Source organism: Rhinopithecus roxellana, chromosome 3 (assembly GCF_007565055.1).
Source record: "Rhinopithecus roxellana isolate Shanxi Qingling chromosome 3, ASM756505v1, whole genome shotgun sequence".
In the NCBI taxonomy this organism is placed as follows: Eukaryota; Metazoa; Chordata; class Mammalia; order Primates; family Cercopithecidae; genus Rhinopithecus; species Rhinopithecus roxellana.
In genome coordinates, this window is record NC_044551.1 from 31,456,477 (window position 1) to 31,744,834 (window position 288,358).

Here is a 288,358-nt window from a genome sequence, read left to right on the forward strand (position 1 = left end):
TAAAAATACCAGTGATGTTTTTGAAAATAGAAAAATCTATTCTAATATTCGTGTGGAATTTCAAGGGACTCTCAATGACCAAAACAATCTTGAAAAAGAACAAAATTGGGAGACTCACTTCCTGATATTAAAACTTTTTATAAAGCTACAGTATTAAAAACAGTGTGGTTCTGGCATAAAGACAGACATATAGACCAGTGGAATAGAATACAGACCCTAGAAAAATATCTTTGCACTTACAGTCAAATGATTTTCAACAAGGGTGCCAAGACCATTCAATAGGGAAATGACCGTCTTTTCAACAAATGGTGCTCAGAAATTGGATATCCACGTGCAAAGAATTCAGTTGGACCCTTATCTAATACCATATATTAACATTAACACAAAATTGATTGAAGACTTAAATATAAGAACTAAAATAATAAAATTCTTAGAAAAAAAACTGGGAAAAGTTTCATGAGATTAGATTTGGCAATGATTTTTTGGATGTGGCACCAAAGACACAGGCAACAACAACAAAAAAGACCAGTTGGACTTCACAAAAAGTAGCTTTCTGTGCCTCAAAGGACACTATTAAGAGAGTGAAAAGTCAACCTATGGAATGAGAGAAAATATTTGCAAATTATATGTCTAACAAGGGAGTGATATCCAGAATACACAGAGAACCACTGAAACTCAACAATCCAGTTCAAAAGTGGACAAAGATCTTAAATAGATATTTCCCTAAAGAAAATATACAAATGACCAATAAGCACATAAAGACAAGTTCAACTAATAATAGGGAACTGCGAATTAAAACCACAGTAAGATATCATCTCACATCCACTAGGATGACTGTTACCAAAAAAAGAGAAAATGAATGTTGGTGAAGATGTGGAGAATTGTAACCCTTGTGCACCATTGGTGCAATACAAAATCGTACCACTGCTATGGAAAACAGCATGGCAGTTCCTCAGAAAACTTAGCAGATTTATCATATGATCCAGCAATTCCACTTCTGGGTACACACACAGAAGGATTGAAAGCAGGGATTCGGACAGATATTTGTATACCACACTCACGGCAGCATTATATATAATGGCCAAAAGGTGGAAGCAACCCAAGAGTTCACTGATGGATGAACGGATAACAAAATGTGGTATATTCATATATACAATCGAATATTACTGAGCCGCAAAAAGGAAGGAAATTTTGACATACGCTACAACATGGATAAACCTTGAGGACATTAAGTCTAATAAGTGAGTCACAAAAGGACAAGTACTATGATTCCACTTGTACGAGATACCTAGAGTAGTCAATTTCACAGAGGCAAAGAATGGTGGTTGCCAGGGGCTAGGGAGAGGGGAGTAAGTTATTTAATCAGTAGAGTTTCAGTTTTACAAGATGAAGAGTTCTGGAGATGGATGTCGATGAGGGCTGCATAATAACATGAATTTAGTATCACTGAACCTTACAGTTAAAAATTTGAGATGGTAGATTTTATGCATATTTTACCACAATCAGAACAATGGAAAAAATCCATCATGACCACAGACCTCAGGGAACTTAGGGAGTTATAGGAGGGATAAAATATGCACACATTGTATTAGAATGTGAAGGAGAATATGGTGAATCTAATAATCACTAGCATTTATTGTGCTTTCTCCATGCCACCCATCAGAAAACGAGCTTTAAACACTTTAAACCTCACAAAAACTTGTAGAATATAAGTACTATTATTTACTCCCATTTTACAGATGAAGATACTGAGGCACAAGTCTCACAACTGATAAAAAATGAAGCTAGGACCCAAAGTCTAGTGAGTTTGGATCCAGGTCCAAGCTCTTCACCACTAAAGTATGTAACAACATGTACAGTAACTCTATTGTATGGGATCCTAACAGGGCCACATCAAATATTTTGGAAGACCAAAGGAAAGAGAAAGATATTCCAGCGGGATAAGATGGACAGGGTGAGGCCTGTCTCAGGGTGGTCTTGATGGAAGAGGTTTCATTTGAAAATAAACTTTAAAAAATGAGAATTTGAACTCATGGACATGGAAGAAGAAGCATGAGAGCACCAAGAGAAGTAATCTACCAACAACACATGGTGGTCCTGATCAACACGCAGTCTAGATTAGGTTAAACACATTTCTGCCCCAAGCCCCACACTTCACTAGGCCCTAAAGGTCACAATAAGTTTATCAAAGAACAGTGAGCATCACTGTCACTCAGCATCTAATGCTCAGTGCTGGCTTAGTGCAATCTGTAATCCTAAACATCTACTCTGTGACACACCATTCAGGCCCCCATGAAATCTTTTTAGTATCTCGTGTACATCCCTGAGACAAAATGCTACCGCATCCAAGCACAGCAAACGTTTGTGGATTGTGCCACCACCAATACCAAGGATGAGCACTCCCTGGAACTGTGGAGAAGTATGAGCTGTGGAGGCACTTGGGTAAGAGAAAAGACAAAGACAATCATATAAAGGAGAACTGAAAAAAAAAAAAAAAATCAACTTTCAACTTGAGGAATTTATTTAAAAGACTGTTAGGGCAAGCCCGTGGAAATGGCATTAACTTTTAGCTGAAAATCCGGGGGTGTTTTTTCTACCACATACAGCATGTAGTTTAAATTTGTTACTAGGAGACATAGTTATAACTATGCCTAGAATTTTGTCCAGTTTTAGAAAAAGATTAAAATATTTCATGGATCTGCTAAAAGAGAATATTTGATGAAACATCAGATTTCACACTGAAACCACTTTCACATACTCAAAGGACTGTTGACAAAATGCCATTAAAGTAGATTTAGTTTGGAAAAAGTAAAAGATGCATTAAATAATAAAACAGGATCCTCAAAGAGTAAAATTGTGGGAAAAAATTTTTAAAAAAGAAATAAAAGGAATGAAACTGTCATCTTGGGAGAAAATAAAAATAATTTTGAATAAGCACCATCTATAGTTATTTAGTATGAACTATTTTTTACTATTACCACAAAAAAAAGGAATCTACGCTTGTCTAATTTACTTTAACAACTGAAGTATTACAGGTTTTAGAAACTGCTTTTCCCAAATAAAAATGCATGTGAAATATACAACAAAAATGGCATTCCAATGAAATATAAAGAAACCGAAACAATAAAACAAAAATGTTTTACATGACTATGAAAGAGAAGATTCACATGCAAGTACTCCCAAACTAACTTGTTTATACACCATTTTTTGACCATTACAGGTCAGGGTATAATCTTGATTGAAGGAGGTCAGAACAAATTGAGGAAAATACTGCTTTTAAGGAGGTTACCTTATAATATCTGAGAATTGAAAAATTTGAAATAACAGTTCAAGAAATACTGTATGATCTAGATATTGCTTTAAGAGACAGGGAAAATTGTAATATAAGGAATATTTATACAATAAGGTGAAGATAATTTGTAATTTTCTGTGATAATGTTTTCAGTAAGTCTCAGTAATTATCAATAGGTTCTTGGAAACTACAAGTTTAAGTGAAACTAAACAAACGCCGTTTTTTTGTCCTCATCAACATTATAACAAAATGCTGTAGAACCAATGACGACATTCGAGGACCTGTATATTTTACCTAAAGCTGCAGTTTCCAAGAACTTCTCCACAATGTTAATTGAGGGCTTTCTGTACATGTGGCCTTATTACAGGTGAATGTAGTAGGTAAAATGAATACTTAAATGTGACTATTTAGCCTACCACAAGCCTTTTAGATTCAGAAATGAACCTAAATGTTGCTTGACAATTCCAGATGCAACTCCTTATCAGAGCAGTTTCTCCAAATCAAAGTTGATTTGGAAAATAAATGCATAGAATCATGTAAATTACAAGTGTCTTTATTCAAACGTCACTGACACAAATAGAACACGCAGAAATATGCAATAATTAAATTCAGTGATCTTCGATATTTTTGCCAGCTTCTAGTCATAAAAACCATGACTTTAAATATACCTTATTTTGTGTTATAATGGTCTATTTTGTCAAGTTAGGAAGATAGAGCATCTTTTAAACGCTTTATTGGTGCGATATGGAACTTTTATTTGGAGACATATGGTATGTGGTACTTCTGCCCCAGACCCTAGAAACTTTGGGAGGGGGCTGGCTCTCAACCTGCATTCAGCACCCCTCAAAAGAATAAAGCCCACAGTGGGAAAGTGATAAAGACATATCTGTTTCCCCTCTATGCAAGGAGAAGAGTAAGCAGCCCCCAAAGCCAGTTCACTTCCCATATGGTTTGATTTACTCTAATTTTCTCCACCTGGGCTCCTTTCTGGGCTGAGTCCGGCGGGATGACAGATACATCACTGTCTGGCTAGCCCACAGCTTCCAGCAGAACAGGGATAGGGGAGGGCTTCCCTGGGAAAATACGCTGTGAGATGCTATCCAAGTGAAAAATATGCAGCCCCCAAACTCCACCTTCATTAGCCAGAATAAAACCCAGGGATTTCTGCCTTCTAGAGTTTCAGACTGACAGGAAAAGAGGAAATCAAAGAGTCCCTGGTTGGAACTTTTCTAATAGGCTTTCTGGCAAGAAGCCAAACCCAGAAATGAGCTGGAGAAAGTAAACTGGGTTGAACTGTAATGGGGATGGGGCTGACCGTAGGCAGGGCAGCCTGGGTGCAGCCTATTAGCTACCACATATTCTCATATCATATCACTCCGCCCATCCCTGAGGAGCAAATATCATCCCCATTTCATGCACAAGGACTCAGACTTAGAACACAATAGAGGTCAAGCAACCACACTGCCCGCTCCCCTCCCCCCACCATCTCTCCCCTTCCCCCTCCCCACCTCCCCCTCTTCACAGACCAAGGCCTTCTATTATCCTTATAATGCCTTTTCCTCCTGGAAGCCTGGGTTCCAGTTGATCTGTGAAATATTCTCTAAGCACCTGTCTTTGACCTTCTTACCTCTTATCAAAATTATAATTCAATGTTAATTGTGTGATCATGTAATGAACACAGTCTAGGAGTATAGGGACTGCTTGTCTTGCTCACCATCATAGTGCCCGTGCCGTTCACAGCGGGTGACATATAAATACTCCATTTATGTCATCTAAATGAATCCATAGATCCCTATCTCCTTCCCCTAAAAAACAAAAAAGAACCTTCCTTAAAACACCAACTGGCATAAGAGAGGAAAGGGCTAATTGGCACTGACTGTAAGTATTATGAGTGCACTATATTGGGCTGCAGAAAACAGGACTATGAAGGTAGGGTTGAGGCAGGAGGGACATGGACAAACACAGAAAGGGACAGAGTCGGGGCTGAGCACGAGGTTTCATGGTGTTAATTTTCTGTTTTGGAACCCTTCTCAACCAAGAATGCAGGCAGAAGAGAGTAACTGGTTAAGATCTGGGTTGTTGAAAACCCAGCTCTGCCAGGAACTAGCAAGTTCTTAATCTTTGAGCATCTTTTTTCCTTATCTGCAAAATAATAGTGACAGTGATAATACCCACTTCTTGGGCTGTTACAAGGAATGAATGATAGTATGTACGAATTGCCTTGGCGCGGTGCCCGGCACACCATCTGTGATCAATAACTGGTGCTGATAGACAGAAAAGGGTTCGGTCAGCTGAAGGCACTTGTTCTTACCCTCTGCAGCCAGGTGTCACTGCCACGTTTCCTCCTTTCCAACTCGGGTTTCCATTCAGGATTCCCCAGGGAAGGTGGAAGTATATCTTGGAAGATCTTGATCTCCCCTAATCCCCATTCAGTCCAAAGCTATTTCCAACAGATTCAGGAATCAAAAAGCCTAAATGAGGAAGAAACAACCAGCTGGAGGGGACTATGGCAGAGCCCAGGAGGCCCAGAGGTGGACTGGGAAGAAGATCAAGTTCCCCATCTCAGCCCCTCCTTGGCAAACTCTTTTAGCTCTTAGGAACCCAGAGTTCACTCTCAGGACCTGAAGCCTGAGGCCAGGAGTCTCTGGACAGGTCTTCTATGTGTGCATGTCCCTCCCCAGAAGAGGGAAGACGAGCCTGTGGGAGGCCTTTACTGCCTGGGGTTGACTGGTTACTAAAACTGGACTCACCTGTGACATGAGGGAATCTCCCAAACCTCAGCCCAGACCTGGATGCTTCTCTGTCCTTTCTCCTCCCTTGCAGAGGAGGATGTATAGGCAAATATATATACACACACACACAGCACTGGGAGTCACGAAACTCACAGCTCATTCCAGCTTTTCTTTTTCTCCATCTTTATAATGGGCATAGTACCCCAGATGATCTCTAAGGACTCTTCCTGCCCTGGCAGTTTGAGATCTTCTGCAGTGGAACCATGGATGGGAACCACAGCTGCCTTGGGGGAGATGGCAAGGGAAGGGGAACCCAAAACCCTAAAAGGAAAGCTCTAACCTTAGGGGATCCATGAGCACTCGCAAACTACAGGCACATATATATGTGTTTTGCCTTCTTCAGAAAACAGTGAGTTGTAGACAGCCTCAGATTCTCAAACTTCTGTTCTAAACTGGCAACATTTAAAGAGTCTATTTGGGAACTTTGGGGAACCCAGTACTCTCCTACTGTCTCGGTGAAAATGAGAGAGGATGCAGCCCTGTTTCCTAATGCCGATGTAACAAATTACCACCAACTTAACAGCAACACAAACGTATTATGGACACCAAAAGACATAAGTCTCTTAGTCACCTGATGAGAATCAATGTGTCGGCAAAGCTGGTTCTTTCTGGAGCACCAGGGAACAATTCGCATCTCACTGTTTCTTGCTTCTAGAGGCTGTTGGCTGTTGACCGCGTCACTTCCACCCCCGCTTCCATCCTCACATGACCTTCCCTGCTAACTCCGACCCACCTGCCTTCCACTTATGAGGACCCTTGTGATTACATTGGGTCCACCTGGAAAACCCAGGGTACTCTCCCTGTCTCGGGATTTTTAACTTAATCACATCTAAAAAATCTCTTTTATAATGTAAGGTAACAAATTTACAGGTTTCAGGGATCAAGACATGGGTGGGGAATGTGAATATTCAGCCTACCAGAAGCCTTTTGAATAGTCATATCCTTTAACCCAGCAATTCCACTTGCAGAGTTTATCCTACAGGCTCACCTATATAAAGAAGTAATGTCCACACAACAGAATTTATAATATTTAAACCTGGAAACAAGCTGTTCTACTGATAATCAGTAGAAACGTAACAAAATAAGCTAGGAATATTCATACATTAGCGTATTCCAAAAAGATGCAGTATTCTAAACATAAGTTTATTCATATGTATAATATGAAAAAGTTTCTAAGTCAGTTGCTAGGAGAAAAGCAACCTGAAATAAAAACTGTATAATGTGACTCTGTGTTGTGGTATGTATATGTAATTTCTGGATGAATACCACAGAATCTGTTAATAGTGGTGACTACCTCTTGTGTGTAGGATAGCCAGGGTACTTTTATCCTCCATTTTACACCCTTCTGAACTGCACTTTATGTATTTTTTTAACCAATTATAACATACAATTTTAAAATTTTATGATTTGGCTGGGTGCCGTGGCTCATGCCTGTAATCCCAGCACTTTGGGAGGCTGAGGTGGGCATATTACTTGAGGCCAGGAGTTTGAGACCAGCCTGGCCAACATGACAAAACACGTCTCTATGAAAAATGCAAAAATTATCCGGGCGTGGTGGCACGTGCCTATAAACCCAGCTCGTAGGGAGGTTGAAGCAGAAGAATCACTTGAACCTGGGAGGCAGAGGTTGCGGTGAGCCAAGATTGTGCCACTGAGCCACAGAGGGAAACTGTGTCTCAATAAATAAATAAATAAATAAATAAATAAATAAATAAATAAATAAATAAGTCTTGCTGAATTTCTTTTGGTCATTCTGAGAGCTGGAAATGTTCCATATCTTATATGAATGGTAGTTACAAGGGTATATGCATACATGAAAACCCACTATCTTCACACTTAACATTTGTGCACTATTCTCCGTGAAGTTCTGCCTTAATAAAAAATGTACATTCAAAAATATAGGATTTTTCCCCCCTTTGGCCAAAAGTCAAGGGTTATTGACCTGTATCCTTCTGAAATTCAGTGCAAAAGTGGTGTGTGCCTCTTTCTGGGCAAGTGTTGACCCCTTTTGTCGGATTCTTAAAGGAATTTGGAGCTCCTAAAAAATTAAAAATTACCAATGAAGGCCGTCCCTAAAATAAAGACCACTTACTCCTGGTTCTGTTGGGGTTTGACTGAAAGTCAGACTGCTCTGTCAGAACAGGATTGCCAGAAATGCAGGCCTTGAGATAGGTAGGCACCAACGTATTTAATGGGCTGGCTACAGAACAAACAGCTACATTTTTCTTTGGGGAGCAATATGCAGATAATTATCACCACTTAAGCTTAGTGCATCTGTTTAAAAAGGCGTGGCTTTTTATTGGCCCAGCGCCTTTGTGTGCTGCCAATCCCGAGGTGGGCGGCTGTGTCCACACCCTTGTGGGCGGAGCTCTTCCCAGCCCTGCAGGCCTTTGCGCATCAGGACATCTGGCCTCGCACTGGCTGGGCGGCGGTCCTTGGTAGTAGAGGGGCAGCTTAACCCTCTGCCTCACCTGACAAGCCTGAAGAAAGCTTAATCCATGCTCTGGATTCCTCTGGGGTCCCTTATCCAGGCCCGGCCCGCAAACCAGAATTTCCAGTGTGACTGTGTTGGCAGAGAGTTAATGAGCAACCGAGGAGGATGTGGCTGTCGCTGCTGTAGACTTGCCCAAGAGGGCAGGACAAAAGAACGCCAGGTCCTTAGTCTCTCTGCTTGGAACGAGGCAGGTGGGTAGGGCGCATCTCAGGAAGTGGAGGCAACATGAGATTGGAGGCCTCAAGGGAAGGGAATCCGGAAACTGACACCCTAACCCCATATATCGAGTTTATATGGACGGATACCAGCTCCTGTGCTACATAAATGTTTTACATAAAAGAATGGGCTCTGAAGCCAGGCTCAGCCAATTTGTAGCTGTGTGGTCCCTGGCAAATTGCATATCTTCTCTCTGTGTTAGGATCCTCCTCCATAATATTCATAACAGTAGTACTACCCCCCAATATTCAGTTTAACTTCTAAGCCGGCCCCTGCCTAGCCCTCTGATTCTTTTTAAAGATTGAAATATAATCCACTTACCATGAAACGTATCCTTTTAAAGTGTACAATTCAGTGGTTTTTGGTATCTTCACAAAGTTGTGCAACAATTTCCACTAATTCCAGAACATTTTTTATTTCATTTTATTTTGAGACAGAGTATCCCACTGTCACCCAGGCTGGAGTGCAGTGGTGTGATCTCAGCTCACTACCACCTCTGCCTCCCGGGTTCAAGCGATTCCCCTGCCTCAGCCTCCCAAGTAGCTGGGATTACAGGCACCCGCCACCATGCCTGGCTTATTTTTTGTGTTTTTAGTACAGACGGGGTTTCACTATGTTGGCCAGGCTGGTCTTGAACTTCTGACCTCGTGATCCACCCGCCTCGGCCTCCCAAAGTGCTGGGATTACAGGCTTGAGCCACCGCATCCAGCCCAGAAGAGTTTTATCATTCCAAAACCAAGGGTGCCCCCTAGCAGTCACTCTCCATTCTCCACTCCCCTCAGCCCTGGGGTCATTCATTTACTTTTTGCCTTTGTTGATTTTCCTTTTCTGGAGATTTCATAGAAATGAAATCATATATGTGACCTTCTGTGTCTGGTGTCTTCCACTTAGCATAGTGCTTTCAAGGCTCATACATGTTATCTCCCATGTGCGTCTCGGTACTTCATTGCTTTCCGTGGCTGCCATGGTATGGATATGCCACATTTTGTTTATTCCTTCATCGGTTAATAGATTTTTGGGATGTTCCCATTTTTTGGCTCTTATGAATAATGCTGCTATGAACCAACAATCAGGTACAAGTTTTTGTGTGGACATAGGTTTTCATTCGTTTAAGTGTATAGTCGGGTTGGATAATTTTATCTTATACTATTCTCCCCTTCTGCATCATAAGGACCTTCTTTCTGTCCCTCAAGCAAACCAAGCTTACTCCCACCTCAAGGCCTTTGGCCTAGCTGTCCCTTCTGTCTGGAAGGCTATTCCCCCAGATTGCTGCATACAGTTCACTCCTTATCAGTCAGATCTCAGTTTAAATATCGGGGCCTCAGTGAGTCCTTCCCAGACCATTTTATTCATTCTCTGACCCTTACCCTATTTTATTTTCTCTATATACATTATTACACTCTGATATGTTTTTTTATTTCTTTACTTGTGTCATATCTACCGCTTCTATTAATAGAACTGAGCTCCACCACAGCAGGTATCTTGTCTATTATGGCATTAGCTATACCTGGCTGCTAGAACAGCGCATGGCATGTAGTAAGCATGTATTAAACATTAGCTGTTATTCATACCTCACAGGACACTTAGAAAGTAGGTACCATTATTATGCACGTGTTACAAATGAAGAAACTGAGACTCAAAGGAATTAAGTGACTTGGCCAAAATTATGCAAGTGGGAAGTGTCACAGCCTGGGTTTGGTGCCAGGACTGTCTGGCTCAAAAGCTGGTACTCCTTGTACGATGCTGTACTGCTTATTTCAGCTCTTTCTTCCAGACCGATCTAGCCTCACAAATTGTCAATTCCAACAAGGATTCCTCTGGGCTTAGGAGACAGGGAGAAGAAACAGAAATGTGGATACTGTCTGATCTGGTAGCACCAAGAGGCCTGGCCCTGGAGCTGGTGGGGGAGGGAGGATAGGAGCTCTCACCTCCTGAGAGCTTTGACTGGAAAACAGGCCTCCCCAGAGCTGCAAGCCAAGGCCTGGTCTCCCTCCAGCAAGGCCCTGTGAGCCCCGGCAGGCAGCAGGTGCTCTCAAACAGCAGGCCTCCGGTACCATGTATATTCAGGTGGACTTCCTTTTATGCAAAACTCCAACAGGCATACTGCTAACTAACTTCATGCATGGTGCTGTTCTAAATACTTTTCGTGTATTAACTCACTGGTTCCCCAAATTAGCATCATGAGGTATGTATCATATTACCTCATGTAACTGATGAGGAGACTGAGGCCCAGGATGGTTAAGCAAACTGCTCAAGGTCACAAGGCTAAAGAATGGTGGAGGCAAGATATGAACTCAGGTTATCTGACTTGAGGTTCCTTCTTTTACTTGCCACTCTACCCTGCATCTCGGCAATGGATTTGAGAATAAGTCTTCATTTACAAAAGTATTTACCACTGGATGGCTATGTGACCTAAGCTCTAAACCCAAAGCTTTCTGGCCCTTAATTGCCTTATGTGCATAAATGGACAAGAATCAGCTTCTCTTCCATGTGTGTTCTTTAGAAAAAGATGCTAATATGTATTATGGCAGGGGGCAGGGTTAAGCTAAATTAGGTGGAACTCTTTGCAGCAGGATTTATCAGTGCCTTTAATATGCTAATGTACAATGGGCCTCTTCAAGAGAAGGGTTGAGGACATAGCCTTTCTCAAACTTTATTGAACACAGAACAATGTGGAATAGTATTCCATGGAACATAGATTGGTAAACAGTCATTTTAAAAGCTTATTTGGGCTAGGCACAGTGGTTAATGCCTGTAATCTCAGCACTTTGGGAGGCTGAGACAGGAAGATCACTTGTGCCCGGGAGTTCAACACTAGCCTGGGCAACATAGCAAGACCCTGTCTCTTCAAAAAATTAATTTAAAAAAAAAATTAGCCAGGTGTAGGGGCACTCGCCTATAGTCCCAGCTACTTGGGAGGCTGAGGCAGAAGGATCACTTGAACCCAGGAGTTAGAGGCTGTAGTGAGCTATGACTGCCCCACTGTACTCCAGCCTGGGCAATATAGCAAGACCCAGCCTAAATATTAAAATAAAAATAGCTTGTTTGCAGGAAAAAAGTCATTTTTCCTGAGATCAGACAGAATTCTCTTTCTTTGGCCTATTTTCACCTGCTAGGAAAAGACGAACTTATAAACAGTCATCCACTCCTTCAAGTCTGCAGGGGACTTTTGGTTAGCATGGAGATAAGGAAAGGGAACTCATTTGCTGAGCACCTACTATATACCAGCTCTGTGAGTATGGCTTAGATTGTTTTTCATGATTCTCAAAACAGCCCTTTGAAGCAGGCTTTATTTGAAGAAGGTGGGATAATGTTGCAGCTGAAAATGTAGGCTTTGGAGTCTGATAAACATGAGTTTGAATCTTAGCTATGTTACTTGATAGCTATAGCTGTGTGAACCTGGGCAAGCCGCTTAACTGTTGTACGCTTCAGTTTTCTCCTTGGCAAAGTGGATAATACAATGTCTACCTAATTTGGTTATCATGAAGCTTTGCAGATATAATGCACGAGAGGCACTTACTTAGCATCTGCACATAGTAAGTATACAGTAAGAAGTCACTTCATTATTAGCATTATCCTCATCATTATTCGTGTTTTACAGATCATACAGCAGAGACCCAGAAAGGGTAAGTAACTTGCCTAACGCCACACAGCTATTGTGTGTGGCTGAACTGAGATCCATACAGAACCCCAAACCTGCTCTTTCTCTCCAGGATCCCTAAAGGAGGCTAAGCCCATTTTATTTGAACTTGCAAATAAAACCTCTCTTCCTCTCCACACTTCACATCACATGCCACTCGGGAATGACTGGGAATTTCCCCTTAGAACGCAGACCCTACCACCCATGCATAAGCGTTCAGACCCACTTGGTAACAGCATGCCCATGACCCAAGGCCCTGACAAATAGGCCTGGAGAGCTGAGAAGGTCCTGAGCCTATGAGCATCCCTTTATGAGCCCCTCTATACAGGGAGCATCCATGGCCAGTGCTCATGTTGTATGTAGAGGAAGCCACATGGCCCCGGCTGTCAACCTGGGATCTTCCAAGTCCTAGCGTACGTGGGGGATGCCTCCGTGGCTGTCACAGGGAAGGGGCAGCAGGGAGACAACATGGAGCCTGGGGGGGGCAAGGTTCTAGGTTCTGGGCCAGAGTCAATGAAAGCAGTTGCTCTTGAAAGAAGTTTGTATGTTGTCCTTCCATGTAACTTTCTATTTGAAAAAGAGGCTTGCTGTCTACCCCCATACCACCACCACCAAAAAAAAAAAAAAAAAAAAGTTTTAAACACCACTGATCTAGTTCTTCACTTCCACTGTGTGTATTGGGAAGACAGGCCCAGGTGGGAAGGAACTGCTACAGGTCCCAGTGTGTTAGTGACAGAATAGAGAGTGGACCTGACATCTCCTGTCTCTTTTTATACCAGCCTGCCAAACAGCAGAGTCGGAGATGGTTGTTTTTGTTTTGTTACGGTTTGTTTGTTTGTTTGTTTGTTTGTTTGTTTGTTTTTGAGACGGAGTCTCGCTCTGTCACCCAGTCTGGAGTACAGTGGCGCGATCTCCACTCACTGCAAGCTCTGCCTCCCAGGTTCATGCCATTCTCCTGCCTCAGCCTCCCAAGTAGCTGGGACGACAGGTGCCTGCCCCCAGGCCCAGCTAATCTTTTCTATTTTTAGTAGAGACGGAGTTTCACCATGTTAGCCAGGATGGTCTTGATCTCCTGACCTCGTGATCCGCCCGCCTCGGCCTCACAAAGTGCTGGGATTATAGGCGTGAGCTGCCGCGCCCGGCCGATTTGTTTGTTTGTTTGTTTGTTTGTTTTTAACTGAAAGGGAAAACAGAACCTAAGTTTGTTGTTCATGTTCAAGTTGACTTTAGAATCAGTCTTCCCTCTGGCCACACTCAAAGCTCACTGTGTTCCAACCCTCCCTGTTCCCGTATACCAAATGCTGTGAGTCCACACAGGCCCAGGGGATGAGGGTAACTACAGTCCTCCTCAATCCTCCACCAGGTTTCTGCCCTCACTGTTGCCAGGGGGAAGCAAACGGTAGGGAACAAGGAAGACAGAGTGGCAGGTGCTTTGAGAACCTGCTTGAATCCCAGCTTAACTACTTTTTCTCCACGGGAACTTGAGCAAGTCACTTCACCTCACAAAGTCTCACTGTATCAGCTGTAAACTTTGGGTAACTTTACGAAGTTCCCATGAAGGTATCCTAACATGGGGTTGCTGTAAGGCTCAGAGGCAATACACATAAAGAACCTGCAACATGGAAGTTGGGCAACAAGTAATAGTTCATATCAATATTACTGTTTTAACTATAGCTGGTTTTTGACAAGATCTGAAGTTCTTATACGTACTTTAAGTGCATTAGGCTCTCTGCATACCCACATCAAGGCCAAGCAATGCTGCACTTCCACATACATGCATTGGCCTGAGTCCTGCCCTCTGCAGTACTTTGACAGTCTTCCACCTGTAGGCAGATGTTCTGATGGGAGAATTCCACAGATGCCGTTGGATCAGCCTGAGAAGAAACTGGCTCTAGAATTAGTCTGCTGGGTTTCATTATGGCTCCACTATTTAATAGAAGACAAGTTTCTCAACCTCCCTGAGCCTCAGTTTTCTCATCTGTAAAATGGGAATAATAGCAGTCCCTAATTCCCAGGCTTGTTTTGAGGATTAAATGGGATAATACCCGTGAAAACCTCAGTGCCTTGACTCATCTTTAAAAAGTAGCTAAAAACTATTAACTCATGACTTGTCCTAAAGTCTGTCCTTTCTTAGAAAGAAAGAAAGCAAAGAAACAGGCCAAGTGCAGTGGCTCACGCCTGTAATCCTAGCACTTTGGGAGGCCAAGGCAGGTGGATCACTTGAGGTCAGGAATTTGAGACCAGCCTGGCCAACATGGTGTAACCCTGTCTCTACTAAAAGTAGAAAAATTAGCAGGGCATGGTGGCACATGCCTGTAATCCCAGCTACTCTGGAGGCAGAGGTGAGAGAATTGCTGGAGCATGGGGATTGGAGGTTACAGTGAGCTGAGATCATGCCACTGCACTCCAGCCTGGGTGATAGAGTGAGACCCTGTCTCAGAGAGAGAGAGAGAGAGAGAGAGAGAGAGAGAGAGAGAAGGAAGGAAGGAAGGAAGGAAGGAAGGAAGGAAGGAAGGAAGGAAGGAAGGAAGGAAGGAAGGAAGGAAGGAGCAAAGAGAGAGATAAAAGTGCTGGGTTTGGATTCCAGTGACTTTGAGTCGAGTACTGATTCTGCCACAAAGTAGCTGAGTGACGTTGGACATGACCTTCCCCCTTTCTGTATCTCAGTTTCCCCACAATTTCAAACCAGCAGGTTTGGGTTAGGTGAGCTACTTCAACTCTGACTCTGGAGAAGGGCTGATGAGAAGGTTATATAGCTGCCCGCTGTTGAGTCTGGATGGCCCTGGTCTTCCCATACAGAGGAGGATCAGGAAGGGGACTAATCCTCAAACCAGTGGCCTCGTCAAACCAGTGCCTTAGTTAAGGGAACTGCTGTGGGAATGCACATTCCCAGCTTGAAATTCTCTGTCACTGTGTGTGACCTTATGAAAGTCACTTCACCTCTCTGAGCCTCAGTTCCTTCGTCTGTAAGATGGGATTTAAAGTGGTGCCAGAGTAAAGAATTGTAAGAGCACATGAGGTAATGTCTGCTAAGTGCTTAGCACACAGAACTCAGTAGAATGTTGTGTTAGTAATCATTATTGATGCCAGTGGACCCCATCGTTGGGCATGGTGCTCTTCTTAGAAGCAGAGCAAGTACATGTGTCCATTCCAAGCCTTATTTCTGATGTCAGCAAAGCTGTTTATGAGGACAGCAGCCATCCCAGGGACACACCTGAAAAGGGGTGGGCCAGCCTCTACATGCTGACCATCCAGATTCCATGACTCCCCATCAGCCTGAAGGAGATGATAACCATCTGTCTTTCCCCACCCTGCCCAGAAGACCTGCTCGGCAGGGCTGGGAAGGACTTCAGACTATATCTTGCACAGTCCTCTTACCCAGGTAGGATGTAAGGAGAAGAGGTGGCCTATCCAGGTCTCACTAGACCTAGGACTGCACGGCAGTATGTGTAGTATTGAAAGGAGTATTTGGGTTTGATGCTTAGTTTCTCAACTTGCAGGCTGAGAGTCCTCACAGGACTTCAGTTTCCTCATCTGGACAAAAGGCTTAATAACAGAGTCTCTTACCAGGGTTGCTGCAAAGATTAAATGAAGGTTAAACATAATGTGGGCCACAGACGTAATGTCTGTCCTCTCTATTCCTGCTGTAGTGCCCTTTGACTGTAGCACACTAGAAAGACGCAACACACTGATTTTTGGATTTTCTTTCCGTGTGAAGCTGTATGGAGACGCAGACTTGGTCTGGGGTGCTATTGTGCTGAACTCCTATAACCTCGATAGGGAAGGTACCAGGTTCACGAGGCTGAAGAAGAGACCCAGAGCCAGCAAATGAGAGTTGGGGTTTGATTGGCGGCTTACATACGGGGAAGCAAGTCCAGTGGTGGCGAGCTGGACAGGAAAACCCGCCCACTGACGACAGGCTAGGACGGATAAGGACACAATATCATCCTTACCTACAGAAAAGGTCCACTGGTGACAGGCTGGACACGATATGCTCCTTACCTATAGTCCAGTCCAGCCGCAGTGGGCTGGACAAGATAACCCAGGGGTGAAGGGCTGGCAGGAAAACCACAACCACTTGCAAACCGCATGCAGTTTATATTCCATCTTCACTTAACACCCTCCCCTTAATGACCTCCACCTGGCAACCTTCATCCACCTCAAAAGTCAGGGCTTCAATCTTCTGTACAGCCCATATTCCATGGGACAGATCGGGGGCTCAGATGTTCCTCACAGACAAGGAACAAGTCTCCAGGTTGGCCACTCCCGGATTCCAGAGCTTGGAACACACATTCAGGTGTGTCTGTCATACAAGGTCATTGTAAGCATATGCTTAAGTTATTGCTACCAGGTGCATTTACCCTACAGGTGCCAGTCTGAAAAACTGATTGGGGCCCTGACTGCCTCTCTGTTGCTCTGTGACCCTCCGCTGGTCACTTTCCCTCTCTGGCACTCAGTTTCTTCTTCTTTTTTTTTTTTTTTTTTTGAGACAGAGTCTTGCACTCTTACCTGGGCTGGGGTGCAAAGGTGCGATCTTGGCTCTCTGTAACCTCCGCTTCCCGAGTTTATGCGATTCTCTTGCCTCAGCCTCCCAAGTAACTGGGATTACAGGCACACACCACCACACCTGGCTAATTTTTTGTATTTTCAGTAGAGACAGGGTTTCACTATGTTGGCCAGACTGGTCTCGAACTCCTGACCTCGTGATCTGCCCACCTCAGCCTCCCAAAGTGTCGGAATTAAAGGCATGAGCCAATACGTCTGTCCAGTTTCTTCTATTAACAGCACTGCCCAATAGAAACTTAACATGAGCCACATGTGTAATTTTAAATAGTTTAGTAGCCACTTTATAAAGAGTGAAAAGAATAGGAAAAATAATTTAATAATGTTTTTACTTAGCCCAATAATCCAAAATATTATCATTTCAACATGTAATCAATATTTAAAAATCATTAATGAGATTTTCCTTTTTTCTTCTTACTAAGTTTTTGAAATCTGAGTGGTTCTCAATCCAGCGTGATTTTGGCAATTGTCTAGGGGTGTTTGGGGCTGTCAAAACTGGGGTGGGCGTCGGGGTGCAGGGGTGTATGCATTGCTGGCATCTGGAGGGTAAAGGCCAGGGGTGCTGCTAAACATTCTACGAGCACAGGACAGCCCCCGCCACAAAGAACAATCTGGTCCAAAATGCTAAGCGAGCCTGTTTTCTACTTACAGCACATCACGATTCAGATTAGTGGCTAACCGAGTTCTCAAAAGCCACATGCAGCTGGTAGCTACCACATTGGACGGCACAGCTCTATAACCTAAAATGTCTGGACATGTACTTGGAAAAGCAAGTTTTTAAAAACTTCGGTTTTGGTGAATTTGTTTTCCTACTCATACCGCAATAACTGACCAAAAGAGCTGTGGCTGGGTCACCAGTCGCTGGCTGGCTAAGGGCAGAACCCATCTGTCCCTAGCTGGTTAGACCCTTCTTAAGCCACTCGCCCTCCCCAGCGAGACTGAGCCTGGAACAGACAGTGAACCCTGTTGTTCTTTTCTGGGGAGACAATGCTGCAGGCCCTGCTACCTGCCTGACAGGGCCATTGTGGCTCGAGGAGAAAAGGGCTTTGTCAGGACAGCAGCCGAGGAGCCTGCAATTCAATGGGGCCCTTTATGTCTGTATTGGCAAGATGCTCTGATGCCAGCCCTGTTGAGGCCCAGCCCCCTTCTAGAACAGATGGGGAGCCTGAGGCCCAGTGAGGGTGTGGAAGTCCCTGCAGTGGATCCTAGCCTCCTTCACCTCGTGCCACCGCCCTGAAACATGAGATTCCCCGGACTCTGAAAAGGCCCGTCTCGAAACACAGGATAAGCTCAATATTGCGCTTAACCCCTGACGAGGAGGCCCCTGCCCTGACCCTAAAATTTAGAGGTTCCACAAATCACAAACACACACAAAAATAAATGTATTAAAGAACATATATGTGCGTCTGTCTTTCAGGATCTAGGCTCAGTTCTGGCAACTACAATCCGAAACATCCTCTCTTGTGATTTAAAAAGTCAGGCCACCAAGAGACGCCACTATGTAAAGTGTTCTCAACATACACACATGTACGCGCACACACGCACAATATAACTAAGCGAGGTGATCAATGTATTAATTAGCTTAATTGCCATATCATTTCATGACATACACCTATATCAAATCATTACATTGTACACCTTAAATACATATATTTTTCATTTGTCAGTCATACTTCAATAAAGCAAGGAAGAAAAAAGATAGGATAGGACCAGAGGGAAATACTCCACATGTCTCACCTTATGTCCTTGGAACAAAAGCAATCAAGTGTGAATGCAGTGAGGGTTTGAGGGCTGTACCACGCCGGGTTCAGTGCTGACTGTTGTATAGCACAAGGAGGAGCTGAACAGCAGAAATGCTTTGGGAAGAGAAAGAGAAGTTGAATTCTATTGTCACATTCTCCCTTGCAGGTAGCATGGATGCATATATTTTTTCATCATGAAGTATCACTTCTGAATAGGGCCAATCATCCAGTGTCTTGCTGCTCTGTGTTCAAATTCATACAGTCTTGGACGTGTTCACCTCTACTTGAACGGTGGTACCACACACCTCCAAAGTTACAGGCGGGCCTGGGCGCACTCACCTGCAGACTTAGATATATTCGTTGGCAATGGCTATGACTTCTGTCAACTAAAGAAAAGAAAATCAAGCTTTTAAGGAATTAAATTTTAAGTTAGTTTTATTCAGAAGTCTTACTGAGGGCCTGTAATCCCAGCACTTTGGGAGGCCGAGGTGGGTGGATCATCTGAGGTCAGGAGTTCAAGATCAGCCTCGCTAACATGGTGAAACCCTGTCTCTACTAAACATACAAAAATTAGCTTGGTGTGATGGTGGGTGCCTGTCATCCCAGGTACTCCGGAAGCTGAGGTGGGAGAATCTCTTGAACATGGGAGGCGGATGATGCAGTGAGCGGAGATCAAGCCACTGCACGCCAGCCAGGGCGACACAGCGAGACTCTGTCTCAAAAAAAAAAAAAAAAATAAGTCTTACTGAGGACTAGAGACTGAAGACAAAAGTCTGGGAGGAGTCTTTCAGAGAGGTCTTGCCCCACAGTTCTGAAACAGTGTTTTAGCTCATGGCTGATATACAGGTAGTGGAAGTGCAGTGTGTGCTCAAACATTACATCAAAGTTGCTCAGAAGTTACAGTAAAGCCGAATCACATGAAAGTCTGGGTGCAAGAGTATATCTGGTTATAGATGACAGAGGCATAGTCACTAACCTTGTCAAACATTATCCTATGTGTAGGAATAGGCAAGGTCTAGGGTCATTTATCTTTGAAGAAATACAGTGTCTCAGGCAAGAGATGTGGGGGCCTTGTGCTCTATCCCGTTTTGTTTTCAAAGCATTTTTCCAGAGAGGTGCACATCGTTACAGAATCAAGGCCTTGTGAAATTATGTGGCAAGTAAAATGAGCAAACGTGGCCTGTTACATTGGCTGTGTCTCACATTTCCCTTTCTCTTTTAACCTCTCCTCTCCCCAACCCTATCCCAACCCCTTGGAGAAGGGGCTGTTGCATTTGACAAAGAAATTGATCCTTATGCAGAGTAAGCAACTTGTTTAAAGTCATGCAACAAGTTAGGGGAAGCCCCATGCTGGAAGAACCCATCCTTGGAGGCCCAGCTAGAAGTCCGCAAGTAGACAGTGGAGGGTAGTAGCTAGGAGGACAGGGTTGGGGGTCAGAGCAGCTCTGTTTATACCTGGCACCCTCATTCACTAACTGTGCAACCTTGGGAGCAAGTGTCTTGGAATATTTAAAGTATAGTATTTTCTATTCCTGTTCAAGATGTTAACATTAAGGGAAGTGGTGACAAGTATATGCAAACTCTCTATACTATTTTCGTAACTCTTCTATAAGTCTAAAATTACCTCATGATAAAATGTTTAAAAATAACAGTTTCCTGTAGTCCCAGCTACTCGGGAGGCTGAGGCAGGAGAATGGCGTAAACCCGGGAGGCGGAGCTTGCAGTGAGCTGAGATCCAGCCGCTGCACTCCAGCCTGGGCAACAGAGCAAGACTCCGTCTCAAAAAAAAAAAAAAGATAATAATAGTTTCCTCTCATCTGTAGCATGGAAAGAGTAAGGATATCTGTCTCCTAGGAGGCTTCGATGAGACAGTGCCTGGAAAGGGGTTAGCACAGTGTCTGGCCCATGCTGACGACTCTATACATGACAGTTCTTAAAAGCTGCCTCCTCCAGGAAGCCGGTGACCACCACTGACAGAACCAATCACTGCTTTCTTAGTAGCCCCACACCCTCACTGCCCAGGAGCAGTTTCTTTCAGTGTAAAATGCCAGGCAGCTTAAGTGGCCACTGACAGCATGAGTTTGATCCTGGCTTTTCCACTTCCTAGCTGAGATCCCCGGCAAGTTACCTGAGCACTTTGTGCCTCAGTTTCCTTTTGGTAAATAATAAAAGTCTGTACATTATAAGGCAGTCATGAAGATTAAATGAACTGGAATTTTTCAGCACTTAGAATTCTGGCCTATAGCAAACTCTACATAAGTGTTTTTATGGTCCAGGTCAGTGTTTTTCTAACTTGCTTTTTACTCTTACCCATAGTAACAAATACGCTTTCCATCACAATGTGTGTATGTGTGTGTATGTAAATAATTTTAAAGTGGTAATTTCAAAACCATTGGTCTCTAAGAGATGATCACACTTTGTTTCCCCCATTAAAACATAAGGTACTTGGGGGACAGGGAATAGTCTGACTCATTTTGGTCTCCAATCACTTCATTTCCTTCTTTCATTTAATTTACCAAGCTCCTATTATCTATTCATTAGACATAAATATATATTAGGCATTTATTAGGCACTCACTATGTACCTGTTACCTACCAGCACAGATCAGACCTAGGTTGAATCAATGAATGGGTAAGGCAAGGAAAGGAGGTCGAGGGCAGAAGGAAGGGAGGAATGGTAGGAGGCTGGAATGGGAGGAAGGGAGGAAAGGTGGAGGGGAGGAGGGAGGGGGGAGGGTGGGAGGGCCAGAAGGAAGGAAAAGAAGGAACCCAGGTTCCCAATTGGCAGCAGTACCCACTTCCAACCCCTACGTTGCCACTTCCACCTCGGCAGGAAAGTTGCCCCTTCTCCAGCCATCCAGGGCCCCTGTACTCTTTCACTGGGGATGGAGCTGGGCACCGGTTCAGGCATCGGAGGGGTGGTGCAGGGAACCCGCCCCTTCACCTCTTGCCCCTGGCACGGGGCGGTGACTCCAGAGCTGGGAGCCTGGCAGCGTCCTCACCCCGGGAAGGCAGGCGCCCCCCTGCGGGCGGCCCGAGCCCTGGTCCCCCTTCCCCCGGGAGTTGCTCAAGACCCCGGGTGACTCCTCCCCGGGGACCCTCCCCTTCTGGGAGGCGTCACTCTCCTCACCCCTGGGTCCGGACCCCCGGCGGCTTCTCGCGCGCGACCCAAGCGGGAGACAAGTCGCGGCCACCTGCTCCGGAGCTGGGGAGCCCGGGCGCCGGGCGCCGTCCGCCCGCGCGTCGGTTCATGTGCCCTGGGCCCCATGGAGCTGCGGGTCAGCAACGCCAGCTGCGAGAACGGTGCGTACGGCGGGGCTGGGGACCAGGCAGGCTCCGCGCTTCGCGCCCTCCCCTCGTTGCCACCCCTCTCCCTCGCATCCTCTCCTCCCAAGGGGGCCAAAGCTGGGGAGGGGGAGGGCCAGCACAAGGTGGCTCCCACCCAGCTTTGAAGATCAGGGTTCTGGCTGAGACTTCACTTTCATCTTCGCAGCTGGGGTGGCTGAGAGGAGGCAGGGAAGGAAAGGATGTCCCTGGGTTGAGATGGGGGGGTTAGTTGGGGCAGGCATTTTGTCGACAGCAGACACTCTGAGAGGTGGGGGTGGGGGATTCTGTGCTTTTAATGTATAGTTGCTTCAGGTTTTAGTACCTGCGCAGTTGGGCTTTCTCTTTGGGTCAATGGGAGGACTCCGCAGGATGATCTTGTCTTTGGAAAAGAAAGAGAAAGAACTACAGGAAGGGGTAAAGAAAGCCCGTTGGCTTCCTATTGCGTTCTGATCATAAAGCAGGTAGTGGACTAGGCCCTTTACCTGCATTATCTCACTGAATCCTCTAGAAGGTAGGTAGGTATTATTATTTTACTATCTTGCTATCCCCATTCTAAAGATCCAGAAACTGAGGCTCTGAACAGCTAATAATTTGCTCAAGGTAATACAGTAAGGAAATGGAATATAGATCCAGGGCTAGTGGACAGTAAAACCTCGACTCCTTCCTTGGTGTGGCTCCACTTTCCTACCTTGTCTTGCAACTGCAGACTGTGAGATATCCCTGTTTCTCTAACCTCTTCCCTTCTACAGTGAAGCTTTCAAAGCCAGCCCATTAGGTGTCTGACTTTGGTTTCCTGAATAAGGCAGGCCATTTTCAGCCTCACCTTTTCTCTGGGCCAGAATGTGTTCCCCAGTCCTAGCATATTCCGGAAGGGATGACAGGAATCATCTGGCCTATGCTCAGAATTGGATTACTTTGGCCATCAGCCCTCTGTCTTCTACTTTTCACTGCAGTGGGAGAATTTGACTCAATGGAGGGTGCTGAGCCCTTGGGTGCTGCAGGCTTTACTGTGATAGCCAAGTCCATCCACAGAGGGTTCTTTGGCCCCACCTGCTAGAGGTGTACCTTCAGGGAGCAGGGGAAGGGCGTGGGGATGAGTTTGGTCTTCCTCTCAGGAGTCACCTCCCCTAACCCATGTCATCCCAGGCTCTGGCTCATTTCCTGGGCCCAGGGAACTCCCCAGATGCAGCTCTTAGGCAAGGAAGCCTGAGCTGGAGAAACAGGAATGAGCAGCACAGAACAAGTCTGATTAGGGACTGAGATGCCTCTTGTCTCATCTTCCCTTGATTGTGACACGGGTTTTGGAAAGAGAGATCTCACACTGCAAAAGACACATGAATGTGCCCTAGTGGGTGCCGGATCCAGATCTTTCACCAGATGTTGGGGTGACCTCAGCAAGCCCTTCCCCTTCTCAGTTTCCCCAGCTGAAAATAAGAATTTAGGCTGCTTTCTAAGGGCTCTTCAAGCTCTGTTATTCATGGGTCTGTGTCATGGAAGAAAGGTCAACATTGCCCTTAGTCTGTTCCACCAAGATGCCACTCTGCACTGCAGATGTGCCAGAGCCAGAGCTGCTTGACCATGGACCTGGGGTCCCTTCCAGGCACTGGCTGGGAGTTCTAGGTTGGTGGGAGGGATAGTTGGTTAAGGCTTACATCGTTGGCATAGGGACCTGGGCCTTGGTGACACACAGCTTGAAAAAGGCTACCTCCAGAGGTCACAAACTCAGATGCCTACAAAGGCCAAGCACATGCCAGAAATTACTGAAAGGAGCCAGATAAGACTCTTGGGGAACTGCAGAAAGTATGTCCTGTTTTAGGGGCAACACTGCCCAGCCGCAGCCAGTGGTTGCCTTAGAAGAGGGCGCAATATGGTGAGCAGGCCTGATTTTTCACCGTAGCCTCACACCTGAATTTTCATGGAAAATCTCCCAATTTTTAAATGTCAATGCCTCTTAGGGCCAGGCACGGTGGCTCATGTCTGTGATCCCAGTGCTTTGGGAGGCTAAGGCAGGAGGATAGCTTGAGGCTAGGAGGTCAAGACCACCCTGGGCAACACAGCGAGACCCCCCATCTCTACCCAAAAAACAAAAACAAAAACAAACAAAAAGCCTCTTAGGAGGCCAGATGCTACCTGCTTTATTGAGGTGTGTGGTGGTTAAAAGCATGGGCTTTGGCATCAGATAAGCTTAGAATCTGACACTGGCTTCACTACTTAATACCCATGTTTTGGCTTTGGGCAGGTTACTAAACTTATCAGAGCTTTGGTTTCTTCAACTAAAAGCCTAGAAATGATTGTCGTGCCTGTTTTCAAGTGGTCACTAGTGACCCTCCTGGAAAAGCCCAGAGCAGAGGACCATGTGAGTGGTAGCACTGGAGAATTACTGGCTATTCTTTGCAGTTTCATTGAACTTGTATACTTCTTCTGACTGAGGGTCTGCCCCTTTGCCCATGTTTGTATCTGGCACGTGGTGGTACAAATTTGTTCTGGTCATGCAAAGAAAGCCCCTAGCTAGAGTGAGCACTCACTGAACATTATTATTTTTGGATGGAGGCACAGTATATGCGTATAGCGCTGCAGTAGCAGAAGCACAGGATTTGAAACAGTGGCCAATTCCAATATTTTAAAAGTGTGCAAATGTCCCCAGTGTGACTCTCTTACCATGGTCTTCCCATCCAGGTTCCCTGCTCCACCTCTACTGCTCCTCCCAAGAAGTCCTGTGCCAGATTGTCAGTGACCTCAGCCCTGAGGTGCCTAGCAATGCCACCTTTCACAGCTGGCAGGAAAGGATCAGGCAGAACTATGGCTTCTACATCGGCCTGGGCCTGGCCTTCCTGTCCAGCTTCCTCATCGGCAGCAGCGTCATCCTCAAGAAGAAAGGCCTCCTGCGACTCGTGGCCACGGGAGCCACTAGAGCTGGTAGGTTCCTGGGCCAGGAGAGGATGGGGCACAGGGCAGCTGAACCCTCACAGGGGCCAGGGCTGCAGTCTAAGAGGATGGCCTCAGCGAGATACAAAAGGCTCATTGTCAACCCTGTCTGGAATCCCACCTGCCAACAGGGTTAGGGTTTAGGGTTAAAAAGGAAGGTCTCCAACAGGAGGTCTCAGTTTAGAGAGCCAGCAGGAGGACTTCCTTTAGAATCCAATTTCCTGAGACCTTCATGGTGTGTTTATTAGAGGAGGGAAGGGACAAGTCTCAGGACCAAGAATCAGATACTGCGGGTCTGGTCTTGGTCTTACTTCCTACCAGCGTCATCACAGGCAAGTCACAGCTTCTCTGCAAAATGGAAATAGCTACCTCTGCTGACAGCAATGTCAGACGCTGGTGTGCCCTCACTTGCCATCCGATTGAGCTCCCTACTGGGCTGCCAGAAAATAGTGAGGTCTCTGACCCCAAGGGATTTGCTTGTTTGGGAAATAAGATGTTTTTCTGTGAAACAGTGCTTAAGAAAAGGAATCCTGTACAGAAGGACTCATTCATTTAATCACCATTTATCGCATGCCTGCTGTATGCCAGGGACAATGCTAGACATGGGGATTCAGTGTCTTCATGGAACCTTCAGTCAAGTGGAAGAGACAGATGAGTCAGTAGGCAGTTGTTTTATCATGTGTTAAGTACCATCATGGGGAAAACACAGCCTGCTATGGGGGAATATTTTGGAGGGGTGTGTAAAGCCCAGACTCAGGAGATTAGGGAAGGTTTTTCTAGAAGAGATGATCTCTAAACTGAGACCTAGATGATGAGGAGACAGCAAGGTAAAAGGGGAAAGAGGGAGACAGTGTTCCAGGCAGAAGGGATAACATGTGCAAAGGCTGAGAGGTGAGAGAGCTTGAGTGATATTAGAAATCGAAAGTCATTCAGGATGGCAGGAGCAGGAGGGGTGCATGGTGAGCGAAGGGCCAGCTCATGAAGGGTCTTGTAAACGGAAGCACAGAGCCTAAGTGCAATTGTTAGGTGACTGAAAGGTTTTAGGCAGGGGAGTGACACAGACTAATTTGCAATTTGAAAAGATCCCCGGTTGCTGGGTGAAGAACGGATGAGGGGACAAGCCTGGAGCCTGGGAGACCAAGTAGGTGAGCGAAAGGACAGAACTTGGGCCCGGAAGATGGAAATGGGAATGGAGACAAGTGGCGGATTCCAGAGCTAGTTTTTGAAGGCAGAGCTTACCAGCTTTGATACAGGTTGGCTTCAAGCAAGGGGGGGCGGAGGAAGGAGTCAAGGATGACTCATGCTTTTGACTTGAGTAACTGGGTGCTATTTCTTGAGATGAAGAGCGTCGAAGGAGGAACAGGTTTATGGGAAGATGATGCATTCAGGTTTGGACATGTTCAATTTAATGTTTCTATGGGATATTGCACTTTGGAAGCAGACTATTAGGGTTCTAATTCTGGCTCCTCAATTCCTGGTGATTCAATTCTGGGCTAGAAAAGTATCCATTTCTATGCCTCAGTTTCCTCATCTATAAAATGGAGATAAGAATAGTACCAGCCTGAAGGGTTATAAGAAAATGCAACATAGTTAGAGTCATACCTAGCACAGAGTAGCACTAGGATTGGCATTACTGTTGTCTCAGTCAGAGGTCCCCACAGTTAGAGGTACTAGTGCAAACACTAGCACTAGTACTGGTATTACTGTTATCTCAGTGGGAGGTTCCCACAGTTAGACGTATAGGTCTAGAGCCCATGTGGGCTGCAAAATGAATAGCTGTAAGGTGCAGGGATGAAGCCGGGAACAATGGTCTTTGCTATTCCACCCTTCACTTCTAGACAAGTGTTCGAAAGGCCAGAGAACTCCCAGAGTGCCAGGGAAATTTCTGCTTGTGCTCAGAGAAGGTATTATCGACCATTCAGAATGACAGCTTCCCTGGAATAGGTTTTTTTCTCCAATCTGCTATTTCAGTATCTTCGGTGATTTCAACCCTTAGAGTAGAATGCTCTCAGAGTTCTTAACATTTACAGGAAATTCTGACCTTTTTAGGAACCCGATGAAAACAAGAAACCTTTTCCTTAGAAAAGTGGGCATTCCCAAAAAGCAACATAAGATTTTTGGATTTGTACGAAACTACCTTAAACCCATCTATCATCATCCATCATTATCGTCATCGTTGTTGCTAATGTTATTGAGTATTGACTATGTGCCAGGTCCTGAACAAAGCAGACACAGTTCCTGGCTTTGCAGAGCTTCCATTTTACTGGGTGAAATGTCATAAAATAAGAAGATCAACTAAAATTATAAACAACAATGCCATGAAAGAGAAGAGCTGTGCAGTAAGAGAACCCCAGCTGGGTGCAGTCACTCACACCTGTAATCCCAGCACTTTGGGAGGCTGAGGTGTCAGGATCATTTGAGTCCAAGAGTTTGAGAACAGTCTGGGCAACATAGCATGACCCCATCTGTACAGAAAACTTTTTTAAATTAGCCAGGCATGGTGGCATATGACTGTAGTCCCAGCTACTCAGGAGGCTGAGGTGGGAGGATCCCTTGAGCCCAGGAGTTTGAGGCTTCATTTAGTTATGATCGTGCCACTGCACACTCCAGCCTGGGCGACCAAGCGAGACCCTGTAGTGGGGGAGGGAGGGAAGGAAAAAGGTAAGGAAGAAAGGAGGGAGGAGGGAGGGAGGGAAGGAAGAGAGAGAGAAAGGAAAGAAGAAAGGAAGGAAGGAAAGGATGGAGGGAGACAGGGAGACAGGGAACTCCAGCAGGAAATAATAGAAATCAGGGAGTCAGGGATGGCATCGTAGGGGAAGCAACAGTCACACAGCAACCTGTAGAGTGAGTGTAAGTTTAGGCAAATATTAGTAGGAAGAGTATTCTGGATACAGGGAAAGCGTGTGCAAAGGCCTCGAGGCAGAAAAGAGCTCATCGTTTTTGGAGAACTAAGAGAGAGGAGAAGAGTGGCAGGAGATGTGCTTGGACAGGTGAGTAGAGCCAAGACTATGCATGGTCTTGTTTAGGATTCTGGTCTTTATCTTGAGAGCACTCAGAAGCCATTGGTTAGCCATAAGTTGAGGAGGGACATAATCTGATTTGCATTCTTTTTTTTTTTTTTTTTTTTTTGAGGCATAGTCTCACTCTGTCACCCACGCTAGAGTGCAGTGGCGCCATCTCGGCTCACTGCAATCTACGCCTCCCAAGTTCACGCCATTCTTCTGCCTCAGCCTCCCAAGTAGCTGGGACTACAGGCGCCTGCCACCACACCTGGCTAATTTTTTGTATTTTTAGTAGAGATGGGGTTTCACTGTGTTAGCCAGGATGGTCTTGATCTCCTGACCTTGTGATCTGCCTGCCTTGGCCTCCCAAAGTGCTGGGATTACAGGTGTGAGCCACCATGCTCGACCCTGATTTGCATTCTTAAAAGACCACTGGTTAACATGAAAAGAAAAATAGGTTATTAAAGGGTCAAGAGTGGAACTAGAGTAACTATGAAGGAGGCTGTTGCCTCAACCTGGAGCAGGGATGACAGTGCCTTGGTGTAGCGGGTAGCAGTGGAGTGGACACATGCGAGATGCTTTTTGGAGACAGAGTTACCAGTTGCAGAAGGAGAGAGAGGAGTCAAAGAGAAGTTCCCTGGTTTCTGGCTTAAGCAACCGGATAAATGAGAGTGCCACTTACTGTGTTTCATTTGGCAGGTGGGTGGGGAACATTTAAAACCAAGAGCTCCACTTAGGATAGAGATTGAGATTCCTGTGAGAAATCCAAGAGGAGATGTGAAGTAAGCAGTTGGATATATACCTGGACTCAGAAGGAAGGTCCAGGCTACAGATACAGAGGCAACAGATATACATGGTATTTAAAACTTTAGGAACAAATGAACCCACCCAGGAGAAGGCCCAGAACCAAGCCTCAAGGAGCAGCCCTTAGAGGCCGGGAAGTGAGCAGAGAGTTAGGAAAGGTGCCTGAGAAAGTGTGGCCAAGTTCCATCCTAACTTTGTGTCCATTCCCTCCACAGTGGACGGAGGCTTCGGCTACCTGAAAGATACAATGTGGTGGGCTGGATTTCTCACCAGTAAGTGGGTTGTTTGCTACTAGTCACAGTGGCCTATTGATAGCAGGGCCAGAGATAAAGGGAGGGGTGGGTGGGGCATTTTTGTCTCTAGTATGGCAAGTGTCCATCTGAGGCCCAGATTCACAGGGGAAAACCTTGACAACCTTTGCAGGGAGAATATCTTACCCTCAAAGCCAGTCTTCATCCATGAAGCGTCTACTCCCCGAGAGGTTTGCACACAGCTGGCAACAAGGAAGGTGTATTTTCTCAACTTCCCTTTAAACATAGCTCTATAGCTCTGTTGGTAGTGGACTCTTGACTTTTACATGGTAGAAGCTGGAACTCCTAGGCCAACTTCCCCCAGTCCACAGGCAGTTAATGTGTTGGCCCACTTAGAACATAGCTGGTCCGTTACTTAAAGTTTGCCCAAATTTGCATACTCCCACATTTCCCCCACTTTCCACCCATCCTCTCCTGCTATCAAACCCTGACTCTTTTAGGTGGAAAATTAACCAGGTTTCTATTTGTAATCCCCCTACATCAAGTTTTGATCCCCATCTCAGCCAGAGCTATCCCAGTGACGATCTCCTTTTAAAGGGGAGACCCAGGTCATCCTCTATCAGCAGAGAGATGGAAAAGACACTTTTCCGATAACCACAGCTATCACATATTGAGGGCTTACCATGTGCTAAACTTTCTAAGTGTTATCCTGTATATTAACTCAGGAGTCTACAAATTGGAAAACTCGGATGGAGAGAAAAGACTTGCCCCCTTGGGAATGTCAGATTTTTCTTTTCTTTTCTTTTTTTTTCTTTTTGAGATGGAGTTTCACCTTTGTTGCCCAGGCTGGAGTGCAATGGCACAATCTCAGCTCACCACAACCTCCACCTCCAGGTTCAAGTGATTCTCCTACCTCAGCCTCTCAAGTAGCTGGGATTACAGGCATGCGCCACCATGCCTGGCTAATTTTTTTTTTTTTTTTTTTTTTTTTTTTTAGTAGAGATGGGGGTTTCTCCATGTTGGTCAGGCTGGTCTCGAACTCCCAACCTCAGGTCATCCGCCTGCCTCGGCCTCCAAAAGTGCTGGGATTACAGGCGTGAGCCACCACGCCCAGCCGGGAATGTCAGATTTTTCTAATCACCTGCTTGTAGTTCTAGACTCCTCACAATTCTCCTGGAAAAGAGGGGTCCACGAACCAATTGGTACCTGGAGAATCAATAATTGTAACTGTTTCTGCCTTTGATAATTAACACTTCCTAGAATTTAAATTAAAGATCTAGTGCAAAATACTGGCAGTCCCTGAGACAAATTTGTGCCTGGACTAGAAGCCACGAGGCCTAAAGAACAAGAGGGCTTCTACCCCATAAGCATGTCACGTGACCTTGGGCTCAGGGCCTTAGCTTCACCATCTTCAAAATGGAAGGATCCGATCTGGATAGATTGGGACTGACGTTTGATCAGACTCTCCAGGGAGAGAGCGTACGGATCAGGATTTTAAGGAATGCTGGTCTGGGATTCTCCAGCTGGTTGCACACGGAATGATTCGTCTGGAACAGAGATGGTGCTTCTGCGCCATGCTGGCCTCTTTTCTGTCTTCATTTCCTAGTGGCTGCTGGAGAAGTTGCCAACTTTGGAGCCTATGCATTTGCACCTGCAACAGTCGTCACGCCTCTGGGAGCACTGAGTGTCCTCATAAGGTTATTGTCCCCTCTCTAGCCCTCTCTTATTCTGTTTCGTTTTCAGTTTGTTGAGGCTTGGAATTGCCAAGTGGGATCGACTGCCAGTTGGCAATCAGGGACCTGGGTTGGTCTCAGCCTCCAGAAAGAGGCAGTGTGCTGTTCAGAGCTATAGACCCTGGGAATGTTTGCTGCCACTTGCCCCAGCATCCCCTTGACTGACTGGGTAATAGAGAGGCAGGCCAAGCCCAAACCAGTTGGAAGGGCTTCCACCATCAACAGGCTGAACGGTGCATGCCAGTATTTTGGTGCTGCAATTAGATGCAGCATACAAGTTAAGAGCATGTGCTCCGGATTAATGCTGCCTTAGTTCTAATCCTCGCTCTGCCACTTAGTAGTTTTGTTACCGTAGGCAAGTCATGTAAGCCACTTAGTCACTCAAAGCCTCATTTTTCCCATCTGCAAAATGAGGATGCCAATAATACCTACTGGAGGCATTGTTCTGAGGATTGAATGAGATAATGCACAGAAAATGCATAGTACAGAGCTGGTACCAAACAATAACCACGGCTGTCACATAGTGAGAGCTTAGTATGTGCTGAACAGTCTGAATGTATCCTGCGTATTAACTCATTTAATCCTCACAGCATCCCTAGCTGAGCCCAACAGAGGTTAAGCAACTTGGCCAAAGTCACCAGGTTCTAAGAGGTCAGGCAGGATTCTAACCCAGGCAGTCTTAATTCGAAAGTCAGTGGGCTTCATTGCTATGCCACGTTGCCTCTCAAGTAAACACTCAACAAATGTTTGATAGTTTTAAAAATAATTGACACTAAATGTCTGTGCTTCCCACTGCCCCCTGAGCTACAAACACAGAGCCAGCTCCTCTGTGGGGGTCCTGGAGCCCCATCTGAAGGAGACCAACCTTGGCCTAACCTTGGAACGCTGGTAAATCCTAGCACACCACACCCAGTACCCATCATTTGTTTTACTGTCTTGATGAAAATTTTGCAACATTTGCACACTCAAAAACCAAATAGAACTCATGCTGTACAACTGGCCTGACTCATGCTGTATAACTGGCCCAACACAGCTGATGTAGCTGTGATACCATAATTGCATATCCGATTAGTTTGCAAATTCCTACTCCAGGGAAGCTGGGAGAGCCATGAAATCCTTGTGTGTGACCCCTGCCTGCATGAATAATCTCTTGAATGGGACATTGTGGCCAAAATGTATTTGGTAGTTTCAGAGGAAAGACGGAAGACCGACAAGAGAGCTTAGATATCAATCTCCTCTCTCCTGACAACTTGAAGCAGGATTTTTGAGGCTAATTGTGTCCTGAGACAGCCAATAGGTTTTTACCCTAAACTAATGCCACCTTTGTGAAGAGACAGAAGCATGCCCCTGAGATCATATGAGGCTTGCCCGTGATTTTTTCCCCTTCCTTTCTCGCCTCTGCTGGCTTGGCTCGAGGATGTGAGGGGAATGGAAATCATGGCACCACGGCGCGACAAGGAACTGGAGATAATTTGCCCAGAAATTGAAGACTCAGGGAAGTCACAAGGATCCTCTTCAATGAGGCATAGAAGAAAACCCACGAGCTTTATAATTAGAAAGGACTCGAGCTGAATTCCTGGTTCCACTACTTGCTAGTCATTTGAACTTGCCAAGTCATTTTAACTTCTTTGAGATTCAGTCTTCTCATCTATCAACTGGAGATAGTATATTTCACTTTGCAAAGAATTGTGAGATGCTAGTGAGGTAGACAGGAAGTTCCTAGCACCATACATAGTAGGTAATAAATGCCTAAGATACGGTACCTGTGATTGTCACTGAGGTTGTTTATATTGGCTTATATAAATGAAAGAAATAATAGATTTGTTATGGACGACCCGAGGAGCAGAGCTGGAGCAAAAAATAGAAATTACCAGGAGGCATAGTTTTGGTAAATGATTAGAGCAAATCTACAACAGCCTCATTTGGCTTGTGAAGGGGTGGGCTGTCTGCCACCAGAGGTGTCTATAAGCCAAAGCTGAAAGCCATCTGTTGGCAGTGCTAAGAGAGGATGTGTCCATTGGGCAGGCAGTGTGACAAGAGCATTTTGAAGTGTTCTTCCAACTCTTCTGTTTGGGAATACCTTCAATCTCTAAAATGGTAGAAATTCACCTGCATTTCTATTCCTCCAGCACATATTCTAACACTCCCAGAAATGAGTTTCTATATAAACCATTTTTTTGCCCCCCACCCCCCCAGGAGAACTGAGGGTGGTGGGAAGCACAGACATTTTGTATCAATTATTTTTAAAACTACCAGACATTTGATGAGTGTTTACTTGAGTGGCAACGTGGCATAGCAGTTAAGCCCCCTGACTCTGGAATTAGACTGCTTGGGTTAGAATTCCGGCCTGGCCTCTTAGAACCTGGTGACCCTGGCCAAGTTGCTTAACCTTTCTTGGACTCAGCTAGGGATGTTGTGAGGATTAAATGAGTTAATACATGAGATACATTCAGAATGTTCAGCACATACTGAGCCCTCCATATGTGACAGCTGTGTTTATTCTTTGGTACCAGCTCTATACTGTGCATTTTCTGTGTGTTATCTCATTTAGTTCCTGAGAACAATGCCCCCCCCCATGGATATTATTAGCATCCCCATTTTGCAGACGGGGACAATGAGGCTTAGGGTGGTCACATGACTTGCCCATGGTAACATAAGTTTTTTTGGAAGAAAAACTTCCACGTGAGAGAGTAGTGAGTTCTGATCTGTAGTTCTCTGGGAGTGCTTGCTCAGGCCCAATTTTTCTTTGGGACTCTGGGACACGCATATCGGCTCTAATCCCCTTCTCCCATTTCCATGTGCAGTGCCATCCTCTCCTCATATTTCCTGGGAGAGAGTCTGAACCTGCTGGGGAAGCTGGGCTGCGTGATCTGTGTGGCCGGCAGCACAGTGATGGTGATACATGCCCCTGAGGAAGAGAAGGTCACCACCATCATGGAGATGGCTTCCAAGATGAAAGACACAGGTAGACTCCAAGCCCCCAAAGAGCAGGAAAATACTGGAGGTTGAATGCCCCCCACTGCCCCATAAAAGGTCAGATTGGGCCGAGCGCGGTGGCTCACACCTGTAATCCCAGCACTTTGGGAGGCCGAGGTGGGCGGATCACGAGGTCCGGAGATTGAGACCATCCTGGCTAACACAGTGAAACCGTGTCTCTACTAAAAATACAAAAAATTAGCCAGGCATGGTGGCAGGTGCCTGTAGTCCCAGCTACTTAGGGGCTGAGGCAGGAGAATGGCATGAACCCGGGAGGCGGAGCTTGCAGTGAACCGAGATGGCGCCACTGTACACCAGCCTGGGCGACAGAGGGAGACTCAGTCTCAAACAAACAAACAAAATTCAGATTGGGTTCTGACCATCTCAGGTGCTGCCACCTAGAGGAGAAGGCAAGCTAAAGAAGAAATGTTAATGGGCTGGTACTTGTTAGCGAGGGAGGCTAGCTTAAAGGCTTCCAGGCCTGGTATGTATGGGTACCGTTAATAAGTGTTTATTATGTGCCAGGCACTGTTATGAATGCTTTATATACATTATCTCACTGAATCCCACAAAACAGCTTTATGAGGATGATCCTATTGTTGGTCCTCTTTTACAAATGGGGAAACTGAGTTCTTGGGGGTTTAACAACCTAACCAAGTTATTAGAAAGTCATGAAGCTGGGACTGGAACCCGTGTTTGTCTGAATCTAGAGCCCATGATCTTAATGCTACCTCCCACTGCCATGAGTCTGGGCCCTAGACACAGCCTGCACCCTCCACAGCTGGGTGATCCTTCTCCCTCTCCTCCTGAAGGGTTCATCGTGTTTGCTGTGCTTCTGCTGGTGTCATGCCTCATCCTCATCTTTGTCATCGCCCCACGTTACGGGCAAAGGAATATCCTCATCTACATCATCATCTGCTCTGTGATCGGGGCCTTCTCCGTGGCTGCTGTCAAGGGGCTGGGCATCACCATCAAGAACTTCTTCCAGGGGCTGCCAGTTGTCAGGCACCCACTCCCCTATATCCTGTCCCTCATCCTGGCACTGTCCCTCAGCACTCAGGTCAACTTCCTCAACAGGGCACTGGACATTTTCAACACCTCCTTAGTGTTCCCCATCTACTACGTGTTCTTCACCACGATGGTCGTTACCTCGTCCATCATCCTCTTCAAGGAGTGGTACAGCATGTCTGCTGTGGACATTGCAGGCACCCTCTCGGGCTTTGTCACCATCATCCTGGGCGTGTTCATGCTGCATGCTTTCAAAGATCTGGACATCAGCTGCTCCAGCTTGCCCCACATGCACAAAAACCCACCCCCTTCTCCCGCTCCAGAACCCACTGTCATTAGACTGGAAGACAAGAACGTCCTTGTGGACAATATAGAACTCGCCAGCACCTCATCGCCAGAAGAGAAACCCAAAGTATTTATAATCCATTCTTGAAGCTTGGAATATGTGAGTGAGAGGATGAGCCCAGTGGTACAGCCTGACCTCCCAATTTCAAAACCACCTGGTTATTTTCCAGTGCAACTGTTACCAATGGGCTCTCTTTTCTTGAGAAGTTCATTTATACCTCATCACTGTTTCCAGGAGAAACATCTCTACCCAAATAGCAATGGTGGCAGAACTTCCTGGAAACAGACTCAGTGACCAAATACCCAAGTTTACATCAGTGCCTGCAGGTCCCCTGGACCTCCCTTCTCCTTCATTCTTTCGGTGCCGTCTCTATGCCATTGGGAAGAAGGTGGAATCTGACCCATTGAATGTAGCACAGTCCAAGGAGTTCACTGAGATATTGGTCATTGGGAGTTCCTTTACACCAATTCTCCTCCTGAGACGGAATCTCCGTTGTTGTTGTTGTTGTTGTTGTTGTTGTTTAGCCCAAGGATGACATAGAGCTGGCTCCCAGAGGCCCAAAGGGCTATTGGCCATGCCTCCCTATCTAGAGCTGACAGGGACACGACCAATGTAAAATATCCTGTTGCTCCTGTCACTTCCTCTTTGGAGGCAGAAGCAAGACCTCAGCTGACCTTCTTACTGTGAAAGCCACTTGATGTCTCAGGGAAAAATGTCAACCAGCTCATTCCCCGAGCACTCCAGCCTGGCAGTCAGCACCTCGGTATCCACCCAGTCCATCCCACCATCACCCCTTCCCCCTCTACTTACATCCTAAGGAGTCAGTCACTGAGACATAAAGGCAGTAATCGCAGAACTGGAAACAAAACAATAATAGAACCACAGCCAAACTCTGGTGGCCAAACCCAGTGTTTTCATTTTGTCTTACTCTGAAAAAAGAACAGCAAATTCACTGCTTCAAAGTGGCCTGGCTGCCAAGCTAGAATTTGGCAGAATGCACTTTTCTATTCCTCAAGGAGTCAACCAACTTATGATCTGGGGAGGTGGGAAGAGGATGAGGAGCAAAGTTGGGATGTGGCAGAAGACAGTCCCAGGCTGTCTGGATACTAGGGGCTAACTTTTTTGTTGACTCTGGTGCTCATCCAGGAACTTAGAAGAAAAGAACTCAGGGGTAATTTCTGGGCTGCAGCCTTAAAGGCTTGGACAGTGGGATCAGCTGTGAATCTCAATGGCCAAGTGGAGGTGCAGACTTGGCATGGGATGCATTCTAGCTGCTGACCAGATTGCCACCGAGTCCCCCACTCCACTGATGAGCTGTCACACTGGGAAGTAGCATGCCCTGACTGTTCCAACACCACCTGCTATGGGGAGTACCTTTGGTCCCTTCACATTTGGCCAGAGGCATACAAAAAACCAGAGCAGCTGGAGAGAGAGATAATTACTATTCCTTCCCTTCCCATCTCTTTTCTAGCTGCAAGAGTGCGGGGGTTGGAGAAGAACCATTAGAAAGGGAAATTAGTGGGCTGGTATATCTGGAAAGAGGGAAGACTTTGATCCTCAGCCCCAAGGTTGATGCAGGGCCTCCCCGATGTGACTCTACCTGCACTCTATGTTTCTATCCTGTGCCCTAAGTGGGCCAAGCCCAGGTAAATTCCTGCTGGCCTTGGAGCTCCAAGGTTTGGCTGACCAGCAGACTGGCTCCTGACTCTTCAGCCTCAAATCCCCAGTTTTTGATGAATGTGGATTTCCGTCTGTAATTAAAAGCAATGCAACAACTTGGATCTTGAGAATGGCAGTAAACTGAGGGCCCTTAGAGTGTGGTCTGCAGGATCAAGAATAAAGATTTCAGATTATATTTATTTGATACTTGTGTCTTGACCTTCCTTGAGCATTGAGTGATTAAACTGGTTTTTCCAGTGCTGGAAGGACAGTCTCCAATCTCTGAATGAATGTGACTGCCAATAAAGCCCCTACCGTGTCTTTGATAGTTAACACCCTTGGTAGAGTGGGAAAGATAGTTTTCGAAATGGAGTCAGTTGAAGACAACTCATCCCTAGTTAACACCTGAGCCCTTACCAGGCATAGTAGGTGCTTCCTGTGAATTCTCTCTTTAACTCCTCACAAATCCTCAAGTTGGATATGTTTTTATTCCCATTTATAGATGAGGAAAGGAACTCAAAGAGGTTAAATAATTGCCCAAGGTCACACAGCCAGGAAGAGCAAAGTCAATATCTGGTTCAACCACCAGGCATCATGCATCTCTCCAAGACTAACCTTGCTCCCAATTGTATAATTTGTTTTGTTTTTTTGTGTTTTGAGACAGGGTCTGGCTGTGTCCCCCAGGCTGGAGTGCAGTGGTGTGATCGTAGCTCACTGCAGCTTCAAACTCCCAGGCTCAGATTTGGTAAAGACGAGGCCTTGCTGTGTTACCCAGGCTGGTCTCAAAATTTCCTAAAGTGATCTTCCCACCTTGGCCTCCCAAAATGATGAGATTTTAGGCCTGAGCCACTGTGCCTGGTGCATAATCTGCCACTACTTTATTCATTTATTTTCTTGTGATCTGTGCTCTTTCCCCATCTGGATACAAGCTTCATGAGAGTTGGCATTGATTTACTGCTTATCCTCAGTCCCTAGTACATCATAGGCACTAAAAAAACAACAAGATTGAAGGAACAATATCACAGTCCTTCCTTGCCCAGACTCTCCTGGGACCAGCACTCAATGCAAGGGAGATCCCAATAGAACGCTGCATGTTAAGCAAAGCAACTGTAAACTGATATAGTCAGCAATGTCTCAGCACATAGCCTGTGACAGGTGCTGTTGGGGGCTTTCACATACAGAACTTCATTGATGATCATGACACTTTTGAGGTAGGTATATTACTCCCATTTGTATAGTGAAAAGAGACTCAGAAATCTGGAACTTATCCAGGCCCACTTATCTACTGAGTAGAAAACAGAGTCAGGACTTCAACCAGCGTCTGTCCAACCAGGCTTTCTCCATTATGCTAGTGACCAACATGTGAGCATCACCCCAGAGACTGGCTGACAGCAGGGAAAGAGTGGCCTCTTAACCAGGAAGGGATGTGTAAGTGGGAAGCAATTTCATGAGCAGGCATGTTAGTAGTGAAAGCATTTGTGTTTAGATTTCTTTAGGGTCCATAGGCAACCTCATAACCATGAGAGGTTAGAAAAGTATAATCAGGCTTGTCGTGGTGGCTCACGCCTGTAATCCCAACACTTCAGGAGGCTGTGGCGGATGGATCCCATGAGGTCATCTCTACTAAAAATGTGAAAATTAGACAGGTATGGTGGTGGGCACCTGTCATCCCAGCTACACGGGAGGCTGAGGCACGAGAATTGCTTGAGCCTGGGAGGTGGAGGCTGCAGTGAGCTGAGATCTTGCCACTGCACCCCAGCCTGGGTGACAGAGAAAGACTCCATCTTTAAAAAAAAAAAACAAAAAAAGTATAATCAGAGAGCAAGAAGCCCCTCCCAGTGTTTTTGTGAAGATTAAATGAGATAATCCTTATTTGTAAATTGCATGCAGTCGCTCACATATGTTAAATACAGCTGCTCCTTGGTATCTGCAGGGGATTGGTTCCAGGACCCCCGTGAGTAACAAAATCTAAGGACGGCCAAATCCCTTATATAAAATGGTATAGTATTTGCATATAACCTACATATATCCTCCCATAGACTTTAAATCATCTCCAGATTTTTGGAATACCTAATACAATGTAAACGCTGTGTAACTCGTTGTTATACCGTATTTTAAAATTGTATTCCTTTTTATAGTTGTATTTTTTTTTTTCAAACATTTCAATCTGCTGTTGGTTGAATCCATGGATTTGAAACCCACAGTTAGGGAGGGCTGACTGTATTCAGTAACTGTTACCTTCCATCATGGTTATTAATCCTCCATCTCTCCGATAGAACCTCAAAATTGAGGTAGGGATCAATGAGAGAATAAGAGTGGGATCCTTTTATGGACTGGGAAGCACTAATGAATATGAGATGTGGTATCATGCAGGGTTCTGGAATTAGAAAGCACACCCAACTCTATCCCTGGCTGTGCCTACCTACCCAGCCCAAGAGACCTTAGGCAAGTGTCTCCCCTCTTTAAAGTATGATCCCTTGCCTTAATAAGATGAGGAGGTGAGCAGAGGCTCTCAGCTGTCTTCTATATTCAGAAGTGTAGGATGAGAAGAAACATCGAAGACTCTCAGGATTTAATAAGCAGCCTGCATCCAGGTGCAAAGACAAACAGCCCCCTCTACTGGTCATAGGAAAACATAAGCTTTGCTGTGGCTCAGGGTCCACCATGATGGCTTTATAGGCTGAACTCATGGTCCTTGCGGGAACTCTTTCTGGAGTCCACATCATGAATCTTATCTGATCTGAGCAGTAGGACATTACAACAAACACGCAATAAAAGAGTTGCCAAACCAGATAACATTGCAAATGACAAACGATTCATTTTAATTAAATACAAACAAGGAAAAAAGGCACCATGGCCCATTCAAGTATTTTGCATAGATGTACAAATATTGTAAACAATTAATAGGTGGACAAGAGAGAAGAAGATCTGTTTTCCGTGAACAATCTCCCAAATAAAAAGAAAATTCACATTGCCCTGGATCCCAGACACATACAAACGCACAGTGGACGGTGTGAGAGGACGTGTGGGGGGTGACTTTGGAAGTGTGGGCTTGGATTCTACAGAACCTCTCCTTCGCAGGCTTCCCTCGGGAAGGGGACCTTTCCAGTTGGTGTTCCCATGGCTTTCTTTGGTGTCCAGCAGAGCTGTTATACACGTGGTTAACACAATTACTGACTTTGGAACTGGTCCCCAATTTTCAAATTGCAAGTCTTCCATACCTTCTGTCAAATAAGAATAAATTAGGAAGTAGGCAGGGAGAGACTTTATTGGAAAGGCATATTGCAGGAGGTAGTGAGGGGCTATTGCTTCACGGGGAAGGGAGTATGGCAGTACAAAAAACACTCCAACCAGAAAATCAGCAAGTCTCAGACCTTAAGATCTGCAAGTGTCTCAGAGCTAGGGCAGAAAAGGGCTTTACTTTTATAGGGAGAAGCCAGCAAGGCAGAAAGGGACCTACGGCTAGCAGGCAGTTACAAGATGGAGCCAGGTACCCAGGCTAAAGCTTCTACAGAGACAGGGAGATAGGGCACCAAATCCCTTGAGGTTTGTTTTAGAGATGGCTCCAAGGCTTGTTAAAAAAAAAAAAAAAAAAAAAAAAAAAAAAAAAATTATTGGGTTGTAAAACTGGCAGGAGGTTAATTTCATTTTTAAAAAGATTTACCTACATCTCCATCTGCACAAACAGCTTGCTAACTCACTAACCCAAACTTGAGTTAAGTTTCCCTCCTCCCCACCAACCCTGGACTTTGGCCCACCCTCAGCCGGAGCCAGCAAATAGCCCCTCCCCTGGGAAAAAAAAAAAAAAAAAGGCTGGGCACAAAGTCATTCCCTGAACGTGGCTCTTTCTAGCCATGTTAATTCTTCCAATAAAAGAAAAGGCCTTTTCTGCCTGGGCTTTGAGACACTTGCAGATCTTGCCATCAGTGGGTCTGAGCCTTGTCACGATTCCCATAAGGCCCCTTCCTCTCCCCTTTGCAATATTCCCTTTCCCCTTCTGCAATCATGCTTTGGAATAAGGTCTCTCCGTCCCTAAGCCCAGATTTATTTGTATTTGACACCTCAAAACAGCGTACTGGGCACTGGAGAGAAAAGGGGATGCACAATGGCCAGTCTTCCTCCTGGGCAGCCTCCCTCAACAGAGCCAGGAGTGAAGAAGCATCAGTAGACCTGGTTGCCGAAAGTCTATCAAATTCCAAAACATTCCACCATCTTCCAGTTCACAGTACAACTTTATGGGATGGAGGTGATATGAAAATAATAAAACAAAACAAAACGAAAAGCAAGAAAACAACAACCCAGGCCTCTTTCTGGTGTGGTTCCAGGGAGGGTGGACTGCAGGTTCAGCCAGCTCACGCAGTCATTATGACTGTGGCGCTGTCACTTCAGAGCCATCTACCTCCTGATGTGAGGGAGAAAGGCTGGAGAAGCCACAGGAACCTCTGCGAGGCATGGGGTTGGGTTTTGAGGGTGCTGCTTGTTTGTTTTACAGGGGGGTTAAGGGGGATGTTTTCACCTTTACTTTCCAGGAACCAAAGCCTTGAGGCAGAGGGTGGCACATTTTTTTTTTTTTTTTTTTTTTTTTTTTTGAGGCGGAGTCTTGCTCTGTCACCCAGGCTGGAGTGCAGTGGCCGGATCTCAGCTCACTGCAAGCTCCGCCTCCTGGGTTCCCGCCATTCTCCTGCCTCAGCCTCCCAAGTAGCTGGGACTACAGGCGCCTGCCACCTCGCCCGGCTAGTTTTCTGTATTTTTAGTAGAGACGGGGTTTCACTGTGTTCACCAGGATGGTCTCGATCTCCTGACCTTGTGATCCGCCCGTCTCGGCCTCCCAAAGTGCTGGGATTACAGGCTTGAGCCACCGCGCCCGGCCTGGCAGATTGTCTCCTGACTTAATCAGGCCACAGGAAAGGTGGGGAATGGATCTCCGGAGCAAGGATGGCCCATGGCAGGGAGATGGGGAACCTGTATCACAGCCACCCTGAGGGAAGAGAAACTCATTTTCCTGAGATCTCTCTAAACCCAACCCAGGCTTTTCCCCCAGGGGTACAGCCCGTATTTTCCACTTATTTCCAAACCCAAGAACATCCAAGAAGCACCTATTGTATGCAGAGAACTATAAGGAGGCCCTGGAGTGGTGAACCAGAAGCTCAGCCTCAGCCTTGCAGTGAGGTTTTCAAGAGCAAACAATTGCTCATGGCAGGACAGGAGGAGGCCCCAGAAAAGCCTCAGAGGAGTGAGAGTCAAGCCAGCTCCTGTCCAGAGAGCTACCCAGCACCTTTGTGGGGTGGGAGTCAATCTCCCAGAAAACATCTCCAGGTGCTTTGCAAAAACCGTCCTATCTAGCAAAGCACCACATGGCCCTCCCTCCCTGCTGCAGGGAAGACAGGAGCCACCGCAGAGGCCCTCACCTGCTCAGAGCTCTCTTTCTGTGAGGGTCAGGTAAGGGCAGTGACCAGAGAGAGAACAAAAGGCAGTGAATGACAAAAAGCTGAGTTGAGGAACAGGCTCCCAGCTCTGACTGTTCCAGCCCAGCTGTTGCTGGCTGCCTCCTCCAGTGATCTCAGGCAGCTCCCAGAAATGGGTCTGTTCTCTGCTCAGAAGGCAACGGTCCAGCCCGAAGTCAATGACCAGCCACTAGGGCAGGCTGGCTCCCTCATGTGTACTTTGTAAATAGCTGGGCTTCCTAAGTGGGACCTCACCTAGATTTAGCTCAGAGAGTTAAGGAAGAAGACCCCCACCCTGCTGAGGTCACAAAACACAATGAAAAATAAACATATGACCACAATGGCCATGCCCCAAGTCTACTCTGGTCACACTCCTGAGAGCCAATGCGGGAAATCCAGTGGCCGACTGTGACAGAGGACTCTGACTTGCAGGTCACAAGCACCTGTTCACCAGAAGGTCAGGACTACTGAGGGTTTGCCCACCAAAGCACCACACTTAGAAGGGGAATGAGAGGGGAAGGAAGAGAGAAAAACATGGGGCACCAGGAAAGCGCAGCAGAGAAAACAAAAAGCAACTAAAAATTATCCAGAGTCAGGAGTCGCAACCTTTGGCATCACGACTCAGAGGAAGCCCAAGCCCGGGCTCCTCCTGCTGTCTACACTGCCTATGAATAGTACCTGTCTGAGTCAGAGTGACCCGTGTGAATATGGGGATGCAGGGGTTTGGGGAGAGGTGGGAGGGGACTTGGCTTGTCACATGCAGCCATACAGCCAGAAGCCGTTCCCTCAACCAAGCCCTGGACAGAGCCACAGCAGTGGCTGGCTTGACCCTTCCTTAATCCCTAAAAGCTAAAAGGGGTGGGTAAGTACCAGCCTCTGTCCAGCCCGGGACCTCTGAGGAGAGCAGAAGCAATGGGAAGTTCTTTTGCGTGCCCTACACCCCAGGAGTGAATGGATGAGCTGGCCTGAGGGGCTTGCCAGCCTTGATCATCTCCATCAGCACCTCGGGGCTAGGAGTCTGGAGGAGAAGCTGCCATTCATCCTCCTCTACTCTCCCTTCCCTACCTGGGGCTGTATATTGCACAAAACAACACCTAGAAGCCATTGGATCGTAGTCCCTCTGGGCTTCCAAGGAAGCCGAGGAGGCACTGAGTCAACAAGGAGATTTTTGGAGATGTGGAGATTCCTGGAGGAGGGTGGGAGGAGATCAGAGGCGGCGGCCAGACATGCTTCTTCAGGGTTCCATGGCCATGTGTCCTCTGCAGTGTCCAGAGAGCTCAAGGAAAGGGAGAAGCCCCTTGGACAGGTCTAGATTTTCGAGCTAATCATCCCTCCAGCCCTCTGTGATCTGTATTCTGGAAACTGGGAAGAAAAAGAAGGGAGGGAGAGAGACATCAGCTTGATGCTAATCAATGGGATCAAGGGGGAGTCATCCTCCTGATTTTACAAGAAGGGGTGGACCACCCACTGAGAACAAAGGCTTCTTGTGAAGTCCATCCATGTGTCCGCTCACCCAGACCATCAGTCCTGCAGGGAGGGGTGTAGTGGGTGCCGCTGTCTCAAACTGACCAGTCACCCCTTCCTCTTCCCTTCCCTGCTAAGGCAGCAGCACAGTCCATAGCTTTCCTGGTGCCTCATGGGAATACAGGGTGGTCAGCCAGCTTCTTCACCTCATCCCTTTCTGACCCAACTCCCAAGACTGGCAAACTGAGACTGTTAGCCACAGAGAAGAGGTATGAGGAGGGGCCAAGTGTGCACAGCCTCCCGCAGGCCAGGTGGCTTCTACTAATGCACTGCCTTGCTCTTCACAGCAACCTGATGGGGCTGGTACTACTGCCCATCATTGCCTCTGTACAAATGAGGAAACAGACTCCAGAGGGACTTGCTCAGGGTCCCTCTGCAGGTCAGGTGCGGGAGCAGGACTGAAGCCACTGCAGCTTGGGATTCTAAGCATCAACTTTCACAAGAAGCCAAAACTCCACAGTCAAGCAGGCACCAAGAAACATGAATGTTTTGTACTTGGCTTTTGTTCTGGAAGTTCAGTCCAGACCACAGGAAGCATGAATTACTTCGTTTTCTCAACTCTACACCTGCCCCCCTGGAGCCCTCTGGTACCAGCTTTCACCTTGCGGGCTTCCCATGGACTCACCTTTGGGGCAGGTGCTGCCAAAGGCCGGGAGTGCTGAGGGCCAGCACCAGGAGTCCGCAGTGGGGATGCACCCCCTGGCCTGGGGAGGCTCCTGCGGCCTGGCACTGGGTTCGCCGGGAGTGCCTTCTGGGGTGGCCGAGGCCTGGAGAAGTCCTGGAGAGAAAGCAATAAGCCTCACTTGAAGGCCAGAGGCCTGTTTGAAAGAAAATATGCCTGCTATCTTATGGGTCAAAATCAGATAGGAAAAAGTTATACACTGTATGGTCCCATTTAGAAAGAAACTGTATGTATAATGTGTTTATATTCTCAAGAGGAAGTCAGGAGAGCAAGCTGGCAGTATCTATTGAGAGGACAAATAACCAGTGATGATGAGCTTTTTTTCATCTGTTTGTTGGCTGCATAAATGTCTTCTTTTGAGAAGTGTCTGTTCATATCCTTCACCCACTTTTTGATAGGGTTGTTTGTTTCTTGTAAATCTGTTTGTTTCTTGTAAATCTGTTTAAGTTCTTTGTATATTGGGGATATTAGCCCTTTGTCAGATGAATAGATGGCAAAAATTTTCTCCCATTCTCTAGGTTGTCTGTTCACTCTGATAGTTTCTTTTGCTGTGCAGAAGCTCTTTAGTTCAATCAGATCCCATTTGTCTATTTTGGCTTTTGTTGCCATTGCTTTTGGTGTTTTAGTCATGTAGTCTTTGCCCATGCCTATGTCCTCAATGGTATTGCCTAGGTTTTCTTCTAGGGTTTTTATGGTTTTAGGTATTATATTTAAGTCTTTAATCCATCTTGTATTAATTTTTGTATAAGATGTAAGGAAGGGATCCAGTTTCAGCTTTCTGCATATGGCTAGCCAGTTTTCCCAGCATCATTATTAAATAGGGGGGATCTAGAACTAGAAATACCATTTGACTCAGCAATCCCATTACTGGGTATATACCCAAAGGATTATAAATCATTCTACTATAAAGACACATGCACACGTATGTTTATTGTGGCATTATTCACAATAGCAAAGACTTGGAACCAACCCAAATGCCCATCAGTGATAAACTGGATAAAGAAAATGTAGCACGTATACACCATGGAATACTATGCAGCCATAAAAAAGGATGAGTTCTGTCCTTTACAGGGACATGGATGATGCTGGAAACCATCATTCTCAGCAAAATGACACAAGAACAGAAAACCAAACACCGCATGTTCTCACTCATAAGTGGGAGTTGAACATGAAATGAGAACACATGGACACAGGGAGGAGAACATTACACACCGCGGCCTGTTGGATGGTGGGGGGCTAGGGGAGTGATCGCATTAGGAGAAATACCTAATGTAGATGACGGATTGATGGGTGCAGTAAACCACCATGGCATGTGTATACCTATGTAACAAATCTGTTCCTTGCAGCACTATTTGTAACAGCAAAGAAACTATAAATAAGCAAAATTTCATCAGCAGAAAAACAACTAAAATTATAAAGTGACAGATGATATAGCACTTAAAAAGAATGAAGTAGGTTGATAGGGGCTGGCGTGGGGAGATGTTCAAGAGTTGTTAGGTGGAACAAACAAGCTGGAGAGGATAGTTGACATAAAATAAGTCACCATGCTCACCACCTACTAGAAATGTCTATAAACAGAAAAAAAAGGAAGGATACAGACCAAATTGAAAAGAGATTACGCTGGGATGGGGTGCAAGAGGGGAGGGGTGTGGTCCAGGTGAACATTCCTTTTTTTTTTTTTTGAGATGCAATCTTGCTCTGTCCCCCAGGCTGGAGTGCAATGGCACAATCTTGGCTTACTGCAACCTCTGCCTCCCGAATTCAAACGATTCTCTCGCCTCAGCCTCCTGAGTAGTTGGGATTACAGGGGCCCACTACCATGCCCGGCTAATTTTTGTGTTTTTAGTAGAGACGGAGTTTCGCCATGTTGGTCAGGCTGGTCTCGAACTCTGACCTCTGGTCTCGATCTGCCTGCCTCGGCCTCCCAAAGTGCTGGGATTACAGGCATGAGCCACCATGCCCAGCCCTTGAACATTCCATTTTTTTTTAACGAGAGCATGTATGTGTATTGCCTGTTTAGATTAAAACAAAATTTAAACAAAGCAGCAGCTACATTTTGTTCATGTTGGTTGTCTATGTGTGTGGCACATTTCATGGATTCTGTCCTTGCTGTGTTACTATTACCTTCATGTTCTCACCATCTCCACAAGGCTTTGCCCTGACTACCTTATTTAAAATTACAACAGCCCCACCCTGACATTCCCTGACCTTTGTATCCTAACATATCTCTTCTTTTCTTTTCATATCACTTCCCGCCTTCCAACATATATAATCTATTTACTTATCAAGTTGAGTTTTACTTTCTGTCTCTCCATCCCCCTCTAGAGTTGAAGCAGGGTGGGGTCTCCATCTGTGTGGTTCACTGATACATCTTCGGCTTTCAGAACAGTTCCTAGCATACGGTAGGTGCTCAACATGTATTAATTGATCCATTATTTTTTTAGGGGGAAAGAATGATGGTGCCACCCGCAGGCCCCCAAGTTATTGGAGTTTAAGGGGAAGCCAACGGCATAGATGGGCATTCCAGTGCCTGCTCTCCTTGACTTCCTTCCCTTCTCGAGAGGGTCACTACCACATATGAAAGCGGACAAAAGGCAAGCATGTAGAGAGGGCAGGAATAACACAAAGAGCCGAGATTTTCTCCAAGAAGCTTCGCGGCGTCAGAAAGTAAAGCAAATTCTTAGGGCCAAAAAGCCATGTTCTTCAGCTCCACCTAGAAGGACAATGCAACCCGCCCCCTTCACCACCACTTTCCCCAGCCCAGAAGAGCTGCCAAGTTGCAGTGGTTGCTGGAAGCCAGGATAGAGACCTTCTGGGGCAGGTGACAGCTGGATGCAGATGTCAGGTTGCAACTGGTAAAGGCTGTGCTCCCAAGGAGCTGTGCCAATGAGCCACTGAGGGGCTGGTGTTTGGGCAGGAGCCTCATCAGCATATCAGCGCTGGGCCTCCCAGCGCAGCAACTGGCCACAGGCCACATCTGTGATGATCGGACTCAGCCCTACCAGGGCCCTCGCCCAGCACTGTTTTCCTTTTTCTAAAGCAGTAACATCCCTCAGCTACTCTGGCCCATGCTCCCTTCCACCACAAGGGACAGCATCTCACTCGATCAGATTGCACAAGCCTGACACGGGGCGTCATCCCCTGCCAAGCCCTATTTGCAATGGATCCTCAAGTCCTGTCTATTTTCTCTTCTGCACAATTTCTTATCAGCTTCACTCCATCAGCCCTGCCTACTCCCTGCTCCAAGCTTTTACCATCTTTCTTCAGGACAACCTTTCAATCTTCTAACTATGACACCCATTTGCTTCTAGAGTGACTTTCATTTTTTAAAACTATTTTAAAAATTCAAATATAATATACACAGAAAAAGGTGAACAAATCATAATTACACAACTAGATGAATTATCACAACGTGAATACACCAAGTAATCCTCATGCAGGTCAAACAGTAGATTAACAGCTTCAGAAGCATCTATGGGCCCCTTGCAGGAAATACACCTCCCTCCTGCCTAAAGATATCCCAAACAGCGATCAATCCTTGTCAATAGAGAATTGCATCATGTCACCACTGTCCTCTTTCTATGGAATACAGACCAAAATCCTGACCAAGGCTATGTGGCCTGGGCATATTTGGGCTCCTCCTGGCTTTCCAGCCTCATCTCATAGCTCCTTGGGCCCTAAGAACACAAAACTTTAAGTTCCTTCAACCTGCAGGGCCCTCTTCCATGACAGAGCCTCCCTACTAGTGGGTCCTGGGACCAGGAAAGCTCCTTCATCACTTGCCCTCACAGCCTGGTTAAGTCCTGTTCCTCCTTCATGTCTCAGCTCAAATGTCACCTCCTCAGGGAAACCTTCCTGGATTTCCCAGACTAGGTCAAATCCCCTTGTTACTCTTCTGAGCACCCTGAGCCTCTCCTTCCCAGCAAGTATCGCTGTTGCAGTGACACGTATCCTGAAGTTGCTGCCCCAGCAGAATGCGAGCTCCTGGAGGCAAAGCTGCCATCTGCCTTCCTCGTCATCCCCTGGCCCAGGGTGCAGGTGCATAAGCCAGTTTAGAATAGCAGAACTGAAGAAGTGATGAGGTCTCATCCATCACTTCTCCAGGGATTCCATGTCCCCCAGCTAGGAGGTGGGGAATCTTTGATGGCAGACTGGAGACTGTGAGCGGCCCCAGGGCAGGAGGCTGTCTCGCTCAGCTGGGTGAGACCTGGGTTCAAGTCCTAGCTCCTCCACTCACAAATGTGCAATGTCGGGCAAGTCCCTTCAACCCTGTGAGGCCTGGCAACCTCCAAGAGAAATGAGGGCTGTGGCAACTCCCTTCTTGGAATGGCTGTGAGAAGGCAGGTGGCAGCCCAATGTCATCACAGCAGCCTCCACTAGGAGCAGCTGCCTCCCACTGTTCGCTTGTAGAGAGACCCCCAACTGGGCCCTGGGGGCCCAGGAAAAGCTGTGCTTGGGAGCTGTGTTTTGGGGCACCTGCCACTGGCTGGGCAGCTTCCTGCACCCGGGACTCCTGCTAGCAGCCCCAGAAACACAGGCGCAGGGTACACGCAGCCTCCACCACTTAACACACAGCTGGGTCCCCACTGTCCCTGACCCCTCCTGACCCAGGGCTCAGCACCTCGGGGTGACAGGGGTGAGGCTGGCCCCGTGTTCTCTGAACACGCCTCTAGTGTGGGTTTTTCGGAACAACAGTCTGAGTGGATTGCTAGTCCGACCCACTCCCTACTCCCTCCGCCGGCACCCCTGCTCTCCCGTAACGCTAAGTCTCTACACGCCTGCTTTCTCCCTTTCTTTCATCTCTCTGTTAGGGACTGAACTGTGCATTCATCACTTAAAAAAAAAATCATATGTTGAACCCCTAACCCTGAGTACCTCAGAATGTGGCCGTATTTAGAGACAAGGTCTTTAAAAAGGTGATTAGGGTAGAATGAGGCCACCTCATCCAATCTGGTATTCTCAGAAGAAGAGGAGAGTTGGCCACACAGACACCAGGGAGGCAGGAGTGCATAGGAAAGGCCACGTGACAACTCAGCAAGAGGGCGGCTACCTGCAAGCCACTAAGAGAGGCTTCAGAAGCCAACCCTGCCAGTACCTTGACCCTGGACTCCTAGCCTCCAGAACTGTGAGAAAAGAGGTGTCTGTTTTGAAGTCACCCAGTGTGCAGTACTCTGTTAGAGCACCCCCAGCACATGAGTACACTCTCCACCTCTCTCTCTCCACTCCTCCCCTCTCTTGCTTTTTTCCTTTCCTCCTTCCCTCTCTCCCCTTGTCAATCTTTCCTCTCTCTTTCTGCACGGATTTCTCCATTCTACCGCGGCCCCACACAAAAGGAAGGGGAGAGCAGCGGTTTCACAGCAGAGAAACAGAATGGATGCCCTCAGCTCTCCCAAACTGTACCACTGCCATACATCCTAAGGACCCTCCAAAGCCTGCAGCCAACCCCAGAGTCCTTAGGGTCAGAGACAGCTTGGGTTCCATGGAGCCCTCTGGACCACACCCAAGGAAAGCAGTCTCAGTTGAGAGGTCACCCCCAAAACACACAGGCCAGTTCCAGAAGGCAACCCGCCCGGCCGCCACCCAGGAAACACCTGTGTCTGCACTGGGGGATCTCCTGCAGAAGGTGTGGTTGGAGCCATCAGAGCACACACATGCAGTGGGAACAGGCTGCTGGTGGGCTCTGCTTCCATGAGCACCAGGCCTGGGGGCAGAGTCTGGACCCCACTCTCACCTCCCAGAGGCACCTGCCCCTTGGGATGGGCAAGGCATCAGGGTACATCCCTCAGTAAGACTTTCCAATCAGTAGAAGATACCAACAGGTACAATTTGGTGGGAAGTGTACTCTGGTGAGAAAAGTACAGTCCCATCAGCCTCAGACTTGAGGAATCAGAGTAGGCTTTCCGGGAGAAGCGGCATCTAGGAGCAGATCTAAGGACGAGCAGAAGTTGGCCCCGCCAAGGCAGGAGTGTGTCAGGCAGAACAAGCAGCATTGGCAAAGACCTAGCAGGCAGACGAGCATGGGGAACTGACAGAAGTTCATTTGGGGTGGAAGGTGGGTAGTGGCTTGTCATAAAATAGGCCAACCCGGGAGAAAATGTCACGTGGTTTAGGAGCTGCCTGGAGAGTCTGTTTCCCCATGTTAATTGCTCTAACCCGCTGTGTGCCCCTGTATTGACCGAATTGCAGAAAAGGCAGTCAGCTCATGACCCCACAAGTTTCACCTGCCCCACCTTTGCCATTACCCAGTGAAAGTGGCCTTAAAAGCAATGTTCCCAGCCCAAGGCTGCTGACAATCCACTTACCTGGGAAAGGATGCAATTTGGTGCGGGGGGAATTGGTCGGCTTGGAGGAGGCCTCCTGGATGACTCCATCCTCTCTATTTGAGACCCGGGCCCTGGGGAGTTCCTGGCAGCCCTGCTCAGGTGTGCTGGCAGTGGTGCAGGTGGGGACCCACCACGCAGATAATCTGGAGGGGGCCGGGGAGGAGGCTGGGAGGGCTTCCGCAGGATTTCAGGAGTGTTGATTACCTGTATGCACAAGTTAAGGAACACCTGAGACAAGAAATCACTCGGGCTGCCCTTGTGTGTCTCTTTGAGATAAACCAGAGCCCAAAGGGAGAACAGACACACCAATCTATCAACCGCCCGAGGATCCCAGAGGTCAGATGCAACCTTTAAAGTCATTAGGGGAAGTCAGAACCAAATAACATGTCTCTCCAGCCAATAAAAGGGCTTTTATTACCAATCCATGGGCCCACAGAGGCTCTTAGAAAAATACAGCATGACTGTGAGGGATAAAGTAGCCAAGTTCAGTGGTGCAAAGCTCTTACCTTTCGCTTGCCCTGGGGCGTCTGCAGCTTGAAAGTTGGGTTGGCATGACCAGTCCCGCTGTTCTGAGACACCCTGAAGGGACAACTAGAAACAAGAAATGGGGGAGGAGAAGAAAGGGGCAGATGTTCAGCAGGGGACAGTGGCTGAGTTCCCTTTGACACAAGCAGGGCCAGCAAGCAGCTAAATCTTCCCCAAGTCTGCTCTGGAGGGAGTGGGATTGGTCTTCTCAAACCACATCTTCCTAAGTAGGGAAACGTGTGGCCAATGGAGAACTCTCAAGGAAACAGAGTTGGCCTTATACAAAGCAGAGCTCTCTCAACACCTTCTCTTCACCCTTTCAAGATCCTTCCCCTCTGAGGAGACACAAGGGTGTCACGAGCCATCAACCAATCCCAATCAGGCATAGACCCAGAAAGACCTGGGACTTAAAATCCCCTCCAGAACAAGCATTATTTAATAGGTGATTCAGAGACTGTACATCTTCCATATCCAAAATAATAAATCACTTTTTAAATGGACACCAAAAGCAAGCAGGAGTAGCTATTCTTACATCAGATGAAACAAACTTTAAAGCAACAGTGGTTAAAAAGACAAAGAGGGGCCGGGCATGGTGGCTCATGCCTGTAATCCCAGCACTTCGGGAGGCCAAAGCGGGCAGATCACCTGAGGTCAGGAGTTTGAGACCAGCCTGGCCAACATGGCGAAACCCCATCTCTACTAAAAATACAAAAAATTAGCTGGGTATGGTGGCACACACCTGTAGTCCCAGCTACTCAAGAGGCTGAGGCAGGAGAATCGCTTGAACCCAGGAGATAGAGGTTGCAGTGAGCCAAGATTGCGCCACTGCCTTCCAGCCTGGGCAACAAGAGCGAAACTTCATCTCAAAAATAAATAAATAAATAAAATAACATGGGGAACAAATCAAGTAGATAAAGGATGGCAAATAGATTTTATATTTCAGCTTGATTTGGTTGGGGATATTCTGCTGAGAAGAACTCAGGAGTGATGACCAGAATCAGTAGAGTACTTACAATAAGATCAACTAGTAATGCCTGTCACAGTCACAACAGGGGAGAGGGCAGCATGTTCCTTGCATTTGTCTTCCCTGAATTAGACCCACTGTCACCAACACTTCTGCTAAGTACCATTTATGGAGACCTTTGTGACCCATAAATTGACCCTGAGTCCTCCACGGAACCCTGTCATACCAGAACTGTTGCCTCAGCTTGGAAGGGAGAGCTGAGGGCTTGAGTTGGCCTAGTTTGTTGTTCTGTCTGCAGCAGTAGTACATCAGCATGAGGACCGCCAGCACGAAGATGGCCACCAACACTCCAGCTACCACAGGACCCACACCTTCCAGAAACAGAACCCAAGTGGGAGATTTAGAAGCTGTCTGGGCTACAGCAGATTTCAAAATAGGTATTCCTGCTTTTTCTTCAGGCATTTGATTTGCATTTAATCTGTATTACTTACTTTAACTTACAAATTATAATTAAAAACACACATTATGGGCTGGGCACAGTGGCTCACACCTGTAATCCCAGCACTTTGGGAGGCCATGGTGAGCGGATCACAAGGTCAAGAGGTCAAGACCATCCTGGCCAACATGGCGAAACCCTCATCTCTACTAAAAATACAAAAATTAGCTGGGTGTGGTGGCACATGCTTGTAGTCCCAGCTACTCAGGAGGCTGAGGCAAGAGAATCACTTGAACCTGGGAGGTGGAGGTTGCAGTGAGCAGAGATTGTGCCACTGCACTCCAGCTGGCAACAGAGTGAGACTCCGTCTCAAAAAAAAAACCACACACATTATGTACCATGGGGAAACCACTAATGTTAGCTCAAAGAGCCAAGTCAACTTGTTTTGCACAGACTCTACAGTACAAAGCTTCTATAGCCACTTCTACTTAATTGAAGAGAGTCCCTTTTCAGGCAAGCAGTTCAAGCTCTGTTACAATTTGCCACTAGTTTTTAGCCTGAATCATGATTTTCCTGAACACAAAGGAACTAACACAAAATACAAAAAGACTTGGCCAGGCGTGCTGGCTCATGCTTTGAGAGCTTTGAGAGGTTGAGGTGGGCGGATCACTTGAGGTCAAGTGTTTGAGACCAGCCTGGCCAACATTGTGAAATCCTGTCTCTACTAAAAATACAAAAATTACCCAGATGTGGTGGCAGGCACCTGTAATCCCAGCTACTCAGGTGGCTGAAGCAGAAGAATCGCTTGAACCCGGGAGGCGGAGGTTGCAGTGAGTTGTGATCACACCACTGCACTACAGCCAGGGTGACAGAGCAAGACTCCCTTTCAAAATAAAAAACTTTTTTTTTTTCTTTTTTTTGAGACGGAGTCTCCCTCTGTCGCCCAGGCTGGAGTGCAGTGGTGCCATCTTGGCTCACTGCAAGCTCCGCCTCCCGGGTTCACGCCCTTCTCTTGCCTCAGCCTCCCAAGTAGCTGGGACTACAGGCGCCCGCCACCACGCCTGACTAATTTTTTGTATTTTTAGTAGAGACGGGGTTTCACCGTGTTAGCCAGGATGGTCTCAATCTCCTGACCTTGTGATCCGCCCGCCTCAGCCTCCCAAAGTGCTGGGATTACAGGCGTGAGCCACTGCGCCTGACCCCCCAAAAAAAAAAAAAAAAAAAATGAACAAAGAAGCAAAAAGACTCGGACAGATTTAAGACTAGAACTCTCACCCATAATCCATAACTTAACATTTGGTTTCATCAAAACTACCCCAATATTCTCTCAAGTGGTTAATGTAAATATACAGAATATATTTGTACTAACAAAATACTACTTTTATCAGTTTTACATATTGGGGTTTGTTCCTTGAAAGATTTTGGTGCTTTTTTTTTTTTAAGTTCTTTGTTAATATTTTTTTTAAAAATCTTTAGAAACCACAGTGCTAGAATCCTTGAGAGATCCACTAAAATACTACAAAACTTTTCTGAGAGTCTGGTTCCCCATTTTAACTTGTGTCCATTAGAGGAAATCTAAACCACCATAATGTATGCCAGGTTCATGATGATTTTTAAGTGCCCAAAAAGAAATAGTCACCATGTTCCCTAAAAAGAATGGGAACATTCAATGACCTACAGTCTCTCTTACTCTCACTCTACTAAGCAGGCTCCCCCTCCTCGGTAGAAAGGATGGGAGAAGAGAGACTGAACCGTGACCCCACACCACACTATGGGCAGTCGCTCCTCTCTCGGTCTCTCTTTATCCTGATTTCCTCTCTGCAAAATCAGGACAATGAAGCTGACTCAATGTGGATGCTCTGCAACATGCCACCTGCCCCGACACCCGCTCTTCTCACAAAAGTGGGCAGTGGCCCCAGCAGGGCTGGCACTCACTCTCAGGGGGCATGGGCCCACTGTCAATGCTGCCCCCGTGCCCCGGTGTGTTGCAGAAGGGCGGGGCCCAGCCCGGCAGGCAGTGGCAATTCTGGTTGTTGTTACAGACCTGGAGTGAAGAAAAGGGAGAGGCATCAGCACCCCAGAGAGCATCACCACCCACAGGGCCTGCCCTCATGACGCCCCCATGACACAAAGAAGCCAGAACCCAGCACGCACCCCGTGGCCATTGCACTTCTTCCCACAGCCTTCAGTTTCAAAGAAGGAGGTGTTCCTGCACTGCCCCTCGAAGCATATCTGCACAGGGAGAAAACAGAATGATCAGTGCAGTGGGAGGGATGCTGGTTGGGAGTTAAGAGGCAAGATTTTGCACTTGGAACATATGAGGACCCATGGCCCGGCCTGGTGGCTCATGCCCATAATCCCAGCACTTTGGGAGGCCAAGGTGGGTGGATCACCTGTGGTCAGGAGTTTGAGACCAGACGGGCCAACATGGTGAAACTCTGTCTCTACTAAAAATACAAAAATCAGCTGGGCCTGGTGGCCTGTGCCTGTAATCCCAGCTACTCGGGAGGCTGAGGCAGGAGAACTGCTTGAGTCCGGGAAACAGAGGTGGCAGTGAGCCGAGATTGTACCACTGCACTCCAGCCTGGGCCACAGAGCAAGACTCCATCTCAAAAAAAAAAAAAAAAAAAATTATGAGGACCCAAAAAGGCAGCCCACTTCAGGTAACTATCAAAGTGAAAAATGGAAAACAGCCCCCAAACGCTAAGGACAGGACAATAGTCAGCTAAATTCTGCTATTACTTTTGTGATTAGGGAGAAAACAAATACATTGTTAAAGTATCATATTTAACAATATAATATTATAGGACTATTACGTTGATTATGTTAATTACTTGTCACTAATATGTACCAATTTTAACATTATATTTAAAAATAATGATGGTGACAGTATTCTGTGTCAGGTGCTATGCTAAATGCTTCATGTTTTTCATAGTTTCATTATCAGAATCGACTCCATGGGATAGTTGCTATCATTTTGCTCAGGCTTCCCTAACTCCTAGTCCATTTTTAATTCCCATGATAATTAGCGATGAGAATGAAAGTGGCACTAGCTAGGTGACCTAAGTGCTTTACCGGGATGATTTTCTTTAATCCTCCTGACAATTCTCTGGGGTGAGCGCCTGCTATCACTATACACCCTTCATGAAGGGAGCCACCGAGGCTCAGAGGTTGGGGAGGTGGCATCTGAGCCCAGGCATCCTTCCCTCAAAGCTCACTTCTCAATCACTCTGCTCTGCAGTCGGCTCCTAGGTGAGCTGGGGGAAGGGACTCACATGGTTGTAGCCACACTTGGTTCCGGTCATCACCAGCCCTGGGTCCAGCATGTCACCCTCCTCCTCAGGACCTCGGTAGACGTGGGTGCCCCGGCACTGGATATGCCTCCCATTCATGATGATAGTGGTGTCGATGGGCACCGCGTTGGACTCCAGGGGCCGGGCCTCGGAGCTCTGACACTGGATCTTCCCACACTTCGCATCTCTGGGCACAAGAGACAGAGAGGGAAGGAGGCGGAATCAGAGGCAGAGGAAAAGCTGGGGCATCAGAGAGCTTCAGTCTTTCCTGACCAAGACAGTGGGCTTGCGTGGGGTGGGGCAAAGGTTTAGGGCAGTCATGTGCTTTGGAGAATCACCAGGAGAGACTCCATGTGGACTGACACCAAGGGAAGAGAACAGGCTCCTTGACCCTGAGCAAATCTAGACCAGAGAACTGGCCTCGAAAAGTCCTTAACTCTAAGAACAGCCACCTGAGCTGAGCAATCTTTCCCTTTTTGCTCCTTATACCGCCATCCACCCAGGAGCTCCAGCCAGAAATCTGGGGTCATCTCCAACTCCCCATTCTCCCTCAGTCCTGGGTTCAAGCCATTTTCAAACTCTATCCATCTTCCCTCCTATATATCTACCTTAATTCACACTGCCCCACTCCCCTTACCTGGTCTGCATTAGACTGATTTACCTCCCTCCAGTCTGCCTCACAGGAGTCTAATTTCCACACTGCTCTCAAGCTAAAGTCCAAACTCCCCTAGCCATGCATTTGAGGCTTTTCATGATCTGGTCCATGCTAAACTATCCAGACTAATTTCTCAGCAGACCTTCTCCTTTGCATCTCAACATTATACTTTAACTGTATCAAACTGTTCTCAGTTCTTTCAACCGCCAGTTTTTCTCTATTCATCTCTCTTCCTGGATCACTCTCCTATGTACCAGTACAACTCTCCACCCTGTTCACCTAGGTAACTGCTCCAGATCTCAGTGTAGGTATAACTTCCTTTGGGAAACCACTCTGACACACTAAGATGGGTTGGATGGCTCTCTCCACACTCCCGTTATCATACTGTGTTATTAATTACAAGTTCCATGCACTCAGCACTGTATCTTGCACATGGTAAATCTTTAATAGATAGTAGATAGACGGTAAACCTTCAATAGATAGTAGATGGATAGATGGACGGACAGACGGACGGATGGATGGATGGATGGATGGATCAGTGGGTGAATGGCTGGTAGATGGATGGATAGATGGATGAATGGATGAATGGATGGACAGATGAGTGGATGGTTGGTTGGAATGAATGATGAATAAATGAATGAATTAGTGAATTAATGAATGAGGAGTTATTCAAATTAGGGCATGATTAGAATTTTGCAGAAATGACCCAAAAGGGCTGATTACCTGCCCTACTGTAAGATGGTCCCCAAAGGAAGCCTGATCAGCTTTCTAGGAAGCACTGCCACCCACACCCTCCTTGACTTCCCTAGAGATGAATAGTGCACTGTCAAACAGGGGGCCCAGAATAGATGACTGACTTCAACTGATTGACGTAAAGGTGCAGCTCTGGGGCCAGTCACGCTGCTAAGCTGGGCAGCAGTGAGGACAGAGTAGAAACTACTTATTCATCCTCATTTCATGGGGCCTGCCCTTTGGTCATCACCTTGTGTTGCACTTCCTGTGTTCACCATTCATGTCCTTTCCACAGTTTCCAAAGGTGTCTCCTGCCACATTCACCTTCTCGAAGCACAGGTCAGGGGCAGGTCGGGCTCCTGGGTGGGCAAGCAACATCTATCAGTATACTCGTCTGTCAGAAGTCTCCAAGAGCAAAGGTATCTTTGGTAAAGTAGTGAAGTTAAGAATATTTTCTAGGAGGAAACACTCAGCCTCTTCTTCCTGTTCCCCCCCAGGTTATTCCATCCCCATATTCTCATCAAGATCTACTCAGAGAATAATGTTTTATATAAATTCTTTTTTTTTTCCAGATGGATTCTCTGTCACCCAAGTTGGAAAATGCAGTGGCACAATCACAGCTCATTGCATCCTCCGCCTCTTGGGTTCAAGCAATTCTCTGCCTCAGCCTCCCGAGTAGCTGGGATTACAAGCACCTGCCACCACGACTGGCTATTTTTGTATTTATTTCTTTTGTTTTTTTTTTTTGTAGAAATGGGGTTTCACCATCTTGGTAGGCTGGTCTTGAACTCCTGACCTCATGATCCCCCCCGCCTCGGCCTCCTAAAGTGCTGGGATTATAGGCGTGAGCCACCACACGTGGCCTGTTTGATATAAATTCTTCCTACCTTACTGAGGATTTATATTTGTGTGTGGGGAGGGTTGCATGCTAAGCCTGCTATCTAATGAAGAAGCCATGTTCCATTTCAAGATTTTAAAAAATAGGTCAAACATGCATAATATTGTAAAGATATACATATGTCTTGGAAAATTTTTCTTGTAGTCATCCAGTTCCTACTTCTCTACATCCTGGAGGAATAGCACTTATTAACAGTATATTTTCTAAAGATACTTACATCTCTAATTTCTATATCTCCTAGGTATAATTCTATGTGTATCTTCTAGAGATAATCTATCTAATAAAGAATGGAAGCATGCATATATATATATATATATTTTTTTTTTTTTCTTTTTTTTTTTTTTTGAGACACAGTCTCACTCTGTCGCCCAGGCTGGAGTGCAGTGGCATGATCTTAGCTCACTGCAACCTCTGCCTCCCCGGTTCAAGGGATTCTCCTATCTTAGCCTCTCGAGTAGCTGGGATTACAGGCATCCACCACCACACCTGGCTAATTTTTGTATTTTTAGCAGTTACAGCGTTTCACCACATTGGCCAGGCTGGTCTTGAACTCCTGACCTCAGGTGATCCACCTGCCTCGGCCTCCCAAAGTACTAGGATTATAGGCAAGAGCCACTGTCCCCGGCCTTTTTTTTTTTTTTTTGAGATGGTACGTCACTCTGTCACTTGGGCTGGAGTCCTAGAGTGGAGTGGCTCACTGCAGCCTCAAACTCCTGGGCTCAAGCCATCCTCCCACCTCAGCCTCCTGAGTAGCTGGGATTACAGGTGCCAGCCACCAAATCTGGCTTGAAAGCAGATTTTATTCACTGTTCTACACCTTGCAATTTTCACTTTATTTTTTGTGGAAGATGATTTTATTCAGTAAATATGGGCCTGTCTCCTTATTTAGCCATAAAGCATTGCGTTATATGAATGTACCATAATTAATTTAATTGGTCCCTACTGAAGGACATATAGGTTGTTGTTGCTATGGCTAACAATGATGCAGTAAAAATCATAGTAAATATATCCTCACATACATGTGCAAGTGTTAGCTGCATTTCTAAGTATATCTCCAAATTGCTTTCCATAGTGGTTGTATCTACCTGTTTCTTCACACCCTCCACAACGCTCCATCATTATTATTATTGTTATATCATTATTATCTTAACTTTCAGTCTTTGCAATCTGATATATGAAAAATCTCATCTCATCATAATTATACTTTGCTTTCCCTTAATATGACTGAGGTTAAACGTCTTTTCATAGCTTTAAAGGCCATTTGCATTTGCTTCTCTGTCTCCATCCTCTCCTCATTTTTCTTTTGGATTACTCTTATTCGTTTGTTCACTCTGAGAAATAAAAGCATCAAGGTACCAGGAAGGAACACTGTCCTCTGGTTCTCCCTGAACATCTACCCTGAGTCAAGGGGATGAAAGAGGTAGTATCTAGAGGTGCCATTGAAGCCAAGATTCCAAACTACCCTGAGGGCCAGGGGAGCTGGCTGGGAAGTGGGGGGCTGGGGAGAGCCGTGCTCCCCAGGAGAGCCTTACCGGGTCCCCATAGCTGCTGACACTGCTCCTGGTAGGTGAGGCACATGCCGTTGTAGCAGTAGGCCTGGCCACCCTCACAGGGGGTACCATCCATCTGGTAGAAGTTGGTGGGGCAGTGGGGAGACTTGCCCGTACAGAACTCTGGGAGGTCACACTGCCGGGCCTGCTCACGGCACAGGGTCCCAGGAGCCAGCAGCTGAGCCAAGGAATGAGAGGAAAACACAGTCAATCTCCTCTCCGCCCTCAACTCTATTGCCCAAGGGCTCATAAGGATCACTCTCAAAGAACAGAATTTTCCATTACCATGATTTTACAGCACTTTTTACATGACCTCATTAGCCCAAACCATCTTCAGCCTTCTCATGTGAATACTGACAGAATTTAAAGGTGTTTTCAGAAACGCTAACTCACTTTCTCTTCATAGAAGCCTTAAGAAGGAAGCAAGAAACAATACCTATACAATAATTTACAGTTTCCTACATGCTTTAGTAATAGCAGCTACTTTTCGGCAGTTCCCACTTCAGTATCCAGTATAAATATGACTTCATTTAGTTTTCATGACAGTCCTGTGTAATATAATTATTTCTTCTGCAGAAGATAAAATCTGTAGGCTTAAAGAGGTTACATGATGCATCCAAAGACTCATAGTAAGTGGCAGAGGAGCCAGGCCCACTAACACACACACACACACACACACACACACACACACACACACACACACACCCCTAGCATTCACATAGCATCTGTGAGTTTACAAAGCACCTCAGCAATAATACATCCCCACTGTGGAACCAGGCACTGGGCTGACTGTGTGACATACATGTATCTCGTGGGATCCTCACAGTTTCCATGGGATAGATACTGCTATTTGCCCCACTTTGCAGATGAAAAGTTGATCAACAGCACACCTGGGGCAACGGGCGAAGAGTCTTACAGCCTCCCTGGGTAGTCGGTGTTACTAATACTCTTCCCATTTTACAAATAAAGAACCTAGGCTCAGAGAGTTAATAGGTTGCCCCAAGTCACACAGCCAGGGTTTGAAGTCAGTCTCGGACACCAGGAAATCCTTTCTGAGGCTCAAACTGAAATTCTTGTGTGGAATGAAGGGGTCCACTCCATGCTTATGCTTAGGTCTTGGGCCAAAACTGGAAGAACTTGACCCAGCACAGCCTCCCTGGGGGATGCACAGCCAAACCAGATGCCATGCAAATTCCGAGAGCCAGGCAAGGAAACCTGTGACTGAGAACAGACCCCCTCCCCTGCTCCTGGGCCACTCCCCACACCCACAGGGTCCTCCCAGGAGAGAAGGCAGACAGGCTTCTCCACTGGCCACTCTCAGGCCGAGACTGGGCCAGCCGAGTAGCTTGCTGAGAGTGGATGCCCAGTTGCAAGTGTGGGCAGGGTGGTGTATGCAGGAGGAGGCTACAGGACACACCTCTGCCACCCAGAGGCAGGTGGAGGCAAAGAGGACCCGCCCCAGAGCCAGCCTGCCTGGGCACAAATCCCCGCTTCTTAACCAGCAGCGGGGCCTTGGGCACCTACTGTCTAACCTGTGTGTGCTCACTCACCCACAACTCAGGATAATAACCCACTCATGGGTGATTAAACATGAGTTAGAACGAAGTATGTGAATGGTATCTGGCCCCTAACAAGTATTGAGCAAGTGCTGGACAGAAGCCTAGGCCCACAGTTCCTGCCTAAAATGTTGGGGCCAGATGGGGTTCAGCCTTTTCAGATTTAGAAAGCAGATATTGTAATGCGTAGGTCCATATGTACATGTGTGTACATATATAATTATACATGTGTGTGTGTGTATATATATATATACATGGATAAGGATAATTACATATGTCTGCACATGTAACTACATATTACATAACCCCCCAGCAAGGCCGGGGATAACACCTTCTGATCAAACATATTAATATTTCTGTAATGCAATATAAATATTTACTTTAGGAGTGATTTTTTTAAAAAAGACTACAATTCGTCTCATGTCAATTCAGGTCAAGTTTTGCCACCAAATGTGTTTACATTTTTTTCCCAGCTTTTAGAACTCTCTTAATTTCAGAATTGTGCAAGAGAGATTGTGGTTCTACAGTAACACTAGCAGTAATAGATGATTTATCTCCCACATCAGTATTAGGAATGTGGGCACCAGAGTCAGGGAAAGCTGGATTCAGTCTCTTCCTGACTGCCTGATTCCAGATAAACCTCTTATCCCCTATAAGCCCTAGTTTCCACATCTTAAAATGAGGATAATCACATATATTTTATGGGGTTTTTGTGAGGAGAGAATGAGATAACGTACATAAAATTCTCAGCACAGTGCCTGGCATCTACTGAGAGGTTCATCAATGTCAATACAAATTATGATAATTATTGTTGTTTATGAGCTCAGTAAAATCAAGCCCACTCTCTCCAGATACTTCTTTGAAAAAGAAAAATAACTACCATTTCCAAAGAGGTGCCACCCTCCTCTGGGATGATCTGAATTCATGAGGCCCAGTATAGGAATAGTAAATTTTATTCAAGGCACCTTTCCTGCTCCATGTTTCTGAAACTCTGTTGCCATCACTCCTCCAGGATGGAGGCAAATCCCCAGCCATCCACCCCAGCAGAGCAGTCCTGTTGTCTCACTGTCAGGCCAGGGCCCAAGGCATGGAGGAAAGGGCCACTTACCTTACACTGGTGGCAGCAGGAGCCATGAGCACACTCCGCCCCTGGCCTCAGGGTGCAATTAGAGGCATTGCAGCAGGGGTTGTTACATTCCTGGGGAGGCAGTGGGGTGGATGTGAGTTGGGGAGGGCATTCACCACCCCCAACATTTTCCCCACCCTTGCCCACACACCCCTGGAACCCCAGCTCTCTAGCAACTCTCTCTCTCTTTTTTTTTTTTTTTGCGACGGAGTCTCACTCTGTCACCCAGGCTGCAGTGCAGTGATGCAATATATCTCGGCTCACTGCAACCTCTGCTTCCTGGGTTCAAGCGATTCTCCTGCCTCAGTCTCCGAAGTAACTGGGACCACAGGCGCATGCCACCATGCCTGGCTAATTTTTGTATTTTCAGTAGAGATTGGGTTTCGTCATGTTGGCCAGGCTGGTTTCAAACTCCTGACCTCAAGTGATCTGCCTGCCTCGGCCTCCCAAAGTGCTGGGATTATAGGCATGAGCCACTGCACCTGGCCTAGAAACTTTTGCCCTCAAAAATCATGTGACAGTTTTGTCACTAAGCTAATGTGTACTTATCACAAGAACCATATATATGCACAATCATTAGTAACATGACTAGGACACAGCTACATCTTTTTTTGAGACGGTCTACAACCTTCTCCTCCTGGGTTCAAGCAATTCTCGTGCCACAGCCTCCCAAGTAGCTGGGACCACAGGCACACGCCACCATGCCCGGCTAGGACACAGCTACATTTTGAGTATGAATATTTTCCCAGGCATTTTCTACACACATACATATATATTTATACTTACCTTACAAAATCATAGTATCCACAGTGCTTTTTACTTAATATAACATGCATATTTCTCCCTGTAACCATGTATTCTTCTAAAATTGACTTTTTAGCATAGTACATGGAAATTTTATGATTTGTTTTTCTAATCCCCAGTAGAATATCCAGACACCCTGTCTTTCATGGGTGCCCTCCTGCCCCCAACCCTCCTAGGCTTTCTTATCTAATGAAAAGGGGCTGCTGGTGCAAGAGGCTGCTGGAACAACCTCTCCGAACAGTTTATGTCAACTCCTGGGCCTATTTCCTTAGACTTTTTTCTCCATCTGCTTCTCTTCCTAAGCTCTTCCTGGCCTGGACCTTTCTTGAACAGAAAGGCCCAAGCGTTCCTTGCTCTCCTCTCTTGCTTCCTGCCCCCCAGCCTGAGATTTTTAAAAGATGATGAGGCGCTCCAGTGACCCTGAGTGTCCTCATCACACTCTTACAGTATTCACAGGCCAATCCACCAGCCATTGATGAAGAGTGTGTGGGGCTCCACACATCTCTCCACCACCGCCTTAGGAGGCAGCCTTGTCCCCACTCCACAGACGGGGACGCTGCGGCTCAGGCAAGTCCAGTAGCTGGCCGAGGGACACACCTGCCGAATTCAAGTCAGGACTGCCTGAGGCCTGCCTCATGTTTATCAACCTTATACCCCTAACTGTCCAGGGCTCTAGCATATTGGAGAGCCACATCCCATCCCCTGACCACAGACACCTGTCCACCTGTTTCCCCTAAGAAAACGAACAGAACACTTTCCTCCCATTAATCTCCCACCATGTTGGGCTCCAGGAAGACCTGTATTCCTGCCTTCCTAATGTACCATATTTCTTCCCACGAAGGCACATGCTCCCCTTCCACCTGAAATGTGCCTTCCCTCCTGCGTGCCTCACTAACTCCTAATGCAGCCTTCAGATATGGGCTCCACGGTCACCTCCCACACAAGCAAGGAGGTTCCCCCTCACATTATATATGTTCAGAGCACTGTGTCATTTGTCTTCCTAGCACTTGCCATGGACTGTACGTATATTCTTTCGCAATTATTTCAATATGTGTTTCTCCCACTAGTCTATCAGCTCCCCAAGCACAGAACTATGTCATTTTTGCCATTCATCCTAACCCCAGGACTAGACACAGTAGCCCACACTCATTGTGTCTGTAGAATGAGCAGCTGCTCAGAACCTAAGCCAACTGGCCACGCCCACTCTCAGGCCATTCCTCAACCCCAATGGGCCCTCCATGTTCCTACCACTCCCTTCTTTCTGATGAGTCTGGGTTGATCTCTCTGGGCTCATGGTGGTGGGGGTGGCATCCTTGACTAGTTCTTGTTTTATTCTGAAAGTGACATGCTGACACTAAAAAAAGAAAATCACATCATAGAGGTCTCAGGCAGAGTGCAGTGGCTCACGCCTGTAATCCCAGCACGTTGGGAGGCCGAGGCGGGTGGATCATCTGAGGTCAGGAGTTTGAGACCAGTCTGGCCAATGTAGCAAAACCCTGTCTCTACTAAAAGCACACACAAAAAAATTAACCAGGTGTGGTGGTGCACACCTGTATTCCCAACTACGCAGAAGGCTGAGGCAGGAGAATCGCTTGAACTCTGGAGGTGGAGGTTGCAGTGAGCAGAGATCATGTCACTGCACTCCAGCCTGGGCAACAGAGTGAGAGAGAGAAGGCCATAAAATCAATTTTTTTTTCCCATTTATAAAGAACGTCAGTCTCACCCCCATAATTTACTGTTACTTGTTATCTAACCCAAATTGTTATGCATGTATAAACATACATATTTTCAGCCTTCAAAAAACAGAGACGAAACAATCCAGTTCTGCTTTCTGCAGAACCACACGCATTTGTTAAAAATGACCAGGCTCTGCCGTGTGCCCTGCACACTCACTGTGAAGATCAGAAGGAAGGAGAGAGTTTACACATAAACAGTTCTGCCCCTTCTTCCTTCTAGCAGCCCTTTCGAGACTCGACAGCACTTCCTACATCCCCTTTCCATCATTCCTCCTCCAGCCTAAACAGCACAAGCTTGTTATTTTAAGCATCCTCATAAGGCCCCTGTTCAAGCCCAAATATCCAGCTGTGTGGCCTCCAGAATAAATTCCGTGCAGCTGGAGGGCCAAGCAGGCATGTGCAGCTCCACTGAAGAAGAGAGTCAACATGCCACGCGATTGTGGTTTCTGGTTAGACCAGACATTTACAAGAAGAACTGATCTTGGATGCTAGCAAGGCTGGCCACAAACTGGGAGAGGTAGCAGAAACACTCCATCTGGAAGGCTTCTTCTCCGTATCCGATTTGTCATGGGGTATTGGATAGTTATGTGTAGGAAATGCCTGTGACTAAGAAATTTTCAACTGTGTTCTTTTTTGACCTTGAGCTTTGAAACCAATGCAAATTCTTCCCCTCCCTCTAGCACCATTGTGACCCCTCACCTCTTCTTCTCCACAGTCACACTCTTCCCCATCTTCCAGGTACCCATTCCCACACCTCCGGCCTCCATACAGCGTCCTGGTATCTGGCATGTTGGAGAGACACATTCCACCACCTGACTGCAGATATCTGTCCAGCTCCCTCCTGTTGCATCCATTGAACACTTTGGGAAAGGGGTGCCTGGCAGAGGACAAGGTGGGAATTAGTGGGGAGTCTAAGCCTCCAGCAGTCAGGCAGGTATCACTCCTGCCATCACTCCTGCTACCCGTGGGGCTGACTCCACCTGGGATCAGACCCCCATTGTCTCACACACATACATTCTTGCCCCTTAGAACATTTACCGATATATTAATTTAGAATTCTTTCATCCATAGTGATGAGATATTAACCATCCCATAGCATTTTATTTTTCTCACTCTGCATGGAGGAAGCATTTGAGAATCAGGAGTAGCAATTTCTGCCCATTGAATGAGGGGATTGCAGTAAGTAAAAGGTTTGATGAGTGTGTTACAATAGGTCTCCTAAGCCTTAGTGCTGAAGAAAACACCAGTCAACCTAAACTTTTGCTGAAGCTGATATCAGGTGAATATTCTCTTGCAACAGAGGACCAGGCCAAAAACAGGCCAAGATCGTAAGTTTTATTTTTTTCTGGGCCAGTGATCTCATCGCTGTTCCAAGGATGCCAAGAGCACTCCAAACTCAACCAGCCAACTCATAAACGCATGCTCTTTATCACAGGAGCATGGAAGGTCCTGGGTCCCACTATTGGTGAGAAGGACAAAAAGTACAACCATCTGGGTCTACAAAAGGAGAGTTATCCTGCTCCCACTTCTCTAAACCAATTAAAGGTTAAACCCTCCAAGAAATTAGAGATTTTCCTTCAATGGGAAGGTATGCTACAAGGAATTTGTTACTAATAATTGTTAAACTACCCAAATTTGTGAATAATTTAAAAATGAAGTGGAGTAGTAATCAATATAACTCTCAATCATTTGTCTTCAGGTATGTTTTTCAGATTGAGAGAGAAAGGGGTGGGCTTAACCATGAGCTTATAGGGATCCAGGCACGACTCTGAAGTTGTATCCTGCCTCATTCTTTTGTTGTTGTTGTTTTGAGACAAAGTCTTGCTCTATTGCCCAGGCTGGAGGCTGGAGTGCAGTGGCACAATTTTGGCTCACTGCAACCTTCACCTCCTGAGTTCAAGTGATTCTCCTGCCTCAGCCTCCCTAGTAGCTGGGACCACAGGCGTGTGCCACCACGCCCAGCTAATTTTTGTATTTTTAGTAGAAACAGGGTTTCACCATGTTGGCGAGGCTGGTCTCAAACTCCTGACCTCAGGTGAACTGCCCACCTCAGCCTCACAAAGTGCTGGAATTACAGGCGTGAGCTACTGCACCCAGTCAACATCATCCTTTCTATGTCACAGCTGAGAAGTAATTTTTAAAAATTAACACCAGAGGTCCAAGAAAGCTGCATTGTTTCTTGAAGACATTGAAACACCATTCTCCAAGAAAGAATCATAAGCAGGCCCTAATGGTTTGGGGTGAAAGAACACAAGATCCCATTGTGATGCCTTCCAAGGAGCCTAGAAGAACCCAAAGATTTGTGCTGCCTGAGTCCACATGCTAGAAGACAAGTCCTTTGAAGAAACTCCCTAATTTTTTTCAAAGGCTCTGGTTTTAAAAATCCCTCAAGACCACAGGGAGATGCAGCTGCCTCGCCCTGTTCCTCATGGGTAATGCAGCCGGCAAATTCCCTGAGAAGTCACTGTAGGGTGTGTGGATGGCCCTCTTCTTCAACTTGTTCTGTTACATCTGAGCTTTCAGTGAAGGCTGGAATTGAAACAGCACTGATTCAACTCTCTTGGGATAGAAGAATTAAGGGTTGTGGCTATGATCAAAATGTGTCCTCAGCAAAACTTCATGAAATTAAAAAGACACATATGGCCAAGCCAATTTATAACTCCACCCCTTAAAACAGAAATTAAGTAAATTTAGGGTTACACCAGCACCAAACCTTCTGCTGGAAAGTTAAGTTCTTGCCACACATTTGCCTTGGTCTTTTCTCAATTTCTTTGTTGTAAAAACCACATTTTTTTGGCCCCATCAGAAGTTTAAGGGAGTCTCAGTGGGACCAGCTGGGAGGAACCCGTGTGTCACACTGTCCAGGTGTGCCCACCCTCCTCCCCATCCTCCCTCTTCCTGTTCGACTCACCCGGTGGCAGCTGCCATGATGCACCCACCGTCAGCCGCACTGGCCGAGCAGCAATCCGCAGAATCATGAGTCATGCCAAAGTTGTGGCCCATCTCATGGGCCATGGTGGCAGCCACGCCAATGGCATTCTCGGAGTGGTCCTGCTCAGAAGACAGAGTTGAGGTCAAGGTCCAGGGGACAGATCCGCCTCTGCCCCCTATCCCTGCCTTATCCTTAGCCAAGTCTTGCAGGTCTCCACCAATTCCACTGTCACTGAGCATACAGACTCTCTATATGTGCCTCTGACAGCAAGGCTGAATCTGCTGTCACTAGGCGGAAATCAAATGTTTAAAAGTCCGTGTTTCTGAGTTCTCCAAGGTTGCAGACCACAACTGACCTACTGATGAACTTCCAGACCAATAAATGCTTTCTGAATAAATAAGAGGAAGATTTTTCCCCATTCTTCTTCTGAACATATATCCCTCTCCAGACATAAGGGAATCAACATAGAAAACACCACCTTGATTCAAACATAGGGTGTACTTGGCTTAGTGTTTCCTGAGAGAGCCACACAAGACAGATACACTCCAGGCACAGCACTTGGTGTACTGTCTGGTATGTAATTATCAGACGCAAAAGCTAAAGAAATCAAGAGGAAAAAAACCCAGCAGGAAAGAAGCAGCAGAAAGATTTACTAAACATGGATGTGTGTTTCCTGCATTATTTCATTTAATTCCCATTCTTATCCTATGACTATCAACTGTAAAACTATGTTTCTTTACAGCTGAGGACACTCATTAACTCCCCCAAAATCACACAGCTGTTCTTTGAACCCAACAGGCTCAGACCCTAGAGCCTGTGGTTTTGGCCATTATGCTACTTTGTCAATAAATACATAATGGATAGAGGGACAGACAAATAGATGGAGAGAAGTCTTCCTCAATACGCACTTCACAGGTTAGAAATACAGAGTCAAAACAAATAGTCTCATGAAGTCAGAGTGAATTTCAAAAGAAGGCAGTAATTTCCTAACCATGACTTTGAGACAGGTTCTTGTTTCTTAATGACATATATAGCAGCACACGACCTGGAATAAAAACATTTTTAACCTCTACTTTTTTACTATTTTCCAGTCCCTGGTTTGGAACATATGAGATCTAGTGATGAATGCACGTAATCTCTTCAGGGTTCCTGAGCTTGGAGATACAGAATGAACTATAATAAATGAAAATTCACCCTTGGGTACCTCCATCTCTTAGAACTTAATGACTTCGTTTTAAACAATTGCCCTTCCTGATATCAAAGCTTTTTCTGCTACAATAATAAATATCAACTTTTTTTTTCAAAAGATGACCTCTGGTCTTGTAAGGCAGTTCAGAGCCTTCTGCAGCACACACACATGGGCTGAGACTCACCATGTTGACTCCTCCAGACTGGTACACAGAGCACATGGCCATGAGGGGGGCCAGGCCGATGGTGGTGCCGTGGAAGGACATGCCCCTGCAGGAGGCAAGGAGAGAGGGTGACCTGGGAGGGGACTGAGAGGGCTGTTCCAATGTGCCCGGGAGTAGGTGGCTATCCCAGGGTTCCTTAGTCCCGTTGACTTTTCCAGGTCATTCCCAAGGGTAGAAGCTGTTGTAACCAGGCCAACTGGACAACTTCCAGCTCACCACACCTCTCACTTCCTCTCACCTACTCCCTCATGACTCCAGAGAAACACAAAGAGAGAGAGAAAGGTCGTTTATCCCCCACAATATACCCATAACCGATTCTTTGGAAGGAAATGGGCAGGGTTTGCAAATCTGCATCGCATTCCTGCTGCACAGGAAAAGGTCAGAGGGAGAGGATGATGGAAGGGTGGCACAGATTCTGATGCTGAAGTGAATCATGCCCACTTCCACCGTTTGCCGGGATCTAATGCCTTATCCCTGGCTCTGTGGTGTGAGTCCCACGGGGTAGGGGTGGGGGCATCGGGGCAGCAGCTGTGGGGCTGATGATGCTTCATTCCCACATACTCAGGGGCCAAGGAAACAGCTGTGTCCCATCAGAAGCCTCACAAAGTGCAGCTGGATGCAACAATGAGCTGTTTCTGCCTTTGTTTTGCAATGGGATCCTAATCTGCCAGCAGCAAGCTGCATTTTCCCCAGTTGAATATATCCTTCTTTCAGTTACATACATCCAGGGTAGGGGAGAAGAAAAAAAAAAACTACCAGTGCTTCTGTGCATGCCACAAACATGTAATATATTTAAAGAATCTATGTGGAAATTCATTATGTGGTACTTATCTTCATGTTTGTCTTCTTATCTAGACCATGATATCTTTGACAGCAAGACTATCTTAACTATTTTGGGATCAGTAGAACCTCGCACAGAATGTCACACATAGTGGGTATATAACACATGTTATATATCTTCAGAGAAACAATCTGCAAAGAAATATGCAAAATCTATGCAAATTGATATGAAGTTCTACTAGTTATTTTCTAAATGTTCCAAAGTTCAGGCCAAAAGTTCTAATAACCAAAGACTCTTCCTAGGCAAATGTATTGTCATGAAGTAACTGTTCACAGCCCAGGTTTTGGCACAGTTATTTTTCCCAGTTTCTTTAAAAGGATAAGCCAAGGTTTAAATGATTATTGACTCAGCTATATTTAGGGAACAGAAGAAAAACGGTTTTAAGGCCAGGCATGTGTGACTCACGCCTATAATCCCAGCGCTTTGGGAGGCCGAGGCGGGCGGATCACTTGAGGCCAGGAGTTCAAGACCAGCTTGGCCAACATGGTGAAATCCTGTCTCTATTAAAAATAAAAAAATTGGCCGGGCTTGGTGGTGCATGCCTCCAATCCCAGCTACTTGGGAGGCTGAGGCACTAGAATTGCTTGAGCCTGGGAGGCAGAGGTTGCAATGAGCCGAGATGGTGCTACTGCACTCTAGCCTGGGCAACAGAGGGAAACTCTCTCTCAAAAAAGAAGAAGAGGAAGACAAATGGTTTTATTATCTATATGCCTTTTGTTGTAACTGCCTCAAAATACCTTCAGAAGTCAACACTAATAAATACCAAATAATCACCCTGGGGAACAGTCACATGTGACCCCCATCACTGTCTCTCTGGGGCTGATGAAAATCTAGCACAATCCCTCCTCAGTGTCTCCCTCCAGCCAAACCCTCAGTTCCTGCACTGTCTAGCACTTCAACTCTCTCAGGCACTCAGCCCTGTGTCCCTTGGGTACCAAGTGAAGGACAACACAAGGAACCTCCTCTCCTGTGCCTGTGTTGGGAGATCAGCTCATGTATTAGAACAAAGTGCCAGGAAGATTGAGACGAGCCTCTTAGAAAGTCTAAGACCTGACCAACAGTCAGTCCCTTCCCAAATATATATACAATTATTTCAGATGCTCAATGGAATATGGTAAGTCTAATTTTCCCATTAGACTGTAAACACGTCTTAGGACTAATGTGACTCAGGCTTTTAAACATTTTCTGGGGTATGCTGGGTACAGAGGGCATGTTTAGGAAATGCCTGATTCTCTGGAGCAGGGAGTCAGAATGGCCTTGTACAACCAACACTCCCCATGGGGCAAACTCTGAGCATGCGCACGGTGGGCAGAGGCTTTGCAGCCAAGGACAACACAACATATGGAAAAAGGCTATTTACGTGATTAATTGGGCGTTGTCATGGTACTTCTGGGCAAGCAGCTTGCGCCTCCAACTGAGAAAGGACCAGAGGGTAGAGTATGGATTCTCTGAAACTTCACACATGTTCCCGTGAGTCCACACTTCCAAGCCCACGAGAGCAATCCGGATGTTCAAGGATCGGTAAAACTGAAAGGACACAGAAAAACACGGTATGTGTCAAACCACCTGGTATTTAAAAGCCCCTTCCTTTCATTCTGTGGGAGCTTGAGATTAGAAAGAAAAAAACTAAAACTAAAAAATAAAAATAAATTTTAAAAAAAAAAGCCCCTTCTCAACCTAAGAACTCAGAGCACAGATACCAGATTTCTCTTCTGCCCATGGCTCCAATGGAAGGAGGCAACTGGTGTTATTGACATTTTTTAGAAAGGGAAAATGAGGTCCTGAGAGAGAGCAGGACATTCTGGTGGCAGAACTGCGGTAACTTTGCTTAGAGATGACTGAGATAAGAGATAAAATTGCTTTCAGATATGAATATGTCTATCATGTGGAAAAAGGGTTAGCGTTGTTCTGCATGATTTTCAAGTAGGGCTTAGGTCAATAGGTAAAAGAGACAGGAACATACATTTCATTTTAAAATAGGAAGAAGGCTTTCAAACAAAGCTGGGCATGAGATAGCTCAGAGTTGAGCTTTGCTGTCTTCTGTAATCAGTGCCCTTGGCCAGGTTGTCTGGTACCATTTTTTCTCCCAATTCCTTACATGGGCCTTATCTTTCTTATGGGTATCTAAAAAGTTCTCTTGTATATGGATTTTTAAAAACCGTTTCATTGAGGTATAATTTGCATACCATAATACCCACCTATTTTAGGTATACGGCTCAATACTTTTTTGGTAAATTTACCAAGTTTTAAAGCCATCACCAGCCAAGCGTGGTGGCTTATACCTGTAATCCCAGCAATTTGGGAGGCTGAGGCGGGCAGATCACCTGAGGTCAGGAGTTTGAGACCAGCCTGACCAACATGGAGAAACCCCGTCTCTACTAAAAATACAAAATTAGCTAGTGCATGCCTGTAATCCCAGCTACTCAGGAGGCTGAAGCAAGAGAATCACTTGAACCTGGGAGGTGGAGGTTGTGGTAAGCCGAGATTGTGCCATTGCACTCCAGCCTGGGCAACAAGAGTGAAACTCCATCTCAAAAAAATAAAAATAAAATAAAGCCATCACCATCATCCAGTTTTAGAATATTTTTATCACATCAGTAAAATCCCTCATGTCTGTTTACAGTCATTTCCCATTCTCACCCTCAGTCCCAGGCAACCATGCATCTACTTTGTTTTTATTCTGCCTTTTCTGGACATTTGTTTTACAATATGCGGTTTTGTGTATCTGGCTTCTCTCACTTACCATAATGTTTTTGAGATGTATCATGTGGTAGACTGTATCATTTGTGATTTCTCTTTATTGCTGAATAATATTCTTTTGTATGGATATACCAAATTATATTAATACATGGATATTTTATTATAAAATGTCTCCCACTCATTTTGGAAGTAAATGAGTATAAACAACATAAAAGTGCATAGATACGCTTATTCTTCAAATTTTCTTCCCCATCCCTGGATAGTCTCAGGTTTTGTCAAGGATGGAATAAGCAAGTTGCAAGCAATAGACTACAGAGGTTGTTGGTAATCTTCAGGGTTTTGTGCAAACCAGAGATCTTGAAATTCTACACGCAAGATCTGACTCAACTTCCTCGAGGCTAGAGCTGCATCTAACCTTTATGGTCTGGCATCTTTCATCTCATACAAATATAAGCAGGAGGAGGGTTTTCTTTAAAACTAAACCACTGGAAGGTGTGAGTGCAACAGGTTTTTTGATGGGTCCACCCTACAAATACTGAGCCCGTGACTTAATAAAAAGCCCCATGTATGGAGAGTTCGTATGAGCAGAAGATACCATCTTAATCCAAAATTGGTAGGTACTGCCCCAGCTAAAAAGAATAACCATAGCACCAACATTTTACCATCTCTTTTTATGTACTAGGCACTGAGGCTTAGAGAAGTTAAGGAACTTGCCCAAAGTCTCGCAAGAAGATAGTGGAGCCAGGATGAAGGCCTAAATTACAACCTCAGAGCCTATGTGTGACCCTTTACTGCCTCCGTGCTGCAGTATCGACACATCCAGATAAGCCACTTGCTCCAAAAAACGCTGGTCAAGATGGGCTCAAGATTCAGTGAAATATCAGTTTATTTCAACGGAAATTTTGATTTTTCTGTTTTGTGCCAGTTCAATCGTTAACAGAAAATAAAAGGTTCAGATTCCAATTTGAATTTGCTTTCCTAGGGAGCTTCTGAAGGAAGTAAACTTGGCTTTTTTTTCACAGTTACAGAAAAACATTTTGGATTGGGTTCATGATTCAGCAGAGGAGTGCAATTCATTCCAGTTTTAGTTCAACAATAGTTCAGTTCAAGTAGCTGGGTCAGCAAGCTCCAGAGAAGTGGGCGTGGCTTCCCTCACCAGCCAGGAGCAACTAACACCAGCCGCGAGGAGAGAGCCAAGACAGGATGCATGGGCCACCCGGGCTTAGGGCTTTCAGTAAGGACTGGGGCTTGCTGGTGCCTCTCTTCTCCCTTCACTTGTCACCAGCACCCTTGGTTCCATCACCTACCCCACAGAGGGGATACCCAGCCAAGTCCCCACCTGCCAGGTCTCCAAACAATGGATGTCACATGGGTGAAAGCAGAGTCGGCCTCCCATATTCTCCCCAGGGAAACAAGCTTCCCATGTTTTCCCAGATGTTGAGTGTTTGGGTTGTAGGATTATTTAAATGTTATTCTTGAGTGAGTCAGGAGCTAGAGAGAGGACTGGACTGTGTCCCTAGAGTCTGTCCTTCCAGGAAATACCAATGTTTGACTTTCACCTGTCACTGACCACTGACCTGTGTTTCCAGAGCCATCTAGGGCAGAAAAAAAAACCATGGGCATGGAAACTGCCATCACGTGACTTCAGAACGCTAATATATTTGCCTATTAGTCCCTAAAAAATATTTTAAGTAATCTCCTATATTCTCTAGTGTTTAGGAAAAAATGATTTTCCTTTTAGGCCTGGAATTCATGAATCCCTAGCAGGACCAAGGTTAAGCTTCATCAATGTTATGAGTGTTCTAAAATTGTGCAATAAACGTTACCAGATTCTCAAAGAGACCTGTGATCCCAAACACATTAAAACCTACTTTTAAAAACTATATACTTCTAGCCTACCAAGAGGCTACTGTCATTCTAGGTTACCTATTCTGCATTTTGTACTCTAACAAATATCCTCTTTCTTATACACAATGTATTTCCAAGTCCCAGACCAGCCTATTCTAGTAAAATTCAAAAATGTAGGTATTTCCCAAGAGTATCTTGTAAAAGGTCCTGACCTAGGAAAGTTAACCATTTGCACATCCTTCATAAGAGGCAAGACATAATTTCAGGATAGTTTTACACATGGAGACTTTACAGATTAGCCCCAAGCAAGTCACTTCTCAGACAACCCACTTCTCAAGCAACCCACTTCTCAAACAGCCCACTTCTCAACTTTTAAGGCTGTGTGTCTTTCCCACCCTGACCTACCTCAATTCCCTCCTAAGTCAGAGAATCCCTGGGCTTTGTATCTGGAGGAACCTTAAAGAACCTTAAAGGATTCTTAAACTGGGCTCTTCCATGCCCAAGCTGCTTGGGATCCACTGCAGGGGTAAGAGGAAGGGGTCAGAAGGACAGTGTTCTGGGTCCTCACCCCTGCTCCCGCTTATAGCAGTCTGTTTTCATTTAACTTTTATACTAGACATTGGCATAAGATTTCATTTTTTAAAATTCCACCAGAAAAATAAAAATAACAAAAAAAAAAAAAAAAGAAAACAAATGTGACTCAAAGAAAATGAGTTACTTGCCTAAGGGTACGTAGTTCAGGGCTCTGTCATGACCGCCCTGGGCCTCTATGGCACTGCTCATTCCCTTTCAGAAGATGGCTGGGGCAGCCAATCCAGCAGAAGGCTGCTCCAGTGCCCTTGGAAGTGCTGGCACCTGGCACCTTTCCCACAAAGTACACACCTGGTCTCACCTTATCAACATAGTTGGCGATCTCTATGAGCTTGTGTTTGGTGGCGTCCTGGTCTCGTCGATTCTTCTGAAACTAAATGGGAGAAGCAGAGCCATGTGAGATCCCAGAACCTCTCGCAGGATGCTTCCTGCGCCCCATTACTTGTCTTTGAATTTGCTCTTATTTTCTTCTGTCTTCTATGAGCTGTCATTTTTATGCAATTGTCTTCCCCACAACAGTAAGAGCTTATGGAGGGCAGTACCTGTCACATCTATCTTTGTATCCATAGCTACTAGCTCAGTGCAGCACATACAGTAGGCATGCAATAATTATGCATGGAGTTGAACTGCCTTCCTATAACACTTGAAGCACATCTTATTCTCCTGCCCTTCAAACTACAAAGCCTCTGGCAAACTCCCACTGGGGCCTAGGAGGACTGATCCAATCCTCACCTCAGTCATCACCGCAACATGAAGCCACCATCACCCAGATCTCACGAGGCTTCCCTACATGTGGTCAATCAACAATGATCGAATTGTTGCTGAATGCCTGCTATGGGCAAGGCATTGCACTTAGCACTATGTAGGACCCAGAGAAGTGTGAGTTCTTCGTCCTAGACTAGAAGAGCTTCAGCTAAAACAGAAAGGGCCAGAAATAACTGTGGCAGATCCTGAGTGACAGATCCTGTACTTAAGGAGTATACAACTGAAATGGTCTGAGAAAACCTGCCTGGAAAATGCACACAGAAAAACCACAGTAGGAGGCCATGTGAATGGCATGAATGCTAATGAGGAGGACCATAAGACACTGGCAAATAGGCTTCATCTTGCACACCACTCAGATCCACTGGCCGTGCCTTCTACAGTGAGGAGAATTCTGAGACTGCATCGATTCAATCAGACATTTCTTTTTTTTTTTTTTTCTTTTTTTTGAGACTGAGTCTTGCTCTGTCACCCAGGCTGGTGTGCAGTGGTGCGATCTTGGCTCACAAGCTCCGCCTCCCGGGTTCAAGCGATTCTCCTGCCTTAGCCTCCTGAGTAGCTGGGATTATAGGTGCTCACCACCAAACCCGGCTAATTTTTGTGTTTTTAGAAGTGATGGGGTTTCACCATGTTGGTCAGGCTGGTCTCAAACTCCTGACCTCAAGTGATCCATCTGCCTCGGCCTCCCAAAGTGCTAGGATTACAGGCATGAGCCACCATGCCCGGCTGCAATCAGACATTTCTAACCAAGCATAGGAAAGAAAGCTGTGTTCCATTAGATATTTAAAGCTGTGTTCCATTAAATATCTGCCATGGGTACCAGAAAGAGGACATTTCAGTGTGAATACCTTCTATTTACCATTCCTGCCTCAAAAAAATAGATCTCTCTGAGCTGTGATGAAGGAAAGCTTCACGATGTAAAGAGAAAACCTGCTACAACTGCAAATTAAATTTGAAAATGATGGGCATGTCCTGTACACTGCCATTGTTACATAGAATCTGGGTCCTCTCTAATTTATCTTGGGTACCCACTGTACATGTTACTTCAATTCTGAACCTTCACGTCCTTCCTCCACTCTATCCTGCAAGAGTATCTAAGCAAGAAACAACAAGAACAGCCAAGTAAAACACCCTGGGATATTTGTTCGACCAGAGGAGTGTCCCAGCCCTGACACAGGGAAGAAATCCACCGTTTCCCTTTCAGCACAGCTTGTGGACATTCTCAGGCTTCCTTAAAACTGCCACTCACCAGAAGAGAATCTGTCACCACCGCTTTCTAGAGTTAGATTCAGTGAGACACTGTAACTTAGACCTTTCCAAGGTGTTAATCCACGAGTTTCTCATTATAGAGGTCTCCTGTTTCTAAATTGGTCTCTCAGCACAGACAGCATTGCAGCATTTCCATTCATTTAGTAATATTTATTAGAACATCAGGGTCAAATTTCGTTGTCTTTCAAAAAAATATTAACCTTCTTCTCTTCAAAGAACTGCCCAATGAGACCACCATAATTTAAGGAGTGAATTCTGTTGTCCAGAGTAGTCTGAAGAAGGAGTCGGCAAACCTTTTCTGCAAAGGTCAGATTAGACTTTGTGGCCATATGGTCTCTGCTACAACTCTTCAACTGTGCAGCGGTGGCTCGGAAGCAGGCCTGGATAATACAGAAACCAACGGGCCTGGCTGTGTTCCAGTAAAACTTTGTTTTCAAACACACAGTACAGGCTGGATGTGACCATGGGGTATAGTTTGCAGACCCCTGATCTAAAGAAAGGACTGTCTCAAGCTTACATTTTCTAGGGTGACACAGCAAGTACCACATGCAGCACCATCCTTTCCCAGCCACTCTGCACTGTGCCAGCATCATGGAAGTCCTTTACAGGCCTGTGTTTACAGCTATCCCGTGTACCCCTACAACAGTCTACCTTACTCTTTATTCCGCCCTGGATTCCGTTCCACCTGGGGAATGAATAAACTAGAAGCTCTCACCTAGGACCAGGGAGCGTGGAGCTGCCTGCTCATTTTTACTGCTGACAACTCTCTCTCTAGGCAGCAGCAGTGTCTTGCTCTCCCTATCTGTGTCTCCACTTCCTCCTGTGCATTCAGAGCCGCAAGGTGAAGGCTGTCCTGTCTCGGCAGGAGGTTATAAATCATGGTAAAGCAGCCCTCCCCTTTCCTGCCTTCCCATCCTCTCAGATTAATTAATTAATTGTCAAGAATATATTTCTGTCTGCAGAGGATGGAGAGAGGTGGAGAGGGGATGATTCGTGAGCCTGTGAACCCAGCCTGGCCTGTTACACCCCCACCCCAGTCCCTCAAATGAATCATTCAAAGCCTTCAGCGGAGGGGTGCCCAGGACTCTGAGAAATGAGCACATTCCCTTATCCACCATGGCTGCATGAATCACAGCCCTGCTGGGAACCCAGGGCTGTTGCTGAGATGCTCACCTTTGTAAGAGAAAGATGGCTCTAGGTGACACCAGAGTCCTGGAGGCACCTTGAGCAGACACTTTTTCTCTGGGGGTGTGCTGTGACCCTGGAGGTCAGGAGACAGAAGATGCCTAATCCCTGCCTCCCACCATGCTGCCCACTTCTCCAGCTGCTGGAGATTCACACCCAGTGGGTTTTAAAACCTGCACAGAATTCCTCTGAGAACAGTGCAAGGCCGAAGGGGAGAAACACCCCACCTTTGAACTAGAGCAGTTGGGCTCTATATGCTTAAGTATTGGGATCCCCAGGAACTGCCATCTAACCAAAGGATTCTGTAGCTGAAAGAAATGACTCAAGACCATTGTATTAGATGATCACAGATGCAGAGCTTAAATGGAAAAATGTCCCAGAGTCAGAGGGGCTTGGTTTTCTTCCACCAGTCCTCCCACTACAGGCAGTCGTGCAGCGCAGGCCAGAGTCAATTATCTCCTCCCATGACTTTGGAGCCTCAGCTGGCTTTTAAACCAGCTTTGAATTTTGCTCCCCACACTATTGCCCCATCCTATACACACACTAGTCTTTGGAGAGGAAACAGAAAACATAGAGACACACACACACACACAGCTGTTGGAAAAACCAATATCAACATCAATTAAAAAGCTAAACGCTTTTCAAAGCAGAGCACAATGTTCCCTCGGTCTGGAATGCCCTTCATCTCCACTCCTCTGCCCAGTTAACTCCTCCTTGTCTTTTAAGACAGCTTCAAGAGCCACCTCCTTCTGCCTCTAACTAACATCCAGTGACTAACACTCAAAGACCTTATGGCCTGCAGCCTAGTGCTCTCCCCACACTACCAGGCCCTGCCGCCAGGACACGTGCTTTGGAAATGTGACTAGATATAGGCGCCTTAGACTGAGCTCTTTGGGGAGACGGTAGCTAAACCATGTGGATGGGATACAGACAGACTGGAGTAGCGATGGGCTCTATCCTCAGGAGAGACCAAGGCCAGTGTCTGCCCTGCTCAAACACAGCGAGCGCTCAGCTCATAATGACATCCAATGCACACAAGATGCGCTTAGTACTTATATGATGGAGTCGCTAAACATAGTGAGAATTGGAGGTAACATCTGGCTAATTTAGGCGAATATGGGCTCTGGGGCCTAAACTCACTCTTTAAGTGTCTGCTTCAGTGTCAGAGAAGCTTTCCCTAATTCCCAAAACCATGTTGAATCCCCCATTATCTGCACTCTCATCCCTCCTAATGGTCCATCTTAGTGTTTATCACACTTTGGACCTACAGGTTTGTGTGCTGTACTGCAAACTCTGTGATGCCAGGGGAGGGTACGTCTTCTTGAGAGCTATATATCCAGGTGCTTGGCACATAATAGAAAATCAAGAGATCATTGATGAAAAAATGAAATCTATGATAAGCCAGGTGAGGGTTCATCAAATCTTAGAACCTGTCTGATTTGAGGAACATGGTGTTAAAGCGCTGAACTGCTGTGCCTTTAGGTCAGTGGTTCTCAAACTTGCCTGTACAACCCAATCGCCCAGAGGTCTTGTTAAAACATGGATTCCTGGACCCCACCCTGATGGTCTGGGATTCAGGAGGTCGGGGTAGGGCCCAAGAATTTGCATTTTATATAAGATCACAGGTGCTGCTGACGCTGGCACTCTGGGAACCACATTTTGGGGACCATGGCTTTAGGTCATCATTCGGCATCATTTGACATGATTATAAAAATGGACCCACACACATGGGCAAGAACACAGTTTTCAGTTAGATGACTAGGAATGTACTTATTATCTTTGTAAACAAAAAAAAAGTTTTAGAATTTCCATGGACAATTCATGGGTTCCTAAGAATAAACACCAGAACCTAAAGGTCTTCAGACCCAGTTCAAGAAATGTTAATCAGATAACTGTCTTGATTTTCTATGTGATTGATGTATCAAGCCAGGAGAGGCTTAGCTGTGTGTGTGTGGGGGGGGGGGGGGGGGCAAAGGGTGGGGGGAGTGAGGGGAGTTCCCCCCAGCCATGTTTAAAATGGCAAAAAGAGCCTTTGGTCAGATTTATTTTTTCTTTGAGATGGAGTTTTGCTCTTGTTGCTCAGGCTGGAGTGCAGTGGCATGATCTCAGCTCACTGCAACCTCTGCCTCCCAGGTTCAGGCAATTCTCCTGTCTCAGCCTCCCATGTAGCTGGGATTACAGGCATGCACCACAATTCCCAGCTAATTTTGTATTTTTAGTAAAGACGGGGTTTCACCATGTCAGCCAGGCTGGTCTCAAACCCCTGACCTCAGGTGATCCACCCGCCTTGGCCTCCCAAAGTGTTGGGATTACAGGCGTGAGCTGCCGCGCCCAGCCCTTGGTCAGACTTAAGGTCAAAATCATACATGAACTGGAGAAAGATGAATAGGCAACATTTCCCCAGAGCAGTCTGGAGCCTGGAATGGAAGCTACCAAGAGAGCAGTTTTTCTGTAAAACCCACTGCCTCCCCCTTACCTCTGCATAATCAGCCACGAGGTAAAGCTCCACATACTTCATGGAGTTTAAATCTTCCCTTTTCATCTAAGAAAGAGAAACAGATCAGCGCTGTAGAAATAGTGGACTTGGCCTCATTTTTAAAAAACTGCTAAGAAACAGAGCTGCTGGAGAAGCAGCAGCTACCTCCACAATGATTTTGTCATTGGGCAGTAGAGATGTTCTTGGCTGTGGTGGCCGTCACTCACGTAACACCTTCCACTGCCATTTGGTTATTGCTGGAGGCTGCTCTGGGACACTGGATTCAGTCCTTTATTCTCAGAAAATACTGAGATGAGCTGGTGAGCACAGGCAGGACAGAAGCCAGCATATGAGAGGGAGTGTGCTAACCGCCACGTTCCCACAGAACCTCGAAACCTCAAAACCTCAAAACACCTGCTGTTTTCAGTATGAATCAATATGAGGACTGTGTGCATATGGTGTAGTGTCTATTCCAACAGGGAAGGCATACTTTTCTTTCCCACTTTTTTATTTTTCTTTTTTTGAGGCGGGGTCTCGCTCTGTCACCCAGGTTGGAGTGCAGTGGTGCCATCTCGACTCACTGCTATCTCCGCCTCCCGGGTTCCAGTGATTCCCGTGCCTCAGCCTCCCAAGTAGTTGGGACTACAGGTACCCAGCCACCACGCCCAGCTAATTTTTGTACTTTTAGTAGAGATGGGGTTTCGCCATGTTACCCAGGCTGGACTCAAACTCCTGGCCTCAAGCAATCTGCCTGCTTGAGCCTCCCAAAGTGCTAGGATTATAGGCATGAGCCATGGCGCCCAGCCTTCTTTCCACTTTTTAAGTTTTCTGAAGTCAGCATCTGAGTGTTTTAAAGGTAGTGGTGTTTTCCCCAAAAGCAGTTATTCTATTATGAGGGTATTTCACACTCAACAATGACTTAGAATAAAAGAAAAACTCTATTTCCTTCTTATTAGGCATCACCCTTCAATTTAGAAATACTCCTGGATTCAAAGTAAGCAACCTCAGAGGGGACAGGCCTGTCCCCAGGTTGATTTCTGCACTGAAAGCCTCAAAACTCACCCTGCGAGGTCGCTTCTTGGTCTGTTGTGTAAACTGAAGAGCCCAGTCCCTGGTGCTGGGCTTGGAGTGCCCGAACCCACAGTTTCCCGGGGGCGGCTTGAGATGTTCAGATCTGTAAATAAGGTGTTGGCCCTCGCTGTCAGGGAGGGGCTCGATGACGTAGCTGAGGTTGCTGCTCACTGTAATCAGTCCTCTGTTGAGAGGAGAAATAGAAACTCTGGTCAAAGATTATGGTTCTGAAAAAGTCCCTTGTGTAGGTCTTAGTTTCTCCATATGCAAGATGACATAGTGGGTTTTGATCATTGGTTCTTAACCTCATTATGGGTCCATGTACCCCTTTGTGAGACTCTGATGCAAGCTCACACTTCCTCTCTAGAGAAATGTACATATACATAAAACACGGTGCATGAGCTCAGGGCACCTGGACCTCCCCCACCCACCCCACCCCACCCAACCACCACCACCAAGCTCATCGTGAGACTCCAGGTTAAGAATCTCTGGACTGCCAGCACTTTGGGAGGCCGAGACGGGCGGATCACGAGGTCAGGAGATCGAGACCATCCTGGCTAACACGGTGAAACCCCGCCTCAACGAAAAAAATACAAAAAACTAGCCGGGCTTAGGTGGCGGGCGCCTGTAGTCCCAGCTACTCAGGAGGCTGAGGCAGGAGAATGGCATGAACCCGGGAGGCGGAGCTTGCAGTGAGCGGAGATCCAGCCACTACACTCCAGCCTGGGTGACAGAGCAAGACTCCGTTTCAAAAAAAAAAAAAAAAGAATCTCTGGACTGGGAAATCTCAAAAAGTTCTGAAAAGGCTGTACCTGTGACACTTAAAACTCATGAAGGATGGTAGGTCCAGGATTCCAAAAAGCCTCCCAAACCAAAACATGGCATAGGACAAATCATGGGTCAAAACTTTAGAGACTCAGAAAAAGCAGTACAGTGGCCAGAGAAAGAACAGTGGCCTGCAAGTGAGGTGACCCAGGTTCTGGATTTAGCTCCAACATTCAATTGTCACATGCTCTTCAACAAGCATCTTAAATCTCTCCAAGTGTCAGTTTCCTCATCCCTAAAACGGCAATTATAACTTATCAAGACTCTTGGATGACTAAGTGGAAAGACAAGGGTCTTCGTGCTTGGAAACCAAAGCTAAATGCATCAGTGACGACATGCCTACCTGTCCCAACGGCCCCACGTCAGCACGGCAGTTATTTGGTGAAGTGACATCCACCACCAAGCACAAGTGACTACTTTTTTTCCTCCCTTGATTATAGATACTAGCATTGAACTCAGAATAAACTCATGGAGCTCTTACTGTGTCCTAGACATAATCTAGACATAATCCTTTTCCTCGAGAAACTCACAGTCATCTGGAGGACAGTCACAAACATTTACTGAGCTCCTGCTGCAGGCCAGGTATCATGCTAGTTGCTGAGGATGGACTAGTGAACAAGACACACCAAGTGCCTACCCTTGAGAAGCGTTGAGTCTAAACATTGGAATAAGTCACTCTAATGTATAACAGAGAGAGCAAAAAGTTTCATCACCCCTTGAACTGGAGGCAGCTGCTCCAAGTGTTACATCACCAAGGCTTCTGAGGGCTTTTCTACCCTCAGCAAGAAAGAAGACCATGACTTATGATCTATTGCTATTGCTAATGATCAGTGAAGGCCCAGGCAGCAGGCATTTGTCATCCTTGATACAATGAGATAAACATGATTGTAAAGGTATGTAATCAAAGCTCGGGGGAGGAGGAAGCCCAGGAGTAAGCCCTACAGACTCTAGCAGCATTTTGTACGCTCTAAAACCTTAGCAGGCTCTCATCCATCCAGAGAGCTCAGAACCTACAGCATCTCCAACCCAGTGTTTGCCACTGTAAATTGGCAGGACCTCTCTCTTAGCTTATCTCAGCTTTGACCTCCACCACAACCGCCACTTGGGATTCCCGCCCAGATTTTGCCCTTTGGGAAGAGCCTGTGACACTCTCAGGAAAATCAGCGCCAGGCTGTGATGGGCAGCAGCCTTTCCCGGATCCCATCCCTGACTGACCTCATTCCAGATCCAGGAAGCCTGATGACTTCCTGGCTGCCTCACCCAGGCTGACGCAGCAATACCCGACCATCCCCTCTGACAGACATGTAAGGTACTCCCTGAACATCTGGGGGTGGGAGCGGAGCAAGGAGCAAGGGTCACATCCACTCCCTAATCCAGTCAGGAAAGGGCAGAGGAGAGAGCTGCTACACGCATCCTGTTCCCAAGTTATCTTTTCATCCCAGCCAACCAAGGCCTCTCCCATCACCTCAGTTTCCCCTAATGGCTACACACTTTGGGAATACAGAGGACTTGACCACCAACTGATGGTTCTGTGTGCACCAGGTTGTGGCTGCCAAGATTACACCCAGTGAGTGGAAAGTTCCATAGAGGAATCGGGGAAAGTTCCAGTGGAGGGTCACAAAGTGCAATTGATCTGGCATCACTTGAACAAGCCTGTGAGCTAAACAGGACAGAGACCAAGCCAAAGTGTGGTGCACAATAAATAAGAATCCTCACAGTGGCTGCAGATTATAGAGCCTTTGCTATGGGCTTGGCACTGTGCCAAGTGAGCATTTTTGTTATTCCCACCACCTTCCTAGGATCCTTAGAAATATTGTCCCCAATGTACAAATGGGAAAACAAAGGCTCAGCAAGGTTAATTAACCCAAAGTCACATAAATAGTAAGAGTAAGAGTTGGGATTTGTTTTTTGTTCATGTTTCATCAACTGTTATTTTAAGTTCCAGGGTACATGTGCAGGATGGGCAGGTTTGTTACACAGGTAAACATGTGCCATGTGATTTGCTGCACAGATCAGCCCATCACCTAGGTATTAAAGGAGTCGGGATTTGAATGGAAGCATTCTAGTTTCAAGTCCCACAACTTTACCCTGACCTTCCACTGCCTCAGTCACGATAGTCCTGTAGAGGCTGGGCGCGGTGGCTCACGCCTGTAATCCCAGCACTTTGGGAGGCCAAGGCTGGTAGAGTCCCTGAGCTCAGGAGTTGGAGACCAGCCTGGGCAATATGGTAAAACCCTGTCTCTACTAAAAATACAAAAATTAGCCAGGCGTGCTGGTGGGCGCCTATAACCCCAGCTACTCGGGAGGCTGAGGCAGAAGAATTGCTTGACCTTGGGAGGCAGAGGTTGCAGTGAGCTAAGATCTCACCACTGCACTACAGCCTGGGCAACAGAGCAAGACTCTGTCTCCAAAAGGAAAAAAAAAAAAAAAAAAACCAGCCCTGTAGAGTGAATCAGAAAGATACCACCAGCCTACAGATGGCTCCAGTGATAGTGCCAGCAGCTCTCCTCTGAGGGGTGACTGGCCTCACCTCAGTTTCCTAGGAAAAAGACAAAGGAGGTGTGCAGCCTACTTTTCACCTTCAGATACCATTGATTGAGCTAACTGGATGCCAGGCACTGTGTTTACAAATGTTATTTCATTCCCACATCATCATTATAAGGAGGCACCCTCATGAGTCCCACTTTATAGATGAAGAAACTGTGGCTCAGAGACATTAAATAACAAGCTCTCATGGCTAAGGGCAGTGTGGGCTCCAGACATGGGGACCAGGTAATCTGGAGTCAAAGATTTAAGGTCCACAGACTTTGGACCCCATACCCTTAGCCTCTATGCTTTCTGCCTCCATCAGTGAGTTCCAAGCCTAAGTGTCAGAGATCTCTAGGAGCAGAGGTCTCAGGGATATCTACTAGAATATTCTACAGTGTATTGAAAACATGGGTATCCAGGTCTGCTGTGGATATGGCTCATCTGTCCCCAGCAAGTCTCATGGTAGAATGTGGCCCCAGTGTTGGAGGTGGGCCTGGTAGGAGGTGTTAGGGTCATGGGGTAGATCCCTCATGAATGGCTTGGTGCATCCTGGTGGTAATGAGAGAGTTTTTACTCAGCAAATTCCCATGAGAGTTTCCTCTAGAGCTGGTTATTAAAAAGAGCCTGGCACCTCCTCCCTCTCTCTCTCACTTCCTGTCTCACCACTTGATCTCCGCACACACAGGCTCCCCTTCTCCTTCTGCCACGAGTGGAAGCAGCCTGAGGCCCTCACCAGAAGCAGATGCTGGCGCCATGCTTCTTGTACGGCTCGCAGAACTGTGAGCCAAAATAAAACTCTTTTCTTTATAAAGTACCCAGCCTTATGTATTCCTTTATAGCAACACAAATGGACTAATACAGGGCCCAACCTAAAAAACCCAGATCTGCAGGCCTGAGTGTCTGCACTGTTATCAAGGCCCATGAGTAATTCCCTGCCCAGCCACACTCAGGAACTTTGGCCTGCAGACCGCACTCTGCAGCAGGCACCTGCTTTTCACCAGGACCCTAGTAATTCTGATTCAGGGAGTGGGCAGATTACAGTTTGAGAGAAACACAGGCTCAGAAGGACCCTGAAGGTCCTTCCAGCAATAGGATTCTGTGGCCACTTCCCTCCCTTCCTCCAACTGCTGTTCCTGGTAATGTGCCCATGTCACGGTTGCAATCCTCTCAGATGGCCTGGGGATGGAGGAGAGGCTGGCACAAGCTCCAGCACTGTCAGCGGACTGCAGCTTTGTTGCTGGGGGAACGTCTGAGAATGTGGTTCCAGGGGCCCTCCCCGCCCCCACCGCTAATTCCTTTAGCTGCCCCCTTCCAAACACCACCAGTTGTTTATCCTTCTAGGAGCCTTGCTTGATCTAATTTGCTGAATGTTAGCGCTGGCAAAGGCAGAACTCAGCCAGAAGGCATGAGCCGGGACCCAGGAGGTTGGGTGGCCAGCCTCACATGCCATTCTCCATTCTGTTCTCCATCCTACTGTTCATTGTTAAGAGATGGATACAAATGAAATTGTACAGAAAAACCTGGGCAGGCCAGGCCAGGCAGGCAACAGGCAATTCATGTCTAACCCCTGCATAACTGAAGGATTCACCAAATGCATTCTTCAAGGAAGTAGGCCAAGAACTGCTTCCTGGGGACTTGTCCATTCAGAGCTAAACCAAAGGGGGCACGTTCTACATCCCTCTACCCAGAGGTGCCCTAAAAGGTAACTACCCTGCTACCCTTCTTTCCTCTCCCCTTCTCTGCAAATGATATCCATGCAAAAGGAGTTATGGGGAACTCCAAAGTTTGCAAAAAAGAGAAGAGAAGGCTTGTAGGTCATGTGCTTTCTCAGGGACAGGGTGCCCCCATGTAGCACCTGGATTAAAACTCTGGCTGTGCTGTCTCCTAGCTGTGTGGTAAGTGATGTAATAACAGAGTTGCTGTGATAATGGACTGAATAGGCAATGTTTACTAATAACCAAAGCAGCATTTTAAAAGAATAGCTAACAGTCATTGATTGTGTATTATACGTCAAGCAAAGTGCAAAGTGTTTTATTCGATAGCCATTCCACACATCTGTACTGAGAACCCACTGTGTGACAGGAACTGTTCTCAGCACGGGAAACAGCATGATCAAAGCAAAGTCCCTGCTGTCAAGGAGCCTGCACTCCTCACCTATTGTAAATCCACCAATGATGTCAATATTGTTATTCCCATTTTACGGATGAGAAAACTGAGACTAGATAGCTTAAGTAGCTTGGCAGGGTTTAAACCAGGAACTGTCTGGCTCCAGAATCTAAATTCATCACAACTTAATAATACTGTTCTCTGAGGGCTTAGTCTGTGCAATGCCTGACATGGACATGGCATTTATGATCCATTCTGCAGAAGGAAGGCAAGGAATTCAAAGGTGGAAAGGACTTGCCACTTCTTGTCCAGGGCTGGCTGTGTGTATATGAGCCACCTCCTTCTGCTCCAGGCTCCCACCTCCCTGAGACTCTGCCCAACCTCTCTGCATCCCAGGACTTCCAACACAGAAGGAAGCTTTTAATGGTCTGGTCTACTCTCGTTTTACAGAAGAGAGGAAAGCCCACCCAAAAAAAGAACTTGCCGAAGCTCACCTAATGAGTTAATGTGACAGCCAGGGCAAATCCCAGCTCTCCTAACATCCAGGTTCATGATGCTGGGGTATGCCCCTGACCTCACTCCCACTGATCACCCACCCCACTCCCAGGACTTAGCCACCTTTCAGATAGAGTAGGGTCTGTGGAGGGACCAGCCTGGCCACAGCAAAGACAAGGAAAAAATTTAATGGGGAGAGGGAAACACAGAGATCCATACAGCCAGGAAGTATGGAGCTAGATCTTAAACGTGGAGCCCTTGACTTTAAATTTTGAGCTTATTCCAGGCCATCATGCGCACTTTCCTACAACATTCTCCTGCATTCATTTTCAAGCTCATATCTCCCTTTCTCCCTCTCTCACACAATCTGAGTCCAGGGACCATGGTTAGAGTATAATTACAGTGAGAGTGAGCCCTATGTTTTTGAAGGCAGGGCTGCTGTAATATAAGGGTGATCCATCAAATAGACCACAATGGATGATTTACTGTATGCCTCTGAAAGACTTTCTATATAATGAAAATCTGTCAGACATTAGTACAGATGATAATATGCAACCATTAAAAGAATGAGATAGATCTATGTATACCTAAAACAAAATGCTAAGTTGGAAAAAAAATACAAAACTGTATGCATAAGGTAACCTCATTTGGATTAAATATGTTCATATATTACATATACATATATATATATACACACACACAAACACACACACATACAATTATGCATTTCAATTAAGGATACCTCCAACAGTGATTAAGGATACCTCCAACAGTAATAACAGATGGAGAATGGGATTGGTTGGAAGGGTAGGACAAGATAAACAACTTTCATTTTTTAAAGCTTACACATTCCTGCATGATTTGAACATTTAATACTAAACCTGTATTAGTTATATAATGATAATTGTTAACAAATTTTTTTAAAAAAAGTAAACAACTTACCAACTAGATACACCTCTGCTATTGACAGTGAACTACAGACACACACACAGAGTTTCCCAGAACACACAGGCTCAGTCAGAGATACCTTAACCCAGTGTAGATATTTAGAGAATCTTAATCTGAGACAGGCTTGGGAGAATGACACTTGACATCCCCAGTGAGATGGGATGCCACATCTTTTCACTGGTGTTTTGTTTTGTTTTGTTTTGTTTTGTTTTGAGATGGGGTCTTGCTCTGTCACCCAAACTGGAGTGCAGTGGTACGATCTCAGCTCACTGCAATCTCCGCCTCCCGGGTTCAAACGGTTCTCCTGACTCAGCCTCCCAAGTACCTGGGTCAACAGGCATGCACCACCACACCCGGCTATTTTTTATATTTTTAGTGGAAATGCGGTTTTGCCATGTTGGCCAGGCTGGTCTCAAACTCCTGACCTCAAGTGATCCGCCCGCCTCAGCCTCCCAAAGTGTTGGAATTACAGGCGTGAGCCACCGCACCCAGCCTATTGGTGTCATTTATAAGTACCTATAGCTTCCAATCAATTCTCAAAGGGTCCAGGGGCCCAAATAAGATTACAGACATTATACTTCTGTATTAGTCCGTTTTCACACTGCTATAAAGAACTACTTGAGACTGGGTAATTTATAAAGGAAAGAGGTTGAGTTGACTCACAGTTCTGCATGACTGGGGAGGCCTCAGGAAACTTACAGTCATGGCGGATGGCCAAAGGAAAGCGAGCACCTTCTTCACAAGATGGCAGGAGAGAGGGAGCACAAGGGAAACTGACACTTTTTTTTTTTTTTTTGAGACAGTCTCGCTCTGTCGCCCAGGCTGGAGTGCAGTGGTGCAATCTCAGCGCCCTGCAAGCTCCGCCTCCCGGGTTCACGCCATTGTCCTGCCTCAGCCTCCCAAATAGCTGGGACTACAGGTGCCTGCCACCACGCCCAGCTAACTTTTTGTATTTTTAGTAGAGATGGGGCTTCACCGTGTTAGCCAGGATGATATTGATCTCCTGATCTCATGATCCGCCCGCCTCGGCCTCCCAAAGTGCTGGGATTACAGGCATGAGCCACCACACCCAGCCGGAAACTGACACTTTTAAACCATCAGATCTTGTAAGAACTCCCTCACTAGCACCAGAACAGCACGGGGAAACTGTTCCCATGATTCAATCACCTCCCACCAGGTCCCTCCCTCAACACATGGGGATTACAATTCGAGATCAGATTTGGGTGGGGACACAGAGCCAAACCATATCAATTACATATCTATGTTCTTTTTTCGCAAGGAATATTCCTAAAAGGACATATAAGAAACTAGTAACAAAGGCTGTCTCTGGGAAGGGGGGAAATGTGGAAATCTGGGGTAAAAAGAGACGTATCTTTCATTGTACATGCCTTTGTACTTTTTGAATTTATTTTTACTAAGATCATATATGACTTCTTCAATTAAAGTAACCTAAAGAACTGCTTTGGAGAGAAGAGGGGGCCTAGCAACCATCTAGAAGCTCAGCTGAATTCCTCTTGGTATCATCAGCTTGAAGATCTCACTTGATAGAAATCCTACCTATTTTCTCCAATCACAGGATCTTGTTTCCAGGACAGAAGAACAATCACTATGGAGATTTTTCACTGCAGCAGTGCTTTATGAGTTTTGGGGAGCGCCTTGAGTTTTGATGACATGGGTTTGAATACTGCTGCTGTTGCAGCTGCTCCTTCTCCAGGGTCCAAATGGAACCATCTGGCATGAGTCTCCAGCTCTTAAATCAGTCCACCCACAGCCTTGGTTTCTTAAGGCATGTGTAGTGAGAAGACTGGGAAAGTAAGGCAGGTGGACCTCACCAGATGGAAGCATGCAAAACAGAAACACATGGACAGCTCACCCGGTATCCCCCTCCCTGTCAGCACTGCTGCTGGAATGATTTACAAGACACCAAGCCAAGTTCCCACTGCTCCAGACTGAGGGGATGGAGGAAGAGGCAGACAGAAGCAGGTCACACCTGCATGTTCTTTTTCCTCCTTCTTGGGACAAACTTTGTTTACTTGCAGACTGCAGGTGGCGGTGGCTGGGCTTGTAAATACCACTGTGAGGCCAGTTAGCTTGGCTCAACCAGGTCACTTAAACAGAGGGGATTTGGGGCCACTGTGTTATTGCTTCCCATCCAAAGCCCATTTCCTGCCTAATTTCCTCCAGCCAACTCACCATGCAGCATTCAAACAGTCATGGCCCAATTTATAAACAGACACTTGGGACCTGCAGTGTGAGAAACCTTCCATTTGTATAGGAGCCTGCATAAGTCTTAGCATGGATGAGCAGAAACCCTTACATTTAAAAGTACTATAATTACAGTAATAATCTCTATCATGCCTAATATTGATGCTCACTTTATTGACAAGGAAACTGAGGGCTCCAAAATTACAATGCTGGTTTTCCCTCCACCTGTGTAAGGCACTGGCATCAGGAAGACACTCAATTTCAATTTGTGAATGAAAAAGGCAATCACTGAATGAATCAATCAATCAGGCAATAGAGGAAGAACACACAATGGAGCCACCTCCTATCAGCTCACAAGAGCCAATCCAAGGCATATCTTCCCAATTCTGCCTGCAATAACATCACATTGGTAGCTTGAAATTGATCATGGTGGGATTATCTTTGCCAGCATATTGGCAGATGCTACAAATCAGGGCTTTTTCCTTTTTGTCATAGAGCCAGTTTACACTGGGCTGAAGTGTCTCTCACTGAGCCTGTGTATTCTGGGAAACTGTAGCTCACTGTCTATCACTGCACAGAGGCACCACATAGTACAGGCAATCAAAACCCAGGCAATTGGTATATACAATGAGATATCAGGTTTTTTAGATCATCATCCTTCTTCAAAAAAAAGGGGAGGAGAAGGAAATTGAAAGTGGTCTACATAAATAAGACTTATTACGTCAACATACATGTGTAGATTCTATTGCATGCAAGGCATTAGGGCAGGTTGGTGGAGAGAAACAGATATGTGAGATATACTGCATATTCTCAAGGAACACACATTCTTAGGTAGAGACTATAATGTGCACACAAATCACGTGGGAATCTTGGTAAAATGCAGATTAAAATCCAGTAGGTCTGTGTGGAACCTGAGAAGCTGCATTTTGAACAAACTCCCAGGTAAAGTTGACGCTACCCATCCATGGACCACACCTAGAGAAGCAAAGGCCCAGGAGGTCACTGCATGCTGACAGTGTGCTGCTGCAAGTTCCTAGGTAGGATGGCTATTCACAAGCTGAATCCTCACAACCACAGGCATATATTCTTTTTATCCACATTTTACAAATGAGACCATTGAGACCCAAGGTCACCCAGCTGGTAAACTGCTACCAGCTCAAAGCCAGGTAGTCTCACTCAGAGAAGGAAGGGTCACTCCCAAAAGCACATTCTGGTGGGAACTTTTCAATTGATTTTCTGTCTTGAAAGTTATCCTTGCCTCTCCTTTCTCTTCCTACTCTCTGTTCATTAACCGTCCATTTCCTATTTCACCACCTCCAAGTATTCCCAAAGAAGAACTGAGGAGGTGTGGAACCAAATGCTCAAACTCATCCATTGCGAGCATATTAGCCATGTGTCTTCTTTTTTGTCTTCTGTTTCTTTGACATCTGGGTCTTGCTGACCATAGAGGGACTGCCCCTTCCAGGGTTAGCCAACTCCTAGAGATGGTCAATAATTTCCCAGCTACCTTGCCTTTCAAATGCAAGCCAATTAATCCAGAGTCCATACCCTAGCCATCTGTTTTATGGGGCTTTCAACCTCTGGGCCCCTATCCCCCTTCCCTAATCACCCCAGAACCAGGTATAGGACAACTAAGGACAGAGACCCCATAAACCCCAGAGCCTGCTGAAATGATGCAAACTAGCCAATCCTAAACCTGCTTACTCTGCCTCACCCATTCCTTCCTGCAGAAACCACAAGAAGGGCTTCTGTTGACATTTCTCCAGGCTCCCTCGGCCTGCTGACCAACCTCAGTGCCTCCCCAGGCCACCCCCATGGCACAGCTGGGCCCCTCCTTTTTCTGTGAGTATCACCATCTTTTCAATGGCAGTCATCTCCTGATTTTTTGGCCTCACCATACCTAAATAATAACAAAACCTACATTTTAAAACATCAAGTTTCATCAGGAAAGTTAAATCCCAATGGATTTGTGGATTACCTAGGCTTTCCCTTGCCCATCCTCCCAGGCTCGGCCCCTCTCTGGGCTGGCTTGCACACATTCTCAATGGACTCCTTCCCAAGGTCCTTGCCTTAGCCTTGTCTGTCTTGAAACTTCCATTTCTGGGGAGAGTGCCAGGTGCCACCTGTAGCCTTAGGGTCTCTTACCTAATTCCCCGGCAGGTGCTGAGCGTGACGCTGGACAGCTCTGTCTCCCTCACTGTGCCGTGGTAAAAGCAGTGATCCTAACAAGGAGAAAGGAGGTGGTCAGGCTAAAGAACACTGATAAGCATGGCAATGTTAATGTCTCAGAATGGTGATGGGTGACTCATGGCTTATTATATACCTACCCAACTTTATAGCACCTTACAACCTGCAAAGAGCTTTCCAAGACACAATTTCATTTGATTTCCATAATAATCCTTGGAGATGGGGCAGGGCAGATGTCATTATCTCCATGAAGCTGATGAAAGGCTGAGGCTCAAAGGAGCAAAGAGATTTGCCCAAGGTCTCCCTGCTGTTTGGGAAATCCAGTATTTTCCTAGTTCAGAGCTCTTTCCATGGCATGCTGTTGGCCACAGAAAACATTGATTCCTGAAAGAGCCTGCCTCCCCACCGTTATCTTTGCAACCCCCTGCAATGAGTTGAATAGAACCCCCTAAAATTCATGTCCCTCTCAGAATGTGATTTTATTTGGAAATAGGGTCTTGCAGATATAATTAAATTAAGGTGATGTCATGCTGGGCCAGGCGTGGTGGCTCACACCTGTAATCCCAGCACTTTGGGAGGCTGAGGCAGATGGATCACTTGAGGTCAGGAGTTCCAGACCACCCTGGCCAACATGGTGAAATCCCGTCTCTACTAAAAATACAAAAATCAGCCAGGCGTGGTGGTGCACACCTATAATCCCAGCTACTCGGGAGACTGAGGCAGGAGAATTGCTTAAGCCCAGGAGGTAGAGGCTGCGGTGAGCTGAGATTGCACCACTGCACTTCAGCCTGAGTGACAGAGTGAGATTCTGTCTCAAGGAAAAGGAAAAAAAAAAGGTGGTGTCATGCTGAATTAGAGCAGGTCCTAAATCCAATGGTTTGTGTCCATCTAAGAAGAGGAAAGGACACAGGGAGACACACACAGAGAAAGAGAAGGCCATGAAGATGGAGGCAGAGACTAGAGTGATGAAGCTGCAAGCCAAGGAACACCAAGGATGGCCAGAAGCCACCAGAAGCTGGAAGAGCCTGGAAGGACTCTCCAGAGGCTAGGAGAGAGTATGGCCCTGACAATACCCTGAGTTTGGACTTCTAGCCTCCAGGACTGTGAGAAAGTAAAATTCTATTGTTTTAAACCTTTAAGTTTATAGTGTTTTGTTACCATAGGCCTAGGAAATGAACACTGCCTACTCTTCCACAGCTCAAGATGCTCTTCTACACGAATCCCTCCACACCTGAATCATACTTGATTTGGCACCTGTGCCCATGAGGTCTGCTGCTGCTCTCCAGCCACTGTGTCTCACAGCTGTCAGAATTCCTCCATCACTACAAACAGCTGTGAGCACTGCTCTGTGCCAGGCCTGGGGCCAGCCCCTGGAGACACCATAGCCAGCAAATAGAGTCACAGCTTCAGCCTTCATGGGGCTTATGGTCTTGTGAGAGGCAGTCATTAATGAGAAATCCAAACAGATATAATTACAAACCAAAAGAAGGGGCTTGAAACAAACATTTCAGGTGCTGGCTGAGTGTTTTATAAGTCAGGTAACCATAGAATTTAGGAAGCAAATATGCACTGTTGAGCATGCTAACGCGCTAAACCAGACAGAAGGGGATGAAATCAGGACTGTGTCCAACAAATGGAGGGGTAACAACAAGAGACACATTCCTAGAGGCTTCCTCCCAAATAAGTCAAGAGAGATGCACTGGTCAGAACAGAGAGAAGGTAAAACCCGCAGGGTAGAGCCAAGTTTTGGAAAGATCTCAAAAGGGATGGATGCAAACCACACGGTTGCAGACACGGAAGCTTTCTCTTTTCCCCCACCTCTAGGACCATGCTGCTTGCAGTTGCTTCTTTGTCCCCACCGGACAGGGATGTGACCCAGTAATCAGCTATCCCATGTATCCGTATTCTCTGGCTCCACCTCCCTCCCAGCTCTAAGCATGAGTATAGACGAATAATTAAATTCAAGCATTTTGGCATAGCCAGGCATATTTAAATCCAGGCATAAGCAGTTCCACAACCTCTCTCTGACCTTCAGTGTCTTTAGCCTCTATCCCCCAGAGTGGTGGTGAGAATATTGTACATAAAGGAGCTAGTAAGAGTACCTGGCCCAGAGTGGCAGGCAATAAACATAGGCAACCATATAATCATGAAATTCTCCTTTATCAAATAATATGGCCTCAAGGGACCTGGAAGCCCACCGAGAGGCTGAATCCAAAGCCCTAGCTGTGCCAGTGCTCCATCCTATCCAGCCAGTCACGCAGCCAGATCAAAGGATACAGGCCAAGCTGACACTCAACATGGCCTCGTTCTCCAGAACACAGGTGCCCTTTCATCTGCATATGATCCATCAGCCAGCAATGTGGCTTCTCTGTCCATTCAAGCTCATACAGTCAGGAGGAGGGACAGAGCCAACCCCGGTCTTTGCATCAAACTCTTCTGGACTTTAAACAAGTCAGAAGTCACCCTTGAGGAACACAAAGGAAAGTCACTGTGCTGTGATTATGAAAGAAAGTGTGGCAGGCAAAACCCTCCTCCTGGCCAGGATTCCAACTGCTTTCAAATGCCAGCCTGTCATGTGGCTTCTCAACCTATCCCTGGGATCTGGGATTTGGAAGCCCCTCATGAAGCACTCAAGTCCTGAACCTGGTCCTTAGAACTCAACAGGGAAGCCATGAACCCTGTAGCACAGGATTATTCATGGGGAGAAGAGGGGCCGGGCCTGTGTGGGGTAAATGGGGCTCAGAGAAGTTGGAATGACCGAGAATCAAGGAGTTCAGAAACATATGTTGGTATAGTTTCAAAACGCTGGTTAATAGAAAGAACTGAGGCTAGGCGCAGTGGCTCACGCCTGTAATCCCAGCACTTTGGGAGGTCGAGGTGGGCAGATAACGAGGTCAAGAAATCTAGACCATACTGGCCAATATGGTGAAACTCTGTCTTTATTACAAATACACAAAATTAGCTGGGCATGGTGGTGTGCGCCTGTCGTCCCAGCTACTCAGGAGGCTGAGGCAGGAGAATTGCTTGAACCCAGGAGGCGGAGGTTGCAGTGAGCGGAGATAGCACCACTGCACTCCAGCCTGGTGACAGAGCGAGACTCTGTCTCCAAAAACATAAAAAAGAAAAAAGAAAGAACTGAAACCCAGGGATGGCTGTGAAGAATCCCTGCACCTCTTCCTATCTTTGAATGGATGCTAAGAGTGTTCACAACTCCAGTTCTCTCAAAAATAGAGCACCTGACTTCTGTAACATGCTTTATAATTTACAGAGCTTTCACATACACTATCTCATGTGAGGACGACACCTACAACTTACTATTATTAACAGTAAGAGGTCAGGTGAGGTGGCTCACACCTGTAACCCCAGCACTTTGGGAGGCCGAGGCAGGCAAATCACTTGAGGCCAGCAGTTTGAGACCAGCTTGGCCAACACGGTGAAATCCCATTTCTACTAAAAATACAAAAATTATCTGGGTGTGGTGGTGGTCGCCTGTAATCCCAGCTACTTGGGAGGCTGAGGCATGAGAATCGCTTGAATCTGGGAGGTGGAGGTTGCATTGAGTTGAGATCATGCCACTGCACTCCCGTGTGGGCAACAGAGTGAGACTCTGTCTCAAAAAATAAAATAAAATAAAATAAATAAGAGCTAACATCTAACCAGGCATGGCAGCTTGTGCCTGTAATCCCAGTGCTTTGGGAGGCCAAGGCGAGAGGATCACTTGAAACCAGAAGTTCAAGGCTGCGGTGAGCTGTGATCATGTCACTACACTCCAGCCTTGGGGACAGAGCGAGGCCCTATGTCTAAAATAAAAGAGCTAATATCTACCCAGCTCTTACTGCTTGAACAACTTAGGCAGATTTTTCCCTTTGATTCTGACCATAATCTTATGAGGTAGATATTATTATTGCCATATTTTAAAGGGGGGAAATCGAAAGAGAGGTTTTAAGTCATTCACAAGGTGACACAGCAAAGTGGAAACTGGAACCCCACCAACCTGGCCCCAAGCTCCATCCTCTGCCTCTCTCAGCAGTAGCAAAGGAGGAACTTGGCTAGTCAGAGCTCTTTTATCCCCAGCTTCTCTAGCAACAAAGGAGTCAAGTTCTAGCCTAAGCCTTGCCACTTACTGGTTATCTGAACTTGAGCAAGTTACTTTTCCTCTTCTCTCAATTTCCTCATCTGTAAAATGTGGGGTTGGAAGAGATGTTTACGAATTCCCATAAAAATCAGTGATTCATCTTACCCTTCCACAGCCCTGCGAGTCAGATATCAGCATATCCAATTTACAAAGGAGAAAACTCAACACTAGTGTGGTCAAGGGGGCTGTTTAAGGTCATATAACTAGTTAAAGCCAAGAAAACAACCTTGGCTTCAGATCGCAAACCATGTCATTCTTTCTGTTGGAACACATTCACAGACCCATTCCCCCAACCGCCTGACCTAGATGCAGGCCGTCGCCAAAAGGCCTGGCTGATGAGTCTTGATAAGGTTGCCAGAACTCCAGCTACCCCAGGCCAAGTTTGGTAGTAGAGTGCAGTCTCCAACATTCGGGTCAAGGGCAGCTGAGTGGTTTATTCCATTCCCATTTTTCATTGAGATCTCGGCTCCAAAATGAGAAGTCTGACTGAGAACCCCATGGGCCTGGGTGGGAGCTTTGCAAGAGTCTAGTAGCAGGGGATATAAGCAAACAATGAGTTGTCCGTCCCAAGGTTCAGCTAGGATGTGCTTCAGCCAACAAGACCTTCTGGAAGGAGGGGATTTTGGGAGAGGGGGAGTTCTCTTCCAGTCCTCTATTTCTGAAAGGCCCTTACAACATCTCTGCCTAATGCACAAGCTGAGAGCACAAAGAACAAGTCAAGAATCACTCATGAAGTCATTGCATTCCTCAGCTTCTCAGCCTGATGGGGCCACCCCAAGGGAGCTTTCATAGCAGGAAGCGTGAGCTCATGGCAAATTTGTGGACTGAGACACATTCTTGAGCTGTGGGTATAGAAGTGGCACGATCCAAACTCAGAGGAGGGTATTTGAAGGAGGTTGTCATAGCTAGGCTTTCTAGGCATGCCTGTTCCCCCATCCCACCCCTGCCCCTGGAGGCAGAGAACAGAGGTCTCAAGAACAGAGGAAAAGTTTTGACCAAGGGGCATGGAAGAATATGAAGTCACAGCTAGACAGCCTCCCTGGGGATGAGAAGACACAGCCCAACTTTGCTGCAGGCACTGGTCACACTACCAACTGCTTCCCTATCCAGGAAAGTCTTGGTGAAGAAGGCAGCACTGGTCTTCGCATTCAGCCATATAATACAGCCCCTGAACTACCCAGTTACTATGCTCCAGGTCTCTTGGATCTATCAAAAACTGTGGCCGGGCACGGTGGCTCATGCCTGTAATCTCAGTGCTTTGGGAGGCTGGAGCAGGTGGATCACCTGAGGTCAGAAGTTCGAGACCAGCCTGGCCAACATGGTGAAACCCCATCTCTACTAAAAATACAAAATTAGCCAGGCATGGTGGCTCATGCCTATAATCCCAGCACTTTGGGAGGTCAAGGTGGGCGGATCACCTGAGGTCAGGAGTTCGAGAATAGCTTAGCCAACATGGTGAAACCCTGTCTCTACTAAAAATACAAAACTTAGCCAAGTGTGGCGGTGCATGCCTGTAATCCCAGCTACTCGGGAGGCTGAGACAGGAAAATTGCTTGAACCCGAGAGGCGGAGGTTGCAGTGAGCCAAGATCACACCACTGCACTCCAGCCTGGATTACAGAGTGAGACTCTGTCACACACACACACAAAAATTACCTGTCCTGTGTCCTTTTCCCCATACAGGGGTAATCTGGTGAACTAATCCGAGCTGTTAATGACTGATAGCGGCCAGTGTTATCTTGCTGGACACTTGCACTCCAGCAGAGATATTTTAAAGAACGGGCCTGGTAGAGTACTCAGGTTCCATGGCAAGCTGCTGGAGGAGTCCTGAGGCGGAGGAACCTCTCCTGCTGTTCTCCACACCGTACCTCCCAGTCAGTGCCTCAGTAGTCCATTACGTCCTGCCCCAAAGGCAAAGGCCACTGCTGCTCCTGCCAGCGTGCATCTTCCCTTCTTTACCCCCATCTCACCAGCCCAGACTTTGAGAATGGTCACTTGAATCCAGGGTTTCTCAACTTGGGCACTACGGATATTTGGAGCTGGATAATTCTGTTGTAGGGGAGTGATGGGTCTGTCCTGTGCATTATAGAATGCAGATGCCAGTAGATCCTCCCTGCCAGTCACGGCAATCAAAACTGCCTCCAAACATTACCAGGTGTCCCCTGGGGTCGGGGGAACACCACTGGTTCTCCTGGTTGAGAATCAATGTCCTGAGCCTACAGATTCCAATAGGCATCCCTGTAAGAAGAACCAGACACCATGAAATGTGTATCATTCACTACCTTAAATGTCTACCAGCGGAGTGCGGCAAAGCAAACTGACAGGTAACCATCTGAAAGACCATTTTCTAAATGAAAGATCTTTGACACTGTGTAAACATCCCTACTCAAAAACAACTTTGAGGGAAAAAAGTGTCCAATATGAATACAGAAGCAAAATAAGAAAATCTTCGTAACTTAAAAATCCCATTAAAATAGTAGACTACAAAATGTATATGCACGGTTATTACAACTCGGTAAATGTTATACATCCATTTAAAAAGGACTGATCAAACATCTAATTGGATGAGACAACAGGATTATGAGTAAGTCATTCCTTTTACTAAAACTTTCGTTAATATGTGGGTAATTAACATAAAGTAAAGAACATGTATGTTTCATAATAATTTGCACCAACTGTAATCAGATGCAATTACCCTAAAATAGTCTATGTTTCTTTAGCCATTTTAGTTAGCAAAGAAGGAGGAGCACCTATGAAACATCAAATACATGTTTTGCTTCTCTTGTTTGCTCCCTTGGTCTTCACTTGGGGGAAACACTTCCTTCAGGGGAGGAACCAACTCCATCAGGCGTCTCCTGAGGTCCTAGGAGTGGTGCTGGGAGAGGACAGCTGCTGTATAGACATTTGTTGACCTGAACTCACCTCCGATTTCAGTGTGGTGGTTTGAGGGTTACCACTTGAAGTATAATGGGTTTCTGTGTAGGAAGGAGCAAAAAGTTGCCTGCAAAAAATAAAAAGAGACATTTATATCATAAGTGGATGAACTCCATTCTCCTAGCAACAACAACTAGTGATTTTAACTGAACCAGGCAGGACTATCCCAAGCATCTCCATGCAAAAGAAACTGGGCAGCCACTAAGGGCTAAGGAACAAAAGGGAAAACCAGAAGTTTGCTATTAATTTTATATTTAATGTAAATTAAATACAATTTATCATCACTATGGGAACATCATTCCAACTAGATCGAATTGACAGAACTAAAGCAATGATCTTAGTATTTGTCTGGGTCCTGGGAAAACAGACATGCAAACACATGCAAAATTTCCCAGGGCCTATGAACCCTATTGTTACCTTGGTTGATTTTTCCGGCACTGGATCTACCAATTTTTAGTATCAGCAGAGCAATTTTTCTTTAAGGGAATACCTCTTCTCTGATGCATATTTTGGTGAGACTGTCAATCAAGGAGTCCTACTTGGCCCTGGCCAAGCGGTGATCTGGCCAGTGGAGTGATGCTGCCAGGTCTGAACAGATGGAAGCAAAGCATCTGTTCTTCTGTGCTTGCCACAAGGGTTCCTTAAGCTTCCATTGCCTGCCCTTTCTGACGCTTAGTGGTTCAGATTCCCTGAGACCTGGTAATTCTATGTTACCCTTCCAATAAATTCCTTTTTTTCTTTTCTAAACTTGGACATTGGTTTCTCTCACCACAGACCCCTTGAAGGGTTAAGTGAGGTTAAGAATCTCCTCACCAAAGGTCAGGCAACTCCAAGAAATATTCTTAGAATTTCTCTAAAAATTAAAAGAAAAATACAAGAGTCAAATGGATGTTTTCAACTATTAATAGTTCAGCCTCATTAAAGGGAGAATTTATTTATAGAAAGTCAAGGTCGGCCAGGTGCGGTGGCTCACACCTATAATCCCAGCACTTTGGGAGGCGAAGGCGGGTGGATCACCTGAGGTCAGGAGTTCAAGATCAGCCTGGCTAACATGGTGAAACCCCTTCTCTACTAAAAATACAAAAATTAGCTGGGCATGGTGGCGGGTGCCTCTAATCCCAGCTACTTGGGAGGCTGAGGTGGGAGAATCGCTTGAGCCTGAGAGGCAGAGGTTGCAGTGAGCCGAGATCATGCCATTGCACTCCAATCTAGGCGACAAGAGTGACACTCCAGCTCAAAAAAGAGAAAAGAAAAAAAAAAAAAAAAAAAGGAAAAAGAAAAAAAAAAAAAAAAGTCCAGGTCCAGGGGCAAGAAAGGTTTCTAAAGGAAGGCACCATTAGAAATTGGAATCTGACAAAAAGAGAATGATGTGGCTCTATATGTACTAATATGGGAAGATGCCTAAAATGGAGTTAGACAGCAACAGTAAAGTTCTGAAGAGTATGTATTTTAAAAGTCCATTTCATTGAAAATCAAACACTACACACTCTAAAGCAGGCATCAGAAACAATTAGAGGCCAGGTGTGGTGGCTCAGACCTGTAATCCCAGCACGTTGAGAGGCTGAGGCAGGCGGATTGCCTGAGGTCAGGAGTTCAAGACCAGACTGGTCAATGTGGTGAAACCCTGTCTCTACTAAAAATACAAAAATTAGCCGGGTGTGGTGGCAGGTGCCTAGTTACTCGGGAGGCTGAGGCAGGAGCACTGCTTGAACCTGCGGTGTGGAGGTTGCAGTGAGCTGAGATCATGTCATTGCACTCCAGCCTAGGTGACAAGAGCGAGACTGTTTCCAAAAAAAAAAAAAAAAGGAGAAACAAATGACCTTTGTTGATAATGATTATCTCAGGAGTTGCAGAAGATGTTCACAATATAAGTTGCATATTTCTGAAGCGGGTTGACTTTTAAATTAACTGTCAGAGACGTGTTTTGAAAACTGAAATTTTAATTTAAAACTGCTCTTAAAAAGAAGAAAATGTAGGCTGTGGCCAGCACAGAAAGCCAAAGGAATCTGCAGGGATAAACCAGGTCTTGAAGGAGGTAACATTTCCCAGCAAGAGAGGGTCATTGTGGAGGGTCTCTAGAATCCTTCTAGAGTCACTTCCAGCTCTAAGTTCTGGGATCACTCAGATTTCCCTCCATCCCCAGTGTGTGGTCAGAAGGCAAATGCCACAAGAATTGTCTCCTGTACTATGTCAAGGCCTTCAACTTCTCGCCTTGGACAAGAAGAAAAGAAACCCAACAGGAAAATGTAAAAATAAAGCAAAGCACAAACCCCAGCTTTGTGAAGAGAAATTCTCATTCACACGGAAACTTTGGGTCAGTGGCTAACTTGACAGTCTGTCTGCCAGTCCTTTCTCTTTCTCCTTAGCATCTAACTAGCCCAAGATTCAAGGGAGGAGTCACCCATTTGCCTGAGGGAGAAAAACTGTAAGCCTCATGAGGGCAGAGGCCAAGCAGTTTTGCTCACTGGTTTATGTCAGTGCTCAACATTTGTTCAATGAAAAACCACTTAACTAGTTACTGAATGAATGGATGGATGAGTTCAGTGTACTGGGAGCTTCAGTGTCTGGACACTGGAAAAACTGAAGTTTTGATTCCAGCTCTCACAAATTTACTGTCTCTATGGCCATGAACAAGTAAACATACGTCTCTGAACCTTTGTTTCCTCTTAGACAAAAAAGAGGATGAAATACTCATTTGACAGGGCTGTGATGAGGATCAAACAACATAATAAATGTAGCAGGCTTAATGCCATGCCTGGCACAAAGTGGAGCTCAGTAAAAGTTAGTGATAATCATTATTGCTTTCAACAGGGATTATGACAGAAGAACCTAGAAAGTTTCTCTAACTTTCCCCAGCCATGAACTCCCCAGTACGTCACTTAAGAGAGGTGGTAAAACGCAGTGTGCTCATTCCTGCAACCCATTTCCTGGGTCTGGTTTCACAGGCTGCGCTATGTACAGCTGGTCAGGAGTTCAGAGTTTAATGGTTCATTCCAGGTGTTAGTGGGGAAGTGTGAATTTTCCCACAGAAAATCCACTCCTGGTAAAAACATTCTCAGCCTCTTCCGAGGCTCAGCAAGGGGGGAAAACAATCATTCATCCAGTGACGTTACCCCATCATCACAGGAGTCTCCGACCCTCAGCACTGAAAGGAACCCTAGAAATCATACAGTTAAACTCCAATTACACTGTGAGCTCCCCAAAAACAGGGACCTTGGTGTCTTTGAAGCCTTCTCCCCCGCCCCCAGCACCTAGCAAGCAGGCAGTACATATGCATTCTGTGAACGAGTGGATGAGTGAATAAACTCGCAAATGAATAAATGAACTTTTTATCTTGTGTAGGAATCTGCTAGATGGCCATTCACCACTGGACACCTCCTGGGAGAGGCTGCTCCTGAGACTGCCCACTCCTTATCTGACCACATATAGTAGTTAATTTTTTTACTCCAGATTAAAAACTCCCCCTCTGTCACTGGCACCCACAGGCCTTCGTTCTGGCCTCTGAATCTGCATAAAACCACCTGCCGTCATCTTCCACCTAACCACCCTTTCTGAAGCAGCAGTATCATCTAGAAACTAGTTAAAAATGCAAATTGTAGGGCTTCACCCAGACTCATGAATCAGATAGAAACTCTAGGGTTAGGGCCCAGCCATTTGTTTGAACCACTCTGCAACTCCCCCAAGCTAGGTCCATATACGCCCATGTGTTCAGGTGCTGCTCGCAGAACCAAAGGACACTGCTATCCCACAGAGAGGAGGGCACATGGCCACTGAGCAGCCCGGCCCAGCCCAGCTGCCCCATTCTCTGACCACATCTTGTTCTCATCTCCTCCCTAACAAGCGGCTGGCTCAGCAGACCGGCAGGAAGCCGTCTCTCACCACTGGATTGCATTAGGATTTTCAGGAAACGACTTGTGAGTGATGTGCATCCAGGAAGAGAAAGGAGTGTGCAAGATTTCCCATTCCGCCCACTCCTTTTTTCTAGCTTTAATAGAAAAGCAATTTCTGTTCTACCCTGCTGCCTCCCGCTCTATCTGCCCCGTGCTCAGGAGCCCATGGACAGGCAGAAATCAGTAGGACACTGCCACGTCTCAGCACCATTAGAATAGTAGCCAGCACTACAATTGAGCAAAATCTGTGTCACTTAGATTCGAAAGTCCCCGAGCAAAACCTGCATCTTCAGACTTCCACCTAGGAAAATAAGCTACCCCCAAATACTGGTCATAAAACATTAGGTCACTCTCTAGGGAAGAAGAACTGAAACCTGTACAAGCAGCCAGCCCCAAAAGTACACTGCAGCCTGAAAACAGCTTGGACCCATCTTTCCTAAGGCTTGGAAGCTTCAAACTCAGGACAATTCCTTTAAGTTCTATTTATCATCAGACAAATTTCAAATGCCTCTCTATGCTAAACCACCCTCTAGAGAGGAAGGAGCAGTGACGCTAAAATGAATTTGCAAAACATCTTCTGGAGCTCAAACCTTCTTCCTCCTGCTTCAGATAAGCAGACCAGTGAAGATAAAGTGATAACAATTTCCAAATTACCTTGAAAAACACTCTCTGCAGACGAGCTCAGCATAGGCGAGCATCACTCTGCTCATCTCAGTAGCGAGTTTTGCTGACACCTCCTTTCTCTGGGTCTTTCTCTATCTAATTCTTCCAAGAGTCTCCAGATGATGCCTTGGGAGGTCCTGCTTTTCTGGTCTCTCTTATTTCACCTGGAGGGTCTTCATCCTGCCTCTGTTAGTAATAATGTCCTCACCATGTGACTTAGTCCAGCAACTGCACAACACGGAAAGACTGTTCAAAAATACACAATCCCCTCCCTTCTCTAGGGAAGGATTAAGAAATCTGTATTTTTAATCGTTTTTTTTTTTTTTTTCAGGTGATTTATGTTTTCAGGTTGTGGGAATTATTCTACTCCATTTGAGCAATTTTAACATTTTTAATTCTATTTTTCATGTCTAGCGTCCTAATCACCTTCCAAAAATCTAAAGATCATACTAGCCCAGCATAGAGGGAAAGTCAGAATGCTTTGGTTTAAGCATTAAGCAGCCGCATTACAAAACTGCCCTTCCAAAGCCTGGAAATAAAGCAAAAGATGACTATGGTTTCTCTCAATGTCACACAAGTGTACAGCCAGGGCCAGGCGTGATGGCTCATGCCTATAATCCCAGAACTTTGGGAGGTCGAGGCAGGTGGATCACTTGAGGCCAGGAGTTCAAGACCAGCCTGGCTAACAGGGCGGAAGCCCTCTCTACAAAAAAAAAGTAGCCGGGTATGGTGGTGCGTGCCTGTAATCCCAGCTACTCAGGAGGCTGAGGCAGGAAAATCGCTTGAACCCAGGAGGCAGAAGTTGCAGGGAGCTGACATTGCACCACTGCACTCCAGCCTGAGTGACAGAGCCAGATTCCATCTCAAAAAGTAAATTAAAAAACACGGAGCACAGCCAAGCCTTAGACTCTCAGAGGCCTGCCTATGGTTCTCTGGTCTTTATGGGAAGAATGTGGCTTTGAAAGATGTACTATTTACAATTAATTACGGCAGCCCTTGCTCCACTCTGTAAAATCAGATGTTAACTTGTAAAAACTTAATAAGATACAACAGAAATGCAAATATTTTCATCTAGTAGAAAAGATAACCCCAAAGGTCATGGTTTTACAGCCCCTAGGATATTAACTAGTTTTGTATCTAATTTAGCAATCTTATCTCAGCATTCCTTTTTTCACTATTAAATACACACACACACCCACACAAATACATCTTAGTTTCCCTTATCCAATTTTAAACCAGTTTTATCATCTTGCTGGTTCCCCCATTAATTAGATAAATAAAACTTCGAGAAGTGCTCACTATGTATTTGCATAAAAATTGTTTTCACGTGAGCCACATAAACTCCCTCCATTTTCTAGACTGCAAAATGAACAGATTAATAATCACCGTCAGTATCACAGCGATGCTGAGGACCAAATGAGAAAATACTTTCAAATCCTAGCTCTTATAAGTAGTGTGAGTTCAGACTGGTCAGTAACTTCTCCATGCCTATGGTTTCTCATCATAAAAATGAGGAGAATGATAAAATCTACTTCGTAGTGCTCCTGTAAGATGTGAGAATAGTGCCTGGCATATAGGAAGATCACAAGACTATTTGTTAGATAAAATGAACAAATGTGAAAGAATTATTTGTAAAGTAGAAAGTATTTGCGCTTTACAAATATTGCTATCATTTTCTCCAGCACTAGCTATATATACAGGTGCCAAAATCTTGATCACTGTTAAATCTAGGTAATGGCTGTCTGAGGTTTATAATACTAGTCTCTCTCTTTTTGGGTTTATAAATTTTGACAATATTTTTTAACTAGCTAGGTGATATGGTGCAAGTCACAAACTACTCAGCCTCAGTTTCCCTTTCTATCAAACAGAAATGGCAATGCCCAGGACAGACAGGTCCTGGAAAGTGTCTCTGAAAAGCAGAGTGCTATTCTAATGTCATGGCCTGCACTAGTCTAGATTTGGGACAAAATAAATTCAGTGAGTAATGTTTTGTTTTCTAAGATGCTGAAAGACAAGCAGGGAAGAGACAGCTAGAGCTGCTTCAGAACCAAGATTTCTGCATCAGTACTCATTCCACCTCTGACTCCAAAGGAATGGAAACAAACCAACGTGCCAAAGGCATGGCCCCAAAGCCAAATAAGGGACTGATGAGTCCAGGGGGCTGCAAGCAGACACATTCCTTTATGAGGGAACACAAAGGCCAAGGAAGGGGGAACTTTGGAGGTTGCTCCGAGAGTAAAAAATTGGGACCTCCTCCTATTCCAGGGACTCCCTTGAATAAGCACCATCGTTGCCAGAGGAGCAGCTTTGGAAGCAACACTCTGAAGGCAAAATGGCGCCATCCAGAAGCCTGGCAAAAGGCCAACACTACTCAGTATGTTTTCTTTAACTTCCTATTAAGGAAGTTTCCAAACAATGCATTAAGTCAACACTCCCTTTCACCAACCACTTCCCATGACATCTTCTCCCAGTCCCCACAAGACCTGGCACCCTTCCGACTAGTTTCTGGTCCTGTGTTTTGCTATTACATTATATATCAAGGGATGTTTGGATGAGCACCACTGACTCCTTTGGCCAGCAGGGTCTTTACTTAACCCTCTTCAGGCCTCCCTCTTGGCTGCCTCTATGAAGATGGGTAACTCTCAGCACAAATAGAGGTGACTTCTTGAGATCAGACAACTTAACTGACAGGGACCTGAGGGGCCCTCAAAATGGCTCACCCAAGAAGACTTCACAAATTTGTTTCCAGTGTCCCGAACAGTCCATTATCTGTATTTGTTGAAATCAGATAAGAACAGTTCTGGGAAATGAGGTGCTACCTTTAGTATTTCTGAGAAAACTTAAAAGCGAAAACGGTGAGTAGGAGCAACTTCTCTAGCAACCAGTTTTTGGTAAAAAACCACAGTGTTTATCAGATTAGCCGATACCACAAAAACCTGAAGGGAAAGACGGATGTAAGAGGGTAGGACGAAAGAGCTACATCATAAAGAAAAATGGTGTGGATAAGACACAGGGGAAATGAAGAGAATGACCCTCTGAGATCATTGGAGTTGTGAGAATATGCTTAGAGAAAAGGGAATAAGCGAACCACTCCCTGAAACTAGCAAACAAACATAAAACAGGTAGGTGAGGACCACAAACCAGCCTGCTACATGTAGGTGCTTAGCGCTTTTTAGGCTCTGATTAAATATCCCAGTAACTTTCATAAACTTGCCCAATGTTTCTTAGCATACTAAGGCACAAACCACACCCAAAGCCTAAGTCAAGGATGTCAGAACTTGGAAAGCCCTCCTAGATCATAGTGGATACCTATTGTCGGAGCTCGCCCAGCATCTGTGCCACCTTCTTGAGATACCAGTGGCCCGATTTGTATTTAAAGAAATACTCCCTTCTCATTGCATTGCTGACGAGAGCACCTGGAGTTGATCAAGGTCCCTGCCCTTGCCTGGCCAAATGAATGCTTCATGATATGCCTGGACAGTCAGAGCTCATCTCGGAACTTCAAGATGATAGTACATGAAGGGACCATCTATTCATTCTGGGACCTCAACCTTTCCAAACCTTAGTTTTTCAGCTTTTCCCTCATTCTATGCATTCCCCCATATCCTTTCCAAAAAGATTGTTTAGGAGAAGCGAGAGTTAGTGTGTAAGTTACAGAGTCTACCGCAATGAAACATTATTTATATGCCACCCTCTCTGCCTAACCCTTACCTCCACTTTTACAGATGGAAGAATCTGAGAAAGAGCAAAAGCAACTTGCCCAGCATCACACAGTTATATTTTGTTTCTAAACCCATCAGCTCAATGAACTAGAGTAAGCTAAATGTCAGTGGTAGACAAGCCAAGAGTTGGGCCATCCAGACACACCCAGAAGGCAGAGAGAAAGGCTATTCATGCAATCTCATGAATAACTGCATATTAAGCAGTATAATATGGTACAAACTGCAGGCCACCTGGCATCAGGAGGCCAGAGTTTCTCACAGCTTGATTTCATCACTATTTGCTGGGGTCCTTGGTCAAGATGCAGCACCTTTTCTGAGCATCAGACCCTGCAGACCGTGCATCTGCAAGTCCACTTGCTCATTCCACAAACATGTATGGAGGTCCATGATGTGCAGGCACTACGCTACAGGATGGGGCTTCAGCAGCCAATGAGGCAGGCCTAGGTTTCCTTTCCCTCTCCTGGCTTGGCACCTGTAGTTCCCAAGTGCTTGGCAAATGCTGACACCATGCAGAGGGCAGGTGTAACTGTCTGGTCCCCAGAAGGCACTGTTTCACAGCTCATCTTCCTTCCTGGAACAGCTGCAAACCAGTGTGGTAACCGATTTCTAGTTTCTCCTAACAAGCTGTCTACACAGTTATGGAGAAGGGATGTGTATGTGCACGCATGCGTGTATGTGCGTGTGTGTGTGTGTGTGTTGTGAGCAGAGAGTAAGACCAGTCTGGGGATCAGGAACTAAGGATACTCACTCAACATGGCTGCCCTCCTTCTCCAAACCCATATTCCTATCACCATATCCCAGAGAGGCCAGTTTGACCTTTGCATTCTTACCCAAGCCCCAAATCTAGCATCAGTGAGTCAAGAGATAAAGAACTTCTAGAATACAAAGAGCCTGACATTCCTCCCCACACTTAGATCACCCTTTTCCCCAGCACTCCAGTCTCCCTCCAAAGGAGTCCCTTTCCATGACTTGCCCTTCCCTTCCCCAGAAGGGAGCCCTTGGAAAAAGAAACCATGCTTGATATAATGTAGCCATTATAGCTCCTTGGCCCTTCTGGCCCTCTCCCCAGGGAGACTGATGCAAGAGGAGAAAATGTGGAGACTGCCAGTTTTCTGTAAGGAGGAAAGGGGGGAAGTGAGACACATGGGAGCCATGGAAGAGGCTGGAAAAGAGCCACAAGTACAGAAGTCATAAAGACCCCATTTCTCCTTCAACTGGCTGAGGAAAGTCCGGCCCAGCTCCACCTACTCAATGATATCATTGTTTTCAACAAAAGCCAGTTTCAGAACCCCTAGAGAGGTCCCCAGTGAAGCCTCAGCTGCTGTAATGGGCAGAGGTCTCACCAGTTCCTAAGAGACCAAGTGCTTAGAATTTTAGATAAGGAGGAAAAAACAGAGAAAACCAGGGGAGGCACACATTCTGCTTCTGCTGGGCCTGTCAGCGTTATGGAAAGAGTACAGGTACTGCTTTTCACATAGGTTTTATTATTGCATCCCCACGATGATCCTGCCAAGTTGGTGACTAGGAATTATTACCTAGTCTAATTAGTCTATTGAGTCTAATTACCTATCCAATGAGAAAACTAAAGGTCCAAGGAAAGAGGTGGCTTGTCCAGGGTCCCACCACAAGCTAAGGAAAAATCCAGGGACAGACACCACCCTTGCTATGGTTTGAATGTGTCCCCCCAACAGCCTGTGTTGGAAACTTAATCCCCAATGCAACAATGTTGGGAGGTAGGCCTGATGAGGAGTGATTAGTCCATGAGGGCTCCACCCTAATGAATGGAATAATGCTGTTATAAAAGGGCTTGAGGTTGCAAGTGTGCTCTCTTGCCCTTCTGCCTTTCACCATGGGGTAACATAGCAAGAAGGCCCTCACCAGATGCTGGTACCTTGATATCGGACTTCCCAGCCAGCAGAAATGTGAGAAACAGATTTCTTTTCTTTATAAGTGACCCAGTCTCTAGGATTATGTTTTGCCAATGCAAAATGAATTAAGACAACTATTCTGCTACTTATTCAAGCTAGAAACTTTGGACTGTCCCTTGAAACCACCCTCTCCCTCAGCCCACATGCAACCCATTTCCCAGTTTCCATGATTCCACCCTATAAATATCTCTGGAATCTATCCTCTTCTCTTTATATCAGCTACCTCTTCCCTAAATTAGTCCTTCTCAAATGCATTTTGGATGCTGTCACTACGTGACTTTTAAAATATTCTTCATCCGCTTCCCATTGCCCTTGAGATAAAAGTCCAAACTCTTTAAGGTGCCTGCAAGGCCCTTTAAGGACTCACCTCTGCCTGCCTCACCAATTTCTTCTCATCATTTCCTTCCTCCTTCTCTCTGTTCTAACTATAGAGAACTTCTTTTCATTTTCAATGTCATTCTTGCCTTTGGGCCTTTGATCCTGTGATTTGTGCTGCTTGGCACATACTCGCTGTTGCATGAGCCAACTCTGCCACACTCTCCACCACCACCACACTCCCCCTTTTCTTTACTTCCTCCTATCAGACTTCCCGTGCCCCCAGTCCAGAGGAAGTTCCCCTTCCCCATGTTCCTACAGTACCCTCTACTTCCTCCCTCCTAGCAAGCCCCACATTGTTATGTAACTGTTTAATTATCTGTCCCCTCTTCTAAGTTCTAAGCCCCATGATGGCAGAGACTATTTTGATCACCACTGATTTTCCCAGGAATACCCAGGACCTATCCCAGTGCCTGCCACATAGTTGGCACTCACAATATTTGTTTAATGAAGGAAGAGAAGAAAGGAACGACATAAATTAGGAATTCTCAAGGAGTAGTCCAGAGCTCAAGCCCAGTACACTGGCAAGAGACTTGCCAGAAAAGTCAGGGATTCTCTGACTCAATACCTGCCCCAGTTGAGTTTGCGTAAGACCTAACAACTTGCCCCAGAGTACCCAAAAGACTACTCACTTAGTTTATTCAAGGGGTCAGCCAAAGGTCTGTGTATATCACTGAGTTCTAAATAAAGAAAAAGCAAACATTAATTGCTCAAAATCAAAAATATCTCCTGGGTGAAGTGTAAATGTAGTTTCATTTTCAGGACAGAATCTGTCCAGGGGCCACACTGTCAGCCTCCTCTCATTTTTCTCCAGGATAGTCATGCTCCATTGCCCAAGCACAAAGGGTAAACAGTAGGAAACACCCTCCAATTTCCAGAGAGCCTAGATGAAGAAATTAATCACATCCTCGGAGCTGGGGGAAAAGAGAGGGCTGAAAGGGCCTCTCCCAAATCCAAATGTTTATCCATAAATCCACCTGCATCCCGCCCACCAGCCTTGCATCTCAAGAGGCTTCCCCATCTACAGAAATTGTGAAGAAGCCATCACTGCCTTGTGCTCAGCCCCTTCCAATCCATGGGCTCCATCCACCAAGTACACCTCTATCCCCTTGGCTAGGCCCAAATTGTTCTTCAGTGGGGAGGGGTGGGAGGAAAGCTGCTTCTCTTCCAAGGTGTAGAAATACAGACTAGCTTTAGAGTGCACTTCAAGTATGTTTCCTAGAAGTAGCTCACCTACTTCCCTGACCACATGGGTCTACCTGAGGCAAGAGAACACAACTCAAAGCCAAAAATGGGAGAATTAAAATACTGAGCTCTATGCCACTCAAATTCTCTGGTAGCCCACCAGTGAAGGAAAAGCAACCCATTCTCCAACCTCAATATATTACTCTTCTGAATTCAAATGATTTGGCTAGTTAGGGATATTAAATTCCTAAAAGATTAGTAGCACTATAGTTTTAGGTTCCCTTTGATCCAGACTAAATGTTTACACATTGTTTTCTCAGTCTGAATTCCTTTCTCATTCTCCATTCATCTCATCTCCCTCTCTCATCAAAAGCCTCCCTTCATTCTGCAAGACAATATTCCAAGTAACCCCCATTAGGGAAGGTTCCCCTCCTCCCCAGTCACAAATTCCCACTCCTCTTGCCTTCGCAGTACTTTACTTTCAATTCTACCATGTAAATTTGTAATCTGTCTTGGATTATGCTGTTTGCATGTTGTTTTCTCTCCCACAGAGTCTAAACTGCCAGAAGGTAAGAATATCCTGTTTTCATGCCTAATCTCTACAGCACCTAGCACAGGACTTTACATAGAGGTGCTTAATCAGTATCCCCTGAAATCAAACTTATAGAATGTTTGATTTAAAAGGCATATGAGGCATTTAAAACATAAAGTTTAAAAGGCAGATCTATCAACTAATGAATGGATTAACAAAATGTGGTATATCTATACAACGTAATACTATATAGCAATAAGAAGAAATACTGATACATACTGCAACATGAATAAACCTCATAAACATTACCCAAAGTGAAAATAGCCAGTCAAAAAGACCACATATTGTATAATCCCATTTATATGAAACATCCAGAATAAGTAAATCTAGAGACATCAGATTGCCAGCTTCACAGGACTGACGTGGGGTTGGGGAGAATGAAGAATGACTGTACTTGTTTTCTAGGACTACCTTAACAAAGCGTCACAAACCAAGTGGCTTAAAAATTGGAAGTTTATGTCACACAGTTCTTGAGGCTAAAAGTCCAAGATCAAGGTGTCATGCTCTCTATGCAGGTGCAAGGAAAGGGCTTATCCCAGGCCTCTCTCCAGGCTTCTGAGTTCCTTCGCCTATGGTGGCATAACTCTAATCTTCACATGGCATTCTCCCAGAGTGTGTGTCTGTTTCCAAACCTCCCCCTTCTAAAAGGATACCAGTCATGTTGGATTAGAGATCTGCCATACTCCAGTATGATCTCATCTTAACTAAATACATCCACAACTCAATTTCCAAATAAGGTCACTTTGAGGTACTGGGGATAACGACTTCAACATATGAGTTTGGGGGCACACCATTCAACTCATAACACTGCTAATGCTTTCCTTTTGGAGTGGTGAAAATGTTCTAAAATTAGATTATGTCAATGGCTGCACGACTTTGTAAATATACTAAAACAGATAAAATTGTATACTTTAAATGAGTAAACTATATGGTATGTGAGTTATATCTCAGTAAAGCTGTTTGGAAAAAAAAGACAAGAGAGTCTGGGTTTAAAGAGTCTGCCCAAGCTCAATAATCAATTCAATGGTGTGTTTGAAAACAGGATCTCTCAACAAGGGTAGTGAGATATAAACTTGTAGAGGAGCCAAGGGCAACTTGCCTCTATATATTCATGTTACATGTAAATTCTCTTTGACTCAGTTGGGTATACAGTGATTCATAACATCATTCTCTCTACTCTGCGTGTTTGATAATTTTTCATTATAAGAAACTGTAAGAGTTGGCCGGGCGCGGTGGCTCAAGCCTGTAATCCCAGCACTTTGGGAGGCCGAGATGGGCGGATCACGAGGTCAGGAGATCGAGACCATCCTGGCTAACACGGTGAAACCCCGTCTCTACTAAAAATACAAAAACTAGCCGGGCGAGGTGGCGGGCGCCTGTAGTCCCAGCTACTCGGGAGGCTGAGGCAGGAGAATGGCGTAAACCCGGGAGGTGGAGCTTGCAGTGAGCTGAGGTCTGGCCACTGCACTCCAGACCGGGCGACAGAGCGAGACTCCGCCTCAAAAAAAAAAAAAAAAAAAAAAAAAGAAACTGTAAGAGTTAATCATGCATACACATAGAATATAATATCACACAGCCATGAAAATGATATGATAGTCTCTTCAATAAATGGTGGGAAAACTGGATATCCATATGCAGAAAAATAAAACTAAACCCCTATCTCTCACTGTATACAAAAATCAAATCAAAACAGATTAAAAACTTAAATCTAAGACCTCAGGCTGGGCACAGTAGTTCATGCCTGTAATTCCAGCACTTTGGGAGGCCAAGGCGGGTGGATCACCTGAGGTCAGGAGTTTCAGACTAGCCTGGTCAACATGGCAAAATCCTGTCTCTACTAAAAATACAAAAATTAGCTGGAGTAGTGGTGCATGCCTGTAATCCCAGCTATTCGGGAGGCTGAAACAGGAGAATCAATTGAACCAAGAAGGCGGAGTTTGCAATGAGCTGAGATCGCGCCATTGCACTTCAGCCCTAAGCAACAAAGCACGATTCTGTCCCCTCCCCGCAAAAAAAACTAAGACCTCAAACCATTAAACCACTACAAGAAAACATGGGGGAAATCTCCAGGACGTTCGTCCAGGCAAAATTTCTTGAGCAATACCCCACAAGCACAGGCAACCAAAGAAGAAATGGACAAATGGGATCACAACAAGTTAAAAAGTTTCTGAACAGCAAAGGATACAATCAACAAAGTGAAAAGACAACCCAAAGAATGGGAGAAAATATCTGCAAACTACCCATCTGACAAGGGCTTAATAACGAGACTACATAAGGAACTCACAAAACTCTATAAGGAAAAAAAAAACCTAATAATCCAATCAAAAGATGGACAAAAGCTTTGAATAGACATTTCTCAAAAGAAGGCATAAAAATGGCAAACAAGCCTATGAAAAGGTGCTTAACATCACTGATCATCAGAGAAATGCAAATCAAAACTACAACGAGCTGGGTGCCGTGACTCATGCCTGTAATCCCAGCACTTTGGGATGGATCATTTGAGGCCAGGAGTTTGAGACCAGCCTGGTCAATATGGCAAAACCCCATCTCTACTAAAAATACAAAATACAAAAAAATTAACCAGGTGTGGTGGCATGCACCTATAGTCTCGGCTACTCAGGAGACTGAGGCATGAGAATCACTTGAACCCGGAAGGCGGAGGTTGCAGTGAGCCAAGATCGTACCACTGCACTCCAGCCTCGGGGACAGATCAAGACTCTGTCTCAAAAAACAAAACAAAACAAAACAAAAAAACTACAATGAGATATCATCTCACCCAGTTGAAAGACAGGCAATAATAAATGCTGGTGAGGTGAGGATGTGGAGAAAAGGGAACCCTTGTGCACATTGTCAGTGGGAATATAAATTAGTACAACCACTATGTCACGCTACCATATGATCCAGCAATCCCACTGCTGGGTATAGACCCAAAAGAAAGGAAATCAGTGTGCCAGGCGCGGTGGCTCACTCCTGTAATCCTAGCACTTTGGGAGGCTGAGGCGGGTGGATTGCCTGAGCTCATGAGTTCGAGACCAGCCTGGGCAACAGGAGTTCGAGGCCAGCCTGAGCAACAAGGTGAAACCCCGTCTCTACTAAAAATACAAAAAGTTAGCCGGGCATGGTGGTGCATGCCTGTAATCCCAGCTACTTGGGAGGCTGAGACAGGAGAATCGCTTGAACCTGGGAGGCAGAGGTTGCAGTGAGCTGAGATTGTGCCATTGCACTCCAGCCTGGGTGACAGAGTGGGACTCCATCTCAAAAAACAAAGAAAAAAAGAAAGGAAATCAGTATACTGAAGACATATCTACACTCCTAGGTTTGTTGCAGCAGAGTTTACAACAGCCAAGATTTGGAAGCAACCTAAGTCTCGATCTGGGATGACTGGATCTGGGATGACTGGATCTGGGATGACTGGATCTGGGATGAGTGGATCTGGGATGACTGGATCTGGGATGACTGGATCTGGGATGAGTGGATCTGGGATGACTGGATCTGGGATGACTGGATCTGGGATGAGTGGATGAAGAAAATGTGGTACATATACACAATGGAGTACCATTCTGCCATGAAAAAGAATGAGCTCCAGTCATCTGCAACAACATGGATGGAACTGGAGATCATTACGTTCAGTGAAATAAGCCAGGCACAGACATTGTAGGATCTAAAAATCAAAATAATTGAACTCATGGACAGAGAGAGTGATGGTTACCAGAGGCTGGGAAGTGTAGTGGGGAGATGCAGATAGTTAATGGGTACAAAAAAAAAAAATAGAAAGAATGAATAAGACCTATTATTTGATAGCATAACAAAGTGACTATCATCAATAACAATTTAACTGTACATTTTTAAATAAAGAGTATAATTGGACTGTTTGCAATGCCTGAAGGAATGGGTACCCTTTTCTTCATGATGTGCTTATTTCACATTGCATGTCTATATCAAAACATCTCATGTACCCCATAAATATATACACTTACTATGTATGAACTCACAAAAATTAAAAAGTAAAAAAGGAAAAAGTAAAATTACTGAGACTTGTTTTATGGGCTACAAAGTAAGTAAAAATAAAACTTCTAATTAATTTTTTAAATATGATAAAGGTACATGGAGACATATTTATAATATACTCATAATGCAAAATGGTACATTCAACCTTTGGGGAGGTATCTGCTGTTGTATAAATGCAAAATGGTACATTCAGTCTTTAGGGAGGTATCTGTGGAGTGAGAGGTACAACTTGTCAAAATTTAAAAACGTTTTAATTATGTACCTCATAGGATCCTGTAACTCTACATCTAGGTATAGTCCTACAGAAATACTTGCAAATGTGCTTACAGGTTATGTACAATCCTATTACTAGGATTATTTGTAATAACAAGAAATCAGAAACCTAACTGTTAGTTAATAAGGAAATTAATAAATTTTGATTCATCCATTCAGTGGAATCCTATGTCACCATTAAAAAGAATGAAACAGGTCTACAAATATGCTCATGTGGAAAGACACTGAAGACAAAAAATAAAAAAGCAAAGTATAAAATAGTATAGCAAGTATACCATGCATTGAAAAACTCTATAACTTGTTTAATTTTTCTCTGAAGTTTTATTATGAAAAATGTCAAACATTCCAAAAAGTTCCATGTAAAATCTTTTAAATGTTTTCATAATGCCCATGCTATATTTCCAAGTGAAAAAAAAAAAAAGGTTACAAAACCAAGAAATACAGTATGACCTCATTTGTATATAAATATACATAGGGATTTTTAAATCTACATAAAATATTAAGTTCATGGTAAATGCTCATTCCCTCAATGCCAGTTGTTGTTATCTGAAGGTAAGCAGCCTGATGATAAAGGGATCCCCAAACTCAAGCACTCCTGACTTCCTCCAAGTCCACAGCTTCCCTTAGTTCGGATAAGGATCCATCTAAGGCCAACAGGGCAGTTGACAGCTTCCTCCCATTCATTTTACCCCGTGCTCCTGCTGAAGAGCAGCCAGGAGAAATAAGCTTGAGACAAAAGAAAACCGTGGACATCCTTCCTGGCTGCACTGGCTGTGGCTCCCTGGAAGGAGAGCCGGAACCAGTGGACAAATCCCAACCCCATATTGGACAGTTCAGGGCCTCATCTGATTCTGCAGGCACAGAAAAGAGGTACAGTTTGGCCCACTGGAGAACACTGCAAAGCAGTGTTTTCGAGACACAATTAGGTCAAACTGGGCATCACTGGAGAGCAGAAGTAATTTCCTCCCAGGGGCAATGGATTTTAAGGTCAACCCTTCTTAATTACATTTGGAAACCAGCTCAGGGGAATTCCCTCTGACTTCATTCTTAAATGTTTTTCTGACCCTGCAAAACACAAATAACAGTGTCTATTTATTGTGCTTTCATAGTGCACCAGGCACCCTGTAAATCCTTTAAGAGCATTACGTTATTGAATTCCACACACATCCTATGAGGTTATTATCCCCATCACGTAGATGAGAAAACTGAGACTCCCAAAGGTTGAGCGACTTGACAAAGCTTATACCTCCAGGTAGTGCAAGGAGCCAAGCTCGGGATCCACACCTGCCTGGATTACACTATCACATTACACTGACATGAAAATTCTAACCAGGGCCTGGGAAGGGTAGGAGGAAAGGGAAGGGGGAGAGTAGAATAGTGGAGAAGAAATGCCAGTGCTAACCAAAGAAGAGCCCGAAGCATATTGAGCTAGGACTATGCGTCTGAGAGGCAATATACTGCCCCTGTTGAAAGCCTGGACTTGGGAGTCAAACAGATCTAGCTTCACATCCTGGCCCTGCCCTTCCCACCCACATGACTTTGAGCAAGTCACACTGCTCCACACCTCAGGGTCCCCATCTGCCAAATAGGGCTAATATAGGAATCTACTCTTCATTGGTTGGTTGTAACAAGAGAATGAGATGACCCAGGTAAATACCAGAGTACAATGCCTGTTATACAGACATCTCCTACATTTTACCTATCACCATTTATTAATACATGACAATCATTCCTAGTTATCCTCAGCCAGAAGTTCCCTAAGGGCAGACACAGCATCAGAGAACATGACCCGGAACTTAGGTAATGTAGATAAGCAATAACCACACAGATTATTGCTCAATATGCTTTTTTCTCTTGTCATTTTCATGCTTGAAGAAAGCTGCAAGGGCCACACGTCATGACTTGCATCCCCAAAACACTTGAAAACATTTCTTCTGGACTTTGCATTAATACAAATTAGCATGTATTGAAAACCTGCTTGCTATGTGCCAGACGTTGTACTAAGCACATTGTAATACATTATCTCCTAACCTCACAAACCCTGTGTGTGTGTTTCCTGGGGCCAGTGTGTAATAAATTGTCACAAATTTGGTGGCGTCAAACAACAGAAAATTGTTTTCACACAGCTCGAGAGTTCAGAAGAATGAAATCGGTATTATTGGGCCAAAATCAAGGGGTCAGCAGGGCTGCGCACCCTCTGGGAGAATCTGTTCCTTGCCTCTTTCAGCTTCTCCTTGTCTCGTGGCTGCACCACTCTAATCTCTGCCTCTGTGGCCACATCACTGTCTCCTGTTCTGTCTGTAGTCAAATCTCCTTCTGCCTCCCTCTTACAAATATATTTGCCATTGTATTTAGGGCCCATCCAGGTAATCCAAGATAATCTTCCCATCTCAAGATCTTTAACTTTGTTGTCGTTGTTGTTGTTGTTGTTTTTGAGACGGAGTCTCGGAGTCTCGCTCTGTTGCTCAGGCTGCAGTGCAGTGGTGTGACCTCAGCTCACTGCAGCCTCTGCCTCCCGGGCTCAAGCGATTCTTCTTTACTGCAACCTGTTTTATCAGCAAGGTTTTTATAACCATTTTTTTCTTTCTTCTTCTTCTTCTTTTTTTTTTTTTTTTTTTTTTTTTTGAGATGGAGTCTCGCTCTATTGCCCAGGCTGGAGTGCAGTGGCACAATCTCGGCTCACTGCAACCTCCACCTCCTGGGTTCAAGCAATTTTTCTGCCTCAACCTCCCGAGTAGCTGGGATTACAGGGGCACACCACCACGCCCAGCTAATTTTTGTATTTTTAGTAGAGACCGGGTTTCACCATATTGGTCAGGTTGGTCTCGAACTCCTGACCTCAGATGATCCACCTGCCCTGGCCTCCCAAAGTGCTGGGATTACAGGCGTGAGCCACCATGCCCGGCCTCAAGATCTTTAACTTAATCACATCTGCAAAGATTCTGCCACATGTTTCAGGGATTAGAATGTGGTTATCATTGGAGGGGAGAGGGTGCATTTTTCAGCCTTCCACACCCTGCAATGAAGGTATCAATGTCTCTATTTTCTATGCAAGTGCTATAATGTAGTAAGAGGCAGGCAGGCCTGAGTTTGACTCCTGGCTATGCCCAATACTGGGTAAATTACTTAAACTCCTTGTGCTTGAGTTTCATTATAAAATGCAGACAATATCTCATTCAAAGGGTTGCCATGAGGATTCAATAAGACACTGTGTGAAGTGCGTTTTCCAAGGTATCCATTCTCAGCAAACGCTCACAAAGCAGTGAGTATTATTATTATTTGAGACAGCATCTAGCTGTGTCAACCAGGCTAGAGTGTGGTGGTATGATCTCAGCTCACTGCAACCTCCACCTCCTGGGCTCAAAAGATCCTCCCACCCCAGCTTCCTGAGTAGCTGGGACTACAGGCATGTGCCACCATGCCTGGCTAATTTTTGTGGGGGTTTTTGTTTGTTTGGTTGGTTGGTTTTGGTAGAGACAGGGTTTTGCCACATTGCCCAGGCTGGTCTCGAACTCCTGAGCTCGAGTGATCCACCCGCTTCAGCCTCCCAAAGTGCTAGGATTACAGGCATGAGCCACTACACCTGGTAGTAATACTACAAGTAGTATTACTATGAATGCAGATGAAAAAGTAAAACTTAGAAGGCAAGTGACGTACCAAAGACCACCCAACCAGGAAGTCTCAGTATCTGGAATTGAATTGGGGTCTCTGGGACCAAAGTCCAAATCTGTTCTATTCTATGGATTAGGACGTTTAAGGCTTGTGTGCACATGGCTTTCAGAATCAACACATCTAGGCTATTTCAATTTTGGATGCACTCTGATATTTCAGGCAAGTGTATCATGAAGCTGCATCCCTTCAGATCACCAGGCTTATTACTGAGTCTGAGCTTAAGCAATGGACCCTAAGAAAATGATATCATGTTTCCAACAATTTAGAAATAATGGTATCTTAGTCCATTTGAGCTGCTATAACAAAACAGCATAACCTGAGTAGCAAATAAGCAACAAATTTACTTCTCACAGTTCTAGAGTCTGGGAAGTCCAAGATCAAGGGATCAGCAGATTTGGCGTCTGGTGAGGGCCCTCTCTCCGGTTCATAGATGGTAGCTGCTAGCTGTGTCTTCACCTGGTGGAAAAGGTGAGCTAATTCTCTGGGGTCTCTTCTATCAGGGCACTAATCCTATTCATGAGAGCAGAGCCCTCATAAACGAATCATCTCCAAAAGGCCCCACCTCAATACCATCACCTTGGGGACTAGGATTTCAATATAAGAACTTGAAGGGAGACAGAAACATTCAGTACATTGCAAATGGAGACCCTGTTTATGCAGGGGTGGGGTTGAGAGTTTGGCTTATACAAAAAATCACATCAGACTGGCTGGCAATCCATTTGTTCTGCAACTCCAGGCATTTGGGACAACATGGGAATTGCAAATGAAATCATTCTCAGTCTACAAAGCTACAATTAGAAACTACATCTCAAACAGGACTACCAGGTCTCTCTGGGACGACATGCCTAGCACAGCACTTGGAATTTAAATCCACTCATGCATTCACTGCCTTCAGCATCAACACAGCAGGGTTAAACCAGTTCTTGATACTTCCAAAGAACATTTGAAGAAAATTTCAGATACCACAGGCAGCTCTCATCAAATTCTGGGGTCCACACCCATTCATCCAACTGTTTCCTCAGCACCTGTCTCCCTGGGTTATACAACCTTAGCCACGGGGAATGGGGAGTACAGCTGCAAGTAGAGTTTGGAAAAACATTTTGAATACTTTAGATCTGCCAAATACTTGGTTAAAAAAATGATATCCTTTAATTTCTTGAGCCATGTGTATTTTAAGTGCAATGTAATCCATATGTCTATGACTCATTTAAATGCAACTCAGTGAAGCATGGTTTACTAAGAGCATTGGGATACCATCTAAGCCTTTCTAAGCTGCTCTTTGATCCAGGAAATTGAATTCTGCCAATAACAAATGAAGCTCCTGACAAGAGAGGGTCAAAGAGAGCTGTCCTTTATCCTAGGTAAGATGTTAAAGTCTACTCTTGACCCGGGAGGAAGCTGGGAGGGTGGAGGTGGGGAGAGCTCCACTGCCTAAGTGGTATTCAGGGTTCTGCTTTGGGTCTGCTACTATTTCTACCAGGCCTCCTTGAAAAACAAGTGCAGGAATAGGAGATGGTAACTAATCTGCCGTGTGTGTTGCTGAAAAATTCCCTTCCGGCCTGCTAATTCTGACCTTCTTCAATTCTACCAATGTTACGCAATCCAAATTGTATAATGGACTCGAGGAAAAACGAGAATGTTAGGGAGCTAGATTACTCCATTAGCACTGAATGACTGTTAATTTTCCGGACTGTAGTTTGATTTCCAGAACAACAAAAGCCTTCTCCTTCCCTGTGATATCACTGAAGGACTGATAAGAAGTTAGGGATAGGAAGAAAGATTAAAGTGGGAGGTAATGATGGGTATTAAAATCAGTAAACCTCTAAAGGCCAAATTCTGCCTTGACAATTGCTGTTCCCCAGGTGGTTTGGAGGTCGACATACTTACAAAAGAAAACAAACACCCATTCTTATTAACTAAACTTGAGCAAATAGGATCTCTTTAGCTAACTGAGCTGGAGCACAAATGGATGGGGTGAGACCAAAGGACGTCTCTCCCTTTCTCAAGCCATTGTCATGTGGACTTGAGGAAGGACAGTATACTGAAGAGATGAGAGTCCTAGAATGTGTTTAAGATACTAGAAGACAGACGCATATGGCCAAAGAGCCTCTGGGCAAAGTGCCTACTAGTTGAGCTGTTCATTTGCTTTTAAAGGTGATCTTGTAATAGAGTGATCCTGCTCACTAGTAATGTGGCCCAGTGAGCATCCAGGAATCTGGCTGAGCAATTCAGTGTGCCCTCCTTTTGGGAAAAAGCCAAGAAAGGACAGGAGACAGTGCCAGGGTTCACATAACCCTGTTCATCTCCCTGGATGCCTGTAGCTAACTAAGGAGGATTCCATTTGATTTCAGCAAACAAGTTTTTGTCAAATATGGGTTCCTGGGTTGGTGAGGTAGTCTCAGGACAAGAGGAGAAGAACATGGAGAAAAAATATGGATTAATGCTCAAATCTGTTGTGCAAACAGCAGTCTATAAGTTCTGCTCTGTAGTTTCCCTTCTTGTATTTTCTGTTGCCTGAACTGCCAGGTTCTGACCTAGAAGTTCATCCCCAACTTCAAGGTCCCGTGATTTGGGGCACCTTTTTCCTTTATCCCACTGCCCACTATTTCCCAGGATGTCTCCAAGGTAGAGCAAATTTCCTGAGGCAGAGACTTCTTTGACATTTTTCTACTCACACAGCATGCTTTAAAGAGGTAGTGCAGGAAGAGCCTTCCGAGCCTATCCGGGGCCAAAATCTGCATTTTACAGATTAGAAAGCTGAGGCTCAGGGGAGCTGGCTGGCTTGTTGACCAATTCCACATCATCTGTCTCTGAGGTCAATGCTATGTCCACTGTACCACACTGCCTCAATCACAAGTTTCTCCAAACAACAGCTATGCACCAATCTTTGCAAATTATGTGATTACGTGTGTATATAAATATTAAACAATGTAATATATATTTATTAGAGCAGACGACTGTCTTCATGACATCCAATTGAGTTCAAAAAAGGAAATGCTGGAGCAATATGTCTGGCATAATCTCATTTCTGCTCCTCCCTCCTCAACAAAAATAGCAGCTTCTGTGTGACTGTGTCTGTACGTGATTGTGTCTGTGAGGATTCATGTGCATGTTCTTGTACGCATAGAAAACGTCCAGGGTTTGCGCACCAAACAGCAGTGGATTTTCCTTGTGGGGGGAAGACTTTCATTATTTTGTTTATTTGGAATTGCTACATGTTTTACAATAAGCATGATTTGCTTTGGCAATTTAAAAACAATGAGCAAGAAATAATCACAGCAACCTTGAGCTTGGAATACAAACAAGGCACTCTGCTAGGTCCTTCACCTGTACCATCTCATTTCATCCTCCCTGTGGCTCTGTGACATGGGACTATAATTAAACCCCAGATGCACAGACTGAGACTTAAAGAGGCTACAAGGTAGTAAGTGGCAGAGCCAGGATCTGAACACAGGAATAACCGACACAAAAGGAATGCTCAGATTATCCCTAAAGGGTCACAGTTTCTCACCTGCACTCAATAGAAAAAAAGAATGTGTGCCTCTCACGGATGTCATCCGTTTATCCTGAGTTGCTTCAAAGCAGAAAAAGGCTGCCGGCTGCCGTGCTATTGTAGGACACCTCAGTGTGTCTGCCGCCTGAGCTGAAGCTCCCTTTGCTGTGTTCCCCCTCCTCTCCTGGCCCATGCCCCATGCCTTTCCATCCTCACCATTCTGGGCAATCTCTCCATGTGTGAATTCCATTAAAGGCTTGCTCACTGCTATTTTGGGCCATGCATTAACACGTGGGTTTTGATTTGATGGGAGAAGGCCAGACACGGCAGGATGATGATGAAAAAGAAATTTAAAATGTCCTCTCCTTCCCCCTAGAGTCCCAGAAGCCGTGGCTCACTGCTCCCGGTAGACCTGAGAATCCAGTGTATGGGGAAATGTACAGATGGAGAGTGGAAACCCTCATCGTCTATTAGGGCCTTTGAACGTGGCTGTTCCCTCTCCTTGGAATTGTCATCTCTCAGCTGCCCACATGGCTCACTCCATCACCTCCTTCAGGTCTTGGCTCAAGTATCAGTTCACCTGCAAGGCCTTCCCTGACTGCCATTCAGAAACAGCAGCTCCCGTTCCACCTCCACACTCCTCTGGCCCCACTCCCTATGTTTCTCTGTCTCCTACACAGCACCCATCACCTGACAGACGGTGCACTCACTTGTCTGCTTACCGCTTCCCACTAGAATAGAAGCTCCATAAAGGCTGAACTGTTTTATTCACAGCTTTATCCCCAGTACCTGCACTGGTGCCTGAAATATCACAGAGGCACAGTAGATTTTAAAAAATGAATACGTTGATCAAGGAGGTTGAGAACCAGAGGCTGAGAAATGGCTTGGCCCAGGGCCTAGTTTCCCCCAAATATCATGAGATTATAGAAACTTCAACACAGTGATTTGAAAAATTAGAAAATCATCTCCCCCACTCCAAAGCTGTTTTGAATCCGGACTCGCACGCACCATGAATGAGAAGGCTTTGGGAAATAAACACACTAGGAAGTCGTGTGCAGTTGGAGTTCCGCTCACTAACACATGTTCAAAACAAAAAGCCCAATTTGGATGAAAATAGCAGGAAGCCGTCCCCCAGGAACACCTGGTGAGGTCATATTGCTTGGCTCTGCTGCTTCCATTTTTACCAACTCTGCTGCCTTCTGCCAACTCAAGGAGGCCAGGAACCACATCCAGTCCCATGCGGCTCAATGGGAAACGAGAGGTGCTCTCGGAAAAGCAGATGCTAGAACCACAGCCATGGGTTCTCCTCTGGAGCCTCAGTGTGGGACAATAAAAATCCCAGCAGTGGCTGGCCACTCACCATGCGCTCTGCAAGCACTTCCTGCACTTCACCTCATTTATCCTCACAACCATCCCACGAGGCTGGCCTTATTACCCTCATTTTACAGACAAGGACACTGAAGTTCCAAAAGATTCAGCCACTTGCCCTGGGTCACATTCTGTAACTCCAGACTCACACCAAGAATACACATGATCCTAGTTTCAGCTCTTTCATTTACCTGCTGGGTGGCCTCAGACAAATGCCTATCCCTCTCTGAATCAAAGTTTCTGTATCCATAATTTCAGAGTTTTCTAAGATCATTCCATTCAGTGTTTTCTAAGGCATCTTCCTGCTTCAACTTCCTATGGTCTCTAGCAAATGTTTCAAAATAGGAGGGAAGGATAGAGACTTGGGTCCCGGGACTCCTGCTTGGCCAGAGACCAACTCCTAAAGATTTTCCCACAACATCAACACTATCACTTGGGCTGACCAGAGGAAGCTGAAGAGCCACAGGCTCTACTGGGGGCAGAACAGGAGAGATTAGACACAGGCAACAACAGGGAACACTTAGACTAGAGCTAATGGGCTGGGGCCATGAGAAACAAAGGCAGGCCCCTGAGAGACACAGTCAAGAACAAATCCTCTAAGGGCCTTTTCTTGTAGGACCAAAGGAAGAGACAACGCAAGGAAAAATCCAGGGCTAATAGTTGCTGCACTGTCTGGGGATGCAGCTGGCCAGGTCTATTCCAGGAACAACAGAGAGAAGAAACACAGCCTGAACTGGCTTTACTCTCAAGAGGAGAGAAACAAAAATGACTGTGATCCCCATCTTTCTGGCTTCCCGAGGCCACCATGTCCTGGAGGCAGAGGAAGGATGCAGATGAAGCACCACCACTGCACAAGCTGCGAGTTGTATTTTAACCATACTCGGGACACCACTCACCCTCCTTTGCAAGTGCCCAAAAAGCCCAAATTTGGAATAAATTATATTCTCCCTTTCCACCCAAGCCTAAAAGTCATTCCCATCCTTTTGTATACAGGAAGGTCCTTCTTCATCCTTTTCTTGGCAGTGATGCATTTGATTACTCATTGGCTTCCAGGGGGTTCTGGAGGCTGCCAAGAGGAGACAGGCAGCTCTCCAAGCCATGCAGCCTTATCTGCGACGTCTGTGTGGCAAAACGAAAAGTGGGATGGTCGGTGGGGAAATACCAAAGGTTTTCAGAGCCCCTCGGCCAAGTAAGGAGAGCTCTTCACAGCTAAGTAGATGGGGAATGGCCAAAGAATGGGCCACAGACATAGTCATGCCTCATGCCCATTCACCTCCTCCCTTAAATGAATCCAGATATGACTGCATCTGATGGCCAATCAATGCACAAGTGCCTCTGAGTCAGGCTACCACCCAAGATGAATGGGGTTAGGAAGATGGAAGAGCCGGGCCCGATGAAGCCAGGAGACTGTTGACGATGCCCTATTGGCAAAATCTTAGATGCAGCTGACACAGAACACATGGAACCATCCGAGTCTGAGGCGCCAAGCCCCAGCACACCCCTGCTTTGCTTGCTCCCCTCTGCTGTTTTCCTCTAATTTCCTTCATGTCCTGCCACGCACTGGGCTGGCACTAGTAAGGCAGCTGCCAAAGACCTCCAGTCCATCCACTCCCTTAATCTCACACATACACAGACCTTTGTGTGCCTGCAGTGAACTCCAGGGACCCCTGAAATACTGCCTAAGGAAATTGTAGCAACACATTTAGCAGTCCAGCAATCTCACATCAAGTCAAGAGACTGTGGAAAGCCTCATGACTTTGCAAGATGCTGCCTGAAAGGAACCAAGGACTGAGAGCTTGGGGTCACTCCATTAACTGCTTCCTTCCAGAACAGCGACACCTGCGTCCGGCATTGACACAGACGTTGTTTCATTTTAGACAAAGGAGGAGTCCACTTACTCATTCTTCTCCAGGTCCAGGATCAGTTCTCGCCCCTCAGCCATTACCCTGAGCTCAGCTTTGAGTGGATGCTAAAAGCAACAACAAAACAATGTCAGTTCCTAAAACCTGGCACCCAGGCTCCCAGAGTCAGGCACAGCATCTAGCACAGTGCTCAGACATTGATCCACAGGAAGTGAATGAGCAAAGGTCAACTGCATTTCCAGCCTACATGTAAAACAACCTCAATCCCAGAATGACCCAAATCCTTCCCCCATCTGCTTTCTCCTGAAAGGCATAGGGAAGAAACTCCAGGCTGCAATGTGGTGTAAGTGTATGTATGTGGTGCAGTGAAGGGAAACACTGGAAAACACAATCTCCAGCAGTAAATGTCCTGCAGAGTCAGATCTGGATTCAAGCGCCAGCTCTGACACCGGCAGCTGTGTGAAGTCAGACATGTTGCTTAGCCTCCCCACATCTCAGTTTCTTCATGTAGGATACAGAGATAGTAATAGTCAATTTGATAGGGATCTTGTAAGGACTGAGTGAGATAATCAGCATAAATAATGTATCACAGTGCCCAGCACTTTGGGAGGCCAAGAGGAGTGGATCACTTGAGGTCAAGAGTTCGACACCAGCCTGATCAACACGGTGAAACCCCATCTCTACTAAAAATACAAAAATTAGCTGGGCATGGTGGTGCACACCTATAGTATTCAGGAGGCTGAGGCACGAGAATCGCTTGAACCTGGGAGGCGGAGGTTGCAGTGAGCCAAGATCATGCCACTGCACTCCAGCCTGGGCGACAGAGCAAGACTCTATCTCAAAAATAAATAAATAAATAAAATAAAAGTAATGAATAATGAAATGTAACCTCACTGTCCTAAATATAAACTGTTAGAGAATGGTTAAACAAATGATGATCCATTCATATGACAGAACACTGAATGGTCATTAAAGCAGCAACTTTAAGTAGTTGTTAAATTATTGACAAAATGTACACTAAAATCATTAGTCATAAAACCTCAAAATAAAACACTGAATGCTTTATTTAAATACACTTTGCAAAGGGAAAAATGTAAAGAGAAATAAGCCTAAAGGTTACCATACTTACTCTAGGCAACAGGATCATGAGTTAATTTTGCTTTCTTCTGCATATCTTTCCACATTTTTATAGTTGCTTTCATAGTTGAAAATAACTTTTATTAATCTCTTTTTACCTTATTATTGTGGAAAATTTCAAAGAAATTTAAAAACCAAGTCATAATAAACCTCCATGCTTCAACAATTCAACTTAAGGCTACTGAACTGTTTTTGAAGAAATAAATTATTTATTTAAAAAAGCTATTTACATATTTAAAACAGAACAGATTCTTTGGAGTGTTTTAAACATAAGCTCTCTATTTTGAGACTAAGGAACTGACAACTTTTTTTTGAGACAGGGTCTTGCTTTGTTGTGCAGGCTGGAGTGCAGTTGCACAATCACGGCTCACTGCAGCCTCAACCTCCCAGGCTCAAGCATACTGAGTAGCTGGGACCACAGGTGCATGCCACCACACTGGGCTAATATTTTTAAATTTTTTGTAGATACTGTGGTATTATCATGTTTCCAAGGGAGATCTTGAACTCCTGGGCTCAGGTGATCCTCCCAACTCAGGCTTCCAAAGTGTTGGTATTACAAGCATGAGCCACCTCACCCAGCAGATAAATTCTTGAAGTCCCTTTCAATCCACAAAAGTCATTGCTAGAGTAGAGCTTCTAGCCCTTATAAGGTTGACCTGAAAGCTTAGTTCTTGCATGTCTGAGGAAGTAGGTCACCTGTTCTGCCACCTCTGGTTAGAGGCCTACCTCTTCTAAGCACATTCCCCTTCCTCGCTGCAAACCCCACTCTGCATTAGGATTTGGGCATTTCTGAGACTCTGCGGTCACCAAGGGCTATGATAAGATCTGAACGTTCCAATCAAGGACTCTTGGGCAACACCGATCATTGCCTAATTAATCGTATTACTTCATCTCAAGAAGGAACATTTCAAACCAACCGGAGTAGGAAGCTGGGGAGATGTTTGACCAATAACTTTCACTAAGAGATTCACTTCTCTGTTTGTCATGCCCTGATTCAGCTCTGCCAACACCTATTCTGGTTGCGGATCCTTTGCCACTTTATGGAGTTTTTGAGCCAGCGCTCCACCCAATCACACTGAGCATCAGGGACCCAGCCCCAAGAGGGCATTTAAGAAAGACCACACAGACCGGGCACGGTGGCTCACGCCTGTAATCCCAACACTTTTGGGGGCCGAGGCGGACGGGTCACCAGAGGTGGGGAGTTCGAGACCAGCCTGACCAACATGGAGAAACCCTGTCTCTACTAAAAATACAAAATTAGCCCGGCATGGTGGCACATGCCTATAATCCCAGCTACTTGGGAGGCTGAGGCATGAGAATCGCTTGAACCCAAGAGGCGGAGGTTGCGGAGAGCCGAGATCATGCCATTGCACTCCAGCCTGGGCAACAAGAGGAAAATCCATCTAAATGAAACAAAACAAAAAAGAAAGAAAGAAAGACCACATAGCAATAGAGCTACAGTGATTCCCTCATCCAAGAGGTAGGTAACCATGTATGTCACTGCCCCCACAGAAAATGAATACTGCCCCAAATCAAAGCACTATCACCCCTCCCACAAAGAGACACAAGCTGCAGCAGGAGTAGTAATCTTTTTTTTTTTTTTTTTTTTTTTTTAATTAAGACAGAGTCTTGCTCTGTCACCCAGGCTAGAGTGCAGTGGCCCAATCTTGGCTCACTGCAAACTCCACCTCCCAGGTACAAGCCATTCTCGTGCTCAGCCTTCCAAGTAGCTGGGATTACAGGTGCGCACCACCATGCCTGGCTAATTTTTGTAATTTTAGTAGATGGGCTTTCTCTGTGTTGGCCAGGCTGGTCTCGAACTCCTGACCTCAGGTGATCTACCCATCTCGGCCTCCCAAAATGCTGGGATTACAGGGCATGAGCCACCTCACCCCACCAGGAGTAGTAATCTTTATTTTTATGTGGGTGATCCAAAAATAATTCTCTCTATTCTGGAAGGTGCTCAGGCACCGATAGTTAAAAAAGGATGCTCCCTTTTTCTATGGGGCATTTCAAGCAAAACAATGAAACTGCATTTTAAGGATCTATGAAGCTTTTCTGTCCAGCTCTACTGATCAGCTTTTCTGATGAAACTCCACTCTGTATTAAGAAGAGACACCATCAGCTCTCCTCTCCCAGGAAGTACAGGGAGCTGACCCACCATTTATCCCTCTCCTAGGGATGGGTTAAAAATTCTTTCTCCTTCAGTATAGATTAAATAGATCTTCAGCTCCATGGGGTATTGGAAATCTGTCCTATATTTGCATTCCCCTTAAGATCTAGTATAATATTTAGTATACAGTATAAGTATTCAGTTAATGTTTAATGAATGTGAGCTTTAAGTCAGTGGTGAGAAAAAGTGAAGAAAAAAATGTTCAGTGAGTGAATTAATTACATAAATGAGAATGAGAGGCCCAAGTGAAATCCAGCCTCTAGTCTCTCTCTCTTTGACATTCATTCATTTGTTCATTCAACAAATATTTATGGTGCCAGGCACTATGCTGACTATACCTATAGAATATAATGACCCATATGCTGGGCAGACAATGGTTGGGAACAAAGACAGGATCTGGTCCTCTGCTTTGTTCTCAGGTCCTTCCTGAGGATGCCCAGCATCCACATCTGGAGAGAACAAAGAAGCCTCTATAAAAAGTAGCAGGTCCATTCCTCAGGCAGTATGAATAGGTTGCAATACCCAAGATCTTAATTGTTAAAAGTAATTTGCTCTAGGACGACCATCCATTAATTTGTCAAGACTTTTCCTGAAGCTATTTTCAGCATCTCCTACTTTTTGATGAAATGAATTCCATGTGTTTACTGCCTTCAGGACAAAATGTTATTTGTTTTTATTTGTCCTGATTTTTTTTTTTTTTTTTTTTTTTTTTTTTTTTTTTTTTTTTTTTGAGACAGGGTCTCGCATTGTCACTCAGACTGGAGGACAGTGATGCAACCATATCTTACTATAACCTCAAACTCCTGGGCTCAGGCGATCGTCCCACCTCAGCCTCCAGAGTAGCTGGGACTACAACCCACACCGCTAGGACTAGCTAATTTTCTTTCTTTCTTTTTTTTTTTTTTTTTTTTGTAGAGATAGGATCTCAGTATCTTACCCCAGGCTGGTCTTAAATTTCTGGCCTCAAATGATCCTCCTGCCTCAGCCTCCCAAAGTGCTGGGATTACAGGCTTGAGCCACCGCACTTGGCCTGTCCTAAAATTTACACTGTTAGGTTCCCTTGGTAAATCCAAGTTGGAGCCTTTTTGGACATGTCTGTATTATCCTGGCCAGAGCTTCAAGGATCCTGGACGTTGCTCCTTCCCATTTATCTTTCCAGATTCAACAGCCACAATGTCTGAAGTCTTTCCTGACGCATCTCTTTCCTGCTGTAATCTTGCTCCTATATGTTGCCCAATAAATCACAAATCGTTTTAACCCAAAGAGATCTTAGAAAACAACCCCTCTCCCCAGCTTTCTTTTCTCCTTATTCTCTCTAAGTCCCCAGCTTTCTTTTCTCCTTATTCTCTCTAAGCACTGCTTTATAAATGAGGAAAGTCCACCACTTCAGCAAGTGGTAGGTCACGTAGCTGTTTACTGGCACACAACAACCACATCTTCCTTTCCTGCCCTTTCATGTCTCACTTGGGCTGCAATAACCAAAATCACAGTGAGGCACAGTGGCTGACACCTGTAATCCCAACTCAAGTGGGCGGATCACTTGAGGTCAGGAGTTCGAGACCACCCTGGACAACATGGTGAAACCCCGTCTCTACTAAAAATACAAAACTTAGCCTGGCTTCGCAGCGTACACATGTAATCTCAGCTACTCCAGAGGTTGAGGCATGAGAATCACTTGAACCTGCCAGGCGGAGGTTACAGTGAGCCAAGATCGTGCCACTGCACTCTAGCCTGTGCAACAGAGTGAGACTCTGTCAAAACACACAAACAAAACAAAAACACACACAAAAAACAAAAAACAAAAAACAGAACCACAAAGAATATTCTAGATGCACAGGTCCTCTCTGCAAGAACAGGACAATGTGTTTTGTTTTCTTCCCAATCTCTTTGATAAAGCCTATGCATTTTCCTGGTGTTCTGGCCAGGGGAGCCTACTGGATTTTAAGATACGTTCCCCAGTACTAGGTCTCTACCCTGCCTCTTATTAAAATAGTTTATATTATTATCCTTTTTCTCTCCAAGTACATTATTCCTTCAAGAAAATGAAGTATGTATTATGCAGAGCAAAAATAACAATGACAATATTTAATGAATTCCAGTCAAGACTAAGTGACTTCTGTGACACCAACACATTTGCACTTAGCTTGTGTCAGCATCAATGTGAATTTTCATTTCCTCAACTAATAGCATTTGGAAGTGTTCTAGAAGTTTGTCATACAAAGAAGGAAAGTCCCATCTGTGATATCCAAAATGGGCACCCAGAGGATAGAATGGGCCAGAAACAGAACTAATAGTGATGACTGGGATTATAAGAAAGTTGAGCAGGTAGCCCAAACCTCAGTTGTCAACTCCTGCCAATGTAAATGAGGTCTTTTGAGTCTTACCTTTTCTCTCACGGGGCTTTCTGGAGTCTTCCACTGAGGTATGATTAGTTCATGCTGCAGCTTGGGGCTGCCTTCCCCACTTCCTCCTGCCAAGACAAGATGCAAAACCATTGGAATCCCAGACCTCTATACCCCAGCTAAGCCACACATGCACTTTCTGTGAGCTGCCCCTGCGCTGGGCCATTACATGACTTGCTGGATTTCAGGCTCTTGGCACTTCCTAGGAACTAGGCACTCTAGGTGTCGGTGATACTGTAGTAAATAGGACATATGAGGTCTCTGTACTTGTAAAGTCTACCTTCTAGATGTGGGAGACAGACAATGAACAAATGTTCTCAGATGGTGCTAAGTACCCTGAAGAAAATAAGTTGGGGTCATGGCATAAAGAGACATCTAGCAGGGGGTGCCTGTTTGAAACAGGATGATCAACTTAGATGGCATTTGAGTCCTGAGGGGCCAGAAGGCAGCCACGCAATATCTGGGGGAAGAGTGCCCCAGGTAGAGGAAATAGCAAGTGCAATGGCCCTGCCTGAGCAGAAGTGAACTTGGCCTGTTGAAGGAACAACCATGAAGTAAGGGGTAGCTAGTAAATGAAAGAGGAAGTTGGTATGAGATATGGTCAGCAAGACAGCCCTGGGTCTGATAATGCAGAGACCATGGGGAGTGTCTGGATTTTCTTATAAATAGACTTGGAAGGCACTGGGTGTTTTAAATACAGAGCAATACGATCTGTGTTAAGTTTTAAAAAGATCACTCTGCCTGCATGGTGGAGAATGGGGGTGGGGTGAGGCAGAGCAGCCAGAGTGAGAGCAGAAGCAGGAAGGCCAGGCTAGAGATATGCTGGAGCCCTGGTGAGAGATGATGGTGGCTCAGATTAGAATGACATCAGTGGAGAGGAATGAAGCGGTGGGATTCTGGGCATATTCTGGAGGTCAAGCCCATGAATATTGCTCCCGTGGAGCTTTAGTTTTCTTGCCTGTAAAATAAAGACAATGATCCTACCTGCCCATCTCACAGCTTTATTGTGGAGAGTCAATATCCAGTGCCAACCTCCTACTTAACAGAGCATCGTTACATTAATTGGAGCTTCCTAATGGCAAGTTTGCATTTGTATTCCACTTTCTACTTCCCAAATCTCTCTCCCAAACCAGTTCTCCTTCATGCTCAGGGCAACCCTGGGAAGTAGGAAGTAGGAGTCCTGTTTTGCAAGAAAGAGAATGTAAACTACAGGAGAGATTTGTTCAGGGCGCTGCAGAACTCGAATACTGGCTGCAGACTACCTTAATAAAATGGTAATTTCCCAACACCTAAACAGACTGGTCTCCATAGTGCTCCTGGGAATGAGGCTGAGGACTCCAAAATCTATTCTGTCTAAACTAACTACATCAATCATACAGAATATGAGTGATAAAAAGACAGCCATAGTTGTTCTGTTAGAGTGGTGATTTTGAGTAATTATTAACATTCCCTTCAGAATACCAATATAATGCACTTGCAGTCAATATGGATTTTAAAAATAATCTCATTGGACCAATGCCAATTCATCAGACAGGCAAATATTAGAAACAATGCATTCATATATTTATCAAATATTTTCTGAGTACTTAACTATGTGCCAAGTACTATGCCATGAATAGGTGCTTAATATTCATGGAGGAACAAGATAAGCATACAGCAGGAATGGCAGGAATGGGTGGCTCACACCTGTAATCTCAGCACTTTGGAGGTCCAAGGTGGGTGGATCACCCGAGGTCAGGAGTTTGAGACTAGCCTGGCCAACAAGGTGAAACCCTGTCTCTACCAAAAATATGAAAATTAGCTGGGTGTGGTGGTGCATGCCTGTAATCCCAGCTACTCAGGAGGCTGAGGCACGAGAATCCCTCGAATCTGGGAGGCCAAGATTGCGCCATTGCACTCCAGGCTGAGCGACAGAGACTCCAACTCAGGAAAAAATAAAAATAAAAAAAAGACAAGCATCGCCCTTGCCCTGGTGGCTCTGATAAGCCTAGATTATTTTAAATGAAAAGGAATTCTATAATATTTAATGGAACATTTAATTGAATTAAATGATATCTATAATTGTAAAAAAATAGTGAAAGCAATCTACAAAAGAGGAACACAGTACCTGTTAAGAAAAGGTCTCCAAAACTTGGAAATAAGGCAAAGAGCAAGCAAGATGTCTTCTCAATGTCATATCGGAGCATTGTTTAACAGACCCATCCATGGATCATTGCATTATCTAGGGGAATGTACCATTGATTTTTTATTTACCATTGATTAAAGGCTATACTCTGTGAAGTTATATAATCTATGTATATATCTATAGATTTCTGTCTGACAGAGATGTAAGTGATTTCAGCATAGTAGAAAGATAACCTGGCCAGGCACAATGGCTCACGCCTATAATCCTAGCACTTTAGGAGGCCTAGGCGGGTGGATCACCTCAGGTCAGGAATTCCAGACTAGCCTGGCCAACATGGTGAAACCCCATCTCTACTAAAAATACAAAAACTAGACGGGTGTGGTGGCACATGCCTGTAAGCCCAGCTACTCAGGAGGCTGAGGCTGAGGCAGGAGAATCGCTTGAACCCAGGAGGCAGAGATTGCAGAGAGCCCAGATCCCGCCACTGCACGCCAGCCTGGGCAACAGATGACAGGAAAGGAAAGGAAAAAGGAAAGGGAAAAGGAAAGGGGAAAGGACAGGACAGGACAGGACAGGACAGGACAGGAAAGGAAAGGAAGAGGGAAATTAAAAAAGAAAGGAAACCAAGAATTATGATTTTGCTTCATGGGGCATCCACCATTTCTGCATCTGTCCTGGGTCACAGGATTTCAACATTCTTTCTCCAATGCTTGTATCACCCCTTTCTAATGCTCCCTGAATCAATTTTACTGTCCTGTTTGCTACCTCATTAATGAGTTGAATAAATCTTGGCCGCATTTGTATGAGTCGTGTTTTTAACTTTTGAAAACTTTGTATAGAGTCATTAAAATCATGTTTTCCAGAGAATTTAATGATGTGGAAAATGCTCATGGTGTGAAGTGAAAAATGCAAGACACGAAACTGTACTTATGGTACGGTTCCAATTTCATCAATATATATCCATAGGAACACACAAAGAATGGGGAGGGAAAAAAAAACAAAATATCAATAGCAACTGTGGATTTGGGGGTTGCAGATCATTTTATTTCTTTTACACTTTTCGTTATTTCCCAGATATTCTACAGCAAGTGGTCTCCAAGGACTCAAAACTCAGAGAATGCGCCTGTGCTAGGAGCAGTAACTTGCTTCCCTTGTCTTTCTTCATGCTTTTCTCCTGCACTAAGCTCTGACACAGGCCTGGTGCTACCCTCGAACCTCGTGTGCCTCAGTTTCCCCTTCGGTACAATAGCTCAAAGGGCGGTTCCTTTGAGTCTTTTGGGAGGACCGCCCGACCTCGGCCCCTGGAAGTTCCGAACTGTCGGAAGAGCTCTCAGCCTCTGGGTTTGAGGCATCTCGCGGGTCCAGCCAGGCCACCCCCGCCCCGCCGGTGCTCGCTTTATTTGAAAACGCTGACTCTTGGTCCCCCAGGCAGCAGTCTGGAGTCAGCCCAGCCCGTCTGCAGCGGTGGAGCCAGGGCTAAGCCTTCTCCGGTCATAATGACAGAACCCGGGCACAGCCCCCCGGGACCATTCCTTCCGCGAAATCTGCGTAGAGCCCCCGAGGGATGGGGCCGGGGAGGGGGTTGGTGTCTGGGAAACTAGTCATGAGAAACACGGACATCACCCGGCATGTAAGCTGGAAACATCCAGTCCGACCCCTTCGCTTCACAGAAGGGTAAACTGAGGACCAAAGAAGGCGGCCGTCGGGTTGGCGTGGAAAGAGAGCCCTGGTTTACAGTGCCACCGCGGACCTCAACCCGTAGCGTGGCCATGGGCAAGTCCTTTCCCTTTTGTGGGCCTCGGTTTCCCCATCTGTGAAATGGGTGCGTTTGACTTGGCCTTCGGTAGGGCTCCTGCCTGCTCAGGGATCCGAAGTGTACGGCTGGAGATACCCAGCGAGCCATCCCCCAGCCAAAGCTACCACAGTCTCCGGCGGGCATTTTATGTCCTACCCCACCAGTGTGGCAGGCACCGAGCCTGGTCCAGGAAGCCGCTCCCAGGCCACACGGGCAGGGCGCTCGGGATGCTCGGCGCTGGCGAGTGCAGCGGGCGGTAGAGAGAAAGACAGAGAGAGAGGCGGAGCGGACATGAGGGACCGTGAGAAAACGGAGGAGGATAAGCCGCGAGAGCGGCGGAAAGAGAAGCCAAAAGCAGAAAAACAGAGGAAGGAGAAGGCGAGAGGGGAAGGCAAGCCCCTGAACGGACCCGCTGTTTTCTGGCTGTGCCAGGTTTCCCCGACCTCCGCCACCTCCCAGGGCGCACAACGTGGGAACAAAGCCCGGGCTCCCAGGCTGGAGGCGGCGGGGGCGCAGACCCCGCAGAGTTGCAGGAGGCGCAGGGGTCGCGGTCCCAGAGCTCCGGACCCGCAGGGCGACTCCCAGGTCTCCGGGTCACCCAGATCTCCGGGCCACCCAGCCTCCATCCCCCCGCGCCTGGCCACTTACTTGTCCATCCAGGCTCCCGCGCCGCCAGCGGCCGGAGGAGCTGCAGGGCGAGCGCCAGCAAGCAGAGCCGGGCGGCGCCTGCGCCCCCTGGCATGGTGGCGGCGGCCCTTAGCGCTCGGCGCTCACACGCCCTCAGCCATGCCTGCCTCCGGCCCGGCGGCGGTGGAGGCGCGTCTGGAACCCCCCGGCTCGCCCCGCGCCTCCCCACCCGGCTCCCAGCCCTCAGCCGAGACGCTCCGCCCCCAGCCCCGCGGGGCTCCGCCAGGGGGTGGAGGAGGGGAGGCTCCCGCCCGGAGGGGGCTGGAGGGAGCGGCCGGGGAGGAGCTGGCGAGACTCGGGGGAGCAGGGCTGGCTCAGGTGAGGGAGACCGCGGGGGAGGGAGAATCCGAGCCCCCAAGGAGGAGGGATTCGTGGTGGACTCGGCCCGTAGAGGGTCGGGGACTCGGGCTTCTAGGAGTTAAACTGGACCCCTCTCCGCACAGCAGTCCGTTTACTGTCCCTCACTGTGCCAGACGCCTTGGGTGACACTCAGAGGAGACTCACCCAGCGCCATGCCCCAGAAGCCGCCACTCTCGTAGGCAGGCTCAGAAAGAGTTAACCCAACCATCAGGCACAAAGAACTAAGCACTCTATGGACTTTTTTTTTTTTTTTTTTTAGCAGGACGCAAATCCAGGAGCCATTCCTTCTGCCTGGGAGGAGGGAGTGGTGAAGACCAGAGGAATCCCAGAGGAGAAGACATCTGAGATCGGGAGGAGAAATGGAACATCAGGCGGAGGAAACAGCCCAGACAATCGCACTGGGACGTGAAAACCCTTGGGCTGCACTGGGGGAGAAAACCAGAATTGGGGATAGTTAGGGTTTTGGAGGGAAACGCAGGGAGATGAAACCAAAAATAATAATAATTACTGTTACTTATTGAGGACTTTCTATGTAGTAGAATAAGAAAATCATGATAGCTAAGACTGATAAAATGCTAAGTGTCAAACACTGTCTTCAGCACTTGACACATATTCACTTATTTAATCGAAGAAAATAACTTTTATTATCCAGGGACTCTGCATACATTATCTCTTTTCATTAGCCCAATAATCCCATGGGGTGGGTGCTAGTACTATCCCTGTTTCAGAAATGAGGAAATCAAACCTGAGAGGCTAAACCACTTGTCCAAGTTTACACAGCTAATGCCAGCGTCTGGATTCAAACCCACATCCGTCTAACTCCAGAGCCTGATGCAACACACCTTATTTTCCAGGTAGGGAAACTGATAATGAGAGAGAAATGACTTGCCTAAGATCCCTTAACAAGTTTTAGCAAAGCCTCGTTCTAGAAACGCAGTCTCAAACCTCGTCCTTTTTCTGAGTCTCTTTAGTCAAACCCAGGTGTGTGTCGGAGAGGGCGAGGCACTCCTGAAGATAATGGGTAGGCAGGTCTGTCAAACCCTACTCATGGGCACCCATGAGGGAAATAAAAGATGTGGTTCTGGCCATTAATGTCGTTTGGGACTCCGTTAGTCTCCTCCAGCTGCCGTAAAATTCGTATCTTTCTGTGAACCCAAAATATGTGAGATAGGTCTCAATTTAGAAAGTTAATTTTGCCAGGGTTAAGAACATGCTCGTGACACAGCCTCAGAAGGTCCCAACATGTGCCCAGGGTGATCGGGGTACAGCTTCCTTTTATATATTTTGGGGAGACATGAGACATCAATCAATATGTGTAGGATGTACATTGCTTCTGGTTCAGTAAGGTGAGAAAACTCCAAGCTACAGAAGGGGTGGTGCTTCCAGGTTATAAGTAGATAAGAAACAGAAGAGGTTACGTTCTTTTGAGTCCTTGATCAACCTTCCACTGAATACACAATTTAGTCTAGCTCAGTGAATCTGCATTTTTACATAAACAATAGGGCAGAAGAAGCAATCAGATATGCATTTGTTTCCGGTGAGCCTCAGAAGGATGACTTTAAGTTCTGTCTGTCCTTTGTCCACAAGGAATTTCCTTGTGTGAAAATTGTGAGGAAGGTATGGAGCTGTTTATCTTTGTAGCTATCTTATTTAAGAATGAAATGGTGTCCCGGCGCTGTGGCTTATGCCTGTAATCCCAGCACTTTGGGAGGCCAAGGCGGGCAGATCACCTGAGGTCAGGAATTAGAGACCAGTCTGACCAATGTGGCAAAACCCTGTCTCTACTAAAAATACAAAAAAATTAGCGGGGCGTGGTGGCACACCTGTAATCCCAGCTACTCAGGAAGCTGAGGCAGGAGATTGCTTAAACCTCGGGGAAGTGGAGGTTGCAGTGAGCCAAGATCATGCCACTGTACTCCAGCCTGGGCAACAGAGTAAGACTCCATTTCAAAAAAAAAAAAAAAGAAAGAAAGAAAAGAATAAAATGGGAGGCAGGTTTGCCTGACATTGTTCCCAGGTTAACTTTTCCCTTGGCTTAGTGATTTGGGGGTCCTAAGATTTATTTTCCTTTTACACTTCTCACATGCAGAATACATTCACCCCATCCCAGCAGCCCAAACATCTTCACTCATTCCAGCATTAATTCTAAGTCTGAAGTATCTAAATTTCATCTGTATTAGATATGGGTGAGACTTGAAGTTTGATTCATCCTGAGGCAAAATTCCTCTCAGCTTCCAAATACAGTGTGGTGGGACAGGCATAGAATAGACGTGCTGATTCCAAAAGAGAGATACTGAAAAGAACAAGGTGACAGGTCCCCAGAAGTGCAAAATCTAGCAAGGCAAATTCCATCAGATCTTAAAGTTCTTCAACAATCCTCTTTGGCTGGATGTTCTGCCCTGTAGTCCCACTGGGTCAGCAGTGTCACCCCCACAGCACTAGGCAGTGGCCAGCACCATAGCTCTTTGCCACAGTCCCCTGCCCCAAGGCACTGGGCAGGGGCAGCCTGGCCTGCTTAAGAGAAGGAGACTCCACCTTTTCACTCCCTGCCTCCCCAATAGCCCGCTGTGGTGGGAGTGGCAACCGTGATGATCTGTGAATCATTTTTCTTAAAGAATGAAGCAAGCTGTATTATCCTGTGCTATAGAACAAAACTCTAAAAGCCTTCCTTTGTTTCATCCTGTCTTTATTCCTTTTGGTCTAAACTGGCAATGTCTTTGCTGGTAAAACCCATCTCTATTTCTAGCTTCTAATGAGATGGCTGATTAGCTCCATGGGTTATTGTCCATCCACACCCTTAGTGTTCTCTCCAGAAAATCCTTTTTCATTTTTTGCAATATGAATAGGCCGGTAATTTTCCAAATCTTCAAGTTCTGTTTCCTTTTTGCTTAGCAATTCCTTCCATTTATCTCCGTCCACTCACATTTTACATAAGTACCAAGGAGAAGCCAGGCCTCATCTTCAACATTTTGGAAATCTCTACAGCTAAATATTTAAGTTCATCACTTGCAATTTCTACTTTCCACAAAACACTAGAACACAACTGGTGGTGGAGAAAACACAAACTAAAAGTGCTTTTTCCTTTTCTCTCACTCAACACAACAACAATCAATAGGGAAGACTTCTGTGATCGAAGATGTGGGGGCTTTCCCCACGCACCAAACGGCAATCAATTCAGACACTGCCCACCTACAGATCGCGTCACATCCCACAGGTTGAGGGCTCAGTTTCCAAGATTGGGCCCCCTTCAGACACCAGTCACAAGTCTGGGCTTCCAGAACTTCTGACCGACTGGCTTCCAGTTGGGGTTCCCAGGACACCTCTTTGGGTTTCATTAATTTACTAGAGCAGCTCACAGAACTCAGGGAAGCACTTGTTTACATAAACCCAGCAAGGCCTGTGTCTTCAGATTCTTCTTGACCTCTCTGTGCAACATTCCTTCCTCAAGAGTATAGGGCAGCTTGCTTCAGTACTACGTCTATTAAATTGGAAAGATACAGAGATTAGCCTGGCTCCTGTGCAAGGATAACATGAAAATTCATGACGCATTCTATATTTTAAAAATAAAAAATAAAGAGTATAGGGCAGGCTCCTCTCTGCAATGAGTCTATGACCCACAATTAGATTATAGTCCTGCTGTAGGCAGGTGAAGGAAGGGCAGAAGAAGGTCAGATTCTGTTTCCTGACACCTGTTTCTGAGACCTAAAGTGCCCCAATATCACAACAAAAGACTATAACAAGGGCTATGGGAGTTATGAGCCAGGAAACATGGACGAAAACCAATATACATATATATCATAATATCACAGCAATTCAGCTGAATCCTTTGCCATGTTATAAGTAGTACTGGGGTTCAGAAACCAATATCCCAAGATATGGCACTTTGACACATTAAACTAAAGAAGTCTTAACGTCTCTTTGACCTTTCCCCACACTCTCCTGTCTCTCAATCCTTTGTCTCTCCCAAAGCACAGGATGAAGTTGTTCTCTGAAGTTCCCTTATCTGCCTAAAGTCTAGACCTGCCAAAGAAGACAACAACTGTCTCGGGTGCCTTCCCTGTGTTTTCATTAGCTGCATTCATATCGCAGGAAGACTGAAGTCTGTCAACACACCTGAACAGACTTTTGTCACAAACCATTGTCAGGTCTGTGGGCCAAAAGACTCTGTCCTAGGCCACTGTATGTTCTTCAAGCCCACTGAATTCCCCTAAAAATCATGTACTATCCCCCTAAAATCATGCACACTTCCCTATCTCCCTTTCCCCTGAGAAGTAGGGTGTATAAACATCCGTACCCCAATGGGATATTGGACAATCACTCTGTGATTCTCTCCCATGTATGCTAATAAATGTGTATGCATTGTCTCCAGTTAATCTGCCTTTTGTGAGTTGATTTTTTGCTGAAACTTCAGAGGGCAAAGGGGAAGTTTTCTCTTAGCCCCTACACAAGAATCACCTTTCCTCCAGTTTCCAATAACATGTTCCTCATTTCCATCATAGACTTCACCAGAATAGCTCTTAATATTCATGTTTCTACTAATATTCTGTTCCTGACGATATATGCATTCTCCAAGATGACAGAAGCTTTCTCTGCAGGTCTCCTCCTATCTCCCTGAGCCGTGGTCAGAATCACCTTTAACATCTACACTTCCTTTTTTTTATTTTTTTATTTTTTATTATACTTTAAGTTCTAGGGTGCATGTGCACAACGTGCAGGTTTGTTACATATGTATACTTATGCCATGTTGGTGTGCTGCACCCATTAACTCGTCATTTACATTAGGTATATCTCCTAATGCTATCCCTCCTCCCTACCCCCTCTCCACAATAGGCCCTGGTGTGTGATGTTCCCCTTCTTGTGTCCAAGTGATCTCATTGTTTTCAATTCCCACCTATGAGTGAGAGCATGCAGTATTTGGTTTTCTGTTCTTGCGATAGTTTGCTGAGAATGATGGTTTCCAGCTGCATCCATATCCCTACAAAGGACATGAACTCATCCTTTTTTATGGCTGCATAGTATTCCATGGTGTAAATGTGCCACATTTTCTTAATCCAGTCTGTCACTGATGGACATTTGGGTTGATTCCAAGTCTTTGCTATTGTAAATAGTGCCGCAATAAACATACTTGTGCTACATCTACACTTCTATCAACAGTCCTTCAAAGCAATCTTGGCTTTTTCTAGCATGCACCTCGAAGCTCATCCAGCCTCTACCCATTACCTGGTTCCAAACTCACTTCGGCATTTTTAGGTATTTTGTTATAGCATAGCTGACTTCTCAGTATCAAAACCTGTATTAGTCTGCTAAGGCTGCCAAAACAAAATACCACAGACTGGTGGCTTAAACAACAGACCTTTTTTTTTTTTTGGTTTTTTTGAGACAGAGTCTTTCTCTGTTGCCCAGGCTGGAGTGCAGTGGTGCAATCCTAGCTCATTACAATCTCTACCTCCCAGGCTCAAGCGATCCTTCCGCTTCCCGAGTAGCTAGGACTATAGGTGCACACCACCACACCTGGCTAATTTTTGTATATTTTTGCTGAGATGGGATTTTGCCATGTAGACGAGGCTGGTCTCAAACTCCTGGGCTCAAGCAATCCTCCCTCCTCAGCCTCCCAAAGTGCTGGGATTATGGGCAAGAGTGACCACACCCGGCCAGAAATTTATTTTCTCACAGTTCTAGGGGCTAGAAGTCCAAGCTCAAGCTCCCATCAGGCTTGCTTTCTGGCAAGGCCTCTGTTCCTGGCCTGTAGAATGGTCACCTCCTCACTGTGCCCTCACATGGCCTCTTCTCTGCACATGCAGTGAGACAGAGAGAGAGTGGAGGGGATGGGTCTCTTCCTCTTATTATTTTATTTTATTTCATTTTATTTCATTTTATTTCATTTTATTTTTGAGATGAGGTCTTGCTCTGTCACCCAGGCTAGAGTACAGTGGCACAATCTCAGCTCACTGCAACCTCCACCTCCCAGGTTAAACAGTTCTCCTGTCTCAGCCTCCCAAGTGGCTGGGATTACAGGTGTGTACCACCACGCCCAGCTAATTTTTGTACTTTTAGTAGAGATGGGATTTCACCATGTTGGCCAGGCTGGTCTCGAACTCCTGACCTCAAGTCATCCACCCGCCTCAGCCTCCCAAAGTGCTGGGATTACAGGTGCAAGCCACCATGCCCAGCCTCTCTTCCTCTTATTATAAGGACATCAGTCCTATCGGAGTAGGGCCCCACCCTCATGACCTCATTTAACCTTCATTACCTTCTTAGAAGCCCTATCTCCAAATCCAGTCAAATTGGGGGTTAGGATTCCAACTTATGAATTTGGGGGCTGGGAGAGACAAATGTAGTCTATAATTATGGCTATAGCCCTAGAGCCACGAGACTACAATTCTAGTCCCAGTTTTCTCTCCAACCAGCTCTGTGACCTTGGGTGAGTTACTTCTCCTTTCTGGGACTGAGTTTCTGCTGAATAACTTGGGAACAGGAATGGCTACCCCCAGTGCATGTCACCCAGGAGCTGTGACGAGCAATTGCAATGATGGGAGTGAAAGTTCCGAGACAAGTGGAAAATGCTGAAGTGCCATGCCTAACTGACTGTAGACAGGTCTCCTTGCAAAAGACATACAAACTCCGTACTCGAAGTTCCTTCCCTTTGCTGGCACTCAGCTGATCAATATTTAATCAGTATGTAGGCCTGAAAATTGGGAGGTAGCTCACAAGACAAGAAGTCCAGTGGTTCATGCACAACCAAGGAATCACAGAGTTCCCAGTGTAGTCTCATCCTACTCCTCCTCCCCACTTATCCACAGGAACGGGTATATATACAACTTTGACCTTGTAGAAGCCTTCCCATGTATTTGTAAAGAACATATATGTTATTTATAAAGAATATTACGTCGCTACGTAATCTTTGAAATATTCATGACATTTAACCTAGTAATTACATTTCTGGGAAACTATCCTAAAAAAATAATCTGCAATGCACACACAGATTTATGGACTAGAATGCTCATAATGGTGTTATTTATAATAGTGAAAATATTGGAAACAACCTAAATATTCAACTGTGAAAGAACAGTTCATAAATTATAGAATATCCATAAGATGGATTATTATGCAGCCACTTAAAATGATGGGAGTTTCTGCTCTGATAGTAGGTGAAAAAAAGCAGGGTCCAAAATTACATTTAAGTTTGATCGCAGCTATGTAAATAAAAGACATTTCTAAAAAGACTAGAAGGAAGTGTGTCAAAATGTTAACAGTAGTTACCTCTGCATGGTAAAACTATGGATGACAGGGTTTTTTTGTTTGGTTTTGTTTTCCTGTTTGTTCTTTCTCTCTCTTTCATTTTCTACAATAATGAAGTACAGTCAGCATTGCTTAATGACAGGGATACATTCTGAGACACATCATTAGGCGATTTTGTCATGGGAACATCACAGAATGCACTTACACAAACCTAGATGACATAGCCTATTATACAACCAGGCTATGTGGTGTAACCTATTGCTCCTGGGCGACAAACCTGTACAGCATCCTACTGTACTGAATACTGTAGGCAACTGTAACACAATTGTAAGTACTTGTGCATCTAAACATAGAAAGTACAATGCAGTGTGCTACAACAGGCTATGATGCCACTAGGGGACAGGAATGTTTCAGTCTTATGGGATCAGGCATCTGGTCCCTCGTTGACTGAAATGTCATTATATGGCACATAACTATATTACTTTAGTCTACTTTAGTCATGGGAGGGCGGGTAAATGTTAAATACAGAAAGGAACACAAAAGGAAAAAGAGCTTTTCCTGGTATCTTAAACAGAGTTTTGCAAACTTGACCTCTGTATATATGGCTGAACTTCTCCTCTGATGATGGGAAAACTGAGCCGAAGTTACAGCAACCACTTCCAGAATGTGGGAGTTGAAGTGACACAGGTCACTGGTCATCTCTAGCTAGAGTATACTATTAATATTATGGTTAGGAAGTGGCCATCCTGCCAGCAGTTAAATCCCTTTTCTGTCCCTTCTTAGCTGTGTGAACTTGGGCCACTAAATGTTTCTGTAATGCTGTTGTCTCGTCTATAAAGGACAATGATAATGACAGTTTTTGTGAGGCTTAAATGGGTATTTAGAATAGCACCCATCACATAGCAGGCAGTCAACGAACGCTAGTCAGTATTACCCTCCTTCTACTGCTAATAAGTACTGAGAGGTGGGGTATTATTTATAATGCCTAGCTTGTGCTTTTTGTTGTATAATGTGTGAAGAGTCTAATCTTATACTTGTTCTCTAATTATTATCAATGATAATGGTCATGTCATACTATTATTGTCTTTTTCCTATCCCCTCGCCCTAGATTGTGAGCCCCTTGTGAATAGGAGCTGGACCTTGTTCTTCACTCAGCCCTCCAGCATTTGGGAGGCACAATCAATGTTTAATTAAACAAATTAGAAGTTAAACAATTAATAATAATTATCTCATCCTGGCTCCGCTCAAACTTCCAAGCCCCTCATTGAAGAATCATCTTTGTTGTGTCCCTGTTATGGGAATAATGTTGCACCTGTGATAACTTTGCTTTGTGAACCATTTTCTCAGCAAGTTGCTCTTTAAAGTTCTGTTTACTTAGGTATAATTTACATACATTAACATTCTCTGTTTTTTAAATCTATGGTTCCATGAGTTTTGACAAGCACACACAGTGGAATAACCACTTGCAGAGTCAAGACCACACCAAAAACTTTCCTCCTATCTCTTTACATTCAGCCACTCCCCTCACTCCTGGAATCACTGGTCTATTTTATGTCCTTCTCAAGTTGCCTTTTCCAGAATGTCATCTAAATAGAAGTACACAGGATATAGACTCTGGATATGGTTTCTTTCACTTAGCATAGTACATTTAAGATTCATCCAGGTCACTGCATTATCAATATTTCCTGCCTTTTTATCATTCAGTAGTACTCCATTGTATAGATGTATCATTGTCAGTTTATTCAGTCACCCGTGAAGGATATTTGGGTGTTTCAGTTTTGGATGATTATGAATAAAGTCACTATATATATATATATTCAGGTTTTATGTGAACACAATCTTTCGTTTCTGTAGGGTGAAAGCAATTCCACTGGGTATTGTGGTTAAGTATATGCTTAACTTTACAAGAAACTGCAAAAAATATTTTCCAAAGTGGTTGTACAACTTTGCCTTCCCACAAGCAAGGTATGAAAGTTCTGGTTGCTCTGCTTCCTTGTCAGCACTTGGTATTGCCAGTTCTTTTGATTTTAGCCATTGTAATGGATGTGTAGTTTCTTAACAATTATCTTGCTCTTCAAATACTCCATGATGTAGCCAGGTAGGATGATTATATGCATTTTGGTGAAAGGAATTAAAGCCTAAAGAGAGTCTTTTACTCAAGTTTTATGGATATAGTAAAGACTTTAGTCTTTATTTCTGTTTTTTTAAATAATTCACAGAAGAAGCAAATCTCCCTAAACCCTGGATAACTCACAAAGCTCTTGAAATCATTCGTTCAGCAAGCATTCACTGAATACCTGTTATGTTCCCAGCATCTGCTAAAATCTACAGAGAGTCTGAGATAGGGTTTCCACTATAACAATTATGGTAGGGGCAGGGGCATAAAAGAAAGGAGCTGCTAGGAACTGACAAGTAAATTAAGTGACTGATTACAGAGGAGGATCAAGTTTCTTGACATATGACTCGTGTCCTTTGATTTGTCAACATTGGGTACTGTCCCCAACATGGTGCATAATAACAACTATCATATATGGAGCACCCTGGTTGGTTCCAAGCACAGTGCCTACATCATCTCATTTAATGCCCATAACAGTCCCATAAAGAGATCTTAGGTTAAACTATCAGGAAGTGTTGACTTCGTAGGTCAGAAACAGTTAAACATTGGTAATGTGCAGGAGCTCCATCTCGGCTCACTGCAGCCTCTGCCTCCCAGGTTCAAGTGATTCTCCTGCCTCAGCCTCTGGGGTAGCTGGGACTACAGGCATGTGCCACAACACCCAGCTAATTTTTTGTATTTTTAGCAGAGACAGAGTTTCACCGTGTTGGCCAGGCTGGTCTTGAACTCCTGGCCTCAAACAATACATCTGCCTTAGCCTCCCAAATTGCTGGGATTACACAGGCATAAGCCACCATCCCCAGTGAAAGTATTTTTTTAAATCTCCAAGTATCTGGGGATTTTCCACCTATTTTTCTGTTACTGATTTCTACTTTCATTCAGTTGAAATCTGACTGCAGCCTTTGTATACTTTCTATTCTTTTAAATTTGTTAAGGTGTGTTTTATGGCTCAGAATGGGGTTTATCTTGGTGAATGTTCCATGACGTCTTGAGAATGCATGAATCTGCTGTTGTTGAATGAAGTACTATTGGGTTCAACTATGCCCTTACTGATACTCTGCCTGCTTTATCTATCTGTTACCAACAGAGGAATACTGAGGTCCTCAACTATAATAGTGCCTTCATCTATTTCTCCTTGTCGTTCTATCAGCTTTTGCCTCCCATAGTTTGATGCTCTCTGTTAGGTGCATACACTTTAAGGATTGTTATGTCTTCCTGGAATATTGACATCTTCATCATTATATAATGTCCCCCTTTATTCCTTGCTCTGAAGTCTGCTCTGCTACACTACAATCACTTTTGATTAGTATTTGCAGAGTGTATTTTTCTCTATCCCTTTCCTTTTAATCTATGTGTGTCTTTATATTTAAAGTTGAGTTTATTACAGACAACATATAGTTGCATCTTCTTTTATGATCTACTCTGAACTGTCTTCTAATTGATATATTTAGACCTTTGACATCTAAAGTGATTGTTGATATAGATGAACTATTACCTATCATATTTGTTACTGTTTTCTATATGTTGCCCTTATTCTGTGTTCCTATTTTTGTCTTTCATATTTTCTCTGGCTTCTGTGGCTTTGAGCATTTTTATGATTCTATTTTCTTTCCTTTTTTAGCATATCAGGTTGTCTTAGGGTTTGGAAAATACATTTACAACTAATCCAACTCCACTTTCAAATAACACTGTACCACTTCCTGGGTAGTGTGAATACCTTATAATAAGAAAATAGTCCTAATTCCTCCCATTCCTTGTATTATTGCTGTGATTCATTTCTCTAACAGATAATCATACACATGTATACATAAACATTTATAATTGAATACGTTGTTGCTATTATTATTTTGAGCACAATGTTATCTCTTAGAAGAATAAAGAGTAGGAAAAATAAAAGTTTCAATTTTATTGTCATTTATTTATTCTCTGTTGCTCATTTTTTCTTTATGTAAACTTAAGTTTCTGACCCTATATCAATTTCCTTCTCCCTGAAGAACTTTTAAAAAATATTTATTGGCTGGGCGTGGTAGCTCACGCCTATAATCCCAGCACTTTGAGAGGCCAAGACGGGTGGATAATGAGGTCAAGAGATCGAGACCATCCTGGCCAACATAGTGAAACCCCATCTCTACTAAAAATACAAAAATTAGCTGGGCTTGGCGGTGCACGCCTGTAGTCCCAGCTACTCAGGAGGCTGGAGAATCGCTTGAACCTGGGAGGTCGAGGTTGCAGTGAGCCGAGATCGTGCCACTGCACTCTAGACTGGGCAGCTGAGAGAGGCTCCGTCTAAAAAAAAAAAAAAACGCTTGCAAGGCAGATCTATTGGCAACAAATTCCTTCCATTTTTGTTTGAGAAAGGCTTTATTTCTCCCTAGCTTTTTTTTTTTTTTTTTTTTTTTTTTTTTTTTTTTTTTTTTTTTTTGAGACAGAGTCTTACTCTGTTGCCTAGGCTGGAGAGCAATCGCACGATCTCGGCTCACTGCAACCTCCACGCCCCAGGTTCAAGAGATTCTCCTGCCTTAGCCTGCCAAGTAGCTGGGATTACAGGTTTGTGCCACCACTCCTGGGTAATTTTTTTTTTTTTTTTTTTTTAGTAGAGACGGGGTTTCACCATGTTGGCCAGGCTGATCTCGAACCCATGACCTCAGGTAATCCACCCACCTCGGCCTCCCAAAGTGCTGGGATTACAGGCATGAGCCACTGCACTTGGCCTCTCCTTTGTTTTTGAGGAATTCTGTACCATGGTGTACAGAATTCTGGATTGGTGGGATTTTCTCTTAACATTTTAAATATTACACTCAATTCTCTTCTTGCTTGCATGGTTTCTGAAAAGTTAGGTCCAATTTTTTGTTCTTCCTTAAGTGAGGTGTTTTTTTTCCCCCTGGCTTCTTTCAAGATTTTGCCTTTGTGTTTGATTTTCAGAAGTTTTATTATGATATGCCTAGGTGTAGTTTTTCATTTGTTTGTTCATTTTAACATATTCCTTGTATGTGACTAGGTATCCCTGTGTTTTGTTTGTTTGTTTGTTTACTTGGCATATCTCCTGTCCGGTGTTCTCTGAGCTTTTTGGATCTGTGGTTTGGTGTCTGTCATTGGGGAAATTCACATATTGCTTCTGCTCCTTTCTCTTTTTCTTCTCCTTCTGGTATTTTCATTGTGCATATCTGTGCCTTTTGTACTTGTCTCAAAATTCTTGGGTATTCTGTTTTATTTTTTCAGTCTTTTCTTCTCTTTGCTATTCAGTTTTGCAAAGTTCTATTCTCACATCCTCAGGCTCAGAGATTTTTTTCTTAGCCATGTTCAGTCTACTCATGAGCCCATCATAGATTCTTCATTTCTGTAACAGTGATTTTAATCTCTAACATTTCTTTTTAATTCTTAGAATTCCCTCCTCTCTGTTTATGTTATCTATCTGTTCTTGCATGTTGTCTCTTTATCCATTAAAGCCCTCAGCATATTAATCATATTTAAGTTTTATTTTTCAGTTGGTTGAGCATGGTGGCTCATGCCTGTAATCCCAGCAATTTGGGAGGCCAAGGCAGGTGGATCATCTGAGGTCAGGAGTTAAGACCAGCCTGGTCCAACATGGTGAAACCCTGTCTCTACTAAAACTAACAAAAATTAGCTGGGCATGGTGGCACATGCCTGTAGTCCCTGCTACTCAGGAGGCTAAGGCAGGAGAATTGCTTGAACTCGGGAGGCAGTGGTTGCAGTGAGCTGAGATCACGCCACTGTACTCCAGCCTCAGCAACAGAGCGAGACTCTGTCTCAAAAACAAATAAATAAATAAATAAAATAAAATGTTTCAGTTGATAATTCCAACTTTGATGTCATATCTGACTCTTGTTCTGGTGCTTGTTCAGTCTCTTCAAACTGTGTTTCTTTAATTTTAGTGTGCCTTTTAATTTTGTGTTTAAAGGTAGACATAATGTACTGGGTAAAAAATATATATATATAGTAAATAGTCCTGTAGTAATGTCGTGGTAAAGTATGGGGGAAAGAGAAATGTTTTGTAGTCCTATGATGAGGTCTCAGTCGTTTGGTGAGCCTGTGCACACAGACTGTGAACTTCATAAGTGCTACTCGGTCCCCCTCCTGACCTTAGGTGGGATGAAATGGCTAGAGGGAGTCAGAGTTGGGTATTCTTCTGTCCCCCAGGTAGGTTAGGCTCTGTTAAAACCCCAGCAGGTTAGGGCTCTGGTGAAATAGTTTCTCCAGAGGGCAGGTCTTAAGAACACAATGCACTGGCCTGTTTCAAAATGATTCCTTTTGACCTTCTCCTCCCAGAGTACAAGGGGAAATTTCTTGGATATTCACTGTGAAAACCTAGTAGAGTTTCTAGAGATAAAAGCCACAAAAGTGTGGGAACCACCTATGATTGGGTCCCCCTAGAGTTTTAGCTCTCAGAATTATCCACAGAGTCTTTAGCAGTTTGTCAATTGCAGTTCCAGTTTTCCCCCAGCACCTCCCAGGAGGTTCCTGCTGGTGGGTGTCTGCTCTAGTAAGTTATGATTCTCTGTATCTGTCTGTTTCTCCAATTTTGTGGGCAGCAGTTTGCCATATAACCTCACTTCTCCGCTGGACCTAAGAAGAGCTGATTTTTCAGTTCGTTAAGCTTTTTACTTGTTATTAGGACGGAGTGGTGACTTCTATGCTCCTTTCGTGCAGGACTAGAAACCGGAAGTCAAATATTTTTAATAGATAATGATGCAAAATGTATCATAGGAGCCAGCTTCCTGCAGCTGTTTCCCCTCCTCAGCTAGCAGCCACCCTTCCCTAGGTGCTTTTTCCCCTTTCCAGATAAAGCCTCAGTGGGATTTAGAGGTTACACCAACCTTTTGTAGACATTTCACTCCATTATCTTATTTGGTCCATTCAAAAAGCCATGTGAACTGGGTGTTAGGATCCCATTTCACAGAAGAGAAAATTGGCATTTTAGGGGTAAACAACTTCCCTAAGGTCACACAGCCAGGACACAATTCCAAGAGGGAAAAGGAGGAAAAAAAGGTAGAACCCTAGTGTGGGTGTTTTCTCCCACGGGGATGACATGGGGATACAGATTTCAGAGCAGTAACCTTTTGCATTTATAGCCACACCCGAGGGACATCTGGGTCTATGAATTTTTCATTCAGCTGTATGCAAAGCGCTGTGACTTGCCCTGGAAACAGAGGTTCCTGGGTAAGAGCCCCTACCTTCTAGAGCCTCACTAGCCCAAGTGTGGTCCACAGACCAGCAGCATCAGCAGAACCTGGAGCTTATTAGAAATGCAGACTCTCAGTTCCCACCCAGACCTCCCGAATCAGAAGCTGCATTTTAATAAGATCCAAAAAAAAAAAACCAAGGTGATTTGGCTGCTACTTAAAGTCTGAAAAGCATTGCTAGGAGACAGTCCAAACTTGATTTTACATATGGTAAGAGAAAACAAGTGTTTTCCTGGAATGGAAGCTAAGGATTGGAAAAACCCAGAAAAAGGAGAGATTGGGTATAAACAAGGATTGTAGGAGGCTTCATGAAGGAGGGGTTTTGAAGTTGAGCCTTGAAGCAGAAAAGTGCATATGAACAAAGGCATGGAGATGGGAAGTGTTTAGTGTTTGGGGAAAGGCAAATGGCCTCATGTGACAAGAGGGAGAGAGTGGGAGGTGAAACTAAGAATAATAGGAGCAAATGGTCAAGGATGTTTACGGTATGGATAATAAGGCAGGTGGAGTCCTCTTGGTGAGAGGTTATGAGCTAGTGACCTGTGGGCCAACAAAGTGTTGTAAAAATAATTTGGATTGTAGTTATGTCCAAAATATTTTCAAAATGTTAAAAATGTAATTATCATAAAAATACATAGTGAGCATTTTCCAGGTTTTAATTAACTAATCAGAGAACCAGCAAGATCACCAAGGTGGTTCAAAAAAGGACAGGAAAAACTGGACAAAAGGAACTCAAGATTGAGATCCAAACTGGTTAATGACCTACAGGGCAATAAAACTACATTCTTTGGGGTTATCTTCTCTACCAGACGATAATCATGTACAGCTTTACTGGACAAAAAAAAAAAAAAAAAAAAAAAACATGGACAATTTATTCATTTTCTATAATTTTACATCCAACTTAACAGAGTTATAAAATGTCAGACCCCTAATTAATCATAAACAGTAAACAGCAGGTGAAATAATCGTGTGTTCCCCTGGAGTTAGAAAATGCCCTGAACAGAAACGACAGTGAGTGGTTAAGGGCAGTGATTCTCAAACCTAAGCTTAAAGCAAAATTCCCTGAAGGGCTCGTTACAACACAGAATGCTGATCTCCAGCCTCAGAGTTTCTGATTTAGTACATCTGGGGCAGACTGATGATTTGTTCTCAGGTGATGCAGATGCTATTCACCAGGGAACACACTTTGAGAACCACTGATCTTAGATGCCACTGAATGAAAGAAACTGCAGTCATTCTTTTGCCTCGTTTCCAAATTTTGGATATTTTTTTCTGAACAGTTGCCAAGCTTTCAAAAATAAGAGAAAAAAAAAATTCCTGATTCTGGCTTCTCATGAAAAATTAGAAAAGTCAGACAATGGTAAGTCTAAATTCTTTCATGGTGACAATTGCTTAAAGCTCAATATCAGCTGCTCCTTTTTTCTCACCACTGCCCCTAGCCTACATCATTCATTTATTTTGCTGGCATTTGATTTTGATATCCCTGCAAAACATGGTGGAAACACAATGCAGAATTTGGAGGAGGAACATGAGCGCAGCTGGTTAGCGCCTGTCTCATACATCTGTATCACATCTAATCAGCTCAGGCACTCAGGACTGGTTTCCCAGAAGTACAGTCCAGGCAGTTGCACAGGGCGTCACTCTCAGGAGAGCCCCACACTTGATTTAATGCTCTGGTATTAGCATTTTGCAATTCTTACTAATTTTTGGAGAAGGGGTCTCACATTTTCGTTTTGCGTGATACCACGTATCACATAACTGTTTTGCAGCCACCTCAAAGTTTGGAATCCACACTTAAAGGTGACCCTCTCATCGCCAGATTGCTAAGGAGAGGAAGAGGTAATTCCAGAATCAGAAACCTAGGGGACACTTTAGAAACCATCTTGCCCTGCAGATAGGGTCACCATTTTATAGCTAGGGCTACTAAGGTCCAGAAAGAGTAAACTGACTTCCTCAAGGTCACGGACAAATCCTGGAAAAGGAGTCAAATGAAAAGTCTGAAGTGGTGAGTCTGCAAGGCTGTGAATACTAAGGCTGCCAGCAAGTTTATGTATCTGATGCACCCAGTGCATACCAATATGAAAATTCCTGTTTTTCACTTAGCTCAGTCAACTTTGGATTGATCTGGTTGAAGCAGGAGAAGGATGTGGATAAAACAGGAAGAGTGGGGGTGTGATCTTTAAACAGATCAAGAAACTTGTATAAACAGACCCATTTAGAATTAGGATTGCGAAGGGAAAAAGTCTTATATATGAACTCCACCCCCATGTTTGTTACAAAGGACAGACTTCCACCTAAACCCCTAAATAAACTTCAGAGGCAAAAGCATTCAGGAAAAACCCAGCAATATACTACCCAATTAAAAATGGCAATCAACTCAACATCCCTAATCATCGGAGAAATGCAAATCAAAACTACGATGAGATACCATACTCTAATCAGAATGGCTATTATTAAAAAGTCAGAAAACAACAGATGCTGGCAAGGCTGTGGAGAAAAAGGAATGCTTATACACTGCTGGTGGGAATGTAAATTAGTTCAGCCACTGTGGAAAGCAGTTTGGCGATTTCTCAAAGGACTTAAATAGAACTACCATCAACCCAGCAATGCCATTACTGGGTATAAATCCGAAAGAAAATAAATCATTCTACCAAAAAGACATATACACTCACATGTTCATTGCAGTGCTATTCACAATAACAAAGACATGGAATCAGCTAACCTAGGTACCCACCAGTGGTGAACTGGATAAAGATAATGTGGTCCATATACACCATGGAATACTATGCAGCTATAAAAAAGAATGAAATAATGTTCTTTGCAGCAACATGGATGCAGCTAGAGGCCATTATCCTAAGCAAATTAACACAGGAACAGAAAACCAAATATTGCATGTTCTCATAAATAAGTGGGAGCTAAACATTGAGTGCATGTGGACATAAATATGGAAACAATGGACAATGGGGACTACTAGAGGGGGAAGGGAGGGAGTGAGGCAAGGATTGAAAAAAAAGCTATCGGATACTATGCTTACTACCTGGGTAACGGGATCATTCATATCTCAAACCTCAGCATCATGCAATATATCCATGTAACAAACCTTCACATGTACTCCTGAGTCTAAAATGAAAGTTGAAATTATTGTTTAAAATGGCAATCATGTTTAAGAAAGCACTTAATTTCAGCTGGCTCCACTTAGCTGGAAAACAGCTTGATGACTTGTAGGTCTCGGCTGCCTAGTTTTAGGTTAATGGCTGCATACACTCAGAAAGTCGAGTTCCTGCAGCTGATTGAGTGGTAAGTTGAAGTGAGAATTAGGCAAATGAGTCACCCCTTGCTCACATCTGCTCTTGTGGTCTGAGTGGGTGGATCTTCCTCTCCTCCCCGACCACTGCTCAGGAATAGTCAAGGACACAGGCTTGAGTGTAGAACCGCATCATTAAACCCACTGTGCTTGGCTCAGTGATGGGTGTAAGGCCCTAAGCTGGACCAATGGGCATCTTCCCCAATACTCTTGACAGCTCTGTCAAAAATTTGCTTTCCTCTTGTCTGAGACGGTAAGCAATGTAAGTTTGGGGCTATGAGTTGTCTTCTTGCTGCCATGTCAGGAAAGAACCTGTCTAAAAAATGAAGTCAGTGAGTGGTAAGACATACGGAGAAAGAGACAAGGTCCTAGTATTATTATTTGAACCTGTGGATTTAGCCATGTCTGAAATCAGCCCCCTCAACTTTTCAACTACATGAGCCAATAATTTTCTTTTTTGCTCAAGCTAGTCTGAGTTAGAGGTCTGTCACTTGTGACTGAAAATATCTCACTCACGCAAAGGCCTCCTCTGTTCTAGGCACTGTGCTATTATAGGATTATAGGAGTGGACAAACACACATGTCATTCCTATCTTCATGGTACTCAGTGTCCAGTGGAAAAGATGACAGTAAGCAAGCGAGCAAATACACAGATACATAAAATATAATAATTACATGTTGAGATTTGTAAGCAATTGATGCTAAAAGAGAGAATGAGAAAGGAGGACTACTTTAGACAGCATGGTGGGGAAGGCTCCCTTGAATTGTTTCTGGAGCTGAGAGTTTGCGGTATGAAGAACAGGGGGAAGAAAGTTTCAGGTGGCGGAGACAGCAACCGTTCTCAGGCTTCAAAGGCCTCTATTCATTCCTGAACCTGAAAGAAGGCCTTCATTCATTCACCCATTCAACAAACGTCTGTTAGACAGTGTCAAGTGCTAGGTACAAGGAGATAAAAGCAGCCCCTGGAGAGTTGATAAGATATATTGAAAGCTATGCAAATGTTCGAACCATGTGATTCAGCAATTCCACTTCTAGAAATTTAGTCAAAAGAAAAAAACAGGAATTTCTGCAAAACCATAGCTATCATGATGTTCATTGCAGCGTTATTTTTTCAACTCTAATTGAAGTGTAACAAACATACTGAAAGAGTGCACATAGACCGGGTACAGTGGCTCACACCTGTAATCTCAGCATTTTGAGAGGCCCAGACGGGCGGATCATCTGAGGTCAGGAGTTCGAGACCAGCCTGGCCAACATGGCGAAACCCCGTCTCTACTAAAAATACAAAAATTAGACGGGTGTGGTGGTGCATACCTGTAATCCCAGTTACTCGGGAGGTTGAGACAGGAAAATTGCTTGAACCCAGGAGGCGGAGGTTGCAGTGAGCCAAGATCGCGCCACTGCCCTCCAGCCTGGGCGACAGAGCAAGATTGTCTAAAAAAAAAAGAGTGTACATATCACAGTAAACAGTTCAACTATTTTCACAGTCTGAACACACCCACATTATCAAAAAAGAGAAGAGAACATGCCCTGCACTCCAGAAGTCCCCTTTTGCCACCTTCTAGTCACAAATCCCCCTTCAATCAAGGGTAACTACTAGCCTGACTTCTAATAATATAGATTAATTTTGCCTCTTTTTACTTTATATAAATAGAATCATCCAGTATGTAACTTGGGGGAAAGGGATATGGGAAGGTCTTGGCTTCTTTTGCTTAAGTTTTGTGTCTGTGAGATTTCGTTATATTGTTAATGTAGTTATAGATTGTTTATTCTACATAGTATTCCATCATCAGAATGTACCACAGTTTATTCATCTGTTCTACCATTTATAGACATTTGGGTTGTCTCTAGACTGAGACTATTACAAACAGTGCTGTTGTGAGCATTCTTTTGGTTAACATATATCTGCATTTCTTTTAGGTGTATACTTAGGACTGACATTGCCAAGTCATAGTATATGATCAGCTTTAGAAGATATTGTTAAACAGTCTAAGAAAATGATTGCATCCATTTACACCTCAATCAACTTTGTAAGAGACTTCTGGTTTCTTCACATGGTTGATAACACTCGACATTTTCCATTTTTTAAAAAAAATTTAGCCATCTGGTGAGTATGTGTTGGTATTGACTTTTGGTTTCAACTTTCGTTTCCCTGATGGTGAATAAGATGATTAGTGAAAACTTCGTCATCTGTTTATTGGCCATTAGGTATTCCCTTTCCTGAGGAGCCTGTTCAAGTCTGTTTTCCATTTTTCAAGTGAGCGAGCTGTTTTTTTCTGTTGGTTTGCAGGAGTTCTTTAAATATCCTGGCTACAAGCCTTTGGTCCATCGTATATATGAAACTATATTCTTCCACTTTACAGGGTATCTCTTTACTCTCCTTTGATACAAAGCAATTCTTAACATTAATATCTTAGAATTCATCATTTTATGAGCACTACTTTTTGTATCCTATTTAAGAAATAGTTGGCCAGGTGTTGTGGCTCACACCTGTAATACCAGCACTTCAGAGGCCAAAGCAAACAGATGTCTTGAGGCCGGGAGCTCGAGACCAGCCTGGGCAACATGGCAAAACCCCGTCTCTACAAAAAAATACAAAAATTAGTTGGCTGTGGTGGCCCAGGAGGATCACTTGAGACCAAGAGGCAGAGGTTGTAGTGAGCCAAGATCACACCACTGCACTCCAGCCTAGATGACAGAGTGAGACCTTGTCTCAAAAAAAAAAAAAGAAAAGAAAAGAAAAAGAAATTGTTTCCCACCCCAGGAGCAGAAAAACATTCTCCTGTGTTTTCCTCAAAAAACTTTACTACATTCATTCTACATTTAGATATATAACCTATCTGAAATTTATCTTTATGATGTGAGGTAGAGATCAAGATAAGTTTTTCCATAGGGCCATGTTTCCCAAACTGTGCACTAAGTCACCCTTGGGCACTGCAGTCAACTTAGAGAGGGGGCATGGGACATTTTACATTTTTGAGGGAAGCACAGTGAGAACTGTTGGATACCATATAAACTGTTAGCTGGAAATAGTTCACAATTTCAATGTTAAATCATACTCCATTCCCTTCAATGACATGATATTTTTGCAAAGCGGGGTTTTTTGAGGTTGCTATGATAAAAAGTAAATACCATGTGAAATCAGGAAATGAAAATGATGATGTTGTCTGATTCCAAGACCTGAGAAGCTGTGCAGTGCTCAACAGGAGCACAATCTACAGTCTATTGGTTAATATTGTGGTTACTTAAAAACAAAATATTTTTTCTTTCAATTTACAAGTATTTTTTTTTCCAAACGATTACTACATTGTTAAGATATAATTATTCATTAAGTTGTTTGGATCTAACTACTTAATAAATAGAACTGTTAAGTATTTCTTTCTCTTTCTTTCTTTCTTTTTTTTTTTTTTTTTTTTTTTTTTTTTTTTTGAGACAGTCTTGTTCTGTCACCTAGGCTGAAATGCAGTGGCATGATCTCAGCTCACTGCAACCTCCACCTCCTGGGTTCAAGTGATCCTCCTGCCTCTGCCACCCAAGTAGCTGGGATTACAGGCATAAGCGATCATGCCCAGCTAATTTTTGTATTTTTAGTAGAGACAGGGTTTCACCATGTTGGCCAGGCTGGTCTCGAACTCCTGACCTCAGGTGGTCCACCTGCCTTGGTCTCCCAAAGTGCTGCGATTAAGAACTGTTAGGTATTTCTTTTGACTGAGGGTTGCCATGAAAAAAATTACTGAGACATTAAAGGTACCATATATGGAGAAAGTGTGGGAACCTCACTGAGACAGACAGACTCCAGGGCAGTCCCCACAGTTCCCACCCTCATGTTTGTGTTCTTCTGTGATCCCTGCTCTTGAGTGTGGATGGGATCCCTAACTTGCTTCTAAGTTATAGAATACAGCAAAGGTGACTGATGTATGTGATTATATGTACAGTACATGATTGTGTTATATTAGATTGTAACACCCAACTTGGAAGGAGACTGCCTCCCTTGTTGGCATTTAAGAAGCAGGTTGCCTTGTTGCAAGCTACTCTGTGGAGAGGGCCATGTGTCAAGAAGGTGAGGGCAGCCTTAAGCCAACAGCCAGCAATGAACTGAGGCCCTCAGTTTCCATCCTGTAAGGAACTGAATTCTGCCAATAACCACGCAAGTTTGAAGCAGGTCCTTCCCTGGTCCAGCCTCAGAAAAGACTGCAATGCTGGCCACCACCTTTTTATTTTCTAAGATGAAGTCTTGCTCTTTGCCCAGTCTGGAGTGCAGGGGCACAATCACAGCTCACTGCAGCCTCCAATTCCTGGATGCAAGTAATCCTCCTGCCTCAGCCTCCTGAGTATGTACTGGGACTACAGGTGCACACTACCACTCCCAGCTTTTTTTTTTTTTTTTTTTTTCCAGAGACAGGGGCTTGCTATCTTGTCCAGGCTGGTCTTGAACTCCTAGCCTCAAGTGATCCTCCCACCTTGGCTTCCCAAAGTGCTGGGATTACAAGCATGAACCGCTGTACCTGGCTGCTGGCCAACACTTTAACTGCAGCTTTGTGAGACCCTGAGGCAGACGGCCTGGGTAAGCCATGCCTAAACTTACATGTCTACAGAAACTGTAAGATAATAAGTGTGTGTTGTGTTAAGGAGCAAGTTTGTGGTAATATTGTTACACAGCAATAGATAACAAATGCACTCACCATATAGATATCTTACTGATCCAGCATCATTTAGTGAAGAGACCATTCTTTGTAGTATCAAGTCTTTTTCATAATAGAAGTAGAAACAACCAAAATTTCTTTTTTAAAAAATGTGTTTTATTAGGCCGGGCGCGGTGACTCACGTCGGTAATCCCAGCACTTTGGGAGGCCAAGGCAGGTGGATCACCTGAGGCCAGGAGTTCAAGACCAGCCTGACCAACATGGAGAAACCCCATCTCCACTAAAAATACAAAATTAGCCGGGCATGGGGCGCATGCCTGTAATCCCAGCTAGTCAAGAGGCTGAGGCAGGAGAATCGCTTGAACCTGAGAGGCGGAGGTTGTGGTGAGCTGACATCCTGTCACTGCACTCCAGCCTGGGCAACAAGAGTAAAACTCCATCTCAAAAAAAAAAAGTGTTTTATTTCCTTCTTTTTTTGTTCTCCTAGGCTCTTAAAAACCACCAAAATTTCTAATAAAAGTTTGATTAATAGACCATGATACATTTTGTCCACATGACAGAATAAGAGACAACCCATAAAAATTATGTGGAAAATATCTAGTAACACGAAAACGTTTTCACAGTAGATTACTAAGTGAAAAATATGAATTTAAAATCACATGTTCAATTATATTCTAATTGTGTAAAATGTGAGTACTATGTGAATCTGCATTGTAAAACGACTGTTTTAAAATGCCTTTAGGAGAGAGAGGATTACAGGTGTTTCAACAACTTTTTTGTGTGTTTTTAAAATTTTCTACAGAGAAATTGCCAACAGATATCCTGTAAAGAGAACATATTAGTTTATACACGTACAGATTCATACACTTTTTTTTCTTAAAATAGAGATGAGGGCTTGCTATGTTGCCCAGGCAGGCCTCAAACTCCTGGCCTCAAGTGATCCTTCTGTCTCAGCCTCCCAAACTTCTAGGATTACACATATGAGCCTCCATACCTGGTAAACTTTTTAAATAAAAATACTTTTTAAAAAAAAAAAAAAAAAGTTTTTTTATTTTTTAAAAATACTTTTTAAATAAAAAAGAACAGTCCCTGTATTGAAGGAATTTATAGTGTGGAAGAAGGAGACAGGGTGTAGACAAATAAGAGTGCTGTAACATTAGAGACTATACATTCAGGACCCTTTAGAGACCCAGTGGAAACCATCTCAACACAGAAGGGAAGATATTGGCTCATGGACTTTGATTGGCCTTGCTTGGGTTATACTTGGATCAATTACAATAGACAGAATATGGCATTCTAGGCCAAAATCAAGAGCCTATGCTACAAGCCCTGCCTGTTGTCAGCACCATGTGGCAAAGGGTGGGAGGCACCATGTGGCAAAGGGTGGGAGGTGGCAAGATCTTTCCCCTTTCCCCAAAAAAGGGTGCCAGAAGAAGGGGGATGAGAAAGGTAATTGTAGTAGACCAAGCATGAAGCAGTTAGTTTTGCCTGGAGGAGAGGGACAAAGGCACAGAGGAAGTGATACTCACGCTGAGTGTTCAAAGACGGAGAGGTGTTTCCAGGCAGCTAGTGTCAGGAGGGCATCTGTAGAGGAAGAGGGGGAGTGTTACGAGCAATGGGGAAGGAAGCCAGAGAGATAGTCAGAGGTGAGATTTGCATGTGGCTTCTCGGTCAGATGAGGTGTTGAGCCTTCATTCTGAGGGTCATGGGGAGCCCCCAAAAATAAAGATGAGGACATGTGTGTTTGATCACCTTTGCTTCTGCAGCAAAATACAATGCCTGGCAAACACCTTTACAAGCAATGATAGTAATAATATGGCTGCCTCTTGCACTACACTCTATGACTCTCCGATGGCCATGAGGAGGATGGATTTGGGGACTTTTGACAATCACCTCCACTAAATCAGTGTGTTTCCAATGGTTTTTACTGTGATCCTCAGTAGGAAATACATTTTACATTACAATTCATGTAAATTTCACTGAATTATGTTAAAAAAAAAAAAAAGCCCCACCCTAGACTACCAACTCCATCTTGGCAGTGACCATGACTTATAACTCTTGATAATTACCATAGGTTTGATTTCTGGCGAACTGTCCCTTGGTGGGCCTATAATATTACTGTTACTACTAAGTACGTATCTCGATAAATTACTCAAAATATTTGCAAACTACAAAGAGTCATACAGGTGCAAACAATTGATGTTAGCAACCAACTCAAACCAATATTGATGAGCCTGTATGTTAGACCAATTGCCAGAGCAGACAGCGGGAGGTGATGCTGAGGGCAGAGGAAGCGGGTAGAGGGAATTTACTGTCCGTGGTGGGTGGTTCTCCATGCACCACATTTCAATGATTCATACTACTGCCTGGGCCACAGTTCTCCTCCATAACCACACATCCTTTTCCACAGACTGTGAGTGATTTCAATAGTATACGAAAACCATGACTCAGAGGCTGGAAATCAGAGGGTTTTCTTTGAAAGCCCGAAAAATTTCATCTGAAAGAGAGTGCAACAAACGCACAAGGTAGTCTTTTTCTCTGAAGAGAGACATGGGTTTAAAATTAGGAACAGTAGGCTGGGTGCAGTGGCTCACGCCTGTAATCCCAGCACTTTGGGAGGCCGAGGTGGGAGGATCACGAGGTCAGGAGATCGAGACCATCCTGGTCAACACAGTGAAACCCCATCTCTACTAAAAATACAAAAAATTAGCCGGGCGTGGTGACGGGCACCTGTAGTCCCAGCTACTCAGGAGGCTGAGGCAGGAGAATGGCGTGAACCCGGGAGGCGGAGCTTGCAGTGAGCCGAGATGGCGCCACTGCACTCCAGCCTGGGTGACAGAGTGAGACTCCGTCTCAAAAAAAAACAAAAAACAAAAAACTAGGAACAGTAAATGACACAGGCACAGAGAGGGGGAAAAAGCCACTTCATAGATATCTTGAAAGTGCATTTGGCTCACGGAGGGTCTCCAGGGACCACTTAAGCCCATCATTTCCATCCCACCTCTTGAAGCTTGTTGATCAGTACAGTTGCAAAACCCTTCCCATGTGTTCTCTGTAACCAAAGTTCTCTAAGTAAAAAGCCAAACCAAGGAAACAGCTTTAAAAGGAGAAGTTTATACTAACCGGGGCTGAGCAGTGGCTTCCTCCCAACATCAATATTCCTCCAAGGCTTAAGGATTGGGATCCCATTTGAAGAAGCACTTGTCGGAAGAAATAATGATTTTCTGTCTTTTTCAAAGAGTCGGAAACCTTTGTGATGAACGAAGTCATCATTAAAGATCTTTAGTTCAGGATTGCACTCACAGTTTGATAGTTACAGATGACTGAGGAGAAATTTCCAATACCAATTACATGGAGCCTTTTTCTTTCTTTCTTTCTTTCTTTCTTTTTTTTTTTTTTTTTGAGACGGAGTTTCACTTTTGTTGTCCAGGCTGGAGTGCAGTGGGGCGATCTCGGCTCACTGCAACCTCTGCCTCCTGGGTTCAAGCGATTCTTCTGCCTCAGCCTCCCGGGTAGCTGGAATTACAGGCATCTGCCACCAGGCCTGGCTAATTTTTTGTATTTTTAGTAGAGATGAGGTTTCACCAGGTTGGCCAGACTGATCAAGAGCTCTTGACCTGAGTTGATCCACCTGCCTCGGCCTCCCAAAAGTGCTGAGATTACAGGTGTGGGGCCTACATGGAACCTTTTTCATTCAACAAACAAGCAGAGAGTTAAGATAATATTCTGAAAAGGCCTTAGAGTTCCAGATTAAGGGACCCTGGGACCAGGCTGACTTAGGCTATATTCCACTCTCTCCCCCATGTCACAGGTAAGATCCACACCTTGGAAGTTAGTCAGGTAGTTTTTGCCCTGAACATCTTCAGTAATCAGCTTGAATTTTCTAAATGCAACTTCATCATTCTGCAAATCAGCAAGACTCACTTCAAACACACGACCCTTAAGACTACCAGGTGTAATTTTGGTTCCCTGGGTCCTGGTGACTAGTGTCTTTCAAATATTTCTTGCACTGAACATAGCATGTGCTTTCACATCATACCGATCTTTCTTAGAAAATGGATCAACCAGCCGGGGGTGGTGGCTCACACCTGTAATCCTAGCACTTTGGGAGGCGGAGGCAGGTGGATCACCTGAGGTGATGAGTTCAAGAGCAGCCTGGCCAAGATGGTGAAACCCCATCTCTACTAAAAATACAAAAATTAGACTGGGCGCAGTGACTCACGCCTGTAATCCCAGCATTTTGGGAGGCCATGGAGGGTGAAGCACCTGAGGTCAGGAATTTGAGACCAGGCTGGCCAACATGGTGAAACCCCGTCTCTACTAAAAACACAAAAACTTAGCAGTACGTGGTGGCACGTGCCTGTAATCTCAGCTACGTGGGAGGCAGAGGCAGGAGAATTGCTTGAACCTGGGAGGCAGAGGTTGCAGTGAGCCAAGATCATGCCATTGCACTCTAACCTGGGCAACAGAGCGAGAGTCTATCTCAAAAAAAAAAAAAAAAAAAAAAAAAATTAGCCAGGCGTGGTAGCAGGCACCTGCAATCCCAGCTACTTGGGAGGCTGAGGCATGAGAATCACTTGAACCCAGGAGGCAGAGGTTGCAGTGAGCTGAGATTACGCCATTGCATTCCAGCCTGGGGATAGGGCAAGACTGTCTCAAAAAAAAAAAAAAAGAAAAAAGAAAAAAAAAGATGGATCAGCCACTTCTTGGCTCCCTTTTTGCTGTCTTTCATAAGGTGCTTGTTCTTGCCAACCACCATGTTGCTGCTCAGAATGATCTTTTCAATAAATGTTACTGAAACAACTGGACATCCATATGAAAAAAATGAACTTTGACCTTTAGCTCACATCATACAGAAAAATTAAATTGAAATAAATAATAGAGATAAAAGTTGTGAAAATAAATACATTCAAAAGCTGTTGGAACCCCCAAAGCACTTTTTTCTGAGGCAAAGTCCCACCTTAGCCTCGAGTAGCTGGGACTACAGGTGCGCACCACCACGCCTGGCTAACTTTTTTGTATTTTTTTTGTAGAGACAGGGTTTCACCATGTTGCCCAGGCTTGTCTTGAACTCCTGAGCACAAGCAATCAGCCCACTTTGGCTTTTCAACTTGCTGGGATTATAGGCATGTGCCACTGCACCTGGCTTCCAAAAAGACTTTAAATCTTGAGAGAGAACTGACTGTGATTGGAGTCACTTAGCATGTAGTTGCAACTTCTGCTTCTTAGATTATAGATCAACTCTCTTTTCTCATTGTTCTTGTGCTATAAATGACTGGGAGAGACCAGAAACCAGATGTCCTCCCCTTCTAATTACTGACCTTTGTTATAGATTGTCTCCTTCATTATTCTGTACCTAACTCAAACCAGATGGCACAAAAGACCTCATGACTGTTTCATCTTCAGTGTGGAATGTTAAGTGTATCTTTCCTGAAAGAAAAAGATGACCTTCACCAATCAGACCATTGCAATTATGCATTAAGCCTTACATAAGGCAGGACATGGTGGCTCACAGCTGAAATCCTAGCACTTTGGGAAACCAAGGTGGGAGAATCACTGGAGCCCGGGAGTTCAAGGCCAGCCTGGGCAGCATGGTGAAACCCTGTATCTGTAAAACATTGACTGGGCATGATGGCACACACCTGTAGTCCCAGCTACTCAGGAGACTGAGGTGGGAGGATCACCTGAGCTCAGGAGGTAGAGCATGCAGTGAACCCTGATATGCCACTGCATTCCAGCCTAGGTGGCAGAGTGAAACTCTGTCTCAGGAAAAAAAAAAAAAAAAAAAAAAGCCTTATATTTTAAAAAAGTTAAAATTCTGGGTTTTTTTTTCCCCTAAACTTTGTCTATGTAAATAACCCCAAACTTCTGCACTTCAGAACACATCAGTACAATTCCATCTTTGGAATTTGTGCTTCCTGGGTGGCTGTCCTCAAGCTTGTGCACAAAAAAAACTCTACGTTTAATCATACTTTCTAAATTTTATTATTTTAGGTTGACAAAGTAAAAGCTAAAACTATAAAACTTCTAGAAAAAAATAGAGGAGAAAATATTCACAAACTACAGCCTTGAGGTAGACAAAGATTTCGTGGACAGGACACAAAAGTTTAAACCGTAAGAGAGAAAAAAAAGATAAACTAGACTTCATTAAAATTTAAAAATTGTCTGTACTTTGAAATATACTATTAAGAAACTGAAAAGGCAGGCCACAGTCTGGAAGAAAAGATTTGCAATGCAAATATTTAAATAAAGGACTTGTACCCAACACACATATAAGAACTCTTAAAATTCAATGAAAGAAGGCAACTCACACACACACAAAAATATTTGAACAAACCCTTCAAAAAAGATGATACATAAATGGCCAGCAAATACATGAAAAGATGTTCAACATTATTAGTTATCAGGGAATTGCAAAGTAAGGCCACTATGAGATACCACTTAGAAGAATATTCAGCTTTAGAAAACAGTTTGGCAGTTTATTTATCCCTTACCCTATGACCCAGCAACTCAACTCCTAAATATTTATTGGCTCGAGAGAAATGAATCACCTAGGCCCTTTATTTAGCTTCCCACAAATTCGCTGATTCACTCTGTGACACTGCCCAGGTTCTTCCCATCTCTGGCCCTGTTTTCCATCTGTGGAAAGCAGATGCATGGGTTGGGCTAGGTCAGGGATGGCAAACGACTTTTATCTCGAGTACAAACTCCTTATCACTGCCAGGGACTGACCAGACCACCTCTGTGATGAGAAGGAATGTCTGATAGAAGGTGAGAGCTCTGTGACCCACTAACAATGTCTGCGAGAGACCTGAGAATGACCCAGAAAGGCCACGTACTTCCTATGTGCTATATGCCCACAAAAAGATTTGTGCATGAATGTGCGTAGCAACTGTATTCATAGCAATTGAAAACCGGCAACAACTCAAATTCCAGATACATTGTGGTACATCCACACAACAGTTTATTACTCAGCAATATGAAAGCTATTAATATATGCGATAACACTGATGATTCCTTTCTTCATATTGAGTGAAGGAAGCCAGAAACGACTCTATAAGTCAATGTATATGAAACTTCTAGAAAAGGCAAAACTAAGCTATACTGACAGGAAGATCAGTGGTTGCCTGGGATTGGGGTGAGAGAGGGGACTGGATGGAGGTGGCAGGAGACTTCTGAGGGAATGGAAATGTTCTAAATTTTGATTGGGGCGGGTGCACACATTTGTTAAGATTTATCAAGTTGTGGCGGGGCGCAGTGGCTCATGCCTGTAATCCCAGCACTTTGGGAGGCTGAGATGGGCAAATGACTTCAGATCAGGAGTTTGAGACCAGCCTGGCCGATATGGTGAGACCCCATCTCTACTAAAAATACAAAAATTAGCCAAGTCGGTGGTGGGCACTTGTAGTCCCAGCTACTTGGGAGGCTGGGGCAGGAGAATCTCTTGAACCCTGGAAGCAGAGGTTGCAGTGAGCCAAGATTGAGCCACTGCACTCCAGCCTGGGTGACAGAGTGAGACTCCGTCTCAAAAAAAAGGATTTATCAAGCTGCATGTGCACTTAAAATGAATGTATATTAATATATGTCAATCATACCTCAAAAAATGATTTTTACAAAAGTAACCTTGAAATGTAATGAACTATTCCTTGAGCACGTGGCAGGAAGAGGGCCTGCTGCCAGACATACTGTGGGAGAAACATGGAAGTGAGAAAGGACAGGGCACCTTCTGAAACACATTAGTTGGTAAAATCACTCTCAGCTTTGCCAAGACCTTTCAGGTGCGCTCAGAGAGGCTGGCCAATTGCTTCTCAGATACCCTGTTAGAAATTTGACCATGGGCCTAACAGGAACAGGGCTGCCACGGAGCATGGAGAGAGGGCCTGGAGCCCAGGATAGATCATCTGACTTGGTTCTGAGTTCTCCATAAAAAACCTCATGGCCTCTCTCCTCCTCCAGCCTCACATGCCCCACCTCACCTCCTTAAGAATCTAGGCTCACAGCACTCAGGCAGGCAGCTGTCAACTCCGAGCCCCTTCCCTTTCTCCTTCGGGTAGAGTCCCAGTGTTCAGACATTGTCATAAGTACTGTTCTTTTAAAAAGCTGGAAAGTTGGGTTGAGGAGTTTGGGGCTATTATTAGTGCCAAACACTATAAAAAGGAAATGCCACTGATAATCTTAGATGGCTGTATTTTCATGCGGGAATAATTCAAGCTTCCTTCTTAGAGTTCTTAGTCATAAGAAACCCTTCATAAAAATACTCCCTCGGGTCATAGCCTCAAACCTAGCATTGCTCAAATCCTTTGGGACCATTCAAGTTAGGACTGACTGGGAGAGCTGGCATTTTTTAGCCCATTTTTATGGCTGCCTCCTTCTGAGTTGCTCGTGTTGTTCTACTGGAGGAAAATAACGAATGATTCAACCTATGCACAAATATTTATTTGCACTGCTTATATGGAGGCAGCATAGCAAAGGGCCTTAGGGGTCAGGCTCCTGTCAGATTTAGCTGAGCTCTGTCCCTGTGTGGTGTCAGGTAAGTAGCTCGTCCTTTCTGAGCTTCTCCTAAAAAATGAGCTGTCAACCAACCCTAGGAGCTAATGCCTGGTGGCTGCCACTTAGTAAACTCTACGCGAATATTAATTTGTTATTATTATCACTGTTATGCATTCAGTTATACCATCCACCATGGGTACAGCAAAAATGCTGTTTCACCTTTGAGAATCCTACATTCTACCTTGCTACACAAAACATAGAGACAGGAGCATAAGAGAACAACAGAAGTGATGACACCCTACCCTGTGATGGAGAAGCTGCTAAAAAGCATCTCCTTTCATCTTTCATACACTGCTGGTCCCATGCTTTGAGTGTTATTGAGAAGCAATGTGTCAATATGTGTCAGCAGTCTTTAAAATGTGTTTGCCCTTTGACCCAGATTCCCTCTAGAAATTTTCATAAGAAAACAATTAAATCCGTGAGCAGAGATTTCTCCTGGATATTACTGAGAGTAGCAAAAATTTGGTAACAGTCTGTCTGAATGACTAACAATGGATGTTAAATGCATATTTAGACATTGTGATTGATCAACATTTATGTAAGGCAGGTCACAAAACAATATGTGCAGTGTGGGTCCATTTCGAGGGTATGACCTGAAGTAGGATTTTAAAAAATCGATACATAATAATTGTGCATATTTGTGGGGTACATATAGTTTGATACAGGCTTATAATGTGTGATGATCAAATCTGGGTAATTAGAATATCCATCATCTCAGACGTTTATCATTTCTTTGTGTTGGGAACATTTGAAATTTTCTCTTCTAGCTATTTTGAAATATGCAATAAATTATTGCTAACTGCAGTCACCTTACTGTGCTATTGAACACTAGAACTTATTACCTTCTATCTAACTGTATGTTCGGACCCATTAGACAACCTCTGTTCATCCTCCCCTTCCCCAGAAATAGTGGTTTGTTTTTTCGTTTTGTTTTTTGAGAAGGAATCTTGCTCTGTCATCCAGGCTGAAGTGCAGTGGCGCAATCTCGGCTCACTGCAACCTCCACCTTCTGGATTTAAGCAATTCTCCTGCCTCAGCCTCCCAAGTAGCTGGGATTACAGGCATACCCCGCCTGGCTAATTTTTGGGTTTTTTTTTTTGTTGTTTGTTTTGTTTTGTTTTTGTTTTTGTTTTTGTTTTTTCAGTGGAGATGGGGTTTTGTCATGTTGGCCAGGCTGGTCTCAAACTCCTGACCTCAAGTGATTCGCCTGCCTCAGCCTCCCAAAGTGCTGGGATTGCAGTCATGGGCCACTGTGCCTGGCCTGAAATCATGTTTTTATTAACCAGAAACTCTAACAAGGAAGCTTGAATTGTTTCCATATTACAGATAATATCTATATACATATAAAAGAGAGAAAAGCTATATAGACCTTACGCACCAATGGTTTTATTATGTGTGAGTATTTGAGTGGGTTTTTTTCATTTCATTTATTTGTACTTCTATAGATTGCTTTTATATAAGAAAAAAAAAAACAGAAAATTAGGAAAAGCCAATTCAAATAGTCTAGAAAACCAAAAGAGAGAACAAATACAGCACAATAGGCAAAGTAAGCAGTAATGTGATTTTTCCTTGACATTTGTAAGAATTCTAGGCCTTTTATTTAGATTTCCACAAACTCGCTGATTCACTCTGTGACATTGGCCAGGTTCTTCCCATCTCTGGCCCCGTTTTCCATCTGTGGAAAGCAGATGCATGGGTTGGGCTAGGTCAGGGATGGCAAACGACTTTTATCTTGAGTACGAACCCCTTATCACTGCCTGGGACTGCCCAGACCACCTCTGTGATGAGAAGGAATGTCTGATAGAAGGTGAGAGCTCTGTGACCCACTAACGATGTCTGCGAGAGACCTGAGAATGACGAATGACCTAGAAAGGCTATCTACTTCCTGTATACTCCATAATGTAAAGGGCTTGTACAACTCGATGAGTCTGGTACATCTTTAAGCAAAAATATGAACCTGAATTTGGAAAGTCATAGGGTTGGGGGGTACCTAACTACATGTATTCGTTTTTGGTTAGGTTGCACTGAATCACTAATTTTCCATCTTACTTCACAGACCCCGAGACATAACTTAGGATTTACTAAAGCAGAAAATGGCCGTGGTGGTGGCGTCTCAATTGTATTTGCACCCATTATGTCCCATCCCAAGGACAAGGAATAGATCTGCAGCTGTTGTTTCAGCTTCTTCAACCTGAAACAATCTGAAAGTCCCAGCTGTTGCAGGCGTAAACCTGATCCTGGCTTTGTCCTTGGTTTATGTCTCATGTTTTGGGGAACTCCGAAAGCCACTCTTCTGGGGTTGATTCAGAGAAGGCCACCTTTAATCATTACCCTCCTGGAAAGTAGAAGTGCTAAATGCACATTTGTTAGTGGACTTTCTAGCATGGAGTGGGACCCATTCCTCTCTTGACTCAAGGCCTACAGAGGAGAGATGACATTCCTAAAATCACGCATGAAGTTCAATCTACACCCAGCTTTGCCTGCAGGCAAGCAAACATGGATTCTTTGGTAAAAACCCACATCAGGCTGTCAGCGGCTTGCTATTTGGAGGAAGGGGCAGTCTGGAGGGCTTGACTGCATCTCAACTGAACCACACTAATCTACCATAGCTTCCACAGAGAACAGCAGGCTGTATTCAGGGATCTCAGCAACAGCTGTGCCTTCCAAACCAAGACACTTCAGAAAAATGATCTGAAAGTGGGCCGGGTGTTTCAGCAGGATTTGGTGGGACTTTCCTACTCAAATGGCCCTTTGTGTGCTTTTAAAAGACAGGGCATTAACCTCGCGCATGACTAAAGCATGATGGATGACTTGGAGTTCTCTATTTACATTTGGCTGGTGGCCACAGCGGAACCGTCAAAATGCCTGGGTATCCCATGGACAGTACCCGGCTTGTTTAGACTTGTCTCTGATGGAGTGAGTGGATCCCAGGGCTTTTGCTCTGCCTAGGTTTGATAAACTAAACATGGCCAGGCTGTTAAAAAGCTGACTCCAGTGTTCCTCTCACGGCAGCAAAATTCAGTGTCCTGAATCCATAGCCTCTTTAATCATCTTTGTTTATATTCAGCATCTTTATCTACTTGGGGTTACTCTGATCTCTGCCCATTTGTTGCAAGATGTGTGTGGTCCTGCCCAAGACCTGGGCATCAGGAGCACAGGGCCTGTGCTCATGTTGCTTCTACCCAGCTCCATGAAGTCACCTGCTTGATCTTTTTCCCTTCCCAGTAATATGCTTGGCCAGTGAGAGTGAATCTGGATTCGTCAGTTCTCCAGACAATCTTGTCAGGCCAGAGGGAACCAGAAGTTGACCCTCTGCATCATGCTGGCACCATTACATGAGAGTATGCAGCACTCGCAGGCAGGAGCTAGCTAGGGTAAATTATTAGGCTCTTTTCTGGCAGACCTGGGTCCTGCTCTTCCATTAAAGAGGAGCTGTTTAAGTCAATTGCTCCTCACTGGGCCTCAGTTTGTTCACCTTTCCCTTGTGTTTTTCATGAAGCTCAAAGGAGAAAGCAAAGTGTTCTGAATGACTTTATACAAACATGAAGAGGTGGTAGTGGCCAGTACCCTCCTAACAATCGTCCCATCACATCTTGAGGAAAGAGAGAAGCTAAACACTAGCACAAGTGGACACTTAAGTAAGATAAACTTATTTCCCTTCTAATCACTTTTGCAAGCTTGGCCTTGTTGTAGCAGCTTGGAGGATTTCAACTGGGTGTCCCAGAGACATATAAAATAGAGCAAAGAGGGGATGCATTGATCTATTGCTAACAACACAAGAGGGAAATACTGGGACATAACTACTGCTAATAATAATGACAAACACGTTAGTATTTATTATCACCCAACACTGTGTATAATCATTAACCTTCCACAGCAATCCTGTGAGGTATGTATAATCATTATTCTTATTGTATGGAAAACTGAAGTTCAGAGAGGCGATGTTACTTACACAGTGTCACACAGCCCTAAAAGTGATGGAGTCAGGAGTCTTTCTCAGATATGCCTGATCCCAAAGCTGATAGGTGAAAAATGTGCAGTATGAAAAGCATTCCCTGGGCTTCAAGATGTTGACTGGCTTCTTTTTCTTCTTTTTTTTGTTTTTGTTTTTGTTTTGGTTTTTAATCGTTATTGGGCAGTCTCTCATCCGGAGTAGGCTCAGAGACTTCCTTGACTGACTTCTTGTATCACGTGAGGGGCCTGTTTATATGTCCCTGTGTTTGTCCAGACAAATTCGCAATAAATAAAAACCCACTATCACCACAACCAAAAAAACAACCTTGAACTAGCTAATTGTTCAAGAACCAGTGAGGATGAGCCCTGCAGGAAATGGAACCAAAGACTCAAACAGTGTCGGGCTCTATGTCTTCCTGTCTCTGCTTCTGTGTTGCGATGATTTGCTCCTCCCAAAGATGGGCTTTACCCAAACCCCAGAGAACATGGCCAGAAGTAGATCCAAACTCACATTCTTAGAGAATCATTTTCCCAGAGGAAAACAAAGTTGCCTGCCCCAGAATGTCCCCTTAGAAAAATCCTTGTGAAGGCTCTGACTGGCCTGCTGGGTAGGACACCCAGCCCTGGGCCAGTCGCTGTGACTGGGTGTACTATTGTGATCAGCCGCACCAAAACTGAGGATCTGTCAAAGTAACAGGCAGGAATGGGGGTGGTTATCACAAGCAGACAGGCGACGCAGCAGGGATCCATTGTGCTCTGGCAGGTGGTAATGGAATAAGGCATGTGTTGGTGGCCCGTTTATTCTTGCAGCTACCTTTCATGTTTCCTTCCAACCTAAGCTAGCTCAGGATCTGGACAGGGTGTTCGTATCTACGGAAGGAAGGACTTGGCCTGAGAGTTCTACTTCACGTAGATCTTACCCCAGGATTGTTTGTCGGCAAGGTTAACGTGGCAGAGCAGAAAGACTGCTGAGTTTGGAGGCGGACAGACTTGAGTTCAGGTCTTAACTCTTTCATTACTTGCGGGGTGGTGTTGGATAAATCGCTTCACCTCTATGAGTCTTCGATTTTTTCATTGGCTAAATAAAGATGATAACACCTATTTACAAGCTTGTTATAAGGACTAAGTGAGATAATCACATAAACCATCAGATACAGTGGCATATACTAGGTGCTCAATAAAGTGTACCTTCTACTAATTAATTCAACAAATATTTAACGCGCATGCAATACATTGCAGGCACAGTGGTAGGTGTTAGGGATAATGCATCAAGCAAGAGATATAATGTTCCCATTCTTTTGGAGCTTCTAGTAGTGGGGGTTGGTGGGGAAAAATAAGTGAGAAAGTAAGACAATTACAGGTAATAATGAGTGCTTTGAAAAAAAGAAAATTCTTTTTTTTGAGACAAGGTCTCACTCTTCTGCCCAGGTTGGAGTGCAGTGGCACAATCTCAGCTCACTGAAGCCTCTGCCTCCTACACTCAAGCAATCCTCCCACCTCAGCCCCCTGAGTAGCTGGGACTACAGGTGTGTGCCACCATGCCTTCTAATTTTTGTAGTTTTTGTAGAGATGGAGTTTCACTACATTGCCCAGGCTGGTCTCAAACTCCTGGACTCAAGTGATCCACCTGCCTCAGCCTCCCAAAGTACTAGGATTACAGGCATGAGCCACCACTCCTGGTCAGGAAAAATGAAATTATTTTTATGCTTATATTTGTTATTAGTGCGGAAACCCTCCTGCGACGATATTTGAACCTCCCTGTTCAGTCTCTCACCACCCATTTATCTATGTATTGGAAATCATTCTCAGAGTGCAACAATTGCTTCGAGCTTGACTTTGGAAAGGGACTGAACTATTAGCTCTTAAAGTGACATGGCAGAAAGGAAAGGAAAATGGAATGTAGATGGGAGGAAAATCCCGATGTTATCCCTTAGCTCCCAAATTCCTTTTTTTTTTTTTTTTTTTTTTCTGAGATGGAGTCTTGCTCTGTCATCCAGGCTGGAATGTAGTGGCATGATCTCCGCTCACTGCAACCTCCACCTCCCAGGTTCAAGCAATTCTTCTGCCTCAGCCTCCCGAGTGGCTGGGATTACAGGTGCGTGCCACCATATCTGGCTAATTTTTATATTTTTAGTAGAGATGGAGTTTCACCATGTTGGCCAGGCTGGTCTCAAACTCCTGACCTTTCAATCTGCCCACCTCGGCCTCTCAAAGTGCTGGGATTACAGGCGTGAGCCACTGTTCCTGACCCCAAATTCCATTGTGTAAATCATTACCTGGTGGGTTTCAAGATCACCTTGGAAGCCTTTAAAAGATACAGATTCTTAGGTTGCATCCTCAAATATTCAAATGCCAGCGGTTCAGGGAATTTCTTTTTTTCCTCTTTCTTTTATTTTTAAGCTTCATGGTAATTTAAATGGGCAATCACACATAAGAAGCACTGCTTGCCAGCCAGCCTATGAATTCCATTTGTCAGGTTTAGAATACAGGGATGCATTTGTTATTCTGCTAGTCAATGTATACTTTTTTTTTCTAGTTTCTAGGAGAAGACATGGGTCATGGTTGGCCCCCAAGGAGCTTAGAATCTAGGGGTAGATATAAACAAAGTTGCTATGGGAACACAAAGCAGGAACAATTAGTCTTTGAAAATTAGAGAATGCTTTCCGGAGGGAAGAATTCTGAATGAGTTAGAATTTGGTTCAGCTGCATGTGACACAGAATACAAAATTATAGTGGATGAAACTAGGTAGAAATACATTTTTCTCTCATATAAAAGTCCTGAGGAAAGTAATCCATTGCTGGTATGATGCTCCCATCTTGTTTTTTGACCCTCGTCAGCATGAGTCCTATGTGGTCCAAAAGGGTTGCTCACATTCCAACCATCACTTCCATATTCCTGACAGTAGGAAGGACAAAAGGGCAGAGAAGGGTATAATGTCTTCCTTTAAAAATATTTTCTGGAAGGTGCACATGAAAATTCCATTGTAATGTTATAGTCCAGAACTTAGGTGCTTGGTCACACCTTGCTTCAGGAGATGAAACAAAGTCTTTATTCAGAATGGCCATGTACGTAACTAAAAACTCAGGTTCTATTACTAAAAAACAAAAGAAAAGCAGCCATTGGGAAACAACTGGTGGACCTCTACACTGAGATATGAAGAATGAGTAGCAATTAGGCAGGGGAAGTCACATAGCAAAGACTGTCCAACAAGGAGAACTAATGCGTATCATGTTCCCCTCGGCAGGAGGGACACCAGGAAGCACCCTTCTTTCCACATCTTCGTTGTCATCCTTCTTGTTGTGATCTAAAGCCCTCCTGGATAGTGAAACCCCGTCTCTACTAAAAATAGAAAAATTAGCTAAGCATAGTGATGGGGGCCTGTAATCCCGGCTACTTGGGAGACTGAGGCAGAAGATTACTTGAACCTGGGAGGGAGAGGCTGCAGAGAACTGAGATCGCTCAACTGCACTCCACCCTGGGCAACAGAGGGAGACTCTGTCTCAAAAATAAATAAATAAATAAAAAACAAAGTCCTCCTGAGATGAGTCTGCTGGCCCTAGCTATTCAGTGCTTGGAGTTACAATGACTTCAGCACAATTCTGACCTTAAAGCCCTTCATGTCACTGGAATGATGGCTGCTTCAAGAAAACCCCTCCTTTTCATTTGTCAGTAAGAGAACTCACTCTAAGATCTCATCATTGACATTTACCAGGACAAATTTCTGAAATCTCTTTAGAAGAAACTACAATCCCAACTCTTTGATATGATTAGTTATGGCACATCTGCCTGAAGCAATATTATACAAACATGGAAGGTGATCATTTATGAAAGCATAGAGTATGAGAAACAGCTCATGACAAAATATTGAGAAAATGTGAGACTGTTTATGTGCTGTGATTATAATCGTGTAAAAGATGTGTGTGTATATAAATAAATATTAGAAAGAGCATCATAAAAAAATGATTATTGGATGGCTAAAGGCTTGTTTCTCCTTGGAAAATTCCCTTTAGTGTGGTTATGTTGTTTTCATACATAAAATTTGAAAATAAGTCTTGCAAACATTACATGTTGTCAAAAAAATTTTATGGTGTCAATGGTAAATATACATAAGAATCACCTGAAAAGCTTACTAAAAATGCATATTCACAGGCTCCGGCCCAAGATATTCTGATTCTATAGGTCTGAGGAATGGCTGCATTTTTAACAAGCATTCAGAGTCATTTTGTTGGAGGTGGTGCATTGACAACATTTGAAAACCACTGCCATAGATGGTGTCTCAGAGACACCTAAAAATAGAGTTAGTACATTATCTGTGCCAAAACAGCCTAGCTTTGTGTTGCACCAAAGACTCTAGGCCAGGCCGGGAGCAGTAGCTCATGCCTGTAAGCCTAGCACTTCAGGAGGCTGAGGTGGGTGGATCTCCTGAGGTCTGGAGCTTGATACCAGCCTGGACAACATGGCAAAACCCCATCTCTACTAAAAATACAAAAATTAGCCGGGCATGGTGGTGGGCGCCTATAATTCCAGCTACTTGGGAGACCGAGGCAGGAGAATCACTGGAACCCAGGTGTCGGGGGACAGAGGTTGCAGTGAGCCAAGATTGTGCCACTTCACTCTAACCTGGGCAAAAGAATGAAACTGTGCCTCAAAAAAAAAAAAAAAAAAGAAAGAAAGAAAAAGAAAAAGAAAAGAAAAAAAAAAAAGACTCTAGGCCAATATTCCTCTATCATTGTTGGGGAAACAGTATGAAAGTTTAAAACAAAAACTCCATATTAAGAAAAATGCACTCTATCCCTGGTTTGTAAAGTGAAATATCACTAAAAGGTACAGCTTTGATTATTTTTCTTTGAGTCTTCCAAGTAAACTTAAACGTGTCTGATGAAAGCAACCCAATTTTGAACAGTTACATTTCTCCAGTTCACTTAGAGTCCCACACTTCCTATATCTTATTCCATGCCTTCCTAACAGGCCCCACACAAATTCAGCTGTAATCTGCCTTCAAGTGTAAGGCATGGTAATTTCAAGTCCTACAGCTGAATAACATACTCTGCATAAGCCAGCTTTCTGAATAATTCAATATTCATTTTCTTTATTAGTGGTGTAGGATTTTTCTTCTCGGTCACTTTGCAAGCTGGGGACCCCTGGATGATGACGCCTCGCCCAGATGTTGCTCAGCCACGCTGGCATGCCCCAGCTCACCTGTGTGATAGTTTGTGCCTGCATTGGGCGCTTCTTGAGCTCTCGTACCACGCCCAAGAAGAATGAAGATAGGCAGGACATTGAAGGGTGAGGAAGGCAGAGAAGAATTTTATTGAGTGATAACACAGCTTTTAGCAGAGAGGGGACATGGGGCTGGACCCCCTACCTCAAGACGGGAAAGTTCTTCGTGTGGTTGGGTCTGCCTTTTATGGACTCAGAATAGGGCTTATGTGCTGATTGGTTTGTTAGTACGCAAAAATGTTTAAAGCAAAGATACCACTCAAAGGTGGGCTTGATAGTGTAGAAAGCCAATTAGGAAAGGGTAGGTATATATAAAATAGGTGAAGGGTAGGACCAATCAGAGGAAAGTGGGCCAAACGGGAAGACAATTTCTCAATCCAGTCCGACGATTTAACTTGTAGCTTGGCTTTCAGGCTTTAAACTTGTCTCCGGCTTTGTGTGGGGTTTCACCACAGGCCCACCCCTATCTGCCTAGGCATTTGGCACTCGCTCTCATTAGGGTGACCAACTCATCACAGTTTGCCCAGGAGTTTCCTGATGTTAGCACTGAAAGTCTTATGTTCAGGAACCCCTGCTCCTCAGTCCTGTGCAAACCAAGACCCGGACAGTTGGTCACCCTATACCTTCCATACAGCTTAAAAGAAGACATTCTCCAGGAGGAGTAGTCAGCCTCCACAGTGTGCCCAGGGAGCACAGGCAAAAACTTAGCTTTCTAAAGAAAAAAAAAAAAAATACAGGTAAGGTGCTGAGATATACATACATATATATGTGTGTGTGTGTGTGTGTGTGTGTGTATAATTTATTTATTTAATTATTTTTTGAGATGGAGTCTCACTTTGTCACCAGGCTGGAGTGCAGTGGTGTGATCTTGGCTCACTGCAACCTCCAACTCCCTTGTTCAAGCGATTCTCCTGCCTCAGCCTCCTGAGTAGCTGGGATTACAGGTGTGCATCACCATGCCTGGTTAATTTTTGTATTTTTAGTAGAGATGGGGTTTCACCATGTTGGCCAGAATGGACTCGATCTCCTGACCTCGTGGTCTGCCTGTCTTGGCCTCCCAAAGTGCTGGGATTATAGGCGTGAGCCACAGGGCCGGACATGCTGATCATTATTTTAAGAAATAGGACATCTTGGACTGGGTGTGGTGGCTCACGCCTGTAATCCCAGCACTTTGGGAGGCAGAGACAGGTGGATCACTTGAGGTCAGGAGTTCAAGACCAGCCTGGCCAACATGGTGAAACCCCATCTCTACTAAAAAAATACAAAAATTGGCTGGGAGTGGTGCCATGTGCCTGTAATACCAGCTACTTGGGAGGCTGAGGCAGGAGAATCACTTGAACCGGGGAGGTGGAGGTTGCAGTGAGCCGAGATCATGCCACTGCACTCCAGCCTAGGCGACAGAGTGAGACTCCATCAAAAAAAAAAAAAAAAAGAAAAGAGAAGAAGGGGAGGGGAGGGGAGGGGAGGGGAGGGGAGGGGAGAGAAGGGAAGGGAAGGGAAGGGGACATTTCGGCCGGGTGCAGTGGCTCACGCCTGTAATCCTGCCTGTAATCCCAGCACTTTATGTAGCCAAGGTGGGCAGATCACCTGAGGTCAGGTGTTTGAGACCAGCCTGGTCAACATGGTGAAACCCCGTCTCTACTAAAAATACAAAAATTTAGCCAGGCATGGTGGCGCGCACCTGTAATCCCTCCCAGCTACTCAGGAGGCTGAGGCAGGAGAATCGCTTGAACCCAGAAGCAAAGGTTGCAATGAGCTGAGATCGTACCATTGCACTCCAGCCTGGGCAACAAAAGCAAAACTCCGCCTCAAAAAATAAAAAATAAAAATAAAAATAAAAGAACATTACCCTTAAGTGGTTTCAGAGAAAGAGCCAGAGATGTAAAGGTGTTGCAAGCAGCCCTTTCCCATTCCCCCCCTTTTCTTTCAAATATTCATTACTTTGAGAAAATTTTACTAAGATTTGTGCATGTTAAACTCATCATCACAAAGGAGAGATTTGTAAAGTTGAATCGGGTGGTCTGAAAGCAGAATTCAGAGATAAAGGGTAAATCTGTCAGGAGGATGTGAAATTTCTCATTAAGTAGAATTTGATAAAAGGCAACTCCTACACTTGTTTTTAGATAAGTAGTTTTATTGTGATGCCTTTGAAAATTCTCTAAATCCTAAAAAGTTAAGATGAACCAGAAAGCTAAAAAAAGTGCCCCTGCAAAATCTGTTCCAAAACGTAAGACAAAAAATTTTCAGAATTACTCTGCCCCCATCAAAATCATACTACGTTAAAATATTGCAAGCAGTTCATAGAATCTCCAGAAATTCATTTCAAAATCAGTTCCAAACTACAATTTTCAAAAGCAGTTCATATTTTTTGCCTCAGGAGTAATCTTACCAACAGCTGTTTGACACAGTGAAAAACATACTTGTGTATCTATTTAGCACATTTGCCTACTTGAATTCTTGGGTGCAATATCAACTTTCCTTAAAAAAACAGTTTAAATAGAAAAAGAGGGACTCCTCCTGATAACAAAACCTGGCAGAGACACAACAAGAAAAAGAAAAATTTCAGGCCAATATCCCTGATGAACATCAATGCAAAAATCCTCAATAATATACTGGCAAAACGCATCCAGCAGCACATCAAAAAGGCTATCCACCACAATCAAGTTGGCTTCATCCATGGGATGCAAGGCAGGTTCAACATATGCAAATCAATAAACATAATCCATCACATAAACAGAAACAATAACAAAAACCACGAGATTATCTCAATAGATGCAGAAAAGGCGTTCAACAAAATTCAACACCCCTTCATGCTAAAAACTCTCAATAAACTAGGTATTGATGGAATGTATCTCAAAATAATAAGAGCTATTTATGACAAATCCACAGTCAATATATTGCATACTGAATGGGCGAAAGCTAGAAGCAGTCCGTTTGAAAACCGGCACAAGACAAGGATGTCGTTTCTCACCACTCCTATTCAACACAGTATTGGAAGTTCTGGCCAGGGCTATCAGGCAAGAGGAAGAAATAAAGGGTATTCAAATGGGAAGAGAGAAAGTCAAATTGTCTCTGTTTGCAGACTACATGATTGTATGTTTAGAAAACCCCATTGTATCAGCCCAAAATCTCCTTAAGCTGATAAGCAACTTCAGCAAAGTCTCAGGATACAAAATCAATGTGCAAAAATCACAAGCATTCCTATACACCAATAATAGAGAAACAGAGAGCCAAATCTTGAGTGAGCTCCCATTCACAATTGCTATGAAGAGAATAAAATACCTAGGAATACAACTTATAAGGGATGTGAATGACCTCTTCAAGGAGAACTACAAACCACTGCTCAAGGAAATAAGAAAGGACACACACAAATGGAAAAACATTCCATGCTCACTGATAGGAAGAATCAATATTGTGAAAATGGCCATACTGCTCAAAGTAATTTACAGATTCCGTGCTATCCCCATCAAGCTACCATTGACTTTCTTCACAGAATTAGAAAAAACTACTTTAAATTTCTTTCTTTTTTTTTTTTTTTTTTTTTTTGAGATGGAGTCTTGCTCTGTCACCCAGGCTGGAGTGCAGTGGCCGGATCTCAGCTCACTGCAAGCTCCGCCTCCCGGGTTTACGCGATTCTCCTGCCTCAGCCTCCCGAGTAGCTGGGACTACAGGCGCCCGCCACCTCGCCCGGCTAGTTTTTTGTATTTTTAGTAGAGACGGGGTTTCACCGTGTTAGCCAGGATGGTCTCGATCTCCTGACCTCGTGATCTGCCCGTCTCAGCCTCCCAAAGTGCTGGGATTACAGGCTTGAGCCACCGCGCCCGGCTTACTTTAAATTTCATGCGGAACCAAAGAAGAGTCCGTATAGCCAAGACAATCCTAAGCAAAAAGAACAAAGCTGGAGGCATCATGCTACCTGACTTCAAACTATACTACAAGGCTACAGTAACCAAAACAGCATGGTACTGGTACCAAAACAGATATATAGACCAATGGAACAGAACAGAGGCCTCAGAAATAATGCCTCACATCTACAACCATCTGATCTTTAACAAAGCTGACAAAAACAAGCAATGGGGAAAAGATTCCCTATTTAATAAATGGTGTTAGGAAAACTGGCTAGCCATAGGCAGAAAACTGAAACTGGACTCCCTCCTTACACCTTATACAAAAACTCAAGATGGATTAAACACTTAAACGTAAGACCTAAAACCATAAAAACCCTACAAGAAAACCTAGGCAATACCATTCAGGACATAGGCATGGGCAAAGACTTCATGACTAAAACACCAAAAGCAATGGCAACAAAAGCCAAAATTGACAAATGGAATCTAATTAAACTAAAGAGCTTCTGCACAGCAAAAGAAACTATCGTCAGAGTGAATAGGCAACCTACAGAATGTGAGAAAATTTTTGCAATCTATCCATCTAACAAAGAGTTAATATCCAGAATCTATAAGGAACTTAAACAAATTTACAAGAAAAAGAAACAACCCCATCCAAAAGTGGGCAAAGGATATGAACAGACACTTCGCAAAAGAAGACATGTATGCAGCCAACAAACATATCAAAAAAATCTTATCGTCACTGGTCATTAGAGAAATGCAAATCAAAACCACAGTGAGAAACCATCTCATGCCAGTTAGAATGGCAATCATTAAAAAGTCAGAAAACAGATGCTGGAGAGGATGTGGAGAAATAGGAACGCTTTTACACTGTTGGTGGGAGTGTAAATTAGTTCAACCATTGTAGAAGACAATGTGGCGATTCCTCAAGGATCTAGAGCCAGGAATACCATTTGACCCTGCAATCCCATTACTGGGTATATACCCAAAGGATTATAAATCATTCTACTATAAAGATACATGCACACATATGTTTATTGCAGCCCTATTCACAATAGCAAAGACTTGGAACCAACCCAAATGCCCATCAGCGATAGACTGGATAAAGAAAATGTGGCACATATACACCATGGAATACTATGCAGCCATAAAAAAGTATGAGTTTACTTTCTTTGCAAGGACATGGATGAAGCTGAAAACCATCATTCTCAGCAAACTAACACAAGAACAGAAAACCAAACATCGCATCTTCTCACTTATAAGTGGGAGCTGGACAATGAGGATACATGGACACAGGGAAGGAAACATTACACATTGGGGCTTGTCAGGGGATGGGGGGCTAGGGGAGGGATAGCGTTAGAAGAAATACCTAATGTAGATGATGGGTTGATGGGTGCAGCGAACCACCATGGCACACGTATACCTATGTAACAAAACTGCACGTTCTACACATAAATCCCAGAACTTAAAGTATCATTTAAAAAGCCAGTTTAATAGCCAATAAATTAACAATGATAAGTTTCAGTTTTTCAATCTTTTAAGACCATTAAGATACAATGAAGAAAACTTTATTCAGCCAGTGCTTTCACTAAGGAGTTTGAACTACCCAATGCAGAAAACCATATGCGAAGTCAACAATTATTAAACCAAAGCCACCAGCTATTATTGTTTTCTGAAGTGTGCTCTGTGAGATGTTAGTAGGTGATATGTTAACACAAAAAGTTGGGGGGAGTTCACACTAAATAAGATTGAGAAATGCTGAAATAGAGTTTAACATGTTTCTTTTTTTTTTTTTTTTTTTTTTTTTTTTCTTTGAGACGGAGTCTCGCTCTGTCTCCCGGGCTGGAGTGCAGTGGCCGGATCTCAGCTCACTGCAAGCTCCGCCTCCCAGGTTTACGCCATTCTCCTGCCTCAGCCTCCCGAGTAACTGGGACTACAGGCGCCCGCCATCTCGCCCGGCTAATTTTTTGTATTTTTTAGTAGAGACGGGGTTTCACCGTGTTAGCCAGGATGGTCTCGATCTCCTGACCTCGTGATCCGCCCGTCTCGGCCTCCCAAAGTGCTGGGATTACAGGCTTGAGCCACCGCGCCCGGCCTAACATGTTTCTTTACTGTAAGACTTTTGAGACATAACAATAATAATGGACACTGACACTCTTTAAGGTGGGGTGTGACATGTTTTTTCCAAACTTATTTGACCAAATTTTGTCAGAATATCTAAAAGGCTTGGATCTCACTGACAAATGTGGAGAAACACTGCTCTTTTCCTCCTAAATTTGGTAACTCAGCTCCTTGAAAGTTCAGAATAACTCTATTTTCAGTCAATTTGCAGTGAAACTAGTTTTCATTTGCAAATAGCCAGAGCAGTTTTGCCCAAAGCATAGAACAGCTGAGTGACATTCTAAACATATTGAGATTTCAACATATTTTGAGACTACTCTTATAACAAATGTCATTACTTAACAAACAAGGCAACGAGACCTATTAGAAAGTACTTCTGGCTTTGAACTTGGAGAATTTCACTTGATGACTTAGAAAGGCAGATGAATTACTGCCAGTGGGGCAGGGCTTTGTTTGGTCTGTAGATCTCTAGTCGGTGGTTTGAAAAGATGTAAATGATCAGATATGGGCATTTGTAGTTGAGAATGCTTATCTGCAATTAGGTACTTTCTAAATGAAATACTCATATTTCCCAGCCCAAATCGTACTGTGGATCTAAACAATCTAAGCTCCTGGCTTCTGATCCCAGCACTGAGGAAGAGGAGGAAGAATAAAAGAATTGCCCAGCGTTAGCCATTAAAAGAAGAGTTTAAGGAAAGAATTGGAGAGGGGCAGGGCTACCCTACAGACAGGCAGTTAGGATATACTGGCCTATGCTTTATCTCATTCACTGCTTTATACAGTGATTCCACCAACCAATTTGTCTGTAATAAGGTCTATGGTAAAAATCCAGTTAGTCACAAAGGTGCTATTAAATGAGATGAGGTAAAATGGGTCAAATTGTTGCATACATTTCTCCTTAATGGTATAGATATCAAATGTGTAGACAATCAAATGTTACTTTAGTTCAGATGTGAGGTGACCTAATGTTTGCTTTCTATCACCAAGAAATTCTAGTTTTGCTCTTTAACGACATCAAAATGGCATTGAGCATAGTAATAAAGAATAGAAAACCATGAAAACAGGCCAGGCGCGGTGGCTCACGCTTGTAATCCCAGCACTTTGGGAGGCCGAGGCGGGCGGATCACAAGGTCAGGAGATCGAGACCACAGTGAAACCCCGTCTCTACTAAAAATACAAAAAATTAGCCGGGCGCGGTGGCGGGCACCTGTAGTCCCAGCTACTCAGGAGGCTGAGGCAGGAGAATGGCGTGAACCCGGGAGGCAGAGCTTGCAGTGAGCTGAGATCCGGCCACTGCACTCCAGCCTGGGTGACACAGCGAGACTCTGTCTCAAAAAAAAAAGAAAACCATGAAAACAAAATTTGTATTGGGAAAGGAAATGTCATGTACAATAAACGTAAGTCTGATGAAGTGTATTACATTAAGAAATTTTGTTTAAGAAACAAATACAGGTTTAGTAAAGGAAGAACGTGGAAGCTTAGAAGAGATTTCCACACACAATTTCCACACTGTTTTAAGTAGCAGGATCTCAATTTGCATAAATTATATTAATTGAAGGAAAAGTGTATTGGTTGGTGACTATTTCCATTGCCCATCATCAATTCACTTTGTACCTTAGAGATCTTTTACCATGATCTCAACTCTGGCAGTCCTGATACTATTCTAAAAAGGCCTTCTCAATCCCTAACTGGGTACTTACCAGGAGGTTATGTCACAGGTAGGGTTTTTTTTGTTGATCGTGAATTAAATAAATTCCACATGCTCTTAAATAAACTTCACAGTTTTCAAGACAGCTGCTTGAGCCAAATCTGGAAGAGCTCTTCCATTCTGGGACGTGCTTAAGTCACGTGTACATATGTGTAAAGAGTTTGGAAATGGTATCAGAATGTGTGCACATCTTTGTTGGTACATGTTTAAGTCTCATGTGAGCTAATAGAATCTATGCAATTCTGGAGACTATTAGGTAAAAATGAATATCTGTATATGGTATAGAAAATAATCTTCTATGAATAATATTCTGTTTGCTTATTTCTATCCCCCAAACAGAAAACATTCAAGAAGAACAATTTTATCTATGTTTATTTAATTACAACAAAGAACAATGTATGCCAAATGGAAAAAAATACTTTAAAATGATAAAATATTTAGAAACAGAAATGACTAAATTTAGCTGAAGGAATCACCCAGCTGCCATTAAAACACATTTGGAAATTATAATCTGTTATTAGTGTAAGTTAAATTTAGCAACCGAGTCCAAGTTCACTAAGAGTTGTCAAAATACTTTCAAAATGTTACATCAAAAATTGACAGCATCCATAAGTATTACATAAACAGCAAACAAAAAATCATTTAAAAAAATGTATCCTGAGATAAAATAAAAATCACACTATGCTAGATTTATACCCCTTTTCCCCTCACATACAATTGTGAAGCTTCAGTATTTTGCATGTTCCAGGATAAAGTAATAATATATATTGATGCAAATTTCAGCCATTAAAAATAAACTACTTAATAACCTAAATATTCCTACAATGAAACATCCAGACTCTAGTTTCACTAATGAAAAGTTTATGAAGACATAAATTGTATTTGGTTTTAACTCCTCAAATCATGACTGAAAAAACTTTCAACAAAGAATTCTAGGCTTTTTTTTTTCTCATACCAACTGACCCAGAATGTATTTTAAGAAATGTTTATTTTCTGTGCACATTTGTTTTAAAATTATAAATCCCTAAGCACTTTTTCTTCTTCCTCCTCATCACTGTCAGTGACATTGACTTGCTGGATGCTGGAAGGAGTTGATGTCGGGGCTGTGAAGACATTCTCCAAGACTCCAATGTCCAGTTGAGGCACAGGGTTTAAGTATTCTTCCCCACTGTGGCTATGATTGTTATAGAAAGAAGTTCCATTCATGTTCTCACAACTCCGAGAATTTTCGCTGTGTGTGCGTTCACTTGAGTAGTCTCTAAAAGAATAGTCTCTATTTAAAGCTGAAAATATATCCTCATGTTTTTGGTACCTGTCTTCATAATAACCAAGGCATTCTGGCACTGAACCCGGAAAATTTCCATAGCCAAAGGGAGGCCGACTGTAAGGGCATGTACTGCAGCAGAAAAACACAAACAAGGAATTAGATCTTGCCCACATACTGCCTTGCATACAGACTAACAGAGCAAGTTAATGCATCCTCTTCGGGGCTTGGAAAGTTCCTTTCTGTAACCACTTCATGTATTCCTCTGCGCTTTTCCCACTGCCCAGTCCCCATGCACAAAAAACCAGCACTGTTATCTATCATTAGCCTCAGGCTTCTTACCTTTTGATAACCATGATAACAAAATTGCTTATTCTGTTCTTTCTCTCATGACCCCTTATACCACATAAGGTTTTGGAAATGCAGATGTGTGTTGAGCTATGCTAAGAATTGACACTTAGTGGCTGGGCGTGGAGGCTCACGCCTGTAATCCCAACACTTTGGGAGGCCGAGGTGGGCGGAACATGAGGTCAAGAGATTGAGACCATCCTGACCAACATAGTGAAACCCCATCTCTACTAAAAACACAAAAAATTAGCTGGGCGTGGTGGTGCGTGCCTATAGTCACAGCTACTCAGGAGGCTGAGGCAGGAGGATCGCTTGAACCCAGGAGGCAGAGGTTGCAGTGAGCTGAGATTGCGCCACTGCACTCCAGCCTGGCGACAGGGAGACTCCGTCTCAAAAACAAAAACAAAAACAAACAGAATTGACACTTAGTAAACAATGCAATGGTGCAATAGTTGTTTTTCCTGGTATTTGAAAGGAAGCTCATGGTAGGGGGTGGGGAGGGAATGTATTACTAGATTGAAATCAAGAGATCCGGAATATTGAGGCACTGAAACAGAAGACAACTTAAATTTTTTCACTGACATTCAATAATAAAGTAAATTTAAAACACTGTTACTACTAGAAAGATTTAAAACTGATAGTAAACTATGGTCTTAAAGGTCTTTTCCAAAACATTTTTTGGAGAGCAGGAATGTGAAGAATCAAAAAGACATTTTGCAGTTTTACAAATTACGATTTTTTGGCCGGGTGCAGTGCCTCACGCCTGTAATCCCAGCACTCTGGGAGGCCGAGGCGGGCGGATCACAGGGTCAGGAGATCGAGACCATCCTGGCTAACATGGTGAAACCCCATCTCTACTAAAAATATAAAAAATTAGCCGGGCATGGTGGCGGGCGCCTGTAGTCCCAGCTACTCGGGAGGCTGAGGCAGGAGAATGGTGTGAACCCGGGAGGCAGAGGTTGCAGTGAGCGGAGATTGTGCCACTGCACTCCAGCCTGGGCGACAGAGCAAGACTTCGTCTAAAAAAAAGGCAAATCCAAAATTTCTGCCATTTGCTGGGCACAGCAGTGCATGCCTGTAGTCCCAGCTACTCAGGAGGCTGAGGCGGAGGATCACTTCAGCTCAGGAGTTTGAAGCCAGCCTGGGTAATATAGTGAGACTTCATCTAAAAAAAATAATTTTTTAAAAAGATTACACCTCAAAAATTCTGCTACTCAGACCCATTTGTCAATTTTTTTAAAGTATTATTCTCTTTCAAAGGCATAGAATAGGAATTATAGGAAGAGGTAGAGTCCAACCATCTAGTGACAGATAACATAAACATAATGACCATACTCATCAGCAAAACCCATGGCAAGTTAAGTGTTTCGTTTCTTGCCTTCACACACACACACACACCCCAACTTTGTTTCCGTACTTTTAAAAACCTAAGTATGACAGACTAGACTTTATCTCAAATTCTGAAACTATGCCCTACCCCCAAATCTTCAAGTACTAGGTACCTTGCTCATGTTAATTATAACAAATGAGGTAAAGTTTCTAAAATTTTTCAGGTTTCCATGCCTACTGCCACGCTTAGTTCAGGCATTTTAAATTTAATACACATGTCCTGAATATACTGTGCTTCTTTTTTATTTATTTATTTTTTTTTTTTGAGACAGAGTCTCGCTCTGTCACCCAGGCTAGAGTACAGTGGCATGAAGTTGGCTCACTGCAATCTCCGCCTCCCAGGTTCAAGCAATTCTCCTGTCCCAGTCTCCCAAGTAGCTGGGATTACAGGTGCCCACCACCATGCCCGGCTAATTTTTGTATTTTAGTAGAGATGGGGTTTCACGATGTTGGCCAGTCTGGTCTCGAACTCCTGACCTCAGGTGATCCATCTGCCTCGGCCTCCCAAAGTGTTGGGATTATGGGCGTGAGCCACCACACACGGCCAAATACACTGTGCTTCTGGCTAGCACAACTTTGCTCATATAGCAGGTCTCTCCATCCATTGAATTCCACAGATAATTCAAGGATGAAAAGAGGCTGACTAATGGGTACAAACATACAATTAGAAGATATAAGTTCTAATGCCCAGTAGCACTGTAGGGTGACTGTAGTTAGCAATAATGTCTTGTGTATTTCAAAGTAGCTATAAGAGAGGACTAAAAATGTTCCCAATATAAAGAAATGATAAATAATGAAGGTGACAGATAACCCAAATACCCTGACTTGATCATTACACATTTTAAACATATTTATGACATGTACCCCATAAATATGTAAAATGTTATGTATCAATAAAACAAAAATCTCTCCCTTCCACAAAGCCTTCACTTCAGCTAGAAATAATTCACCCAATAACTATCTTTTTCAGGACTCAGTGTAGGCAAGATGCTATGGTAAGGTTTGGTAGATAATTTTTAAAAAAACATAAAATCTAGGCATATATTAGACATGTGCTAAAATTTATAATGCCAGCATTATAGTGACTATTTTGGTTTGGTAAAGACGAGTTAGTGTTATGTTCAGAGAACAAAAAGATCAATTAAGACAAAGGCAATCCTAGAAGGTTACATGAGTAAAAGTAAAAAACTATAAAAGTATCATGGTGTAGGGAGAAAAACATTACTTAGAAGAGTCCAAATAATAATACTATCCAATAGGTAAGCATTTACTATTTTTTAGGCATTGGCCAAGGAGTGTATATGTTATTTCAATATAACACTGAACGACACTCAGAATGACCCTAAGGGATAGATACTATAAATATCTCCACTGTACAGATGAGGAAATGGAGCTTTAAAAAGGTTAAATAACTTGCTCAAAATGATAGAATTAGTTAATTTGACTCCAGAACTTGTTCTCCTAACTACCATGCCATCCTACCCAGGCTCTAGTTCTAGCTATGCCACATAAGAACCTGGTAAACTTAAGTAAATCTTACTTTATCTGATCCTTGTATCCTTCTTATATAAAAGAGGGATAGCAATGCCTGTTCTGTCAACCTAAAAGGTCTGTCATAAGGAACAGGAGAATATAAGTAATGGAAACTAGAAACACTATTTCAATGTATGACTGGTAAGTCTTAAAAGAAGTTATTGCAATCTTTAGCTTGAGGATTTGTATTTGGTTCTTTTTTTTATTTCTATCTCCGTATTGATATGATATATTTGGTAAGACATTGTTCTCCCGGTTTCCTTTACTTCTTTGTCCATGGTTTCCTTTAGTTCCTTGAGCATATTTAAAACAGCTGATTTCAACTGTCTAGTAAATCCAATGTCTCACCTTCCTTGGGGATAGTTACTACTACTATCTTTTACTTGTGAATGCCCTACTTTCTTGTTTCTTTGTATATCTTGTAACTTTTTGTTGAAAACTGGATGTTTTGAATATTATAATGTGATGCCACTAGAAATCAAATTATTTCCCTTATCCAAGGTTTGTTGTTGTTTGTTTGGGGTTGTAGTTGTTTATTTGGTTTTCTAGAGTATTTTTGTAAAGACTGTATTCTTTGTTATGTATGGTCATTGAAATCTCTGTTCAATTAGCTTAGCGGTCACAAATTTGATAGAGATTTCCTTAAAAAACTAGAAACAAAAACAAAACAAAAAATATTATCCTGGTCTTTGAAGATTGGCTTTGAGTTGGGGCACTCCTTACATACTTAGCCAGGCTGTTTTCAATTCTGCCTTAGTCTTTACTTCCTGCTTACACAGAGCCTACAGATCAGTCAGAGTTAAAAGCTCGGGGTCTTTTCTGAACATGGGTCTAGTTCTGGATATGTGTGTGGCCTTCTGGACTTCATATATATATATATATAATATTATCATTACTTATATATATATTTTATATATATAATTTAAGAGATGGGATTTTGCTCTGTCACCCACGCCGAAATGCAGTGGCATGATCATAGCTCACTGCAGTCTCAAATTCCTGGGCTCAAGCAATCTTCCTGCCTCAGCCTGACAAGTAGCTGAGACTACAGGTACACCACCACACCCAGTAACTTCCAGAGACTTGAATGGTTGGTTTTTAAAAATAGTTTTCACCAGTTACGCTTGTTTGCTAGAGACTAGGTCCATGGAGCTCCCTGTGCTGTCATCTCAAAAATGAACTGTATTCTCGCTTACCTTTTTAATCATCTGATTCTATTTCTATTCTTAAGCTTTGCTCTTGGATGCAGTTAAATAACTTAGAAACAAGTTTGTCCTTTCAGGTCTTGCTTTTAAGAGTTTTGAGCTAAGCATGGTGGCTCATGCCTGTAATCCCAGCACCTCGGAAGGCCGAGGTGGGTGGATCACCTGAGGTCAGAAGTTTGAGACCAGCATGGTCAACATGGTGAAACCCCGTCTCTACTAAAAATACAAAAATTAGCTGGGCGTGGTGGTGCGGCCTGTAGTCCCAGGTATTCCGGAGGCTGAGGCAAGAGAATTGCTTGCTCGAACCTGGGAGGCTGAGGTTGCAGTGAGCCAAGATTGTGCCACCGCACTCCATCCTGGGTGACTGAGTGAGAATCCGTCTCAAAAAAAAAAAAAAAAAATTAGAGCACAATGGCTCATGCCTGTAATTCCAGCACTTTGGGAGGCCAGGAGCTTGAAACCAGCCTGGGCAACAAAGTGAGGCCCTGTCTCTACAAAAAAAATGAAAATATTAGCTGGACATGGTGGTACACACTTGTAGTCCCAGTTATTCAGGAGGCTTAGGAAGAAGGATCGCTTAGGCCCAGGAGTTCAGGGCTGCAATGAGCTATGATCATGCCACTGCACTGCAGCCTGGGTGACATAGTAAGACCCACCCCGTAAAAAAAAAAAAAAAAAAAATTTTTAGTTGTGACCATAGCAACATTTAGGCTAAGGCTATCTGAAGCAAGACCCTTCTGAGTACCAAATGTTCTGTGCCCCATAAAAGTTTTCCAGTCTAGTTGGTGGGACTATTCCCAGCACTGTGTTAGTGCATGATTGTCAGATACTGTTTTCTCTAATCCTTTCAGGTGGTTCTTTCGCCGCCTTGGGTTGTTTCTTCACAAGCATTCACCAATTAGTACTTCACTGAATATTCAAGAGGGACCCTACACAGTCATTTGGAGTTCCCTCTGTGTGTAGCTCTTTTCTCTGGTACTCTATTCTGAAAAGTCTAGCTAATTAGGTCTCACTGGAATTGCAGTAGAGACGGGTGAAACCCCGTCTCTACTAAAAATATAAAATTAGCTGGACGTGGTGGTGGGCACCTGTAATCCCAGCTACTTGGGAGGCTGAGGCAGGAGAATCACTTGAACCCAGGAGGCAGTGCAGTGAGCCGAGATTATGGCATTACACTCCAGCCTGGGCAAAAAGAGCAAAACTCCATCTCAAAAGAAAAAGAAATGTGTGCATCCAGTGGATAGGATGATTTTAGACTCTGAACCAATGTGTGAAACACCTTGGGAATTTTATTTCTAATGAAAGTCACATAGAGCCCTGGGTAAAAACAAGATTCTTCTGTGCTTTACCTGGATCAATGACAAAAACTTTCTATTCCTTTTTTCAAGGTTAAAAAGTCCTTCCAGCCCGGTGTGGTGGCTCATGCCTGTACTCCCAACACTCTAGGAGGCCAAGGTGGGCAGATAACTTATGGCCAGGAGTTCAAGACCAGCCTGACTAACATGGCAAAACTCAGTCTCTACTAAAAATACAAAAATTAGCCAGACACGGTAGCATATACTTGTAATCCTAGCTACTCGGGAGGCTGAGGAACAAGAATTGCTTGAACCCTGGAGGCAGAGGCTGCAGTAAGTTGAGATCACACCACTGCACTCCAGTCTGGCAGGCAGAGCAAGACTCTGTCAAAAAAAAAAGAGAGAAAGAAAAAAATTCCTTCCAGGGTCTTGGCTTTATAGAGAGGTTTTAGTTTCAGTACCTATCACCACCTTGAACAGGGGAGCAGAGCAGGGTCAAGACCTCATCTCTATTCCCTTCCCAGACATTAAAACTCAAGTTTATGTTTTTTTCTGTTTTTGTTTTTGTTTTAGAGACAGGATCACAATTTGTTGCCAAGGCTGGCCTTGAACTCCACCTCAGCCTCCCAAGTGGCTGGGACTACAGGCGCACGACAGCACATCCAGCTTAAAACCCAAGTTTATAGCCAATGTAACTATTTCTGAATCTGAAAATCATCTCCAGGAACATTATAACTAGTTTTCAACTTGTTGATTATTTTGGCACATAGTGAGTTCCTTGCTGGTGAGTTCACGCAGGTATTAAATTATTCATATTTAAATTCAACATTTCTAGCTAGTTACAGCAGAAGGTATTCTATGTTAACGAAGTCTATCATGTTTTAGGACTGTAAATTTCCCTACTCCATAAAACTTTAGGCAAAAGTTTGTATATGTATGTAGATATGCATTATTATGGAAGGAGTCTATAACTTCCATCAAATTCTCAAATGGGTCTCTGACCCAAACAAAGGTTAAAGAGAATTGCGTTTAATCTTTTATTCATTTGCCTAAAATTTTACAATTTCGATGCTATTTTACAAAACCAGGAATTCTTTAAACTTCCCCTACCATATATATGAGTGTATTTTCCATATATTTCAAGCTAGTAAATCCCCATTTGTCTTCATATCTTTTCTTTATCCCTAATTACAATAGATTTTAAACACATATTTTTTACTCAATGGCCAACAGAATGAAGATCCTATGTATTGCCCTTGAATATGAAAGCCCAATATACTGCAAGAAGAAGAAAGAGGAAGGGGTAGGGAGAAAATAACTAGTCTGAAGAATTAATGCAGTACACAGAGAGCATTTTGATAAACATAGTATGATGATGGTTAAGATCTGAAGGCAGGAATAAGATGTTAGCCCCAGAGATGGGGAGCAGCACTTCTGAGTGTCCATCTGTTTTGTAAAGTGACTCCTTGATTAAATCACCTAGCCTACTTGATTTTACTCTACATACACTCTAAAATGAACTGTTTAGTAAAAAAAAAAACATATTTTGGTTTTTTGAGACATGGTCTCACTCTGGTGCCCAGGCTGGAGTGCAGTGGTGTGATCTTGATTCACTGCAACCTCTGCCTCCCGGGCTCAAGTGGTTCTCTGCCTCAACCTCCCAAGTAGCTGGGATTACAGGTGCCCCCCACCACACCTGGCTAATTTTTGTATTTTTAGGAGAGATGGGGTTTCATCATGTTCACCAGGCTGATCTAAAACACCTGAACTCAGGTCATCCGCCTGCCTCGGCCTCCCAAAGTGCTGAGATTACAGGCATGAGCCACTGCACCCACCCAGAAATATTCTTTACAGGAGATTCCATTATCAATTAGGAGAAGAGAAAAACTGACAGAGAATCAATTAATTTTGGCATTTAGAGTTTACTAAAATATACTATCTAGACAGTCATAAATAATCTATTTCTTTGGAAAAATTATCATCAGACACATGCAGGTATAAGTGAGAAAAACAATTGAAAAATATTATAATTCATAAGGCTAGTGTACTTTTCTAAAAAACTATGCATAGCTTAATGTTTATAATTGACATACTGCTCTGACATTCTTAAATGAAATAAAATTCCATATAATAACTACTTAGTCACTTCATTTGGTTCTTCCAATAGCATTATTATTAATTAGCAATAATAGTATTAACGAAAAAGGTAGTTTTTGTCTTCTAAGAACTTACTTTTGGGCGGGCACGGTGGCTCATGCCTGTAATCCCGGCACTTTGGGAGACTGAGGCGGGTGGATCACCTGAGGTCAGGAGTTCGAGACCAGCCTGACCAATATGGTAACACCCCATTTCTACTAAAAATACAAAAATTAGCTGTGCATGATAACAGGCACCTGTAGTCCCAGCTACTCGGTAGGCTCAAATAAGAGAATTGCTTGAACCCAGAAGGCAGAGGTTGCAGTGAGCCAAGCTCACGCCACTGCACTCCAGCCTGGGCGACAGAGCAAGACTCTATCTCAAAAACAAATAAACCAACAAGCAAACAAAAACAAAGAACTTACTTTCAAGAGCTTCCTTTTAAAATGTTCCTTAAAGTGTCAGATAATTTATACATTAACAGCCAAATCTTACAAGCCTTGTCGTGAATGAGTAAGATAGACTTCTAGGATTTAATCTATGTAATATGTAAGGAAACATTACCTGCCCCAACGTCCACTTGACTATGTGAGTTTTTTACTCAAAAGCATATGTTTTTCCATATGATTCTCTGCTAGCAACTAACAGCTGTCAATCAAGAGGAACCATCATAAAAGAAGTCTTACCGATATAGTAAAAAAGACAAATATGAAATTCAAAATCAATCAAACCTGAATTTGACTATTGGCTCTGCCACTGTATAATCTTGATGAGGCTATTTATTAATCCATTTACTAATCCCATTAACTGAAAAAGTAGAGGAATATTATACCCAAGTCACAGGATTGTTATAAAAACAACATGTAAAAATTCTTAGCTCTTCAAAACACTAAAACGAAGAAAAATACAACAAAGAAAAAACTAGTAACAGCTAGAGTGAGATTGTGGTACAAAGCCCATTGTAATTGACTCTTATTCGCCTATCCTGTGAGAAAATAGGGTCCAAGCATTTCCCATATTACAAAATTAATTATGTAACAAATATAATTTCCACAATTTTTGTTATAGGCCTCAAGGCTCTAACTAAGGCCAAGTGTTCCCAAATTTATTCATTTATTAAATTCAATCTACATCCTTCATATTATTCTTATATCTAGGAAAAATTTTGTAAAATTCTCCAAAATTCCTGTAAAATCCTAGATCCTAGAAGATAGCAATGAAAACAGATTATCAACCCCCCGGCCTTAAATTAAAAGTCTCTTGAGGTTTGATCCCTTGAACTAAAATACTTAAGGCCGCAAAAGATAAAAAGATTCTACATAAAACAAAACAAACCCTAGATAACAAAATTCTCACTTTTTCCTGATCTAATCCTCTGGTTCCACTTTCTTCCAGTCCTGAGCTAAGGACCCGAAAGCAGGCAATCCCATTATAAATTGAAACAACATAATATATACCTCATAAGTTGTTTCTATTGAGGTGTAGGTATACCCTAGTGGGAAGTAGATTTACTTGTTAAGTAAGGAAGGAAACAAAAAAAGATTGGTGTTAGACACTTTAATACTCCCGTCTCAAAAGAAACCATCTCTGTCTACACATTTAACAGTAATTGAAAAGTAAAGGCTAGGCCGGGCATGGTGGTTCCCGCCTGTAATCCCAGCACTTTGGGAGGCTGAGGTGGGCGGATTATCTGAGGTCGGGAGTTCGAGATCAGCCTGACCAACATTGAGAAACCCTGTCTTTATTAAAAATACAAAAAAACAAAAAAAATTAGCCAGGTGTGGTGACGCATGCCTGTAATCCCAACTACTTAGGAGGCTGAGGCAGGCAAATTGCTTGAACCCGGGAGGCGGAGGTTGTGGTGAGCCGAGATCGCGCCATCGCACTCCAGCCTGGGCAACAAGAGCAAAACTCCGTCTCAAAAAAAAAAAAAAAAAAAAAAAAGGAAAGTAGAGGCTAATACCACTCTATCAGAATACTTTGAAGGGAGTTAAATTTCTATCATTCCAAAATGAAGTTACACATTTGTTTTCCCTAGATACTTCCCTATGAAAACGAATTCCTTTATTGGTAATTTACATGGGAAAATTTCTAGTTTGGTAAAAAGGGCACAAAGAGGTAGTATCACTTTGGTCTTGTCATTTAACCTAGGTAAATAAACAATTTTTCACTTAGACCAAATGCCCTCCTCTATACCCTTGCTATTCAAAGTGTGGTCCATAAACCAGCAGAATTGGCAATTACTTGGGAGCTTGCTAGAAATACAAAATATCAGGCATACTATACCCCCATATAGGATACCACTATACCCCAGACCCAATGAATCAGAATCTGCATTTTAACAAAATACCACAATTTATATACACATTAAAGTTTGAGAAGCATACCCTCTATACAATAAGCACACCTCTATACATTTGACTAAACGATCTTAAGGTCCCTTATAGTTATTTTGCATGAAAAATTCTATCTGACAACATTAACGCCTATATTCTTTTTCTCTTTTTCTTTTTTTTTTTTTTTTTTTTTTTTTTTTGAGATGGTCACCCAGGCTGGAGTGTAGTGGTGTGATCTCAGCTCACCGCAACCTCTGCCTCCCGGGTTCAAGTGATTCTCCTGCTTCAGCCTCCTGAGTAGCTGGGATCACAGGCACATGCCACCATGCCTGGCTAATTTTTGTATTTTTAGTAGAGACAGGGTTTCACCATGTTGGCCAGGCTGGTCTCAAACTCCTGACCTCAAGTTACCCACCCACCTTGGCCTCCCAAAGTGCTGGAATTACAGGCATGAGCCACTGCACCTAGCCTGAAGCCTATATTCTTACATAACAAGAGTCAGCTGGAGCTGAGTTAGAGCATGCACTCTCTCTAGCTCTCCCAGTCCTCACCTGGCCCTCTCCATCTATTTATGTTAACTGCTTGTCTCCTATTCAGCAGAATTGAAGAAGTCCCCTTTTAAGTATTTAAAAACAAACAAAAAATGTTATCACAGGTAAAAACTCATCAGTTGAATGTTTAGGTAAAAGGGAAAAAAATGTTAATTTACCTTGATGGGAAGTAGTGAGGTCCGGGTAGGAAGTAAGGGTGATGAAAAGAGAATCTTGGTGGTGTCCCGAACAGTGTGGCTGGATGGCCAAGGGGAGGGGGCTGGTAGACATGTGGGTGTGGAATGGGAGAAGCCTGGGGGATTGGAGCACTTCTGGGACAAGGGGAAACGCTGGAATACTCCTTAGGAGGCTGGATGGTCGAAGTTGCAAATCTGGCATGGGCAGTACTTGCACTATTTGAAATCCTGTTGGTGCTCTCTAGAGAGACAGGGGTGGGTTGCTTCACAGTGTGAGTGCCTTCAGAATGCAGCTGATGAGTGTCTGTTTGGGAAGGCCCAGCAAAGCGTTGGGGCGGGAGTGCTGGATAGAGCGGCAGACTTGGATCCTGGATAGCCACCTGTGCAGCACTGGAGACGCTGGGCTGGAAAAGTGTGACAGGGCTTGGGCGCTGGACTGCAGGTGTGGGCAGCTGGATGGCAGGTGAGGTTTCACCTTTAGAAATAAAAATAGCATAAATCAAGAATCAACTGAGTCATTCCATGTTCTTCTTCTTTCAGTGAAGTTTAATAAATTGTATAAGCAGAGGCCTTCATCAACCACCTTACCTAACTGCATCATCACATCAAACCACTCTGTTTCATTTGCAGCATTTTGAACAAACTGAAGTTATCTTATTTTCTTGTTTATTTACATTTTTTGTCTCTCTCTCCCAACTAGACTCTAAGTGCCATGAGAAGAGCAACCTTTTCTGTTTTGTTTGCTGTTGTATCCCCAGGGTGAAACATTCTGTCTGGCACAGAAGAGGCCCTCAACAAATATTTTTTAGATGAATAAACAAATGAATAAAATTATTGATAGATATACTAAAAGACCGAAAACAAATAAATGCTGGTATGCATATACACATTTAAAAATAATAATAATATGAAGCTATTGACACTAGTTACCTTTAAGGAGCCATGATCTAAGACAGGGGACAGGGCAGTGGGGCAGGAGGAAAAGCTAGACTTTCATTTTTTACCTACTGGTACTATTTGAATGTTCTGTTTACCTAAATATATTAATCTTATTTTTAATATTACTAGGGGTTTCAGAGTAGCAGTATGGGTCATTTTTCTTTTCTTTTATAAACTTCTCTATATTAAACTAAATTACAAATGACACAATTTTTTTAGCCGAAAAAACTTAAACAACAAAATTATTTCATTCTATTGTATTCAATATGAATACGAAAGGAAATTTCCAAGTGAGAACAGGACTTGCCACATGTCAACCACTGGTGACAGATATAAAAGGAATACTATTGCAGCAGAGCATGAAAGATATGGCAGAATTTTTAAAGGTAGGTGAAACAATTATGTTTTAGCTTTCTGTTCCTGAAGAAGACAGGACTACTGATTGAGCTGCTAAGTGACCCAAATGACACACCTAGCCTAAATTTAATTCAACTTTCCTGATGAAAGACAGATGGATGCCACAGCAAGAGAGTCATGATCTAGTGTATTGCAATACGGTTCCGAATCCATTAATAAAGAAGATGCAGTTCAAGAAATTCTGTGCTTGGACATGTCTCTGTCAGAGACTGAAAGAAATGTGGATCTTTTTTCAGCCTCATCCAGGTGACTTCCCTCTCCTTCCTTTTCTCCAGATAAAGCAGATAATACCCCTCTTAAAGCAGGAAGTAGGGAATTAAAGGACATAGCCATCTGTTTGAAGATGGCCTCTGACCCAGTGAAGTAGAGAAACAGGATGTAATGATGCTGCCCTGATTCTCACCTGATGAGGTTATATGGACTAGCCCTCCTATCTATGAGGCCAGGCCCTACTCAGGCCCTTCCTGATTTATCGAGTACAGCTTAATTTCCCTTGTCCACGTTCCCTCCAAACTTCGTAAATCTATCACTTATCAGGAAATAGTGTAAATTTTTGTGATTATTTGCATGTCTGCCACCCCACCCATGATCACCAAACTGGGAGATTGAGAGCAGGAACTCTCAATTCCTATTTGTATCCCAGTATCTAGCCAGAACCTGGTTAATAAAAAATAGTTAAGAAAAGTATGAATGGATACAGCTTTTATAAAAGTTTCAAAGCCTTTAAATGAATAGGAATACTCATATAAAAGGAGGATGCTGGCATAACTGACATCAAAGACATGTAATCAAAGATCTGAAGAGAATTCCAGACTACCATGCTATAAGCGAGACAGGGTAGTGGGATGGGGGGGGACTCATCTCATCTTCACTTACGTATTTTTTCCATACATGCCCACTGACCACCAGACCTTGCAGCACCACCCGCACTGACACCATACCCATTGGCTAGAGAGCTTGCAAGCTGTCTGAAAAAACTAAGCAGCATTCCACCATAAATCTTACTCAAGGGAGTTAACTCTATCGCCTGCATGTGAGAATGGCCTCCTGGCGAATTTTAGAATGACAATCTAGAATTAGAATGACAATCCTAACCCCTAGGATTGTAACAGTAAAATTTCTAGGATTGAAATACTAAAATCTCCACCCAGGGAGATTTTCTGATCATGATCAACATATGAGTTAGCATGATTCCTTACTTGTCTGCACACCCTGCACTCCAGCCTGCATATGTAATGACACTCACCTGCCTCATGAATTACGCATATCACCCTCCTTAAGACACCACAGTGCACTCCCTTGGAGAGCCAGCCAGAGAACCCTTTCTCCTGCGCTGTCTCTCTTAATGCCCAATCTTTCCAGGCATAAGCCCTAACAACCCCTGTCTAGGAAAAATTTGCCTGGTCTCTTGTTAATTTCTGTTACACTGAGAGCCAAGAACCTTGTGCCAGTAACATAAGAACTTTCAGACACTAGAAACAGGTTGGGTGCCACGGCTCACATTTGTAATCCCAACACTTTGGAAGGCCAAGATGGGAGAATCACTTGAGTCTGGAGTTTGAGACTAGACTGGGCAACCTAGCAAGACCCCATCTTTACAGAAAAAAAAAGAACTAGAAAGAGGAGCTTGGGAGATAGTACTAAATGTGAGTGACAGAGTAAACAATGTACCAGACATAAAAATAATACCAGACAAGGGTTGGGCGTGGTGGCTCACGCTTGTAATCCCAACAGATAGATGGAGGGAGGCTGAAGCAGGTAGATTGCCTGAGGTCAGAGGTTCAAGACCAGCCCGGCCAACATGGTAAAACCCCATCTCTACTAAAAATACAAAAATCAGCCGGGCATGGTGGCATGCACCTGTAATCCCAGCTACTCGGGAGGCTGAGGCAGGAGAATTGCTTAAACCTGGTAGGTGGAGGTTGCAGTGAGCTGAGATCATGCCACTGCACTCCCACCTAGGTAACAGCACAACTCTATCTCAAATAATAATAATAATAATGCCAGACAAGACAGATTCTATCAAAGAAATAGTAAAAGTAGTTATATCTATAATTGCTACGACTACCTTATTAACTCTTTGACAGCAGAGACTATAAAAAAACTTTATATATTGTTCCTAGCAGAGTTTGCCCCATAATAGGATTTAATAAACCTTAGTAGTGAAGGCGGCAGGTAAGCAGGCATACAAACGTGCCACTGGAATTCACTCAGAAGATATCTGAGATAAAACTCACTGTCACAGGGGAGAATACCAAATTAAACTGCCACAATTCACATATATTTACTGAATATCTTAATGGGATAAAAGTGTACTGGGAAGATCTAGTACAGGACAAGTGATTGATTAGAACAAAAAGGTTTGGTAGAATACCCAGTAAAATGAAATCAGCTTGAGGGCCGGGTGCAGTGGCTCATGCCTGTAATCCCTGCACTTTGGGAGGCTGAGATGGGCAAATTATTTGAGTCCAGGAGTTCGAGACCAAGCTGACCAATGTGGCGAAACCCCATCTCTACTAAAAATACAAAAATTAGCCAGGCGTGGTGGCACTCGCCTGTAGTCCCAGCTATTCAGGAGGCTGAGGCAGGAGAATCGCTTGAACCTGAGAGGCAGAGGTTGCAAGGAACAGAGATCATGCCACTGCACTCCAGCCTGAGAGACAGAGTAAGACTCCCTCTCAAAAAAAAAAAAAAAAAAAAAAGAAAAAGAAAAAGCTTGATTGAGAGCCAAATAATGGAGAAATATTACTAGAAAATCCATTAATTCAGTGTGTGAAATATTATGCAGTAGTAATCACAACATATTTAAATTTATGATCCTGGTTAAAGAGAAAGTCAAAAAAATCTACCCTGGGGTTATTCAATTTTTGGAATATTGATACTGGCTAGGGAAAAGGCTGATAGAGATTAAAATAAAAAGTTCATAGAAAAATGGAGATTATTTTACACAACAATGCTAAAAACACAGAAGAAAGAAATGTGCCTCAAAGTCACAGTTACTATGGCTAACTGGCAAAAAATAAAAAATGACAACAAAAATAACAACAAAAACAACAAAAAACCTTCAAAAGCTTGTCCAAATGTACAAATAAGCCCAACTGTGGTGAGGCAAACGCAAAAACGTTAGGCAGTCCAAAGGAAAACAGAAGGAGCCACATCTGAGAGACCTCAAAGTCAATACCAATTGACTCCAAATATTTTTACAAAAAGGAAAGAATCAGTGGAATTATTTAGTCATTACGGTATAAACAGCAACTGAAAGAGAAGAGACAGACACAATAAATTATTTCTACTAAAGAAGACCTTAAGAAGGTTTCTGAACCCTAACTAATTTCAAAGCAAATAGCTTAAAAATATTAGATCAACTACCGTATTCAATTGACAAAAAGAATATAAATAGATCTTAGATGGCATTCACCTAAGACTTTTTTTTTTTAAAGGAAGAAAAAGAAAAAGAAAAAAAAAAGACAAACCTCTGTCCAGGCATGGGGGCTCACAACCTGTAATCTCAGCACTTTGGGAGGCAGAGGTGGGTAGATCACCTGAGGTCAGGAGTTTGAAAAACCAGCCTGGCTATCATGGTGAAACCCTACTAAAAATACAAAAATTAGCTGGGCATGGTGGTACATGCCTGTAATCCCAGCTACTAGGGAGGCTGAGGCAGGAAAAGCACTTGAACCCAGGAGGCAGAGGTTGCAGTGAGCTGAGATTGCGCCACTGCACTCCAGCATGGGCAACAGATTGAGATTTCGTCTCAAATATATATATAAATATAAACATTAAAAAAATTTTTTTAAAACCTCAAGGTAGAACTGAGAAAATTTTAGACAAAGTAGGTACAAATGGCTTCTGCCAGAGATTTTTAGCAAGTTAATATGACTTCCAGCTATTGAAACTAGTGACCTTGAGAACTCTAGCTTGGTGAGTCTATTATCTACACCTGAAATGGTGGTGAAATCTATACAGTATGATATTAATGCGCAAAGCTTGCTACAGAAAAAGAGCAAATTGTTTCTATATGAGAAAAATCACATACCTCACTATCTTGGTATCTTTCTTCCATGGAAATAAAGCAAACATGCTTGAAAAACAAAATTATCACTTCATATTTAGAATATGAAATTACTTGAAACAAACAAAAAAAGTATATAAACTAACATCTGCACATTACAAGATATTAAAATTATGATTCCCCAAGATTATAGCACACAAGAGATGTGCTATAATCTGTTCTAAAAGCTTCACAAATGATTTAGAATATTAAATATACAGTGAAATTTCCAAATTTACAAGTGATACTGACTTCTCTAAGTAATATAACGCCAAGTTGATGAGAACAATCTATAAGAATATATTTCAAAGCTATATGATTGGGGAATAAAATAGCAGATAAATTTCATGATTTATTATTAAGGTGTATATCTTAATAATTCCCAAATTATGCTTATAAGATAATGTTCTTTGTTTATCTTTTAAGATGCAAGAAATAATTTTGTTTGTTTTTAGAGACAGGGTCTTGCTATGTTGCCCAGGCTGGTCTCGAATTCCTAGGCTCCCAAAGCACCAGGATTAAAGGCATGAGTCACCACAGCTGGCCCAAGAAATGAATCTTTACTGACACTACATAGCACCAGAAATAAGGGATACTGTAAAAAACAAAACAAAAAACTAAGCACAAACAAAAAAATAATTGTTGTCTTAGATCTGATTACTGTTGTGCATAGCTCTGAAATGCTTCCTATAATTCTGCCTACCATACTTAAATACAACATCATGGAGAAAGAACCCTGCCAACATTCGAAAAAATTTTCCAGTTTCTACTCAACCCTTATCTTTGCTCAGAATGGCATAAAATATATCAAATGTCAGCTGCTTCAAATAAGAACACTGTTAATTCTATTTCTGGGAAGAGAAAATATGCAGAATTTAACAGTTGGTAGAAGCAGATGTAAGTGAGGTCTTGGAAAAAGGGATAAAAAGAAGAAACTTATATTATGAAAACAGAAATCATAACATAACACAGGCTGGGCATGGTGGCTCACACCTGTAATCCCAGCACTTTGGGAAGCCGAAATGGGTGGATCACTTGAGGCCAGGATAACATGGTGAAACCCCATCTCTACTAAAAATGCAAAAATTAGATGGGCATGGTGGTGTGCACCTGTAGTCTCAGCTACTCGGGAGGCTGAGGTGAGAGAATTGCTTGAACCCAGGAGGCAGAGGCTGCAGTGAGCCAAGATCGGGCCACTACACTCCATCTTGGGTAATGGAGCAAGACTCTGTCTCAAAAAATAAATAAATAATGTAACAGAAAAAACAAGGTAAGCGAAAAAAGTCATAATTAAGCCTGTGTTGAAATACAAGATTAAAGAAGTCACTACCAAATAGTGAAGACTGAGAGTCCCTGACTGTGCTAGGAGAGAACAGGGCTATAGGATCAGCTTTCTGCATCTCTCTCTTGAGTCTAGACATCTGGAATATAGCTTGTTGCTATCAATTGCTAAAATGATACATTAAAAACAACAACAACACTGAAAATGCCTAAAATTCTAATAAGTCAGTTTCCAAGGCATCTAAAACTCTCAGCTCATATGGTTGGCTTTATTACCAGAAGGATTTAAACAGGTTAAAAAAAAAAATAGAAAAAGCAGGTTTAAGCAGTCTTAGTAGTTTCAAGAATGTGGGCCAGGTGTGGTGGCTCACACTTATAATCCTGGCACTTTGAGAGGTCAAGGCTCAATCACTTGAGCCCAGGATTCAATACCAGCCTGGGCAACATGACAAAACTCCATCTCTAAAAAAATACAAAAATTAGTTGGGCATGGTGGTGTGCACCTGTAGTCCCAGCTTGAGGTGGGAGAATCGTTTGAGCCCAGGAGGACAAGGCTGCAGTGATCTGTGATCCCGCTACTGCACTGCAGCCTAGGCAACAGAGTAAGACCCTGTCTCAAAAAAAAAAAAAAAAAAAAAAAAAAAAAAAAAAAAAAGTGACAGCAAGCAGTGAATGTATAAAGCTCTCCTTTAAAAATGGTTAAAACATGTTCTGGGGGCCAGGCATGGTGGCTCATGCCTGTAATCCCAGCACTTCGGGAGGCAGGGCGGACAAATCACCTGAGGTCAGGAGTTCCAGACCAGCCTGACCAACATGGAGAAACCCCATCTCTACAAAAAATACAAAATTAGCTGGCTGTGGTGGTACATTCCTATAATCCCAGCACTTGGGAAGGCTGGGGCAGGTGGATCACCTGAGGTCGGGAGTTCCAGACCAGCCTGACCAACATGGAGAAACTCCATCTCCAGAAAAAATACAAAATTAGCCGGGTATGGTGATACATGCCTATAATACCAGCTACTCAGGAGGCTGAGGCAGGAGAATTGCTTGAACCCGGGAGGCGGAGGTTGAGGTTGTGGTAAGCTGAGATTGCACCATTGCACTCCAGCCTGGTCAACAAGAGTGAAAACTCTGTCTCAAAAAAAAAAAAAAAAAATGTTCTGGAAAAACAAACCAATGATGGATAGCCCTATAACAAGTTATTAAGATATTAGCTTCTCAATTTTTGGTTCTCAAAATCAATAACAGGAATGTAAAGAACTCAGAGGAGACATTTAGAAAGATTAATATAATGAACCAAACAAATATTTGTTAGAAAATAGATTACTTCCACTGCTTTTCTAGAGCAGTGAGAGAATGGTCTCAACAAATCAGTATCATTACTAAGTTCCAGGACAGGATGCCTCATACCCCATTATCAAGACATTCTTTTATGCTGTTAGTAAAAAGACTCTCCTTTTTCCTATTGAATTACCTCAGTCATTTCCTGCATTATCTGCCTAATCTATGGGTCCATCCTGATTTGCTTAAAAGGTCTGAGGTTTTACACATGGATTATTTGCCACTCTGGCAAACCAAGTGTTTTGATCTCTACTGAAATTTTTCCTTCTCCTATTTAATGTTCTCACTTTCCCTCTTCTTTTTTTTCCTTAATATTGTTGTTCCAAATTCTTAAGACTAACAGAAAGAAAACTTCAAACTTGAGGTAAAATTTTCTTGCAGATATTTAAAAAATAGTAATCTACGATAAAACTAACTCACCAACTGGATGAGTGATGGGATTCTGTAGGCTGGGAATTACCACAGAGCATGTAGGTGAGCGATAAGGATAAACTGTTGTAGGATTTGTAGAGATGATATTCTGTGTGGTACCAGAAAATACATTGGAAACACTTAGAGGGAATCGTTTTCGCTTCCCTGGACGAGGCTGATAAACCCAACCTATAGAAGACAAAATATGTTTAAATGTGTAGCCTCTATTTAGCCTTTAAATAATTTTTTTCATACTAAAATGCAAAGCACTTTAAAGTGTTTTAAAAACAAATTATTGTCTAAAGTATCTTTTCCAGTTCCGGGATATCATTTCAGTGAATGACTTCTCCACTGTGTATTTTAACATACATATCCAAATAGCTCCTGACTAGCGACCAATGTTATAACTCATAATTGAAAGGAAGAGGGTCATTTTTTTTTTTTTTTTTTTTTGAGACGAAGTCTTGCACTGTTGCCTGGACTGGAGTGCAATGGCGCAATCTCGGCTCACTGCAACCTCTGCCTCCCAGGTTCACGCGATTCTCTTGCCTCAGCCTCCTGAGCAGCTGGGATTACAGGTGCACACCACCACACCTGACTAATTTTTTGTATTTTTAGTTGGCCAGACTGGTCTCGAACTCCTGACCTCGTGATCTGCCCGCCTCGGCCTCCCAAAGGGCTGGGATTACAGGCGTGAGCTACTGCGCCCACCCAAGGGTCAAATGTTTTATAACCAATGACACAGAATGAATCTGTAGTACAGTCAACATCAAAACCGCTGTACTTGAATCCCAAAGCCTTTCCTCCACCTTATCAAACAATGCCTCACTATGACATTATTCATCTCCTCATTTCCTCACATTCTGTAAGATACAATTGTCTATATCTTACAATGCAATAGTCACTAATGATCAGTCACTATTTCTTTTTTTTTTTTTTTGAGACGGAGTCTCGCTCTGTCGCCCAGACTGGAGTGCAGTGGCAAGATCTCAGCTTACTGCAAGCTCTGCCTCCTGGGTTCACGCCATTCTCCTGCCTCAGCCTCCCAAGTAGGTGGGACACAGATGCCCACCACCATGACTGGCTAATTTTTTTTTTTTTTTTATGTATTTTTAGTAGAGATGGGGTTTCACTGTATTAGCCAGGATGGTCTCGATCTCCTGACCTCGTGATCCACCTGCCTCGGCCTCCCAAAGTGCTGGGATTACAGGTGTGAGCCACGGCACCTGGCCAATCAGTCACTATTTTTATGCCTAGTTCAAGAAAAGCCACTCTCCTAAACTCAGCAATCTCCAAGTCCACAAATAACTCAATTTCTTCCAAAGTCAGACCAGTGGAACTATGGCATTTGCAGCCACTGTGTAATCAGAACAATCACTGGTTCCCTACAGGTGCTGCCTCTGACCTTCATTCCTAGAACCTCTCTCCCAATATTTCAGAAAATAGTAAGTTTTGTCCCACCTTGCACAGACATGCTGGCCATACTTGTATTTTCCCAAGCTTAATCCCTGTGTTCTCACTGCTAGGGAGAAATCGGATTTATTTCACACTATATCATGACAGGGCTAAATCTGTCAATCAGAAGGCAGGACTATGTTCTGACAATCATATGTTAAAATGGAATATGGTGACAATCCCTGCATTCTCATTAAGTGTAGACTGCATTTTTTTTCTGTTGCTGTCATTTTAACACTTCTATAGTTTACTTGCAAAATTATAGCCTAAAGCTTTCGAGATGTACTTTCATTAAATTTATATCTATCTAAATCAAAATCACAATGGAACCGCTTGCGCTCTGATTTGTATGGGTTGGTGAATATGAACTCAGATATCCCTTTGCTTGGTTCCATTTAAGGAAACTCATGCCCAGTGCGTCATGTCAATTGTTGTTATATTAGTCATTCTTCTCTTTTTTGTACATACCAGAAAAAAATTATACATTTTTGTCTTTCAAATTCAACCTACCCTAATCCTTTAACTAAATAAATTCATTTAAAAGAAGTAAGAGGCATTATTTCATTTGATTACCAGGAAATTCCTCTCTGTGCTTTTCTTTAATCTTTTGTGCTTCATCGTAATAGGGTTTCTTTTGTTCTTCACTAAGTTTGTTCCACTCTAACCCAAGCTGGACACTGATTTCTGCATTGTTGGCTGCTGGGTTAGCTTTGGCTAGTGCTGGTCGGTGGATCCTTGCCCAAACCATAAATGCGTTCATGGGTCGCTTCACATGACCATTTCTGTCCTTACTGAAGGGAGTGTCTGGTATGCCTACATGACAAAAATTAAGAGGCTAAATTAATGTGTCACACACACACACAATTTTAAGGTAAAGTGCACCTCCGTCTATACTTATTTTTGAAATAGGTGGAGGAAATGCACACTTCAGTATAACCAAAAAAAACATGCCAGTATTCCACAATTCCTTACATCCCCTGAACTCGCCATTCTGAACTGTAGTTTAGAATGACTCCTTTTCCTCAAAGAGAATAATACTGTTGAAGATACTGTGGAAATAATCACGTTGAAGAGAGTAAATTGTTGGCTTATTACTTCTTTGATCTGTATTATTAGTACCTCTAACAATAATTAACATTTAGTTTATTTACCAATAAAAATATTCTATCATTAAGGGACAGGAACCACACATTACTTACTCATGACTATAACTTAGCTAGGTAGAGGTTCTCTAAACATTCACAGGAACTCATCTACATGCTGCTTTTGTGTCCTTTCAAGCAAAAATATTTATCAAATTATAATACTATATTAGTTGTATTTCACTATGAAGCTGAAGCTCCCACCAAGTGGAATCATCAACACTAGTCCTGTGTCCTGGGAGAAGATGAGAGAAAACAATAAAAATAATTTTTTGGGTCGGGCCTGGTGGCTCACGCCTGTAATCCCAGCACTTTGGGAGGCCAAGGCAGGTGGATCACGTGAGGTCAGGAGTTTGAGACCAGCCTGGCCAACATGGTGAAATCCCATCTCTACTGAAAATACAAAAATTAGCTGGGCGTGGTGGCTCATGCCTGTAGTCCCAGCTACCTGGGAGGCTGAGGCAGGAGAATCGCTTGAACCCAGGAGGTGGAGGTTGCAGCGAGCTGAGATCATGCCACAGTACTCCAGACTGGGCAACGGAGTGAGACTCGGTCTCAAAAAAAGTTTTTTGGAAGTCACAGAAGGCAGATGCAATGGCTCACATTTGCTTCTGACCTTCGTTCCTAGAACCTCTCTGCCAATATTTCAGAAAAAAAATGAGAGGAAATAATAAAAGTAATTTTTTTGAAAGTCAGGGAAGGCAGGCACAATGGCTCACACCTGTAATCCCATTACTTTGGGAGGCCGAGGCGGAGGATTGCTTCAGCTCAGGAGTTCGAGATGGGCATCTCTTTTTCATAAAATAAAATTTAAAAGAAGAAAGTCACGGAGCCAGTTGAAATTTCAACAAAGGAAGCTACCAAATTCACATCTCTCATGTATTTTATCAAAAATAACCGTCCATAAATTTATATTTTAGGATTGCCTGATATATTAAAAATTCCTTAAAAACACTAAGGATGAAATAAGTAGTATAAAGAAAGCTTTCCCTTTCTTTCCTTTAGAAAACAAAAATCTAAAAAATACTAAAGAGAAAAGCAACAGAGTGGAGTGGAGAGGAAGAATCAACACAGAAAATTTAAAAAAATAAACATAAAGAAAATATGAACCAAAGATTAATATGACTTTCCAAGATGTTCACCGGCAAAGTGTTCTGTGTGAACTAAATTGTAAAATAAGAATTTGCTAACTTTATATCTGGAAATACTGGATAGAAATAAAAACATCTATTTGTACTTGTTACCGCTGCGACTAGTCATTTCTTTAAAAACAATATTTATGCCTTATTCTACCGTATTATTTTCAGTATTTCTATAAGTCCTTACCTTTCAGAGGAATAAACACTAAAATATTACATCGAATCACGTACTGTTTTCTGCTAGAAGAATGTTTATTGCTCATTTTTAAAGATAGCCTCTATAATGGGTATAAACTTTCCTATTTAATTATAATCACTTTTTTCATTAAACACCATTACTTCTATCTTGACACATATAAAAGTACTGAGCTATTATAATATTTTTAATCTTGATTATTTGTAGCATATAAACTGAGGGCTCTGTGCTGTCTAGAAAATACCTCTATTTTTGTGTACAAAAATTAGTCCTATCTAAATACTGGGCCTTAAAATCGATTTTTTAAAAACTACTTGAGAATCTTGAAGGCATTCGTGTATTCTACTGCTATATATACAAGTCGATCAGAAGTGGTACCTGTGCAGACTCTGCCCTGAAAAGAATCAGTTCCATGACTTTACTTTTGTAGTTTAGACTTGGGAACTGCTGACAAAACAGCTATGGGCAACACAGGTGCAGTTTTGAAAACCCTTCTCCCCTGCTGTCTAATACCTGCATCTGAGGGCAACACGGTGAGCGGGACATCTTTGGTTTCGATTTTTACAGAAGGCTCCAGTAGGGACTGCATTTTAATAGGCACTGGTGTAAGGGGGACTTTGGTCAATCTTATCAGCTCTGAAGGCGGAGCTCCCTGAAACTGGATGCGGGCCCCAGGGGGGACCGTGTCGAGAGTAAAAGGGATCCTGAGGTCTTGCTGGTGCGGCCCAAAGGCACCGGACGTTGGGGCCAAGATGACCTCTGCGCTGCCATGAACTAGGCCATTGGACGCGGGCTCTGCGCCGAGCCTGCAGTCCTCGAGGAGTCTCTCAGGTTCCTCCGTTTTGATCACACCTTCTCGGATGGCCGCCGGGCTTTTGCCTTCCCCGCCTTTCATCGAGTCTCTCATGACCTCCTCGGCCGCCAGCTTGCCCTTCTCGTTCCCTCGGAAGTAGCCGAGGGCCGGTCCGGGACCTTCCAACTTTACCACCCTGGAGGCTCTAGGACAGGTCTCGACGCCCCCACGAGGACCCAATGACGGGTCCAGGCCGGGCCCCAGCTCCTGCTTCTTGGCCTTGAAGTGCAGCGCCCCGGGCTGCACCGGGTGCAACTCCGGCCTGGAGGGGGCGCCCTCGCACGCTGACGGCGGCGGCAGGAGCCGAAGGTCGGGCCTGAACTGCAACAGCCGCGCCTGCGCGGGCGAAGCAGCGGCTTCCTCTTCCCGGGCCTGAGGCTGTGGTAGCAGCAACACTTGCTCTGGCTTCACCTGCAGCAGCCGCCGCACCGCGGGCTGTAAGCCGGACGCCACGGACTCCCCGCACGACGAGGCCAAGGTCGCACTGGCGGCCACGCTTAGTGTGGGAGGCGACGGAGGGGGCTCCACGGCCCCTGCCCAAAAGGTGGTGCCCCCGACCGGCAGCGGGGGCGGAGCGGGATGCAACGGGCGCTGTTGCGGCGGCGGCTCCTGTCTGGCTCTCTCCATGGGGGAGGGGGACGCCCAGGCCTGGATTGTGAGCTCAGCCGTTTGTTGGCGACCTTCCCCCTCCCCCTTTCGGTTAAGACCCCTGCAAGGCCTTTGCTACCCAGAATCATACGCGGTTCAAAACGCAGCTGTCTGTTTGGGCCTCACCAATCACAAGCGACCGATACCCCCGGAGGGCCAATCACAGGCGGGCTTTCCGGCTCTTCCCGGTTCCTACTCTCGCCTCGTGCTGAGTCCTCGAATCACCTGCTATGGCGGAAGCCGCCGCACTTGTTGCCCATTTTCTCTGACTCTCCCTCTCTTGTGGAGTTCTCTCCTGGCCGCGTTGTCTTTAGTTATCCCTACCCCTCCCGGAGCTGCGACAATGGCGTTGCCCAGGAAACGCTGCGCTTCCAGGCCACTGACGTCCAGGGAATAAAGTCTTGCGTCACAAGGCGAGCGACGCCTTGTGGGCCCGCTCTGTGCGGCATGAGTAATCTGTCGGCCCTGAGTATCACCAGGGCTTTTGAATCTTTGCCAAGGAAGAATGGTGAAGATTTTGCAACTTATCAATAACCCATTAGCTGATCTTGCTGGGGAGGCTCTTCGACTTTGTGTGATTATTGTGCAAAAGTTTCAGTTAATCACCAGGCCCTGTGGTCCTACTTCCAAAATATTGTACATCCCAAATTCGTCCACTGTTTTGTGTTTCTACCTGCCATTATCCTGTTCCAGGCTCCCACCATCTTTCACTGGGATACCACCTTAACCCTGTACATAGTCTCCCTGCTTGTCACTCTTGCCCCACTACAATCCAGCTGCCAGTGATCTTTCGAAAACGCAAATCTAAGGTTGCCACACTTTTCCTAAAGCTTTCCATGGCTCCCCACTGATCGTGTGATGAAAGTCTAAAATTCTTAGCAAAGCCTTAAAAATCCCCCAATGGCTTGGGATCTAACCTACTACTACTACTACTATTAGATTGGTGCAAAAGTAATTGTGGCTTTTGCTCTTAAATAGTTACTGAGTCTTTGGGTTTCAGCCACATTGGCCCCCTCATCATTCTCTTTCTACTGCGGAGTCTGTAAACATGCTCAGCGTGCTACTCTTTCCTTTGTGTCTCCTTAATTCCTCCTTCCCATTTTTCAAATTGCAGCTCAACTGGGACTTCTTCAAAGAAGCTTTTACTGACTCTGAAAATCAGATCAATTAGAATTTTTATGTGATGATTCTACTGCCTCTCTCACTTGACTATAAAGTCCTTGAAGTCAGAACTGTTTGTGTTTTGCCCAACACTGAATCCCCAATGCAGACCATTGAGCCTGGCATATAGTACTCAATAAATACTTGTTGAATAAATAACTGAATAGCAACTGTGATAGGGTAATAATAAAATAGTAATAATCACTACCTGTGTTAAGGGCTTACTCTTATGCTAGACACTGTTCCAAATCCTTTCCATGTTTATGATTCTCCTTTTACTAGGATTGTGTTTATTTCCATTACACATCACCAAGAAAAACAAAAAGAAATCCTGTATTAACATTTGTTGCATTTCTAAATGACATTCTGGCCAAAAGCTATAGTTTATCTTGACGTAGATGATTTTTGCAATCAAGACAAGTTATCACTCAAAGAAAACCACTCCAATTCATTGTCTAATCCTCTGGTAACAAATGTGGTCAATAGGAGTTCTTACACCTGGCAGATAGACAAGGGCAATGGTTTTCAAACTTTTATCTCAAGAACTCATTATATCCATAAAAACTTGAAGATCAAAAAAAAGATTTTGTTCATGTGGATTTTATCTATCAATATTTACCATGTTGTAAATAAAAACAAATGTTAAAGATCATTACCAACTCACTTAAAACATCAACAATAAAACTGTTATGTGGTAACACGTTTTCATAGGAAAAAAATATATTTTACCCACATTATGCTCACAAGAGAACAAAGTAAAAAGAGCAAATATTACATTAGGATTATTATGAAAATAGTTTTAACCTAGCCGACTTTGAAAGTGTCCGTCCCCATACCACATTTTGAGAACCACTGTACTAAGGTTTAAATGGGAGAGGCAACTGTATGCATGAGCAAAAGCTGATAAAAGAGGCAAATAAATTAAGTTGTCAGAGGTGTGTGAACCAGAGCAACTCCATCTTGAGTAGGTGCTGCGTAAAATGAGGCTGAAACATACTGGGTTGCATTCCCAGACAGTTAAGGCATTACAAGTCACAGGATGAGATAGGAGGCTGGCACAAAATACAGGTCATAAAGACCTTGCTAATAAAACGGGTTGCAGTAAAGAAGCTGGCTAAAACCCACAAAAACTAAGATGGTGACAAGAATGACCTCTTGTCGTCCTCACTGCTACACTCACACTGGCAGCATGACAGTTTACAGATGTCACTGCAATGTCAGGAAGTTACCCTATATGGTCTAAAAAGGGGAGGCATGAATAATCCACCCCTTATTTAGCTTATCATCAAGAAATAACCATTAAAATGGGCAACCAGCAGCCCTTGGGGTTGCTCGGTCTATGGAGTAGCCATTATTTTATTCCTTTACTTAATAAACTTGCTCTCACTTTATGGAGTCGCTCTGAATTCTTCCTTGTGCAAGATCCAAGAGCCCTCTCTTGGGGTCTGGATCTGGACCCCTTTCTTGTAACATCTTTCTGGTGACCCAGATGGGATTATACTGCGTAAGCCCGCAGTAAGTGGCAAGGTCCTATAACATCTTTCTGGCAACTATGGAATGGACTCTATTATGGAAACCCTGACCCAAAGGCTAACTTTGGGTAAGTGTTGGGGTCCGGTAACGTCTTTCTGGTGAACCCTAAGGGGACAATACTGACGAGACTCCTGACTCAAAGGAAATAGATTACAGCACTGATTGGACAACTTTGGGTAAGTGGTGGGGTACCCAGATAAAGAATGGGATTGGGTTAGAGGCCCAACTTAAGAGGGTTAGAGTCCCTTCTAAGATTTAGGGGGCTAGAAGACCCTCTCGGTAAAGTCCCTTTTGGCTAAGAACAGATTCGGCATTACAGGATGTTAACTTCTATTCTCCTTGGAATAATTTGCCTTGTACTCTTTGCTGACGGATGTGGGTGACAGGGTTAGGCAGGTACAGGATCATGGGACATGAGGAGATTTTTCCTCCCATAAAGGGAAAACTTGAGAGCCGATGGGACTGCTGGAAAACATCCCTTCACTACTGAGAAGTGACCACCTGAACTCTTCACTGTCGCTGCAATGGGTGGGTCTTTGTATGGCTTTCCTGAACACCTGGCCTTCCCCACCTTGCCTCAGGCAATGCTGTCGTCTCTCTCTGTGCAAACTGGTTGTAGGAATGGTAAAAATCACTATTTCTTACAAAGTTTTGATTAATGGAAGAAAAGATTTGTAAGGCTAGTCTTAAGCTGTAGCCAATCTGGTGTGTTTCCTGTGTCATTCTGTATTATTCTGTCATAAAGAGGGGTACCTTAGGATAGAACATGGGCTTAGGACATCTATAAGCCTGCTGTTCAAGATGGCCCAGCAAACTGGTCAGTTACAAACTTTCGTGCAGGTCCCCCAAAAAAACTGGATAAGGTTTCCCTCTTGTCTTTTATGTCCTTGGGAGCTTGACCTTGTAACCATGTGGCTGTGCTTTCTCTTTCACAGTGGTGGCCCGGGTTCAGGGTTCAATTCCCATCTTAGGAGATGAGTCCTTTATCTTCTGTCGGTTTATGTATTTATGTGTATCATGGGTGTGGTGTTTGTATATAAAAGAGCTTTGATTAATTGATTAAAAATAATAAGTGCTTAAGTCATATTTTTTTAAGAAAAACTAAATGTATAATGCCTTTTATTTAGTTCATGTGACTTAAGTAATCTTTGGGAAATGAAGACAGTTTTAAAGATTACTGGTAAAATGAAAATATCTTAAAAATGTAAACATTTGGTCTAAATTATGCAGGTCAGATATTAGGTTTGCTAAATGCTTTAAGGTCATAAGCTGCTGCTTTCACTTTTGAAAATTGTTCAATTTACCTACTTTGATGACATTAGAGTCTAGATAAGGCCTGGAGACATGTGATGTTAGCCATACCCCCAGCAATGCGAGAAAAAGTCAGACCTTATCTGCACTTCTGTCTGTGTCTTAGGCTCCACACCTAGTACATAATTAAAATGCTTACTAACCAGGGTTTTCACCAAAAGTAAAAATCGCTGAGATTTAATATTGTAACATGTAATTGAGATTACTGAAGGATAGTTCTACACATAAGATGTGTAAGGAAAGTGAAATGTGCTTTTGGTAAAAGATTCTTAGAAGTCATGGGAATGTAAATTTTCTTCATTAGATTAAATGGTTAAATTATTGTTTTAAGTTAGATAGAATGAAGCTGAAGGTTTAAGCAAGTTTTGGAAAGTTGTGAAAAATTAACTGTAAGACATTCTGTGTGTGAATATATTGGCTAAAGTTAAAAGGATATTCAGTTTTTCTATAAACTAAGCGTTGGAATAAAAGCACAAGTTTTTTAGAGCAAAAACCTGCTATAATTTGCTCCTTAACAAAAATATGTGAAGGGTTATAAAAGGTTTGTGAAAATCTTACCTAAAAGTCAAACTCATTAAGATTGAATACATTTGTCTATAACGTTTTATAAAGAATTGGGTTTGTCATCAATAATGCACTAATGCAACAGTCACATTTGACTTATTTGGTACAAAAATCATACAGGAAGCATTATCAAATGTAAAATGGTGTTTGGATTTTGGGGGGCTGTAATTGTATAAATGTATTGTTGGTATATATCCAAAATTATTTTTAAAAGTCTTATAATTCTGATATGACTTAGTGTATATTATGAATAATTATAATTGTTACATAAAAATCATTGTATACCACAAAAGGAAGCAAATTTCCTTATCAATTGTGACGTTAATAGTGGCTGTCCTAAGATTTTTTGTCATCCACACACAATTGTTGTCTTGTTTTAATCCTCTTCAAAAGTTGGTTTATAATCAACTGTAGAACTCTAACAAGTGTTCTTCAATGCAGGTTTCTGATAACTTTGGAAATTGTGATATTAAAATAAAGGAAAACACTTTTAGAATACACATGGAGAGCTGAAATGTTCAGGCATATCAAGCAGAACAGAAGTTAACTGAATTGATTGAACCAATAGAAGACTAAAGTAATCATTTTAGCTTTGCTTAAAATGCTGCTGATCCTTTGTTTTGTTTTTCAGAGTCGAGGAAACTTATCTTTTGAGCTATTTGCAGCTCTTAGCAGTTGAGTAAAGTATATTGCTGTGAATACCATTTGAAGCATATTTGGTTCTCTCAACCTAATTTCTCCAGAATTTGGAAACTGTTTGTGAGTATTTTTATGTTATGGCAATATAGTTATTTGCATAACTGAAATAAGAACCTGTTTTCTTTTGCAACAGGACACAAGTGGAAACACTGGTTATTTTACCAAGGCTTTGACTGGAATGGCATATTTTCCTTTAAGGAATCAAACTTGACTTGTAAAGCCAATAAAAGCCCCTTGGGGAATTGGTCTCAGACCTTGTCTACAACAGCCACTGTACAGGGTTTCTGACCTGTGGTAAGTAAAGAATATCACTTTCTAACAGGTCCAGGATCCCCAGGTTATCTTGGGACCCTAAGAGGAAGGGAATTTACTCACCTCATAGGTATTTGAGGGTACAAACCTATGGCAGGGATGGGCTCTAAAAAAGTCTTAGATTCCGTCTATGGAATAAAATTCCTTCAAAGCCAATTTAAAAAGAGTTTATGTAAAAAATAATTATTCTTATTGCACTTTATACAAATAATCAGGCCATGTATAATAAAGCAAATCAGACTTACCATAATTTGTCTTTAGTAAAAATGGGAAACTGGAGAGAAATTATGTTTCAAAAACGGTGGTACACTTGTTATTAAATTCTAGTCTCATCAGTTGTTTTTAAGTTTGTTTCTGCAATTTAGACTAACCCTGCTTATTCCTGTGAACCAACTAGTGACATCTGACTGTTGCTCAGAGGAAACAAGAGGGATGGGTAATGTAAAATCTAAATCAGCATTCTAATTCTGAGCATATATTGGAATCAGATAACAACCCCATGTCAGCTTGGTTCCAACAGGTGCCCAGTTCATGGAAAGTCCTCTAACTTAGTTTACTTGGAATAATTTTATTTCTTTTGCTTTACTGTTGTGGAATATATTGCTGTTGTGCTATTTGTGTTAGGAATAAGGATAAGCTTACTCGTTTTCTTAAGTTAAACACTTATGAATCTTCCAGATATCACCTTTTGTCAAAACTCAGAGTCATGAATTGCCCTCACCATACTGATGCTTTCTGACTGAGTTCCTCCTCTCTACCCTGAATACAAGAGACTCTCATAGTTAGGCAGGAATATCATTGCTCCTATTCATCATGAAGAAGTTACAGAAGATGGATTTTCAACTCTCTGCAACCCTTAGGATTAAAATTATACAAACCCTTAGGATTATAAAAGGGAGGGGGTAATGTCAGGCATGTGAACCAGAGCAACTCCATTTTGAGTAGAAGCTGTGTAAAATGAGGCTGAAACCTACTAGCCTGCATTCCCAGATAGTTAAGGCATTCTAAGTCACAGGATGAGATAGGAGGCTGGCATAAAATACAGATCATAAACAGCTTGCAGATAAAACAGGTTGCAGTAAAGATACTGGCTAACAACCACCAAAACCTAGGTGGCGACAAAAGTGGCTTCTTATCATCCTCACTGCTACACTCCCATCAGTGCCATAATAGAATACAGATGCCATGGCAACATCAGGACATTACCCTATATGGTCTAAAAAGGGGAGGCATGAATAATTCATCGCTTGTTTAGCATATCATCAAGTACTAACCATAAAAATGGGCAACCAGCGCACTGTCTATGGAGTAGCCATTCTTTTATTCCTTTACTTTCTTAAACTTGCTTTCACTTTACTCTGTGGACTCACCCTGAATTCTTTCTTGTGTGAGACCCAAGAACCTTCTCTTGGGTTCTGGATCTGGACCCCTTTCCTATAACATCTTTCTGGCAACCCAGATGGGCCTATAGATATTCCCAGTAAGTGCTAGGATCCTGTAACATCTTTCTGGTGACCATGGAATGGTCCCACTATACTCTGGAAAACCCCAACCCAAAGGCTAACTTTGGGTAAGTGGCAGGGTCCAATAAGAAAGTTGGTGTTAATTTTGTGCAAGATTTCAGTTTCATATTCTGATTTCAATTATCAAAATGTAATTGACAGTAGATGCATGGGTTTCTTTCTGAACTCTCTGTTCTGTTCCTTCCATTCCTTCCATCTATGTACTGTAAACCAAAAGTATCTGAGACAAGCCTCAATCAATTTAGAAGTTTATTTTGCTAAGGTTAAGGACATGCCCATGACACAGCCTCAAGAAGTCCTGACAACATGTACCCAAGGTGGTTGGGCTACAGCTTGCTTTTATACATTTTAGGGAGACGTAGGACATCATTCAATACTGTAAAATGCACATAGCTTCAGTCCAGAGAGGGGTGACAGCTCAAATCAGGGCTTCCAGATCACAGGTGGATTCAAAGATTTTCTGATTGGCAATTGGTTGAAAGATTTATCTAAAGACCTAGAATCAACAGAAGGGAGCGTCTGGGTTAAGATATGGGGTTGTGGATACCAAGGTTCTTATTGTGCAGATAAAGCCTCCAGATAGCAGGTTTCAGAGCATATCAGACCTAAAAAGTCTATTCTGTCAGTCTGAAGGTCGCTGTTTCTATGTTAATGCTGGTCAGCTGTGCCTGAATTCCAAAGGGAGGAATGTTTAATGAGGCATGTCTGACCACCTATTCCCATGGTAGCCTGAGCTAGTGTTTTAGGTTTACTTTAAAATGCCCTAGCCCGGTGCAGTTGTTCATGCCTGTATTCCCAGCATTCTGGAAGGCTGAGGCAAAAGTATTGCTTGAGTCCAAGCATTTTAGACCAGCCTGGACAACGTGGCAAACTCTCGTCTCTATAAAAAAATACAAAAATTAGCCAGGCATGATGGACTGTGCCTGTAGTCCTAGCTACTCGGGAGGCTGAGGCTGGAGAATTGCTTGAGTTCAGGAAGCAGAGGTTGCAGCGAGCTGAGACTGCACCAGTGCACTCCAGCCTGGGTGACAGAGTGAGACCCTGTCTCAAAAAAATAAAATAAAATAAAATGCCCTTGGCCAAAAGGAGGGGTCCATTCCATTGGTTGGGGAACTTAGAATATTATTTTTGGTTTACAGTATCTATTTTTTTTCTTTTGTTAAAAATGGGGTCTTACTCTGTTACCCAGGCTGGATTATAGGCATGAGTCACCATGCCAAACTTTATACATGTATGCCAAATATGTATACCACCATGCCAAAATACATATATGTATTTTTTTATTTTTTTATTTTTTGAGATGGAGTCTCGCTCTATTGCCCAAGCTGGACTGCAGTGGCACAATCTCGGCTCACTGCCACCTTTGCAGTTGGTTGTATGTTGATTTTTGTATTTTTATTTTCTTACCTTATTGCCTTCCGGGTTCAAGCAATTCTCGTGCTTCAGCCTCCCAAGTACCTGGGACTACAGGCACATGCCACCATGCCCAGATAATTTTTTGTATTTTTAGTAGAGACGAGTTTTCACCGTGTTAGCCAGGATGGTCTCAATCTCCTGACCTCGTGATCCACCCGCCTCTGCCTCCCAAAGTACTGGGATTACAGGTGTGAGCCACCACGCCCAGCCTTATATATGTATTTTTATGCCAATACCACAGTCTTGATTACTCTAGCTTTATGGTGAATTTTGAAATTTTGAAATCATGTAAGTCCTTGAACTTTGTTCTTTCATAAAATCATATTGGCTTATCTTGGTCCTTTGGATTTAAAAGACAAATGTTAGGTTCATCTTTTTTTTTTTTTTTTTTTTTTTTGAGACGGAGTCTTGCTCTGTCGCCCAGGCTGGAGTGCAGTGGCCGGTTCTCAGCTCACTGCAAGCTCCGCCTCCCGGGTTTATGCCATTCTCCTGCCTCAGCCTCCGAGTAGCTGGGACTACAGGCGCCCGCCACCTCGCCCGGCTAGTTTTTTGTATTTTTTAGTAGAGACGGGGTTTCACCGTGTTAGCCAGGATGGTCTCGATCTCCTGACCTCGTGATCCGCCCATCTCGGCCTCCCAAAGTGCTGGGATTACAGGCTTGAGCCACCGCGCCCGGCCCAGGTTCATCTTATCAATGTCTTTTACAGCAAACCCTAATGGTATTTAGATAGAAATTGTATTGAATCTATGGATCAATTTTGGGGAAACTGACACCTTGACAATACTGAATTTTCCTATTTGCAAACATAGGACATATCTCCATTTGTTTCAGTCTTAATTTCCTTTGACAATGTTTTGTAATTTTCAGTGTACTGTCCTGTACTTCTTTCATTAACTTTATTTCTGAATACTTTATTCTTTTTATGCTATTGTGAATGTAATTTTTTTTAAATTTCCTTTGCAGTTGGTTGTATGTTGATTTTTGTATTTTTTATTTTCTTACCATATTGCACTGGCTGGAACCTTCAGTCCAAGGTTAAATAGAAGTGGTGAGAGTTTTACATCCTTTTGCCTTGTACCCAATCTTAGGAAGAAAGCATTCATTCACCTTTAAGCATGTTGTTAGTCATAGGTTTATGTAGCTGCCTTTTATTAAAGTAAGAAAGTTTCCTTCTATTCCTAGTTTATTGAGAATTCTACCATGAATAATAGTTCAATTTTATCAAATGCTTTGTCTGTGTCTCTTGAGATGATGATATGGCATTTTCCTTTAAGGGTCAGCAGAATTTTCCAGAAAAGGCTATATAGTAAATATTTTTGGTTTTCTGAGCCACATGAGCTCTGTTGCAACCAATCAACTCGGCTTTTGTAGCAGAAAGCAATCATAGACAATATGTAAATGAATGGGCTTGGCTTTGTTTCAGTAAACTTTATTTGCAAAAACAAATGTCACGCCAGATTTGGCCCAGGGGCTATAGTTTGCTGACCACTGATTTATTTTATTAATGTATGTATTACACGAATTGATATTCAGATGTTAAGCTGAAGAACATTCCTGTAATAAACTGACCACACTTGGTAATAGTATATAATCCTTTTTGTACATTACTGGATCTAATTTGTTGTTATTTAAACAATTTTAGCATTTACATTCATGAGGAGTGTTGTTCTATAGTTTTCTTGTGATATCTTTGTGGCTTTTAGTATCAGGGTAAAATGAGCAGTAAAGTGTCCCCTTTTCTTCTATTTTTGAAAAGATTTCCATTGGATTGGTATTATTAATTATTTAAATGTCAATAGAGTTCTCAGTAAAACCATGCAGGCCTGGACTTCCCTTTGAAGAACATTTTAAAATAATTTAAATAAATACTTTAATATTTTTCACTGATATATATCTATGCAAATTTTATAATTTCTTTTTGAGTCTACTTTGATCATTTCTGTTAATGAATTTGCCCATTTCATCTAAGTTGACAAATTGTTGGCATAAGGTTGTTCAAAATATTCCTTTATAAGCCTTTTAATTTCCATAGGGTTCAGAATGCTTTCTCTTTTAATCCCAGTTTTGGTAATTTCTATCTTCTCTCTTTTTTTCTTGGTCATTTGACTAAAATGTTATCAATTTTGTAGATCTTTTCAAGGAATCAATTGTAAGTTTCACTAGTTTTCTCTATTGTTTCACTGTTTTATTTGTATTGATTTCCGCTGTGGTCTTTAGTCGTTCATCCTACTTTGGCTCTTCTTTTTGTGGTTTCTTAAGGTGGAGGCTTAATTAATTTTTCTAGGTTATTAAAGTCTTCCTTTCTAATTTTTAAAGCTATAAATTTCTCTCTAAATATTGCCTTACCTGCATTAATGTTGATATGTTCTGATCTTATATTCATTCAGTAGAAAATATTTTATAATTTCCCTGGAGATTTTTTCTTTGACGTGTAAACCAAAAATAAAATTCAAAAGCCTCCCCCACAAAAATCTGATTGGACTTTCTTCTCAGCCAGGGCACTCTAAAATTTAACCTGAAAGACTGGTTCAGGCCATGAAAGGAAGTAAGGGTTTGACATGCCTCATTATACTCTTCCAGCATTAACCAACACAAACCTTATATCTGATAAGAAACATTTACAGTCTTCTCCCTAATGCCTGCTGGAGCCTTTGTCTGCATGATAAAACCTAGGTCTTCACAATCCTTTATCATAACCTAGACATTCCTTTCTACTGATAATAACTTTGTCTATCAATTGCCATCAGAATATGTTTAAAGAAATATTGACATACCCGCCAGTCATGGTGGCTCACACCTGTAATCCTAGCTCTTTGGGGGGGCCAAGGAGGGTAGATCACGAGATCAGGAGTTCAAGACCAGCCTGGCCAACATGGTGAAACCCCATCTCTATTAAAAATACAAAAATTAGATGGGCATGGTGGTGTGTGCCTGTAATCCCAGCTACTCGGGAGGCTGAGGGAGGAGAACTGCTAGAACCAGGACCTGGGAGGCAGAGGTTGCAGTGAGCCGAGATCGCACCACTGCACTCCAGCCTGGGCGACAGAACGAGACTCCATGTCAAAAAAATAAAATAAAATAAAATAAAACAAAATAAAATAAAAACTGAAAAGAAATACTGACAAATCCAAATATAATTAGTGGATAGTGTTTCTTTTTTTTATTCTGTGCATTTTTCCTCCACATATTTTGCATTTATAATGCTGTATCTTTTTGATTAATTAACCTTTTTATCATTATGAAATGTTGTCCTCAGTCTCTAGGATGGTTCTTGTATTAAAATATATTTAAATATAGTCTCTCCAGATCTCTTGTGACTACTGTTTGCTTCATGTGTCTTTTACCATTATATTACTTTCTTTCTATTGTATTTTAAATATAAAGTTTTTTCTATAAAAAAAATACTCGTAATCTTATATTACTACCTCTGCCTATGAGTGGAGTTTCTAGTCCAGTAAAATTTAATGTAAAAAATTATTGGTATACTTAGTTTATGTTTGTCGTTTTAGAACTTTTCTACATGCTTGTTTGTTCCTATGGTTCTCTTATATCACTTTTCTTGGGTTATACAAATATGTTTTAGCTTACCATTTCAATTCCTACGTTAGTTTTTTTAAGCAAGTTTTTGAGGTTTAGTGTGTGCAAGTGTATTTGCATGCATCCTTAACCCATCACAGTCCTCTCCAGGTTAATACTAACTTAATTCTGGTCCAATATAGCTACATTTCACCTGTAGGTCTCCATTTCCTCCTCCTCCCTGTATGCTACTATTGACGTTGATATGGTGTCTATATAGATTATAAACCAAGTAATACAGTAGTACATTTATTGCTTTAAACAGATTGTTTAGAGAAAGTAAGAGACAAAAATTATGTTATTTTTTAAATCTAGTGTTAACGAAAAGAGTCAAACTCTGTAAAATATTTGAAGAGATTTATTCTGAGCCAAATATGAGTGACAATGACCCATGACACAGCCCTCAGGAAGGCCTGAGAACATGTGCCCAAGGTGGTTGGGGCGCAGCTTGGTTTTATACATTTTAGGCAGGCATGAGGCATCAATCAAATACATTTAAGAAATACATTGGTTTAGTCCAAAAAGGCAGGGCAACTCAAAGTCAGGGCTCCAGGTTACAGGTAAATTTAAGCATTTTCTGGTTGACAGTTTGTTGAGTTTATCTAAAGACCTGGGATCATAGAAAGGAAATGTTCAGGTTAAGATAAAAGACTGTGGAGATCAAGGTTCTTTTGAAGTCTTATAGTGGCTGCCCTTAGAGACCATAGATGACAAATGTTTCCTGTTCAGATCTTTAAAACGTGCAAGACTTTTAGTTAACCTCTTTAGGATTGGGAGGGCCTAGAAAAAAAGATATAGCTATGTTACTAGAGATTCCTTACAGATGCAACTTTTCCCCCACAAAAGACAGCTTTGCAGGGCCATTTAAAGATATGGAAAAGAAACATGTTTTGGGGTAAAATATTTTGATTTTCTTCTTTGTCTTGTAATGTTATGCCAGAGTCAGACTGCAAAGTAAGTCACAATATATAGGGTTAAATAAAACCCATCTGATGAGAATTTATGATTTGTAAGGCACGACTCCTCAGACCTCTCAGATAGGAATTTGGGCAAGATTAAAAAATCAGAGTTTAGTCCTCATTAGCCATGTATTTACCATTTCCCACATTGTTCTTTCCTTCATGCATGTCCAAGTTATTGTCCACTGTCATTCCTTTAATATTTCTTGGAAGACAGTTCTCCTAGCAGCAAATTCTCTCAATTTTTGTTTACCTGCAAATATCTTTATTTACCTTCATTATTGAAAGGTTAGCTAACGATATGAAATTCATGGTTGGCTTTTCTTTTTTTTTTTTTTTATTATACTTTAAGTGCTAGGGTACATGTGCACAACTTGCAGGTTTGTTACATATGTATACATGTGCCATGTTGGTATGCTGCACCCATTAAGTCATCATTTACATTAGGTATATCTCCTAAAGCTATCCCTCCCCTCTCCCCCGACCCCACGACAGGCCATGGTGTGTGATGTTCCCCATCCTGTATCAGGTGTTCTCATTGTTCAGTTCCCACCTATGAGTGAGAACATGCAGTGTTTGAGTTTCTGTCCTTGTAATAGTTTGCTCAGAATGATGGTTTCCAGCTTCATCCATTACCTACAAATGACATGAACTCATCCTTTTTTATGGCTGCATAGTATTTCATGGTGTATATGCGCCACATTGTCTTAATCCAGTCTATCATTGATGGACATTTGGGTTGATTCCAAGTCTTTGCTATTGTGAATAGTGCCTCAATAAACATGTGTGCATGTATCTTTATAGCAGCATGATTTATAATCCTTTGGGTATATACCCAGTAATATACCCAAAGGATATATTGGGTCATATGGTACATCTAGTTCTAGATCCTTGAGGAATTGCCACACTGTCTTCCACGATGGTTGAACTAGTTTACAGCCCCAACAACAGTGTAAAAGTGTTCCTATTTTTCCACATCCTCTCCAGCATCTGTTGTTTCCTAACATTTTAATGATCGCCATTCTAACTGGTGTGAGATGGTATCTCATTGTGGTTTGATTTGTATTTCTCTGATGGCCAGTGATGATGATAATTTTTTCATGTGTCTGTTGGCTGCATAAATGTCTTCTTTTGAGAAGTGTCTGTTCATACACTTTGCCCACTTTTTGATGGGGTTGTTCGATTTTTTCTTCTAAATTTGTTTAACCTCTTTGTAGATTCTAGATATTAGCCCTTTGTCAGACTGGTAGATTGCAAAAATTTTCTCCCATTCTGTAGGTTGCCTGTTCACTCTGATGGTAATTTCTTTTGCTGTGCAGAAGTTCTTTAATTTAATTAGACCCATTTGTCAATTTTGGCTTTTGTTGCCATTGCTTTTGGTGTTTTAGACATGAAGTCCTTGCCCATGCCTATGTCCTGAATGGTACTACCTAGGTTTTCTTCTAGGGTTTTTATGGTTTTTGGTCTAACATTTAAGTCTTTAATCCATCTTGAATTAAATTAATTTTTGTACAAGGTGTAAGGAAGGGATCCAGTTTCAGCTTTCTACATATGCCTAACCAGTTTCCCAGCACCATTTATTAAATAGGGAATCCTTTCCCCATTTCTTGTTTTTGGCCAGGTTTGTCAAAGATCAGATGGTTATAGATGTGTGGTATTATTTCTGAGGGCTCCATTCTGTTCCATTGGTCTATATATCTGTTTTGGTAAGAGTACCATGCTGTTTTGGTTACTATAGCCTTGTAGTGTAGTTTGAAGTCAGGTAGTGTGATGCCTCCAGCTTTGTTCTTTTGGCTTAGGATTGTCTTGACAATGCGGGCTCTTTTTTTGTTCCATATGAACTTTAAAGTTTTTTCCAGTTCTGTGAAGAAAGTCATTGGTAGCTTGATGGGGATGGCATTGAATCTATAAATTACCTTGAGCAGTATGGCCATTTTCATGATATTGATTCTTCCTATCCACGAGCATGAAATGTTCTTCCATTTGTTTGGGTCTTCTTTTATTTTGTTGAGCAGTGATTTGTAATTCTCCTTGAAGAGGTCCTTCACATCCCTTGTAAGTTGGATTCCTAAGTGTTTTATTCTCTTTGAAGCTATTGTGAATGGGAGTTCACTCATGGTAGAATATGTCAGGGAAACAAACTCTCTATCTGTTACTGGTGTATAGGAATGCTTGTTATTTTTGCACATTGATTTTGTATCCTGAGACCTTGCTGAAGTTGCTTATCAGCTTAAGGAGATTTTGGGCTGAGACAATGGGGTTTTCTAAATATACAATCCTGTCATCTGCAAACAGGAACAATTTGACTTCCTCTTTTCCTAATTGAATACCTTTTATTTCTTTCTCTTTCCTGATCACCCTGGCCAGAACTTCTAACACTATGTTGGATAGGAGTGATAAGAGAGGGCATCCCTGTCTTCTGCCAGTTTTCAAAGGGAATGCTTCCAGTTTTTGCCCATTCAGTATGATATTGGCTATTGGTTTGTCATAAATAGCTCTTATTATTTTGAGATATGTCCCATCAGTATCTAATTTATTGAGGGATTTTAGCATGAAGGCCTGTTGAATTTTGTTGAAGGCCTTTTCTGCATCTACTGAAATAATCATGTGGTTTTCGTCTTTGGTTCTGTTTATATGATGGATTATGTTTATTAATTTGTGTATGTTGAACAAGCCTTGCATCCCAGGGATGAAGCCCACTTGATCATACTGGATAAGTTTTTTGATGTGCTGCTGGATTCGGTTTGCCAGTATTTTATTGAGGATTTTTGCATGGATGTTCATCAGGGATATTGGTCTAAAATTCTCTTTTATTGTTGTGTTTCTGCCAGGCTTTGGTATCAGGATGATGCTGGCCTCATAAAATGAGTTAGGGAGGATTCCCTCTTTTTCTATTGATTGGAATAGTTTCAGAAGGAATGGTACCAGCTCCTCTTTGTACCTCTGGTAGAATTCAGCTGTGAATCCGTCTGGTCCTGGACTTTTTTCGGTTGATAGGCTATCAATTATTGCCTCAACTTCAGAGCCTGCTTTTGGTCTATTCAGGTATTCAACTTCTTCCTGGTTTAGTCTTGGGAGAGTGTATGTGTCCAGAAGTTTATTCATTTCTTCTAGATTTCCTAGTTTATTTGCATAGAGGTGTTTATAGTATTCTCTGATAGCTTGTATTTCTGTGGGATCAGTGGTGATATCCCCTTTATCATTTTTTATTGCATCTATTTGATTCTTCTGTCTTTTCTTCTTTATTAGTCTTACTTGCGGTCTATCAATTCTGTGAATCTTTTCAAAAAACCGGCTCCTGGATTCATTGATTTTCTGAAGGGTTTTTTGTGTCTCTATCTCCTTCAGTTCTGCTCTGATCTTAGTTATTTCTTGCCTTCTGCTAACTTTTTAATGTGTTTGCTCTTGCTTCTCTAGTTCTTTTAATTGTGATGTTAGGGTGTCAGTTTTAGATCTTTCCTGCTTTCCCTTGTGGACATTTAGTGCTATAAATTTCCCTCTATACACTGCTTTAAATGTGTCCCAGAGATTCTGGTATGTTGTGTCTTTGTTCTCATTGGTTTCAAAGAACATCTTTATATCTGCCTTCATTTCGTTATGTACCCAGTAGTCATTCAGGAGCAGGTTGTTCAGTTTCCATGTAGTTGAGTGGTTTTGATTGAGTTTCTTAATCCTGAGTTCTAGTTTGATTGCACTGTGGTCTGAGAGACAGTTTGTTATAATTTCTGTTCTTTTACATTTGCTGAGGAGTGCTTTACTTCCAACCATGTGGTCAATTTTAGAATAAGTGCAATGTGGTGCTGAGAAGAATGTATATTCTGTTGATTTGGGGTGGAAAGTTCTGTAGACGTCTATTAGGTCTGCTTGGTGCAGAGCTGAGTTCAAGTGCTGGATATCCTTGTTAACTTTCTGTCTCATTGATATGTCTAATGTTGACAGTGGGGTGTTGAAGTCTCCCATTATTATTATATGGGAGTCTAAGTCTCTGTGTAGGTCTCTAAGGGCTTGCTTTATGAATCTGGATGCTCCTGTATTGGGTGCATATATATTTAGGAAAGTTAGTTCTTCTTGTTGAATTGATCCCTTTACCATTATGTAATGGCCTTCTTTGTCTCTTCTGATCTTTGTTGGTTTAAAGTCTGTTTTATCAGAGACTAGGATTGCAACCCCTGCTTTTTTTTTTTTTTTTTTTTTTTTTTTTTTTCCATTTGCTTGGTAGATCTTCCTCCATCCCTTTATTTTGAGCCTATGTGTGTCTGTGCATGTGAGATGGGTCTCCTGAATACAGCACACTGGTGGATCTTGACTCATTATCCAATTTGCCAGTTTGTGCCTTTTAATTGGAGCATTTAGCCCATTTACATTTAAAGTTAATATTGTTATGTGTGAATTTGAGCCTGTCATTATGATGTTAGCTGGTTATTTTGCTCGTTGTTTGATGCAGTTTCTTCCTAGCATGGATGGTCTTTACAATTTGGCATGTTTTTGCAGTAGCTGGTACCGGTTGTTCCTTTCCATTTTTAGTGCTTCCTTCAGGAGCTCTCTTAAGGCAGGCCTGGTTGTGACAAAATCTCTCAGCATTTGCTTGTCTGTAAAGGATTTTATTTCTCCTTCACTTATGAAGCTTAGTTTGGCTGGCTATGAAATGCTGGGCTGAAAATTCTTTTCTTTAAGAATGTTGAATATTGGCCTCCACTCTCTTCTGGCTTGCAGAGTTTCTGCTGAGAGATCTGCTGTTAGTCTGATGGGCTTCCCTTTGTAGGTAACCCAACCTTTCTCTCTGGCTGCCCTTAACATTTTTTCCTTCATTTCAACTTTGGTGAATGTGACAATTATGTGTCTTGGAGTTGCTCTTCTCAAGGAGTGTATTTGTGGCATTCTCTCTATTTCCTGAATTTGAATGTTGGCCTGCCTTGCTAGGTTGGGGAAGTTCTCCTGGATAATACACTGAAGAGTGTTTTCCAACTTGGCTCCATTCTCCCCATCACTTTCAGGTACACCAATCAGACATAGATTTGGTCTTTTCACATAGTCCCATATTTCTTGGAGGCTTTGTTCGTTTATTTTTACTCTTTTTTCTCTAAACTTCTCTTCTCACTTCATTTCATTCATTTGATCTTCAATCACTGATACACTTTCTTCCACTTGATAGAATCAGCTACTGAAGCTTGTGCATGCATCACGTAGTTCTCATGCCATCGTTTTCAGCTCCATCAGGTCATTTAAGGTCTTCTCTATGCTGTTTATTCTAGTTAGCCATTCATCTAATCAAGGTTTTTAGCTTCTTTGTGATGGGTTCAAACATCCTCCTTTAGCTCAGAGAAGTTTATTATTACTGATCATCCGAAGCCTTCTTCTCTCAACTTGTCAAAGTCATTCTCCATCCAGCTTTGTTCCATTGCTGGTGAGGAGCTGTGTTCCTTTGGAGGAGAAGAGGCACTCTGATTTTTAGAATTTTCAGCTTTTCTGCTCTGGTGTCTCCCCATCTTCGTGGTTTTATCTACCTTTGGTCTTTGATGATGGTGACGTACAGATGGGGTTTTGGTGTGGATGTCCTTTCTGTTTGTTAGTTTTCCTTCTAACAGTCAGGATCCTCAGCTGCTGGTCTGTTGGAGTTTGCTGCAGGTCCATTCCAGACCCCGTTTTCCTGGGTATCACCAACAGAGGCTGCAGAACAGCAAATTTGCAGAACAGCAAATGTTGCTGCCTGATCGTTCCTCTGGCAGCTTTGTCTCAGGGGGCATCCGACCATGTGAGGTGTCAGTCAGTCCCTACTGGGAGGTGCCTCCCTGTTAGGCTACTTAGGGGTCAGGGACCCACTTGAGGAAGCAGTCTGTCCATTCTCAGATCTCAAACTCCACACTGGGAGAACCACTACTGTCTTCAAAGCTGTCAGACAGGGACGTTTAAGTCTGAAGAAGTTTCTGCTGCCTTTTGTTCAGCTATGCCCTGTCCCCGGAAGTGGAGTCTACAGAGGCAGGCATGCCTCCTTCAGCTGCAGTAGGCTTCACCCAGCTCAAGCTTCCCGGAGCTTTGTTTACCTACTCAAGCCTCAGCAATGGCGGGTGCCCCACCCCTAGCCTCACTGCCACCTTGAAGTTCTATCTCAGACTGCTATGCTAGCAGTGAGCGAGGCTCTGTGGCCATGGGACCCTCCGAGCCAGGTGTGGGATATAATCTTCTAGTGTGCCGTTTGCTAAGACTGTTGGAAAAGCACAGTATTAGGATGGGAGTGACCCGGTTTTCCAGATACCATCTGCCATGGCTTCCCTTGGCTAGGAAAGAGAATTCCCAGACCCCTTGCGCTTCCCAGGTGAGGCAATGCCTCGCGCTGCTTCGGCTCACACTCTGTTGGTTGCACCCACTGTCCTGCACCCACAAGCCCCAGTGAGATGAACCCGGTACCTCAGTTGGAAATGTAGAAATCACCCGTCTTCTGTGTTGCTTACACTGGGAGCTGTAGACAACTGGAGCTTTTCCTATTCAGCCATTTGGAACCTCTCTCTTGCTTTTCTTTTTCTTTTGGCATGTTGAATATGTTACTCCACTACCCTCTTTTCTGAGGAAACCTCAGCCATAATTGTACTCTTATTTCCTGTATACGTGATAAGTCATTTTTATCTTACAGCCTTCCAAATTTTCTCTTTGTTTTTGTTTTTTAGCAGTTTGGTTATGTGTCTAGGTGTAAATCTCATTATGCTTATCCTATTAGGGGTTTTTTTGAAGTTCTTGGATTTGTAAATTGTTCTTTAGGTTGATTGTTTTGCTTTATGTTTTTTGTTTTGTGTGTGTGCATGTGTGTGTGTGTGTGAGAGAGAGAGAGAGAGAAAGAAAGGGTCTTGCTCTGTTGCTCAGGCTGGAGTTTAGTGGCATAATCACATCTTGGTGAAACCTTGACCTCCTGGGCTCAAGCGATCCTCCCACCTCAGCCCTCTGAGCAGCTGGGACCACAGGCAGATGCCACCATTTTTTGTAGAGACAGGTTATCCCTATATTGTCCAGGCTGGTCTTGAACTCCTGGGCTCAAGTAATCTGCCCACCTCAGCTTCCCAAAGTGCTGGGATTACAGGCATGAGCCCCCGTGCCTGGCCACTTTGTGGTTTTTAGATCACTTTTGAAATGTTTTTGACCATTATTTCTTCAATTATTTCTTCCACCTATTTTCTTTCACTTCTTATGGGACTCCCATTAACATGTGTTGGAATCCTTGTTTTAGCAAGTCTTGTATGCTCTGTTCATTTTTCTTTGATTCTTTTTTCCTCTGCTCTTTGGATTGGATAATTTATTTATTTTTTATTTTTTTTTATTTTTTTGAGACGGAGTCTCACTCTGTGGCCCGGGCTGGAGTGCAGTGGCCCGATCTCAGCTCACTGCAAGCTCCGCCTCCCGGGTTCATGCCATTCTCCTGTCTCAGCCTCCCAAGTAGCTAGGACTAGAGGCGCCCACCACCTCGCCTGGCTAGTTTTTTGTATTTTTTAGTAGAGACGGGGTTTCACCATGTTAGCCAGGATGGTCTCAATCTCCTGACCTCGTGATCCGCCCGCCTCGGCCTCCCAGAGTGCTGGGATTACAGGCTTGAGCCACCTCGCCCGGCCTGGATTGGATAATTTCTACTGATTAAACTTGAAGCTTGCTGATTCTCACAACATCTCAATCTGCTATTGAGCTTATCTAGTGAAATTTTCATTTCAATTGTTACACTTTTCAACTCTAGAATTTCAATTTTGAATGTTTCTACTTAAGAGTTAGTATTTTTATTTTTTATTGTTATATTTTCTTTAATTCTTTGAAAATATTTATAATAGTTTCTTAAAGTTTTTGCATTCTAAATCTGGGACCCAGTCAGAATAAATTTCTATTCATAGAAGGCTCTGTCTTTTAATTTCATCATGGGCTTGATAGATTTTTGCTCTCTCATCCCTCATGGAAGGACATCAGTAATAATTGTTGAATAACATTAGGAATAAATTTCAGTAATTGCTTCCTTGGTGATTTACATAAGGTATAGCAGAGGTGTTATTAATTTGTTTCTGTAGTTAAGATGGAAACTCACCTGCATTCGTCATTTTCATCAGATTCCTTGTAGTTGGTTGAGTAGCATCCCCAGAAATTCATACCCAGAAGATTAGAATGTGATTTTATTTGAAATAGGGTCTCTGGAGATGTAATTATTTAAGAATCCAGGTGGGATCATGTTGGATCTGAGTGGACACTAAAGCCAGTGATTGGTGTCCTTATAAGAAGAAGAGAGGATACAGCAGAAAAGATCATGTAAAGATGAAAGCAGAGATTGGAGTAATGTATCTATGAGCCAAGGAATGCTAAGAATTGCCAGGAGCCACCAGAAGTTAGGAAACAGGCATTGAAGGCACTTTTCCTCAGAGCATCCAGAAAGAGCCAACCTGTCTACACCTTGATTTCAAACTGCTGGTCTCCAGAACTCTGGGAGAGTGAATTTCTGTCATTTTAAGCCACTCCGTTTGTGGTACTTTGTTACAGAAACCCTAGGAAACTAATACATTATTGTGTCTTCTTTCGCTTTCTTAATAGAAATGTGCAGCAAAGAATTCTGGGATTAGTTCGTTCTTATGACTGCAAAATCTCAATTACTAAGGCCGGAAAGAGAGTTTCCATTCACTGATTTATTCATTTATTCATTCAGTAAATGTTTACTGAACCCCTAGAATGTGTCAAGCCTTGTGTTAGGCTCTAAGAATACAACAGTAAGTAGGACAAATGAGTCCACTTTTCTTATACAATTTACCTTTTTACAAAGAAATCTTAAATTCATATGAAAACTGTTCAAAGTCACAACTATGTCTCCGAAGAAGGTTACTTAATGTGATCTAATTAAATCAGTGTTATGGACTGAATGTTTCCTCCCAAAATTCATATGCTGAAGCCCTAACCCCCAGTGTGGCTGTATTTGGAGACGAGACCTCTAAGGAAATAATTAAGGTTAAAATGAGGTCATAAGGATAGCGCCCTGATAGGATTTGTGTCTTTATATAATGAAACTCCAGATCTCCTCTCCACAACCCCAATATGCACCAAGGAAAGGCCATGCAAAGACATTGTGAAAAGGCAGATATCCAAAAACCAGGAAGGGAGCCCTCCTTAGAAACCAATCCTGCCAGCCAGGCATGATGGCTCACACCTGTAATCCCAGCACTTTGGGAGGCTGAGGCAGGCAGCTCACTAGAGATCAGGAGTTCCTGGCAAAACCCCATCTCTATAAAAAGTACAAAATTTAGCCAGGCGTGGTGGCTCATGCCTGTAATCCCAGCACGTTGGGAGGCTGAGGCGGGTGGATCACCTGAGGTCAGGAGTTTGAGACCAGCCTGGCTAACATGGTGAAAGTGAAACCCCGTCTCTATTAAAAATATAAAAATTAGCTAGAGGTGGCAGTGCATGCCTGTAATCCCCACTCCTCGGGAGGCTGAGGAAGGAGATTTGTTTGAGCCAGGGAGGCAGAGGTTGCTGTGAGCTGAGATCACAACACTGCACTTCAGCATGGGTAGTAGGGTGAGACGCCCTCTAAAAAAAAAAAAAAAAAAAGAACATAAGCTCTTGCATTGCATTCCTGGCTTCCTATCCTGGCTCCACCACTAACTGTGCGACCTTGGGTAAGTCACTAAGTCACTTAATGCCTATAAGACTGTTTCCCCAGTTATAAAATGTGAATAATAACAGTACATACTTAAAATAATTATTGTGAGGATATAAAATATTCTATGTAAAGGACTTAAGATATAATTTGGCACGAATAAACACTCAATATGGTGACCATTATTTCTGGAAAATAAAGAACAGGCAGCAATTATTCTAAATTGTCAAACCTGGTTGACTCGGAAAATGAAGATACATCTGACCAAAATTCAATGTGTAGATGACATAGATGTTGTTCAACTTCAGACATGTAAAATAAAGCCTAAATATAATTAGAGAGTGAAGATATACTGGTTATGCTTATATAGATATATAAAGTTACTCTACTTAGGTTCTGATTTACATTACTTACATTTACTCATCCTGAGATTCTGTAACTACAGAATTGTTCTTTACAAATGTAATAACTTAAAAATGAAGGTAACTTTTGGATTATATCCATAATGAGTCAAATCCAATAAGGCAGGAGTCACTGAGATTTTGCCTAAAAACGTGTCCTCAGGTAGTAATCTTCAAAAACAAAATATAGATAGAAAAGATTTATTTTTCAACCTAAGAAAGCACATTGAAAACAGGAAAAAGAAAAAGGTTTACTTAAATGGTGTAAATGTGTGCAGTGTCAGTGACGTGATGTAGTTCAGTCTTTGATATCCTTTGAATTCTCTTCCTAGTTTAATGTTTCTTTACAGACTACTATGCAGCAGAAGAAAACTATGCCTGAAATATCTACAGGGAAAATTCCGTGTATTCTTGTTTAAGGAACCACTTTTGTTCCTCAAGTAACCAGAATGAGTAATAAAAATCAAGCATGAGTAGTAGTGTTTGTCATGCACTTTTTTTCTGATTGCTAAAATGAAAGCTTTCGCCAGGTGCGGTGACTCACGCCTGTAATCCCAGCACTTTGGGAGGCCGAGGCAGGTGGATCACCCGAGGTCAGGAGTTCAAGACCAGCCTGGTCAACCTGGGGAAACCCTGTATCATCTAAAAATACAAAAATTAGCCAGGCATGGTGGCGGGCACCTGTAATCCCACCTACCTGGGAGGCTGAGGCAGGAGAATTGCTTGAACCCAGGAAGTGGAAGTTGCAGTGAGATTATGCCACCACACTCTACCCTGGACGACAGGGTGAGGCTCCATCTCAAAAAAAAAATTAAAAATACAATGAAAGATGTCATTGAACTCAGATTAGGAAATAATTCTTCCCAAGCAAAAAACTCATGAATTATTTATTGGATTTTCTTCTACCTTTAATTTCTAATGCATGGGAATGAGTAATAGTATAAGCCAAACTGGAAAGTCAATTCACATTCCAGATTCCATTTTTACATGGGCATGAAGATTTCAAATTCTTTTATTCGATAAGCCAGCCTAGTCACTGGAAAAGATTAAATTGAAATATCTGCCTGCGTCAATCTCTCTACCAACATATAACCTCCCCACCCTGCATTGATAGAAGAATAAATAGGACTGAGAGGGAGAAAGACACTTGTGTTGGGGGTGCACAGTACTTGTAACCAATCTTTTTTTTTTTTTTTTTTTTTTTTGAGATGGAGTCTTGGGCTGGAATGCAGTGGTGCAATCTCGGCTCACTGCAGCCTCCACTTCCCAGGTTCAAGGAATTCTCTGCCTCAGCCTTATGAGTAGTTGGGATTACAGGTGCCCACCACACCCGGCTAACTTGTATATTTTTAGTAGAGACTTTCACCATGTTGGCCAGTCTGGTCTTGAACTCCTGACCTCAAGTGAGTGGGGCCTCGGCCTCCCAAAGTGCTGAGATTACAGACATGAGCCACCATGCCTGGCTAGCCAATCGTGAAAACGAATACTAGAACATTTTTCTACCTGGGAAGTTGTGGGATCTGCTCGAGATTCTGGTTGGTTGGTTGTTTCTTTGTTTGTTTGTTTTGGTAGAAACGGGATTTCTCCACATTGTCCAGGCTGGTCTAGAACTCTTGGGCTCAAGCAATCTGTCCACCTCAGCCTCCCAAAGTGTTGGGATTACAGGCGTGAGCCACTGCACCCAGCCATGCTCCAAGGAAATTGCTAACCAGTAAGAAAGGAGAACATGAGAGAACAGTTACTTGGAAAAATAAAGTTACCTTTTATTTATACTCCCCAGTGAATTGAGACTTCTAACAAACCAGTTACATATACAAAAAAACAAAAACAAAAAAAAAAAGAATTTATCAGCTCAATTGTTCAACAAATATTTGCTGATTGCTTCCCTTGTGCCAGGCACTGTTCTAGGCTTTGAAAAATATTAAGCAAAATCCTCCCCTCCAGGAACTTGAGTCCAGGGGTAGCACTGGCTCCAAGCATGGTGCTCAATGTTATAACAATTTTTTTCTCCATCTGCCATATTTTCTTTCCTTTCTGTAAACTGAAATCTCAGGTGGTCTCTTCCCTCTTGAAGGCAAATGGCCACCAGTGTAACATTTCTTTTTTCTTTTTTCTTTTTGAGAAGGAGACTTGCTCTGTCGCCCAGGCTGGAGTGCAGTGGCCGGATCTCAGCTCACTGCAAGCTCCGCCTCCCGGGTTCACGCTATTCTCCTGCCTCAGCCTCCTGAGTAGCTGGGACTACAGGCGCCCGCCACCTCGCCCGGCTAGGTTTTTTTTTTTTTTTGTATTTTTTAGTAGAGACGGGGTTTCACCGTGTTAGCCAGGATGGTCTCGATCTCCTGACCTCGTGATCCGCCCGTCTCGGCCTCCCAAAGTGCTGGGATTACAGGCTTGAGCCACCGCGCCCGGCCTCAGTGTAACATTTCTAATGGGAAGAGAGCCTGTCTTTCCTGATCGTCCTAGCAAAGGGCCAGACTGTCTCATTTACCTGGCTTGGGTCACATCCACATCTCAGAACCTGACTGGCTAGGTCTCAGTCATTAGTAAGGCCACAAATATTGGTGCAGGTTGTTCATTGCAAAAAGGACAAGCAGGGGCTGAAATCCAGCGAGGGCCGCATTTAGCAAGCCTTTATCCTGGTGCAGGACTGTGTGTGGCAGGAGAGAGGGATCTTTATCCAGTTCACACTAGGACATGACAGTGGTCTTGGCCGTGTGCTCACCCTGGAGCAAGAGGTGAGGAGGGATTATCTCTACCTGGACTACATGGCCTGAAGGTGGGGGAAGGACAGTTGGGCTTCCCTGGTCCACAGTCAGAAAAAAATGCTGGGCAGGCAAAGACAACAGCTATCTACTTCATTCCTTACAAGCATGGAAAGGCAAGGTGGCAGAGTGGAGAGGACCTTGGACTTGGTGTCAAAAGGCCTGGGTTCTAATCCTAGTTTGGGAAGTTTTCGGACATTGGGCAAATCACTTAACTAATTCCCACAACATTTGTTTCCTTTCTTATGAAATGGAGAATATTATTGTCCTACCTCCCCTACAGATTCACTGAGAGAGGAAAAAATTAATAACGTATGAGAATATGGTTTGGAATAAGTTTCTTATACCCAAAAGGTATTATTATTATCAATTATATCCTCCTAGTCAGTACCTATGGACACAAAAGTTCTTTTTTTTTTCTTTTGTCTATCTCTTCCATTTAATCAGCCCTGGATATCTGAAAAATCAGAATAGATTCTCAGTTGGCCCAGACACCTCACACAGTGTCCAGTGCCCTCACACATTGAAGGGGCTCAATCAGTGTTTATTAATTGGCTGACCCATGATATAGAAATTCACACTACTCAGGGTTCCTTTCCAAAGTCTTACACAAGCAAAATGTTGTGGCAAAACGTTCACCCAACATTAACATTCAAGGATTCCAGAAACCTGTAAGCCAGCTGTCTTGTGATCTCATTGTTGGGTCTCAATGTAAGTACTGCTTCCTCAGGGGAAACTTCATGGACTATCCCCAGCCACACCCGCCCCCTGCCCCAGGTCTCCAGCCTGATTCATAACACTCCACTCAATTGTCTGTCCTCAGGTCTGTCTTTCCCAACTGACGGCGAACCCCACGGGGCAGGCAGCATGGCTGTCTGGTTTGCTGTTGCATGATAGCCATGGTGCGTGGTACATAGAAACAAATCAAGAAATACTTGTTAAATGAATGAGTACATTTGTGGAATTAAAGGGAACAAGGTTAAGTGTGAGTAGGCAACATACATTTAATTTCCTCTTTCTCTTTTCCTAACGTCTTTTTCCAAGCCCTCCATCAACCACTTCCTCATGACTTCTGGAACCCCTATTAAGGAGAGAAAGAATGAGTAGTTAACTTGAATGTGTCCTTTTAAGGACACAAAATCAATGACTCTTTAGAAATAAAATCCATTCCCCCTGACCTATGTAAGCAATGCCTCAAAAATGCAGGACAAATATACTAATTATAACTCTCGGTAATCATAAATTTATTCTGGAATAATAGTTCTAAATTTTATACCCTTGTATATCCTGGTATGTCCTAATGCTTATATCTGCCTCAAAACCAAGACAGACCTAGGCAGTCATTCCTGGAAGCATATACATTACTCCAAGCCAGAAATTAGATTAGAGTGGTTCAGAGGAGAAAGGAGATTTTAGACACAAATTATTCCTCTTCTTTCCCCTCCCCACCATCCATTCTGCAAATTTCATTTACATAATGCAGCTTTTAGCACAAATGAAATGAGTCAGCATCAGGAAAGACAAACTGAAATATGACTTTCATGCCAAAGGCAATTATTTTTCTTTGTGTCAGCCTGCAGTGAGCAAGTGGTCTTCTAAGTAACAGAAAATTTAAGACATAAAAATAGAAGCCAGTGTCCAGTTAGGTCACAAATACCTGTTGTGTGCAGAATTTTTAATTTATTTTTAACTATGCTAAGATACACAGAATATAAAATTTACCATCTTAACCATTTTGAGTATACAATCCAGTAGTGTTAACTACATTCACATTGTTATGAACCAATCTGCAGAACCCTTTTCACCTTATAAAATGGAAACTCTGTACACATCAAGTAACAACTCCCTGTTCCCTTCTCCCCATCCCCCTGGCAACCACCCTCATACTTTCTGCCTCTATGAATTTGACTACTGTAGGCACCTCATATGAGTGCAATCACACAGCATTTGTCTTTTTGTGACTGGCTCATTTCACAGAGCATAATGTCCTCAAGATTCATTCATGTTGTAGCATGTGTCAGAATTTCATCCCTTGTTAAGGCTGAATAATATTCCACTGTGTAGACATGCCATATCTTGTTTATCCACTCATTCATTAATGGACTGTTAGGCTGCTTCCTCACTTTAGCTATTGTGAATAAAGCTACTATGAACATGGCTGTACAAATATCTCTTTGAGACTCTGTTTTCAATTCTTTTGGCTGTGTGCCCAGAAGTGAAATTGCAGGATCAGTGGTAATTCAATTTTCATTTTTAAATTTTTTTGTAAAGATAGGGTCTTGCTGTGTTGCCCAGACTGGTCTCAAATTCCTGGGCTCAAGCAATCCTCCACACTCAGCCTCTCAAAGCACTGGAATTACAGGTGTGAGCCACCATGCTCAGCCCTATATTTAATTTTTTGAGGAGTTGCTATACTGTTTTCCATAGCAGCTACACCATTTTACATTCCCTGTGTACAGAATTTTACAAAACAGTTTATGAGTTTCAAAGAAATTTAGGGTTTACTTTCCATCCTCAGTAACATTCTTCTTGAAGATTCTCATGGTGCTTTGTCTGTGGGAACTCTATGACACCCACCATGTTTTCCCTTGCAGTATAGTCATCTCATCTTCTCCACCTGTCAGGACCCTGAGAGTAGGTAGGATCTAGGTAGAATTCATCTCTAAAGACAGTGACCTGGATGAGTCTTCCAGCTTCCCTGGTTCCCCGTACATAGTATTGCAGGAAGTTATTGTATCTCTTGTAGGTTATCTGATAAGTAAGGAGAATAATGCCTCTCAACAAGATGTCTGAGAGGATGGGTCTAGATAATGTATCCTGAGTGCTTAGCACAGCACCAGGGACATGGTATGTGCTAACTATTTTATGAAGCAGGAGAGTACAGACTTTTAATCCCTACAAACCTCTGTTTGTTTTCTCATTTGTAAAATGGATTGTTCTGAAGATGAAAAGGGATGACCTGTAAGAGGTTTACACAGTGTCACAAAGCAATTTGTGAGTGCTCAAAAAAGTAGCAGTTAGTTTTATTATTTATTTCTTTATTTACTTATTTATTTTGAGATCTATTTTGAGTCTCGCTCTGTTGCCCAGGCTGGAGTGCAGTTGCACAATCTCGACTCACTGCAACCTCCACCTCCTGGGTTCAAGCAATTCTTCTGCTTCAGCCTCTGAAGTAGATGGGACTACAGGCACACACCACCATGCCTGGCTAATTTTTGCATTTTTAGTAGATTCGGGGTTTCACCATATTGGCCAGGCTGGTCTCGAACTCCTGACCTCGTGATCTGCCCACCTGGGCCTCCCAAAGTGCTGGGATTACAGGCATGAGCCACCGTGGCCAGCCAGTTATTTTTATTATAGCCAGTTTCTTGATTTATCTTAGTTCAATATTGATCTATTATGTTTCTTCTATCACTACATTTAAATATGCCCTGTCAAATCGTTCTGGTTCATCCCTTACGAACATTTTGGGCAGATTTCCTAATCTTCCTGTCACTTTGATTACTTAAAGCTCAGTTTCTGCAGTCCAAATCTGTGATTTCAATTCTGTTTTTTTTTTTTTCTGTCTGAGTCTTGCCCTGTCACCCAGTCTGGAGTGCAGTGGTGGCAATATCTCAGCTCACTGCAACCTCCGCCTACCAGGCTGAAGCGATTCTCATGCCTCGACCTCCAGAGTAGCTGGGATTACAAGTGTTCGCCACCACACCCAGCTAATTTTATTTATTTATTTATTTATTTATTTATTTATTTATTTTGAGACAGGGTCTTCCTCTGTCACCCAGTTTGGAGTGCAGTGGCATGATCTCGGCTCACTACAGCCTCTGCCTCCCAGGTTAAAGCGATTCCTGTGCCTCAGCCTCCCAAGTAGCCAGGACTATAGCCATGCACCACCACACCCAGATAAGTTTTGTATTTTTTAGTAGAGACAAGGTTTCACCATGTTGCCCAGGCTGGTCTCAAAATCCTGACCACAGATGATCTGCCCGCTTCTGCCTCCCAAAATGCTGGGATTACAGGTGTGAGCCACTGCGCCCGGCCCTGTGATCTGAATTCTATGTAAGCCCTATTTCTTCCTCCCTTTCCCCCTACTCAACCCTGGTAACAGGCCAGGCCTGTTACTGAAGGGGCTTTAAGTGGGAGACCATGAGTCTGTTCATTCACTCGGCTCCCATTCAACAGCCGGGATGCAGGTGGGAGGCATGGTCTGGTTCTGAGTTCCTCTGTACCATGGGCCTGTCTTCAAGGCTTCATTCATGTTGAGGGCTGGGCTGGAGTGTAGGGAGGGCAGAGGGTCCTCATGTGAGTGACCTTCAGCCTGGTGCTGGGAAGTGCTCTGTCTTCCTGCTTTACATGGTGCATGGTGCTCCTGAGCCATCTTCACACCATTCTGATCCTCCATTATTCCTGATGATCCCTTGCAGAGGAGCACCTTTAGCTCCCTTTGGCCCAACCGGCTTTCTCTTTCTTCAAGCCTTCTCTAGCAGGGATGACTTTACTTGTGCGGTGACCTTATACAAAACTCCAAGCTCCTCCCACTGTAACCTCTGAGCTCCTACTTGTAATGCCTGTGATGATTTTTTTTCCAGTCACCAAAGGCTGAAAGGGACTCGGGTATCCCCATCTTTTGTCAAGCACACCTCATCACTGCTCCTTGTCATCTATTGGCCCAGGCCACTCCAGAAACCTCCAAGTGTGACGCAGTCACTGGTCTCTGCATTCACATATATTCCTTGGGAGGGTGCGAGGCATGGCAGAGTGACAGCTGTCAGGATTTGGGATCTCCCAGTCCCCCTCCTGGTACCTTTCTACACTGGCAGCTGCAGGAAAACTGCAGGTCCCCAGCTTCCTAGAACCCCTGGACAGAGAGGAAGCAGTCCTCCTTTTTCCTGCCCTAGAAGCCCCCCTCCCTCCCCCTCCCACTACTTTCTTTGCACTGGGAGCTGGGGGGTGAGGCAGATGGTGGTGAAGACAAGTATAGAGAGGGAAGGGAGTAATGTCTCACTAAGAATTTCCAGCCAATCTTCCTATCCTTTCCTTTCCCTCTTTATCTTCTGCTTCTATATAGACTGTCTGTTGTGAGACTGGGAGAGTTCAGGGGTGATGGTTCAGGCTAACAGGGTTTGTTTGACTGCCCCTTTAAAACTCCTGTTGACTTCTGTGGCAGAAGCTTCCAGTCACCCATCCAATATCATTTTTCCATCTTTCCTTAAAAAAAAAAAAAAAAGCCAGCTGGGCCCGGTGGCTCACGCCTGTAATCCCAGCACTTTGGGAGGCCGAGGCAGGCAGATCCAAGGTCAGGAGATCGAGACCATCCTGGCTAACACGGTGAAACTCCCTCTCTACTAAAAATACAAAAAATTAGCTGGGCGTGGTGGCGGGCACCTGTAGTCCCAGCTACTTGGGAGGCTGAGGCAGGAGAATGGTGTGAACCTGGGAAGCAGAGCTTGCAATGAGAGCCGAGATTGTTCCACTGCACTCCAGCCTGGGGGACAGAGAGACACTCCATCTCAAAAAAAAAAAAAAAAGCCTATGTTGTTGGAGGTAGCTAAGCACCCAGCTAAAAGAACTACATTTCCCAGCCTCCCTTTTAGATAAGACCAAAAATATGTAAGCAGAACTTGGGCAGCTAATGTCAGTAAAAACCCCACAGAGATGGTTCAGGCAGGAGATATGACCCTCTGCTCCCTTCCTCTTTCTTCTTCTTGCCTGGAATATAGATGCAATGGCTGGAGCTCTGCGTCTGACCATCAAACATAGAAGCCACACACCGTAGTTGCAAAACCCAACCTCTAAGGGCAGTGTGCAGAATAAATGAGATAGCCTAGGTAATGTGACTAGTACAGTGTCTGGCACACAGCACATGCTTAACAAATGCCCTCTGGTATTAATGCTAACCCTAAGGGAGAGCTCAAGAGAGTTCTGTCTGGCTTTTAATCTGTGCCTCCTCTCCAACATTTTCATAAGTCACTGGAAGAGGGAAGGAATTCTGAGCCACATCTAGTTCTGCTGCTGACTTCTTACATGAGTTTGAATGTGTCTGGTAATGTTAAGAGCTTCCTTTCCTTGTTGGCAAAGTGAAAAAGAAAACAAAAACTCTCCTACCACAAAGAATGAGCATACTGGAATTTCATTTATTTTAATAGTCACTCTATTTTTGGCATGTGATACTGATTTTCCATATATAGTAATGACAAAGTTTTTCTGTCACATAAATTCAAGTGTAAAAAACGAGTTGAAAAAAATAGACAAGGGATTTGAACACGTTCTTCAATAAAGGCTATCCAGCTGGCCAAAAAGAATAAGAAAAGATGGCCATGCGCAGTGGCTGCTGTAATCCCAACGCTTTGGGAGGCCAAGGCAGGCAGATCATTTGAGCCCAGGAGTTCAAAACCAGTGTGGACAACAACATGGCGAAAACCCATCTCTACAAACAAATACAAAAATTATCCTGTTGTGGTGGTGCAAGACTGTAGTCCCAGCTACTCGGGAGGTTGAGTAGTGAGGATCACTTGAGCTCAGGAAGCTGAGGCTGCAGTGAGCCATGATCACATCACTACACTCTAGCCTCGGTGACAGAGCAAGATCCTGTCTCAATAAAATAAGAAATTTAAGAAGTTCAGTATTATTCATCATCATGAAAATGTATACCACAAAAGATCCATTACATGCAGGCCAGAATGATGCAGCACAGTGTTTTAAAGGACTAATAGTATCAGTTGCTGGTGAGGATGTGGAGCAACAAGAACACTAATACACTGTTGTTGGGAATGTAAATTGGCAAAAAACACTTTGGAGAAACTATGAAAGTATCTATTAAAAGTGAACAAATGCAGCCGGGCATGGTGGCTCATGCCTGTAATCCCAGCACTTTGGGAGGCTGAGGCGGATGGATCACCTGAGGTCAGGAGTTCGACACCAGCCTGACCAACATGGTGAAACCCCGTCTTTACTAAAAGTATAAAAAAGTAGCCAGGTGTAGTGGCGGGTGCCTGTAATCCCAGCTACTCCAGAGGCTGAGGCAGGAGTATCACTTGAACGGGGGAAGCGGAGGTTGCAGTGAGCCGAGATCACGCCATTGCACTCCAGCCTGGGGGACAAGAGCGAAACTCCATCTCAAAAAATAAAAATAAAAAAATAAAAGTGAACAAATGCATTTTCCCATGACCCAGAAATTCCAGTCAGGTATACATCCAATGTAAATGCAGGCATGTGTACACTACACATGCACAAAAATGTTGACAGCAGCATTACTCATAACCACCCCAAACTGGAAACAACCCAAATGTCTATTCAACAATGTGATGCATAAACTGTGGTATAGTCAGACGACGGGACACTGTACACTTTTCTGTATACATATGTTTCTTTTCAATGAAAAGATTTAAAAAGAAGAGAGTTGACAAATATAATAATATTAATTTAAAAAGTAGTACAAGGACATGACAAAATTCATAATGGCTACACATGAATAAACTATGTTCGGGAATTGATGAATTGGATGAGTTAAAGGATTGGATGACAATCCCTCTTTGGATTCAGGGTGCTAAAATGATTAGCACAGACAGAAACTATTGTAGAGCTGGTGAATAAAAACATGGAGAGAAGAGGAGGTGGTGCCAGGCAGTGGCTAAGAGTTCAAGCTCTGAGTTGAAATTCCTGGATTGGAATCTTTGCACCACCACCTGCTGGCTCTGTGACCTTCCGCAAGTCACTTCACCCCTCTCCACTCAGTTTCCACAACTGTAAAATGAGAGTAGTGATGGCATCGATTTCCATGCCTCTCTCCTAGCTTCTGATGATGGGTGACAATCCTTGACCTTTCTTGGCTTGTAGATGCATCACTCCAATCTGCTTCCTTCTTCAGGTGCCACTCTTCCTCTCTGTGTGTGTCTCTGTTTTCTTATAAGAAAACCAGTCATATTGGATTAAAGGCCCACCCTAACGACCCTATTTTAATTGCTACAGTAGCCAAGAGGGCAAAGACCCTACTTCCACATAAACTTACATCCATAGGTATACGGGTTAGGACTTCAACATATTTTAGGGGAGGCACAATTCCACCCAAAACATGTAGAAAAGTTTAAAAAATTATAATAAATACCCATAAAACCACCACTAGATTCAGCAGTTAACATTTTGCCACTTTTGCTTTTACTGTCAATCTATTTTTTTACTATCTCATCCCTAAAATACTTCTTCATGTATCTCCTAAGATTAGTCTTTTACACATCACATTAACATTACCATACCTGTAAAATTAACAATTCCTTAGTATCCACTAATAAATAGTTGCAGTAGATTGTATCATTACTCAAAATTATTGAATTTCCTCTTCCCTATAGGAAGATGACACACTCCTGCCCTATCATCTTAGCGTTTGACCATATTGCTTCGGCAAACATACTGTGAGCAGCAAGATGCAAACTGCACAGTACAGAAGCTTTTCTAATCATTTCCTGGGTTTTTGAATAAGATACAGGGATCAAGACAGCTATCAGGAATATACCCATAGTCAACTGGTAGTACAAGTGACTTGAACAGGAAATAAACTTTTGTTTTACAAACCACTAAAACCTAGGGTTGTTTGTAATTGCAGATTTCCACAGCGAATTTACAGCTGTTTTTAATGGTTTTTAGGCCAGTATCCAGTCAAGAGTTTTGCATTGTATTTGGTTATTATGTCTCTTAAATCTCTTATTCTGGAACAATCCCCACTTACCTTTTCTTTCCTTCTTTGTGTCTCCTCCTTTTTCATTTTCTTCGTTTTTTCTCCTAGCACACATGTTCAAAGATACTGTTCTTCTTGAAAAAATTTACTTTTTGAAGAAGCCAATTCAGTAATCTTAAATAATATCGCATATTCTGAACATGTCTGATTATGTTCTTTTGGTGGGTTTTAACATCTTCCTCTAAGCCAGTACTTCTCGATCTTGGTTGAACCTTGACATCACTTTGGGAGTTGGAACAAAACACTAATGCCTAGATCCCACCTGCAGAGGTTCTAATATAATTAGCTTGGGTGCAGACTGGGAATGGGGAGCTTTAAAATGCCCTGAGTTGATTTTAACGTATGGAGAAGGTTGTGACTCATTGATCTAATGGTTAGATCAGTCTTCACCCATGATTCTGTACATGCCACACTGCAGGACATCAGGTGCTCTGTAAATTTAGGTTACATCACTGTTCGTGATGCTAAATTTGATGACTAGTTGAAAGTGGTGACAAATGTCTCCTTGTAACTGTATGTTTTTCTCTCTGTAAATCAACAAATAATCTGTGGGGCAATGTCATAACATTTTGGGACTATCCTGGTTCCCAAAAATCTTGTAAGTACTGCTTTTGGCATCCATTAGTGATCCTTGCTTGAATCGATTATTTCATAAATATTTACAAAAAGCTGACTTTCTATCATTCTGCATTTTAAACTAGCCAGCATTCTTATGTAAAGACTTCCCTTCATCAACTGAGGGTTAACTGTAGTTCCCCATAAGAAAGCAAGGTAGGGCTAGGCGTGGTGGCTCACGCCTGTAATCCCAGCACTTTGGGAGGCCAAGGTGGGCGCATCATGAGGTCAAGAAATTGAGACCATCCTGGCCAACATGGTGAAACCCCATCTCTACTGAAAATACAAAGATTAGCTGTTGGCATGCACCTTCAGTCCCAGTTACTCAGGAGGCTGAGGCAGGAGAGTCGCTTGAACCTGGGAGGCAGAGGTTGCAGTGAGCTGAGATCGTCCAGCCTGGTGACAGAGCAAGACTCTGTCTCAAAAAAAAAAAAAAAAAAAAAGAAGGGAAGGTGGGTCAAGCACGCTGGCCAGCAGGGCACAGTGGCTCATGCCTGCAATCCCATCACTTTGGGAGGCTGAGGTGGGTGGATCGCCTGAGCTCAGGAGTTCGAGACCAGCCTGGGCAACATGGCAAAACCCCGTCTTTACCAAAAAAACAGAGAATTAGCCAGGCATGGTGGTTCACCTGTGGCCCCAGCTACTCAAGAGGCTGAGATGGGAGGATGGCTTGAGCCTGGGAGGTGGAGGTTGCAGTGAACCAAGATCACACCATTGCACTCCAGCCTGTACCACAAGAGCAAAAGTCCATCTCAAAAAAAAAAAAAAAAAAAAAAAAAAAAGACTACTTCTGAGAATGGTTCTGAGTTCCTGAGAGCCCTTCTCTTGTGGACTGCACTGGGCCCTTTTACAACCTCAGAATGGCTTTTTTTCTGGGTATCCATGAAATATCCCTTTAGCGTACCTTTTCCACAACAAGAAACTGTGGTTACTCCCTTGCTCCTCTGAAAATTATGACAGTGCTGCACTTGTCCTAAGAAACCTGGGGAAGCCTCAGCCACTCCCCTGGGACCCCATCAACTCTGCTCTGGCCCTGGCCCCGGCCCCAGCCATCTGTAACCTGTACCACCTTTCCCTCCCCGCTCCAGCTTAATGAATTCCAGTGAAGCAGCAGTGAAAAAATGTTTACCCTGCTGGGCATGGTGGCTCATGCCTGTAATCCCAGCACTTTGGGAGGCCGAGGCAGGTGGATGATGAGGTCTGGAGATTGAGACCATCCTGACCAATATGGTGAAACCCCGTGTCTACTAAAATACAAAAAATTAGCCAGGCGTGGTGGCACGTGCCTGTAGTTCCAGCTACTTGGGAGGCTGAGGCAGGGGAATTGCTTGAACCAGGAGGTGGAGGTTGCAGTGAGCTGAGATGGTGCCAGCCTGGGTGACACAGCAAGACTGTCTCAAAAAAAAAAAAAAAAAAAAAAAAAAAAAAAAAAATTTACCCAAGAGCAATTTATTTATTCATGATAACTGCATTGCACAATGAATCTATGAGATGGAGGTAAAGTAGCCACAAGCTTTTGCTTTAGAGGGCGTTACGGGCTAGACCCATATTCACTTCATTTTCCCTATATGCTGGGGGATCATAAAGGTGATAGGGAGTCATCAAGGTGCTCTAAGGCAGGACCCATTTACAGAGAAGGCAATTAATACTCACGGTTACTGACTTGCCCAAGGTGTCTGAGAAAGCCAGAGAGGAAGACTCTATGTCTCTTGGGTCTTTTTTCTGAAAGCACATTATCTATTTAGGGAATCCATGAATGGATTCTTATTTTCTCCCGTACAAAGTCTTGGGTCTTAGGCCAGGCACAGTGGCTCACACCTTTAATCCCAACACTTTTGGAGGACGATGCAGATGGATTACTTGAGGCCAGGAGTTCAAGACCAGCCTGGCCAACATGGCAAAACCCCGTCTCTATTAAAAATACAAAAATTAGCCAGGTGTGGAGGTGCGCGCCTGTAATCACAGCTACATGAGAGGCTAAGGCACGAGAATTGCTTGAAGCTAAGTGGTAGAGATTGCAGTGAGCCAAGATCATGCCACTGTCCTCCAGTCTGGGCAACAGAGCAAGACTCTGTCGCAAAAACAAACAAACAAACAAAAACAATCAAACCAAAGTCTCGGGTCCTAGAGTTTGAATCGGCATCAACACAGTCCTATCAGTTTTTTCCTTCCAGGAGTATCCCCATTTTCCAGATGAGAACTGAGGCTCTTCTCCCACTTTTTGCTTGGGACAGGAACTGTGTTGGGCACTAGGAAGAGACAAGTGAACAAGATGGACTCCAAGAACATACACATTGTTTCAAGCAGAGCAGGAGCCCAGGGTTGAGCCCAAGTTGAAAACAGGCCGGGTGTGGTGGCTCACGCCTGTAATCTCAGTGCTTTGCAAGGCTGATGCGGGCTGATCACTTGAGGTCAGGAGTTCGAGACCAGCCTGGGTGATGGAGTGAGACTCCATTAAAAGAAAAAGAAAACAGTTGGAGTTCTTTAAGAGATGGTGCCAGATCCTCTTGAAGATCACAAACACCAAAAGAAGAGTAAGGACCTGCGCATTTCTCTGCTACACTTCCATGGGTGTGGTGCAGTGGAAATACATGGGAAAGCCAGCTTTGTGTGACCCTGGGTGAATCACACTTCCTCCAGACTCTCCTTTCTCATTTGTAAAATAGCGCCTATTAAGATCCTCTCAGTTACATGTAATATTAACTGAACTTGAACTACTTCAAGCAAAATAGAGAAGCTGGGTTTACACAATCAAGGATGGACAGGGCAGAGTCGCCAACATTTTGGGGGAAAGTAGCCAGGGGCTGTACTACCGCGAGGTATGTCTTCCATTCTCTCTCATTGTTTTTGTATCCTTCTCTTTTTTGCCTTTTGTTGTTGTTGTTGTTGTTGTGTTTGAGACAGGGTCTCACTTTGTTGCTCTGGCTGGAGGGCAGTGATCACAGCTTACTGTAGCCTCAACCTCCTGGGTTCAAGCAATCCTCCCACCTCAGCTTCCCAGGTAGCTGGTACTACAGGCATGTACCACCATGCCCAGGTAATTTTTGTATTTTTAATAGAAATGGGGTTTCACCATATTGCACAGTCTGGTCTCAAACTCCTGGGCTCAAGTGATCTGCCCGCCTCTGTTTCCCAAAGTGCTGGCATTACAGGCATGAACCACCATGCCCAGCCCTCTGTGGCTTTCTGAACACTGGTATGATTATCAGACTGGCTGACCCTGGGGAGCAAAGCCACAGGAAACCCTGGCCTGTAGATCACAAGGAGTGCTTCCACTGCTGCTCCGGTTAGACAAATCCTGGAGAAGGAATCCAGCTGGCCCCACTTGGTTCATGGACCCATCCCTGTTCCAATCATTGTGGCCAGGTGGTGTGGAGTATTCTGAGTAGCCCAGGATAGACTGGGGGCCAACTCAGTGAGTGAGGAATGTTTACACCTTAGTTGGGGTGAGGAACTCTGAAATACTCTTAACTGGAAGCTCCTGAGTTGGCTTTATACCTGAGGGCTGTGCCCCCTTTCAGCTGTCCAGAAGTTTCCTTTTAAAGCTATATGAAGGACCAGGCATGGCGACGCACGCCTGAAATCCCAGCACTTTGGGAGGCTGAGGTGGGCGGACCACCTGAGGTCAGGAGTTCGAGACCAGACTGGCCAACATATAGTGAAACCCCGTCTCCACTACAAAATACAAAACTTAGATGGGTATAGTGATGCACACCTGTATTTCCAGCTACTTGGGAAGACGAGGCAGAAAAATCCCTTGAACCCAGGAGGTAGAGGTTGTAGTAAGCCGAGATTCTGCCACTCTACTCCAGGCTGTGACACAGAGCAAAACTCCGTCTCTCGCTCTGAGTCTCTTTGAATCTCAGTTTCCTGAAATATTAAATGGGGGTAATAATACATAATAGATGTCAAGTGCCTAAAACACCTAACGGCTCCATATAGCTTTATTTTTATATATTTATTTTAAGTAAATATGTATTTCAAATAAATATTTTAAATATATATTATATTAAATATATTTCAAATAAATATATATTTTAAATATATTTATTTATCTTAAATAAATATATATTTATTTTAAATAAATATGTAAATATTTAAATAAATATAAATAAATATGAATTTATTTATCTATCATAAATAAATAAAAATAAAGTTATATGGAGCCCTTAGGTGTTTTAAGTACCTGATATCTATTATGTATTATTTTCCCCATTTAATAGCTCAGGAAACTGAGACTCAAAGAGATGAAGAACTTCACTAAGATCACACAATGAGTCACTGCAGAGTTGCAAACGCTGGTCTCACTGATCATCTTGCAGGATAGTCCCTTTTTTTTTTTCTTTCTTTTTTTTTTTTTGAGACGGAGTCTCGCTCTGTCGCCCAGGCTAGAGTGCAGTGGCCGGATCTCAGCTCACTGCAAGTTCCGCCTCCCGGGTTTAAGCCATTCTCCTGCCTCAGCCTCCAGAGTAGCTGGGACTACAGGCGCCCGCCACCTCGCCCGGCTAGTTTTTTGTATTTTTTAGTAGAGACAGGGTTTCACCGTGTTAGTCAGGATGGTCTCGATCTGCTGACCTCGTGATCCGCCCGTCTCGGCCTCCCAAAGTGCTGGGATTACAGGCTTGAGCCACCGCGCCCGGCCCCCCCTTTTTTTTTCTTAGATGGAGTCTCACTCTTTCACAGGCTGGAGTGCAGTGGTGCGATCTTGGTTCAAATTTCAAAGCAATGAAATTCTTGAAAGCCACTTAGTTATTGGGAGAGAAGAAGATTAAAAGAAAGAGAAATTAGTGAGTGAAGAATGGAGAGGTATTGGATGGGAAGACATTGTGGGAGAAATGGAATCTTGAAGCTAAGGAGATGGGCCCAAGGTTTTTTTTTTGTTTGTTTTTTGTTTTTTTGAGACAAGGTCTCACTCTATCACTCAGGCTGGAGTGCAGTGAACAGTCATGGCTTACTGTAGTCTTGACTTCCTGGGCACAAGCAATCTTCCCACCTCCACCTCAGCCTCCAGAGTAGCTAGGACCACAGGCACATGCCACCATGACTGACTAGTTTTTGTATTTTTGTAGAGACAGGGTCTCGCTATGTTACCCAAGCTGGTCTCAAACTCCTGGGCTCAACTGATCCTCCCATCTCAGCCTCCCAAAGTACTGGGATTGGTGTGAACCACTATGCCCAGCTGAAAGATTCTTTAGTCCAGTAGATACACACACACACCTCAGTTCAAATGAAATCTCACCTGGGATCCCATTCAGGTCATCAAAACTATTAGCAGATTAACATATTATTGAGCACTCATGTGCTAGGTATAAGACCCAGCTCTTTTCAAACATGATCTCACTGAATCCTCCCAACAGCAGAATAGGTCATTTTATTAGCCCTGTTTTATGGATGAGGTGGGGTTTTTTGTTGTTGTTGTTTGTTTGTTTGTTTTTTTGAGATGAAGTCTGGCTGTGGCACCCAGGCTGGAGTGCAGTGGCACAATCTCAGCTAACTGCAACCTCCGCCTCCTGGGTTCAGGCGATTCTCGTGCCTCAGCCTCCTAAACAGTTGGGATTACAGGCATGCACCACCACACCCGGCTAATTTTTGTGTTTTCAGTAGAGACAGGGTTTCATCATACTGGCCAGGCTGGTCTCCAACTCCTGACCTCAGGTAATCCACCTGCCTTGGCCTCCCAAAGTGCTGGGATTACAGGTGTGAGCCACCATGCCCGGCCAAGGTCAGCTCTTTAACATCAAAGCTGGACTCCAACCCAGGTGCCTCTTCCACCAGGTACCTGAAGAACTTGTCACCCACTCTGGGATGGATGGACCACTAGGGAGAGTTAGGCTGGGTTAGGAGATGTGGATGAGGGAGACGCTCACCCAAGATGCGGAGGGATGGGACACAGGAGTCCTGACTGCTGCCCCAGACTCCTATGAAATAAAGAGATGAGTTCGGCTTGTCGCTGGAAAATCTCTGTGGAGTATTCCTTGTGCCTGAAGTTCTATGATGATGGCAGTGGACAGATGAACGGTACTATCTCTTAAAGAGATTAAGTATGTTTGAACACAACTTCATTTATTGTTGAAAATACATTTCATTTCCCCTCCCTTCATTCCCCCACCAAATGCATTTCACTGCTTTGGAGTACTTGGAAAAACTTACCAGTTTAAAAACCTTGAGGCTGGGTGCAGAGATTCACGCCTGTAATCCCAGCACTTCAGGAGGCCAAGGTGGGTGGAATCACCTGAGGTGAGGAGTTTGAGAACAACCTGGCCAACATAGCGAAACCCTGTCTCTTCTAAAAATACAAAAATTAGCCGGGTTTGGTGGCCGGCCCCTGTTATCCCAGCTACTCTACTCGGGAGGCTGAGGCAGGAGAATCACTTGAACCCAGGTCCCAGAGGCTGCAGTGACCTGATATCGTGCCACTGCCCTCCAGACTGGGGGACAGAGTGAGAATCCATCTCAGAATAAATACATACATACATACGTACATATATACAAACCTTGCTGGATGCACAGTAGACTTTGTTCCTTTCCTCTACAGCATTTCTCCATGATCTGGAACAAAAAGAAGGAAACTTCTGTTTACTGAGCACCTATGACCTGTGAGGCATTTTATATCTTACCTCATTCATTCCCCACAACAACACTTGTCAGGCATCACGCCCATCTTACAGGCAAGAAAACCAAGGCACAGGGAGGTGTAGGAACTTAATGTCAGATGTGAACCAGGCCATACGATGCACAGGGCATGCTCTTCCCATGCCAGGCGGCTGCCCCAGTGATCCTCACCTTCATTATGAGCGCAGAGCTTATTTCAGCCATTATTGGCAAAAAGGAACGGCTCTGTGAGGGATGCCCGTGGTTGGAGGCTTCATTTATGGCCCCTGGCCACTGACTCTCCTCCCATGGCTGTAGCTGTTGAGCACAGTGGTTGATAACATGTCAAGAAGGAAGCCTGGGATGAAGACTTATTCCCCACACTGCAGGTCCTAGCTCCAGGCTGTCAGGCAGGAGCAGTGATTTCAGAATGTGAAGAATTCAGAATCTGGTGGATCCAGAGGATCTTGCCAAAGGGCTACCCAGCTGGAATCAGAGGGGTAACTTGTCAGGGAGGAGGGGGAGGTAGGTAGCTGCTGAAGTTGCTGCTAAGAGTGAGTGCTAAAGTTGTGACGTATCTGTCTCATCTATCCATCCATTCATCCATTCACTCACCAATCCATCCATTCATCCACTCATCCACTTATCCATCCATCCATCTATCCACCCACCCACCCACCCATCCATCCCTCCACTCATCCATCCAACCACTCATCCATCCATCCATCCACCCACCCATTCACCTATCTATGTGGTCCTTGAACACACGATCAGAACATAAAGGTGGAAGAATGGGTTTTCTTCTTTGCTGAGATACCTCTGGCTTTTCCTGATCAGTGATGGGAACCTGCAGACTGGGAGTGCTTCAGCTCTGGTTCACTCTGATCTTGGGCAAGTCACCTTTCCACTATGAGAGGTTGGGGAGTTGGAAGAGACCATATAGCTGTCTTGTGCACATAGCCTCTCCTATTTCATCGATGGGTAACGGAACCTAGGAGTAGGAAGGCAACTTGTCAAGGTCAGGTAAGGAATTAGTGGTAGATTTGGTACTGGATCCCAGGATCCTGCTGCTCATTTGTAAAGCGAGAATGGGAATCCCAGCTCTCCTCACTTCCCAGGATTGTAGGAAGGACCCCATGAGATAAGTGGTGGGAAAGCATTTTGACAGGTGAGGTCACCAGGCAAGAAGGTGTCAAATGTGCACCTGGGGCTCTGGCTGCTGGGCTAGGGCAGACCCCACAGAGACCAAAAGGGGTCAGCAGAGGCTTGTGCTTAGATGCTCAGCTAGGATGTGCTACAAGGCACAACGGCCGGGTGCTGGAATTGGGGAGTGAGGCAAAGTCATTATTTTTATTAATAAATGTATTTTTTGAGACAAAGTCTTGCTCTGTAGTTCAGGCTGGAGTGCAGTGGCACAATCTTGGCTCACTGCAACCTCTGCCTCCTGGGTTCAAGCAATTTTCCTGCCTCAGCCTCCCGAGTAGCTGGGATTATAGGCAGGCATCACCACACCTGACTAATTTTTGTAGAGATGGGGTTTCACCATTTTGGCCAGGCTGGTCTTGAACTCCTGACCTCTAGTGATGTGCTCTCCGCGACCTCCCAAAGTGTCAGGATTACAGGTGTGAGCCACCGCGCCCAGCAATTTTATTTATTTATTTATCTATCTATCTATCTAGGACAAAGTATTTCTCTGTCGCCCAGGCTGGAAGTGCAGTGGCACGATCTTGGCTCACTGCAACCTTCGCCTCCCAGATTCAACTGATTCTCGTGCCTCAGCTTCCCGAGTGGCTGGCATTACAGGGGGGCGCTACCACATCCCACTATTTTTTTTTATTTTTAGTATAAACAGGGTTTCATTATGCTGGCCAGGTTGGTCTCGAAAACTCCTGACCCCAAGTGATCCGCCCGTCTTAGCCTCACAAAGTGCAGGGATTACAGGCATGAGCCATGGCCCCCAGCCTGGCCATTTTTCTCTAAAATTCGGGGAACAGGCTGAGTGGGGATGGGGGTGGTTCTGAGGCTACTAAAAAGAACAGCCAAAGCTTGCATAGGCAAATCCTACCTGCCAATGCCCTGGACTCAAATGCATCAGGCTCACCCCAGGAAGGGCAGCGAGGGCTGCCTTGTTCTAGAGATGATATGACGGGCAAGGAAAAAGCCTCCTGAACCAAAGTGGAAGCCTAAATGCTAAGGGATGTTCTGGATCCTCATCATCAGATAATCCAGAGAGAAGTGAACTGATGGCGCCTCAAACCAGTGCCCAGTGAGTGATGGGAATAAAGGAAAGTGCTGTTCATCACAGCAACTAAAAGTCTGCAGGAGAGACAATGCTCTTGAGGGTGAGGGTAGTGATGGGAGGAGGGTCAGTCATTTTCATGCTAGTTAGGAAATATATATCAGGCACCATATTAGGGGTTGGAGATACTGAAATGTACAACACAGTCATGGCCCCTTTTCTCAGAGCTCAAAGTCTAGTGGGGGAAACAGACATTAAATAGGCAATTACAGGCAGACAGAGCTTGAAAAGAGGGTAACAGTGGCTACCTTAAAAGGATGTTGTGAAATTAAATGAGATAATCCAGGTAAAGAGTTTTATCAGGACTTGGCACAGAGTAAGCCCTCTGAAAATGATAACTATTTTTCTTGCTTTGGATAGGGAAGTTAAAATGCAGGGCTCTGTGGAAGTGAAGTGTAAAGAGAGATTTATTCCAGGTCGGAGGCTAGGGAGTCGCAAAGACCGCCTGAAGAAATCACAAGGGATCTGAAGAACGTTTAGCTTGAGGCAGGGGGAGGGGACAAAAAAATAGCAACTCAGTAGCAGTTCAGTTGCACCACTTTACAGCCTATGAAGTCTTTGGCTTCTCTCATCTGGTTCGACCTTCAAACCTAATCAGACCGGCATCTAGAGTTAATATTTCCATTTTACACAAGAGGAAAGAGAGACCCAGCGGGAAAAAATGACTTGTTCAGAGTCATCAAGCAAAGTCCCGAAGCAAGTCTTTCTGGCCCATTATGTGTGGGAAAAGCGAACAAACACCCCGGGGCGTTAGCCAAATACTAGGTTACAAACGTGGAACAAAGTCTAAGAGTTAACAAGAGCCAGGCACCACTTATAGGGGTTGGCCAGGTAGGTTTCCTGGGGGAGCTGGCATTGGAATAGGCTTCTTCCCCTGCTCGGTATCAAGACTCCTCAGGAGAGTGGCGGATTCGTTCTGGAAGCAGCCGCCCCGCGAAGCCTCGGGCAAGGGTCTTCCGGAAAGAGACCAGTCTTGATGCTGGAGCTTCAATCCCCGTTGGCCTAGCACTTTGGTTTCCATAGCAATTGTCTCTCGTCGCAGAAAGGAATCGCCTGTGCCGGGTCTTCAGAGAAATCCAGGCCTCAGCTCCACGCCCCTGAGCAGCCCTACCCTGACTCAACCCGTTACCCGCCCTGACAGCAAGACCGGGTCACCGCCGTCCCCGCGTCGAAGCGGATAGGATCTGCTCAGCTCACCGCACCCCACTTCTTCCGGACCCGTCCGTCTCCACGGCAACCCGCCAGGTCTCACCACGGCGGCCGCCGAGGGACAATATTACTGTGTCCGTAGCCTCCGGGCTCTGCGTGCACGTCCAACAGCAGCTATCCATTTCCCCGCCGCCAGTATGTGTCTCCCAGGCAACGCGCGGCGCTCGGCTCAGGGCTCCGCCCAGGCACTCACTCCGCGTCAGCGCGCGGGCACCTAGCTGGGCTGGCAACTAGCCTCCAGTTTCCAACTCTTTCTCCAATAGGGAAGCCGCAATGACACAGCCGAGTAGGCCCTTGGTCACCTGGGACCTGGGATCCAACACGATCTACGGGACCGCCCCCCAGGCGACCACTAGTTCTGCCGCCACCTCGGGCTCCAACTACCAGCGCGATAGACTCGGCCGCCGCCAAGAAATCGGCGTAGGGGGTCATCCGCAGATCTGCTTCCCGCGGCCGCGGACCGCGCAGCAGCCGGTGCTCTTCAGGTGCGGCCCGCATGCCCAGAGCGTTCGTCAGACCCTCGGACCCGTGAGGGAACCCGAACTCTTTGAGACTGGCGCTTCCCTCAGCCGGACCCCGGCCCTTTTTCCCACCCCAGGATAGTCGATTCCTCCTAGCCCCGGGCCCCAGCTCCTTCCCAGTCTAAATCTTCGAATTCCCTGGAGCCCGAACTCCGTCGCCCCGGAATCCCGGGAGAACCTGGAATCCCCATTTCCAGTCCACATTTTCTCAGAATCGGTCCTGGCCTGTTAGTCCTCCAGGCATGACATCTTGTGACTGCAGCACCCTAGGGGGTGAGCCCTGACTCTTAGAGCCTGGCGAGGCCCAGGTCCTCCCAAGTTAGAATCCGTCTCATATGCCCCTTCTCAGCCTCTCTGGTCCCCAGTGGTCCTGGAAAAAAACCCAGTTCCCTCTGCCTGGCCCGGATCCTCACAAACCCTAATTACCCGTGCTCCTTTCCATTCCACAAACCCCCCTCTCTGCATCCTTCAGGCTCCTGTCCATGGAGAACTTGAGGTGGAAAGCAATTTGGTTCAAAATGACCTTTATTACTTGAAAGGGAATATTTCCAGTCGTTGCCACCCTTTTCCCCTTCTAGTATTGGTAAATTTGGTGCACCCACTAAGTGGGTGAAGAGTTTTATGTGTCCTTAAATGTTTTAGGGATTTCTTTTTTCAACAACAACAACAACAAAAACAGGATTTGGGGGACTTTTGGGTTTGAGCATCTTGATCTCTAAACCAGCCTTTTCCATCACCTCATACCTAGGCTGTGCATAGAGGTCAGAAAAATGTAAATGGGAGACTGGGAAATTGGATTGTTCATACTAGTTTGTAAATCTAAAAACATACACGACACTCCGGTTCCAAATTGGCTGAAAATGAATTGCGATTCTCCTGCCTCAGCCTCCTGAGTAGCTAGGATTACAGACGTGCGCCACCATGCTCGGCTAATTTTTGTATTATTAGTAGAGACGGAGTTTCACCATGTTGGCCAGGCTGGTCTGGAACTCCTGACCTCAGGTGATCTGCCTGCCTCTGCCTCCCAAAGTGCTGGGATTACAGGTGTGAGGCACTGCACCCGGCATCAGTTAGAAAAAAATTCTAGTCCTTCAAAATGTTTTACCCTTCCACAGTTGTCTTTTTTGTCCTAATCACAAAAGTAGCGTACACTTACGGATAAATAAGTCCAGGTGCAGTGACTCATGCCTGTAATCCCACCACTTTGAGAGGCTGAGGAGGGTGGATCACCTGAGCTCAGGAGTTCAAGACCAGCCGGGTCAACATGGCGAAACCCTGTCTCTACCAAAAATACAAAAAACTAGCCAGGCATGGTGGCTGGCCTGTGGTCCCAGTTACTTGGGAGGCTGAGGTGGGAGGATTGCTTGAGCCTGGGAGGCAGAGGTTGCAGTGAGCCGAGACTGCGCCACTGCACTCCAACCTGGGCAACAGAGTGAGACCCCGTCTCAAAGAAATAAAAATAAAATAAGAAAAATAAGACAGACTAGCAGCATGATTGGCTAGGGACAATCACTGTTAACATTTTGGTGCATTTTGTTCGGGATCCATTCATATATTGTATATATATATATATGACAACATGCTTAACACTTAAAAAACAATACATCACAAAAAATTCACTTTCTAGTAACCTGCTTTCTTCTCCCATCTAATTCACCACCCGTGTCTATGTTTCATACACAATTACATGTATTTTATTTTATGACATACCAAAATTTATTCAATATTGTACATCTTGTTTCCACATTTTAGAAAGAAAATATGAACTTTTTTTTTTTTTTTTTTTGAGACGGAGTCTCACTTTGTTGCCCAGGCTGGAGTACAGTGGTACGATAGTTCACTGCAACCTCTGCCTCGTGGGTTCATGTGATTCTCCTGCATCAGCCTCCCGAGTAGCTGGGATTACAGGCGCTCACCACCACCCCCAGCTAATTTTTGTATTTTTAGCAGAGACGGGGTTTCACCATGTTTGCCAAGCTGTTCTGGAACTCTTGACTGCCACGTGATTCACCTGCTTCAGCCTCCCAAAGTGCTGGGACTACAGGTGTGAGTCAACACGTCCGGTCCTGAACAATTATTTTTAAATGGACAAAACCATTTAAAGGTATATGTTCATAAAACTACTTCGTGGTGTAACCAAATTATCAAAAAGTGAAAACTCAGTGCCTGGAAGTGTTTCCACTTTTCACCGTTTTCTCATTTTGACCAAATTGTTGTATTTTCACCTGGAGTACTTGGCTCCATTCTAGCCCACCCCACGCCATCTTTCACCTCTCACCTTTCAGAGTCTCCTAAAACCCCTGGCCACCCCATACCTCCCTCACTTTTCTAAACTCCCCAAACTTTCTTCCAGAATTTCCCTGTTAACCAGCCTAACACCTGTCCAAGCTTTTCATTTTCATTTCTCCCTGCTCTAATTTATACTCCCCCAATCCCCCCACCTCCCAGATCCCCTTGAGGCATACGCTCTAGAGCAAGTGCCCCCCAAGCTAAACACCTCTCAGATTCATCCTTCTGAATCCTACCCTACAACTTTACTCCTCTCCTCTAAGACTCCTCTCACCATTTCATCCTTAAGAAGAATCATCAAGATGACTGCTTTTGGCTGGGTGGGCCTAGTGGCACTTGCCTGTAATCCCAGCACTTTGGGAGGCTGAGGTAGGTGTATCTCTTGAGGTCAGGAGTTCAAAACCAGCCTCTCCAACACGGTGAAATCCTGTCCCTACTAAGCATACAAAAATTAGCCAGGCGTGGTGGCAAGTACCTGTAGTCCCAGCTACTCAGGAGGCTGAGGCAGGAGAATTGCTTGAACCGGAGGTGGAGGTTGCAGTAAGCCAAGATTGCACCACTGCACGCCAGCCTGGGAGACAGAGTGAAACTCTATCTCAAAAAAACAAAAAACAAAAAAAGGATGACTGCTTGTGAGGATGGTTCTGAGTTCCTGATTACCCTTCTCTTGTGGACTGCACTGGGCCCTTTTATATCCTCACAATGGCTTTTCTTCTGGGTATCCATGAAATACCCCTTTAGCGTACCTTTTCCACAACAAGAAACTGTGGTTACTCCCTTGTTCTTCTGAAAATTATGGCAGAGCTGCACTTGCCCTAAGAAACCTGGGGAAGCCTCAGCCACTCCCTCAGGACCCCATCAAATGTGCTCTGGCCCTGGCTCCAGCCATCTGTAACCTGTACCACCTTTCCCTCCCTGCTCCAGCGTAATGAATTCCAGTGAAGCAGCAATGAAAAAAACTTTACCCAAGAGCCATTTATCTCGGGTGATTCTTCATGATAACCGCATCGCACAACGAATCTATGAGATGGAGGTAAAGTAGCCACAAGCTTTTGCAGTAGAGGGTGTTAGTGGCTTGACCCATATTTATTTCATTCTCCCTGTATCTTGGGGGATCATAGAGGTGATAGGGAGTCATCAAGGTACCTTAAGGCAGGCCCCATTTTACAGAGGAGGCAATTTGATACTTGGGGTTACTGACTTGCACAAGGTTCCTGGGCTAAGGGAGCCAGAGGGAAAGACTCCATATCTCTTGGGTCTTTTTTTCTGAAAGCATATTATCTCTCTAGGGAATCCATGAATGGATTCTTATTTTCTCCTGTACAAAGTCTGGGGTCCTAGGCCACACGCAGTGGCTCATACCTCTAATCCCAGCACTTTGGGAAGCTGAGGCAGGAGGATCACTTGAGGTCAGGAGTTCGAGACCAGCCTGGCCAACATGGTGAAATCCCGTGTCTACTAAAAATACAAAAATTAGCCTGGTGTGGTGGCATCTGCCTGTAATCTCAGCTACATGGGAGGCTGAGGCATGAGAATTGCTTGCACCTGGGTGGTGGAGGTTGCAGTGAGCTGAGATTGTGCCACTGCACTCCAACCTGGGCAACAGAGCAAGACTCTATCTCAAACAAACAAACAAACAAACAAAAAAGCAGAAAACCAAAGTCTTGGGTCCTAGAGTTTGAACGGGCCTCAACACCATCTTGTCGATTTTTTCCTTTGGGGATTATCCCCATTTTCCAGATGAGAACTGAGGCTCTTCTCCCACTTTTTGCTATGGACAAGTAGAGTTTGCCTGCTTACTTGAAATGCTGAGTGCTGTCACTGCACTGTTCCCATAGACCCTGATTGATGCATTCATTAAACCTGTCCTTTGGGCCTGTTTGGGATAGGTACTGTGTTGGGCACTAGGAAGAGACAAGTGAACAAGATGGACTCCGGGAACACACTCATTTTTTCAAGCAGAGCAGGGTGCCCAGGGTTGAGCTGCTGCCACCTTCTTTTCTTTTTTGAGACAGAGTTTCACTCTTCTTGCCCAGGCTGGAATGGAGTGGCGCTATCTCAACTCACTGCAACCTCTACCTCCCGGGTTAAGCAATTCTCCTGCCTCACCTTCCCAAGTAGCTGAGATTACAGGCATGAACCACTACGCCTGGCTAATTTTTGTTTTATTAGTAGAGACGGGGGTTTCACCATGTTGGCCAGGCTGGTCTCTAACTTCTGACCTCAGGTGATCCACCCACCTCAGACTCCCAAAGTGCTGGGATTACAGGAGTGAGCCACCATGTCCAGCCACTGCCCCCTTCTTGACTCTTTTGAGCTTCCCTCCATGTTCCAGGGGCCAGTCTGGATGGGCCCATAGGATTCTAACATTAAAAACAATTGGAGATCCTTAAGAGATGGTGCCAGATCCTCTTGAAGGTCACAAACACCAAAAGAAGAGTAGGGACTTGGGCATTTCTCCTTCTGCTACACTTCCATGGGTGTGGTGCAGTGGAAATAGATGGGAAAGCCAGTTTTGTGTGACCCTGGGTGAATCACACTTCCTCCAGACTCTGCTTTCTCATTTGTAAAATAGGATCTATTAAGATCCTCTCAGTTGCAGGTAATATAAACTGAACTTGAACTACTTCAAGCAAAAGAGAGAAGTTGGGTTTACATAATCAAGGATGGATACGGCAGAGTCACCAATGTTTTTGGGGAAAGCCAGGAGCTGTACTACCGCCAGGTATATCTTCCATTTTCTCTCATCGTCTTTGTATCCTTCTGTCTTTTTTTTTTTCTTCCCTTTCTATTTTTCTTTTTTCTTCTTTTTTTTTGAAACATGGTCTCACTCCTTTGCTCAGGCTGGAGGGCAGTGGCATGATGATAGCTCACTGTAGCCTCAAACTTCTGGCTTCAAGCAATCCTCCCACCTCTGCCTCCCAGGTTGCTAGGATTACAGGCATGTGCCATCATGCCCAGCTAATGTTTTGTACTTTTAATAGAAATGAAGTTTCACCATATTTCCCAGGCTGGCCTCAAACTCCTGGGCTCAAGTGATCTGCCCATCTCTGCTTCCCAAAGTGCTGGGATTACAGGCATGCTCCACTATGCCCAGCCCTTTGTGGCTTTCTGAACACTGGTATCATTGTCAGACTGGCTGACCTTGGGGAGCAAAGCCACAGGAAACCCTGGCCTGTAGACCACAAGGAGTGCTTCCACTCTTCCACTGCTGCTCCGGTTAGACAAATCCTGGAGAAGGAATCCAGCTGGCCCCACTTGGTTAATGAACCCATCCCTGTTCCAATCATTGTGGTCAGGTGGTGTGGAGTATTTTGAGAGGCCTAGGATAAGTTGGGGGCCAACTCAGTGAGTAGGGAATGTTGTGCACCTTAGGTGAGGGGAGGAACTCTGAAATACTCTTAACTGGAAGCTCCTGAGTTGGCTTTATGTATACCTGAGGGCTGTGCCAACTTTCAGCTGCCCAGAAGCTTCCTTCTTTAATTATTTTTATTTATTTATATTTTTGAGACAGAGTTTCACTCTTGTTGCTCAGGCTGGAATGCAGTGGCTCCATTCAGCTCACTGCAGCCTCCACCTTCCAGTTTCAAGCGATTCTTCAGCCTCAGTCTCCCAAGTAGTTGGGATTGTAGCCACCACACCTAGCTAATTTTTGTATGTTTAGTAGAGATAGGGTTTCACCATGTTGGCCAGGCTGGTCTCGAACTCCTGACCTCATGATCCACCTGCCTCGGCCTCCCCAAAGTGCTGGGATTACAGGTGTGAGCCACCGCGCCCGGCCCTTTTTTTTTTTTTTTTTTTTTTTGAGATGGAGTCACCCAGGCTGGAGTGCAGTGGCACCATCTCAGCTCACTGCAACCTCCACCTCCTGGGTTCAAGCGATTGTCCCGCCTCAGCCTCCCAAGTAGCTGGGACTACAGGCATGTGCCAGCACACCTGACTAATTTTTGTATTTTTAGTAGAGACAGGATTTCACCATGTTAGCCAGCCTCATCTCGAACTCCTGACCTCAGGTCATCTGCCAGCCTCAGCCTCCCAGAGTTCTAGGATTACAGGCATGAGCCACTGCACTTGATCTCAGAAGCTTCCTTTTAAAGCTATATGGAGACCTTATATGTTTTAGGTACCTGACACCTATTATGCATTATTACCCCCATTTAATAGTTCAAAAACTGAGACTCAAAAGAAATGGAGGAACTTCACTAGGATCACACTGTGAGTCACTGCAGAGTTACAAACCCCAGTCTGACTAACCATCATGCAGGATATTCTCCCTAAGGACAGACACTGGTTTCTCCAGTTTATAGACCCAGTGACTAGTGGAGATGCCAGCTTGTAGGAACTCAGAGGATTTGAAGGCTTCTGTGACAATGTGGCAGTGTTTCTGTCTCTCTAAAAATGTGATCACATTAGGGGAAGAGGCGTCTTTGGCTAGCCACGGATTTCAAGGACAGCTAGGTTCTAGCATCTTAGGCATCCCCTGAGTATGCTCTAAGAACAGTGAATGATGGCTGCTATTGTTTCATCTATGGCTGCGGTCCTCAAGAGGTTTTGCCCCTCAGGGGATATTGGCAATGTCTGGAGACATTTTGATTATTACATTTTTGATATTACAATGATAGTGGTGCTACTATCATTTAGTAGGTAGAGGCCAGGGATGCTGCTGAATATCCCGCAGTGTATGGGACAGCCTACCACCACACAGAACTGCCTCGCTCAATATGTCAGTAATGTCAAGGTTGAGAAACCCTGATTGGTAAGAGTCATGCTCAAGGTAAAATCACTAGTTGAGAGAGGCCAAAAAACCTGCTGTCATGGAGTGGACTAGAAAATGGTGGTAAGCCAGGCACGGTGGCTCACGCACTTTGGAAGGACGAGGTGGGCGGATCACCTGAGGTTGGGAGTTCGAGACCAGCCTGACCAACATGGAGAAACCCTTCTCTACTAAAAATACAAAATTAGCCGGGTGTGGTGGCACATGCCTGTAATCCCAGCTACTCAGGAGGCTGAGGCAGGAGAATTGCTTGAACCCGGGAGACAGAGGTTGTGATGAGCCAAAATCGCATCATTACACTCCAGCCTGGGCAACAAGAGCAAAACTCTCAAAGAAAAGAAAAGAAAATGGTGGTAATAAGGTCAGGCACGGTGGCTCACACCTGTAAGCCCAGCACTTTGGGAGGCCGAGGCAGGTGGCTCACTTGAGGTCAGGAGTTTGAAACTAGCCTGGCCAACATGGTGAAACCCTGTCTCTACTAAAAATACAAAAATTAACCTGGTGTGGTGGCTTAAGCCTGTAATCTCAGATACTTGGAAGGCTGAGGCATGAGAATCGCTTGAACCCAGGATGTGGAGGTTGCAGTGAACCAAGACTGTGCCACTGCACTCTCTCTAGCCTGGGCGATAGAGTGAGACCCTGTCTCAAAAAAGAAAAAAGAAAGAAAGAAAAAGAAAAAAAGAAAATGGTGGTAATGGCAGCCACTTGGTAACGGCTGGATCAGAATCATCTCAGGTACATGACAAAAGTGGAGATTGCTGGCCCCCATCCAAACCCTATTAAGCAAGAATCCTTGGGGCCGATGTTTGTATCAAGTAACTGAAACACTTCTGATGCTCAGCCAGGTTTGGAGAACATGGACTTGAACTATGTCATTTAGTACCCACCCTCCCTCTTTAATTCCTCATGTCAAGTAATCATGTCCACATTGGCCTTTATGAAGAAGTCCTTTGCTTAACCTTGTGCTGGGTCTGCAGATAATGTTAGTGCTTATCAGAAACCACTGGAGGGCTTGTTAAAAACGTACATTCACAGGATCACCACCCACCACATTGTTTTGACATGCCAGAAACCTCCCCATCCTTCAAAACCTAGCCTCAGTTTATATGCTAACTTCTCTGTATAGCTTTTCTTTTCTTTTCCGAGGCAGAGTCTCGCTGTGTCACCCAGGCTGGAGCGCAGTGGCACAATCTCGGCTCAATGAAACCTCCCCGCCTCCTGGGTTCAAGCGATTCTTGTGCCTTAAGTCTCCTGAATAGCTGGGATTGCAGGCATATGCCACCACACCCAGCTAGGTTTTTTTGTATTTTGAGTAGAGATAGGGTTTCACCATGTTGGCCAGGCTGATCTCAAACTCCTGGCCTCAAGTGAGCCACCTGCCTCGGCCCCACAAAGTGCTGGGATTATGGGCATGAGCCACCGCACCTAGCCAAGTGAAACTTGTCTTGATATCTCCCTTCCTTGAACACTGCGCTTCTTTTGGAGGTGGATCATTTTCTCTCTTAGAAATATTTGGGCATGTGGGCCAGGCATGGTGGCTCACACCTGTAATCCCAGCACTTTGGGAGGCCAAAGCGGGCGGATCATGAGGTCAGGAGATCGAGACCATCTGGGCTAACACAGTGAAACCCCATCTCTACTAAAAATACAAAAAAATTAGCCGGGCGTGGTGGTGGGTGCATGTAGTCCCAGCTACTAGGGAGGCTGAGGCATGAGAATGGCACAAACCTGAGAGGGTGGAGGTTCCAGTGAGCCGAGATTGTACCACTGAACTCCAGCCTGGGCGACAGTGGGAGACTCCGTCTAAAAAAAAAAAAAAAAAAAAAAATCTGGGCATGTGTCTTACCTACTGACTACATTGTAGTTACTGTGAAGACCTGTGGCAGTTTTTCTTAGTATCCTCTCCTGTAGCTAGCTCATTGGAGTAAATGAATAAGACATAGGATGTGGCTTCCCAGACCTTACTGTCTTTTGGGGGACATAAGTTATACAATAGAAGAAATCAGTAGAATTCAGTGTGATATAGGGGATGTCACAGACAACATGCGGGAAGCACCAAATGATTAATAGTGATAGGGCAATAGGAGTTATGGAGAGACAAGATGTAACCCTCCTAAACCACCCCTACCCCCGCCATCTTTTTTCTGACCAGTCTTCAGATAGGGATTTTTTTTTTTTTTTTTTTTTTTAGACAGAGTCTTGCTCTGTCGCCGGGCTGGAATGCAGTGGCATAATCTCGGCTCACTGCAACCTCTGCCTCCTGGGTTCAAGGGATTCCCCTGCCCCAGCCTCCCCGAGTACCTGGGACTACGGGTGCGCACCACCACACCCAGCTAATTTTTGTGTTTTTAGTAGAGAGGGGGTTTAACCATGTTGGTCAGGATGGTCTCGATCTTTTGACCTCTGCCTTCCTTGGCCTCCCATAGTGCTGGGATTACAGGCGTGAGCCACGATGCCTGGCCAAATAGATATTTTTTTGTTTTGTTTTATTTTTGTTTTTGAGATGGAGTCTCACTCTGTTGCCTAGGCTAGAGTGCAGTGGCGCCATCTCGGCTCACTGCAAGCTCCGCCTCCTGGGTTCACTCCATTCTCCTGCCTCAGCCTCCTGAGTAGCTGGGACTACAGGCGCCCGCCATCGTGCCTGGCTAATTTTTTGTATTTTTAGTGGAGACGGGGTTTCACCGTGTTAGCCAGGATGGTCTCGATCTCCTGACCTCGTGATCCGCCCGCCTCGGCCTCCCAAAGTGCTGGGATTACAGGCGTGAGCCACCGTGCTGGCCTAGAGATGTTTTTAAGGTCAAAGTCAGGCTTCTAGGCCGCAGACTGTCAGAAGGTATCATAGAAGTTACCTAGCTTTTTTTTTTTTTTTTTTTTTTTGAGATGGAGTCTCACTCTGTTGTCCAGGCTATAGTGCTGTGGTGCGGTCTCAGCTTACCGCAGCTTCCACCTCCTGGGTTCAAGCAAATCTCCTGCCTCAGCCGCCCGAGTAGCTGGGATTACAGGTATGGGCCACCCTGCCTGGATAATTGTTGTATTTTCAGTAGAGACGGGGTTTCACCATGTTGGCCAGGCTGCTCTCAAACTCCTGATTTCAAGTGATCCACCCTCCTTGGCCTCCCAGAGTGTTGGGATTACAGGCGTGAGCCACTGCTCCCGGCCTTGGAGTTATCTAGCTTAATGCCCACTTTTTACAACTAGAGACATAGGCTCCCTGTGAGTCAAAGTATATGGAATGTACGTAGGGTCCAGCTGACACTCTTCCCACTCCCACGTCAGCAGCACAGATGCCTGCCCTGCTGTGACGTGACCCTAACCTCACCTCTGTTTTTTGTAAGGTGAACGCTTTAGAGAAGACCAAGAAAAAGATGAACCACTATTATGAACACCTGAAAAAAAAGTTCATGACAGAGCAGCTGAGAAAGCTGGGGCGATAGAGAGATGAATCCGTGAACAACCAGTACTTGACCTTTGGGGTACCATGACCAGTTTAAACTCCAGTCTCCCAAGAAAGACTAACCACCCTACTTCTGGCAAAGCGATCTGCCCCAGAGTCATGATGACACCAGTGTGACCAGAGGAGAACTAGTAACTACAACCTACACAACTGTAGAACAATAAACAGAAACCAGCAGACAGCGGAGCATAACAAATCCTCAGCAATCCTCATATTCCTTGCCCATGCATCCCCTCTATTCTGGTGAAGGAGGTCCTGATAGTCTCGTAGATGCTCAACTCGAAAAGGTAGGATCAAGCTAGCTTCCATGCTTAAGGCAAAGATTGACCTCTTGTTGCCCACATGTCTGAGGTGACATGCCAGGCCAAGTGTGCTAGGACAGTGGTACCTTAGATGGGAAGGCCTCAGTAATGCCACTGCCTGGTATCCCAGTGGTAAGGAGGTCGGGGGGAGGCATCAGAAGGACCTGGCTTAAGTGCTGTTTCTACCACCAGTCAGCCTTGTGACTTTGTCACCTCCTTGAACCTCCATTTCCTTATCTGAAAGAATGCAGTAGTAGTAAGGGAACCTACCTCCAAGGTCTAGCATGAGGATGTAAAGTGCTAAGCCCAGGGCTCATCATTTCCAGTGGTTCTCACCATAATGGCTCCAGTAGCCTTCCAGTGGTCCCCACTCCCTGTTCTGCCTGCTCTCCAGACTACACCCGGGTAGTCCCCACACTGCAGCTTTATTTGTGAAGATCCTTCATCTGAAATGCCCCTTTAGCTCTCTCTTCATCCTTCAAGGCTTATCTGTATGTCATTTCCTATATGGCATTTTCTTTTTCTTTTTCCTTTTTTTTTGAGATGGAGTCTCACTCTATCGCCTAGGCTGGAGTGCATTGGCGCAATCTTGGCTCACTGCAACCTCCACCTTCCAGGTTCAAGTGACTTTCATGCCTCAGCCTCCTGAGTAGCTGGGATTAAAGGCATGTGCCTCCACACCTGGCTAACTTTTGTATTTTTAGTAAAGAAGGGGTTTCGCCATGTTGGTCAGGCTGGTCTCGAACTCCTGACCTCAGGTGATCCTCCCTTCTTGACCTTCCAAAGTGCTGGGATTATAGGCATGAGCCACCGTGCATGGCCACCAAAGTCATTTAATTCCTGGAGACCCTTAGCAGGAACACTTTCCAGCCCAGCCCTTTGTTAAGTCAGGAAGTGTTACTCTGCCTATTAGAATTCTGGGCCTGGTCCAGCTGCTGACTTTGAAAGGCTGCAGACCTATGAGGGCTGAGGGGACAGAGCCAGGGGCAGGCCTTGGACTGGGACCTCCTGCCTCCCTCAGTAACCTCTCTCTGGGTTTCAGCTCTCCCACTTGCTCTTCAGGAATGGTGGGGCTAGTGGGTGGTTTCTGCACTTCCTTCCATTTCTCAGATCTGAGATGTGGCACTGAGCTTTGCACACATAATGCTTCACAAACGTCTGCTGAGTGGAAGGGAATAAATCCTGCTCAGAGCAAAGCAAGAAAGTCCAGGCTTATCCAAAATGATCACTCAGGGAGAGTTTAACTTGACTAATGTGTTTATCACTTTCCAAAGTGATTCCCAGTGGTATTCCTTATCCAGTCGGCTCATCCAGGAGCATTTTCAAATCTTCTGTCACCAAGCCACTGTCATTCAAGTTGGGTCTCCCAGCTAATGGAAGTACCCCTATACAGGAGCTTTGTGCGATAGTCGAAGTTTGGCCAGGCGCAGTGGTTCATGCCTGTAATCCAAGCGCTTTGGGAGGTCCAGGTGGGAGGATCGCTTGAGGCCAGGAGTTTGGGACCAGCCTGGGCAACATAGTGAGACCCTGTCTGTACAAAAAATTAAAAAAAAAAAAAAACGAAAAATAAGCCTGGTGTGGTGGCACATGCCTGTACTCCCAGCTACTCGGGAAGCTGAAGTGGGAGGATTACTTGAGCCCAGGAGGTCAAAGCTGCAGTGAGCCAAGATCGCACCACTGCACTTCAACCTGGGTGAGAGAGCGGAAACCCTATGTCAAAAAACAAACAAACGAAAACTCCCTATGGTTAAAAAACATTCACCTTCCACATCATTCAACACGTTTATTTATTAATAGCTCCTTATATGTACCAGGCACTCTTGTAGGTGCTGGAAATTAGTGAACAAAACTGACTGAAATCCTCTGCTTTCATGAAAGCACGATCCTCAGCTTACTGCAACCTTCGCCTCCTGGGTTCAAGCGATTCTCCTGCCTCAGCCTCCCAAGCAGCTGGGATACAGGTACCCACTATCATGCCTATCTATCTATCTATCTATCTGTCTGTCTATACACACACACACATATATATAGGCTTGTTCTGAGAAACCAGTTAGCTTGACAAGAACCTAGCCCAAGGCCTAGCATATAAATAAATATCTATTTATTTTTGTATTTGTGTAGAGACAGGGTTTCGCCATGTTGGCCAGGCTGGTCTTGAACTCCTGACCTCAGGTGATCTGCCCACCTTACCCTCCCAAAGTACTGGGATTACAGGTGGGAACCACTGCACCCAGCCAAAACTTATATTTGAATAGTCTTGGGGTGGTGGAGAGGGGAGTAGGAAAAACAGGAATCAGATGAAACAGGAATCAGCTGTTGGAGTCTGGTGCCTCTGGCTCTGGCTGAAGGCAGGATGCCTCCTTTGGGCTTTACGGGGAGAATCTGGTTTGCACAGTATTTTCTCTGTGCAATCCTTTGACCTCTGGAAATGCTGTTCACAAGCCTGGAAGGCTGTGTGTGTCCCTCCCTGCTTCAGTGAGGTTTCCTTTATTTGATGTGCACAATCTTTGCAGTCAAATGGCTCTGATTTGGAATCTCGGCTCTGCCTTGCAGAGGAATGTCAATTTGCCCCTTGCAGCTTCACCTTCCTCATCTGGAAACTGGGAATAATTGTAGTCCCTACCTTATAGGCTTGTTCTGAGAACCCAGTTAGCTTGACAAGAACCTAGCCCAAGGCCTAGCATCTTGTGGGTGAATGGGAAGGGGGTTTTATTGAGAATGGTCATTGTTGTGTTGTACCTGGGGTTGACACATACACTTCAAGAGGCAGCCTGGTGCTGGGGAGCGAGCCTTGGAATAAGAATCTAGAGGTGGGAGTTCAGCCTCTATGATTTCTCAATTTGCTCTGAGACCCTGAACGACATACATTCCCTTTCCGAGCATTGATCTGCTCTCTTCCCTCATATTCAGTTAATCCCCTAGGAGGAGGAAATTGGGTTGAGATAGATCCACATCCTCCAGGTGGCCTTGGAGCATCCCAAGCCAGCACGTGCCTATTGGGAACCTGGTCGGGAGCAATGGTTGGTCACTGGGGTTCCAACCAAGCCCTCCACAGTTACTTGTGGGGGGTTGAGTGCACTCACTACACGAGAATGAAATGGTCACCAGGAAGAATTCTTCCTTAGCTTTGTCATATTAGAGGGCTGGGAGGGCCTGATTCCCTGGAAACTGCCTTTTCAACCTGATTTCCCATACTTCTTCCCCTGAGCCAGATAGATCCCGTGAATTCTCTCTCTTCTCCAACCAGGCCCCTTGATTTTCCACCTTGGAACTCACTTTCTTCCTCTCTTCCTCCCTCCATTCCTTCCTTCCTTCCTTTCTTCCTTTTGTTCTTCCTTTCTTCCATTTTTCTTCCCTCCTTTCTTTCCTCCCACACCTCCCTCCTCTTCTCCCCTTCTCACTTCCACCCCCTTCCCTCCCTTCCCCTCCTCTTCCTCTCATTGTCCAGGCTGGAATACAGTGGCATGATCATAGCTCACCACAGTCTTGAACTCTTGGCCTCAAGTGATCCTCCCACCTCAGCCTCTTGAGTAACTAAGACTATAGGCATGTGCCACCATGCCCCAATAATTTTTACTTCTTGTAGAGACAGGGGTCTCACTGTGTTGCCCAGGCTGGTCTTGAACTCCTGGCCTCAAGTGATCCTCCTGCCTGGGCCTCCCAAAGTGCTGGGAATACAGGTGTGAGCTACAATGCCTGGCCCACCTCAGAACTTTTGATTCTACTGTTCACCCTGAAAGGAATATAGATTTCCCCTCATTTCTGCCTGAGAAAATTCAGCTCAGACCTTTCAGGGCCTGCCGTGACATGAACTCTGCCTTCCAAGACTAGACTCTGTCCATCTCCCATCAGACTAGGAGTTTCCACCAGGCAGGGGCTGGACACGTCAGAAAACAGAGGCCTGGATGGATAACCCTTTCTGTGTAAAAATTGCATTATGCAGAACCAGCCATATTCTCTGGAGCTCTCAGGTAATTTCCATGGTGGTCCCCCCAACCCCTCATTGCTTTAGAGATTCTGCATACTTCACTAAGGAATATTGACTCCTCTGAAAGGTTTTCAGATAAAACCTGTCACTATCACTCTAAGCAGAGGTCGCTAATAGTACTCCTGGGACCAATAGTGGGACATTGATTTGATCAAACACTATGCTTCTCATGGTATTGAATTTAAGTACTTTGGGTGTGGTATGGAAGCTGCAGTTAGCTACAGCTCCACCACTGCCATCTCCTTAAACCCAAGTACACTTAATCTCCCTGGCCCCTGAAGGGATGTGAGTTTGTGATCACTCCAAAGTGTTAGAACAGCAATTCCTTTAAAATAACTAACAAGTTTAAAAACTTTAAAATCATAATACATGCACTATAGATAAAATTCCATTTAAAGGGTATTCAATAAAGGAAAATTCCCCTCCTGCACTCCAGGGCCACAGCAATAACCATTTCTGTGCATCCTTCCAGAAATGTTCTAAGAGCATAGACCCTTAAGATGCCCTTTATGGGCTTCATAAAATATGTGCAAAACTTTATTTATTTATTTATTTACTTTGAGACAGAGTTTTGCTCTTGTCACTTAAAAAAAAAAAATTAGCCGAGTGTGGTGGCACATGCTTGTAGTCCCAGCTACTTGGGAGGCTGAGGTGGCAACCGTGACTGCACCACTGCACTCCAGTCTAGGTAACAGAGTGAGACTGAGACCCTATCTCAAAAAAAAAAAAAAAAACAGAAACAGAAAAAAAGAAGCCACCATCCTGGCATTGCCCAGCTCAGTCAACAAAACATCCTTTTTTTTTTTTTTCTTCAGGAAAAGTCATTACAAATGTTTGGCCAAGGGCAAGTCTATCGTGTCTCCCAGAAATGGGCCTGCCTTAGTATCCTTTCTATGCCCAGGAACTAGCTAGAAAAAGCTTGAAGGAAATCTGGTCTCAGCATAAACATGATGATGGATTTCACACTGCAACAGCTGGGAGCCCATAGTCAATTTTGCTTTCTGTAATTAGAGGTCTGTGGTGTGCATTCCTATGCACAGATGGCACTGTGATTCCCATTTTACAGGGTAGGCAGAATTTCAGAAAAATTCCAGGGTCTGCCTGAAGTCAAAGTCAAGTGGTGGAAGAGTCAGGATGAGAATCCACACCTCTCAGTATTCATCTCGAGCTCCTTCCTAGGTGATATTGGGCCACAATTCAGAGGTGGAGGTTAATGGATTCTTAGGACTTTTTTTCCCTGCTTTTATTTATTTATTGAGGCACCACTGCACTGTGTCCTTGGCAACAGAGTGAGACCCTGTTGCCCAGGATGCAGTGCAGTGGTGCCATCATAGCTTACTGCAGCTTCAACTTCCTTGGGTTCAAGTGATCTTCCCACCTCAGCCTCCCAAATATCTGGGACTACAGGTGTGCGCCACCATGCTGGGCTTTTTTTTTTTTTTTTTTTAACTTTTTGTAGAGAAGGAGTCTCCCTATGTTGCCCAGGTGAAGGGGGCCAGCCCCTCTACACCTGTGGGTATTTCTCGTGAGGTGGAATGAGAGACTGAGAAAAGAAATAAGACACAGAGACAAAGTATAGAGAAAGAACAGTGGGCCCAGGGGACCGGCGCTCAGCATATGGAGGACCCGCACCAGCACAGGTCTCCGAGTTCCCTCAGTATTTATTGATGACTATTTTCACTATCTTGGCAAAGGGAATGAGGCAGGAGAACAGGGTGATAGTGGGGAGAAGGTCAGCAGGAAAACATGTGAGCAAAGGAATCTGTGTCACAAATAAGTTCAAGGGAAGGTACTATGCCTGGATGTGCACCTAAGCCAGATTTATGCTTCTCTCCACCCAAACATCTCAGTATAACAAAGACTAACAGTGCAGCATTGCCACCAGCATATCTTGCCTCCAGCCACAGGGCGGTTTTCTCCTATCTCAGAATAGAATGAATGTACGATGGGGTTTTACACCGAGACATTCCGTTCCCAGGGACATGCAGGAGATGGAGGCCTTCATCTTACACTAATCCTCCTCAGCACAGACCCTTTATGGGTGTTGGACTGGGGGACGGTCAGGTCTTTCCCTTCCCATGAGGCCATATCTCAGGCTGTCTCAGTGGAGGGAAACCTTGGACAATACCCAGGCTTTCTTGGGCAGAGGTCCCTGTGGCTTTCCGCAGTGCATTGTGCCCCTGGTTAACTGAGAATGGAGAATGGCGATGACTTTTACCAAGCATATTGCCTGTAAACATATTGTTAACCAGGCACATCCTTCACGGCCCTAGATCCCTTAAACCTTGATTCCATACAGCATATGTTTCTATGAGCACAGGGTTGGGGCTAAAGTTACAGATTAACAGCATCTCAAGGCAAAACAATGTTCTTAGTACAGATCAAAGTGGAGTTTCTTATGTCTTCCTTTACTACATAGACACAGTAACAGTCTGATCTCTCTTTCTTTTCCCTACACCCAGGCTGGTCTCAAATTCCTAGGCTCAAGTGATCCTCCCATCTCAGCCACCTAAAGTGCTGGGATTACAGAAATGAGCCACTGTGCTTGGCCTCTAAGGGAATTTGGATTTAACATTCCAGGATAGGAAAGCAGGGCTGCGTGCTTCAAGATCAAGAGTTACCTGCCCCTGGGATTTGTAATGAGATCACCATTTCAACAGAGGTCATTCTGAGAAATCCTCAGGGCCAACAGCACGTCCCTGTCTATCTGACAGGGTATTATAAACTTCACAGAAACTTCTCAAACTAAATTTAATTGACTTTGGAAAGAAAGTGATTCCTCACTTTTGGAGTGGAAAAGTTAAAGGTTCATGAAATCAAACAGAGGCCTAGAATCCCTGTTCCAAGCCAGGCTGTTAGGCTGTGGGGCCATTTCATTCTCCCCTACTATAGGACTGCATTCAAGCCTCCACAGACCTTCTTCCCGGGTTGTCCGAGTAAAAGGCCACTCTACTCTAGTAGAGTCCAAAACAACAGAGTGAACTGTTTGGACCCTCTCAAAAGCCCTCAACCTTAACCTCTGCCACTTAGGATATGAAATCCTGGTCACATCATGTCCAATTCTGAATATTTAAAAAGAGATTTAAGCTGGGCGCAGTGGCTCATGCCTGTAATCCCAGCACTTTGGGAGGCTGAGGTGGGCGGATCATGAGGTCAGGAGATCGAGATCATCCTGGCTAACACGGTGAAACTCTGTCTCTACTAAAAATACAAAAAAATTAGCTGGGCATGGTGGCAGGCGCCTGTAGTCCCAGCTACTCAGGAGGCTGAGGCAGGAGAATGGTGTGAACCCAGGAGGTAGAGATTGCAGTGAGACGAGATAGAACCCCTGCACTCCAGCCTGGGGGAAAGACGGGGACTCCATCTCAAAAAAAAAAAAAAAAAAAAAAAGATTTAAAAAGGAGCAAAGAGCAACGGCTGGGCCCAGTGGCTCAGGCCTATAATCCCAACACATTCAGAGGCCAAGGCAAAAGGACCACTTGAGCCCAGGAGTTCAAGACGAGCCTGGCCAACATAGCAAAACTCCATCTCTATTTTGTATAACAATCTAAAAAAAAAAGTAAAATGTTGAAAAGGAGGAATGAAAATTATGTTTTCTCAACTGTGAAAAAAATACTCAGGGGGAAGGAAATGTATCACAGTACTAAGATGTTGACTAGGTTAGGAGGATGGGAATATTGTGGCTGGACGATATTTGTTTTCCCTTTTCTAAATATCAGCATGTAAAATAAATTTCTGACCAGGTGTGGTGGGTCACGCCTATAATCCCAGCACTTTCGGAGGCCAAGGCAGGCAGAGCACTTGAGCCCAGGAATTTGAGACCAGCCTGGGCAACATGGTGAGACCCTATCTCTACAAAAAAATGTAAAAAGATATAAAAAATAATAATTAGCTGAGCATGGTGGCCAGTGCCTTTAAGTTCCAGCTACTCAGTAGGCCAAGGTGGGAGGGTCACTTGAGACTGGGAGGTTGAGGCTGCAGTGGACAGTGATCATACTACATGATTCTAGCCAGAACAAGACAGTGAGACCATCTCTAAATAAACAAATAAATTTCAGCCGGGCACAGTGACTCGTGCCTGTAATCCTAGCACTTTGGGAGGCAGAGGCGGGCGGATCACCCAATGTCAGGAGTTCAAGACCAGCCTGGCTAACATGGTGACACCCCATCTCTACTAAAAATACAAAATTAGCCAGGCATGGTGGCATGTGCCTATAATCCCAGTCACACAGGAGGCTGAGGCAGGAGAATCGCTTGAACCCAGGAGGCAGAGGTTGCAGTAAGCCGAGATTACGCCATTGCATTCCAGCCTGGACAAAAAAGAGAGAAACTCCGTCTCAAAAAATAAATGAATAAATAAATAAATAAATTTCTTGGGGTTCCGGTTCTAAGTAAGATACAGTCAGCATAGTCTGTCTCTCCCCCTGGCTGAAACTGAAAGCCCTGGACAAGCTGCATGAAGCAGCCATCTGAGGACTGTGAAAAAGAAGTATTAACAAGGCTGGCGCAGTTGTTCATGTCTGTAATCCCAGCACTTCGGGAGGCTGAAGCGGGAGGATCACTTGAGGCTAGAGGTTTGAGACCAGCCTAGGGAACAAAGTGAGACTCTGCCTCTAGAAAAAATAATTTTTTTTTGGCCAGGCACAGAGGCTCACACCTGTAATCCCAGCACTTTGGGAAGCCGAGGTGGGCGGATCAGGAGGTCAGGAGATTGAGAACATCCTGGCCAACACGGTGAAACTCAGTCTCTACTAAAAATACAAAAATTAGCTGGGCTTGGAGGCATGTGCCTGTAATCCCAGCTACTAGGGAGGCTGAACCAGGAGAATCGCTTGAACCAGGGAGTGGGAGGTTGCAGTGAGTCGAGATCGCGCCACTCCAGCCTGGCGACAGAGTGAGACTCCGTCTCAACAAAGAAAAAAAAAAAGAAAAAAGAAAAAATAATGGTTGTTTTGGTAGCAGCATTATCAGTAGCGGCCAGAAAAGCAATTAAACTCTGACACAGCAGAATCCTTTTATCTGACCAAAGGATCTGCGTTCTGAAAAGAGGAAGAGGAAAATCTTGATTGCCTTTTTTCTCTCTTCATTCTGTCACTTGGCCCAAGAGTACACCTCGCCATGGAAGCGACGTAACAGAGCAGGGAGACTAACGGCCCCAATTTCTAGCTAGAGGACCAGGAAAATGTCTATCAAGAATACTTCTATTTTTGTGCACAAAAATTAGTCCTATCTAAACACTAGGCCTTAAATTCGACTTTTAAAAAAATACTTCAGAATTTTGAAGGCATTCGTGTATTCTACTGCTATATATACAAGTCGATCAGAAGTGGTACCTGTGCAGACTCTGCCCTGAAAAGAATCAGTTCCATGACTTTACTTTTGTAGTTTAGACTTGAAAACTGCTGACACGCCCTATAGGGCAACACAGGCGCAGTTTCGAAACCCGACTCCCCTACTGTCTAATACCTGCATCTGAGGGCAGCACAGTGAGGGGACATCTTTGGTTTCGATTTTTACAGAAGGCTCCAGTAGGGTCTTATCAGCTCTGAAGGCGGAGTTCCCTGAAACTGGATCCGGGCCCCAGGGGGGACCCTGTGGAGAGTCAAAGGGATCCTGAGGTCTTGCTGGTGCGGCCCAAAGGCACCGGACGTTGGGGCCAAGATGACCTCTGCGCTGCCATGAACTAGGCCATTGGACGCGGGCTCTGCGCCGAGCCTGCAGTCCTCGAGGAGTCTCTCGGGTTCCTCCATTTTGATCACACCTTCTCGGATGGCCGCCGGGCTTTTGCCTTCCCCACCGCCTCCAGCTTGCCCTTCTCATTCCCTCGGAATAGTTGACAGCCGGCCCGAGGCCTTCCAATTTGACCGCCCTGGAGGCTCTAGGACCGGTGTCGACGGCCCGACGAGGACCCACCGACGGGTCCAGGCAAGGCCCCAGCTCCTGCTTCTTGGCCTTGACGTGCAGCGCCCGGGGCTGCACCGAGCAACTCGGGCCTGCAGGGGGCGCCCTCGGACGCGGCCGGCGGCGGCAGGAGGCGCAAGACAGGCCTGAACTGCAGCTGGGAGAGGAAGTGGCGCCCTTGTCCGGAGCGTGGGGCTGTGGTAGCAGCAACACCTTCTCTGGCTTCACCTCCAGCAGCCGCTGCGCAGCACAGGGCACCAAAGCCTCCCTACACTAGGAGGCCACGGTAGCAATGGCGGCCGTGCATGGCGTGGGCAGTGACGGAGGAGTCTCCACAGCCACTGCGCAAAAGGAGGTGCCCTCGACCGGCGGCAGGGACGGAGCGGGACTCAAGGGGACCGGCTGAGGCAGCGGCTCCTGCCTACCTCTTTCCATGGGGGTTGGGGGATGCCCCGGCCTGGATTGTGAGCTCCGCCGTTTGTTGGCGACCTTCCCCCTCCCTGTTTCGGTTAAGACCCTTGAAAGGCCTTTGCTACCCAGAACCCTATGCGGTTCAAAACACAGCGCTATGTCTCAGCCTCACCCAATTACAAGCGACCAATACTCCTGTCCAGCCAATCACAGGCGGGTTTTGTGGCTCTTCCCAGCCCATACTCTCGCCTCGTGCTGAGTCCTCAAATCACCCGTGATGGCTGGAGCCTCAGGGCGAGTTGCCCATTTTCGCTGAGACTCGCCCTCCCTTGCGCAGTTCTCTCCCAGCATTGTCTTTGGTCATCCTTCCCCTGCCCAGAGCTGCGACAATGGCGTTGCCCAGGAAACGTTGTGCTTCCAGTCCACTGACCTCCAGGGAATAAAGTCTTTGGTGTTAAGACACGCGACGGCCTTGTGCACTGGCTTTGTGCGGCCTAAGTAATCTGTCGGCCCTAAGTATCACCAGGGCTTTTGAATCTTTGCCAAGGGAGAATGGGGGAGATTTTGCAACTTACCAGTAACCCATTAGCTAATCTTGCTGGGAAAAGCTTTCGAGTTTGTGCAGTTCTTGTTCTAGTTAAGCTTTCAATTAATCACCAGGTCCTGTGGCCCTACTTCCAAAATATTATACATCCCAAATTCATCCGCTCTTTTGGGTCTCTACTGCCATTATGCTGTTCCAGGCTCCCACTGTCCTTCACCTGGATACTGCCAAAGCCCTGTAAATAATCTCCCTGTTTGTCAGCCTTGCCCCACTACACTCCAGCTATCTTTTGAAAATACAAATTTAAGGTTGCCACACTTTTCCTAAAGCTTTCCATGGCTGCCCACTGATACGTGATAGAAGTCTAAAATCCTTGACAAAGCCTTAAAATCTCCAAATGACTTGGGATCTAACCTACTACTACTACTACCACCACTACTACTACTACTAGGTTGGTGCAAACGTAGTTGTGGTTTTTGCCATTAAACAGTTACCACTCTAGCCCTGAGTCTTTGGGTTTCAGCCACATTGGCCCCCTCATCATTCTCTTTCTACTGAAGGGTCTTTAAACATGCTCAGTGTGCTACTCTTTCCTTTCTGTCTCCTTAATTCCTCCTACCCAGTTTTCAGTGCAGCTCAACTGGGACTTCTTCAGAGAAGCTTTTACTGACTCTGAAAATCAGATCTAATCTTGGTCTACTTACACCTCTATCACTTCATTTGCTTACCACGATTTGTAATTAGAATTTTCAGTGTGATGATTCCACTGCCTCTCCCACTTGACTATAACGTCTTTGAAGGCAGAATTATTTGTGTTTTGCCCATCACTGAATCCCCAATGCAGATCATTGAGCCTGGCATATAGTACTCAATAAATACTTGTTGAATAAATAACTGAATAGCAACTGTGATAGGGTAATAATAAAATAGTAATAATCACTACCTGTGTTAAGGGCTTACTCATGCTAGACACTGTTCCAAATCCTTTCTATGCTTATGCTTCTCCTTTTACTAGGATTGTGTTTATTTCCATTACACATCACCAAGAAAAACAAAAAGACATCCTGTATTAACATTTGCTGCATTTCTAAATGACATTCTGGCCAAAAGCTATAGTTTATCTTGACGTAGATGATTTTTGCAATCAAGACAAGTTATCACTCAAAGAAGACCAACTCCAATTCATTGTCTAATCCTGTGGTATCAAATGTGGTCAACAGGAGTTCTTACACCTGGCAGATAGACAAGGGCAATGATTTTCAAACTTTTTTTTATTTCAAAAACTCTTTATACCATTAAAAACTACTGAAGATCCCCAAAGAGCTTTTGTTCATTTGGATTTTATCTATCAATATTTACTAAGTTATAAACAAAAACTGAAATTTTAAAAATAGCTATTAACTCATTTAAAACAATAATAAAACCATTATGTGGTAACACATTTTCATGGGGAAAAAATGGTATTTTCCCCCACATTACACTCACAAGAGAATGAAGTGAAAAGAGCAAATATTGCATTAGGATTATTATGAAAATAGTTTTAACCTAACCAACTCTCTAAGAGTGTCAGTCCCCATACTCCACTTTGAGAACCACGGTACTAAGGTTTAAATGGGAGAGTCAACTGTGTGCATGAGCAAAAGCTAACAAAAGAGGCAAACAAATAAATCAAAAAAAGGCAAACAAATAAAAAGAGGCAAACAAATAAATCAAGTTGTCAGGTATCGGGGAAACTCCAACCCCGATATTCAACGTGGGTTCTTTTCTATTTCCCTAAGTGTCGGCTGGTCTGAGAAATAAAGGGAAAGAGTACAAAAGAGAGAAATTTTAAAGTTGGGTTTCCGGGGCAGACATAACATGTTGGCAGGTTCCATGATGCTCCCTGAGCCGTAAAACCAGCAAGTTTTTATTAGTGATTTTCAAAAGGGGAGGGAGTGTACGAATAGGGCGTGTGTCACAGAAATCACATACTTCACAAGGTAATAGAATATCACAAAGCAAATGGAGGCAGGCAAGATCACAGGACCACAGGGTGGGGTGAAATTAAAATTGCTAATAAGTTTCGGGCATGCATTGTCATTGATAACATCTTATCAGGAGACAGGGTTTGAGAGCAGACAAAGGGTCAGACTGTGCCATTGCACTCCAGCATGGGTGACAGAGCAAGACTCCATCTCAATAATAATAATAATAATAATAATTAAGTGCTTAAATCAAATATTTTGTGAGAATAGTAAAAAGTATAATGCGCTTTATTTGGTTCGTGTGACTTAAGTAACCTTAGGGAAATAAATAGTTTTAAAGATTATTAGTAAAATAAAAATATCTTTTAAAATGTAAATATTTGTTCTAAATTATGCAGGCCAGATACTAGGTTTGCTAAATGCTTTAAGGTCATAAACTACTTCTTTGACTTTTGAAAATTGTTCAATTTACCTACCTTGAAGACATTAAATTCCAGATAAGGTCTTGGGATATGTGATGTTAGCCATACCCCCTAGCAATGCTAGAAAAAGTCAGACCTTCTCTGCACTTCTGTTGAGGTCCTAGGCTCCACACTTAGTACATAGTTAAAATTGCTTACTAACCAGGGTTTTCCCCAAAAGTCAAAATTGCTGAAAGTTATCATTGTAACACATAATTGAGACTACTGAAGAAGTAGTTCTACATGTAAGGTGTGTAGCGAAAGTGAAATGTGTTTTTCTGGTAAAAGATTATAAGAAGTCATGTGACTGTAAATTTTCTTGCGTAAAAGGTTAAAGGATTGTTTTAAGTTAGGCAGAATAAAGTTGAAGGTTTAAGCAAGTTGTGGAAAGTTGTGGAAAATTCATTATAAGAAATTCTGTGTGTGAACATATTGGCTAAAGTTAGAGGGGTATTCAATTTTTCTGCAAATTAAACATTGGAATAAAAACACAGTAAAATTAGGTGTGTCCATATTTCACTAACAGAAAGGTGAATTACTAGTATGTACCTCACACAAATTAAAAATTACTTGGGAAAAATTTATAGTACTTAATTTTTATTTTATTTTATTATTATTATTTTGAGACGGAGCCTTACTCCGCCATCCAGGCTGGAGTGCAGTGGCATGATCTCGGCTCACTGCAACCTCTGCCTCCTGGGTTCAAGTAATTCTCCCGCCTCAGCCTCCTGAGTCGCTGGGATTATAGGAGCCCTCTACCAGGCCCAGCTAATTTTTAAATATTTTTAGTAGAGACTGGATTTTGCCATGTTGGCCTGGCTGGTCTCAAACTCCTGAACTCAGGTGATCCACCCACCTCGGCCTCCCAAAGTGCTGGAATTACACATGTAAGCCACCACAGCAGGCCTAGTTTTTTTTTAATTGTACAATTTAGTGGGTTTTTTTGTATGTTCACAGCATGGTAAAACAATCACCACTGTCGGATTCCAGAGCATTTCACGATCCCAAGAAGATACCTCAAATCCATTAGTAGTCCTCATTCCTCCTTACTCCTCACCCCACCCGTGTCCCTAGAAATCACTAATCTGCTTTCCATCTTTTTTTATTTTTATTTTTTTGATACAGATTCTCACTCGGTCACACAGGCTGGAGTGCAGTGGCACAATCTCAGCTCACTGCAACCTTCACCTCCCGGGCTCAAGCGATTCTCCTGCCTCAGCCTCCCAAGTAGTGCTTTCTTTCTTTATGAAGCTCAATTTTTACTTCTCCATTCCTCTAATAATGGATTCCCAGGGTGCCTCCAGTGAGCTCTTACTAGAAGCAGCTTTGTCATGGACATGTCCCCTATAAACTTGTTTGACAGTTTCTCAGGAGATCTACCCACGAGTGGGAATGCTGTGTCATGGGCATGCACAGACACTTTCACTAAAGGACAGATTCACTCCCACATGGCTGTTCCTCTTCAGACTCCTAATAGCAGCACAGGAGGATTTGCCTTTTCCCACTCCCATACCAACACTTGGTTTAACTCAGTAAGTTTTGCCAATCTTATTGGTACATAGAAGTGTATCTGGTGTTTTTTTTTTTAAATAATTTGTGCTTATCTGATGATTGGATAGGTTGAGCAACTCTTCATAAACCTAGTCTTTTAGGCTGGGTGCTGCTGCCCATGCATGTAATCCCAGCACTTTCAGAGGCCATGGTGGGTGGATCTCTTGAAGTTGGAGTTGGAGACCAGGCTAGACAAGATGGTGAAATCCCAGCTATACAACAAATACGAATGAATGAACGAAAGAAAGAGAGAGAGAGAGAGAGAGAGAGAGAGAGAGAGAGAGAAGGGAGAAAGAAAGAAAGAAGGAAAGAAAGAAAGAGAGAGAGAGAGAGGGAGGGAGGGAGGGAGGGAAAGGGAGAGAAAGGGAGAGAAAGGGAAAGAAAGGGAAAGAAAAGAAAAGAAAGAAAGAAAAATAGCCAGGCATGGTGGTGAGCCTGTAGTCCCAGCTACTTGGGAGGCTGAGGTGAGAAGATCCGTTGAGCCCAGGAGGTGGCAGTTGCAGTGATCCAAAATCAAGCCACTGCATTACAGCCTGGGTAACAGTGAGACCCTGTCTCAAAACAAAAATAATAAAATAAAACAAACTTAGTCTTTTAGCTGTCCCTATCTGTGATGTTTACTTACATTCAAATTACTTACAATTTAAGTTTTGCGTTTCCTGCTTTTTATATGTTGATTTGCAAGAGTTCCTTATTTATTGCATATATTCAAACATTGCAGATATCTTCTTGTCTGTGACTCATCTGTTAATGTGTTTCTGATATCCTCTGTTGTACAGAAATTCTTAATGTGGTCAAATTCATCATTTTTTCACCTTATATTTTGTGCTTTTAGGATCTTGTTTAAGACATCCTTTCCCACACCAAGTTCTCAAAGACATCCTTTTATATTTTTTCTATTACTTCTATAATTTTACCTTTTATATTTAGATCTTTAATCTATATGCTGTTTTCCTTTATATATGATACAAAATTGGGATCCAAGTTCATTTTATATAGCAATCTAGTTATCGTATCAGCCTCTAACAATCCACGTTTTCTCTGCTGCATTAACCTGCCTGTTTAGCATATCTCAGGTACTCTATAAAGAGGTCACATGGAGAGGATGGCACCCTCTGGCAACAGCCATGAAAGTGATCATATTGGACACAGATCCTCTAGCCCCAGTCATGCCTGCAGGTCACGGAAGCCCCACCAGACATCTTAATCTTATGAGAGACCTTGAGCCAAAGCCACCCAGCTAAGCTACTCCTGAATTCCTTAATTACGGAAACTGTATGAGATGATAAATTTATTTTATTTTATTTTATTGTCATTCTTTTTTATTTATTTTTTGAGACAGCGTCGCGCTCTGTTGCCCAGGCTGGAATGCAATGGTGTGATCTTGGTTCACTGCAACCTCCACCTCCCAGGTTCAAGTGATTCTCCTGCCTCAGCCTCCCAAGTAGCTGGGATTACAGGCACCCACTACCACACATGGCTAATTTTTGTATTTTTAATGGAGACGGAGTTTCACCACATTGGCCAGACTGGTCTTGAAATCCTGATCTCAGATGATCCACCCACTTTGGACTCCCAAAGTGCTGAGATTACAGGTGTGAGCCACACGCCCAGCCTATTTTATTTTTATTTTATTTTATTGAGTCGGAGTCACACTCTGTCACCCAGGCTGGAGTGCAGTGGTGCAATCTCAGCTCACTGCAACCTCTGCCTCCTGGGTTCAAGCAATTCTCCTGCCTCAGCCTCCCAAGTAGGTGGGATTACAGGCCTGCACCACCACACCTGGCTAATTTTTGTATTTCTAGAAGAGACAAGGTTTCACCATGTTGGCCAGGCTGGTCTTGAACTCCTGACCTCAGGTGATCCACCCACCTTAGCCTCCCCAAGTGCCGGGATTGCCGGTATGAGCTACTGTGCCCAGCCAATAAATGTTTATTTGGGTTTTTTTTTTTTTTTTTTTTTTTGAGATGGAGTCTCAGCTCACTGCAACCTCTGCCTCCCAGGTTCAAGCAATTCTCCTGCCTCAGTCTCCAGAGTAACTGGGACTACAGGCACGTGCCACTACACCTGGCTAATTTTTGTATTTTTAGTAGAGACAGGGTTTCACCATGTTGGCCAGGCTGGTCTTGAACTCCTGACCTCAGGTGATCCGCCGGCCTCGGCCTCTCAAAATGCTGGGATTACAGGTGTGAGCCACCGTGCCTGGCCTATTTTCATTTTAAGCTACCAAGTTTTGGGATAATTTGTTACACAAAAAAGAATAAAGAATACAGTTTTAACACTGAATAAAGAGCAAGTGGAGCTCCTGTCTCTATCTCATGGTGTCCTACAGTTTTATGACAGTGCTACCAGAAAAATCAAAGTAAGTTGTAGTTTTTCAGTGTTGGCATTCCCTAAAATAAGACAGTAACATAGTTAATAAAAGAGAAGGATGAGAAGAGGGAGAGAGGTATCTGGAAAAGGAAAAGATATTTGAGGCCCCATACAGTGTTTCTATTATGTCTTTTGTTATCTCTTTTGATCAAAAGAGCATTTAATCAGCTAGCAACAATGTGGTTCTTATATTTATATTATCTTGGATCTCCTAAGCATGTCTAATCACTGTTGGCCAAAGTGAGGAGATAGGCATTAAATGGCTCGGAGTTGGCTGGAGGCCATAGAAAGGAATATGTCAGATTTGGAAATGACTATGAAGGAAATGTAAGTGTTTAATGAAATTTGTACTAAACACTTTTTAAGGTCCACTCAGTCCTGATTTCTGAGATATTTGTCTTTTGCCTGGTAAACTCTTACCTACCCTTTAAGGCCCCAGCTTAAATGTCACGTTCTCTAAAATACTATCTCTAGTTATCCTAGGCAGAGTATAACATTTCTTTATGCTTTCATAGCACTTTCTATATACCTCTATTTTGGCACTCATATTGGAAGAGGGGTAGGGCCATTGTTGCCTACCTGCTAGCCATCCTTCCATGCTTTTCATTGCTAACAGAACTCTGATTTTGTTTAGAAGGCATTGTGCCAAGTACTGTTCTCTTTTGTCAGAAATTGCTATGGAGTTAGGCATGTGACCCAAGTTTTGTCCACTGAGACATAAGGTACAGTCTGTTGGATGCTTCTGGTGAAAAAAAATTTCCCTGATAAAAGAGAGAGCAGATATAAAAAGAGCACTCTTTTCTGTTTATCTCTTTCCTTTCTGTTTTAAATGCTGTTTTAAACTTGATGGTTGCTACCACAGCAGCCATTTTGTGAACATGAGGACAGATCTCTTGGATATGCTATGGATAGTGAAACAGAAGAACTAAAAGTATTCCAATTTTTAATGACATGAAGAGGTCGTGACAATTTTTAATGCCCTTGAAGAGGTCCTGAAATTAACAAACTAAATTTATCTATATGATATTAAATTTCCATAGTGTTTAAGATTTCATTAGTGAGGTTTCCAGTTATTTGCAGGTAAAAGCATCCAAATTTATGGAAAAAGGAACAGAAAAAACATTCCTAAAGCACTTATATCATGCTTTAATTTTTCATTAATGTAATTGGCTACCTCAATTGTTAGGGCAAGGACCTTGTCTTAATCAATTTCTAGCACTCTCTACAGTCTCTGATTTGAAAATGATTGCTTAAGAAGCATTTGTGTCGAATGTGGATTTTGTTGCAATGGAAAGTAAAATTTTTTAAAAAAGTGTTTGTGGAATGAATGAATCAATTAACAGATGAATGAATAAATGAATCTATAGATCAACATGATGGCGTTATTGAGAGGTAGTATAGAAAAATGAGTTAAGCACATAAGCTCTTGCACTGCATTCCTGGCTTTCTATCCTGGCTCCACCACTAACTCTGTGACCTAGTTGCCTAATCCCCATGAGACTGTTTCCCCAGTTATAAAATGTGAATAACAGTACACACTTAAAATAATTTTTGAGAGGATATAAAATATTTTATGTAAAGGCTTAACATATAATTTGGATCTGAATAAACACTCAATATGTTGACCACTATTTTTGGAGAATGAAGAACAGCCAGTAATTATTCTAAATTGTCAAGCCTGGTTGACTGGGAAAATTAAAATAAATCTGAGCAAAACTGAATGTGTAGATGGAAAATATGTTGTTCAACTTCAGACATGTAAAATACAGCCTAAATATAGTTAGAGAGTGAAGACATATGGGTTATGCTTATATAGATATATAGATAACATTACTCTATCTAGGTTCTGATTTATATTACATTTACTCATCCTGAGATTCTATATTTACAGAATTGTTCTTTACAAATATAGTAACTTAAAAACGAAGGTAACTTTTGGATTATATACATAAGGAGTCAAATCCAATAGGCCAGGAGTTGCTGAGATTTTGCCCAAAAACGTGTGCACAGGCAGTAAATCTTCAAAAACAAAATATCATGGATAAAAAAGATTTCTTTTTCAACCTAAAAAGCAGGTTGAAAAAAGGCAGAAGAAAAAGGTTTCCTTAAATAGTGTAAATATATCAGTAACATGATGTTGCTCAGTCTTTGATATTCTTTGAATTCTCTTCCTAATTTAACGTTTCTTCACAGACTACTATGCAACAGAAGAAAACTATGTCTGAAACATCTACAGGGGAAATTCTGTGTATGAGTGTTTAAGGAACATCTTTTGTTACTCAAGTAACCAGAATGAGTAATAAAAATCAAGCATGAGTAGTAGTATTTGTCATGCACTTTTTTTCCTGTTGCTAAAATGAAAGCTATCATTGAACTC

At 44.0% G+C, this 288,358-nt stretch overlaps 4 protein-coding genes, 1 non-coding gene and 1 pseudogene across 8 annotated transcripts; 3 read left to right on the forward strand and 3 right to left on the reverse strand.

The window, feature by feature from the left end:
* Positions 1–8,582: 8,582 nt before the first annotated feature.
* On the forward strand, positions 8,583–36,974 carry NIPAL4 (NIPA like domain containing 4). The gene is given in 10 exon segments (XM_010363422.2): positions 8,583–8,769; positions 16,085–16,173; positions 21,715–21,882; positions 21,884–21,952; positions 21,954–22,041; positions 24,742–24,981; positions 29,012–29,068; positions 30,654–30,744; positions 33,585–33,745; positions 34,569–36,974. Coding segments are annotated over 10 exon segments (1,779 nt in total). The 3' UTR covers positions 35,198–36,974.
* Positions 36,975–41,520: 4,546 nt separating this feature from the next.
* On the reverse strand, positions 41,521–137,997 carry ADAM19 (ADAM metallopeptidase domain 19). 2 transcript variants are annotated; one of them, XM_030926908.1, is made up of 23 exons: positions 137,779–137,997; positions 133,193–133,278; positions 127,535–127,605; positions 100,456–100,534; positions 93,358–93,434; positions 82,096–82,288; positions 81,034–81,099; positions 75,643–75,714; positions 71,563–71,729; positions 69,323–69,407; positions 67,929–68,068; positions 65,717–65,894; positions 62,460–62,549; positions 59,778–59,973; positions 57,598–57,706; positions 55,943–56,147; positions 54,822–54,899; positions 54,603–54,711; positions 52,458–52,602; positions 51,249–51,333; positions 50,722–50,946; positions 44,363–44,515; positions 41,521–43,575 (listed from the first exon to the last, which is right to left on the reverse strand). In XM_030926908.1, the coding sequence occupies exons 1-23, from the start codon at positions 137,870–137,872 to the stop codon at positions 43,522–43,524; spliced, it is 2,757 nt and encodes a 918-aa protein (XP_030782768.1). In that variant the 5' UTR covers positions 137,873–137,997; the 3' UTR covers positions 41,521–43,521. The 2 variants fall into 2 exon arrangements, with proteins under 2 accessions (XP_030782768.1, XP_030782767.1); XM_030926907.1 differs by lacking the exon at positions 41,521–43,575 and having other exon boundaries at positions 43,607–44,515.
* Positions 137,998–141,634: 3,637 nt separating this feature from the next.
* Positions 141,635–141,737, forward strand: LOC115896647. Its single transcript, XR_004056559.1, has one exon. It is a non-coding gene; the product is annotated as a U6 spliceosomal RNA (small nuclear RNA).
* Positions 141,738–186,429: 44,692 nt separating this feature from the next.
* On the reverse strand, positions 186,430–257,587 carry SOX30 (SRY-box transcription factor 30). 3 transcript variants are annotated; one of them, XM_030926614.1, is made up of 6 exons: positions 257,437–257,587; positions 253,844–253,898; positions 208,777–209,016; positions 206,758–206,937; positions 198,291–198,783; positions 186,430–187,471 (listed from the first exon to the last, which is right to left on the reverse strand). In XM_030926614.1, the coding sequence occupies exons 2-6, from the start codon at positions 253,893–253,895 to the stop codon at positions 187,090–187,092; spliced, it is 1,347 nt and encodes a 448-aa protein (XP_030782474.1). In that variant the 5' UTR covers positions 253,896–253,898; positions 257,437–257,587; the 3' UTR covers positions 186,430–187,089. The 3 variants fall into 3 exon arrangements, with proteins under 3 accessions (XP_030782474.1, XP_010361711.1, XP_010361712.1); XM_010363409.2 differs by lacking the exons at positions 253,844–253,898; positions 257,437–257,587 and adding an exon at positions 211,194–212,526; XM_010363410.1 differs by lacking the exons at positions 198,291–198,783; positions 253,844–253,898; positions 257,437–257,587 and adding an exon at positions 211,194–212,508.
* Positions 257,588–257,721: 134 nt separating this feature from the next.
* Positions 257,722–268,506, forward strand: C3H5orf52 (chromosome 3 C5orf52 homolog). The gene is made up of 3 exons (XM_010363408.2): positions 257,722–257,933; positions 261,183–261,291; positions 268,368–268,506. Exons 1-3 carry the CDS (start codon positions 257,722–257,724, stop codon positions 268,464–268,466), a joined length of 420 nt encoding a protein of 139 aa, XP_010361710.2. The 3' UTR covers positions 268,467–268,506.
* A 9,722-nt stretch (positions 268,507–278,228) lies between these two features.
* LOC104662396 lies at positions 278,229–279,287 on the reverse strand (annotated as a pseudogene).
* Positions 279,288–288,358: the final 9,071 nt, after the last annotated feature.

Bases quoted from the DNA above. Each gene is read 5' to 3' on its own strand.
- SOX30 (XM_010363409.2), bottom strand. From the start codon at position 212,160: ATGGAGAGAGCCAGACAGGAGCCGCCGCCGCAACAGCGCCCGTTGCAT. The intron at 206,938-208,776 runs GTAATCAAATGA...TGTCTTCTATAG, and splicing joins GCACAGAGAGGAATTTCCTG to GTTGGGTTTATCAGCCTCGT. The intron at 198,784-206,757 runs GTGAGTTAGTTT...TTATTTCTAAAG, and splicing joins TCCCATCACTCATCCAGTTG to GTGAAACCTCACCTGCCATC.
- C3H5orf52 (XM_010363408.2), top strand. From the start codon at position 257,722: ATGACACAGCCGAGTAGGCCCTTGGTCACCTGGGACCTGGGATCCAAC. The intron at 257,934-261,182 runs GTGCGGCCCGCA...TCCCTGCTCCAG, and splicing joins CAGCAGCCGGTGCTCTTCAG to CGTAATGAATTCCAGTGAAG. The intron at 261,292-268,367 runs GTAAAGTAGCCA...GTTTTTTGTAAG, and splicing joins AACGAATCTATGAGATGGAG to GTGAACGCTTTAGAGAAGAC.
- ADAM19 (XM_030926907.1), bottom strand. From the start codon at position 137,872: ATGCCAGGGGGCGCAGGCGCCGCCCGGCTCTGCTTGCTGGCGCTCGCC. The intron at 68,069-69,322 runs GTGAGTCTCAGC...TCTTCTGAGCAG, and splicing joins AGTCTGGAGGAGTCAACATG to GACCACTCCGAGAATGCCAT. The intron at 54,900-55,942 runs GTGAGTCCCTTC...CTCCCTGTGCAG, and splicing joins CCAAGTGTGGCTACAACCAT to ATATGCTTCGAGGGGCAGTG.